The 243,917-nt window shown below is 39.2% G+C and overlaps 5 protein-coding genes across 31 annotated transcripts; 3 read left to right on the forward strand and 2 right to left on the reverse strand.

Moving 5' to 3' along the window:
• The first annotated feature begins 328 nt into the window (after positions 1–328).
• LOC135988548 (general transcription factor IIE subunit 1-like) lies at positions 329–3,927 on the forward strand. The gene is made up of 4 exons (XM_065634593.1): positions 329–839; positions 2,180–2,381; positions 2,910–3,136; positions 3,533–3,927. The coding sequence occupies exons 1-4, from the start codon at positions 329–331 to the stop codon at positions 3,925–3,927; spliced, it is 1,335 nt and encodes a 444-aa protein (XP_065490665.1).
• A 1,626-nt stretch (positions 3,928–5,553) lies between these two features.
• PCM1 (pericentriolar material 1) lies at positions 5,554–63,368 on the reverse strand. 16 transcript variants are annotated; one of them, XM_065633203.1, is made up of 40 exons: positions 63,101–63,368; positions 53,974–54,077; positions 52,945–53,111; positions 46,435–46,566; positions 45,610–45,855; positions 44,219–44,491; positions 43,484–43,654; positions 39,791–39,968; positions 37,391–37,500; positions 36,753–36,969; positions 35,314–35,512; positions 34,819–34,995; positions 33,913–34,070; positions 33,488–33,702; positions 31,759–31,913; positions 31,547–31,676; positions 30,696–30,830; positions 28,990–29,180; positions 28,227–28,427; positions 27,064–27,286; positions 26,781–26,926; positions 25,612–25,805; positions 24,245–24,425; positions 23,224–23,582; positions 22,533–22,691; positions 20,272–20,444; positions 20,060–20,188; positions 19,334–19,454; positions 18,879–19,016; positions 18,498–18,631; positions 17,229–17,363; positions 16,075–16,272; positions 13,521–13,580; positions 11,648–11,786; positions 10,837–10,985; positions 9,792–9,867; positions 8,477–8,727; positions 8,165–8,257; positions 7,919–8,042; positions 5,554–6,695 (listed from the first exon to the last, which is right to left on the reverse strand). In XM_065633203.1, exons 4-40 carry the CDS (start codon positions 46,528–46,530, stop codon positions 6,670–6,672), a joined length of 6,060 nt encoding a protein of 2,019 aa, XP_065489275.1. In that variant the 5' UTR covers positions 46,531–46,566; positions 52,945–53,111; positions 53,974–54,077; positions 63,101–63,368; the 3' UTR covers positions 5,554–6,669. The 16 variants fall into 16 exon arrangements, with proteins under 16 accessions (XP_065489275.1, XP_065489276.1, XP_065489285.1 ...); XM_065633204.1 differs by lacking the exon at positions 53,974–54,077; XM_065633213.1 differs by lacking the exons at positions 52,945–53,111; positions 53,974–54,077 and having other exon boundaries at positions 46,435–46,520.
• FGL1 (fibrinogen like 1) lies at positions 51,003–130,633 on the forward strand. Of its 9 annotated transcripts, none has more exons than XM_065633226.1 (11): positions 51,003–51,084; positions 52,274–52,326; positions 62,579–62,654; positions 67,849–68,029; positions 70,478–70,637; positions 72,732–72,829; positions 73,772–73,860; positions 74,548–74,735; positions 78,596–78,719; positions 83,601–83,634; positions 88,542–88,602. In XM_065633226.1, exons 3-11 carry the CDS (start codon positions 62,589–62,591, stop codon positions 88,574–88,576), a joined length of 975 nt encoding a protein of 324 aa, XP_065489298.1. In that variant the 5' UTR covers positions 51,003–51,084; positions 52,274–52,326; positions 62,579–62,588; the 3' UTR covers positions 88,577–88,602. The 9 variants fall into 9 exon arrangements, with proteins under 9 accessions (XP_065489298.1, XP_065489300.1, XP_065489295.1 ...); XM_065633228.1 differs by lacking the exon at positions 88,542–88,602 and adding an exon at positions 85,286–85,384; XM_065633223.1 differs by lacking the exon at positions 88,542–88,602 and adding an exon at positions 84,707–85,378.
• A 31-nt stretch (positions 130,634–130,664) lies between these two features.
• On the forward strand, positions 130,665–220,927 carry MTUS1 (microtubule associated scaffold protein 1). Of its 4 annotated transcripts, XM_065633218.1 has the most exons (15): positions 130,665–132,778; positions 134,843–135,038; positions 145,321–145,497; positions 150,012–150,146; positions 152,201–152,290; positions 153,562–153,609; positions 189,603–189,820; positions 202,553–202,619; positions 210,985–211,199; positions 211,718–211,823; positions 212,971–213,044; positions 213,149–213,244; positions 215,849–215,965; positions 216,901–216,998; positions 217,848–220,927. In XM_065633218.1, the coding sequence occupies exons 1-15, from the start codon at positions 130,757–130,759 to the stop codon at positions 218,062–218,064; spliced, it is 3,876 nt and encodes a 1,291-aa protein (XP_065489290.1). In that variant the 5' UTR covers positions 130,665–130,756; the 3' UTR covers positions 218,065–220,927. The 4 variants fall into 4 exon arrangements, with proteins under 4 accessions (XP_065489290.1, XP_065489291.1, XP_065489294.1 ...); XM_065633219.1 differs by lacking the exons at positions 130,665–132,778; positions 134,843–135,038; positions 145,321–145,497; ... (1 more) ...; positions 152,201–152,290; positions 153,562–153,609 and adding an exon at positions 165,825–166,293; XM_065633222.1 differs by lacking the exons at positions 130,665–132,778; positions 134,843–135,038; positions 145,321–145,497; ... (1 more) ...; positions 152,201–152,290; positions 153,562–153,609 and adding an exon at positions 185,408–185,897.
• A 2,517-nt stretch (positions 220,928–223,444) lies between these two features.
• PDGFRL (platelet derived growth factor receptor like) lies at positions 223,445–242,194 on the reverse strand. Its single transcript, XM_065634286.1, has 6 exons — positions 242,114–242,194; positions 235,184–235,478; positions 227,349–227,500; positions 225,620–225,913; positions 225,192–225,331; positions 223,445–224,174 (listed from the first exon to the last, which is right to left on the reverse strand). The coding sequence occupies exons 1-6, from the start codon at positions 242,166–242,168 to the stop codon at positions 223,986–223,988; spliced, it is 1,125 nt and encodes a 374-aa protein (XP_065490358.1). The 5' UTR covers positions 242,169–242,194; the 3' UTR covers positions 223,445–223,985.
• Positions 242,195–243,917: the final 1,723 nt, after the last annotated feature.

The raw sequence follows: 243,917 nt of genomic DNA on the forward strand, positions 1-243,917 counted from the left end.
TCTTACCTGGCTGGCTGTGAATGAAAGCAGATACTTTGGGCAGACCTAGACGTGCAAGTTAACTGTGCTGTCCTCTGTAAAGAGGATTATTATGAACTTACTGTAACCTGTTTTCCTAGATACCTTCAGTGTGTTTTTACACAAGAGGACATGAATATCTCAGGTGTAATCATCGTACCAAAAGATTAGGTAATCTTTGATATCTATCGATACCTTCCCCATTCTCAGGTGTAGATTAAGGATTTTGCATTAATCTACTCAGTGCAGAAGTGCAGCACAGCAAATGACTTGCTTTGTACCTGGCTCTGAGTGCTGAGAAGGGTTCACTATGGCTCACCTCCCTTCTGTTTTTTGTACAGCACTTCTCTTCCTGACAGTGGTTCAGCTCCTGATGGAAGAGCAAAACATTATCACAGAAGTCCCAGCAGCCCTAAAGCGCCTGGCCAAATATATAGTGCGTGGTTTCTATGGAGTCGAGTACTCCCTGGCCCTCGATATACTGATCCGCTACCCCTGTGTGAAAGAGGATGACTTGTTACAGTTGCTCAAGTACGAACGTAAACAGCTGCGCACTATCCTCAACACGCTCAAGGCAGACAAGTTTGTGAAGCTGCGTATGCGAGTTGAGACAGGGCCTAATGGCAGGAGCAGTCGGCACAATTACTACTACATCAATTACAAAGTGCTGGTGGATGTGGTAAAATACAAACTGGATCATGTACGTCGGAAAATAGAAGCAGATGAGCGGGATTCAACCACCAGGTCCTCTTTTAAATGTCCATCTTGCTCCAGCACTTACACAGACCTCGAAGTCAATCAACTCTTTGATGTATTTACAGGTATTTTGCTTATATTGTTTATTTGCCCTTATATTAAAGAATAACTGTGATAGCACAAAATTGGCTTCTGTACAAACTTTGCAATAAAAGCATGTTTGTTAGGATATACTTCTTGTTTGCTGGTGGACAAGGGCCTGGGACAGGAGAAGCTGGGAGGTGACAAGAAGAGAAAAAGCTGTCTCTACAGAACAGGCCAAGAAAGAGGAAGAAAAATCTTGAATATACAAGCTGGGGCTGGGAACCAGATTTCAGGCCTCAGCTTTACTAGGAACAAGATGCTTAACCTGGGTGAAGATTACTCATCCAAGTCCTGTGAGTCCCACTTCCTCATGTGGAAATAATAATTCAGTACCCAGTTTACTGTTTTGAATTTGTTAGTTAACCCATTTCTGCATTCAGTTCTTATGATGGAAGAGTTGGACAAGACAGATAAAACAGTTTGCGGGCACCTGTTGTAATAAGCGTGTGGCAGCACGGCAGCAGTAGAGGTGTTCTGTCACTCCTGTGCTGGGAATGGGGAGGTTTGGGCTTCTCGCAGGGCAACACGGCACACACCCACAGCAGAAGTGGCATCAGAGCTTGTGGGTTTCTCTTCTCTAAAATCAAAATAACTAGTTAGAGAGTACTCTTTCAAAATGAGTTAAAATGGCATCATATTGAAATACAAGACTCTAAGTGCAGCTACAGTGTTAACATCTGGGTCATGGTACCTCGAAGAGATGCCAGAGCCTGGGAGAAGGAACCTGACTCTCTGTGACCGACTTGAAAGCCAAAGGTGTACTTAGGCTACTGCCAGCTGGCAAAATCAGCCCTTTGTCCTAAATAGAGGGACTTTGTCAAACTACTGAAATGCAAACATTGAGGCTGGTTATATATTTTAAATAGAATATGCTTTAATTTTTTTTTTCTTTAAGAGATAAATATAGAGTCGTCTTAGACTGTAGAATTCTGAACAACTAAACCCAGATGCTACTTATGCTTACAAATGTCTTTTTTTCTTATATTATGAACTAAGAAATAGGTGAGATCAGAGAAGAAAAAAAATAAGCCTTACCATCTGATGGTGCTCCATGTTGAGCCAACTTAATTTTTCCCCTAATATAAACATTTCTCTCTTGGATTGCCAGTGTGTGGATATCAGCCCTTCTCAAAAAAAAAAAAAAAAAAAAAAAAAAAGGCTTGCCTTTATAACTTAGCTCCCCTACATGTGAACAACTGGATAAAGCCTAGTGCAGTCAGAACATTGTGGTAGTTGTCCAGGCTGTGGATTTCTTAACAAGGTACTGCTCGCCTTTTGTATCCTATGAACATGAGAATTTCCACTTTGGTTAACATTGCAGAGACTTTCCGCTGCACTTACTGCAACACTGAAGTAGAGGAAGATGCCTCAGCACTTCCAAAGCGCGATGCTAGAACCTTGCTAGCAAAATTCAATGAGCAGATCGAACCCATCTTTGTGCTGCTGCGTGAGACTGAAGATATTGTTCTGCCGTATGACTTGCTGGAGCCTCAGCCAACAGAAATACCAGAATTATCAGAAAGGTATAAACATCACCCTAGTACTTCTGATCAATATAAAACCACCCAACAACTTCCCAGTTGCAAAATCTTTGAAATCCTTATCTTGCAACCTACTTTCTACTCTGTTCAGTACTGTCGGCTGCTTAATGAAGAAGCCTGTAATATCTAAGGCATTCTAAATTTTTGTTACATGTTTATGTGTTTTTTGCTACCTTTTTTGCTTTAAGGAGTTATTTTACAGACTTCTTCCTTGGCTAATACATTCATAGCCATTCCTGGGAGGAAGGAATGTTTATCTGTGTGCTTCATCCTGGCATGCACTGCTGAAGAGACCATGCAAAAATCAGTTATTCAGAATCACTTGCCTCTGTGATGAGGTAATGGGGAATCCAAATTGTTTTAATGCGGAGCACTTGTTAAAGGTAGTATGCTGACAAAACATGGTTGTGTGTGGTGGGTTGGTTGGTTTGGGGGTTTTGTTTGTTTTTGACTGGGAATTGAAGGGAGGGGGTCTTGCCTCTTGCCCACAATGGGTAACATCTCATTCAGCTTTGATCAGAAGGTGGGTTCAATTGTGCTGGAATCCTGCAGCCGACCTGAAAAATGGGCCAACAGAAGTTCCTCTTTTGGCAATATGTACACCCAAAACTTAGTTATTGATGTCCAAGACTCTGAACACAAGAAGAAAACAAGAGAGAAAGCAGCTAAAGAGCAACCTATCTGGATGTCACAGAGCACTGTGGAAGGAGCAACAGCAGCCACCAACAATAGTGTTGGTAAGTTTTAAGCGTTAGCAAATACTTAATATATTCAGCAGCCTCACTACATTTAAATATAGCTTATTGAAAATGTAGCAAGCTTGTTTAGAATATAGAAAAATGCCTTAATTCTGCACTAGTGGCTATCAGATCTTAGTTTCAAAAAAATTCCTCTTTAGACTGACTTAAGTAGTATTCCTGAAGCCAGAGGTCAGGTACCAGCTCCCAACATTTTTGGCTCTAATCATGCAGTAACATTACCTTTAAAGTGGAAAGCTCTTGGAAATGTCTGTACTTCCAAGAGAATTCTAAAGTATAGGTAAAAAAGATTCAAAGTAGAAAAAATCATTTATGTAGGATGCCTGTGCTAACTGTAAACAATTGCTATCTCTAACACATCGTGTTGTATATTAGGAGTAAATGCTTCTGAGAAAATAGAAGAGAGTGTTAAAGAAGCTGTCATAGATAATGAAATCATCAAGACTCTTCTGATCCACGAATCCAAGTCATCATCTAGCACAGACCAGGCTCCTGTTGTCAAAAGCAAACTGCCTGAATCGGGCAGTGATACTAGTGAGTCTGAAGAACATGCCAAGCACTCAGGAAGAGCAGGAATCAAAGCAGGAGGCAGCAACTTTGAACAAGAGGAGGAACAGGAAACACAAGGTCCTATTTTAATGGTAGCCGGTCGACCTCGCTTGTATGGTGAAGTCAGTGAAAATCCAGAGCTTGTGTCTCTTATGACAAATGAAGAGAGAGAAGCTTATATAAAAGTAGGACAAGAAATGTTCCAGTCTGTCTTTGAATAACTACTACTGTGTGAATATGCAAACTGGTACAGAATGGGTGAAGGCTTCTTTTGAAGTAAGACAGTTGATGTAATAGTTTATGTTCTTCAAAGTCAACCCTTCCGTGGTTAAGTTTTCTTTTAATGCCTTGCTGTTATGTAAGATAGTAATCCTGTAGTAGGTTACTGCAATTCAAAATACTAGCATTGCAGCAAAAGCAACCCAGAGTTGCTATGGGTTTTCTTTTGTCTTAATGCTTAGACCTCGGGAATGCTGTAATCAGTTTTAGGGCATGAATAATTTCAAATTACAGTAGGATACAAAGATCTGAGTAAAATAAAGTTTTGAAAGCAATGCTGCAATCTATTGTCAGAAATCAACTATTCCACCTTCCTCCCAGAAGTAGCAGATATTTCCAGTAATGAAAGTGAGTCGAAATCCAGTGTGATTTGTTTTCTGCTGTGTTCTGTTGTTTTGTTAGGTCAACTGCTACACAACAGCCAGCTCTTATACAGGAACCTCCCTCCACAGAAAGAGCTGCTACTGAATTGTTAGTTACAGAAGAGAACTAACTACAGCCTCTTAACTTTCATCTGAAAAATAAATATCTGAATTCTTTGTACTTATTGCTCTACAGAACCATCTCTGAAGTGATGAACTGTGCAAGGGCTATTGGGCAGTAAAACACAGCATTCATTTTGTTCCAGATTGGCAAGGAAGCAAGCAATGTATCCAGCAGAAAGCTCTGCTTCTCATATCTCGTATGTACACACACTCTCCTGTAAGGATTTTAACCAGGATCTTCTCTACTACCATTGAAAAACACAGTCTATTTGAACTAACTATATATGAGTAGAAGGACTGTCATCAGAATATAAGATATAGCTTAACTTCTTCAGCAATTCTACTACTTGAGCAATGGATAATGAAAGGAGACTACAAAGGCACAAATTGAAACACAGGAAGTTCCCTCTGAATGTTAGGAAACACTTTTTTACTGTGAGGAGAACTGAGCACTGGCACAGGTTGCCCAGAGAGGCTGTAGTCTCCCACATCTGAGATTATCAAAAGCCCCCTGAGCAACCAGCACTGCATGCTCCTGCCTGAGCACGGGGTTTGGACAAAATGACCTCTAGCAGTCCCTTCTGACCTCAATAGTCTGTGATTCTCTGAAGAAAGAGTAGAGAGAAATACTATTTCAATGCATTGTTTATACGCACCATTCCAGGGCAAGAATTCATTAATGGTGTGTGCTTATCTGGTTTCCTGAGCTTACAGCTTAATGATTTACTATATAAACTAGATTTGTCTCAAATATGCACAAATCTTAGTCAACTTTATGAACATGTTGCTCTTTTAGGTCTGAATGATTCTTGTGTCAAGTTAGTGATTAAAAGCTTTCATTTTGTTTTATTTTCACAATGTATTTCTTCTGTCCTCAAAATTGTATAGCTTTTTTTTCCTGCATCCAGTATCACCATGAGTTTACAGCCTGCACAGTAACTGAATTGTCTTCAAACCTTTTAATATACTTTTGCACTTACAATCATACCTGTCATCTCCAATCTGCCACTTCAAAATTCACTCATAAAAAACCTAGAGACACTCAAAACAAACTAGAAAAAGAAAAAATAAAGAAATCACAGTAGAATCACACTCTCTTTTTATTCAAACTTCAGGCATATTTAGGCTTCACTGTCACTACACTGTCTTCCATAGCGATAACCATATTATTACCCTAACACCAAAGGAAAACAATCCTGAACGTCACCTCTATAATGCAGCAGGTATGCTAAACTATTTCTAGCTCAACTTTATGACTTTTACTAACAACTCTGATCTGAAAAAGTAAAATTTTTGTTCTGGTTCAAGTTTTCTAATCCACTTTTCTATAATCTTAATTCCACTTTGCCAGGAGCCTTCATTAGATGCTGACGTTAACTGGGTTTTTTTTAAACATTAACTTTAATTTCCTAAATTTCTTCCTTTCTACATGAAAACTCTTCACAAAGTCAAATACTTTAAGAACAGATTCCACAGGCTTTCAATTGTTACATAAGAAAGGATACTACAATTTTTAGACAGGTTTTTTGATTTGCACAGCGCAAGTGCAAACCACAAAATGCAGAAAAACAAAGATGGTTTCTGCAGTTAACTACAAAACCAGAGTATTTAGTTCACCTCAGATAAATGTGCTGATAGAAATGAATTCCAAAGGCATGAACACAAACTATTTTTAACAGACCAGCTATACATAAGCTATAAAGGCAACATGTAGGTATGTACTGTGTCTACGCTTCACATTTGTAGAAGATGGAGAAACTTAGTGGGACAAGAGTCTCTTGTCCCAGGAGAGTTAGCAGTGTTTCTCTGAAGAGGAGTAACAAACTGCTACAGGCTATGCCAATGCTTAAAGCCAGTTACCTTCCAACAACAAACTCTGCCAGAGGAAAACTTTTCAGAAGACAGATTTACAGACAAGTCCAAACTTTATTTAAAACTACAATTTTAAAATTACTAAACAAGTCACAATAAAAAATAAAAAAAGATTAAGACAGAAAGAGAACAGTGCAGCAAAACTGAAGAGGATTCCATTCCAGCTGTTTAAACTGCCACAGGCAGAAGTTAGCATACCTATCCTAAGAGGCAGTGTGTCAAAAACTTTACATTTTTATACACTTCCAGAATTCTGGGAAATTAGTGCTGATCTTCCATATCCACTTGTATACACAGTTTATAAATGCAGATATCTTCAGGTTATTCTCATGCACTTTGAACTCCAAAAGTTTCTGTAAAATAAGAGTATACTCATTATTGTCTAACAGCTACAAGGCATCAAACACAGCTCTTGACCACATTTCAATTCCTTTTAAGTATTCATTAAAGCACCTAAATAAAATATTTCCTCCTCACCTTTTTTTTTTTTCCCCACAAGCATTTTGAGCCATGGCTGGCTTGGAATAGCTGCAGCTGTTCTCCATACACAGATGAAGAACAGCGTAGTTGCCAGCTACCCATAGTGCGGTGTGTGGCGACTGTTCCCACCCCGTGCATATGCACCAGGATTCACCAAACTGACGTGACAGACTCCTGCTAGCAGAGCTGTGACAAGCAGAGTGGTGAAGAGCAGCAAATGAAATGGAAGGAAAGATGCACCTTCCTTCACACTCTATTCTGGAAAATTCTATGCTGTCACTACAACTGCATTAAAAAAAAAAAGGGCATTTTTATCAGTTTATACTGTTTGAGGAATTACAACAGGCTACACTAGCAGGGAATTACTGCCATCAGAATACCCAGTTCTTATATTTACATGTGCCATTACTATATCCTCCACTGGAGAGCTACAAGCCTAACAACCGAACAGAAGCCTCTAACACCACACTTGTGTCACCATATCACCATTATATTAAAAAAAATTCTTTGACCTGCATCACCATTAAGTTTTTGTAGCTGCATAAAGACTGTTTCATGAAAGTAACAAATCTTTATTGCCATCATACACACTTAAAGTTTTTCTACCTCATGGTATGCTTCATATAAAAACTAATTTTCTCTGAAGACATATTTTACTATCCTAAAAAGTCTCTTGAACTTTTATATTACAGAAACACTGAGCAGTCAGCAAATTATATTGAGCATTTTTATATCAGATAATAGCAATTAGAATTCAGAATATTATTAAACTCAAGCTTGTGTGTAACAAGAAACCAAAATACTATTCCATCCTAATAAGTTTAAAAACCATTAAGTTATAACATTCATTTAAAATATGTTAATTTTTATGACTTCATTAGCCACAGAATCTAACAGGAATATACAGATGGGACATGAAAGGCAAAATCCCTTCATATCAATACATCATTTTCAAATGTGTTATGACAAAAACGAATATTATTTCAGCACCACAATAACTGCTTACTTCAACCAGTGATGATAAAATATTTAAATTCTAGGTCATTCCAGAGTTTTTTCCCCAATAGGTGTAAAGGATTTAGAAAATAATCTTTACCAGGTTCTTTCAAAGTTTGGGCATCTCCTACTAATTCTTGATCTTGAGCTCCACCTCCACCCAGTAATTCATCAGACAAACTGTTGGTTTGGGCCTCCATTGCTATTTTCTTCATTAAATCTGCCTTTGTAACAGACAAAACAGAACTCAAAATTCTGGATAATTCTTATTGCTGTCTAGATAATTAAAACATTTAGGGTGTGCACTTCTAAATAACAATTCCACAAACAATAAACAGCAAAATACCTCTGAATACACTGCAAGTTTAAGGGGCAAGTCTTCAACTTTCACAAAGTCATCTTCATCAGATTTTTGACTTACATTTCCAGAACCAGCTTCCTGTTAATAAAAATAGTAACATTTAAGGGAATAGTGCTACTTCATTATATTTTCACTGCAACACTAGATTTTTGACTATTATAAAGTAGTACATCAAAAACCAATGCCCATATCAAATTTGCAGATGAAAACAGAACAAGACTGGAAAGGAAAAAAACACTGAAACAGAAAAAAAGCTTCTCATTTCTCTTGGATGTATCTTAACTGAAATATACGCACATATTCATTCACTAACACAGGTGACTCCGTATCAGGGCTGCCAGCCATGGAGCTTTCAGAACTTGCAGCAGATTTGTCTCCTACACACGTTGTATCCAGTGTTTGAGTCTCATTTACTGGTAAAGATGAACTTGATTCTTCTGCTTTCATACTGGCTGTTATAAAAGATTCTGGGGTATTGACCGTTAAAGGCGGTGTATTCTCCATGACATTGAGGTAATGAGGCAAAATTGTAGCCACATGTTGTTCACCTAAAAACAACAAAACTACATTTTAACTAGGTGGAAATAGTAAAAGATTCCAAGCATACAAAAATCCCAGATTACTTTTTTAACAAATTAGGATCCAAAGCTATAAATGAGCAATGAAGGTGGACTATAGTCTCTCAAATCAACACAAAGCTGACTGAAATAAAGCATCAGTTATTTGTACTCTCACACATCCAAGTATCAGTAATTATCGCAAGACAGTATATGACTTAAATTTCTGACTTGATATAGCTTTTTTAAAAACCAAAACCAGAAACCCCACCACCACCAAAAACAAACAAAAAAACCCCTCAAAAAACAACAAACAGAAACAAAAACCAAACCACGACAAAACCAACTTCCATAACTATATGACCTACTGTGAAAAACACGTTCTAGGTATAAAGCGATACAATACAGAACAATAAATTCCTTAACATTTTGCCACATATTTGTGCCAACATAGGTTCTACTCAAATGCTGCTTTTAGTTTACCAAAAAAGTACAAAACCCCTATTTGCAACAGAAAACCACTGGAAAATGAGGTGGTAACAACAGTTAGATTAAAAGTAACATTGGTAGTGTTTCTGTCTTTTGACAGAAAAAGATTTGACAGAAAAAGTTCTTAATCAGTTATCACACAGCATTACTCACAGAAATAAATCTTTAAAAAGTTATTTCAATTGCTAGTAAATGGTAGTAACAGAAAAATCCATTACTAGACAAATCTAAACATCAAAATATTTTAACAAACCAATTAACTCTGCTACAGTTGTGCGCCCGGGGCTGCAACAATCTGAAATTCATGCTATTGTCAAGCATCAAAACCTCATCTACTTACATAAGACTATTTCAGGTTTCTTCCTTAAAAGGTTTTCTATCTATACCAACAGAGGTATATCTACTCAAGTGGTATGTTCCATGAAAAATAAACCGCCCAGTAAAGTCTTGCAAATTTGATCACCTTCCTCTTAATTACATATATCACAGGCACTGTCCAAATTAATTCTCACAATATCTATAGATATAGAAGTGTTAATCTCTCAGTTACTGTGTATTTTACTTACCTTTAGCATTAACAGATTCTTGTTCTGATGACAGATTCTCACCGCTTTTTGTCTTACTTTGTTCTTGGTTTGAATTCTATTGGGGAAGGTGAAAATGAGTTAGAACAAATTCTACTAATCAGCTTCACAGCTTATTGGCTAATTCACTCTTCCTTGCTAACTAGAAACAGACTGTACACTTGCTCCATGTTTTTATTCTTTCACTAGTTTGAAATAAAGACAGCATGTTCTACTCCCTACTCATGAGCCTGTCGACCACACTTCAAAGAAACTATTAACACTGGTACGTGTGTTTCATCTGAGCACTACATTTTCTTTTCACTGTAGTAGTTCCCAGGTTAAACTCTCTGGTTCCAGTGAAAAGAACTATTATTTTAGCCTTTAAGCAAAATGTTCCAGTTACATCCTTGCCTAGTAACAGTTAATAGCTGTTGGGTAAACCAAAGTTTCGTAAGATTCAGAAGTCAATCTTGTTTACTGAAATGTAAAGAATTAACAAGCCTCCAGACCCAGGTCACACATATCCAAATGTTTTTAAGGAAACTAACAGTGAAATGACAACAACAGCCAATAACATTTCACCGTCGTTCTAGCAAAAACTAATATATGATCAAGAGGAAAGACAAATCTAAAGACTTTCTAGAATACAAGAGTCAATAGCATCTGCAAAGGAAAGCCAATTTAGAACTTGATGTCAGCAAACACAGAGGAAGAACCAGTTAATGGTTTAAAACATGATGTTCTTTTGAAAATTATGTTTTCTACTGTGGCTTACCATTTTCTCTCCCTGAAAGCAGATTTAAACATTAGTTTTGACTGTGTCCATCCATGCATTTTGGTATCAGCTATACCAATAATAAACTCAGGTGAGGAAGGCTACATTTTGTATGTAGCAGCTATTGCTTCCCTGTAATTTCTTGTATCATTCTTCTCCTTTCATTAGTATGAAAACGGTGCAACAAGAAAACCTGAGGTACATAAAAATATGTACTGAAAAGCAATGCACTGGCTTAGGTTTGTTCTGCATTTACAACTTGGGTTATACCTGTTCATTTTCAGTTGTTGTTTCACTGCTGGCTTGTAGTGACGTCTGCACATCAACAGGTCCTTCCTCAAATTCTATTTCTTCATCTTCATTCTCATCTTCTCCACTACCATAGTTAGTCAGAGCTTGGGTTTCTGCTTTTGATAAACCTGAAGGCAAACCAGTGTTGTAAACCCACCTTCATAATGGATTTACATATTGACAGAGCCTGCCAGAGTAAAAGTCAGGCAGCAAAATCCAAATCCCTTTGGAGAATTTACTGCAATTATCAGTTATAACTCTTACCTCAAAACATTATTTGAAATTAAGATACAGTGATGACTTACTTTAAAATATGCTTCACATAAGCAATATTATGAAAAAACACCACTCTGTGTGTGTGTGAAATATCTAAGTTATTAAACAAGTTGGTGTGAAGAATGTTAATATAAGGGAAACCAAGCCATGAGTAGTTGATGTAAGATGACAAAGAGGACAAAAAACTTATTTTAAAATATGCAAGCCTAAGTAGAAGCATATTAAAAAAAATGAAAGCTGAGACAGGATATGTATTTAAACAAGGAATCCAATTCCAGCATGTGTTGTTAAAGATCGGCTGATTACAAAGAGAAAAAGCTCCTCTGATTGGAATGTTTAACCCTTGACACAATACTAATAAATACAGTACTAGAAAGCTTTCTCTAGAAAAGACCTGACTAGAAAATCTCTAGGAAAAGGTGTTACACAGCAGTACTTCATGTCTTGATGTAATATTAGTTGGTCAAAACTACAGTGAAAGCATTGAATAATGGGCTATATAAAAATCACTTACTTATTGCCACTGGACCACTTTCACTTTCATCATCTTCCTCCTGATCAGATGCATCAGACCTAATACTTTCAGGAACTCCATTCCCATCATACATTTCTGAGTCCTGTACTTGTTTAACAGTTTCAGTCTCATCCTTGTCCTAGGAAAACAGGAAATACTATGTAATTTCATGTTTGTTTATCTAAAGATCAAGTTATGGTTTCTGCATCAAGGAGACACATTTGTTTCTCAAAAATAGAAGATCTACAGACTAAAAATTATCATTTAAATAGTCCTTAAGGCCTTGAAATGAATACTGCATCACGATCAAGGACATTGTAACTGAGTATTTCCTTATCAGAAAAGTTTCAAACTGACCAGCATTATAGGTTAAAAAAAAAATTCTTTAAATTAGATTTGTCATTATCAAGAGGAAGAAGGACGCACCTGCATTATTACCTGCTAGTGTCTGCCCACCTCTCCTACATGATCTCTAGTAAAAATCGGGAGTATTTCTAACTGCACTTTCTTATTTCTTTAGCAATAGCTACTTAGGAGTTTCTCTGCTGAATGATTTGCTAAATACCTTGAGTGAGATAATTCTGCTCATACTATATGAACCACAAGTAAAGCCCTGAGTTTATCTCCAAATCTTGAAAGGACTCTTCTACTTTACAGCAACCATAACAAGTGACATACAGCTTTTCCCACTTTTACTTCTAAAGCAGCATGACAGAAGCTCTAAGCCCTAGAAGACAGCACTGACTCTATACCCATACATGCCCACACACACACCTGTGCCCATTTAGGAAAGCATTCAACATTCTGCTTAGTACATTATCCATATCTTTCCTTTGACTGGAAAAAGCTGAACATTCCAGCAGAAAGTACAAAACTTCGTATATAACCTCTCTCCCCAAACACAACAATTTTAGTCGTTTTCAAAACAAATTTAAATAGAATAGGGAGAAATTCTAGGTGCTAACATTTAATACTCAAGAGCATAAACAGACTTTGATGCTGAGGACCTCAAATACAACATGCCCTAACGCAGAACATCTGCCTTCTCCTTAATATGAAAAATAAAACAACTTATTCCATACCATTAAAAAAGAAAATGTTAATCACTAGTTAAGCACCTTCTCTATTTACTCTTCTTGTTATTTAATTCTTCAGTGAATGACTACATCCCCAATGTTCTGAGCTGAGAATACAGTCAACAACCTTAGTTCAAATCCCACAATGAACACCTTCGGAACAAGTCTTTTTTCTTTAAAATACAGAAAATGAATACTAAAAGGGAAAGCAAGGTCCTGCCCTAAAGCTGCTAAGCAAGGATCACAAATTATTCAATTTCAATTGCGTAGCATTCAACATAAACTTTGCTCTTTTTAGACTTTCAAATTGTCAGTCCTAAAGGAAAGCTTGTCCTACATGAAGGTGACCAACAATAAATAGAAGAGCATCTCTGTTGATCTGAATGCACTCCCTTGAAAGGTAACAAGATAATGTTTTATAAGAAATGCATCCATTTTTACACTGATAATGACTCTGCAGGAGAAACAGGAATAAAACCAAGAGCAACAAAGGATTTGATGTTCCAAGTTCTGTTTACTGAATGCATAAAATAAAGACTTATTGATGAAGGCAGGTTTTTTGCTAGTCATCTCCCAGACTGTCAACTCAAAAAAGGAAATTATAATTTACTTTGTTACTTTGATAAAGTAAATCACTGAAAATAATGGAAAGGAGATAAACCCCATGATATTTAATACATTCATAAACACTAGGAAACTGCTGCTTAGATACTGCATTTATATGACAGAAAATAGTAAGACTAAGTGATCTATTAAATTATCTGAGGAATAAAGACAGTTGAGAAGCATAAACGTACTTTGTCCTCATCGACATCTTCAGCAGATGAACAAACATCCACCTGGAGACCTTTTTTTCCCTAGAAGAAACACAAACTGTCTTCAATTCTAAACTAAAATAACTTTGAAACACTGAACCAAAGTATGGCTTCATGAAAGCCTGCCTGAAATGTCAATCTTACCAAGAATTGTTATCTCAAAAAGGCAGTAAGCCGCAGGTACTTCTATACTATGAGAGATGTTGACATAGATGTCTTCAAAATTTTAGATTTATAAAAAAAAATCTAAAAAAACTGTGCTAGCCCTTTTTATTTAAACAATTACGTTTACATGGTCTAATCCTCCAGTTTGTGGTTGAATCATATTCAACACATTAAATTTATATCTATTAGAATTAGATATACCATATCTATCTATTAGAATTGGATATATCAGCTCCAGTCAAGAGAGAGCGCTGTGTTTTTCAGTGTGGAATCTAAAACCAGTCAGCTTACTGGGCTCAAGACAGCCTTAAAAACTTGAGCAAGATCAGATGTACCTGCATCAGGATGCCAGATCTGAAAGGTGTGAGAAGACCATTTGGAGATAATTGTATAGGTCTGTAAAAGTAACCAGGACCTACCAGTTCTGGCTCGTCTCTGGCTCTGTTCAATCTGAACTGCTGCTACAGCAGCAAGGCAAACATTGACCTTAACCATAATTCTCTGTCTTCCAGGAGAGGAGAAGAAATGCTGGATCTAAGTTGGCTCCATGCATTCTCATAGCAGCGTATAAACCAATCCTTCATGTAACAAAGACCCAATAAGCAACTTCAGATAAAATAGGAAGTCATGCCCAAATCCTTCTAGATTCAGAGTGTTTCTTTGCCATCTTTACGACGCACTCTGCAGTCTCTCTCACACTACCATATTACTGGTGTATCTAAGTTAAACTATCTTGAAACATAGCTGATGATATGCTTAAAACTACTTACAGGACTTTTTAGTTTATGACAGATTCACAAAATATCTTCTGCTGATGTTATTTTAAAATAAGAATGAGTTAAGGGCTTGCTTCGGTATTTGTGTTACTAAGAGAAAGCTGAAAGGACACTGAAGTCACAACTATACTATACAAGAAGAAATATTGAGGTAGATACCCAACCGATTTAAGTCTATGAACATGATTTAGTTTACTGTTTGTTTTGTAAACAGTTCGTATAACTAAAAAAACCCCCACCAACCAACTATGTTCCTAAAAACTGCAATACTAAAATTAAAAATGGTGATGGAATGTCTTTAATCACATAAATGGTGCAAAAATCAAGCAGAACTCGCTTTGTTAGAGCAGAATATGTACTACAGTCTCAAATATTTCTGAAAAGTTTATATATATTTTACACTTCAAGTCTAGAAAGTGAAACTTTCTACATATGCCAACAAATGAACTATTTGATGGCTTCATAGGACTTATTCAAGTTAGGTAAAGATGGTGCCTAAGCTACTGCAAGGAAAGCTGTAGGCGTAACTGGAGAGATGATGAACTGAGACCCCCATATGTCAAAATATTTGAGATAGAATTACATTTCTTCATAGTAGCTAGTAGAGGACTATGTTTTGGATTTGTGATGAAAACAGTGTTGATAACACAAAAATGTTTCAGCTACTGCTGAGCAGCGCTTACACAGAGCCAAGTCCTTTTCTGCTCCTCACACCACCCCACCAGTGAGCAGGCTGGGGGTGCACAAGGAGCTGGGAGGGGCAATGGCTGGGACAGCTGACCCCAACTGACCAAAGGGCTGTTCCAGACCATTGGACATCATGCTCAGCATGTAAAGCTGCGGGAAGAAAAGGGAAGGGGGGAATGTCCAGAGTTATGGCATTTGTCTTCCCAAGTAACCACTACATGTGATGGAGCCCTGCTTTCCTGGAGACAGCTAAACATCTCCCTGCTGATGGGAAGTAGTGAGCGAATTCCTTGTTTCACTTGGCTTGTACACATAGCTTTTGCTTTACCTATTAAACTGTCTTTATCTAAATCCATGATTTTTCTCACTTTTACCCTTCCAATTTTCTCCCCCAGCCCACTGGGAGGAATGAGCAAGTGGCTGTGTGGTACTTAGCTGCCTACTGGAGTTAAACCACAACTACTCGACAGCCCCAGATGTTAACATTATTTCAACACTTGACTATTCCTTCCTGTGTGCACATATAATCATTAAAACACGTTTCCTCTAAATTACCAAAACCAAAGTCTACAAAATTAGATATCTGTAACAGACACTCATCTATTACACAGGACTTCTCCCTTATAGAGGAAAACTAGTTCCTGCTTCTAGACAACCAATACTTCGACTATACAGTGCTACTTTGTAAAAAAAAAAAAAAACCAACCAAAAAAACCAAAAAAACCCCTCAAAAACCAAAACAACCGAACTAAAGAAAATAAAAAAAACCAAACCCCACCAACAAACCACACACCAAAACTAAAACCACACCATATACATAACATGAACTAAGGTAAAGTACTTTAGGAAAAGTAGATATTTAGAAAACTCAGAAAAGCTACATTTTTCAAAAATATAGTAAAACAAACCTCTTTAGCATACGACTGTACCGCTTCAGTAGCTTCTATTTTTCTTTTACACTTCTGCTTTACAGAAATACTGTTGTTGTCCAAGTCTTGCATGAGTTTGAAAAAGGCTAATTCATTAAATAACACTTCAGATATCTCCACAAGAAGATCCTCCCCACAATCTTTCAGTTTTCTACCAGCAAATTTTGCCAGTGAATCCTGCGAAGAGAAATAATTCTTCAGTTTTTGAAACTGGCTTTCAAACTTCAAAGACTAAGAATTTGTCATATTCCTAATAACTCAAATTTAGTTCTATATATAATAGCTTGTGCTTAAAAAAATGTACTAGTGTCTTAAACAGATTTTAAGTAGAATCTCTAGTCATGTAACACAGAACTTATCAATCTATTGATATAAATTCTCTGCTTGTTAAAAAAAAAAAAAAGGAAAAGAGCAGCCTATTAATTTTCAGAAATTTACACTAAATGTCTATGAAGAGTATCACAGAGCTCTCCTTGAATACAGCCACAGGCAGGAGATAAACCTCTTACTAGCTGGCAGTGATGGAAAAGAAGTTCTGTGCATGGTAAAGCTTTAATTTTAGCAAACAAGGTAATACCCCATTGCTGTATGAAAGCTGAAGCATAATCATAGAAACATGAATAGTTTGGGTTGGAAGGGAGTTTCAAAGGTCATCTAGTGCAACCCCCCTGCAATGAGCAGAGACATCTTCAATTAGATCAGGTTGCTGAGAGTCCCATCCAGCCTGGCCTTGAATATTTCCAGGGATGGGGCATCTACCACCTCTATGGGCAACTTGTGCCAGTGTTTCACCACCCTCATTGTAAAAAAATTTTTCCTCATGTCTGGCCTGAATTTCCTCCATCTTTTAGTTTAAAACCATTACCCTTTGTACTGTCGTAACACATCCTGATAAAAAGTCTGTCCCCATCTTTCTTACAGACTCATTTAAGTACTGAAAGACTGCAATAAGGTCCCCAGGAGCTTTCTCTTCTCTGCGCTGAACAATCCAACTCTCTCAGCCTTTCCTCATAGGAGAGGAGAACAGCTATGTGACGGAAGTTGTAAAATACTACTTCAGGGAAGCTGGTTTATCTGTAGCTCATTATGCAAGTTGCAACAGTGTTGCAAAACAACACTGAAAATCTACTAACCTGAAGTATGCTGCCAAGCTGCTTATGAAAGAACTTCACAAATTCTTTACTTTCATCATTTTGTTGTGTAAGAGTCAACACCATACGTCTTACTGATGTCAGTAATTGTGAAGAGCATACTTCCTCCATGTGTTCCTAAACAAGTATCACAGAATGAGCTTAGTTACCACTTAAAAAAACAATTAGCCGTCAACTCAAATACTGAAATTAATTTATATTTAAAAAAAAAAAAAAAAAAAAAAAAAAAAAAAATCGCCTGCCTGCTGAAGGAACAGCACTCCATGAACAGGTCCTAACCCATCTCGCAAAACAGACTAATGGGAATGTGGTTATAGCAGATACCGTACTGTATTAATGACCAACTGGCCACGACACACAAAGCTTTACCTCACTTCCCCAACACATTAGTACATGCCATATTTTAACATTTGGACAAACCAAGAATCTTCACACATTGTGGCTGTGTACTCAAATGTATTCAAGTCTATGTTAATATATCTGCTGTTGTAAGATTCCTTAAAACTGCAAACAAAACAGAAGTCTTCAGGCACTGAGACTGTGGCATAGCAAAAATATACACATTTTTCAGAACTAGTATCAGCCAAGTACCTTATTAAACAAACCTCAGCTTATATACTGCACATACTATAAGAGAGATCAGGGAGATAACTTGAGCATCTTACAACTCAATCTTCTCTGCTCTTTAACCTTGAAAAGAATGAATGTGACTATTTCTCCTTCTTTAAAGCAGTACATTTCTCCTCTGTATTCACAGAAGTTTACAAGCTCTCAAAAACTTCAAAAATATTCATAAACAGGAGAAAATAATGCTAAAAATCAACAATTCAGGCAGGTATTCTTCAAACATATCTCAAGTTACATTGTATGTAACAGCTTTGATCAGAATTATCTGAGTTCTCTTTGCTGAAAGGCAGCGAATATTTCAGAAACACATTCTCAAACATTTCTATTTAATTTGGTCAGCTCCAAACAAAGAAATCTCTGTTCTTCTTGATGTAAAGTCCACCAGCCCTATGCAACCCAGAAAGCTTACCATTTATTTCTCCTATTAAAAATTCCACAGAATCTTTCTGTTGGAGTATTTAATCCTTACTTCATCCTCAGCAAGGCCTACAACTTAACACGTAATTATTGACAGCTGTTGCTAATAAAATGCAAGTTATCCATTTTAAATAATGTTTTTCTATGCAATCAAGCTGGTCCTTTTCCTATTCTCCTAATTCACACATTATTGAAAGGAGTTCTTACCTTCAGAAAAGGAATGACCTCCTTCATAATTGCTTTAATCTGCCGGTCAAGCTGCTGAGTGTCTATATGAGGACATGGAACAGCAGAAGCTTCACTTGACTGTGGCACAGGAAGACATTCACTGGCACTTGGACCTCATTAAAAAAAACCAAAAACCACAGCACTTTTAAGGCATTCAACATTACTACTAAAGAAATACTGATTTCAAACCCATATATTTTCCTTTTTTTAAAATAAATCATGTTTACTTAATGATCCTTTGAAACTTTGCTAAGTTTTCAATATAAATGAAGAAGAAAATAAGCCAGCCAATTAAATTATTCTTAATATTTAGAATAATTATTTTCTAAAACTAAGCAAAATATGTATATATGTGCATACCTTCTAATTTAGCAGCAGAAGCACCCTGAAAATTACTAGAGCAGCCCTCAGAGTCAAGGGTACTTTCAGCTTCAATTTTCATACGCTCATACTCCCTCATCCTAGCCAAAGCTTGATCTAAGTGAATCACTGTGTTGCCTATATTTAGAATAAAAACACCTTTTAATCTAAATAAAAAGTTTTCAGTTGATAGACAAGTAAACAACAACAAAAATGAATTAAAAGCCAAAAGTTTTGAAATCTACATATAACTGTAGTTGAGTTATAATATTTGATTACACACTTTGATCAACTCTGAAGTGTTTCACAAGTGGCTAATTTCTCTAAGTGTTGTTTTACAAAATGTGGTTGGCACACTGAAAATCAAATAGTAGTATACTATTTAAGAGTAGACAATTGCAGTTATTTTAGGAGGGAGGAGTTAACACAGACATTGTAAATCCCATCATTCTTACCAAGGTCATCAGTCGCAAAGGGTTCAAAATTTGAAGATGTAGACATACTACTCCCATTGTCTGCATCATTTTGTTCACAATCTTGACATGCTTCTGTAGAAAAGTTTTTGCCAAAAGTTTCCTAAAAAACACCAAACAACTGAATACTAAACAGGAATGCACCATCTTCTCACAGATGTGTCAACAAGCCAGCAATTCTTTTCAGCCACACGCTGTGGTACCAAAATCTGTCACCAGGCTGCCTGCCTGGGGAACCACCTTACTTTCAGGGTATCGATCCACGAGGTGATTCTACCATGCTTGTTTCAAATACTTCAATTATAAAATATGTAAGCAACTGTGCAAAGGCATCAGTGATTTCTAAAATACAACGGAAAAAAAACCCACCCCCACCCCAAAATTCCCGGGGAACCTTGTGATCTTGCCCTGACCTTACTCACAAGATGATTTTGCCTCTTTTTGAATGTCAGTTTCTGATTTATGTCTCTCTCCAAGTTCTATTCCTCCCTGATACATCACTCATTTCCAGCATCAAGTATCCTACCATGTTTAACCACTTTTGCATCAAGATTATCCTGCATTTCTTTGTTTAGAAAAGTCTATATGTCAGTATTAATTTTAGAAAAATTCAGTTGCTAGTATGAATATTTCAGTAGACATGCATGCATGTAAATTGAAAGATACGAAAAGCTGACAGTAAACTAGCTTCTGAACTTGAAAACTTACATCATCTGTAGAAGCAAGGCTTTCACTGGGCGTGAGTTCAGAATTTGATGCTATCCATGCTGCAGAATTCAGTGATTTTGTGCACTTCCCTTTTTCATTGTTCTCAGATAAATGTCTGGTGACTATATCCTGGAAAAGATAATAAATCTATGCTATAAAAAAGGATCTAAGATTTGTTTGATTCATACACAAGATCAAAAATTTTAGCATACCTGTAGAGCATATAGAGCCCTTTGCCTCAGGTAATCTGTATTTAGCAGCTGAAGCTCATGGAAAAGTTCAATAAGAAAGTGAGGACGAGACTCATTTTGAGAAATAAGAGTTGCCACTTCAGAATAAATTGTGTCTCGTAAAGCTTCAAACATAGAAAGATCACTACCAGTTTCTGCAGAAAAAAAGGAACTCATTAAGTACTTGACATGCATCTGGTTGAATGAAAACTGTCTATTAGGTATGCAAGTTACAGGTACACAAATTATACCTCACTCCCTGTAGATTCCATTATATAGCTGCTTTCTTAAAACTTACTCGTTTACTGAAGGGTAACAAAGATTTAAACATTCTGAAATAATACTTTATGCAGTCCTTTATACACAAAATAAAATGTAAAGCATTCATAGGACTAATTTCTTTTACAATTCTGAACAATACTATTAGGAAATATTCTATTAGGAATACTATTAGGAAATATTAAAGAGAATACTGCACACACGACAATGTGGCTTTCAGAATAGGTATTCAACACTGAAAATGGAGTTTTTAAGATATTTCAAACAAGATAGCCAAAGGTCTCAAGTTGATAAAATACAAGTAGTCCACACTTTTGCAACACAAGCAACAATATTAAGAAAACTCTAGACCCAATTCAAGAAAGCCACTCCTTCCCACACCTCCCACACAAGCATGAATCCTACATTCTCATACATGTCTAATATCACTTCTGATGTCCACGTAACACCTCTTATCCTTACATCTTACTACATATGTATGAGAAGACAACGTGCTCCCCAGTAAGTGTCCTATTCCTTTGGAAGTTAAGGATTATCCTTGCATCACAACAGTTAAGTTATTACATACATATTTTGGCAAGTGTTGAATGGAAAAAAGTTAAATTTGGAATACTCAGCTTAGTTTAACAGATGCATATTTGTTAGTATTCAAGTTAATGAAGTTATTAGCAGTACAGCATGTTACTGCGCAATTTGATTATTTGCGAATAGTTTACCAGTAATTTTAAGCATAGAGGCAAGCTTTTTCAATCTTTAATAAGGCACCAGAAATCGCTTCCCTCTCCCCTAACAAAATGTAATAGTAGCTTTTAAACATACTAAAAATGCCTACTGAAATTAGTTTTCTGTTGTACTATCTACCTGCATATTTTTCCACTTGTAATTGTGACTAAGAACATGATAAACACATTCTCCATGACTGTAATTCAAAGTACTATGTATCATTGCATTTCATGCAAATTACAAGTAACTTATCCTGTCTTGTTTATAGAGAAGGTGCTGCAATAGTACTAACTTTCAACATCTGCTAAATAGTCTGAGTTATAGGACCAAAGCTGAGAGAAAAAAAAAAAAAAGTAACAGGACATTGTTGAAGCTAAGCAGTGAATGCATTACCTGGCGCTTCAATGCATGCATTTCTGTTAGACTGCTGCAGAATTCTCCTAGCATGCGCTGTAGGAAAGTGGGGATAGACAGTGATAAACACAAAAATGCGCACCAGAAATAAAGACAGGGTCGATACAAAACAGCAGAAGGAAGACTGCTTAGTCATCCAAACCACATCACAGCTGCTTATTGTGAGAACTTTGGCAGCAAAAGTTTATTACATATACCAATAAACAGCTCTTAGTGTGGACAAAGCTACATTGACAAAGCTGTACATTGTGCTACAATGATTAAAATATCTGCATTGTCCAAACAAAACAAAGGTAATGGCAGAACCTAAAAAGACACAGAATATTGTTATGATCCAGATGCAAGAAGAGCAGTACAGATGGCAAAAATGTAAGGGTTTATGTGATGTTAAGACTGAATTTTAATGATATTTGATAGAGCTCCTTTAAGCATCAATAGAAAGAAAACATGTATGCAATATAGGATGTAGTTTAAACACTAAACAAAGTTTCAAGCGTTGTGCAGTTACTTTCCGTAAGAACACCACCAAATGGGTGAGGTTATTGGTTGGTTAGGTTTTTGGTTGTTTTACAGTAAAAGATTTGTTTCTAAATAATTTTAATCAAGTATATAATCTACAGAAAACACCCAAAAGCAACCAATACTCAACTTTTTACACATGTTTACAGCATCCTTAGAAATTGAAAAGCAAAATCCGTATGCTAAAAATACCATATTGTCATCCTGTCATAATATACTGCTTTTAAATAATGTGCTAACAACTAGGTATGGAGGTCCTTCACTCTGACAACTTCACACAACAATAACTGGCATTCACAGAAGAATACCTGAAGACATTTCTGTAGATCTACTGTATTTAATGATTTTTTCCAGTTGTTCCCGATTCCTTTTGCTGAACACCTTTGCACGTCCAACCTCTTCAGAGTGTCTGCTTTTATTGCTCTTGCAGGGTTCACACACACTAGAAGCACTTGCACTTTCATAATCTTATGGGAGGGAATAAAAAGGAAGAAACAAAAAAAATAGCTTACAAAACGTTTTACTACTTCTAAGAATTTGTTGAAGAGCAAGCTCTAAGATGTGAAACACCAAGGATGTTTCCTAGCCCAAAATTTTCCTCTATACACTGGAGCCATGCAGTAGCACTGAATCCTCAGTGACTGCAAGTATACAGGCTAGTATTGTCCCTCTCATTCCGTATTTTACTGAAGCACATCTTTCAGTAAGACATACAGTTTGAACATGAAGACCTAATGAGGACGATAATTCTGGTGGCGTATTCCAAGTCTTAGTGTATCTGCATCCATTATCCATCCAAATCATGATGTCCTAATCAGTTATGCTTTTTATTTACTGAAATAATAAAAAACCTTATGTAGTTATGTAAAATGAATTCATATATCAATAGCTTATTTTCATTATTATAGGTACCATTTATGCAGAGTAAATCCTCTGGAATGTAATGATTACAATCCAAGTTGAGTTTGCCACGGTATCGAAGATTAGATTACCACCTACCAATATTTTTAATTCTGCCTTTTAGCTGAGAAGAACTCTTCCTCTTATTCCTCGATTTAGGTGTTTTGTCTTTTGATGCCAAACTTGCTTGTGCTGATGCTTTTCTAGATTTAAATGTCTTTGTCACAGTAGTGGGGTCTACTGGATCAGGCATGCTACTAAAACTCTCCAAAGACTCTTCGTCAAACTCTCTTCTCCTGCTCATATCAGACTGATTTTTATGACTGGAAGCAATGTTTTGTACTGAAACAGCAAAATCTGCTTTCAGCTGAGACTGACTATCTTTTTTCACGTCCTGGCTATCATTAAGCCAAGCTGATCTTTTTTCCATTTCTTCTTCAAGTTGTCTATGACTCCTCCTGTCAGGAAGAAAGACAGACCACAATATATCATAACCTAGTCTGTCAGATAGAAACAGCATGCATTGCCAGGCAAATAGCTTTATCCATAATGCAAGTTTCCTGCCTGATTTAGTCATCAACTAAACATTGAAAAAAAAATCTAGTGAGAACTTTTCCAAATGTAAAACAGAAGACATCAGAAGAAATTCACATTTATCGCTGATTTCATCCTCAATATACTTATGCAGCTATTGCTGTGCTCAAATAATACTATAGGGCAAAACATTTCTTAACATTCATTACAATCTACTGTAGTATAAAAAGTAAGCATTCACTGAAATTATAACCTCTAGTTGTTCAAACAGCTCAGTTTCAAAAAACATCGAAATGAAAACTTCCTCCATTTACAAAATGTATCACAAAACCACTCCAACATTATATTTAATCTTAAAGTATTTATGAAATGATACATTAGTTAATATAGAGAAAAGCAGAACACTTTAATAAAAAAAAAAAAATCTAAACTGGAAACTGCAGAAGTAAAGCTCATCATGTAATTCTATTATTTACCTGAGAGATAAATACTCTAAAAGAATGATGAATTCCCACAAGCCCCAGAAAACGGAGCAGAGAAGAGAGGAAAAATCATTAAAGGAGAGTTGCACTGTTACATTAAATACCTTTGTTTTTCTGCTCCATTAGAGGAACTGCTTTCAAAAGGTTTGGGGAATGCCATATACTCAGTTTTCCCAGATGCATTATGATCTAGAGGATGTTGCTGCTGCTGCTCACTGCTGTGTGGAGAAACATTGTGTGCAAAATCTCCAAAACCAGAAGGAAACACTGGATTATAGTTAATACCTACAAAGGAAACGAGTCAGAAAATACTACCTCAATTATCTGTGTGATAACTCAAATTTGAGACAAATTGCGTAGCAACATAAAATTATGAAGCCAAAATACACTGGGGAAGGTAAGCAAAAACTGTTGTCCTCCTGAAAGCACTGCAATAATCAGAACTTATCTTAAATGCAGGTTTCAAACATTACTGGATACTATACATGCCACTACAATCCCATCAGTAGAGAGATGAAGGAAATCAAGAAACCCCAATAAAGAGGTCCTACAAGTGAAGGTAAAAGTGACATCAGTTCCAAAAAAAGGCAGAGTTCTGTCTGCATGAAGGCTTTATCAACACTTCAGCTACCATCAAAGTGACAAGAAATTTACAATGGTACAAGTATTCACAGGGCCAAAGAAGTCACAAATTCAAAATACTTATTTTAACTTTAGTATCTTTATAGTAGTGGCAAACTGAACGTAACTATTCTTCTGTGCAGGTTCCACGTTATGTAAAATATAACCTTAAACAGAAACCAGACTTTAGAATCTGAAAGCTACAATCTAGGTTTCTGCCTATTTCTTAGTTTTCTGAAAAGGCTGAAATATTATTAAGACAGCTTTAAAAACTTCTAATGATACAGTAAAATACCTATTTTTTTCCATTTCAAATCAAATGGTTAAAGTAGCTTTGGTAATGAGATTAGCAACACTGTACACAAGTCACCAGTTACTCTGTATCTCTGATGGGAAGACAAATTAGTAACACACTCCATTCACAGGCACTTCAAACAAAAATGAGCACTGGAAGTTCTCAGAAAGAAAGACATAATTACCAAGTGTCACCTTAAAATTAGAGGGTTCACTTAGAACAGAATTAAATGATTGTTGAAAGTGTGCAAAAGCTTCAAACACTGCTTTTCACATGCTGGATGAAGAACATTTAAAATTTTAACTTTATGGAGTGGGTATTCTTGACTATAACCAACTTCTTATTGAGAAAGTCTTGCTTTTCATACTGAAGTCAAAATATACAATTGTTGATCAATAAACATTAACATGTTCATTAGCATGTTCATTCAAGGACTGTTTAAGACCATTTCAATTTAAAGGAAAAGTCACAGAGTTCATATTAAGATCTCAATTACGTGAGGGAATGGTAATTTTTAAAATTCATATTACTTTTCACACCTGTAGTAATACTTACCTGGAGCAAAGGAAGAAAAATTAGTAAACCCTGGTACATTAAACAGGTTCACAGGTTGTGGAGGAAAGCTGAACGGACAGAAAACAGGAGATGGAGGTGGGGGTGCACTATTGCCTCTCTCCTTTCTTGATGACTTCTCCTCATACTGTTGTTGTTCTTGCTGACGCACAAGATCATTTAACATTTGTTTCAACCTTAAACGCAAGGAAAAACAAGCACTTGGAAAAAAGCAATGCTGTAAATTTATACTCAAGTAATTTGAGAGTCCTATTATTTCACTTGCCCCATGTAATGTATGCAAAGAACGGCTCCATTTAGCTAGTTAAAAAAAAAAAAACCACCACAAAACAAAACAACCACACCCCGAAAAAACCAACTCAGGACAAAACCAACTTGTATTTAATCCTGAGTAACAGACAAATGATTTTAAAATCAACCGCTCTGTACTAGTGGTCATATTTACAGAAGCTAAACATTCTTGCAAGAACACCACCACATTGACTAGATTCCAAAAAAATAAGCAGGCTGAAAAGGAAACTTAAACAGAAAACACCAAAGATACAAAATATTTACAGAAGTGGCATACTTTAAAATTTTATGAAGCCAGTGACTACATATCACTTATCAAATAGTAAACAGAGATGAAGAGCTTGAACTTTCATGTAGTAAATTAAAATGACTATTATGTCTTTTTTCAAAAAAGATCACTGTTCAGAAGGTGAAAGTAGTAAGTGCAAAGGGGGCATAAGTAAGCATAAATTCTGACTGACAACACTAAGAAAGTACAAAAACCTTTTCCACCATCTTTCCGTAACCATTAGAATCCAGAATCTTGCCAGATAGCGAAGATGACAGACATACAAGCATATTCAAGGAAAGCAAGTCTAAACCAAAAAAGCCAAATAAAGGTATTGCAACAGATTTTTGGAAGAGATGCTAACTTTCGGTTCTCTTCATGAAAGATTACTCAAAAAGAACCATCTCAAACGCATTAAAGCAGTGGTAACAACCAAAAATGCTCCATACAATTCCAAAAACTTTTAATCAACTCAGAAGTTCAATAGTCTCATATTTAACCATTATCTGTAATCTTTCATTCACACAACCATGTTCTCTTGTTACTGAAGCATTTCAAAATCCACAGTCAAACATTAATACAGGCAACAAACCTCTGGACATTATTCTGCTGCCACATCAGTTGAGTGTAACACTGGTTTAGCTGATGCATAATAAGATGTACTTGTGAAGATGCAACATTATTGGGCATCATACTGTAAGGGCCTGTAAGCAAAGTCTGTAGAAGACAAGAGAGGGTCTGTGGAAAGAAAATACATGACAGTGACCAATAGAACTTATTGATGGAAACATTTAGAGAAAAAAATAAACAAACAAACAAAATCAAAACCAAAAAGACAAAGTAAGAACAGAAAAATAACTGCTCTTCATATCTACCTGCTGATCCTGCATCAAAGTTTGACAAATGCTGACACTAAATTCATGCTGTTTCTTCAACTGATTGATCTGCTCTTGCCATCGTTCCTTTTCTTCCACATATGAAAGTTCGGACATCCACCGAAGGTTTTCCTGACGACGCATACTTATGTTTTGCTGTTGTCTGGCCTTAGACAATGGATGATAATTTCCATCTGCTGAAAGGGGACGGTAATTTTTCCACCTGGGTTGGGGGAGGAAAAGAAGAATGAGGACAAAAGCTGACATTTCAAACCATTTTGTATGGTACTTTCATTATCCAAATTATGTTTCAGTTGTACATCAACAACTCACTTGGAACAGGCCATTTCAGCATGCCAGCTGATGACCCATGCAATTTTGTCAATCCAACATTAGCCTAAACATCCATCAGACAACAATCATTCAACTGACAACCACTGTCGAAAAATAACTGCTAAGGATGTTTCTGGATCTTGTTTTCAGTATCATCCATTACCAATATATAATATGTACTCAGATGAAAACAGAAGCCACCAACATAATACATTAAGAATTAAGAGGCTCAGCTACTGACTAGAAGGTTCTATCTACTAAAATTATTTTGGTATCAAAAACAGAGGAAATCAACTGAAGAGATATACATTACTTTTAACACGGAATTTTCATCTAGTCACATAAAGTTTATTAAGGAAATCAATCAGGCAAGCAAGAGTTTAAAATAATCATATTAATTAAAAATAAATCTAATAAGAAATAGTTTTCAAAGCTGCAAAAGCCAATAATTTGAAAGCAAAAATTTCAGTTAGCTTAATTCTCTAAATTACTTTTTTTGAAGAGACTAATCAATATCACAGCAAAAATTTCATATAGGTTATCTTTTAAGTTGATTTAAACAACGTGTAACATAAGGAACTACTGTAACAACTGCGGAGCTCAACAGCAGACATTTAATATGACTGTAAACAGAATAAATAATCAAATTAGTTATACACATTGCAGCTACAGAGACTAAGACAAGAAAGTGCCATCGCACAGAGCTCTGTAGCAAGCAGGAAGAAATTGCACTTTGCTGTAAAAGGATGCCTTCTAATTAATGCAATGCTTCTCCCACCCCTTCCAAATATACTCTGACAAGCACCCGATCAACAAGTAATGCCACTAACCTATCCTTGTTTTCTTTAAGAAAATACGCATTTTCTGGTATGTTGTTATTGGGATAAATAGAGAAATTGTCATTCACACTTGATGCATCATCTTCCTCTTCTTCTGCCTGACCAACTCCATCAGAGAGATAACCTTCTTCATCTCCATCCTCTTCATCTAGTGCACACTGGGTAGAACCTCCCCAGGTAGCCATTGTCCTACTGAACATTGGAGGGGGGAAAAAAAAAGGGGAATAATAGAAAAAAAAGAGGGATGTTTGGGAAGGGAGGAGTACTGGTTTTTTAGTTTATGACAAATTATTAGAACAATGTGTTGACAACTACAAGTCTGTCTATCTTCAATTAATCAAGCTCCATCAAAAGTAATTTAAACATTGCCTCACCAATATAAAATGAAACTAGTATTCTTCTGATACTGAGACAGTTAAATAAAACTACTTACTGTTTTGGAAAATTATCACTTTATTATTGTTACAAATGGTGTAGAGATTAAGAAAAATTACTCCAATCATTTGGCATTTTCCATACATTCTCCTCTCCTTAGGTGACTTTTCACCATTTATGGAGCAGGGGAGACTAAATACACTGGGAAGACCCATACAACTGGCAAGTTGCCAACTAACAGTCACTTTATATAGTCAAGAAATTAATTTACTGCTCTGTCATATCATCACATTCAGTGCTCAGATGAAAACAAGAAACCCCCCAAGACTGACATCGGTAAACAACAGAAATGCCCAATAACACTGACTCATGTCCTTACTTTTCAGTCCTACTCTGCTGTGGAGTATGCTGAGCTTCTGATCCTTCGCTTTTAACAGACGCAGCAACAGTAGATATTGTTTCTGCGAGCTCTTTCCTCCTCTGATGCTCAGCCATAAGAGCTTCAAGTTGCTTTCTTCTCTGTCGCAATTCTTCTCTTAAAATCTCATGTCTTCTCATCTCAGACCATAACTGTTTACAGTAAAATGGAAACCATCAGAACAGAAACAAAATAAATACAATCTAAACTAAAGCAAGTTAGAATTCCTGTATTTGACACTACGCTTATACCTTTTTGCTTAGGCACTGGTATTATACTGTAACTGAGGCCACACCAGAGAAAGCTGCAAAATACATCCAGTATTTGTTATTTATCCCAAATACCACAAAAATCTAAGAAGATAATTAAACATTATAGGACAGAATTTTTCAAGAAAAGCAGCACGTTTCACTGAACACTGTTTTAATCACATAATTTATGCATTATTAGTTAGCTCTCTAAGTAACATGGCAGAATACTACCATCTGGAGAAATCTGAAAATTGTGCAGAGTACTTCTTTGATAAAGTAGAGGATACAATAAAAAGATTTTCTGCAATCTGCAGAAACTTCAAGTTGCAGTGTCTGTTTGAACAAGACCTAAGGAAGCCATGATTTGCAAAGAAGAGCACATAAAGGGTAAAGATACAGGTAAGAAAGAGACCTTTACCTTAAATTAGATACAGTGAAGGCATAAACAGCAAGGTACTTTTACGAACACGTAAACAGCATAACATAATAAACCAACTGTGTAAGCGAACCAGACTGGAAAATGCAGACTTAAGAAAGGCAAGTGACAATGCACTCAAGTCTGAAAGCAACTGAACTAGCTGGTGGTGCTTGGAGCCGAGAAGTTTTCCAGCTGAAGTCTATACATATTTCGATAATTAATAACACAAACTGTTTGTAGAGTGTTAGCAATTGCATCAGCAGGTTCATTTTAGAGAGAGCTTCTTTTCAGCAGGAAGAATTCAGACCTTTTATTCAGTGAAAAGAGATAGGTTGTCCTATAATGCTTATTTGGAAGATGCCAAAGTTCTGATACTCTCTTCTTGAAGAAGAAAAATTTGGCTTTTAATGACAGTAGTACAGGCATTGCCCAAGCAGCCTCACCTAAACTGTTAAAGGAAAATTTACAAGAATGCTGATGCAACTCACAAAGAAAGTCTATTAAAAAAGGTATTTTTCAGATATTTGTTTCAGTCTAGCCAGCAGTTTTCATCCCATATCCCTCCACACCTACAAATGCTATCATAATTTTCAGAAAGACTAAATAATATCCAGATCATTATTTAAGATATGAACTTCAGGGGAAAAGAGAAAGAAAGATGCATAGAAGATAAACTAGGTTTCAAATACTGCCATCATTTTCTTCATAGATGACCTGCCTGTGGTATACACTATCGAATGTTCACAGCACAAACTCAAAATTCATTCAACTTCCACATTAACATTTGGCAACAACTGCTATATTTGGGTAAAGATCTCTTGCCAGTTCAGGTCAATATTTCTTTCTTTCCAGAAATGAAACGAAGAAGTTATACATATTTTGTTAAAGTAGTTACTACTCCACTCCCCATGCCAAGTACTTAAAAATGTTTGCAAGTTACTGAGACCTTTTTACTTTTTAAATCTTTTTTAAGTCACAGAATATCAAGTATGAAATACCTCATTGCCTACTGGTACAGATTCATCAAATTCAAGTGAAGGCTTGCCAGCTGTGTTATACTCATTCATGGCTGGAGTTGAGGTTGCTGGTGAAGTCTGTCTATTTGCTGTGCAGTCACCCAAGCCAGCTGACAACTGAAAAAGAAAGCAAAATGATGAAAGAGAGTACAGTAGCTGCCTAAAACTTACCTGCTGTTAAAACCCAACACAGTTCAGCCTTTGAGATCGGAGAATTAGTGTTCACCAAAAAGAGATTTTCAAATTAAGGCTAAATACTTATCTCAGAACTCAGCCAGGAATCAACAAACCTTATTTTTAGGTAGCATAGTCTTACATAATGCTGTAGATGCACACAGTATTGATAATTTACTGCTTATTTCATAGAAAAAAAAGTTCATCTTCAAAGAGTATGAGAAACAATACAGTACAGTACAGTTAAGTTTGACTACAACGAAGTGTTGATCATGCTTACAAGACACAATATTGTTTCAAAATACCAGACCGTGCAAATGGCTACTGAGGAGTGAGGATGCAGTGACTGGCAGGTACAGACAAATGTCAAGCTAAAAGTAAGACAGAAGGTTCTCTGTCTTTCAAGATTTTAAATCAAGGCTTTTGAGGACATACTACAGCGAGATTAGAGCTGAATACAGCAACCGCTGAGCAAGAACCTACAATGGAATGAGATAACCAGAGCTCTTCTATAGGCTTAGAAGTCCAGTTGCTCACAGGATACAAGTATTGCCAATTTTAAGTTTTTTCCAGTTTTTATAGTGAAAAAATAGTGTGAAAGATATTTTATGTTTTCTTGCTCAACAGCTCAAGCAAGCAAAAAAATACATTCTACCTACTTGAAGGTCAGGACAAGCTTTCTGTAACACCTGAATTTTTTCTTGAATTTCAATCAGTTTTCTTCTTTCTTCTTGTAACTGCTTAAGCTCCTGTTGCTGCTGCTGAAGTTTAGCTTCATAAAATTTCTCTCTGTGTAGATAAAGTTATCCCCATATTACTTGGCAAGAAGTTGCCTAAAGAATTATTGTATTATCTTTTGACAAAGGCATACCTTGCTTTTTCATTCAGTCCCACATCTTTTTGTAACTTGTTGGTACTAGCTCGGACATTGTTTGGTTGTTGCTTTGTCTCTTCCATCTCACCCAAAAACAAGTCACCAATATTAGATGCGTTTGCAATTGTTGTTTGAGGTTCTGGATCATCATCCTGAAAAGAAAGGCAGTTAGGCTATTTCCAAGTTGATACACAAAATGTAAAAAGTTTAGTTTGTCTAAACTAATTTTTCAAAACTAAACAGTCTGAATAGCTTTATCTTTAGTTCAGATCACATAAACTGAGAAGTCATCATATTCATGGTATCATGACTTTAAATTCTAAAGTTAATTTATCTTAAAGCTCATGCTACTGAAATTTCCACTACAAATGCAAGACAACTTGTCTCTGGAAGCATAAACACTTGAGTTGTATTTTATGCCTACAACTGAGGGGATAGAAACACACATACATGTCAAGAAACAAAGGGGGAAGTGAAAAGAGGAAACTGAGGTGAACAAGGGTGCTTAAATACTGTAGTCAAGAAATTAAATATTACTATTAACAGCTTAAAATAAAACCAGAACCACTCTTGAAAGATAAATCTAAAATATTTTAGAAACAGTCTTCTACATGGTTCTCTATTCCACTTTTCTTGTTTTCTATTTTCGGTTCTCAACCTAAATTGAAAATATTAAAGCTGTAGCCACCGTTCCTTTTGTTTTCCAACATGATCATTCTTAATACAGAACCTGCTGAGCAGGAGAGATTATCATCAGTGACCAAGTATGACACAGTTATGCAGACCTACAGTACCATTAATGAGTACATACAGATAGCAGCCTTGTAAACATGACGGAAAGATTGAAGATATGCCAATAATTAGGTTATTTATTGAGGGAGCTGCTGTATTATCTCTAATTCTGATTTATGCCACTGTACAGTTAACATCTCTATAGTGATGATAAAAACAAGCCTGACCCAGATACTGAGAAGTTTTGATAGCAGTATAATTCTGAAATAACAGCAGAGTGTTTATACTTACGGTATTGTAAAACACTTTCTATTGAGACTGATTTTAGAGTTCTCACATAAAGCCTTTACATTTCTGATACACCTATGTGTATTCAGTATGCAGATATTACATTAGACAGTGCTCAAATGTGAGCATCTGTAGGGGCACTAGATTCATGAAAATGTTTTTAATAAACATCACTAAATTAGCATAAGATATTCTAAATTGAAAAACACTGTCAATTCATAGCTGTCCCTCAAGATGCTAAAAAAAAAAAAAAAAAAAAAATCTCCAAATACATCCCCTCCAAACCAAACCCAAAATATGCCAACTCAAACATATTGCAACATCCAAAGATTTTAAATTGAACAATACTGCAAAACCTAGGATTCAAGAACTAAAACTGATGAATATTCATTATAAGCTTAAAAATGTAGATCAATATCATTAAAAAAATATTAAGACTTCTTGGTTTGTATTTTGTAACCCAGTGCTAAGGTATTAAGGCCATTCTTATGTTAGGTTAGTATCCCCCATGAAAATTCCAGATTTGAACTCCAGGAAGTATCACTCTTGCCTTCAGAAAACCCAAACAGTGTCTCTTTTTCCCAGCATAAAAATGAGTACTTTGAATATTACACCAAGAAAAGTGATTTTCCTTATTAAAAGTTATACATTACAAGAAATAAGGTATGATACGTTTTTGTTGCACAAATTTATATTCATAAAATACCTGCACCATAGCAGCAAGGTTTTGTAACTGTCTAAGTTTCTGTTTTGCAGCTATAAGCCTATTGATCTTCTGCTCAAACTCAGTATCTCCAGCAGCATCACCCAGGCTGCTTCTGTGACTAGATGCGGAATCTTCACTAACTCTGTCTTCTTCCACTTCTTCATCTTCACCTTGGGGTAGGTCAATATCTTTGCCATCCTCCCTATTATGACAGTCTGGAGGCGGGGAGAGGAGGAAACAAAACAGCACCAATGACACATTACCGAACTTCTGAAGTCTATTGTAATTACTGGACATTAGAAAAATATGAGCTTCATGATTAGGCTTTTGAACATTTTGCTCAAACAAGGTTCTCCCAAATTCTGTATGGCTATCAGAATTATTTGCATCAAGACTTAAAATTGTTAGAAGACTTCAAAACATACCTAAAGGTGACGACATTTTTAGAGTCCTTATATTAGCAGCAGATCTGTTATTTATTTCACAGTCTGTATTAAGATGTCTTCCATCTCTGTTATTAGTTCCACACTGTATATTTGAGTTGCTATTTATGTCACTCCAACTACTGATTCCTTGAGGATTTCTAGGGCAAAATGCATTACTCATGTTAAATTTTTAAGAACTGATATCGATGGAATTTTCCTTCAGCCATTTTATTAACTGGCATTTATGGGATTTTGTCCTGACCCTTTTAAAAAACAAACAAACAAAAAAATCAACCCCATATAAAATCAGTCCAGACATTTGGAATCTCACAATATCCATCTCTCCAACAGATTTTTAGATTTTTTTTAAGTAATCAGAAGCAGCTACAAATCATCATCTGCTATATTTACAACAATACAAGAGGTTTTCAAGGTATATGTCTATCTTAAAAAAGCTTTGTATGATTCATACCTAAATTAGTATTCCTTTCTACACAGAGAAGATCCTTGATGCACACAGTTGCCCAGCTGGACTACAGCTCTAAACGCCTCTCTAAACTGAAGTTTGGTTTTATTCCAATTATCAAGTCTAGGCCTGTTAACCTTCTAGTGGAATTTCATATACATAGTTCACTGCTTAAACCCAAAAGAATCACAGATTTAGAAGTCTCTTATAGTGATTTTATAAATGTCCAATCTCATCTACATTTGCCATATAACTAAGTTACCAAAGACAAGATTATTATACAATAATTTGTATAAGAAAGCTACTTCAAATTAAAAATTTTGGAAAGCTAATGTAATCACAGAATTAAATTTCTTCTGGTTGACTGAAATAATGTATTGCTTCAGGAAACCTGTAACAACTTAGCTACAAAAATTTAGAATGACAAAAAATATGACAACCTAATATTTGTAACAGGCTGTGGATCCTCACGTTCAGAATCACTTTCTGATTCTTCAGTTTCTTCCTCTTCCTTAGTGTTTTCGTTCACAGCATCTGTCATCATATCAGATGTTTGCTCATAGTAGTGAACTAACTCGCGTAACTCATTCAGCCTCTTACGAACTTCATTTAGCTTCCTGAGGAGAAAAAAAAAAAAAAAAAAAAAAGTTATGTGCTTTGCCATATTAATCAAATCTATGTAGAGTCGAAAAGCATATATAACATTTATAGTTCTTAAAAGTCTCCTGCCATTTTCCTGGTTATAAGAGCCTTCTCCTTGAAGCTCTGAACTTATTTAAGTGTCCTGGGCCACTTACTAAATGCTCTATAATACTAAATTAAGTAGATTAAAATATGAAACTGTTTCTTAACACAGAACTTATGAAAAAAGTAACACTCAAAATCACTACAGCACATTATGCAAAAAAAAAAAAAAAAAAATCAAGAACTTTTACTGAAGCTTTTCTGTTGGATTTAGATTGTCATCTTCTTCACTCTCATTCTGAGAAACCAGGGAATCGGGAGGATAGGGAGCAGATGCCAGGCTATTTGATTCGCCATTGACAACAGTTACTATGCCTACAGGACCAGAAGCAGCTGAAGTTGTACTTCTTTGATCAATACTTCTTTGAGGAGAACCTGAAGCAGGAAAAACTACAGAAAATAAATACAGCTCATCAGAACAACCTGCAAAAAGGAATCTGTTTTAGTGCATTATGTTAAAATGTAACTACCGAAAATATTGCCAACATATGAAACAGCAGTTAATAATTTATTTTCTTAGAAGAACAAATGCTTTTGTCTTAAGTTTCATGGCATACAATGCCAGCAGGCAGAAAATAGTAAGTAGCTTTTGTAAACGAGACTTCAGTCAGTTCCTTTTAGCTTTATCAAACTTCAGAAGAGAAAGCTTTCACGCTGTGGGTCTGCCCAAAGAGTTCTTTCTAAGGGTTTATGGCTGAATTGCTTTTTTAAAAAAATTTAACATTTCAACATGATAAAAATACTACAATTTTTTTCTTCTGCTCATCCGTTTTGCCTACATGCTGTAGAACATGGATCTGAGATTTGATGTTTGCTTTTTTCCAGCTACATGAAATCATATCCAAATAAGTTCATATTATATGAATTAAGTACATGTAGAAAGATGGGGGTATAGCAACGTAACTATTAAATCAGTCTGCCCTTTTCCAGGAGCATGCTTCCAGTGCCTCATTTCTTAATGTTACCCAGAATACACTGTGATCACCCCTCAGAAGTTTCTAGCTATAGGACAAACTTCACATGTACAAATGTATTTCTAGAATTAGAAAATGAGAGCATCAAGTAGGCCCGCATCAAGACTTCAAGAAGAAAAAGCCATCTAAGGAACAGGCCAAAACTCTATTCCATTCAGACAGTTCAGTTCCTCTGGTACAGTCTATAATTGAAGTCCCTGAGACTAGTGCATGAGAAAGTTTTTTGATAGCAGACAAGCAAACCCCATAACACCATAGACTGACTAACATCTGAAGTGCTGAGCACATAAATACAGATGTACGGTGATAAAAATACAGAAAGTTCGGGTTCATATGGTACAATCCACAGGTCAGCTGTGTCACAGACAAGCCTCGAAGAAAAAAATTGCGTCATCACGCCTTCACATTAGTCAACTTTGATGTTATAAACTAAAGTGCTACTAGCAAAAAAACCTTATCATCATTACTTCTAGAGCTCTCCATCAAGCCAGAAATTTAGACAGCATTAAAAAACATTTACATAATATTGCCCCAGCACAGCTTTATCGCTTCCATTTTATTAACCGGTTGCAAGCTGAAAGACCATGTAACAAATATACCTATTAAAAAAAAAGTGGTATTCTTGAAAAGACACAGTTCTGCCTATATTTACTTACAGGAGGAGTTATTTAGATGTTGGTCACGAAGTGTATGAAGTTCTCCTAACAGTTTGTCCATTTTTTGCTTTTTACCCTGCAACATTCGCATCTTGTTAAAAAGCTGCGCCTTCTCATCTGACAGGCGTTCAGACATTGAAGAGTTTCTGCTTTGTGAAATCTCTCTAGTAAGTGAAAGACTTTCTGCTTGCCTTCTATTGTCTGGTACAGACTGTGTCTAAAAAGAGTAATTTCATTTTATTTAGAGCACTATTTAAAAAGTCAAATAAATTTTAAGAAACAAAAAGCCCTCTTATAGGCTTGCTAGGCTCAACACCAGAGCAAAGAACATTATAAAGGGAAACCGATACTGAAAAGACTTCTCATGATACCCCAGTTATATATTGAGTTAATTCATAATTATATTGCAATATAGAGACTACTTCTCTGGATTTGCAAGAAAAACTGTGAGACAGAAAGATCAGTCAGCTAATAACTATTAAGAACACAAAGATGTTGAGCTTTCAAGTTTGAGGGAACCCTAATTACTCTACTAGCACATGCACACAAATAAGCAAGACAAATATCTAACTGCAGTGTTCAAAAGAATAAGAAAACAAACCATGGCAAAACTTACAGAGTGCAATCCAAGGACTGACCTGAGAATCATGAAGTTGGTTGTGAAAGCGCTGAATTAAGTCATTCAATTCTTCATTCAGTTCTGATGTAAGGCTTACTCCTGAAACACTACCTGTAGTCTCTGTTACAACTGGGCATGCAGAAGGAAAAAATGTAAATACTTTTCCACAGCAATGAAATACAGGCTATTTGATGAAAATGTCTGGTTTAACAAAAACACCAATATACTGTACCTATTAAAATACAGCAATTATTTTTAATGTCATGTCCTTCCCACCAACTTTACTTGCATTACAGAAATACTAGTAAGCCAACTTACAGCTCCTCTGTGAAGAACCATAAAAGCACTTTGCAACTCTGTTCTGTGTTTTGCTAAACAGTTCAAAGCAAAGTGAAAAACATCTAGTTGTCTAAGGTTGATGAAAACATTTTGCTTGTTAGAAACAAAGTTGTTACTACTTAGTACAGCCAAACTAAGAACAGTGTATGTAATATTACTTCCTTAAAATAATAAATTAACATGATGCCAAGCTTTCATCTTGGCATAAGTTGTAATCTTTATAGCTGCAAACACAGTCTTGAGGAGTTGTCCTTCAAAAAGCTTTGAGAGGAATACATTAAAAAGAAGGCTTTCTTCCCCTCCCTGAAAGTTCAAACAGTACTAAGACATGGAACTAGCACTGGAGAGATCCAAATAACTCTTTCCCCAAATATGAAGTAACACTTTGTAAGAAAAATCAAGCACAAATATTATTGATTTTCCCCATAGATCATGACTTTGTTACCTGAACAATGAAGTTTTACTGTTTTCAAATTTTAAAACATTTATTTTGCCCTGTGTTGAATCTGAATATTTACATTTCCTGCCCTACAGTTCTCGCACATACCACATATCTTTAAGTCTGTCAACACAAGCAGCGGTAAGAAACTTATTAAAGAGTGACATAAGTGGAAAGGTGAAACAAAACAAAGAATTTTTAAAATGTTCTAAGTTATCATAAGCAATTCTATTTTCTACCCACTTCATCTACCCACTCCTCATTGAGATGGAGTTTCGTATATTTGAGAAAAGAAGAGACAGCAGATTCTATCACAGGTCTGCTGCTGCAGAACAAATAGGAGAAAAGCAATTACTGAAAATGAGGAAACACCTTTCTATGGCACTTGCTTCTTTTGCTCCTGTGGTAGCTTTCTAAAAGTTAACTACCTACCAACTTCCGTGCTTCTCTTCTTACACTAAAATCTAGAGTTTTCTTAACTAGTTCCACTTTCCTTCCTACAATCTATCAAATTAAGGACAAAAGAAGAGGCAGGAAGAGCAAGGAACCTTAAAGAGAGAAGTTTCGTAAACTGTAGAAACCAATGCTTATATATATATAAAAATTAATCTATTTTAAATACAAAAAAATAACTGTAATAAGAACTGCTATCCCATCTACCCTCTAATCAAGCCTAATGGCAACTCTTACGGGGAACAGTAACACACACTGAATGTGAACTTGCTCAGTGCAAAAATGTCATTCCCTATGAATACACACACAACTGTACCCCATTTCCAAAGAGAACTGAACAGGACTGGGGGGAGGGCGAGGGCAGCATGAATTCCCAAGAAACAAAAGATAATCCACATGTCAACAATGCACAAATCAAGGACAACTTTTTCCCTTTCAAGACTGAACTCTTGAAAAAACAACTCTGCTGAAACTCTTTAAGCAGATAAGCAAATATCAAAAAGAAGTCTCTGCCCCAAAGATAACTTTTCAAAAGTTCGGAATACATAAAACGGAATTAAAAGAATGCTTTTGAATTGAAGGTTATAACATAATGGTGGTCCTCTATTATCAGCACCCCACATCCAATTTACATGCCATAGAATTTCAGAGTTCTAGTTCAATATTTACTTATTTAACTGCTTTAGTAACTTCCTCCTTTCTTTTATCAGATAAACCATTAGTCTAGCAATGGCATTAAGCTGTCAAGCAACCAGCCAACAACAACAACAACAAAAAATCCCATGAAAAGTAAACAAAATCTCAAACTACCAACTGCCTATAGCCAGAAGGGTGCAAAAAGGGAGAGAACACTGCATCCCCCACTCTGATTCTTTCCTTCAGAGACTTGGTACGACAATGGAGATGAGAGGCAGACTCCTAATCTGATGAGGTATACTAATTCTTAGGATGCAAATATCTCCCTTTCAGGATTTTACAAGCCACAAAATCAGCTGTGTGGTTTTTAACTGACATGTGATTTTACAATGTTACATTGTCAACTCTTTTCAGAAATAGAAGCCTTGCAGTAAATTTTTTTTAAAGTGCATTATGAAAAGAGACTTTTTAATGTGTACTCCACAATTGCAGCTTTTATCATTCAATCAGCATACTAACATGCTATCAAAGACACACCATCATTCCACATACCAGAATCATCCATGACAGCAATTGCTTGCTCTGCCTTATGCTGCAAAGCAAGAAGAGCTGCCTGTCTTCCTTGAAGAGCCTTCAATTGCTCCTGCTGTTGTAGCATCCTTTTCAACAAATCATGCTGCTTCTTCAAGTTCTCCAACTCCTCTTTAGCTTCCTGTTGAGGATCTCTAGCCTGAAAGATATGGAAGAATATTACCATAATCATGACGATTTATTTGTTAAGTACTAGTGATAGAAGCATCAAAACAAGCAGGACTTTCACAGAATCAAACAGCCTAGTTAGTGTAAAATGGTGTAAATGTCACGGCTTCACCTTTCCACTGGTCCTTTTCAGTCTAAAAATTTTAGACATCTAACAGGGAGAAGCCTGTACCACCAAGACATGCTCACCACTCCTGCGGGTTAAGTTTTCTTTAGAAATCCAGTCAGCCATCTTGACGTGCCCCAAAGACTAACCCAAGCATTCCTCATTTCAGCAGAATGTTTTGGGCAGTTATTCTTCTCTTACCTATAATGTGTTTAGTTTTGTATGCTATATTTATGCCGTAGATACTAGAAAAGACCAGATTTAGGTAAACCAATTTCGAAACAAAACCATGCACAGAACCCCCTGTATACCACATGTTCAAACACAGGGAAATAGATCTGAAGGAATGAAAGCATGTTGGGCAGTTAAAATACATTAAAACCAAGTTATTTTCATCATCCTATCCCAATTAAAAGCTGGAGATTTGCCTCAAAATGTTTATTCAAGGATAGTCAGCGAATTAAGTATTGTAATGAGACCTCCACAATTAAGATCCTGATCCTCTTTGAAGTGGAATTATCACAATATGCAGAAGAAACCATGGAAAAACTTGCCTCCTTTTTGTTAAGAGTTGACAAGTATTTAAAAAGAACATTACTAAAACCATCATCTTCTTTCCACATAGTGCTGAGTTTCTGAAGTACAAAATTCTCTCAGTCCAAAAATTCCACAGCAAATGTTAGAATAGAAGCAGGCATCTTATTAATCAGTTCTAGGTACCATGGAATGCTCAGCTTTCCAGCAGAGAAAGAAGAACATAATCAGAATCTAAACTTCTCAAAGGTTCACTAAAACTTGCACTGCAATTGGCACTGATCATTCCTCTTAAATTTTCATCTTTTCTATGTAAAGCAGAGTAGAGGCAAAATAGAGTACACAACGAAACAAACACAGGAAGGAATAAGGGGATGCATCTCAGCCTCACTCGCCTATTAAATAATCCAAGCATTATCTAAAGTACCAGTTTTGACTGAGTTCATTAAAATCAAATAAATTTTCAAGCTTAGTTCTATATTTAGATTAATAAGCTTGACAAAACATTTAAGCCTTCTATTTTATTCTATGGAAAAAAACAATCATCAAACTTAAGACTTTTTTTTTTTAATCAGGGTAAGAGACAAAGCCATAGAAAAGCTGGTAACAGATAACACGACAAGTTTGAGACTCCAAGCCCCTCGGCCTTCTCTCTTTGAACCAAATATTTATACGAACAGCTATACAAAGACATTTGTGGAACAAGTTAAAGCTACTATTCTCTAATTTATTTTCTCTATATGATATTAGCTTAAATTTGCATTGGTAGACTATTAGTGTAAACACAAGTGTCTGAAAGTCACATTCACAATGTTTTCCCAGAAAGAGAACAGCAAAACTGGAAGGGTCACCTACATAAAATCAGAACACCTGCTGTAAAGAGTTGCATGTAGTACTTTCTCTGTCAATGCTTACACTTCAGTAGAGAAAGTTGTCAAACATCTCTATTTAAAGAAAAAAAAAACCCTCTAAGCAAAGAAAAGTCATTCAATTAAAAGACAACTAGATACAGAGAAGCAGGCCAAATGGGAACATTCACTGTGAGTGACAAATACATTTAAAGCGGTTAACAGAAGAAAACCAAAATCAGCACATATAAACCCTATGTGAGGCTAAAACAATATTTTGAAGTGTACCTTTGAAGGCAATCCATGTTCTCGGCTATTAATCCTACAAGGCCAGATTTCCCTGTCATTCAGGGCAGCTCTTTCACTTTTCCCTTTAGGGCTTGCAGTAACATCAAAGTCTGTAACCTGTTCTCGTGAAGCTGAATTCCCTAGTTTGTCCTCAATGCAGGGCCGAATGCTCAAACTAAAAGATACCTCCTTTATTAAATAGTTTAGTATGTTAGAATTTGAACATGTGCTCCAACTTAGCATGCATTTTTACATTACAAACCTACCCACTTTTATCAAATAATGAAAACTAGTATCAAATAAACTCTACTAAATGGCAAAGACATTTTTAGTCATTCTTAAAATTTTCATAACAATAAGGCTCCATAGAGAAATCAACCCTATAAGACTAGACATATCCATTCCACATGTAATATATTCAGGCTGCATGTAAAGAGAAATTATATGCAAAATGAAGAGCCAAACATAAAACTAAAACCCATTTTGCAAAGGTGAAGAAAAACACAAGTTCACATGCATACTTTTTAAAAACTGTACTGGTCATTTTCTGTATTTTTTTTTTTAAAAACACGTCTTCCTTATCTACCATTTGTTTTTCTTTACAGGGATAGAAAGAGTTCTTACAAAGCTAAAAATAATTACAAAACTTTATAATGTTTTAGCTACTGTTTTATTTCCAAGCAGGTAAATTCTCCTAATCTGTAGAAAACAGAGTACTAACTGGCTAAAAGAGTACCAGCTCTCCAGTACTTTTCCTCAATACAGTAGTATTGGAAGATGTAAAACATAAGTTGTTATTAAAATGTTGCCGTACCTACTACAAGAATTGTTTACCACGTTAATATAAAAACTTTTATAAGTGGAAAACAAGACTGACTGTGTACCTCAGAACTAAAATTCAGAACATAATTTCTAAAAGGTGCTCATGTCTCCAAAAAAGGAGAGAAACTTTTGTGTTAGGTCAACATTTCTAGCATATCACTAGAAAGATGCTTGGGCAATGGCCCACTAATGACTCATTTCTAACCCTCTCCCCACCCAATGCTAAGTTTTCCCCACTAACAGAAAAAAAACAAAACACAAACCTTACATTGCATTGAAAACTATTCCTTCCTACATCAATCCAGTTCATGCTCTGCCAAAGTAAACACTTAACCCTTCATTCTACTTTGAAGAATGACTAATGACATTCAAAAAAACTAATCAAGGTATATTGTTGTGACAGAATCATGAATTTTTTTCCCCATATTTAAAAAAAAAAAAAAAAGTAGTCCACACATGCATGAACACCTCCTGAACAGTGTCTGGGGGTTTAATATTTTTTAATTGAATGCAAATTATGACACTATCACAACAATCAGGACAAAACCAAAACAAAGCCTTCATTTCTAGCACCTTAATTACTAAAAGGCAGCTTACCGTGGTATCTGAAGCCTCAGACTGCACATCAATGTTTAGCGATGTGCTCTCACCTACCGAACCAGATCCCACAGCTGAATCTATAGTCCGAACATCATCCTCCTCATTTTCTCTAGCCTGAAATATTTCATTGGCATAAATCAAAAGCCATATACAGGGGCAGTAAAAATGAATTACGGAAGGGACTACACATCAAAACCAACACCCCCAGTAGCACCATCAAAACATCAATGCTCAACTCCTAAAAACGCTTACAGTGCAGAAATAAATATATTATGTTCTCAAACTTACAAGCATCTTTTGCAAAAATTTCAGATAGGATTTCTCCTGCTCTTTAAGGTGATCTATAAGGTGTGATAAACGCTCAACATTGGCCGATCTTTCATTTTTCTCTACAAGATCATCCCGCATGGAGCTGGCCTTAGCAATATAGTCGCGAATTTGAACTAGTCTGCTCACAATCTGTAAAGACACTGAAATTACTGAATGCATTCAGCTACAGCTTTAATGTATTTAATGCACAAGAAATGGTGATAGCAACAGCAAAGTAGCAATTAAAGGGGTGACATACTAGTACTTTCAATCCTATAAGCACACATCTGCAAGTGGTTAAAAGTCAATAGCCTTTACAAGGATAGATTTATGCACGAGTGAAGCTGCAAGACCAAAGCACAGGGCTTCTTGTCAACATAGGCTAAAACAGAATTGAGCTCATTAACATATGAAAATATTAAACTGTGGGATTATTTTCTGGAACTGTATAAAAAGACAACCAACCTTTAAGATGAAAATTAATACTGTTTCTGTTACCAATAAGAAAATTTCTAAAGAACAATACATGATTAAGTTTGGGTTCACATTTTCCTCAACTTGACTTTTAAAAAAGTGGGAAGGTTTAAGTATTTCCAATAATGATTTGACAGTTATACTTTTCAGAAATTTAGAAATATGCACTGAGAAGTAACAAGGTAATTAAAACCTTTCTGAGAGTCAATATTCTGTAGACTTTATAAGCTATGTAAATACCTGGCTACTATCCATAGCTGGTTCTCCTCCTCCATCTTCTTGAGCAGAGACTTGACAATTTTGCATGAAATCCTTGCTTAGAGCAGCACCAAACAACTCTTTACATTGGACTGACACCCCACTTTCCTTTTTTTGGGAACCTGAGGCAGGATCTTTGCTCTTGTTAGTGTTTATCTGCAGCGACAGGAAGTTGAATGGTTTTTTGTTTTCATTAAGTTGACGTTTGTTGTTAGCAGCTGTTGCCCTGCCTTGAGAATCACTTCCAATGCTTCTCTATAAACAAACAAAAAAAAGAACAGTTGTTTTATTTTTTTCCTCCAATATATTATCAACACTGATTTGTTTCACTGCTTGAATTACCAGTTCTGCAGCATTATTAGACTGATTTTGAAGTTACCTTATTAGTCACTGACTAGCCAAAAGCTAGGTAAAGACAGTGCAGGTGATTTTTTGCCGTATAGTTTTCAGAAAGCAAGCCCACTTTCCAAGAATAGCAAAAAGGTTCTGCAGTTCCTCAGAGCTTAAGTTCTCAACCTGGCTGTGGCCTCCACTTTTACTACAGTGAAAGGCATCCTACTTCTCCAGGTACATTTAAGAGAAGAATAATAAAAGAGCAACATAATCACTTTGAGAATATGATACCTCATACTTCAGCTTTTCTTTAGAATCTTCTGAATAGCAACTTGTTGTCCTAATATACACTTGTGGAGAAAGTTATACCCAGTCTTTATATTCCCAGTCAAAGCAATGAACTACCTTTGAAAGAATCTTCACAACTCAAACAAGTTAACAACAAACTGGCAAAGATTAACAAGCCTCTATTCTGAAACTGTTAGCACAAATTTATGCCTTGTTACCAAAGAATTAATCCCTCACACTTTTCATTGTTTTGCACAAAGGAAGGATGAACATGCCACTTTCCCAAAGAAGCAGTTATTGCTCAAGAGCTCATGCCATACATTGCTCTACACTTTACTGACGAGCAGTTATTAAAGCTACTCTTCTGCTTAATCCACAAGGATAACATGTTCAAAATCACAAACTGGCACTTCAGGAACAGACTTTCAAAATAAGGTAACAGATATTCTTAAGTGGCAGACAATTATGATGAGTAAGAAATACTGATTTGAGGACACAGGAATTTCTTAACAACTGAGAGGAAGAAAGTGAAGACAGCTAGTGTACCCTCAAGCACAGGAAAGCCGTGCTTCTGAACTTTCCACAATTTTCTCAAGTTCAAAACCAGAATTTTGATTTGGCTCCCATGGTGCCCGTAAGCTTTTTTTTAATCTTAATTGCTTGAGAAAGCTCATTCACCTGTCAAGTTATTAAGAAATAGCTGAATAAATTTCACAGTCACATTTATAGTGGGATCTAGTATTCACACCAACCTGATCCAGATCGCTGAAGTTTATTCTTTGTTTAAGCCTTTCTAGCTCAGCCTGCTCCGGAACAGACATCTGGGTCATGTATCGAGCATGAGGAAAACTATGAGGAGTTCTGGTCTTTCGTCGTCCTATTCCAGGTGAGGATTCTGGAGATATATCATTAGTAAGCCTTGTTTCAGCTTCCCCACCAAGCTTTTTCTTGTTTTTTTCTGATGATCTGTTTGCTTTCTTCTGTTGACTTCCCCAGTCCTTAAGGAGGAAAACGAAGAAAAAAGGTTGTATTTATTATCTACACAGATAAAAAAGTAAATGTTTTAATTCAGTCAAAGAAATTTTACTTCCATTTTAGAAGTAAAAAGCAGTATCCAAATGCACTGAGTTTTCTAGAGCAAATGTCACATTACAAAAAATCCACTGCATAAATTAAAAATAGCTTTTCAGGAAATTTTAAAGCCATTTGCTCCTGTAATCCATTAAATTATTTTCAAAGGAAGCTAAAATTTTATTTCTCTTCTTTGCTGAAGACTTTTCAGCAGTTTAGAACTTTTAAAATGAGTTTTCTCTTTCATGACACCTACAATGCTTTTGTGTCTAGCTACTTTTTTTTACCCAAAACACTTCCCATCCACAGAATTCACAACCTCTGAATTACACTCATTGCTTGCTAACATCTACTTCAATTATTTCTACTGGTTTTGTGGATACTTACCTGAAAAGCTGTACTGACAAGGCTTAGGGTTTTGCACTGTTAGCTGCCACTAACAGAATCCACCTGGTAATTTTAACATACAGCATAAAATAGGAACCGAAAGATAAGATTAATTATACCGTGTTGTTCAGCCGGTCATCAAGGCTGTCATTGCTCCAGCTAGGCAAGTCCTGATCATTCATGCCTTCTTCAAAGGGACCACCTCCTGTTGCCATGACAAGCAATCAATAAAAAGAATCTAAAAGAAATAGCTGAAAGAAACATGCTGTATTAAAATCAGTTTACGTTGAATATTTTAAAGATTCATAATCTGAAATGACTACTACATATTCATCATAAAATGCAAACACAAGGCTGTTTTAGGAAACTAAACCCCATGTTTACTGAACTGGAGGCTCTCAATATTCCTCACTTTAAAACACACTATGCAGTGCTTGGAAAGACTGCTCTGTGATTCACAAAGCCTGCATTTTCAGGTCCAGGGTGATGCCTGTTCAATACAGTAAGTGATATTGGAGATCTAATATGTCAAACATTCGCATTTATTACAATACTTAGATACTGACAACAAAGCACTGAAGGGGATACCTGGTACAATACATGGAAAATACCTATCAATTAAAGGGTTTTTACTGCCTTTACTACAGGTTAAGTCTTTTAAGCAGTGAATGCAATACCACTTACATTATAGTTTCAAATATAGTTTTCAAAATAATTTGCTTCCTAGAGCCTTGCTGCTCTCTAATAGTGTCATTCTGTGCAGTATAAAGTCATCTACATATTAAAAGTTTTTACTTTCATTTCTAGTTTTGACCCTAGTAATAAAAAAGTTGTTAAAGCTGAAAGATCAGAAACAAAGTACTCCTTTATAGCAGTAAAATTAGGTTAGCCTGTTCAAAAAGCTGAAGAACACATAACTGTACACATTCTCGGGCAGCAATAAAAATTATTTATCTTAAGTGCTGCTGGCACAGTTCCACTGCACAAAGCTACCAACTTTTTCTTTATAACCGCTATGAAGTTCCATTGCAGATGTAGAAGAAAAATAGCCTTGCAGAGAATTATTTTTTCCAGTTAGTTTTAACTGCTATGCTAGGACATGATCCAACTTAATTTTTTTTCTTTCTGTTGAAGATAAAAAGGACAATTTATTTCTAAATATTTTACTGCAACCTACTATTAATTTTCACACCAATATTTCACACAGTGCAGGTGAAGAAATCACCTAAATCTCAAGATTAAGAAGTATCTAAGAAGGTTCCTTTTTTTAATCAGTTCTGAAAAAAAATACTGAAGTTTAAAAGCTGTACTATTACACTTAGGTATAGTAGTCAATTAAAATCACACAGTACAGCCCTTTCAGTAGGTGCATTTGCACAAAGCAGTACTTTTGTGCAAACACAGCCTATTACTATATCATCAGGGAAAAAGGATTTATTGGGTATGCTCATTATATCATGACCACATCTTCACTCAGCAGCATACCAACCCAAGTCACATTAACACAGTTATAAGTAATTCCACTTCTGCATCTCACAATCACAATCATAACACAGGTATAATTCAGTGCCTGCTACTTTGGCAACTGGCAGATCTGTGCCCTACTGCTCTTGCATGTTTGTTCATACTCCCTTCTTCGTCCCAACAGAAGTGTCCACTAGGCCATGGAATCAGAAGGTACCATCTACGAACTAGCTAGGCAAAAACCCAAAATTCAACAAAACCAAAACCAAACACACACACACACAAAACAAAAAAACCCCTCAAACCAACCAACCAAAAAACCCACACAGGTGAGTTCTCAAGTGGATAAGCTCCCTGATCTGGCTAAACCTATGACTAAATAAGAAATACCTGTAAGCTCAAGGAAGGCAAATAAAAGACATGTCATCAGGAGGTGCAAACCCGAGAGAGATCAACTGCAAGCCCATACCTCCTGTGCAACTTCCACTCAGGTGAACTGTCAAATTTATTTAGAAAACAATAACACAATGCCCTTTCACATTATCTTTGTTTTCATGCAGAAGCACAAGCATTCCATGAAAAGTTCGCAGCAAAGCTCTCCTGACAACTCCAGGTAAATTTGACAAGCATTCAAACAAATACATAGTTATCAGAGTTTAGCTTATTTTAGAAAACACTTATGTTTTGCAATAACTTCAGTTACAGATAAACTCTTCAGCTTTGTAGATGTGTGAGTCCCAACATTTCAACCGGCTCTCTATCCTGACCTACACTACTAAGCATAATAAGTTGATCTTGACAAGATTAGAGGCCATTTGGGTTTACAGTCCAACTCAGTAAGCCGTTTCCTCATCATCATATTATGTAATTCTACTGAGACCACAGCAAAATATGTTTTTCCCCTATCTTCGACTGTAAAAAAAAAGAAAGTGGCAGTATTCATCTTTTTGTAATACAAATAACTATTCACACTTATTTAATTTTAAACTTTTGCAAAAGCTACCTTCAACTGTCTTTGCTGCAGGAGTCTCTGAGTACCTCTGAAGTAAATTCGCTGCCACAGATGGAATATTCTGAATAATATTCTCAAACAAGGACACTAGGCAAACACTAATGCATCCTACTAAATACAGCTCAAAAATATGCTGATTACTTCCAGTAAGTGGATTTTGAAGTGTTGTAACAGAACTGTGTCCTTCCCAAGAAGCAAGTCTCTAAACATTCATATTACAGTCTTTGACACTTCCAAATCAGTTATATTCAAGTCATAGTCACAGAGCTACGCTGGTATGTTATCCCTTCAACTCAGTTAAAAACAAAAAGAGGTTCAGCCAGCTTTTTTATTAAACATGAAACTCTCCCACTGAAGCTGTGTTTTTCACCTGCCCACACACACTTCACTGATTTGCATTTTTTTCTTACTTTCCATTATACCAGCTATTTCCAGAAGAAATCCTCTAATGAAAGCTTTCGTATCCTCCCATTACGCTATTTCTGCAATCTCAACTTCCTGCACGTTAGAGAATCTGTATAAAAGCTCTATTTGAGCATGTGCATACTGCCTTACAATATTTACTACGGACTTGAAAAAAATACTTTCAAGTTTATTTTCTACAGAATAAGATAACATGTAACATTATAGTCAAAACATGGAAGATTCAGTCAAAACATATTTTGTACATGTAACAGCAATATGCAAATTTCTCAAAAGTATCCCTAGAAAACATGCTAACAAATCAAAGACATATATATTTTAAATGGCTTTTTTCTACAGCAGAATTGTTTCTGACATTTTTCCCTATAGTATTCACGTGAACTGCAAGAGCTCTGAAGAGCACTTCATTCTGCACATAGAAACTTTTGAAAATTAAAAACTAAATGGAAACCAAAAGGTTGTAAAAAGCCATCACAGAGCCATAAAGACTAAAAATGGGATCAAACATTTCCTTAAGTTTAGGGGTTCGGACACACACTCCTCACTGAGCATTAATTTAGCATTAACTCATTAAATGCCTACAGAGTATTGCCAAACGTAAAAAAATTATCAAATAGGAGCAGACAACGAAGAAAGTCCTCTCCTGTTGCACCGGACAGTCCTCACACGAGCAAGGCGCTGGGAGAAACCCAAACGCAAAGGCCCGGCCCAAGGGAGGGACGCCCAGCACTACCAGCCTGCAGGGCCGGGGCCGAGCCCCGCACCTCAGCCCTTCCCGCCGCCCCGCAGCCTGCCGGCCCGACCTGAGCCACTCACCCGGCGGCGAGCCGAGCCCAGACCAGTAGGTCTCGTCGCCGCCAACGGGGCCGGCAGATCGAGTGATCCCCCGGCGGCTCTGCCCGCCGAGCTGCTGTGTGAAACAGGCGGGGCACTGCCCGGGCCGGGGCGGTCGGGAGGCGTTCGGAGAGCCCGCTCCTTCACGGCGCCAAAGCCCGGTAACCGGAGGGCGGGGGTAGGCGGGCTCTGCTCGAAGCGCCCCAGGCAAAAGCGCGGCCGTTTCCACCGCCCCGGGGCGTCTCCTTGGAGAGCGGGTAACGCGCTTTTCCCCGGGGCGGCGGGGAGCGACGCGCTCGACCTCCTGGCACCTCAAGGCTTCCCTAGGCCCACCGCTCCAGGCCCCCTCCTGCCCGTCAGCGAGCCTAATCCACTCTCCTCACCGGCCGGGTGCCCACCCCCGCGGGCCTGGAGGGGCGCAAAGGCCGAGCCGGGCGCCCCTGCGGCCCCCGCCCCTCCCGCGCTCCGCCGCCTGAGGGAGAAGGGGCAGCCCGCCGCGCGAGGGGGCGGGGAGGGCGGCTCACCCCGCGGCGGAGGGGAGGTCACCCAGGCCCGGTTTCTCCTCCACCGCCGTTCACTACTCGCGGGGCCCGGCGCTGCCCGGCGGAGCGTTTCGCCTTCCGGCAGCGGAGAAGAGCCGCGGCCTCGCTCCGCTCAGCGCCGCCAAACAGGGCTGGCGGAAGGACTCACAGCGCGCCCTCAACGGCCACCGCCGCCATCTTGGCCGCCACTCCACCAGGGGTGCGGGAGGCGGGCCCCAGCGGACGGATACACACGGTTACCTAGTAACGCCCGCCCGGCGATGCCCTTCCGCGCCGCGCGAGCGCCGCCCGCCCCGGGCCACGTAACTGCGAGGGCGGCCCTTCCCGCGCTCCTCGGCGCGCGCCGCCGGGGGCGCTCGAAACTGCAAGTCCCAGCGTGCAGCGCGCGAGAAGCGGGGCGGTGCCTCCCGCGGCCGGGCGGGGGCGGTGGCGGCGGCGGAGCGGCGGCGGCCTTCGGGCTGTAAGATGAAACACGAAAACGGCTGATGGAGCCTGTAAGTGACGTGAGCTGACTGGAAGAGTAGTGGAGTCACGTCAAAACGCTGAGCGTGGCCGGGGATCAGGTGCTGTCCCCGTTTGGGGCGGTACCGGCTCGCAGAGCCTGCGTGAGCGCTTGGGCTCAGCCGAGAGCTCGCGGCTGAAAATGCAGCGGTGGGAAGGTGGAAATCGTTGTAGTCTGTTCAACCCTTGTTTCCCCCACTTTTTCTGCGGTGCTATTATTTGGGCTTAGCAACTTGCTTTGGGACTTGGAGTTTACAGATCTGAGTTCTGGAAACTCTCCTTTGGAAAAAAAAAAAAATACGGAAAAAGAAAATAGGATTTGGGTAGTAGTCGTGCTGTGCTTTTCTGTGATCACCCAGTTGTCCCAGGCAGATAAACTTGTATTTAGCAGAAGTTCTTGTTGCTGGTGCTTGGAGAGCTGGGCTTGCACTGTATGTTCAGAATGTTAGATTTCTTTTTCAGTAAAGCTGGTATCATTTATGTTTCTCTCATTTGAGGGGGCTCTCCCTCATTGTCAGAATGGGAAAAAAGAGTTACCATTTTCAGCATTTCCATTACACTGAGTTTCTAAAGCAGAAGCATGGAATATTTACCTAGGCCTCGTGATTCGCCCTGGGCAAGAAACATTCTACTGGTACTATGTGGAAATTTAGTTACACCCCCATCACAGAATCACAGAATCACAGAATGTTAGGGATTGGAAGGGACCTCGAAAGATCATCTAGTCCAATCCCCCTGCCAGGGCAGGAACACCTAGGTGAGGTTACACAAGAAGGCGTCCAGGCAGGTTTTGAATGTCTCCAGAGAAGGAGACTCCACAACCTCCCTGGGCAGCCTGTTCCAGTGTTCCATCACCCTCACTGAGAAGAAGTTTCTTCTCAAATTTAAGTGGAACCTCTTGTGTTCCAGCTTGAACCCATTACCCCTTGGATGGATCCATCCTCGTGACACCCACCCTTTATATATTTATAAACATTGATTATTTATAAACATTGATTATTTATAAACATCTCTTCTGTATCAATACTTATACCAATGTATTTTGCTCCACCAAAAAATAAATGATACATTAAACTTTTTCAATTACACATTAATTTATCTGTAATTTAGAAAAGGAACTAAATTATTGGAAAACCTGTGAAATAGAAATGTTTCAAATAAAAATATCATTGTTTTATCCAGCAGATGCCCCTGTATCAAAGGAATATCTGGACAATGTGCAGTGCATGAAAGAGGTGAGTATAAGACTGCCTGCTGTAGCAGCATTTTTCTCCTGTTTCTACCATGGGCTACACAAGTCTAAATCCATAACTGAAATCACCTTTAAAAGAATCTGCAGCAACTTGATGGAAGCTCTCTATGTAATGAATATATATATATTTTTCATCTGTATTGTAATTCTGCAGTTAATAAAGAAGTTCATCCTGGCTTCAGATACCATGTCTGGATATTCAGCACGATATTGGCAATGTTGCTGTTGGCAAGACACTTTTTATTATCACAGTGGCATTACCTCCCACTGCCCAGCAGGTGGAGGCAGAATTTAAGAAAAAATAATGCCTTAATACAATTGCTATCGTTTTTGTTGCTGTGGTTTGTTCTTACAATACAGCTTCCATGTTCCTATTGCTTCCTGCGGGAAAAACAAAAACACCCCAACAACAAAACAAACAAAAAACCACACAACCCCCCCAAACCCCACAAAACAAAAGCAAACAAAGAAACCCAACAACTTACATAAAAATAAAGTACACTGTTAAGGAAAAACAATAAATTAAATAGATTTTAGTATGTTTTAGTAACAGAGTCTTTACTATAGTCCTCTGTAAGTCACAACTGCATATTTTCCTTACCACAGGATGTCCTATATTGGTAGTATCTCTCTTAGGAGCTTACAGCATCATTATTCTGATTCCCGCTTAACATCTGCAGGATGATTTTTCATTTTTTCTGTTCTTTTTGTTTTCTGTTCCTCTTCTGGAATTGGCTGCAAACTTGTTTATTTGTTTAAAAAGTGCTCCTAAGAAATAAAACAGTAGCAGTTCCTCAGAGCTGTTTTTCACTGGGGATGTGGACTGGAAAAAGGTACAGTAAGAACTAAGGAATCATGGATTGCACTGCAAGAAGCATTATTTCCAGTAGGTGGTTCTCCACTACTATTATAAAATAACATTTCAGGGTTTGGCAATGTCTGTCAGCCAAAACTAATATGGCCTAAAGAATGTCTTTTTAATTAAAAAAAAAAACCAAAACATTTTGGGGGAAGTCCTATATTGACACTAATGAGGCACCAGATTGACAGTAACTAATTCCTCCTACAAAAATCTCACTTATAAGTGCTTCCATCAGCAGACATGCTAATGAATGCACCCTCACAGAAACTGAATGGATTATCTTTGAGATAGCCCAGTTTAATTAGGACTGAAAACTATGTCAGAGACGTGATGATTTTTTTTCCTTGCACACCTGCTGGCTGTATCTTGTTAATTTTACTTTATTATTCCAGAGTGAAAGGAAAGAAAGCAAATAAAATACAGGCATGTAAGGACTAGGGACAAGAAGTAGTGAAAGATTCAAGTTTTACTGAGGCAGAGGAGATGGGAGGAGTGGTTGGCAAGAGAAATTTTTAAAGGCCTCGAAACAAAGCAATTAGTAGGGCGTTCAGTTCAAGTAGCAATTGTCCACTTTCTTGCTGATGTTGTGACAAAGAGGTTTTTGCTGCAAAAATGAAACTGGCCAAAGATTATTAGTCTACCATAATATGGCTACACAGTAGTGTAGTTTTTCTTTCTTTGTGTAATGTTAGATTTGAAAGATCTTTTAAGTCATTAACAAAGAGGTTTGAGTTGATTTGTACAGGAAAATAAAGTGCCCACTTATACCTGTGTGGTCTGATAATAAATTAAGCAGGTGTAGGGCAGGAGCACAGGCATTTGAGACCCCAAAGTCAAGCATTAAGCTGGTCAAGGATTAGCCAATTCACTACCTGTGAAGAAAAAAGCAATTTTTGATGATCCATTCAGGCATAATAGCCATCAGAAGCAATACAGGAAAGAGTAATTGTGTTATCAGTATTAGCTAACCTGGTCAGACCCTGGAAAAGCACTTAAATCTCAGACGAAGAATGGACAGGTCCTGTCGTAAACCTTTCCCACATCTGTAGGGGTGGGGAAACTAGTCTTGTTGATACTGCTGTTATCTCAACGGTCTGTAATATTTGCTGTTATACACACTCAAGGTATTACATTCTAGTAAAATATTAGTGACTGGTATCAAACTTAGAGCTAAGAAGTGACAGGATGGAGCCATGAGGCATAACCTGGCATAACCTGGTTTTATTAAGCATGCTTATTTCACACAACCAAAACACGTCAGGAAGACCACTGTTGCCCTGCCTAGAAGTCTTTGGACCACATTTTTCTCGTTGTCCCCTTTGAAGTCAGGCTCTGTTAAAGCCAATTTTGAAAATCATTTTAAAAGAGGTCTCTATAGCACAGAAGTTAGCAAGGTCATAAGTACCATCTCACTCTTAAGAAATTAAGATCCAGTTTCTCAACCAACCTACAAATATGGTGCTTAATCTGGATGTCCCTCTTCGTTTGTTTTTTAGTTCAACATTGTATTTGATGCACTGTACTCTTAGTTATGTAGTCTCATCTATTTCATTTTTTTTCTATTTCCAGTCATTCCTGCATATTCATAACTTAAGTGCTTTCTCTACACTGTATTTTAATACTTTGGTGCAAGCTTCTTGTATATAAATGAGACAGTCCATGAAAGAGAATGCTGTCATTTAACTAAGTAGGACTCATGTTAAACTGGTATAGATTATTCCAAAGGAATCTGAAATGCCAAATTGCTTTAGTAAGAAGGAACATTGAGAATCTATTAATGCAGAAATAAGTAAGACATACTCCATTTTTTTATATGTTTCTCCAAAGAAACATAAAATATTTACAGCTAATAACTATATTTAACTTTCAAAAGCTTAGTGGATATGTTTTACAGCAGCCCAAACTGTTGACTAAAGCCAGTAAAGCTTTTTGACCATTTTATTATCTTGAATATGTGGGCCACCTCTTATGAAAATGTAGTTAAAGTGAACTGTTGAATGATCTAAAGTAACTCCACTCAAGCAGACAGAACTGGACTTGCTTTCATGGGCAGCCTGCCCTGGAACGTTGGAAGCCATTTAACGTGTCAGTCAGCTACGCAAACACCCACAGCATTATGTGTGCGAAGCTCGTTCGCAATGCTTTTATTTGTGGAATACACTTACAATGGGGAGATATAATAGTATTCTCGTGACTGGCACGTTGTCAATTATGATAATCACTTAACCAGATTTTCTTGTAAACATACCATGCAATTCTTAAGTCAGTCTATAAAAAGTATAGACTTACTTTTGAGAAGGAGGCTACCTTTAAAAACATGGACATACAGAAATTTTTAGTCATAAAGCTGAGTTGGATTTATCTTTGATTCCAGCTGTGGTCTGTTTCAGTAACAAAATATTATTATGGAAGTAGCACATTGCTACTACTTTAGATGTTGAAAAAGAAAAAAAACCCCTAAAGTTAAGTTTCCTCAGAGTTAGTCAGGTTAGGGTTTTGGGGCTTTTTTTGGTTGTTGTTGTTTTCTGGTGGTTGTTTTTGTTTTGTTTGGGTTTTTTTTCTCCTGAGAACAAAAAGCCGAGTGTCTAAGTTGTGAAACCAAGCAGCATATTCCACTTGCAACTATTTTCAATTTATTATTGTTACTGTTTAGTATATATGAGAGACCATTTAATTATCCGCTTGTTGGATATACAATGCTGAATGCACACTTTCAAATATGTGATTTCAGCCAATCCTAGAATGGAGTCTATTACATGTTTTCTATTTCATCCTTAGCAATATATGAACTAGAGCAATGCAGAGAAGAGCATAAACATTAATTTGTAACAAAGGGAATGAAAGTAAATTTTGACAAACACCCAGTTACCCCATTGTGTTAAGCTCGAAAGCTGAACACAGTGACTGCAGGTGAGGTCTCACAGGACTGGAGCAGAGGAGGAGAATCATCTCCCTCAACCTGCAAGTCACACTTCTTTTGATGCAGCCCAGGATACAATTGGTTTTTTTGGCTCTGAGACCACATTGCTGTCTTATATTCAGTTTTTCATCCACCAAGTCCTCTGCAGGGCTGCTCTCCATCAACTCATCGTGCGGCCCCTACCCATGTTTGGGATTGCCCAAAGCTGTTGAACTGTCAGGTAAAATACCTGGGGAGGCACTCAGCTGAGAGTGCTAATACAATGGGAACAAAGAGCACTGATTTCTCGTGCTGTCTCTTTCTTTTAGACATCCACAAAAGATATAACATGGATTTAATAGAACTGACTGGTTTTACCTTGCTTATAGGAAGTAATAAACATGATTTAGTGTAGAAATGAGGAACAGCATTTTATCCTTATACACACTTTTGTAAAAAAACCGATCAAAGAGTAATTAATGATCTTTGCCATATTTTGCTTCACTCTTTGAGAACTCTCTCAAGAGCAGCAAATTTGAGTAAGATTCATGCAAACATCCAGGTCTTTACTGGCCACATTAAGGTCTATGGTATGTGTCAGTTTTCAGTATTGGACGTATTCAACAGGTCCAAAACAGACATCTCTTCCTTTTATGCTTATATGACTTCCATTTGTATACTCTTTGAGATCCTTCCAACATCATTCTGATGATGGGCAGCCTATAAACTTATTGAATAACACAAATCTCTTACTTGATGCTGTATATAATTCTTGTTTAACTGAACCACAGCCATATATTTTAGCCATCTAGTCTTTGTTTAAAGACTTCAAGTGATGGAGAATCTACTTGTAACCCTCAACAAATTGTTTAAATTATAAATCTGTGTTTAAAATACCATACCTTTTTTTCCGCTTTCTAAATTCAGAGCCCGCCCACTAAGTAGTGATCAGGTAAGAGCTAAGAGTCACTCTATGAACAGGTATCTCCCTTCTTGCAAAAATCATTAGCCGTAGTAAGATACCCAATAAAAATGACTTACTGAATGATTTTGAATTTTTGAATTATTCTTAGTGTAGGCTACTCATGGGAAATTTATTGCAATTATTAAATATTTGAAATTCAAAAAATGAAGTTAATTCATGATGTAATGTAATTAGTAAAAAGAAATACTGCCAGGTAAACAGATTCCAAATAATATACCAGAAATTATTCAGAGGAATTGTGTTACAAGTATTCATCTTCAAAACGAAGTTGATGGTGTGAATATTTATATTGTGGAATATAAAGCTTTTGTTCCGTATTTACTTAAGAGTTCATTTCTTCCAGAAGCATTCCTTTAACGATATTCATTTATTGAACGTTTTTGGAAGAGACAACATGGAAGGAGGGCAAACAAGTTGTGGTTTTAAACATTCTTTCATGTATTTGGCTCTAAAACTCTTATACAGAAAGTGATTTCGTCTAACCAAGTCATGGAGATCATGTGCTTCTGAGTGCCTTCCAATTTAGCTAAAAATACTGACATATCAGACAAGATTCTTTGTCCTTTTTTTCTCCTTATTCCCTTTAGCCTTGTCTGTACTACGTTTGTTACTTTGGGGTTTTTTTAGCAGATTTGTTTTTACTTTATCACGTCTAATGTGTAACTTCTAGTCTGACTGATCATGTTTTATTTCTAAATCAGCTGAGTCAGTTATGCTCTCTCTGTACGTCTGAAGCCCAAGAGACTTAGGCTCCGATTCAGGAAAGCTCTGGACTATATAGCTGAATATGATGCTGAGAGCACTTTCCTGGATCAGAGCTGTGAAAGGGAATGGATGATCCTTTGTTATTTTTGCTCTGCTTTTATTTCAGAAGTGTTGTGTTAGGCAGAGAATTACCATCTTCTTCTTATGTTGCAATTTAGTCTTGATAACTGCAACTTCTCAGTAACATTCCTGCCCAGTGACTCATAGCAGCTGTAAGCCTCAACTCTACAGAATTTAATAGCAAAAACAATCACAGCCTGGGAAGGGCTCTGGAATTCTTTGCATCAGCTTAAGAAGATTTAACAACTTAGAGTTCTGTCCAGAGGGTAAAGGTAAACATTTTAGGTACGTGTGAGGGAAGAAGGAAGAATTTGGGGTAATTGCTATAGTTACAGTTTAAAAGTAACATGTTTTTGAAGGCCAAATAACTGGTGCAATGTTGCTAACGATATATGAATGCTTTAGCAGGATCTAGCTATTTTGGTAAAATACCTAGTTAGTTAATAAACCTCATATTCAAATCTGTCATTTCTAAATTTGTAATAATGTATGTCTGTATGAACAGGGCTGCTTTTAAAGCCTAAAAGTAGATGAAAGAAAGCAAGCAAAAATCTTTCAAGTCATTATCTGTCCTTTTGGCAGCTTCTCTTTTATTATTGTATTTATTAGCAATGCAATTCTTATTAACACTATACAAATAGAAATAGGCACCTGAATTCTATCTAGTTTGCTGTCTCCAGAATTCAAGAACAAGACGACAGGCTGACAGTTCAAAATTTTCGTAGCACAGAGTTTCTTTAGTATCATCAAATCTATTTAGTAACTTGTTATTGAAAGATTTGGAAAAATATCAGATTTAGGGGAAATTTGAACATGGTACTGATTGTCTGAGTAGCCTTTAAAGAAAGCCCAGGCACAGAGAAGGAAAAAGAATTTTCGTTCCATAGCTTTGGAGAAATCTTTCTGCGCAGCCATGCACATGCACATTCCAGGTGTAATCTTTGAATAGTAAATGAATAATCATATGGATAAAATTTCAAGGTTTCACACGAGTTGTCCTTAAACCTCATTTTTTTAAAATCAGAAAGTTGTTATTTTTTCAGCTAGTTGTTAAGGGCTTGTGCTTTCAACTTGAAAATATTACACTAAGTTTTTCTCACTCTATCATGATGTGTGGTAATTAATCCACATGTCTGTTGTCTGAGATTAAGATTTTCCTGGAAAGGAGATCTCCCCTGCACAAATTTGTTTTTGATTTTTTGTTTGTTTGGTTTTTGTTTGTTTTTTGTTAAACCAACACAGGCGTTATAACAAAAGTCTTGGAAGTCTCTCAGCACTTATTAACTCTTTGGATTGACTAGCATCAACAACACAAAAATATTTGCTAAGTTATGCAATTGTTTTAGTCTGTGACATGCATTAAGTTTTGTATTTGTTTTGCAGGTTTTTTTGAGTGAGTGTTTTTATTGCATTGTGGGAGAATGTTTATCAGCGTTTGTATTCTCCCTATATTTTTAATTATTTTACCCTCCACATACATTTCCGGATAAGGCATTTTAAATAGCTGTATAACAACCAGGGCAAATATTTATATGAGTGGAGAAATTAGTTTAAGAAACTGACTTTCAAAGCAGTCTTCCTATAGCAAGATTCTACGCTTCACTTGAACGGAATTTTAGCTTTCCATATTACCAAAGAGCATGGATGTACACTTTCAGAGAACTGTTACTAATACAGCCTTTTATGAAAATTTTTGTAGAAATGTGGAAAACTAAGTAAACTGTTACCCACATTAATTCCAAGATTGAACCTGTTGATTCAGTTAGTGTGTGCAAAGTGCTTTGAACATATATGGGGCTTGACCCTATTTACCACTTTTCTTACCACTGTAGGGCTGACCGCTCAGTGAATCTCCTGTGATTGCAGCTGTGGGATCAGATACACTACAGGATCAATAATCCATCTTGGGTTTACAGTCCAACTTCCTTTCTTAGAAATTAAACTCCAGGATTAGAGTATCTTCAGCAATGTATTTAAATCATCACATTTAGAATTTTATTTATTAGACTATTCCTCTATTTCAGTATTTCTTTTGAGCGTATCTTAGTTCAGTGCTAAAGCTGATACACGCAAAGTTGTATTCCAAGTGCAGCCCTTATGAAGTTCCCCACAACAGGAACATGCTTTAGAAGGAGGCACCCTTTAAATAGAAAGATGACTTCATCTGAAGGTGACAAACCAAACCAACTGCACACACTCTGCACTCCTCAATTCCTCGTTCTTTTTGTGCAGCTTGCTCGTAGTAGCTCGCACATATTGTAAGGGGTGTGATCTGCCTTGATTTTGCCTGATAGTATTTTTATTGTATTGTATTGTATTTTATTGTATTTTATTTATTACTAACATAAATTTCTCTGAACAGTAAGCAAGATTTACTTGATAGTCTTTTTTAGAAAAATAAGAATATTGTGGTTGTAAAGCTGTGAAACCCTTTTAAGATTGATTGTGGTATTCAGGCATTCACTGTCAGTGAAATCATGATAGAACAATTTGAATATTCAGACTAATGTGAGGGAGAACAGTGTGCTTTTATAATGACAGTAACAAAGAATGAAGCGGAACAGTTAAGTATGAATCTTCCAGTGAAAAAAATATAGTCCCTTCTCTCCTAGAAAACATATTTACGATTTGTATGGAGGCAAGACAGCAGTTATCAGAGGCAGATCATTTGCAGGTTGTCCAGATAGCTGATGTGTTCTTTGGTCACTCCTCTCACAGACAGTGTCATTGCAACAGATGGCAACAGCTGCTTTCAAAACAGTGGTGGCTGCAATAGCCATATTTACCACTGTCATAAGGTGAAAGTGCATGTTTTATCATGGCAGAAACTTCTGAAATCTGAATTAATAATAGAATTCAATGCCAGGGAAGTCTTGCAGATTCTCACATCCCCCTCTGGTTTTAAGCCTGAAATTCATAGGATTTACCACTTCGAATAGTAGGAGAACTTGTGGCATTGAATTATGGTAAAGTTTCTAATTCAAATTATGTAACATTTATTTGGTTAGCACGAAGAACAACTTACAACTTGAAATTTTATGGCATAGAAATAACTTACCCCAAGATTTTCAGTTCATACTTTCTACTCAAGAAACATTTTATAGGTAATTTTTAATGGATTCCTTTGGAATCCTTGGACAGCAGCTTCGTATAGTGCTTTGCAACTTAGCTGTAGATGTTACATGTTTAAAAGGTTTAAAAAAACCTTCTGAGCTGTCTGTAACATGAGTCAATGGGTACAGAGTACCTCAACACCTTCTGTCTGCATCAGTCCAGCGCAAAAGTGGTAGAACAAACTTTATACAGATATACTTGGGCCTCACAACTCTATACTTTCTAAAAATAAAAAAAATGCTGCTTACTTAAATAAGACAACTGTTATTTAAAAAAGCATCCTAAGTATTTTATAGGTATATGTTGAAAACCTGAAATTTGGCTGGGCTGTAATTTGTAGTCTTGCATGAGGTTTTCAGAGATTGGTGAACATAAAGTTAGACTTGTCCAATTTTACAAGAACTTAAAAACATACCTCACATAAGACCTTGCTTATGTTTGTACAGGAAAAAGCACAGTCTGTCAAAGTTCTACTGGTGTTTTCTATTAATTCCTGTAGAAACCTGAGTTCCATAAAGTTGGTGTTTTGATAGGCACATGCTGACATTGAATCATTAATCCCTATTACAAGTCTTATGCTTTGTCTAACCACAAATATTTTAACATGTAGTTGGCTGATTTTGTTTAGTAAGTAGAAAAAGCAGAGTGGACACATATTTTGGTTAAAACAGGCATTAGCATATGCTAAATGAAAATATTTTATGTTTAAAAAAAGATTCCTCAGTTGATAGCTTGCAGCAGTTTAACTAATCAATATCAAATTGGTTCATATATAATCTAGGTAAATATTTTAGTAATTGGAGGCCTTGGTTTCTCATCTGTGAGCTGATTAGCACGTATCTACCTTACACAAAACAGTGAAGTTTTATCAGTTAATGTTTCCAAGGCACTGAGATACAATGGTGATTGTTTTGGGATATAAAATAATTTTCATATGAAATAAGAGGATTTAAAATGCTGTGCATCATACAGTACAAAATATGCATAGCTGTTGGTTGAAAGATGTCATCCTTGTCACTGTTAGCATAAAAGCTGATGACTATTATGCATTTTTCCCCAAAATTATAACAGTAAAATTACCCCCATCCTCTCTTGGCACACAAAAGTTGCGCAAATCTTCTTTAGTTCAAGGACAACTAGCCCAATTCAGATTTTAATTACTGGAATATAACAGAGAGCTTTCTCCGAACTTTAAAGGACCAACAAAGAATATCACCCTGTTTTTCAGAGTATTTTAAAATGTTATTTTGCTCTTGTCTTGTTTCACAATAAAATGCATGGGTTTAAATCTTGAATAGCTGTCCAAAAATAAATGGAGAGCTCTGACACAAAGTGGATAAACTATGTTTTTACTGGGTTTTGGAGTTGTACTTGATCACACTCTTTTAGACATTTGTAATGAAGCCTAAATATACATTATATTTACAATACGTAAGCAAATAATTATAGGTTAAATAGGTTATTTTGAATAACATTTAAGATGTCAGGTGAAAATATTTAGTTTTAATGTTTGAGTTAACTAGTTTTTCATTTGTTCCTCTACTTCGCAGCTTCCAAAGAATGAAGATTTTGATAATGATTGATTTTGTCCTTGCAGCTAGCTTGATGGATGCCACTGGCAGCTCTGTAAGTTCTAACAATTAAATTTGCCTATAGAGTTTCTTCTAAATATTTCATACCTTCTCCTCCATTGTGCTTACATCGTATCTCAGCTACATGGGATGGCAGAACCTTTGACAGAAAACATTAGAATTCAGAACAAAACTGAAAGACTGGGGAAATAACCTCACATGAGTGGGGACAAGTTTCCAGTAAGGAAGGAGGAAAAATGCATAAATACACAATGGAAAATAAATGACTGGGCAACAGCACTGAAGAAAGTAATCTAGTCAGTTTGTTACTGGATCCAACATGAAGTATTAATAGGAGTCAATAGAATATCTTTGCTAAAAAAGGTATCATATGATGCATTAACAGGCACATTGTACAGAAGGCACACAAGTCAGCTATACTGTCATTCAGGGGTAATGCTAACTGAGAATAACACTTTTAGTTTTGAGCAACATACTTACAGAAAGGCAAAACCCAGGAACTCGTGAAGCAGTCTCAGCAGCAGTAATATTTCTGGCCATTGACATGCAGGATGAAGAATGTTTCTATCTTTTTCTACCTTGTCTGCTTGCCATACAATTTTTTTTCCAAATAATATCCACAGCTTCATATTCTTACTTTTCTCATGTTATTATACTATATTATAATTCACACTCAAAACCAATGATCAAAGCTCCTCCACTTCTAGCTCCCCAAACCTTCTGCTATGTATTCTGCCTCTCCAACAAAAACCCCTAAGACAATGACACTTACTCCCCTGCTTAAAATACCTATAACCTCACCAGTCCTGCAGTGCCTGTCTTGGCTGTCCTTCCTAGTTTGATATTCAGTTCCTAACTCGCGGGGACCTGGGAGATTGAATTGTTGATTCATAATTGCCTAGGTGGAAGTGGTTGCTGAATTTACAACTAGGTGAACATCATTGTTTGTGACTTACATTATCTTATAGAAGCCTTTTGTTCAGATAAGTAGCTCTATAGGGGCAGAATAGGAAGCACCTGCTTCTGTAATTACTTCTGCTCAGTGGAGAAAAATATTACTAAATTTTATAGAAGCCTACTGAAAAAAAAAAGACATTACAGTGGAATGCATTTCCTTTCTTTTGATTTTTTTCATTTGGAATGTTATGGGCTTTAGCTAACCCTGTGACTAAAACTGGGAGCATTCTGAATTTTCTTTCTAAGTTTTCACATTTAAATCTCATTAAAACGCTAATCACGATAGAGATTTTTTGGAGTGCATTTAGATTCTAAAAATATAGGAAATAACACCTCAAGTAAAAAAAATGTAATTTTGTAGTTTTCCTAAAGTATTCTGAGTTATCAATTTTAATGGAAGGTCACTAGCTGCTAAATAATTCACACAATAATGAAATAAAGATTGCGAATGCACGTTAATTGCAGCAGCTGGTTAAATATGGGACCGCATGTCCAAGAGCAGAGCTGTCAGCAGTTGTTAGATAATTGCTTCTCAATGTGTAGTACAAACAATTGCTTCACTGAAACAGAACAGGTTATGTTCAGTCTGGTTTCAGTCACTGGGCACTACTGTCCACTGCAGACAATAACAATCAAATTCCCTTTTTTTTTGAGTTTTTCAACATAGTAACAGCTTAATAGTTCCATATCTAACAAAAGGAATAGCAAAATGTTATAGCTGCTGAGTTGTACCCCTAAGTTACATTTTGCTTCTGTATTACTCTAGCCGTGCACTGGTTTAACTCCAATGATTTCAAAAAAGTTATCCTCTGAAAAATGTTGTGGTATGTTAAAAGAAGAGCCTGGTAACCTGCAGATCTAAGAGCCGCATTGATTCACTCGAAAGTTATACAGCTAACTTGTGATTGCCCCATGGGAAAAAGAGGTGTGAAATTCCGAATACAAGAGTTGTGGTTTTGCTGCCCAGCAGTAAAGTGTAATGGGATTTGTCTGGAGTTGACACAAAGAGACATCAGTGAGGAGGCTGGAGTCAGGGAGAGAAAGCAAAGTGTCGGATGCCAGTACTTTTCATATGTAGGCTATTTTCAAAACTCTTTTTCTGCTCAGTCATTTATTTCTTATGGTGTAGTTATTCAGTATGGCTGGTGATCTCTTGATTGTCACTTAGTGTTTACCAGAACTGTGAGCTGTGTATGTGTACTGTGGATATAATACTGTTCACCCCATAATGAGTGTGTTGTCTGTAAAGCAGATGAGAATTGGCTCAGAACTGAAGGTAGCTCTTCGTGGTGCAGACCTTGCCACATGTTAAAGAGACCAACAACTCACCTGAAATCTGGCCTATGAAATCACAAGGGCCTGGTGACAGGGGCCACCATTTCTAGGATCACCCAGGTCTTTCCTATTGTATTTTACCATGTTCTCAAAGGTTGTGAGTACTGAGTTAAGGCAGATACAGGCTAACCTTCTCAATAAGCAAATGCTGCAGTAAAACTGGCAAGTGTGGCATTTGCCAATCTTAATATGATTAGGATTAATATTTGGTCTGACTGTTAACCTGGGGGTTTTTTGACAGCTTTACTTCTTTAGTTGGCATTTGCTCATGAGGGTGAGCCTGGATTTTTTTTTTTTAATTATTTAGTCACTCTTTCTCAACCCACCTGTGCAGCTCTTGGTTTCTCCATAATTTTCTGTATGCTCTCAGGACTAGCTGAGAATTTGCAGAGACCTGTCAAGGAAGCCTCTTCTGAATTTCCCAATTCAACTGATTTTTCCTGAAGGGTTTATATGAAGCTGCAGATACAAGTTGAGACATCCACCCTGGACAGATTGCGTAATAGTGCATCCTTTCTTTGTAATATGCAGCATGTCACACATTAACCAGGGCTTATGATCAAATAGCATCCCTCTAAGACACTGTAGCAAGTTTGTCTCTGTATGTTCATATATTTTAACTATTTTCTTCTCATTTCCTGCTAGAAGAAAAAGAGCGTATGGTAGGGATCTTGTATAGCTAGCAACAGCTGAAAAGGATTTTCAAGGGAGTATTCTTAAGATAGGACTCTAGGGATATTAGGTCATTGGCTACTTTGTTTATTCTTCTAAAAATGTTAGTGTTTGGTAAACATGGCTCATACTTTACAGCTCCTCCTTGTGGTCAAGCATCTCAATGGCTTCTCAGAACCCAGCAGCAAGCAGACGGTGTGAGTCTGCAGACCCACCTGCTGTCAAAGCAGCCTGCCATGGGCAGCCCAAACCTACAGAGGCAGCTGAACCTTTTCCTCTCAGACAGGTCACTGACCAACTGACTACTCCTGCCACATGCGTATTGCCCATTCTTTTATTCCACCATGTATATTAGATTGCAGTTCAGTGTTAATTAAAGCAAGCATCTGATACACTTCAGGGTTGTTCTGCAAAGTCTGATCATCAAACTTTTCAATGTGACTGAAAATTGCATTGTGGCTAGGAACCATTTTACTGAACTCATGGACATCTATTCTTTTATCTTCAAATACTCTTTTGAAATGTCTGTAGTTTGTTTGTCTATTTGTTGAAAGTGCATTGCATCCTCCCTAGTGAAAAAACAAAGGAGGCCACAACACTTATTTCTATCAGAAATAAAAAGTCATAGTCATTACACAGTCTATATGGATGTACCTTGAGAGCAGCAGCAGTTCCTCTGCTTTTTTAATTGTGAAAAAAATGTGCATGTAGCACAGTCTCAAAATGCAGATTCTGTTAGTTTAATTCACAAAGTTTATTCTTGGTGTTTTGGTGAATGTTACTGCAAGGAAGTCAGTCTAACCAGAATCGTGTTTGTGCTGCATGGAAAGCTACAGAATGGAATCAGCTTCTCAAGCAGAAGGAAAAAAAAACCAACAGTGCAGCAAGGAAGTGACAGGAAGCATTTTGGTGAGAGTGTTCATGGAAAATAGGTGAAGCCTGAACCTGATACAAATGAAAGTATGTGGATGCTACTAGAGGTGCACATCAGTATGCTACTTCAGATCTCTCTGTTGTTCAATGTGATATCAGCTCTTCCATATGGATGGCAAATGTTACAGGTCCTACATCCTCATGTGAATAATGCTGCCCTATCAATAAGGTTGCACCAATTTAGAACTACTGCATATTTGATCTTGCATATCAGATTTCCAAAAGGTTGCCCTCTGATTTTGCTTTTACAGTGCTAGATGTACTGTCGTGCAAGCACCATAGCTACTAAACTCTGTTTGCTCATATAAAATTGCAGGCACAATGTTACTGATGCAAAACCTCATGTCACATTTGTAAAATGTGTCATAAAACTCCAAAGGCTTTTCCCCCATGTTAAAATCAAATTTGTTTAATATCTATTTGAAACTCTACAGGCTGTTTTAAATTAAGTACCCTAGATTGGGTTCTGTTCACTTTGGCTATTTTACTGTAGCCATTAATCTAAAACCATTTATTTATTGCTTTGCATACACTCAGCATGTCAGAATTTGGAAGTTATTCCAGCTCTCTTGTCATGTATCCATATTTGCACCAGGGTGAAATGAGTGCTATGTATCACCATATCAGAATCGCTGCATTTCTCACCCACCCACTCTGCAGGGCAAAGTTAAGTGTACAAGTCACAGCATAATATTGACTTCAAGTTTTTAACTTCTATTTTTCATGCATATTTGCAGCTTCTTAGAGACTATTTATTTTAGCATGCCAAAAGTGAGCTTGAAACTTTACAATATTTATGTTGGCATTGCTAAGATTCTTATAATAAGAAGTGCGTAATCTAAAAGCATTTGAAAAATGCACAATGAAGTTGAGAACGTATCAATGTGGACTGTATTTCCTTAAAACTCTGGAATTTTAGAACCTTCACAATGTTAGTAGCAGGCCTCACTGGGCAGTAAATCTCTGTACAGGGTAGGTGATAGATAGTAAGCAATCTTTATGATAGGGGCCGTGCTATAGTGTTTTTCCCTTAAGTTCCCTCTGCATGTTTGCAGTGAGAGCTGGTAGTTATAGCCACTAAAATGAAAGTCTGTTTGCAAAGCAAATATATGTTTGGACACTCTGTAATATACAAAATAATTCTAAATAGAGGTAGCAACTGAGGTGGAAGGCTATCTATAGCAAATAGATAGGCTGTCTATAGGAAATTGTGACCAAAATGTTTTATTCAAGATAAATTTTATTTATGGTTTGGTTGGTTGGGGTTTTTTTGTGTCACATGTTAAACATGACAAAAAATTGTCAATTTTACAATATGTTTTCCTCTCTAGGATCTACAGAACTGTTTTCAAGAGCAGATACTACTTCAGGGCCAGGTGAGGCTTCTGGAACATCGTGTGCAACAGCAGCAGTTAAAAATTATACAGCTTTTAGAGAAGAAAGAGGTTCAGTACAGTGACAGAGGAGATGAAAACAGTGTCATTGACTTGGGAGGAAAAAGACAGTATTCAGGTTAGAAATGAAGCTATTCTTTTCATTTCCATTCGTTGTAATGATACCCAGAAGCTTTAGCACAATTGGGCCCATTGACTTATTGTTTTAAAAGCTCATAGAAAATTGTTTGTTTAAAACACAGTGTTCAGTTTTTACGTAGGCCTGCTGCCACTGGGAAAAATTGTTAATGTCACATGGGATGAACCAAATCAGGATTTAAGTGGTTTATTGATTTATTAATAGCACTTAATTTAAAAACAATCAGTGGACAATAAATTCAGAATAAATATCAGCAATAAAACAGATAAAAGCCAATAATAGACATTTTTAAATGGTTAATAAACAGTTACAGATTTCTAAACACCATTCTTTGACCAGTCTCACAAATTTTAACCCACAGGGTCGGTTCACAGTCACGCATTCACTGGGTTGTGTGGGTTACAACCAAACACCAACTCTGTTCCAATCTGTGAAGTCCCCGAGACATCTATATTTATACACATAAGCCTGACAGAATGACATCTGCATCTCAATAATAATGTAGCTCAGGACATTACAGCTTCTAAAATACTGGTTTTAAATTGTTTTTGTAATCTCACCAGCACCCTGGTGGTAATCTGGTCCCTCTGCAGTGGAAGAAGACTAAGGGTGTTAGCCTGTAGTAGCTGGAGTGAGGCCCAAACTTCTGAAGTAATAAAACATCATCCAAACCAATGGCTGGATTGAAAATACAATTTGGGGGTCTGATTCTTGGATGGTCTTCATTTCTAGTTGTCCAGTGCTGGAGAGTCTAAACTTCTGTAATTTTTAATAGCTTTGTTTGGATATACTTGTAGTGTTTATGCTAATCAAAGAAATCGCAACATATAACAAGGCATCAAATGTAATAAAGCACCATTAAAATGAAATTAAAAGCAGTTGCAAGTCTGACTTTAAATTTTAGCTGTGTATTTATGTATTCAGCATCCTGGAATACTTTCTTTTTATTATTATGGCTGACTCATTTGTTACAGGAAAATATTATTAAAACCCCGTTTAGCTGAAACGTATTTGTCCTTTCTTACCATATGCCTGGGTTTGTTTTCTTAAAAAATGATTCTAAATAACAAATTAAAAAGTCTAAATAACAAATCTAAATTGTTCTGGTTTTTGGTGATTTTTTTCCATTTTTTTTCCACTTTCCTTATAGCTTGGAAAATGCTTTTCTCTCTTGATACTGCATTATTTCATTTGAACTACTGCAGCAGTTTAATTCCAACAGAGCTGGATAGTTTGGGATTAGATAGTGAGGGAAATATTCCACATCATATACACCTGCTAAAAACTAAAATATGCTTAAGTGTTTTGCTAACCTACTAAGAAAATAATGGATAAGAAAAGCTATTTTCTATAAGCCAATCAAACATTCTCTAGAAGGACAACTTAGCTGCTATTTAAATCATGTTTTCTATTAGAGTTTATTCAAATCCTGGCATAGCTATTTGTTTCAGTATAAAGTGTTTATTTTCTGTGTCTAATCTTCACTGGCACTTTCACTGAGAAGAAATATAATAGTTCAGAAAGTTCCAAACTGTCCTGGAAGTTCAGCCAACATGTTCATAAATGTTTCAGGGAAAATCTTACAGTTAATCAGCCCTACCTTTGCCAGGAAAAACAGAAATGTTGAAAATTATACATCTTTCCTGTATGACTGCTTGATGGTAGATTACATATAAACAAAGAACTCCTTTCATTTCTTAACTCCTAGAGGAAAAAGATAAGATTATACAATTACATTGCTGTTGTATTTTCATGAGCTCTGAATTTTGTCATTGCTGTGAATGCTGATTAGTCATTAAAACCAATGGAGACCAGACTGTAAATAGTATCAAGCTGAAGTGGAATCACTTTACATGTACATCACACTTTTGGGGGGTAGTCCTATATATTTTTGCATCTATTTGGTACAAGGGACAACAGTATCAGGTCCAGCAATTGTTTCCCTTTTCTAACACTGGTGATTCCATGCTCTTGTTTTTGGCAGTTCTCTTGTGGACTTTCTGGACATAAAAGTACATCTTTGTTTTTAGAGGTTACTGTGGGGTTTATATGCAGAGTAGTGATATGATTGTAACAGGATTCTAATGTGGATTATACCATTGTAAATTAAACGTGACAACACTTAAACCAGAGGAATTATTTTACTAGTCAAATGAAAACAAAAATGATAGTATTTTATGGTGGAAGAAAATTATTTTAAAGAAATGACAACATAATTACAGCTCAATAAAGTTTTAAAACAACACAAATACAAGTAGGTGTGCAAAAGTCATAAAAATGTATTTGCAGAGGCATTGCTTTTGTGTTAGCCCGGTTCATATGTGACTCTTATATGATGTGACTTGATTTCTGTTATTGACTTGATTTCTGATTTTGCCAGTAAATACAGGACTAAAAAAACCTGTCCTGTGAATGTTTTGTGAACAGATTGTGCAGAAATCTACAATGACGGCCATAAGCAAAGTGGATTTTATAAGCTGAAACCCATCCAGAGTCCTACTGAATTCCTTGCCTTCTGTGACATGTCTGAAGGGGGTGGTTGGACAGTTTTTCAGAGACGTTCTGATGGCAGCCAGGATTTTGATAGGTAAGTACTAGAATTAATCATTAAAATTGGAAGCAAAGTGGAGAAACAATATACCAGATGGAGCTAAGTTAAATCCTAACTTCAGAATCATATGAGTAAGTTGTTACCTCAGATAAAAGGGAGGAATGGTAATTCTGTGGGACAAACTCCAGATGAGAGACCACTGCTGGCTCTCCCTTCTGGGAGACATCTCTTCTCGTCTTTTCTGACAGCTTGTGCATTTTACGTGAGGACACTTCAGTGTCAAATGCATTAACAATGGTTGGAGCAAGAACTGGTAATGACAAGTGAAGGACTACCTTGTCTTTTGCAAATAGTAAAAACCTAAAAAAGTAAAAATGAAAGCAATCTGCTTGAACGAAAATACCATCAGCAAACAAGTATGAGAGAAACCCACCACACAGTAATTTGGAGCTTATGGTAAAATTCCTCTAGGAAAGATAAGATGGGTGAGAACTTGATTTGTGAACACCTAACCTCCTTGCCTTTGCCAAGACTTAAGCATTTTGGGGAAATGTCCAGAAGTGATATTTTTGGTGTTGTGAGACTCAAATATAAAAACCCACCAATATTTACAGATATTAGAAGCAACAAGAAGGTTTTTAGAGCCTCCACTTTGCCTAATTTGCTTTTCACATCTGCATCCTCCTGTGGATTTGTATCTTACCTGTGTTTATAATTACTGTAACTAGCTTTACAATACCCTTCTGAAACAGAAGGAATCCCCAGAGAGGATGAAAAACTGCAATCCAGCCAACAAAACTTTGCTATTCTTATTTTATAAAATATGGTCGGATAAGCTACAGAAGCAATCTGCAGCAGTTTACAATTGTCACTAGCACACACCACCCATTCTTCATCCTTTCCAGAGACTACCAGCTACTTAAGCCTCAGAAGCTGCTTTCTCCTATGACTGCCTGTCCACAGCCAAATACTTTCACCTGTTCGTTGAAGTGTGGTTGCTTCTTATCAAGGAAATAGATCATGTTTTTGTCCCTGTTAGAACGTGGCATGAAACCAGAGCCCCTGAGAAAGTGTTTCAAAGCCACTGTAGACAGGGAACAAATTCAATGCTTTCAGTATACACATTAACTCTTGAAAATACACACCAGTATGAGTTCAAAAATTGTTAGAATCAGTCAAATCAAAGCTAGAAACAGCTAGCAAAGACCTCAATTTGCAAAATTATATATCCAGCTGCAGGATTTTCACAGCTTAATCAAATCACTGAAAATAAAGAAACAATGCTTGTGATACATGTACACATTCACTTAGATCACCTGGATTTAACCAGGAAAAATGTTTTCACTTCGGGTAAATTGTGCCATACCACAGATTGGACTGAGCTAATACGTTTTCTTCTGGTCATAAAATCTGTTAATCTTAAACAACTTTGAATATACTTCTTAGCTCTTCTTTTTGGACTGGGATTCAGTGAGCAGTGCAGTGTGGAATTCAGCCTTTCACATGTGAGAAATAGAAGTAATTCTATGAAAGATCATAAGATAATGAAGTCTAAAATATTTGTTTATTAATGTTCCAAGATATAATGCACCCACAAAGAGTTCAGCAGTGGACTAGCAAGATGATCAAGGCCTGGAGCCCTTGCCCTGTGAGGGCAGGCTAAGGCTTGTTCAGCTTGGAGAAGAGGTGGCTTCAGAAGAACCTGACAATAGCCTGCCTGCACCTACAAGGAGGTCACTGAGAAAACAGAGCAGTTTGAGAGCTCGTTGAGTAAGCAGGCTCTTCACAGTGGGGTCTGGTGGGAGTATGAGAGACAAAGTACGGAAGTTGAAACAAGAGAGGTTCAGGCTGGATGTAAGGAAAAACTTTTTCCCTGTGAGAACATCAGCAGGTTTCCCAAAGAGAGTGTGCAGTCTCCATCCCTTGGAGGTTTCCCAGACCTGACTGGACAAGCCCTGAGCAACCTGGTCTGATCTCATGGCTGACTCTGCCTTGTGTGGGATGTTGGACTAGATTACCTACTGAGATTCCTTCCAGTTTGAATTATTCTGTGATCTATGATTGTATGATAAGATAAACATCCAAACAAACTTGCTTTTTTGATAAATTAGTAATTTGTACTCTTTTCAGAGTCTGGACTGACTATGAAGAAGGCTTTGGAAATTTTGTTTTGCCAAATGGTGAATATTGGCTTGGAAATAAAAATCTTCATTATTTGACTAATCAAGGTAAGATTTGTATTGTAACAATAGTCTGCTATTGTTTCTGCTTCTTCGCTCTTTCTGGGTCACTTTTTGTTACCCTTTTTGTTAGCATACATTTTGAGTTCTGTTGTTAGTCTGCCTGAACTTCACCAAGTTTCAGAACAAAACACATCAGAATATGTTTTCCAACAAAAGGTTCAAAACTGTTGTGGGGCCAATGGCATGTGGGGAACCCCTGCAAAACAGGGAACAGTAGATAGAGGAGTATACATGAAAATTGTTGTCTCTACCCATTTCACAGTCAGCATTATTAACAGTCCAGAGTCAGGCAGATGCTGTACCAATTCATTTAGTACAGGGCTTTACATGGCTGAATAGGCCATTACATGAAGGTAAATCTAGGCCTGTCCTGTTGATTAGGCTAGTCTTAGAAAGCTATTTCCATCTCTCTAATAGTCACTGAGTCCAAGATAACTTCTGTTTTGCTGTAGAATGCTGCATGTACAAAACTTAGCCGTTGACTTAGCCAGCTAATTCATCTGGAAATAACTGCCACCTGGATGTGGTCTTAGTTTAACTTTTATTTTCAGAGTGCAAAAATCTAATTTTCTTAGGTGTATGCTTATTGATTGATTCTCATTATCTTTTCATTACTACCTCATATACCTTACTAAAATATAAAGCCCATAAGGCCATTTGGTTTAGATATTTTTTGTCTACACTTGAAAATTTATATTGGAATATTTCTCAAATTTTCTAAGCTGAATCAGGTGAATAAATAGAAAGAATAGCAAGATATGCTTTAATATACATAAAGAAGAGAAACCCCATAAAATATTCTGTGATGATAGAGATAAGATACATGATAAAAACATAGTATTTTAATCTTCTACTATAATACTCTGTTCTGAAAAGTAGTGAGATAGGCTAGTTTAACCAAAATACTTTATGTTGTTATTTCTTAAGGGAACTATACTTTAAGAATTGATCTAACTGATTTTGAAGGAGAACGGCGTTTTGCACAATATGCAAGATTTGGAGTTGCAGGTGAAGAGGTAATGAAATATTAAACAATGACTAAGAGATTTTAATGACAATCACAGGCTGCCCAGGGAGGTTGTGGAGTCTCCTTCTCTGGAGACATTCAAAACCCGCCTGGACGCTTTCTCGTGTAACCTCATCTAGGTGTTCCTGCTCCAGTGGGCGGATTGGAGTAGATGATCTTTCGAGGTCCCTTCCAATCCCTAACATTCTGTGATTCTGTAGACAGACAGTAAATGTAGAAGACAACAAATGTACTGATTTTCATAAAGGTTTGTGTAGAACCTTATTATCATATTTTCTTTCTTACAAATGCTTGGAATTTTGAAATATGTAATAATAGTGGTCTACATTGATACATCAATCTCACACTTTCTGTGAGATGAATGAATCATTTGGTTTAGCAGCCATGGATAAAAGCAGGTTTTCTATTTTTGTTGATATTACCAACAATAATGGTACATGGTGTTCTCATTTGTTATTATGTACTGCAAACTGACTCTAATATGGTTTTTATCATGTCATTTATACATAAGGTTATTGTCAAATTTTACCCTTGGTAAACATGACATTTCTGAGCATAAAAATAGTAGCAAATAGAACAGAGGAGTTCCCTCTTTGTGATTTCACTCTCTGATATGCTAAAGGTTAAAGACATACAGGAATTCCTTTTTTTTCCCTTTCTTCACATTTTTCATTAGCATTCTTATGAGATGAGCTGTGGTGAATACTCTGGTACAGCTGGTGATTCCCTTACTGGTGGATTTCATCCGGAAGTAAAATGGTGGGCTGATCATCGAGGAATGAAATTCAGTACTAGAGACAGGGATAATGACAACTATGAAGGGAACTGTGCTGAAGAGGAAAAGGCTGGCTGGTGGTTTAACAGGTATTCTGATTTCATATCAGTATTGTCAACTATTCTGCTTCATGCATATTCGTACAATAATAACACCACATAGAAAATAGGATTGGCATTGTTTGTTACATTTGCAGTCTGCCCTTGACCCCTTCCGGAGACCTTGGTGCTGGTAAGACTGAGACCCACCTTAGAAGGCTTTAGTTGTCTTTGTTATCAGATAATAAGAAGATAATTCTGCCCCTTTAAGGTAACCAGTGTTTACACAAGTAGGTCATGTAGAGTTTGCAGATGTATCCCTGTTGTACTTCATTCTTGCATTTCTCCTGTGTTGCACTAGACCAGATGTGGCAGTACTGCAGAATATCTGACAAGTTAAGCTAGCGACAGGTTATTAAGCTTCATTTTTTTCACTTCAGTTCACAGCATCTCACTCTTGTTATTCCTTCTATATCAAGATGGGAATGCATCCATTCAGTTTCTGTCAGTGAGCATGGCTGGACTGAGAGGAAGATTTGTTTTAATTAGGGTTCAGTAAAATAATTTTAAAATCCTACTTTCATACAAAATACCAATTAAAAAGGAAAGGATAAAACTGCTAGCCTTAGCAGTGTCTGTATCAGCAGGTATGTTCTTTCCCTTGATTAATTAGATATATGTAGCCATGAAGAGAAACTATGTGATTTAGCTGTGTAATACAGAGATTTAAAATACAACCCAGGAAAGCATATTACTCTTACTGTGATCTCAGTTCACTTGGCAAGAGCTGCCAGGCTGGATCAACTCCATTGTTTCTCTCTGTTGTGTCATCCTTTGTTTCTATTTTTTAACTCCTCATTTTCCAAATTCTGTTTCCATATGTATTCTGTTACCATCTTAACTGATATCATGTAAATGTTAACTCAATTAAATATTTATTTTAATACATTTTAACATGGATAGTGTGTCAGCAGAATGTTTGAGACATACGGAAAAAATCTCATGTTTTTTGCAGTTCTTGCAAACGCTAAGATATAAAAGGGAAAGGCAACCGTATTGATCTTTTCCCATGAAATCAGAACTTTAGTGGATTTAGAGGAATATCTAGACCTCAAGTAGCATAAAACTCTGATATCATGCTGTGGAGTTCATGAGGAGTGAATCACCAATCACTTTTAGTCAACTGACTACATTTTTTGTCTTTTAAAAACTTTTTTTTTTAAATATTGGATTGGTCTGGATGAAAGAATGACCCCTTTGCAAAAGTAGCTGTATGGCAGAACTTGACAGTTATTAATACCTTGTAGTTGGTGCTACATAACTACTAAAGATAGCTGACTCCTACCAGGCTAGTTCCTATTATGGCTGTGTAGCTCATGCTCTTGAAGTGACAGTCTATCTGGATAATGAAAATGAGTAACTAATAGTGTTATTGCACTGCCTAGCTACTGACTTTTTTATGCTAAGCCTAACATAAAACTGAATACTGCAGAATATTAGAAATTTTCAATATCCTTAAATCCTACCCAAAAAGAACAGTTCTGGCAGAGAAAGGAAAGCACTCAGAACACGTATTTGTCATGCACGGATTAGCAAACATAGAAGGAATTACTGCTCTTGGCTGGTTTGTATAGGAGCTCCCAGCTATGAAGGCATTTTTTATAGGCAGCTCTATGCTATCTGGACTAATGAAGTACAGAAATGCCATGATAATATGAATATCAAGGGATGTGACACAAGTGAAATGACATGGAAGTAGCTCAGATCTAGTTCGAAGCCACTGGTCTTGCTCCAGCTCAGCACTTGTTATCCTGGACTTCAAAAAATGGCCTCTCTGCATTCTTTTGTAAACAAAGCTCTAGAACAGATTTTTGGCTTGGATGTAAATCCACAGAGCTGGGTTCACTCTGGTACTGCACCCAGGTCATAAGCTTTCCTGCATCCAGGGCATTGCAAAGGTCAGTAGGTTCATAACTGGTGAAAGAAGAGCTAACAAGTCTAGTTGGACATGGGCTTATTCTCTCCCCAGCACTCCCAGTTTTAGTTACACCGTGCATGGATGATAACAGTGGGTCTGCCAGGCATCATGCTGGGGGCACAGATCTCACTGACTCAGGATTCCTGGGGACAGCATATCTACAACCATGTGAGGCCATACCGGAGTCAGTTGGTCCAGGCAGAATTCAAACAGTTCTTCTGGGAACCAACTCTTCACATCTGTCCTACAGTTAATATATCATTCAGGTAAAATGTCCACAGATAGTTGTGAGTTGTCTGTACTCTTGACACTACTGCCGTGCAGTTTTTTACTTTAAAAATTAGCCTGTCAGAAAGAAAGGAAGAATATAGGCTAACTTTAAGGTGTTTATTGAGTTGTGAATAATGAATATTGCTTCAGAATATCATAACTATAGTCACATGCCAGTTGTTTCTTTAATATGTCCAGTTACTTCAGACAGCATGCAGTTGGTTGCTGAATCCTGTACATTTTTGCTATAGGTGCCCCCCAGCACTAATTAGAGTTGTTGCTGGCTCATGTTCCTGTTGACAAAATCATGATTTGCCTGCTTCCGTCAAAGGAATGAAAGGAGTTCAGGTGATCTAGATACCTCTTAGCAATTATGATTCTTCTAGTGAAATCTGTGGTTTAATTCAAAGTAGAGAGAGTGCCCACTCAGTGCAGAATTTGTATGGCTAGAAAGATTATGTCAGCTCTGATACAAGTTTGTCATTCTCAGAAACTAAGTAACTTTTAATACCCACAGTTTATAAGCTTTCAACCAGCATATTACCAAAATTGAGCTTAAAAAATATAAGCAAATGAGTAAGCATATATATGTGAGAATTTTCCTATGAGGTTTTTATCACAGTTTTTAGTTCAGTTCTCAAAAACTGTTGTTAATGAAGTGTAAGCAAAGCCAAAGAGACTAAGGTTTGCCAGTAATGATATCAGTAAGGTTCATTTGGACTGTGTTCTCTTTGCATATTTTCCTGAAGTCTGCTTTTGAAATCCATCATGGTGTTCGACAGCTAGGTATTAACAGCACTTACAATAAAATACTGAATTGGCAGATAAACCAAGCCGATTCATTATGATGTGCTGCAGAAGAAACAACTCTTTTGCTCTCCATATAGTCACATAATGATCTAAACTTCTTTCTTGTAAAAACCAAATGAGTATCAAGGTTGTACTGGTACCTATTCAAGCCTTTTGGGTTTTGCTAGAGGTTTTTGTTTGGTTGAGTTTTTTGTTTCTTTGTTTTAACCACTGTATTTAATGAACTGTAAGAGCATTTCTGCTTCAGCATGTTAAAGAACAACAACAAAAAAGTACTTTGTATACTCAAATATAATGTCAGCTCTGGTGATTCAGTGAATTGGTGTACATATGTTTAATTAGCTGTCAGATTTCATCTATTTGTAACTAGAAGTCTCCAGCTGAACAGGCAAACTGATGGTGGTGTTCAGGTTCTGTCATGAAACACCATGTGGGGTAACTGCAGGTCTTCAGAGGGGTTGCTCTGGTAGAACAAAAAGCAGAACAGTATTTCTTGCGTGGAGTTTTGCCTGGTGCGTGCCCTGCTGCCACCCGGGACCTGAACAACTCTGGAGTAATTCTCAACTGGAACAGATTAGCAGGCAAAACTCAGAGAGCTGGTCATGTCAAAAATGGGGTGGAAAGAACAAAAACAACTTTTGTTTCGAAGAAGCTAAGAGCACTTGCAGTTGCGCCCTAGTTAAACTGTTATTGTTTGGATGCACTGAAGTCCACAAATGTGAATTTTTGCAGCTGTCAACTTGGGCTGTTACCAACATGGCGAAATTTTTGATTCGCACAGCAACTATTACACAAATACTTGCAGCTTTTCGGCAGGTGGCCTCATTTCTGTTTTCCTTTACTTTCCCACCAGGTGTCACTCTGCCAACTTGAACGGCTTGTACTACAAAGGCCCCTACACTGCAAAGACAGACAACGGGATTGTGTGGTACACTTGGCATGGGTGGTGGTATTCTCTGAAATCCGTTGTCATGAAGGTCAGACCAGCAGACTTTCAACCTAATATTGTTTAAGTATTTTATTAAGACGATTTATCTAGTTAATCTTTTAGCAAATCAATCCAGATTAAAACGGATGGGCAGGTTTTTTGCTTCTCATCTGTGCACATATAAATTCGAAATAATTCCTCTGCAACCAGTAGTTTTATGAGATGCAAATGAGAAGACAATCTGGCCTATGTATCTGTAGATACAAATACTAGTGCTAATATATGTACAGGATTTTTTTTAAAGGCAGGCACTCATCTAGGAATAAGGACATCTTCATCAACATGGAGAATTTTTGGCTTCTGCAGTAACTACAAATCCTTTCACCTTTAAAAAAAGCCAGTATTGTCATTGTGTTGTCTCAAAAATGAAAATGAATTGTCCTTATTACAACCAAAACCCTATTTAAATACAAGCGTAAGGCTCGTTCGCTCTGTGGATGGAACATACTTTCTTTGGAGTAGTTCAAGGCTTTAGAAGTGAGTTGCATGTAAATTCCTCTGATTTATTTGTTGCATGTGTTGTGTACATAGTATACAAAAAAAGTAGAAAGGATGAGGCAGGGAACTGAAGGAAGAGAAAGGATGCTACCAGGCTAGAACCACTGGAATCCAGCATACAGAAGTGGGTTGTCTATAGTTGCTGAAGCATTTCTAGGGCTAGTCACATGATTTCAACCTAATGTTTTTAGATGGTCAGTAATTGTGCCTTTCTTCTTCTTGGTAACCATTATGCCTTCGTTGGTTTTTTTTTTTTGGTAACATTTGGTAACAAAAGGTGGACCTTAACTTATTGGCATTTGGAGTTTACCAAAAGGCTAAATAACAGAAGCTGCAACTAATTCTTATGTGAGCTATGCTTTGAACATAATGCATGTGTAGAGGGAAGAGTTTTTCTTGTGCAACTAAAATCTGGCATTTTAGAGGTTGTTAGTGCTTGACTCTATAAATCTTTCTTTATGTATCTGTTAGACTCCACAATTGTCCAAATTTGAATGTCCTGTTCAGTCCCTTCCAAGTGGTTCTGCCTCTAAGCCCATTATCTTCTCCTTTTCTAATGTTCTTGTCTTGGCTCCCTGGGCTTTCCCCCTTCACAAGCTGCAGCTCCATGTTTTTCTTGTACAAGAAAAATCGTCAGAAAGACTCTGCCCACTCCTGGCTTTTGTGTCTAGCTCTACAATAGACTCCAATAGCCAATAATAACAAAAATCGCTGATTAGTGCTTGCTGCCATGGAGAAGGTAGGAACACTCTCTAGAAAGCTCTCCCTTGAAATGTAACCCATTGCTGCTGAGCAGATGCAAATTAAAATTTTAAAAACCACACGGATCTGAGCTAAACTTGGGAACTTTTATTTCCCTGCTTTCCTAAAATAATTTTGCTTTTTTGGTTGGACTGCCAGTCTCTCTGCCTGTGTCCAAATACAGTTTTTGAACATGGCAGCCAGTTTCAGTCAAGCTTAACATAACTGAGACTAATTTTTGGCAATCTTTCAGTCGGTTTATAACTAAATTGATATGAATACAGGTCAGCTTAATGATAAATCCCTGTGTGGCCATTTTTCCTTCCATTTTCACCCTCTAAAACAAAAAGTTTGGCAAGAATCCTTGAAAGAATTGCATGGAATAAGGGAGGGAGGATGTGTAGAACAATTGAGGGGGGCGGAAAGAGAGGTTAATATGAAACAATCTCAGTCAATAAGATAAAGCAGATTGTGACCAAACAAAAAAAGATAATTAAGTAGAGAAAAAATGAGGTTCTGGCAGCTAAAAAGAACGTTATCATGTAAAATGGTGCTGATAAATATCTGCAGTATAGAGGTTTTGAGGTCTGTCCTTTTTGTGGTAATAGCAGGTATTCTAGATAATCTGGTCTTTTTCTAGATGTATCAGTAGATACTGTGCTAGAGATTTCTAGCCTATAGCACATCCCCATGCCCCTGCATCAGACGACCAGTGGGTAGCCCTACAACTGCTTATTTGGAACCTTGTTTAATCAGTGACACCAAATTAAATTCTATGTCTGACAGGGAGGCATACCATCATATATATCTGTGTGTATGTATAGATACATAGACTTATATACATATATATTCAGCATTCTACATTAAAACAGAGCATCTGATATGTATTTTTATCCAGTTTTATTACAGAATTTAAAATGGGTTCCTGTGTTATTCTATGAGCACTTCGGTAGGTATAGGTCATTAATAATATGATGGAAGTTTTGGAGTAGTTAAAAAAGATGTAAGTACAGTATTTCTCATCATGATTTTCAAATTCTTTTGCTACTCTACGAGGAGAAGAATTTAATTCTTTGCAAAAACATGGATGACATTATGTAGAAATTGTAAAAACACTCTTAGTTTTTCACAGAAAAATGGAAACATTAGCTCATGTATTTGGAGAGTATCAAGACAGATCATATTCCACATAATTTAAATAAAAGACATGGAAGATTTAAATACAGCAAGTTGGATCTCTAGCACACAGAAAAGGCTCTTAATGTGTACAAACTGCACTCATAAAATCTGCAGTAATTTTTTTGTTTGCTGAAGGACAAAACCATCCTCTTTGCTTACAAGAACACTAATGAAACCTTTCAGATGAGTGTCGTGGTTTAACTGGCAACCAAGCACCAGGCAGCTCCTCACTGACTCACTGCCCCAATGGGACAAGGGAGAGAATCAGAAGAGTAAAAATAAGAAAACTCATGGATTGAGACAAAACCAGTTAAATAGGTAATGCCAAAGCCACGCATAAGCAAAGCAAAACAAGGGATTCGTTCACTATTTGCCATGGGCAGGCAGGTGTTCAGCCATCTCCAGGACGGCCGGGCCCCATCATGTGTAATGGTTACTTGGGAAGAATCCTAACATCCCCCTCTTCCTTCTTCATACCCCTAGTTTTACATGCTGAGCATGATGTCCTATGGTCTGGAACAGCCCTTTGGTCAGTTGGGGTCAGCTGTCCCAGCCATGTCCTCTCCCAGCTCCTTGTGCACCCCCAGCCTACTCGCTGGTGGGGTGGTGTGAGGAGCAGAAAAGCACTTGGCTCTGTGTAAGCGCTGCTCAGCAGTAGCTGAAACATCCCTGTGTTATCAATGCTGTTTTCATCACAAATCCAAAACATAGCCCCATGCCAGCTACTGTGAAGAAAATTAACTCGATCCCAGCCAAAACCAGCACACTGAGTTAGGGTGCTTTTGTCATATTCTGATGTAAAACTTGACTCCCTTTCTCCATGGGAAATTCTAAAATGAAGGAGGATCAGTTCGTTCTTTGTACATTTTACTATGCGTTTATATGTTTATTTGGATTGAATGCTCTTCAGAACAAGGACTTCGATATCCTAGCTGTCTGAAAAGCATCTAGCATACTACCTACCAGCAATATGCAGACATAGTATTTAATTCGCACCATCTTTCTGTGGCCTTTCTTTGTGCAATAAATCTTTTTGACCACATGAAAAACACGTGAAGTGTTGTAATTCAAAATGGTGAAATAATTGTTCTCAAATATACAAATGCTTTATGTTCAAAAGGCAAGTTTAAATGGCTACTAGACAAGAGAGCACAGCTTGGAAAAGAATTATTTTCTCTGCCTAGCTTGCCTGTTAATATTAATTTATTTCCTCAACAGGTATGAACATGTTCTAAGGTAGTCTTTATTCTTACAAGATAGCAGAACAAAGGCCACTTTATTTGTTCAGGCATTAGACAGAACAATGTAATAACTCCCAAATAGCTGCAAATGAATGCATACCATTTGATACAAATCATATAAGCCAACAGAAGAATAAGAATAAAGGAAATAACAAGGAAAATGTTTTGTCAGTTGTGGTTTAATAAAGAACGTAATGATAGCTACCAGCAATGTGTAATCAGAAATGCATCTTTGTGTAATATTTGTTCAATGGAAGCACCTTTATATTTTCAGTTGTCTATTTCTGTTTTTTTCCATTTGCTAAAATTATTGGAGATTAAAAGAATGGAAACCACAAGCCCAGGTGAATTAAATGAGCAGTAAAAGAGCCTTATATGCTACAACATTTGTTTTCCCTAGAATGTCTAGTATGCATTAACAGAGCTGAGGTACAGCCATTTGGCCTATAGCTTTCTACTGGAGACTTCTCTTCAGCTCTGCTGCCCACCTAGAGCCTACCTCTCCACACCATTCCCAAAACTGTTACTCCTGACACCAATTCTTGTACCCCTTTTGTAAGTATAACATTTTGTTCTGTCAAAGCTATTTCTCACTGTTAGCAAAATGTTACACCCAGAAAGGGGAATTGAACCACAGCTTGCCACGTCTGTGGACATTCCTATCATGTGCATTTAGTTTTTTCCTCATTTGCTCAAAAAGAATGAAAATACAGATTTTATACCTTCTTTTTTTCTTTTCTTCAGTAGTAGGTTCTCTTTGGCAGTTGTGAAGGAGGTAGAAAGAACAGGAAAAGTATCCAGGGAGGTACTCTGTATCTAAATTTTCAAAAATATCGACTTATTTCTGTATTTTTTTTTTAATTGCCTACTAAGAGGTCAGCTTAGAAAGCAAAAAAATGGAGCTTTTCAAAACCAGGTGGTACTTTGAAATTAATATGAGCACATGCTTGCTGTTTTCTCAGAGTAGGTCTGAAAATTGGGAAATCAGCAAGGTTTCAAGCATTCAGCCAAAATCTGTATGCAATATATGCCCAGAGAAAGAAAAGTTAGAATTTTCTATTAGTTAAAGTGCTTGTTTAAAGATAATGTAAAACTTTACAGTGATAGTGGCTCTTTTATACTTAATTAGTTTTTTGTTGAATACATAGTGTTAATCCAAAAATAATCTTTTCCAAGCACCTGAAGGCCATCTTAACCTTTGTTTATTGCAGGATGAAATCCAGCATGTCATTGTTACATCTTCAGGTAACTAAGACAGTTCCTCTTAATCCTACCCTAATGTTAAATAGATTGCTTCAGAAACATAATGTTGATATCCAGACGTTGATTAAACAACCCTGGAGCCAAGTTCATATGTTTGTTTGCTTGCAGAAGAACCAAAATATAGCCTTCACAACAAAACACTATAGTTCACCTTTTTCTGCCCTTCCTTAGCAAATCATGAATACCTGTGTATGTTTCTTTTACCCATCTCCTGTAGAATCTCAGCTTCCATCCTTTCATCTTTTCTCCCCTTAATGACAGTCAGATCTTTAATCTTGCCCGTTAGTCATGGTTGGTGTAACTGTGCATGCCTGGCATGAGGAACCTGGGTGGCTCTGAGGTTCTGTAGGAGCTGAGCAAAGGCTCTGAGGAGCTAGATGGTGTCCTTAAGGCACCTAAAATGGCAGTTGGGTCTCTATTGTGACAATCAGTGTCCAACCTAGTTTATAAAACAGATTGGACTGAATTATTATAATGAATATGTCACCCAACACTGTGGGCAGAAAGATAAGCAGATTATTCTTAAAAGTGTATGGTTTTCTCAAATGATTACCTCAGTTTCAGTGCATCCAATTTTATTGTCCTTGCAAAAGGTCACAAGTAATTTTCAATCCATAGTCTCCCATGTAATTTCAAAATTATATTGCCATAGGAGCCGCTGGGCTGGCACTTTCTGCAACGTGATAGTTCATATTAAATTAGCTAAATGCAAACAAGTGACATATGAACAGACGGGCTTTTATGTTAGTGATATCCTGCACTAGATGGTGCTCTGTACATGTATTTTCTTAGGCAATACTATGTTTGTAAACTAGTACAAACATTTCTCCTGATTAACTTAATTACTAAATGATAGAAAATAAGTAAAAAAAAATGTTTCAGCTCACTTTTGAAATCATACATGAGTTCCTACGGTTACTTAAACCCTATGAAAATTCACAGCATCTAATTATCTCGAGGTATGGCACATTTATGCAGTTAAATTGTGGTCTCTTTAATTTAAAAAGCCTCGCATTACAAGAGTGGTTTGTATCTTCTGGTGATTTGCAAACAGAAACAAAACTGTGCGAGTTCCCAGCACTACCTGGACTAACATATCTGCACTGCTGTGTTCCTGCAATGATTCCTCTGCTGTTCTTCCCTGATGTGATCTGTTTCTATTTTTCACATCTCAACTACCATGAAATTCAAGGGAACTTCTACTGGAGTGAGGCCCATCTTTATATCATAACATAAATAATAAAGTGTTTGAATGTTTCTCGTGATGGAGAAGCTGAGATTTTATGAATGCTTGTGGCACCAGAAGGATGAAATAAGTGCTTGTGGTGTGGTGAATTCACTGCAGGGAGAGCAGGAAATCCATCTCCTGCCAAGATGCCGTACACCCATCTGGGATAAGCACCCTCCCTGAAATCAGTGGGTTGTTTATGTGGTACCCAGCAAATTTAAAATTCATTCTGCATGTAAGTGCTAGAAAGTCTTGCAAGTCTCACTCTACAGGATAATATCTAAGTTTGAATTATTGACACTTGAAAGATGGTCTAACATTTTATCTTGCAATGAAGGGGATGTTAATGATTGTAATGCATCTCCTTTTTCTTATTTCCTAATAACTTTGAATGACTCATTTTAGATATCCCATGGAAGTTTTTTAAAGAATGCTGATTCAAATTGTTCCAGTCCTCTGTCACTGAATCTTCTACCTCTGTTATACAGCATGCTTCATTAAAGATCTCGGCACAGTTCTCATCTATTCCTCTTATCGACTCTTTCTAATAAGGGGCTTAACAGCTTCTGAGTCAGTTTCACTACCCCCTCTGACTCAGTACAGAAATAAAGAAAACAGAAAAATCACACCCATCTGGAAGAACACGAGTCACACAACTTAAAATTTCTAAGCAAAAAGCTCTAGGGTACTGAAGGAAGGGCTTCCTTTTTCTGTTTACACAACTTGAAAAAAAGTCATTAATAACACAAAGTCATTAGCATTTGCAATCAATGATAACAACTTTAAATTCTACTTTATGTGTCTCTAACTCCCCAAAATTAAACTAAATCACCTGAGCCTCCAAACCTGGCATAAAAGTTTCATATATAAGATATTAACCAGATGCCTTCTCAGCTATGTATTTCTCAACTTCTTTTTTTCCTCTCCCCAAAAGAAGGAAGAAAAATAGTCTTATACGAATCAACTCAGTCCAGTAAAGTTACACTGGGGATCAGTTAGGCTTGTCATGTGCTCCTCACACAGATCATTTACTATCCTGAAGAAAACACAGCTTTAACAACAAAGCCTATTATTATACTTTCTCATTAAAAAAGTATTGGCCATTTTCATTATATAGCATTCTATCAGGAGTATAGCCCTGTAAGTCTACATGTGCTCTCTAACTGATGATATACAAATGATCAACAACCTTCTCCTTTGTTACCAGAACAACAAAAATATCTGCACTTATGTCCTGGTAGAGCTGGAAAGAGCTGGAAAGCAAGGAAGAGTTTACCCATGACATCTCAGACTGACTTACTGATGCAGGTGATAACAGGCTACATATACATTCTCTATATAGGTCTCACAATGTCTCTGTCATTTGTACACTAATTAACCCTCAAAATCAAAATTCAAGAGAAATTAAGACATCCTGTAGCTTTTCAAAGAACACCATCACAAAAGACAAGGAATGAGCACCAGGCTGTCCAACACAGGAAGAGTTCCTGACAGAACTTTTGAGGTCTTCTGGTGCATCACAAAGCCATTGTACAGAAAACATGGATTTCCTTAGAGAACACCACCACCATAACAATTTCAGCAGATGAAACAGAATTTATATGGATAATTACCTTTGTTTCTTACTTGATGGGCAGCTTCTTCATCTAAGACAGCTTTAAAACAATACTGAACTCTGTATCATAAACTTTGCTCATATAAAGCTCTTACCAGAGAATACAAAAGACTACCTGATTCACAAGGACACTCGCTGCATTATGATTCTTTATAATATCAGTGAGGATACAGATATTTTTGAAGAATGCAGTGGAAGCTGATGTCTGGCACCTGCCTCGTCTTTGTTATTCACCTCCTTTATTTTACCTACAGTATCTCTTTTCAGTTGAACAGTCCTGGAACCAAAAATGTAAAATGAGACTCAAGAGAAGTCAGCTGCTAATAAAAGGTTCCACTGTCCTTTCTTGCTGACCCACTAATTTAAATGCAAGCAACTCCAATGTGATACCAGAGAAAGCCTTCATTGGGGTGTATTTATGCTTACTCGTTAAAAACAAAGAAGTTTCAGCAGACTGCTTCTTGGAAATGTTGTGGCATAAATCTTCAGCTTCAAACATGTTTCTTCGATTATCTGATAAAAATAAATATTTTAAGCAAAGCCTATATTATTCTCTGAAAGAAAAAAGTACTGCAGTACTGTTTATTTCACTGCCTATTTTACCATCAAGGAGTCTAGTCGCAGTGGGAAGAGAATAAGTGACCAAAATTAAAATCCCTTCTCTGGGACATATAGATTTTGAAAGACAGAAAAAATCTGGAACCCTTCTGACCCATGATCTCATTTTCTTAATATGAAGAAGAATATAAACCACATGTATTCATAAGAAGTGAAACCTAGAATTTGTGTAAGAGTGAGATCGAATGTTTTTTCCATCAGCTCTGATTTTTTCTGCATAAGGTATCAAGTCACTGAACTCTTTGATACTCTCCTCATGTATGAGAGAAATAACCACTTTACAGAGCACTTTGAAACCTCCTCAGGAAACATGTAATTCAAGGACTATGTTTTAATCTATTACCTGCATAGGCTACTAGTTCTGTCTAATCCGTGTCCATAATCAGGAACCTTCAGCTTTTTCACTTGGATAAAACCTTAGTAGCAGCAGTTCTTAAACTACATACAACATAGGAACCAAGGTTAAGGCTTTTGTGCACTGTCTGCGTACTGGTTTAAGGTAGCAGAATGGCTCCGTTTCAGAAGCATTTTCCACGGTGATGGATTCAGTCTGGGAGGGGTGCACTGCACGAGTGTGTGAGGGTATATTTAAAATGCCCAGAGTTCTCCCTAAAAGATTACCTTTGCTAGCTTACATCCAAGCTGTGTATTTAAAGGAAATACGTGCTGACTATAGCAGAAGGCTTCGCTATACTTAGCCCTTATTGTCTTCAGTTTCTAGACTGGCATGATTAATTAAGGAAGTCTGCAGCTTCACCTTCCACAGAGACAGCCGCGCTGAACAGCAGGAAGTAATTGGCTCTAGTTGACGCCACCATCCATTATATCAATATTCACAGAGAGAGACAGGATCAGTAACTTTTAATAAAAGTGCTGCCTGTTATAGCCATTTTAAACACTCTGCGAGCTGCTCATCATAAATGGCAAATGAAATCCAGAAGTACAACTCAATGTGCATAGTATGGTATTTCAGTCAGTTTTCTGTGATACATAACGAAGTGGGGAAAAAAAGTCAGGCATAAAAGGACTCCTTGGAGAATTCTAGTAATACATAGGGGCTAAGAAAATGCTATTTGTTACTACAGTTTGCATTTCAGACTGTGGAAAATTACAAAAACTCACAAATGCCCACTAACAGGAGGCTGAGCAAGAGATTGTGGTTAAGGAGGGCGCCATGTGGGACAGCAGGGATGAGTCCTCTCCTGCTACACATTCCAGCTCTGACTCAGAAGCTCATCACAATAGAAAACATACATGTTTTTATAATCCCTTGTGCAAATAAACTGATGCCTTCAAAACATTCCAACATTGCATCTTGGTGGCTTATCTACATGCTAGCCTTGAGTTCAGCTAAGACAAAGCAAGTAGCTAGCAATGAAGAAACAAACATTTTGTTCCTGCTCCAATTTAACTTTTCCTCTTATCCAGGACTACTGGCTTATCAGAAAAAGGAACTGAAGTGAAAACAAAGAAAGAAGTACATTGCCCAGGCAATGTTAATGAGTTTGTAGCTTTATACGTTTGGCTTTTTCTTTTTTGTTACAGTTCATTATATTTCTAACGAATCCTTAAGACTGCACAATACCCAAAATTAACACATCTAAAATATTAACTCAAAATTTATCTGGTTTATTAATAACTTCATTTATTTACAATGTCTTTACGGTATGAAATATCAAGATAAATCCTACTGCATCCTAGGAGAGGAGTGCTGTAGACAGACAATGCATGCGTGACCTTTCTCATTTACCTGCAATTTTCCAACAAAGTACTATTCTTATTCCACAAGCACCTGATGCAACAGTAACCTTGTCCAATTTGTAAAGTCCAGTGGCTTAAACCCTAGACAGAACTAAATTTTCTTACATAAGGCCTGTCCAGCCATTAAAACTATGCCCAGAACAAGAGCCTTCCAGGGTGTTGCATTTAAGTTGTCGGGTTTTTCTCCCTAGCAAAGTTTCTTTGGTCAGTTAGAATGAGTATTGGGGGGAGCAAAAATAGTACATCAGACTTGTTCTAAGCAAACGAAGGATCGGGTCAGACATGACTTCATGTAAGACCTCTAAGTGATCTATGCTACAATGGACTAAAACACATTAAGTGAAAATTTAAAAAATTGTAATTTTTTCCCCATTGGATTATTTTCACTCTAAATTCCATATGTGTTTTCTCATCTTCTTCCCTTTGGCTTGTGTTACCGCCCAGGAGGGAAGAAGTCCTAAATCTACATTCATTTCCTTGTTCCCATTGGAGGCATACCATTTCTTAAAAATTACATGCAGAAAAGGCTTGGTTTGTGTTTTCTTGTTTTCCCTGAGTCTCTTATTGTCCATTCAGTAACCTTTCATGCATACAGAACAGCATTCGCTTTCAATCACCAAATCGAAAGCACATGCTGTCCCTTCATTAATGTTGGAATCCATCTGTCCATTTTAGCAACGATGAGGGAAGAGAAAAGGAAAGGGTTTCATTTTCCAGTTATCTGACTTTTCACCTTTAGCAGTTCCCTTTTGAGCAACCAGTGCTAAATCCTGCCATGGGCAATGCAGCCTCCTCACAACATTGCTTTGTTGCATTCTGTTTCAGTGAGGATCAGATGGGGACACCTTGCCACACAGAACCAGCTTTGAGGTTTTTCCTCTCTGTTTTGTTGGTGCAGGTTTCTGTTTAGTACCCACTACCTTTATCACACACAATTACTCCCATTTCTCTGTTCTTTCAGTCCCGTTACATATACCATACCTATTTCTAAACAGGACTGTTCCAGCCAGTATGAACACTGGCATAACTTGCAGCATTGAGGTGCTGCATGTCTAATGCAATACACATTCCCAAACACAGAGATCCGAAACTCATAGAAGCCTACAGAAAGACCAGAAAAAATCCCATTACTGATAGCACAGGGTCTAAGCAAACGGCAGCATGGTACACTACATTACATTGTCTTGTGAGCTCAGAAGCACCATCAAGTTAGCACCTATTAACAACTTAACTACGCATCAGCTCGTCTACAGGAATTGTCAGCATGTATTACTTTGCATTTGCTATAGGCAAACTCTGTCCAAGTTGGCTTCGCTTTCTCTCCTGTCAGAACAAGGCACATCATTGTGTATTTGCTGCTAACAGCCTATTCACCCCCATGTCCACATTTACTACTGTGCAAAGGATACTTGCTAAACCCTGCTAACTGTATCTCACATCCAGGCCTCACACTGGGGAGATGCTGCAATAGCAATATAATTTTGTGTTCCTTAATCACAGAAAAGTGACAGAAGAAAATAATATTCAGCACCATTTAAACAGTTGACCTGCTACCAATAAGAATGGAATTGGTTTTACTTCATCAAAATATTATTTCTTCAAAACATTAAGTCTATAGTGATCTAATGATGAAACCACTGAAAAGTAGGAAAAGAAACTGAGTGTGTAACCTTTTTCTCTATTAGAGGGGTGTCAAACTCATTTTCGCCGGGGGCCACATCAACCTTGCATTTATACATTTATACTACTTCTACATTTATACAGTCCTAAAATTACATTTGGCTCTTTGAAGGCAACTGCAAGGTTGATGTGGCCCCCAGCAAAAATGAGTTTGACACCCCTGCTCTATTAGTTTCCCTTTAATACGTCTTAGTGCCAATAACTCTTCTGCAGGCCCCTGTTAACCACTGTTCATATAGCTGACGGTGAGCGTATCTTGGAGCTGTTGCTGAGGCACAGCCCTTAAAGCCTCAGGAGCACTTGTTTCCTGGGAAGAAACACTTTCAAATAGGTCTGTGCAGGTGTTTTGTTGGAATTTTATCTTCACCTTCATTTCTTTGCCACAGATGGTTCCTTGAACAGAAAGATCCTAAGACTTTTAGAAGAAAAGCTGTTTTCCTTTAAAGAAAAAGAAAATTTAAAAAAGCAAAGAAACAATCAGTAATAGAAAAAAGTAAGAATGTGTTGTGCTGGCTGCTTTTCACCCTGCACTCAAGACTGGAAGTCTCCATTCCCTGTTTACTGTCTCTAACAGCCAGATTATCTCCCACTCCTTCTCCAGCTTTCTGACTCATCTGCCAGCGCCTTGTTTGGAGATCTCCTCCAATGTCTACTCTGATGTGCTATGGGGTGCCACAGAAATTTGTTGTCAACCATTGTCTCTTTATCACATCAACTAGTCCCACCTGCAGAGAGATCCAGCCAGCATCTCTAGGCACTTTTTTCACAGGTCTCTTCTTCTCTCTCCTCTGACCAAGTCATTCATCAAATTATTTCCCTTGTGGTTATTTAAACATCAGCTGCAGTTCAGCATGGCTGAAAACCAGGATTCTAAATTTTCTTTCTGCTCAGTCATTTCTTGACATCTAGAAAGAATAGCACTGTTCTCTTAAGAAGTGGGCAGGTTTGACTGGAAATCCTCACATTGTGGCAATATATGAATCTCTCAAACATCTTCTTCACATGATCTGTGACTGAACCTTTCCTAGCAGCCATCCTCCCAGCCAGCGTACTTTGTCAAGGTTTAGTCATCTCTCTTGCTGTAGTATCCTTTCCTCAGTGCCTTGACAAAGGCAATTAAATTCTCAATTGTACTCATATGGATTGAAAATACTGTTTTAAAGATAAGTCTGCTGGGCTGTCATGTTCACTATAAAATCTCCTTTTTTTTTTTTCCTCTCAGAATAGACAAAAAAACATATTTGGTATTTTTGCATAAATCCACTTATGTGAAAGTATGTTTGCACAGGAAACCATGTATGTGGAAAAATACCAAGGGGTAACAACTGTAGCTACAGAACAGTAAAGTTGTCATTCTGTGCATGGCTACGTAAGCTCATTGAAATGACACTAAAGAATTAAAGGGGGAAAATTAGGCAATTTTTTTTCTAACTAGAAAAAATAGGAAAGTAATTAGTCTAGAAGAATAATATATTCTCAATCACTAATATCGGGAAGGAAAGATCTAGATTTCTCAAAATATTAATAAAATGGTTAAAGTGATATCTTCATAGAAGATGAAACAATGTTTTCTTTATTACTTTATTTGCCATAAGAAAATGTTTCAAAAAAATTATTGAACAGTTGTTCTTATGAATTGTGCTAGAAACCATGAGCCAATTCCTTAATGTACATTTAAGAATAATGGAGGAATAAATAATTAATAACACATACAATGTAGGGGATTTATCTAACAGATAATGGCCCATGAAAGGAAGAGTTTTATTACCTTAGGGAATCAAGTGAACTACAATTAGTATAATAGTTAAAGCATTAAGAGTATTTTCTAGTTCTCCACCAGTGCTCCTTATAAGCAGAGGACTAAACTTTGTTTTAGTGAAAAGCATATGAAAAAAAATTACTTACAGGATTAATTTAGCCCAGAGATCTCTGATCTGTTCTCCAATACTTTTTGTGGGGATACGCAGTCTGACTACTTATCTTCTGAATCGTGGAGGAGAAGTACCAGGAATTCTTAGAATGATTTTATTTGTAGCCATGACACGTAAAATCCCTAGTAAAATTACAGGATCGAGCCCAAATTACCATCCAAAGACATTTTCAACATTTTCAGCAGGGCTACTCCTAATGATGTTCTCTGCCATACATCACCAGTATGTTGTCAACGCAGGAAGTATACAATTTTATTCAAATAGGCCTTGGGCAGAAAATAAGTCATATGAATGTGAAGTGTGTGGTAACAAAAATTAAAGAATATTCATTAGTAATTGAGCCTCAGAAGATAATGAAGACTTTCAACTGTAGCACTATACTTTTCTTCAACCAAAATTGGCACTGGCCTCCAGAAAGGTTTGCTTTATCTTATGCAGTACATTAAACGTAGACTGTGTAAGCAAAGGGGAACAGTACTTACCATTTGCCAAAGAAATTAAATGCAGTTATTGACATTCATTACATGTCTCCACTGGCCCCCTCTCCACCTCAAAAAAAAAAAATCACGACAGAGTACATTAACCTCCAGCCTGCTGGAATGTTATCTGACAGAAGTCAGCCTCCCTATGCTGAGAATTACCTGTGTACACTCTGCTGTGTAACATGAAAAAATCTGCAACATAGTGTTTTCCCAAATACAGCCAAGACTTATCACAGTCTATAAATCCACCACAGACCAAGATGTTGCAGTGTTAAGAGCTATAATCCCCACAATCTGGCACCAGTTTTCTAGGCAGGAGCCCCCAGCTCTGGGCCAGGTGCCCCCACTCCCCACCACACCAGGAGTGTTGGTACCTTGGACCAGAATCTCTAACAGCCAGTGTGAGAAGCACCTGCATTGCCAGTTACTGACACTGCAACTACAACCTTCTTGGCATCTAAAGCATTTAATGCTTGACTTATGCTGGAGCAGGGTCTGCACTCTAGACTTCAGCATTTTTCAAAAGCGTGACAGGAAGAAGAAGAGGTCCTCTCAGCAGCTGAAAAGGTGGATCTTAAGGACAACACTGAATCCCTGTCTGGCACTTCTGAGGAAATCCCTTTCGTCACCAGGCCAGAGGCTAGCTGGGAGGAATACCTCTCATTGTGCCTGCTGAAAGGCTGTTATTCTGAACGTAATCCACATTCATTGGGTCAGGGAAGCAAGGCATCACTTTGCAGTGCAACAATTGAGGTACCTAGCTGGGAGCGGGGAAATTTGAATTTCAATCCCTGTTACAAGTCTGCTTTTCTAGCCCATTACCATCTAATATTAAAGTACACAAGCAACCATAAGAGTCAGGATCTGAAACCGAGTGAGTTCCCTAATAACCTATTCAAAACCATCCATTACCCTGGATACCAACAGGACACAGACTTGGCCATCCTGTGCTGCTGCATTTTTACTGTTATTGATACTCACGTTACCTGGTACTATTTCAAATTATTTATACCTGCTGCAATCACATCTATTATTAAAGACAGACATACAACCATCTTGGGGTAGTTTTTCTTTCCAGCCCCTTCAGCGGCATTCATGGAGCCTACTCCTGACTATTGACAAGAAGTAAAGAAAGAATATAAAACACTATCTGTTACTCCATTTCTTCCCTTTCCCACCTACTGTGATAGTCACCCCTTTGCTTTGGTCTCTCCAATTCTTTCACATGCTTTATTCCTCTTTGTGGTCTTGGTTACCTTCCCCCTTGTCATCCTTTGGTATTCTAATATCTTCCTCACATAAGTTTTTTTTCTTTTCTTCCCTCTTCTTTATCTTTTCCTTCCCTCCTTTTTCAACATTCAGTGACCTGATACTGCAGTCTTCCTCCTATGAGTTCATGAAACTCAAAATGCATGGACCAGAAGAGCTGAGGAGGGGAAAAAAAAGGCAGAAAAGCAAAAGTCATTTCATGACTACTTACCAAGAGAAGAAAGGGCTGTCATGAGGTTTTGGTCAGAACAACTGTTTTCCAACAGCCTTTGATTAGAATCACAGTAAAGGGATTTCCAAGAACAAATGATGCAAAAAATTGAAATTATAAAGACCTCAGAGTCCTCTCTAGTTCCTTCTCCTTCCTTGCACTGAGAGTCTTTGGCCATTTTGAAATCCTCCTTAATTAGATTTGACAAAATTTTCCACCTTGTAGTGATTTCAACTATGATCATCAACATGAATACCAGCTTCCCAGGTGGGAAGATTTTAAAGGAACACCAGTGCAACTGTTCCTGAATTTGCTTGTTATTATCTCATTTTAAAAGAATCCAAGTCTCTATTTTTTAAATTGATTTTTTCCCTTGATTACTGCTATATGAAAGGCCTAGACAAACAACAAAACCAAGAAAAATGAAAGAGCCATCAGAGTGGAATGGTTGTAGCAAACGCTGAATGAACTGTGATCTTTGGTGGGATAATGACAAGCTTTCAGCTGTAGCGATCAGTCGATACTTTCCAGACCATCCCCACAGTGACAAAGACAGAGGCATTTTTAAGTTGTAATTGAGATTAGCCTCGATACATACAGTTGGAGCCATGCCTGTGAACTTTGCTAAAAGGCTGGCTATGTAAACCATCTATCACTCAGTTCCACATGAGCAGTAATCCAATGACACCACAAAAATCTCACGATATCCCTCGCTCCACACGTCCAGCCACAGCAGCGGGCTCCTGCCAGGGTGCTTCAGCTGTGCTACTGCAGGGTTTGCCTCCCAAGGTCTGGAGTCCCTCACTAAAGATTGGCATTATTCCCTCTCAGGGTGGCCAAGTCTTGTACAATGCCCAGTGTTGTAGCCCAAAAGCGCTCTTGCTGTAATCCAGCTCACTAGATTTGCAATCACGTGCTAACCGAAGGCCCGTGCATAATACTACTGACTCCAGCGTGCTTGGGATGAAGCCCATAAAGATGGGCAAGATTGCTTTTCATGGATGGGAATAAAATATTTTGTTTGTTACTACTAAGCTAACCACAAAAGAAATAAATAGTGCTCTTTCATGTGGTGATGAAACAAAGCAATCATGCTGTATTCCTTTTTTAATTATTAGGTTGAAAGATTCAGTGTCTTCCTGGGATGTTTAACTCTGAATCATATTCATCACATATATAAATAGCCAACAACTGTATATAGTAGCGGAGGGTGGAGGGAAGGTCAGGGAATTAGCTTGATGTCAAGAAAGCATTTCCTATGGAGTCACCCAATCTGTCCTGGATACAAACTCCCCCATGGGCACACCGTGAGCCTGACGGCTGCTGTGCCCTCATGCACCAGACACACCAGATAAGTGTCTCCAGCCTTGCTGGCATGTGGAAGCTTCTCCTCCTTCCATGTCGTCTAGGCAAAGCTTACTTTTTGAGGCTTTGTAAAGATGGGTAAAAAGATTTGCCCTTTCCGCCTCATGTTATGGGCAGCACCACCAGCTGAACACACCGCTTCAGTGCCAAATCCCCAGCAGTTACTCCATGGGGTCAGCGAGACTGGCATGGAAGGTGCCCGCTGACACCTCCGAGCGGACAGATCCCAGAGCGAAGCGTTGGCCCTACTGCCGCTCGAACCCAGGATGTCGAGCACAAAGCAGCCACAGCAATACTGCAGACAGGCTGCTAAAAGGTAGAGGTAAAGTTGTGGCCCATCACTACTAAACTCGGACACTTGCTATGGGGCTTGCATTTGTAAACCGTTTTGCATAAATGCAAAGATTACTGCAAGCCCAGCATTGTGCTTCTTAGGCCATCAGGAAAATTAAGCCAGAACCTCCTGGGATTTCTTGTTGTTGTACCCTGGGTCTTGCCTCAGTGTTGCTGTGTGCCATCACGCTAACCCCAGACCCATGACAGGTCACAGCTGACTCGCAGGAACAATCTGCGTTTTCCCCGCTCCCTCGTTCGGGACGGCAGCCCTGGGCATGACGAGGCCAGCCAGCCACCTCCCGCGGAGCCCCGGGCCGGGAGGCAGCGCGGCCCGGCTCGGGCCCAGCCGGGGGAATGCGGCCCGTCCTGACCTGCCGCTCCCCGGGGCGAGTGATTTACTCCCGGCCGGGCCGCGGGGCGGGAAGGCAGCGGCCCGGCCCCGCGGCCACGGCACATCTCCAGACTGCTCACCCCACACGCTCCCTGTGAACCCGCACGCGGTTTAAACATTGAAATCCGGGAGGGTTTTGTCATCGTCGGTTGTGACTTTGAACTAGCGCACCTCGCCTGGCCGGGGCAAGGCCGCCGGCTGCCCGTGACCACCTGCCCCGGCCCGGCCCCCGCTCCGCCCGGAAAGGCGCCGGCACCGCCGAGAAGCCCCAGGAGGGGCGACAGCCTCCCCGTCCGCCGCGGAGAGCTCCTTCTCCTCGCTCCCGCGCCGTATTTTTAGTCGCTGACCCAGTTCCCCCGCTCAGCTACCTGCGCCTCCCCCGCCGCAGCGCGGCCGGCCCAGCCGCACCGGGCGGCAGCCCCCGCGCCCCCGCCGACGAAAGCACCGCCCAGGGGCGGCCCGGCGCCAGGTGAGGGGAGCGGAGCGGAGCGGAGCGCGGGGCCCGCGGTGCGGCAGGTGCTGCCGGAGGGCGGCTGCGGGGCCGCGCTGGGGACGATCCGGCCCGGGCGGGGCGCGGAGCCGGCGGAGGGGCGCAGCCGCGCACGCGAGCGGCGGGCGGGCTGGGCGCGGGCACGACGCTGCCGCGGGGCCGGCGGTCCGGAGCAGCTTTGTCCTGTGTAACCCAGCTACAAGTGAGGGGCGGTGCGTGAGCGCCGGCGTAAGTACCGACTTCTTCTTTTAACAAAGTTCTAGTCGCAACCCCCTCCGGTACCTCAGCCCGGGCTTGCGGGGGCGGCCGGATAACGGGGCGCGGGAGCGGCGCGGAGCGGGGCCGGGTCCGCCCGGGCGCCGAGGTGCGTCGCCGGGGAAGTGGGTCAGTGCCGCGGCCCCGGGGCGGCCGCCGCTCTCTGCTGCTCGGACTTTCCCGTCTCTTTTCATTTTGGGGATTAACCGCCCGACGGGCTCTTGGCGCGCCGCGGAGGTGGGTCTGTGGGACGGGGTCTGTGGGACTGAGCCCCGGCCCTGGCCGGGGGTGCAGGTGCGGTGCAGCGGGGGCCGCGCCCGCTTGGGCTGAGGCGGTGAAACCTCGGGAGTGGTCAGTGGAGGGTTGGTATTTTGTGATGGTGGGTTTTTTTGTTTTTTTGTTTTTTTGTTTTTTTGTTTTTTTTTAAGACACAGAAGTTGTGCATTGCTGGTGTCGCTTTTTAGCTAGTTGAATGCTGACATCGCGTCTGAAATGTTTCAAGCCTGGCGGAGCTTGCGCCTCTGCACCCAGACTCTTGGGTCCTGGCGTGAGGGCACTGGCACTCTTGAGATTTTAAAATAATATCTTTAATGCTCGCTCCTCCACTTGCTGCTATTTATACCATGCAAGGTTGGCAAGGAGAGGAGAGCCTGTGTTTGAAAAGGACATTGAGCTTAAACTTGATACCATTGTTCCAAGGCCAAGGCGAGAGTGCAGATATTTAAAACAAAAAAAGCCCCAGCAAATATCCTCCCACAAAACAACCCAAGCTTCGTTCCCCTCTCCACCCTCCCCCCCTCGTTTTTCTAGTATGTGATCAAAGCAGAGAACTGGGCATCTCCTTCTCGTTAGGGCTATCTAGTTTTTTGCTTCAGACACAGCTCTGCCAGTCTGCCACCAGGACTAAGGCTGTGTGTGTGGGGGGGTTGTTTGTTTTATGCCTGTGATGTGGTGAACTGTACAGCTGATTAAACCCCACACCATGGGCTTATCTAGAAGATGAAGTCTCACACTGTGACAGATGCACGACTTCCACTTAGGCAGGTAAAATCGATCATGATTGCTTGTTGCCTATGGATTTTAAGGTTGGTATTGATCTAAAAGTAGCTATAACGTAAAATATTGTTAATACCGAGTCCAGCAAATCAGGTGATACTTTACTGAATAGGTATTCATGGTTAATGATTCTTTTCCATCTCCTTTTTCTAAACTCAATGCGCAGTAATACGCCTCTCTCTAATTTGAGGAGAGATAAACTTTTCATATAATGAAACATTTTGGGGGGTAGCAGAAAAGCTTTAATCTGCTTGGTTTATATCACTGAGATTTTTCGAGGTGGATGGTGGTGACCAATATGATGGAGTTCACTGTCTGGATTACTAAGTAAGATGGGTATTAACAGTTGTTTATTCCTCGTGAGGTGCATCATGCTCCTGTGGAACGACAGCGATGCATTGTAGCGGCTGACTCGCATGACCAACCACTGGGGCTAACTTATTTCTTCTAATGCTAATTATCGTGGGTGAGCAATAGGTTGCTTTTTGAGCTCTGTTTTTATAGAGCTTAATTGTACATGTGGTAACAAGGCTGTATTTAAAATTCATATAGTCACTTTTAAACTATTGCAAAGTTCTGATTTCTGGCTCAGATCAGGCTGTCTCAGAAGTGTGATTAAGGTGGTCGTAATAATCTGATAACTCCAATGTTAAAACTTTACCTAGCGGCATTTTTCCATGCAGGGTAAACTTGTTTCTGTGTGTAAAGATTCCATAACTTAAAAATATTTGAACAAATGCTAAACTTTTAGTAGCTAGCACCTGAAAATTTTTTTCATGGTAGTTTTTTGACCAGTTTAGATTCAGTAAATAGCAAGTCTCACTGCTGGATGCGTAACTTCCTACCTCTCATATGTTTTCCTTAGTCACTTCTCAGGTATTGATTTCGGCTGTAAGACTAAGTCTGCAAAAATGCACTGCAAAGGCCTTGACAAAGTCAAGAATTGACAGAGTAATAACACTCTAAATGCATTTGCGGCTCCCATTTCTAACTCTTGCATTTTGTGGTTTCAAACTTTTGTCTGCTATCATGTATAGAAGAAGTGGGTTCCTTTTTTAGAAGAGCCAAGATTCTTGCATAGAGGTGGATTGTTATGAAAAATGTCAAGCACCAGGAGGCACTTTTTTTTTTAATAATTGTAGGACTTAATATTGAGTCGAAGTCTAATGTGTCAAGTAGCTAATTATCTCAGCAGTCTAGCAAAATAATTACTTAGACTTGTAATAGAAACTGTGGAATGGCGATTAGCCAGCTGACAGCGTGGGACTGATATTATATATATATAAAAATAAAAACATACATATTTTCATACATATGTATGCATTTTATACATACCTAAATGTATAGACTGTATCTATATAAAGTGGTGTGTTACACATTCATATAAGATGCTAAAGTGTGCCACTGCTGGATCATGATTGTGTGATTTTGAGATACCTATGTGAGCAAAAGTGGCACATACGATATGATCTAGCAGAAAACGCTGACATGATTGCTGGCCCTGAAGTCCCTGTCTCTGTTTAGGTCATTTTGTTACCTTCATTCAATTTCATGGTATATCCCAATTTACTGTTTAATTGGGAAAATCAAGACCTTTTAAAGTTGCCTTTATCCCATGAGTTCAGAGGGTTACCTGGCGAGTTTGTGGAGTGCTCAGACTGTGCAGTAGTTTGGAGTTAAAGCTGGGCAAGGTTAATGCTCTTTATTCTGCTTTATTTGATTTCTTGTGGAAGGGGAAACAAGAGTTAGTGCTTCCTTGGTGTTTGTGAAGTGTAACTGGCTGTTGTACAGTTTGTTTTAAGCAAACATACAAGTGAGAATGATAACAGCCTCATTCTTTTTGAGGGAGTACTTGCACTGTAGAGTTTGTTCCTTTTCTGAATTCATACATGAAGATGTTTTTAGACTCAGCAGTTCATCTGGTAGAGCCATGGGAAAAGTTGTTTTCTGCTTTCCTATTCTCTCTGTCACTGGGATTATTCCACATTGGCTATGCATAGGTAGACTTTATTACTTGAAAGAAAGTCAGTGCTATTTGATAATTTTCTCTGTCATCTAAGTGACAAAAGACTATTCATTATAAGCCTTATGTAAGTGGGATTTTTCCAGTACCAAAAAGTTATGTCAGGACTTAAATTTCCACTGAACAGTATGATTTTCCTTTTTTCCCCCCGTTCCTGGCGCCTGTATTAACTCCAGTTTTATTTCATTGAGTTTTCCTTCCCTTGGATGAATTGCATTAATCCTTAATGATTCTGGCAATTTTCCACTTAAGTTACTTACCTCAAACTGCTTCAGATAGTTTTCTGTTTAGTTTTTGCATCAGGAAGAACCCAAGCTGCTGTTAGTAGATGGTATGATGCAATCTGTGCATTGCTGGCTTGTACCAACTCTTTAGTCTCTGTTATTCTTCCTTAGCTGGTTCGCCTAGGTTTACCATCTTTGAATATTTTGAGATTTCACAACTATTTTTCTTTTTTGCAATCTTAAAAATCTTAAATATCTTATTAAAAGATGGGACGCTAGCTCATTTTTGCATTTAACTTCAATGTGGATACATGTTACGAGGCAGTAGTGCATGTACAGGACGGAATTCTTGGGAATTCTGCAGGGAAAGGAAACTAGTGCACACGAAGCATTGAGATTTGAGATGTCATAACCCACACTGGGTTTTGATGAACTCTTTTTTTTTTTTTTTTTTTTCCTGATCTCCTGGCAATGTGTGGGGTCCCTATAGTGTGTCCTGGACTTGTTAATTTAGTTTGGTGGCACCAGCTGACATCTGTGAAGTCTGGGTGGAGTGACCTGTGAAGTGGTGGTCCTTTTTCTTCTGTGAGATAGCTGCAAGTCTATGCAACTGGCCAAAAAAGAAATGCTTTTAGTCATAGGGCTCCTGAACAAGTGTGCGCTCTTGGATGAGTGTATTTGGTGGCAGAGTATTACAGGCTTCTGTTTTGCCTCTGTTCATCTGCTTTTGGAGTTGTAGCTCAGGATACGGGAGAGAGATGCTGACTGGATGTGTCTCTAGTGTTGAACTGCAACAGGCTGAAAAATCTTGTCTGAAGAATTTAGAAAATAGGAGGATTTTGCTGCACCATTATTACAGGAGAATTTGGGAACCAAGGATGTGTTTACTAATGGGCAGTCTGATAGAGTTGTGGTGAAGAGTATGGGCTGGTAAATAAAGATCCGTGAAACAAGAAAGGCTACGAACTTGTCCATCAGCTACAGTTTGTGTGCCCATTATCGCAAGAAACATGATGTACCTTTTTAATTTACTCAATGTTTTACCTGTATGCTCCTAGCGAGTCAAAAGCGATTACTCTCGAGAAAGCTAAAGGTAAGATATTGTAGTATTTAAAAACCATTACGTGGGACCACTTTTAAACTGGCGAAATAGACAGAAGATGCTGCTGACACTGGCTTATGCATAGCACGCATCCTCTTAATGTCCAGTCTACAAGAGTCATCAGTTCTTGGACAGAGTTTGAGGTGCTTGCTCTTAATAGTCAATTCAAATGGTGGTGAAATACTTCCTTTACTGTCATTACTAGAGATACTTGAAATACCAGTGATGTGACTTTAAAAGGGAAGCCAGGAAGTGATTGTGGAATACCTTCTCCAAGTTTGCATTTTTCTTTAAAAAATGATTTAATTTACAGAATTACAAATTGGCTGTGGGGGTACCTTTTGGAGGTTGCTTTTTCCAGCCTCCACATCAAAGTAGGACTACTGCCCATGCTAGATCAGGTCAGCCATGACAGGGTCTGCCTGAGCCTTGAAAATCTCTGTGAAAGGAGGCTCTGTAACTGGTTTTGGATATTCTTGCAAGTAATTTTGTTCAAGGAAGGGAATAATTTGAACTGAAACGGCTGATGAACCTTTACAAGATTATAGGCAGGGAGTGTAATAGAAGTCATTTAGCAATTGTACCCAGTTTTGGGTTTTGGTGCTGCATTCTGTCAGATGAAATGCAGAGACCTTCAAGGAAATTGCCCTAAAGTGAGGTTTTGGTGCCCCTTGCCTCTAAAATTACACTGACCAGATGATTCATCCTATTGCTGTGCAGGGCCCTGGCTCTTTGTTGGAGCTCCAAGTGGCAAGAGGATCATAGTTCTGCCTGTGGGTGCTGTGCAGCTCTCTGAATGCTGGCTCTTGCCGTGAGAAATTCTCATATGCTCCCTTAGAGATTGGTTGCCTCCCCTTTGACCTGCCTGTCCTTTCATCCAGTTGAAGCTGTGATGTGTCTGATGTCCCTAGAGTTGCTTTTAGCAAAATCTCCCAAATTTTCTGAAAGAAATTAGCAGGAAACTGGATATTATTTAGTGGCATATGGGCCACAATGGTGAGAAATTGGAAGACTACTTTGTGGATATAAGTATCAATAACTTGATAAATAATTGTCCTGCAGAAAAGTGGCATATATACAATGTGTAGACTTGGAAGTCTGTCTGTGCAAGCTTTATCTAAAGTTTCTGGAGTTCTGCTAACCTGTGCTAGGTGGTGGTCAGTACAGCTTGCTGTCTGTGTGGCAAAAGCTGCACATACAGATGGTTGTTACTTGTAAACTGCCTGTCCAGTTTTAGAAAAGTATAAAGGATTAATTGGAAATCGTCAAAATTGGACATGCTTCTCACTTTTTTTTTCCCTTCTCCTGCTTATTTTATTGATTTTGGTGTCTTGAATTCTGTGATATTTAGTGTCACCTCTCTGTAGCTGCTGGTAGTTTTCTCATGTCTGTCTTGGCCCTTGCATTGCTTAATTAAAAAACTTCTGGCAAACTCATTAATCATGAACATTTGGAAGTAACTGGGGTAGGTATTCCTTTTGGGAGATGTTGATCCCTATACAAAACCAACATGCAGTATGCATGCTAATGTTAGGATTATTTATAGCAATATTAAAACATTAATTCATTATCTAAATTATGAATCAACATAAAACTTTCTTTAACAATACCAGGACACTGTTCTGTTCTTGAATTTCTGTGATTTGTGGTTTTTTGTTTTTGGTTTTTTTTTGAGAAAAATTGAAGAATAACTTGAAATTTGGTTTGAAAGACTTCTAACACTCTGCCACAGGCAGTGCTGTTTGGAGTATCATGTCATCTGCAATGATGTCACTTGGAAACTGAACACTTCTTTTGATGGAGTTTTACCTGTCACAAAGCATGAATTTTCCTGACATCTTCATTACCAGGCTTTGTTTAAATGCTTGTTAAACCTTCTGCTGATTTGCACTGGTTCTGTTCATACTTGAGTAGTGCTCTTTCAGGTTAGGAAACCCAAAAGTCATGCTTTTCTGAAAACACAGCTTCTAATGGGTCCTTTCCTATCACTCAAATCAGTTTATAATTTTCCCAGAAACTGTAGTAATTAAGTGTGACCAAAAATAAAGTGTTCCATCTTGATTTATTGGCCCAGATCTGTCTAACAGCTAACTTGCATTGGTAGAGGAGCTGGCAATTAAACACGCTAAAGCTCAAATAAAACCAAAACCCACTAGCGTGAAAGAACAGCTAATTTTTACAGCAAGGTGTATGCAGTATTAGGATTTCAACTTTGTGGAATGTAAAAACAAACTTTTGTTAATGATCTTCTATCTTAGTTCCTGGGAGTTTGCATTACACACAGCATTGGACTGAAATAGCTTGGTCAGCTGGTCTAAGAAATTAGCACTGAAATTATCCTCTCATACTGGTATTCAGCACAGAGATCTAACCTGGCCCATTAGAAATTTCTTGGTGGAGACAGGCAAACCGTGTTTGGTGTACTTGACAAAGCCTCCCCTGTTGTCTCTAACACCATGTACAGTTCTCTGTGTAAGGCTCAGTGTAATTTGCTACAGGTGTTGCTGTCCTGTTGTGGGTTGGGTGTTTTTGTGTAGTTATGTTGGTTGAAACTAAATGGTGCTTTGTCCTTCTTTGAATGTGGACTTTGAGTCCCTCCCAAGAGGCTTGGCAGCTTTTGGTTTTGCAAATGTGCTGGTCTTCAAACCATTACCGTATGGCTCTTTTTGGCTCCCCCTTCTCGCAGTAATTGCTTTGGGGAGAAGAAAAAGAGGAAAAGGAATGCTTGTATTCAGCGGCTCCTTTCCACCTTTTGGACATTGGTCATTCCGTCCTGTGTATATGTGATTACTTCTGACTCACCGCTGGAGCTCTTGATGGTCCTATGGCTTCGCTGTTGTCTAAGCATATGAAGAGTTTCCCATTGATGCTGTCTCCACTGAGTCTATCTCAGCAGTGTTGCATGACAGTGAAAACCTCACCTGTGGTTCTGCTTGTTTGTGGCCGTTTGATGCAGGCCGCATCTGGGTGTACTGGCTTAGGGGTTCTTGGCACTGTAAGTAGGCTCCATCTGTTGCAGCACTGTCATCTGATTTGTGCACTGGCTATTGCTTTCCTCCCATCAGTAGTCAAGGATCTTAAAACCACTGCTCTGTGCTTGATTTGTTATCTAATCTTGGGGAGCGTGTTGATTGCAGTATTCCACTGTTGCAGTGCCACCTAATTGCATGGCTTGTCATCCAGTTTTGCCCCTGCAAGACACCCTTAATGCTGACTCGATACTTTTATTACACTGTGGATATCTACGAGATGTCTGTAGAAATTCGGTGCTTCTTGATGCTTGTAATATCTGGACAACTCCCTGTTTCAAGTATGCTCTCTACCACATATTTGTAACTGGGCAGCCTATATGGTGTCCATATCATCTCAGTTGTATCTTAGGTGTAAGTTTGCAGGAGCTAAGTGCTATTGCAGGTTTCCACTAAAGGAAATGCTATTTTGTGTAATTGATTTGCTCCTCATTTAGTGATACAAGACAGACTTACAGCACTTTATTCTTTTATCTTTCAAACAGTGTGGAGCATGACCAGTTTTTGATAGTCTTATGAAATCCTAGCTTTTTCAGGTCTCTGTTATCAGCAGCTTCCATCAACAGTATGAAAGTGCTGGAAGAAAAGCTGCTGATACGACTCATAGTTCATAGAGCAGCATGTGTTATCAACCTAACGTGGCTCAATGAATTTTTGCCATTGTCTTTCTGAGAAGTACTCTTCCCTCACACAACTGAATACTTAACATGCATTTTCTTGATGCAGTGAGAGTTGTCTTATTTGCTGCTCAGTTGCAGGTAAACAGATTTTTGTCAAATTTGTATCTACAGTTGGATTACTGGAGTTCTTCTTTTGCAAGCTTTCATTGAAGGAAAGGAATTGCTTACAGATATTTTGGTCTGGTTGTGTCCTTACTGTTCTTGTATCTCAGTATAAAAATGTTGCAAAGTATAAAAATGTTGATCTCCTGTGTAGTGCATCTGTGTTGCCTGTACTTTGTTTCATGCTTGTAAACAGTTCATAGTACCTGTTCATGAGTTGTTATAGCTGAGGATTATGAAACTAAACTGTCTGGGTGTTGTCTCCTACTATAATAATATGATCAGCCAGAGCCTTGATGCCAGGTGATAATAATGGCTGGTTCTGCAGTCAGCGTGGGCTGGTGGCATCGGGCATCTGGATGCCTTTAGGCATTTGTACTTTCAGCATCTGCCTAAAAGGATGGTAGAGGCTTGCCAAGCAATTTGGAAGCTCACTTACTGTAGTGTGTTTGAATCTGTAGTTCCAGAATAAATGTTCTTGCTTTGCACCAACTCATCTAATGAATAGCATCTTCTGATACTCATTTGGAGTTGTGCAGAGTGCTGCTTCACCTAAGGTTTCATTGTGCTCTGTAGTTCCTCGATGTTCCAATACCAAGCAGTACAAACCTTGTAAGCTTCACAGTTTTCTCAGGAGATTGTAAAGGCTCTTGGTTATCTACTTCATTATGTGTGCTGCTTGTGGTAAAAGTTTGCTTCTGCCTTATTACACAAACACACAGATCAAGATAACTGAGCAGTTTCTGTATGTGGTTAGGACTCATCATTGCCTTTCTTCCCTTGCCTTGCACTTGTTTGGGTTTGTGTGCCATGGATTTCATGTAATACAGTGTCCTGCTGCTCTGCAAGTGGGCTCCAAAGTCAAATAGTATGAAGCAAGTCTTCTGCGTCACAAAGTTCTCATAGGTTTCGTAATGGTTGTATTGGGCATAACTAGTATTTATTTGTGCTTTTCTGCTTTAATAGTCCTGTGTCTCAACACTTAACATGTTAGTAAATCTGGATCCAAATTGCAGCCAGCTTGAGGTGGTGGTTCATTTAATAGCTTAATTGCAAGGTGATAAATGAATAGCAGATGTCTTCAGTTTCACAGATGAGGAGGCTGTGTCATTAGACCTACTAAGTCTTACTAAAAGCTGCCTCTACTGACAGACAGATTGTAGCTTTAGCCATTACTTTAGCAAGAAAAGTATTGACCATGCTTTTATTGTTGTTGTATTGGCTAGTGCCTCCCCTGCTTGCCCTGTAGCCTGTTGGCTGGGTGCTTCAAGCACTAGGCGGTGATGCCTGCCATACTAGTTGGAGTATCCGGACTTTTTTTCAGTGTGCAGCTTTTTCCACCTGTCCTAGGCTAGTGGCAGCCAGTATTGTAATTCTTTCCCTCTGTGCCCAGCTATCTTCGTAGCAGTGTCTCCTGTAAGCTGAACTGGTGGCGTCCCACAGGTCACTGCACTGCTGTGCTGGTGTGTAAACCTTACTCCACAGTGATGTGCAGTCACAAAAATGCATTTTTTTTAGACAAACAAGTGCTGCAGAGCCTTGAGAGGAGTGACCATAATGTACCCAAAACTGAGAAGAGCGAAGGTAACGAAGTACAGCTGTAAGAGCAGCCCTTCAAGCAGGACGCTTGACACTTCAGTGGTGCAGCTTGGCATGTGGGCATATCTCCAGCCTGCACTCATGTGGGGTGCCCTGTAGGTACGTTATCATCTAAATATAGTAAGCCTGTGTGGTAGGGTTTTTTTTTCTCTCCTAATGGGCTATTTTCAGTGCAAAAGTAAGTGGGTAAGCTTTGTCTTCTACAAGGTCACTCCATCATAGGCTTTCAGATTTTTCCAGTTGCTTAACTTTCTTATTGAAGATGATGTGGAAACTGGGTGGAGGACTTGGGGGTCAGTCTTTCTGGTCTCTAATCTCTAATGGGATGCATATAATTGATAAAAGAAGTCTGGTTCAGTAAAGGTCATTCCATAGTATCTACATAGGTTATATTTAGAGCTGATTGGTGTCAGAGTAAAGCTGCTGTTACAACCTGCTTATTTATTTATAAACACACAGTGAATGCCACCTTCCTGTAAAGGGGCAGCCTGGAACTTTGTTTAAAAAAAAATTGTGGGGGAAAAGGTTTCTAGGAAAAAAATTCAAATGCAATGTGTTCTTGATGGCTTTTTTTTCTTGCGACAACCAGTGGCTTCATATAAAACTAGCTTTATGCTTGTCAAATGCAAATTTAGCCAGATACTATAAAGAAGTAGGTTTCTCAATTTCCCAGACTAATCATGGTCTCTGTGTAGCAGAAGGTGGTTTACAAAACAGTTGCAAAAGTGGTGTGCTGACTCCTTCCCTGCACCTCTTTGGCTGATTTTTTTTTCTCTCTCTCTCTCCAAAAAAATACATTAAAAAAATGCAATATTTGTGTTCATTCCATTTCTTAGTTGTGAATGAACAATTGGAATGGTGAACAAAGGTGTGGATCCTTGAATCTCTTAAATGTTAATGGCTTTTCAGTGTGTGTGGTTTGTTTTCTGGTTTGTTTGAGAGAAGCACAATTTCAGAGAAATTGTAAATGGCAAATTCGATTTATTTTTTGCCTCAAAATAACATTGAATAACAGGGTAATCATACAACCTATTAAGAAGAGTGAGTGTAGAAACCCTGTCATTGTTTGTTCAGCTTTTAGTTGTCTAGTTTTGTTTTGTAAATGTAGATACGAGTATAGTGGTATTTTTTGTTTTGTTGTGAGGGGTTTTTTGTTTGTTTTTGGTGTGTAGGGGGGGTGTGTGTGTGCATGTTTTTTTTCTTTTAAGCCCTTGCCCTTTTTTCAATTTTTTTTTTTCATTGTCACAGAGAAATATGTAAAGTTAGCTTCATTTTGACTTCTAATTGTAACCAGTATTCACATCAACTACTTCTTGGTAGCTGGGATTTGATATAGAATAACTGAAAGGAAAACTTGCCCATGAAATCTTTGAAACTTTTTGACTTTCCTAATACATAATGGTAGCATTTTTAAACACAAAAGATGAATCTGTAGTGCCAGAAGTGGAAAATGCCACATAATGTGCATGCGTCCATACTTGAAAAGAAAATAAATCTGTCATTGAAGTGATTATGAATATTCCAGTAACTTTTCCATGCTTTTCAGCTCTTCCAGAAATCATTTTCAGAAAGTGGCAAAATGGCCTTTGTACTCAACGATACTGCCTGGAGAACAAATTTACTCTCTCTGGACTAACGGCTGCCTTTCTACAAACCAGTGATTTTGAGGTTAATGTTTAAATATTTAAACAGATTTGGCATATTGCCATTCAAGTAGAACAGCATGTGCTTAGCCCTGAGACTCAAACAGTTTGCTAGGTAGCCAAAAAAAATAAAAATTACTCAATAGTGGAGTGATCTGGTAACTTCAAAGACTATAAATTAAGGCTAATTCTGAACAACAGTCTCCTAAAGGAGGATGATCAATCTGATTTTCCTTTTTAACTGAGAGGAAAGAAATTTTTAGAGATGATATTGGGACTTTTTAGGTGGGTCAAAGTGCAGGACAAACAAGCTAGTGTAGACTCTGATAAAAATAATCCTAAAAGATACTGATCTGCATGAAATTTGAATTTGAAATTTGTTGAAAACTGGGTAAGTTGTTTAATTCAGATAACTTTATTTTTGGTTCTCTTTGTTTGGGTTGGAACGCCAGGATTAAGCAAAGATTTGATGAGCGTAAAGCTCAAACTTTATTTGGGAGTCTTGGTACTTATGACTTGAAATGGAAAAAATTAAAGAAGAAAGCCAAGAGCAATTGCATTGGCGTTCTTCACATGGCTAGTGCTCTTCAATCCGGAGGACTGTGTTGCCTGTGTCTGGAAGAGAAGTTGGAGCTTCGACCCTGGGATTGCATCTCTAATGTGGTTTTATTCTGACTTTAAGCTTAGCAAGAACTCAGCTGAAATCATCCCTCTCGGGAGGGCACTTCCCACCTCTTGTGCCAGATGATGCAAACCCAGGTTTTCTGCCAAGTATCCCAAGTATTTTCTGTTAGTGGCCAGGTCGCAGCCATGCTGCATTGGTGAGTGGATGCTCTCTGGAAGCTGAGGGAATGAAGCAGTGTACAAGGCGTGCTGAGATAAGCCTGGCTGAGCAGAGGGAAACAATTTTCTTTCCTCATCTCGCTTTGTTATACAAATCTCATGTTCAAGTTAAACAAGTATGTGAATTATTCAATGTATAGAAGTGAAACCTCACACTTAAGAACTCTCAAGGAAAATAATTATAAATCACATGATTTCAAGCCTATGAAAGAAATATTTGAGGTTGCAAGAACTTCTCAAACAAACTAATATTTTGCTTAACTCTGATTGTTCTGTCATGTTTGTATTTCAGCACGGAAGTAAAATACTCCGGGCCAGTGGTGCAGTTAATTGCTGGAGCTCATGTTTGCATATCCTGAAGAAAGGAATGATACTGAAAATGGCCACCACAGAATTAATACATCACATATTATAATGTGATTTATGTGGCCTAAAGGGGTGGTGCTTCAGTAAATGGTTATGAAATATGCACACTGTCAAAACTCATCTTCCTGTGGGCAGCATGAGTGCTACAACTCTAACTAGTGTGAACTACTTACTCATTTCTATCATCTATGTCAATAGTTGGAGACAAAATTTTATGATAATTTAATGTATTTGGGGATTTAATTATAAACAAAATAAATTTCTACTTAAACAGCCGTTTCACTTGCCATTGCAGGAAGGGAAGGCAGACATGCTTTTGGCTGACCGGCCTCTTCTTTTGTGTCATCTGCTGGTGGTTCAGAGGAAAAGGGAAGATCAAGCTAAAGAAATCAGAGTTTGCTTTTGAGTTTGCTTTTGCTTTATAGATGGATGATAAAATGATAATCTGTGTTACATCCAAGACCTATGACAGTAAATACTTCAGCTACAAAACTTTTAGTAGGAGCTTTACTACACCATCCTTTTATGCTGAAATTTTAAAATCTTGCTTCTGAAGGAAAAAACTCTTTTATAACCCTCGCATGTTAAGTTGGATGAAAGAGAACGGTGTGTTCAGACTGTCAGCTCAACTCTCAGAAGCTTGTGGTGATCTCTGCCTGGTGCTGCTGTGAGCAGCCCCTTGTTCTGCCTGTGCCCCCTCATGTCCCTAGTTAAGGGACGAGACTCTGGCAGTCCAAGTCGTGGGCAAACAACTTGAGAAACATGTCCAAGAAAGCGCCAGTTTAATCAGTTGATGAAATATGAATGGATGGGTCGAAGGGAAGATAAATTTGGATCTACGATGCTGTGAAGGGGAGAGAAGGAGGAAAGGTTGTTAACTTTTTTTGCGTGGGGGTGTTCGAGCTGTATTGAAATAGAGTGAAAGCACTTAAATCTCCATGAGGGAGAGTGTCATGGGCAAAGTGGGGAGTAATGAAGGAGAAACATCTGCCCACAGCTCAGTGTTGAGGTGGGTACGTACCTTAAAGAGCAGCTTTTCAGAAATCCTGAATGTCATGGCCAAGCTGTATCGACTTTGAGTAGCAACCCAGGAAGGTCAGATAATGGTGAGGTGACAGCAGGCTCGGCACAGCTGGGGAGGGGTGGCCTGGATGTGTAGGCTTCAGCTGGAGATGCTTTTATAATATTTTGGGGATGCTGGTAGCACATGGTTGTTAGAGGGCTATGTTTAATGTATCCTGCTGTGTCCTGTGTGACAGCTGAGCAGCACCAGGACTTGCCCAGTGAAGCTGTGAATGGAGCGCACCTGTGGTGCTGGAGGGGAGCTTATTCACACTGGGTGTCCTCCTAGTCAATGGTTATATACTTGTTGCTTTAGTTCCTTCTGATTTCCGTGTGGGTTTTTTTGCTCTGAGAGATGATTATAGCCTGCAGCAATTCCTGTTCTGCAGGTTCTCGGCTCTGTGCTTTTCTGTTAAGTTTATGGTGCAGTGTGTTTGTGGTGAGTTTTTTTTATGGTAAACGTAATGAACTGGGAGCCAGTATTGGAGGCACTGAGATGGGATCTCAGTGACCACCTGTGTAGTGCCAAAGTCTTGGCTCTTCCAGTATTGTCTTCTTCCACTGGTGACCTAGTGGAACAGTAGTATGCTGTGTGTTAGAGTTGGGAGCCTATTGCCATCCGCATAACTTTTGCAAGGCTCATTCAAGAACAGAAAGAGACTTGGATTTGCTAAATTAGTTCATTTGGCATCTTAAAGCACTTTTAGGCTACTAAGCTTGTTGGTAGAGATTGTTGTCTAGGAACATGGGATAGCTTAAAGAGTTCTGTTCTGAGAGCAAGAATTTTATTCGTTTGGCATTTGTTAACAGATGTCTGGGCAGTGTAAGAGTTTTCATGTGTTTCTCTGTAGGAAAAAAGTGCATAATCTGTACCTTCTTTTAAGGATGGTGCATTATCAATTCTCATTTATAATGGAAAATTATGTATGACCAAGAGACTGCACACTATGCATTTTATACCTTAGATCCCTAACATCTTTTTTCAGAAGTATTAGAGGTTGGTGTGGTGTGCTTTTTTTTTTTTTTTAATTTTGTGACCTTTTAGTAGACTTCAAGTTGATTTCATTTCTTGTAGCTTGAAAACCCAGTCATTGAACCGAATAAATTAAATGAATGCAGAGAAAGTTCTGTTTCTTCTTCAGAAAGAGAAATTATTCTCAAATGTTTAATTCTTCAATTCTAAGTTTGTGTACCCAAAGCCAGTGGTTTGTCTGTGTTTAAAACATCGTCAGTGAGCATGTCACTCAAATGTCTTGATTTGAATGATGAATATGTTAGTGGTGCTTAATATAGATGTCATAATTTCATATTTAATTTGACTTTGTTAAAATATGTTTGTTTATTGCAATTCTTTTATACCCTGGAGAAATACTTTCAGAGGGTGAAAGTAACCTTCAGACTGTTTTACATAGCTAGTGTATCCTAGCTTTCCTGGTTTTGTTCTCTTTTACTTTTCCTGCAATGTTGAATTAATTGAGAAGGCTCCAGTGAATAGATGTAACAGCAGGTTATACATTTCTAGAGCAAATCTGTTATGTGTTTAATTGAGTAAAGTCTCCCATTCAGCCTGTTGGAAGCACCATGTTCATCTTTCCTTCCCTATAGCAGGCAGGAATAAGAGACTGCAGTTTATGTCACCTAAAAAAGGTGAGGGAGAACCGTTAGTTCTGCAGGACGAAAATGAATAATTGTTTGACATGTTGCAATATGACTTTTCAAAACAACTGTGCTTTCCTCAGGCTACCTGAAGGTAGGCTAAGATTAAAATTGCCCAAGCTGCTCTGCAGACTTTGTAATATAAAATTGTCTTCTGTAACTTGTGGTGCACGGTGGAAGGACAGCAGCGGGGTGTGAGGGGAAACACCTGCATGTCTGTGTGAGTTTCTCTTTGCGATTTGAAGAGCGCGGGGGGAATATTTCCCCGCCTGGTGCCTGTGCCCTGTGAGCTCTGGGGAGCCCCGTGCGGGCAGCGCAGGTGGCGCTGGCCAAAAACTCCTGCGACTGGAGCTGCTGTGTGGTGAGTTTGTAGGCTGGCTCTGTATTTGAGTTGAGGGAACCCACACCTTCATGAAAACAGCAGTTTGTGTTTAAGTCTTTTGAGCCTCTCTGTGACAGAACTGGGGGAGTTGGACAAGTCCATCCTCCTCTTGCTCCAGGCCTGGCCGGGCAAACCATTTTGCTTGCTTTGTTGAACGGAGCTCCTGTCCCTCACTGTAAATAAGGTCTGAAGTGTTACGGAAAATACCTCTTTGCAAGTATCATCTGTCAGTTCTGTGAAGTCCTGGTCAAACCTGCTCTTAGGACGTGTTTGTAGCATGCAGGGAGCTTTTGATGCAGCGCTGGCAGAGAGTCGAAGGAAAATTCTTCAGCCTGAGCCTGTTATTGCTGCGTGGCTGAACTGATCTTTGAAAGCTGAAATCTCTAAGAGGACTCTCTGTAGTCTGGCTTCTATGTGTGGTGTTCTTTTTTATGTGTGTGTGTTTTTGTTGTGTTTCCCCCCCCCCCTGCTCCCCCCTTAATTGTACTGATTACTTGTGCTCTGATGTGTGCCACTGAGGAGAGCTTTTGATGACTAATCTAACTCAGCCTCAACTCGTCTCTTTTGAAAGACTTGTGCTTTGACTATGATGAGTAGTTTGTGGTGTATCTTTCTTTCCCCTATGCCCTACTGTGAGATGCTACTGTATTCCAAAGAACTTTCCAGATGTATTACTTGAAGTTGTTTATTCCATAAATACAGATGTGTACTCTTATATGTGGCTCTTACAGTTTACTCTTTGCTACTTAGAGAATAATAAGATTACTTTTGCTTTCTGAAGCTGTGTGCTTAAATGTAGTCCAAAGTAAACCTTTTAGTTGAAAAAATTATATAGAAGCTGGTAATCTTTGTGAGGGAGCTTTGGTAACTTCTATCAAACCATAACCGCATACTGTCATTGATTTAATGTTCCCTGGTGTTTTAAATTTAACAGCTAAAACAGAAATATTAGTGGCTTCCACAATTAATGCTAAAAACATGCCAGGCTGAGAGACAAATGCCAAAAAAAATCCCTGCAAGTAGTTTCCATATGTTGCTGACACATTATTTCCTGGAAGGCTGGTTGATGTGTTGGCAAAACTAGTATAATATGCCATTTTCTATTAAAGTTTGGGAAGAACAATCAAGTTACAGTTCTTAAAATGGAGAGTTGGGGATGAGAAAAGCCCTCCACTTAGTGGCTTTTTTGGTATTTGCGGTATTTGAGGTGATCTTCAGTCATTGATCTTTGCATGCTAAGGCATTGCTTTTTCATCTGTTTCTATCTTTAGCTAAGCTAAGATACTAAACCAGAAGCTACCAGTATTTGATTTCTAAACATGATAGAACCTAACAGAAGGAAAGATCAGTCAAACTTTTAAAGGTGGTAAAGGAAATCTAACCTGTTTCTCCTTATGGGAGAGGGGAAGACCTGTACCTAGAATGGGGAAAAAGAGGAAATAAATGTATTATTGCAAAATGTATTTAAACCAACACAGTTATGACTTGAATGCATTATTATAATGAATTCTCTGTCTTAATAGAACTGAACTTGTGAGCAAGACTAACTAACCTACAAACAAGCGTCCAGTGCTCAAGGACAGAGCCCAACATAGGGACAAGCAGATCAGTAACTGCTTAAAAAGCTGCAGGGCAGGTGATAGTCTGCGGCTTCCCTTTTGGTATCATTCTCCGTTGGTGATTCAGGGGGTCTGGGGCAAGCAAACAGCCATGGCTTCACCTTAGCTTTTAGCTCTGCTGTGAATTTTTTTTGTTTTGGTGTGGTGGTTTTGGGTTTTTTTCGTTTGTTTGTGTTGTGGGATTTTTTTTTGCATTTATTTGTTTGTTTCTGAAACATGCAGGAGGAAAGGCTGGATGGGGCAGTTAGAGCTATGTAGGGGTCTTTGTTAGATAAGAGTAGCAATTATTTCTAAAGAAATCCCAGAAGTAGCTTTTGAAGGATTGTAGTGCAACGGTAATGTCTTAAATTTATTATACTATTTCTTAGGTTACCTAACAACCTTTTGAGAATAATATCCGTTTTTAATGTTACCCATTCTAATGCTGAAATGGCAGAGGAGGAATTAGTTTTAGTTTCATGTCTGCATTTCCATCTCTCACATCTTCAACTGTGTCTGTGTGTTATGGTACAGTAGGACTGGTAGCAATGCTTTTCTAAAAAGCCTGGGATTTTTCTTAATAAAATCTCTATCTTATTGCCACTGAAAGGTGAAAAGTGCACACAAAGAAGCGTGTACATGTGAGAAATAGTGTCTGATACACTTGGAACAGTCGGAGTAGAAACTGGCTGGTGTCAAGTGTCCTGCAGAGCCAGGCAGGGGTGACCTGCAGCACACTGGGAAAACATCTCCAACCAGAAGGTCTGGAAAAGTGCATTTAAGCTGAATCTGCTTAAACTGGTAACAAAGGGGATCAGTGAAACTGCTGTGGGCTGTGACTTGCACCCGTCTTGTGTGTAAGCAGATACATTTTTAAAACTGAAGAGGGGAAACTATTGTCACAGCTGACTAATGTGCTGCTTTTCATTACTCTCCAAAATTGGTCCTGTCCTCAACAGGTGGAATGAAGGAGCATGGTCACTGTGACCTGAGGGAGCCTGGGCTCCAAGTGATCACATAGTACTGATTGCTGCCTGGGAACAGGCTTTCATCCATAGGAAAAAAAAAAAGGCAATTGCATAATCCTTACATATTTTGTACTGTGCCAGGTCACCCTACCTTAGGCCAGGCAGTCTGTGACAATGTTTTCTGATACTTGAAAAGCAGATGTGCCCTCCTGTGTCTTGCAGCCAAGGCTTCCTGACTGTCAGCTGCTCTCTGCTTTAGCAATGGGGCATTAGTCGGTGAAAGCAGATCATTAGTATTTACATCAGTACAGCGGCTGAGTGTTGTTCTGTGAGGGAAACTGCTATTGCCGCTCAAGCGCTTAACCAATACCTGAACGTCTGCAAGTACCTTCTGTCTGGAGAAGGAGCTAGTGACTGGTGTTCCTCTGTATATATTCTTTGTAAATAAGCATGACAGCACTGACATCTAGTTTCTTCCTGAATATATTGGGTATTAAGCAGAAAGTGGTCTTGTGATTCTTACTCACCTCTTACTCTCTCTTTTTTTTTTTTTTTTTTTGTCCTCCCTAGTCAATAATCTAAAAGCCATCACTGCTGTTCTGCTCTGGCTGGGGACTCTTATTCAGGTACCATTTTTCAGGAGGGATTTTAATTTTTCCTCTTTTTTTTTTTTTTTTTTTTTTTTTTTTTTTTTGCAGGCACCCAAAGGTTTCTAAAGGAGTGTGTGAACTTTTTTGAATTTATTCTTGTTGTGGTGAAAATGTGTGGCAGCCTGTAGTCAGGAGAGACTGATTTTTGGGGTGTCCCACCATCTTGATGGTTATACAATCCTCTCAGTTGTTGCTGCAGCTTAAGTGATTGAGTAGCTCTGACTGGTACAGTTGCATCTCTTTAGCTGTTAGTAGCTGCTGAGGTGGTTCCTCTTGTGCTGGAGGAGCTGTCAGCTTTCCTGCGCCTCAGCTGGCTCTGTGCATCTCGGTAGAGAGGTAGGATGGCATGACATGGCTGTCAAACTCTTGTGGCTCATGTAACATGAGATACATGAAACTTGGCAGCCTCAATTTGAGAGAGGTCTGGTGTTGAGACCACAGGAATGTTCTCTGAGTTGGTATTTGGTTTCCTCTTCCATACTGAATATTTTGAACGTATTGACCTTCTGGGTACACGCAGGATGAATCTGCCCACGCCATGGGGTGAGTCTACACAAATGTGGACTATCGCTTGGTGAGGTGTTGATGCTCATGGTTGCAGGTGCTCTGATTTCAGTTAGCACAGCCTGACTTGGACTTTGTTATTACGTTGTTTGATTTGGAACAGAAGTAATTTCTGTGTGGTTGGTTTGGAATCAGAATTATTCACTGATCTAACTATTGATTTGCATACTTATTTCATGTTAAATGCTTAATCAAACAGGTATCTTAGTAAATATATTTCCGGTTGCTTAAAGAACTAGTATTTTGTAGTTATATACCAGAACTGGTATATTTTTGTTGCGTATAAATGAGTTACACTTTACATCAAAGAATAAGTTAGAGATGGGAATCTGATTCATCAAGCTGTCCTAACAGTAAGCTCCAATGTGTTATTGCACTAGGTTTGTGGCTATGATAAGACTTGAGATTGCTTTGTAAAGTAGCATTTAAAATGTGTTTTCCCATTGTGTGGTCTTATGAGCAAACATAAATGAACCCGAATACTGAGGTTTATTCCGTTTTATTTCTGCATATGGAAGCTAATGCTGAGAAGGCTTGTTGAAGTAAGCACAGTAAGATAGTGCTGTATCTTGTGTCCAGTCCATTCTGAGCAAAATAACTGAACCGTGTGATTGGACAGGGATGTAAAAATAGGCTACTAAGCTGGTGCACTGAGGTTAGAGTTGAACAGGAGGAGGCGCTGATGGCTGCAGTGGTTCCAGTGTTGGTGAAGATGACTCTGCTTAAATCAAAACATGCTCTCCAGCTTGTTGGTATGTGAATGCTGCTTTATTCTTAAGATGTAAGGTCCTTTCAGTGGAATCTCTGGGAATCTCCCAAATATATTTGAGATAAAGAGCAATCTCATATCCTGAATGCTGCTTCTCTGCTATAGCATGTGCTTGGCTTGGGTTTGATTTGTATTGCCACCTGGTATGTGAAATCAGTCTCCTTGTAGTAGCTGGAATTATTGGTTTGTTTTGGGAATGAGTGTAGTTTTCCCATAGCATTTAAATTTGTTAGTTGCCAACTTCTAATTTGAAATGTGGATGGGAATAATCAAAAACCCGAGATTCTCAATCCTAATATGCAAATTTGGAATTCAAGGGCATGATGGGGAGAAAGAGCAGATTCTGTGTAGCTACTAAGGCAGAGGTACATGTTAAACTGGTAAGAATTAAAACCTTTAGAAACTGGGAGATTAAGCAGGCAGTTGCTTTTGCTTCTGCTTGGGGTAGGGAGAGGAAGATTGCATGAAACAATTCAGGAGACTTTAGTACGGTTTAATATTATGAAGATGGTTACTTCTGCTATTATACTTTTCACATCTGCTATTCTCTGTAGTACAGTGATTTGTGAAGAAAACTTTTTTTGATGGATTGTTGTTCTTCTCTTTTTATTATTTTTTTTTTTGCTGGAAACATTTGAACAATTCTAAGTCTAACCACCAAAGACTACTTTGTAACCCTGAAGCCTTAGCTGTAGATGGACTTCCCAGAGGACTGAAGCAAGTGGTTTCCAGCTGCCAATCCCTTCCACCCCTGCTGCTTATGGGCCGATTTCCTCTGGAGAAAGTTCCCAACATTAATTGCTTGCAGTTGAAGTTCTGAGCAGCAAACTACCCAAATGACTTGTGAAAAGAAAACACTACCCCCATGGTGGATGTGAAGGGAAAATATCATGACAGACACAGTCTCCTGTTCAGGAACATCCCTCAATACCTGATAAAGGAGGGAGAGAGCGCTCTAATAAATACTCTCTAAAATTAGAGAAATGGAAACGAGATCTGAGGGATGGAGATATCTTGTGGGTTCTTTCTGGATGGTCTGCTCAGCTCAATGTTTTTCCCTCAACATTCAGCAGTTATGGCTATGTATTTTCCTATCTATTTTCCTAGCAGGAGAAGCTTTGTGACTTTTCCTCTTATTTTCTGAGATTACTCAGCACTGAGTGTGTGTCTGTGGTTTGGGGTTTTTCTGTTGTGTGTGTGGTTTTGTGTGGTTGTGGGTTTATTTTTTGTTTTTGTGGTGTGCGTTTTTTGTTTTGTTTTCCTCCCCTTCTACTGCCTAAGCAACCTTCTCAATTCAGGCTGCTCCAGCATTCTGGGGTTTCGTTTATCAGAGAACTCGTATCAACAAACTGTGGATTTTGAGTCCTGATTGAGCAGGACTTGAGGATCCTTGTTTGTGCACTGTGAATTGGTGGATTTCTAGACAGAAATCTAGAAATTGCAGCATTGTTAACGTGCTTTGGTAAACTCGATTCTGATTGAATAAGAGAATTATTTTATCTAACTTAAACTTACCTCATGAGGTTGCTTTCAAAAAAAACATTGGTCACCCTTCGCAGGATAGTATTGAGTTGCGCAAGCTCCATTCACTTTTATTAGGTACCTAAGCAACTTCTTTTTTTGTTTGTTTTTCAACAGTGTTTCTTCCTCATTCCCACAAAACCGCCACTTAAGCTCTGTGCAGCCCGAATACCTGTCCAAATGTGAGAATGGTTTTCTTCTTTAAGCTGAAACACAGGAGGCAGAGTTGCTTATCCGTGTCCCAAACTAACATCAGCTGTATGAAGTTACTCAAGTACACTTATTTACGTACTGTGCAGGAGTTTTCCACCCACATTGCAAAGGGGTGAAGTATTTGCTGTATGAAATGCTAATGTTTCTGACTTGCTTCTGATATGGATGATAGTTTCATGGCTTTCTGTTCTGTTAAGTGACTCTTTGACACAGCAGCTGCCATTTGGTGGGGGTACTTAATGAAATAATGAAGGTCTGTGACCAACATAAATCCAGAAATAATGTCCTGTCTCCGTTGCCTTCTGAATGATGGATGTGTATTATGTCCTTGGAGGAACAGCCTGGAAAGCACAGCTTTGGAGAAGTTTGCACATAGCGAAGCTGTACAGCCTAGGACTTTATACAGTTTTGAGCTGGGGAACCTTTGAGTCTTGACTGTAAGAATATAAAGGCACCATTTAACTTGAATTTTTGTGTTGCCTGTCCCTATGCAGAATGTATAGTGTAGTAATTTTTTTTTCTACTAACACTTTTTAAAATGGTGGTAATGGAGAGCCCCTCTGTCTGTGTGATTTCCCAGTTATTTTCTGTTGCATATTTACATGTTTTAAATGTGGTCTAGCCCAAGGAACAGAATTTTATAGGTTGCTGATAACAAACTGAGTGTCTGGCTGTAGAATAACTGCTTAAAGTGTAACAGATCAGACCACTGTCCTCTAAATCATCCTGCTGCTATCACTGCTTGTATGAAATTTGAGTTTTCCCTCCATCAGGTTTATAAAGCTGGCAAAGTCAAAGCCTAGAGGGATAAATGTGAGATGAGTTGTATTGCAGACTGGGTAGTTTATACATGGCACCAAAGTCTAGAGAATCCAGAGAACCAATCCATGTGTACAAGTGAATTTTCTGACCGAGGGGACTGCATGGTAAAAGTTAATGTGTAATCAGTCCCTCTCAAAAACCAGCCGAAGGAAGAGCAAGGAAGTTTTTGCCTGTTGAACATGTAACTCCTGTTCGGTTATCAGTTATTCAAGGGTTATAATCTAGTTTATTATAAAACCAGGGTGCTGCTTTTTTCCTGTGTAGCTCAGAGGTGGTACTTTGCCAGTGCGTGCGGTATCCTCTAGTTGTGCACATCCCCCATCTCAAGGGGAGGCTGCAGCAGAAGTTGAAACTCACTTGGGAACATCAGGTGTGGATGTGGCATTGGGTGTATAACACTTCTGTTACTGCTCATGGCTTTTTTTTTTTTTTGTCTTTATTTGAAATCAAAGCTAATGTTCCTATATAATGTACAGCTGTAGTTCAGCATGTCTGCAACTGTCTAGTGATACATTATATATACAGTCTGGTCTTGTGGGAAGCTGTTGAGTCAGCTGAATAGGTGAATGGGGAGAACTGTTTGAGAGGCTTTAGAGCTCTGGTGCAGAGGTTTACCTGTACTATAAAACAAAGTGTAGACTATCGTGAGCAGCATTTGGATTTGATTCTTAACTTTAAGCAACTTGATTCAGGAAAAACTGTTAAAATATTGGATTTGCACCACTTGCATCTTAAGGAAGAAATTTATAATTCTTTGTTAGACTACAGCATTCCTGAGTGGTCTTGGAGGGACTGAGGGGATGATTTATAGATGGGAGCTTTGAGTCCCGCTGTTGCCCAGTGGAGGCAGAACCCCTCACAGGGATGCTGCTGCTCAGGGCTCGAGTGGAGCCCCCTCCCCAGAGCCAAGGGGGATCTGTGGGGAGCCAGCCAGCAGCCTGCACACCTGCATCCCGTCCAGATCACCTGGCTGAGACCAATAGCTGTGCCCTGGCAGCCTTTCCAGCAACATGTGCCCAGCTCCCCCTTCTACCTGGTCCTTCCCCCACCAGGTCCTGGTGGAATTTCAGCCCTCACGGGGCTGCAGGCAGCCTGTTGGCAGCTGTGTCAAGTCGTGCTTTCCAGAGAGCAGCGGCTGCAGCCACCTACCTAATAGTGTTGCATAGATCAAGGTGGTTTCTCCAAACAGTTCTACAAAACTGTCATGGTGTCTGTCTTACTCTTGTCATTTGTCTGCTGCAGATGTGTGGTGCCGTGTTTAGCTTTGCAGACCTAGTCCCTCTTGGATTCAGAGGCTGGTGTGTTTTTGGACTGAAACACAAACAAATAAAAAATGTAAAAAGAATAAGATACAAAAATAAACTCTGATCTCACTGTGAGAAAGTTTCCTTTGTAGGAAACACAACTTTTTTTTTTTTTTTAAACAATGTATTTTTTTTTTCCTTCTGAGACTATAACATTTGGAACAATGGTTGTGAATTGTCTGGTTGCTCCAGATGCTGGTTGTGCAACACTGCAGGTGAAATATTCATGAAATTTTGAAGTCTGATAAGATTTAAACTATTATTCAGCAAAACTTACTGAAAACCCTCAACAACCAGTGCAACTTTAAGACTTATAATAATTGAGTTGCAGTTGTTTCTTATCTGGCTACCAAAATATTATTTCCTGTAACCAGTTCATTGCAGTTTTATTAGATTTTGTTAGCTACATATAATCAGTAGCCTTGAATATTTAAAAAGAAAAAAGTGTAGGAACAACTGTTCTTTAATTGGCAACAGCTTCAGAATCAAATTCTGCTGTGATGGTGTTGTGGTGCAAAAGTGCAGTCCTAAGTCAGTAGTAGGATTTCTTGTAAGGTAAGTGGAAACTGTTCTTGGCTGGCTGTAATATTTTCTGAATGAATGACCACTTCTGCATAGCAAGCATCTTTGAGTCTGCAAAAACTGCAAGCTGATTAAACTTTGACCTGGTTAATGTAAGAGATCCTAAGCAACTTGATTAATTCTTCAGTTTGTACTGTGAAAGAGTATCATGGCAAAGATGCTGCTTTTTCAGTCATTAGAGGCCATGTTGATCTGCTTCTTCGGATAAATTAATCAGGTTGTAGATTTGTTACACAGAATAATCCACTAGAGCTAAGTAATGCTGCTATACCTTGCTTCGCTGCAGGTGATGTTAGGAGTACTCCAGATGCTCTGTAAACTAGTTCATATTATACGTTGATGTTAAATATAGCCACTTGCTGAACAACTCAGTTTTAGGTGAAGATTTGAAAGGACGTGCAGTGCATGGGAGCAGATGAGTTTCTGTGGCCTTAACTATTTGATTCCATCAACACAGTTACCCTACTAGCCAGAACACTGATAATGTCAGCTATGTGTTCTGTGGGGGACACAGATGATTCATAAAATAGTTCAGGAATATGAAAAGTTTTGAGTCAGCACATAGCCTTAAGTAGTCTCAGTGTGTGCTGCCCAGAACATTGTGGTATATTTGCTTGGCATTAAAACTTGATCGTAAAGGCAAATATTTAATGCAGGAGTTATTTCAGTGGTAATAGTTAAAACCGTCTCTGCTCTGACTTGCCAAACAAATGACGGAGTTGTGGCTCATTGTTAGGAAACGAGAACTATTATTTTTTTCCCGGGGTTATGACTGGCATTTTGGCCGCCACCTTTGCAGCACCGTGCTGCTCCTGCAGAGTGTTTCTGCCATTTTTGTACTTGTTGTTTTGTGAAAGCCTTCTACTTGTCAGTCTAGAGGACATTAGCAGCAGACAAAAAAGTCTTCACTTATTAGGTAGACCTAATACTCAGAGAAGATGTTTTAAAACAAAATTTTAAAAACCCAAACAGAAAACACCAAAACCACCAACAGCAACACCCCCCACCTGCCTTACTCCCCCAAATCCAAGGTATAATGGCATAATGGTATAACTGTGCACTGCTTCCCTGTGTATCTGCTTCTGTGCTAGATTTGACTTCGGCTAGGATGAGAAGCAAGAGAGGAATGGGGCAAGTTAAGAGGATTGACTGCTCTGTAAAAGAGGAGAAATGTGAAATGGAGAGTAGAAAGGTTGCTGAGAGGACTGACCAGTTAGTTCAGAACTGGTCAGCCCAACTTTGAATGTTTGAAGTTTGTTGAAAGGAAGAGGGGTAGCAAGGGTGCTGATGGCCAGAATATCCTTAAAAAGTGAAAAATGATGATAAAGAACGTACAATGAGAGACTTCAGGAATGCTGCTAGATATCTGAAGACTATCTTGAAACCTGAGGACATTCTTGAAGAGCACGAACCTTATTTGCTTAAGTTTAAAGTTTTGCTTATTTCCTGTATTTGTCTGGGCAGACCTAGCATGAATTCACAAAGCATCTTCGTTCTTTGTAATCTATTACCGCCTTTCTTCCTACACTGATAATATTTCAGTCTTAGAGGAAAAATTCTTGTGCATAACCCCGACTCGCTGTTTTGTAACTTGAAGATATCAAAACATATGAATGTACCCTTTAAATGGGAGCAGTGGAGAAAATTGGTTTAGCTGAATTCCAGGAAGCAGAGAAGGTGAGCAGTATTTGTAACCCCTATCTACTCAAGGCACCCGAACACTGATTAGGATTGTTGAACGTGGGGCTCTGACGCTCTATCTTGTTTGTGCCTAGCTGTTCAGTCAAGTCTTTCAAAAGAAGGACTTGAACCTTGAACTTCCAAGGCAATGCCGTAATAAATGTACTATTGTTTTTTTTTCCCAAGTTCCAGCTACTTACTTTTGGTTTGACCTGAAAGCTTACCCTTCCTTGTACAAAAATATATGCTTCCACTAAATATTTCAGTTGTGATAAAACAGGTGTGGGGAGGTGGGGAATCTTCCTGAAAAGTTGATGGCTAATTTAAATGTGAAGTAATAACTTAATGTCATTCTTAAAAGTTCCTAAAGAGTAACAGACTGAATATTGATCTCATGGAAAACCATACACAGACTTTTAATGGTAGCAATGGATAAATGAATGATAATTTAAGTATATTAGCAACCACGTGTGCAGTTGTGTACTGTACCATACTTTGAAAACCCCATGAGCAGTCTGTGCCACTTTCAGCAATCAACGCTGTCTTAATGAAGCTGTGAATGAGAGCCTGATTAAGTTGTGAGAATGGAGAGTGCTGGAATATCCAAGTGAGAGGCTTGTTGGTTTTCTCCTCTGCGCTTTCAAATAGGTAGCTTTGGTTTTGTTTGATCAGGCACTTAATCTCAAATGATAAAGCACACTTGCTTGCTTCCACTGCCTTTATAGCTAGGATTTGTCCCTGTCTTGTGTGTGCTTATCTTGATTACTTGCATGAGTTTCAAATTGTCGGTTGCTGTAAATCAGAATGGAGGAAAGGCGCATGCATTTGCAGAACTTCCTGGTCTAGGAATTGCACCTACAAATCCCCAAAATACTAGATGCTATTTCTAGACACTGTTTTCAAGTATCTTGGTTATCTAAGTAAAAGATGGAGTTAATTTACTTTTCGAAAAGTCACTGGACCAGTCTTCTACTTCTGAAAACAGAGTTCTTCAGGAACTTGCCTTACAACAGAAATCAGAAGTTGGCAGTTATTAAAGGAAGAAAGATTGTGTTATCAAGACACTGTTTCAATCCATTGGAATGTCTAAGTGTATGGTGTGCTCACAAATAATAGTCTGAACTTGAAGATGGAGACAACAGCCTAATATCTTTGAAGACAGGCCAACGAGGATGTCCAGAGTTTGTGAATAATTAAATAGATAAGGACCCTTCATCTTCAGAAAGCAGTGACTGTGGGCAAAGAAAAGAAGGGCGTGAAAGCAGCTGAAGCTTTTCATTGAACCAGAGCTCTGAGGACTGAATCACTGGAGGCCATGAGTTTGGGGAAAGTGCTAGCATTGCTGTCTCTGTCAGACAACCATTTAGTCACTACTAGGAGTGAGCTACTTGGGTAGCTGTACCTGTTGGCATGAGCAGTCATATGTGTTGGGATAGTCTGATAGTACTGTGTCATGGTTTGAATACATAACTGTAGGATGTCAGATTTCTGTGTATGTATGCTCAATTGCCTTTCCACTTCTTCCATGTCTTAGGGCCAAGATTTAACTGCTTAAAATTCTTGTTCCCTGGTTACTATCATGTATATGTTATGCTGGTGCTTCAGTCTTGAAGCTGGGTGGCAAATAGCCAAGTAGGAGGAAAAACCTGATGGTTCATGCCTGTGAAAGGGATACTGCTCCTTCAGTCAAACGTGCCTCCGTGATTGTTTGCAGATATAACTTGCACGTTATTTCTGCTTACCATAGCAAGTATCTCACATTGATTTTGACTTTTAAAATGGCTTTGATTGAAGCATACAGATGTCACTTAGCTACACTGTGGTGGTTTTTTGTTGTGTTTTTTTTTGTTTGGTTGGTTGGTTTTTTTATTATAGACACAGCACCTTCACAGTGCCAGCACTCATGACGCTGTGTTCTTAAGCAAGCAATGCAATTAGCACATGAGCACTTCATGTAATTCACTTCTAGGAGTATGTTGTACTTGTTATGTGATAAATGTTTGGGTGAAGTTGTTTTAGGAGCTTGACTCCTCTTCCCTTCTAATAGTCTGAATTAGCTTGGCAACAGGCTCGTTCACATCAGGGTGCAACATCACTGAGGCTGCACAGGTTGCTCTGAAATGGTGATTCAGTGCAAATGCAGCCTTACCTGAAACTGTGTGTTTTCCCAGTGCTTTCTGATGGAACGTGTGAGCAGCACCAGACAGAGCATGTTGGGGGGGATGCCTGGTCAGTGCAGACTCCCTCCTGGGTGCTGCCATCTCTGCCTTCAGGTGTACCTGCTGAAAAAGTCAAACTTGAGTGATTGTGTTGTGTTCCAGAACACAGTCAAGTAAACTGGTTGTAGTGTAATGCGTTGACATACAAAATGCCTTAAACGGTTTCTGACGTCAGTGACTGTAGTAAATCGTGTCTGTGCAATACAGTTTTCTGCTGAAATACAGATACTGACAGTGCATTTTGTCTGGTATCAAAGCATGCTTAGTTCATTAGAGGACTTCTAGATTTCCTGCATGTCTGGGCGCAACTTCTCCTTTCAGATTTTCCCCCCTGCTGCCTCATACAGGCTGCACAAACGCAGCCTATGGGTTTGAGTAAACACCGTGTGATGGTGTGGGTGAAGGAACCAAGTTCCAGATGGAGTACCAGGAAAAGTGTAAATCACTACTGTCTGTGTTGTGACACGTACACAAACTGACTTGCATTCTTTGCCTTCTTGTAGTGATTTGTAAACTTGTAGCTTGCGTTCTCTGTAGTAATTTATACTGTTTTAATTTCTGTTTACTCAGCACCAAATGAGTCACTGTCTGTCCCTCTGCCCTTTTAGAGTACCCTCGGACACCCCTTGTAGGTTAGGAGAAGTGAGAAGATCTTACTCCGAACCCAATTCTGTGTGTTGTATTTTGTCTGGATCTGGGGCTGCCAGCAGTTGATCACTTCTCCTGTTAGGAGAATCTGCTTGCCAAGCTCCTTTCCCTTTTTTATCAAAGTGATGCTCTGTTACCTCAAGCCCCTATATCTCTTGAGGAAGGGTAAAACTCAGATCTCTGTTAACTGAGTCTTCTTTTTGCAATGTGTGAGCACTTGAAATATACAACTGAAATTTGGCAAGTTGAGCTTTACTGCAGGCACAAAACAGCTGAACTATTTTCCACTGCACTGTAGGGTGATGTGAGGGCCAGGCACGCATAATGCTTGTTGGTGTAAGATAAACTCAAAGCAAGTTTATTAGTAGTATTTAGTTTAGAGTATTCCCGAAGTGGCTAGTTGCCAGGAACAGTGTATTCTTGGGAAAGAATGTTCTTGGGAAGGGCAACTGTTGTGTCTGTGCATCTGCTACTGACTTCTACAGAGGAGATGCTGGCTGAGGTTATTTTTTCATTAGCCTCCTACGGCAGGTCTTAAATTTAAAGAATTTCTCATCACCAGGAAGACTTCTGATAAGCTGCTGAACATATTAGTACCTGCAGTGTTACAGAATGTAAATTTTTTTTTTAGGATTAACGTTATAACAGTGTTTTATGTGCTATAATTCTTAGAAATACCTCACTTTTTATGCGGGACATTTTTAGGACTCTAGACGAGGATATGAAGCTGTACTTGAAGCTGGTTTAGTTGCCAATGAAAGTATTGATTACAGAAGTGAAAATTTGCTTTAAAAATAGTTGAATCAGTGGCTTATTTCTGGGTATTGTCTGGTTATACGAAAGGCCAGAGGACTGAGTGAGCAGACTTCTATAAGTACGTGTACACATTCGTATATGCAACTTTAACACACTTCCTCATTTGTCTACTCAGTCTGAAAACTGCTTTTATTTTTCTTGGAGCTTCTTTAGCATTGATTGGATCAAGGTTTGCTTAGCTGCCTGTGTTTCAAATTTTGGCCTTATTAGCTATGCATACTGCAAACTAACATGTCATTCTTAAAATTCCTGGGATCTTGGTCTTGCTAAGTCCTGGCATATTGGAGTTCCATGTTTTCTGGAGTGAGAACGCTCTTGAAAGAGAGAAGACTGCTGGTTGCATCTGAGCTGATGCTGAATCAAAGTGGAATCTTAACTTTTTGTTACCTGACTAGGTGAGCAAGCTGCACTATGGGCTAGGCTTCCGACAAGTGGAAACTAGTTTTAATATGTCAAAACAACAGTGAAATCAAAGTTTGCAAATATTTTTCAGCAGTTGATTCTGTGATTGACTTAAATCAATGGAAAGTTATTCAGGACAGGTTCTTGCCCTGCCTCCAGGGAAGACTTTTTTTTTTTTAAGAATTCTTGAATCTGCCTTACATTTCCTAATGGAAAATGAAAGTAAGAGGACTAAAATTGTTCACAGTTCTATAGGGATTGAATAATACTGTGTAGGCAAAGGATCTAGACCAGCCTTAAGGAACCAGGAGGTTTTAAGCTTGTCAACCCATTTCATCTTGTGGAAGACAGAGGTGGGTGCTGTTTGGTCTTGGTAGCTTGTTGTTTCCTTCTTCCATGGTCTTCTTACCCTCAGTCTGAGACAGATGTTTAAAATCCCATGTAAAGACAAGGTTGTGGACCAGAAACTACTCTGTGTTTGGTCCATAGTGAGCATGAAAATTCTTGCAGTTCTACAACAGTCGTAATTTGAGGCTGCTTTTGTACTCAAAACTGTTTGCAGGCCCTACAGCCTGATTGGAAACCTTTATACTTTTCATTGGTATGAAAAAGGATTTATTTTTAATGTACTTATTTGAGCTGTGTTTCCAGCTTAAGAAAATAAGGCTTAAGGAGAAAAGTCAGGTTTCTGAATGATGTATTCTTGCTTCTAGTAACTTACCTTTCAATACTTAGTGTGCTGGCTTTTTTTTTCTTTTTTTCCTCACGCTTTCTGAAGTACTTGTTGATAAGAGTTTGTTTTCTTTCCCCTGCTGTGGTTTTCCAAATGGCTTTTATTGTTTCTGTGAGGATTTAGATTTCTTTGTTAGAGAACAAAGCAAGAGTTGCTTCTATTGTCTCCCAAAGCAGTCATTGATTCTGGTACAAAAGTATGATCAAGGAATTATTCTTCAATGTGCCTAATCAACATTGGGATAGTGGAAATCTCCCATTATTTTTAAGTTTTATGATCATGTAGCCTCCTTGACCTGTCTCAGTGTATTGCAGCCGGTATGGTCACTCTACTTGAGACATTTGATAGTGCAGATCAAATATTCTCTGTTTTTCTGTTAGGCTTGGATTTTTAGTCTTTAGTGACTCTGCTACTTGTGGTGATTACCTTACAGTCAAATAATTTCAGACTTTAATATAATTCTCATATTAGTGTGCATTGTTCTGCCCATCCTATATGCATAATCCTGATGTTCATGTCCTGCCACTTTCTTCCCACCAAATTTCAAAAATATTATATCAGTATCCTCATTTGAGGGCACTGCACTCTGGTGTCTGCATTTTAGCTAAACACCACTGACCTGCTTGCTCATCATTTTTGATGACAAGTATCCTTGCTCCTGTTCTTTAATTGGAGAGTAGAATCTGTCACTCCAAACGTGTGGTGGTCTTCAGCACCTGTCCAATTTACCTGTTCTTCAGTTGGGAAGCTGACCTTCGTCAATGAATCCTCAGCCCGATTCCCTCTTGGATGCAGTGAACTCTTTCCCTCCTGTCTAGACTTTATTGGTCTGAAAGTGACTCTTCTTCCTGCCAGATTCTGTGCTGCTATGTAGGGAATTGCTCTCCAGTGCCTCTGAAGGGGGTCCCATGTGCATCTACCCCAGCAGCACTGGGCTAGTGTACTCATGTAACCCCAGAGATGATCATGAACCTCCCCATCTTCTCTTTATTTCAGTTTGGATGTCTTAAGACAACTCTTGGAAGATCTTGAGCCATCTCTGCTGTGCATTGCTTCCTTAAAAGGCAGGAAAAGGGCCTTCAGTGCAGAGAAAAACTGCTGTCTGGGGTCATTACTGCTCTTTGCTATGTACATCAAGGAGTGAGCACTGAAGTTTTTCTTCACTGGGATTCTTAGTGTTGCTCCTGTGTTGCTGCTCTGATGTCTGTTCTAGACCTGAGCTTATATAGCAGCATTTCATCATTATTACAATTTAGATCTCTCTAAATTTCCTGTCTTCATGCGATCTCGTACGTAAGAATATATGCGTGACCAGACACGGTCAGACTGGAGATCTGCCTAACACCATGTCCCATCTCCAGCAGCAGCTAGGGCTAAATGCTGAACGAAGGGTGTGAGAACAGGATGAGTGTGTGTGGTGATTGTTCCCTAGAGTTCTTTGAGCTGCTTGCAGCTTGTGACTGGGAGCTTCTGGAGTCAGTTTAGTCTTCAGTTTTGGACAGATTTTTCTTACGTTGCTCTTAACCTGCTTGTGATTGAGTCTGTGTGAGCTTTTGGCTTCCAAGCACCATGCAGTAAGAAGATTCATAGCTTGAGTACACAGTGTGAGGAACCGTGTCCTTTTGGGTTACCTGTTATTGGAAGAGGGGAAAAATGAAAGTTTGTTTTATCATGTAGTTCCTCTGATACCTTTTCCCTGTTGAGGACCCAAATGTTTTGGGTTGTTCCTTTGCTTGCATGGAAGCCAAGCAAGCCAAGTATCTGAGAATGCAACTCTAAAGTCACACTAATTGTAGCTGACCAAAGGGTTCAAAAGTTGCTTGGCAGTCAGGGAAGTGGAAATGGCTTGTGGAGGTAAACATGACTGAATGGCATCATTGCAAAAGCCTCATTTCTGTGAGGAAGTTGATCGAAACGGCTGCACTTATTTCAAAGACTAATAGTTTAAGAATACTTACTGTCTTAAAGTCCTAGTTTGGCTAATCGTTTTTAATTGTGGGGTTTTTTTTTGATTCCAGAACTTTTGCATCCTCTTGGGAAACATGAAAACGAAGAACTACTTTTTAAATATCTTTCAGGACAGTTGACACATTCCAGGGAAAAGCTGTTTGTGTGGTTTTTTTTTTTCTTCTTTTCTGCAAAGTTCAGTAGAATCTGCATTCCCTGGTATTTTAAATAACTATAAAATGAAAGCAGTTTAAAATTTAGCCTTCAAAATGAATGTTGATAAGTCAAATGACAAAGCAAAGAATGGCTTGAAGTCTTCCTTTCTTGGAAGGGATGAAAATGGAAGTAACTACGTATGTGACAGAGCTATACCTTCCTCAAAGAACTGTGCCACCAAGATATGTGGTAATTCAGCTGACCAAAATATAGTGACAGATGATACTGTTCTTGAAAATAAGAGTCACTCAAGAAGTATTCTTTTAAAACAACAGCGTACTGAAGCACCTGATAAGTACAACTGCATAGGAGCTCCGTTGGGAGATGCAGATGCTGCATGCAAGTCGTCTTCCATCATGGAGCAGACTTGTGTGTGTCCTTTGAACTGTGACTTGAAAGAATCAACGAATTTATTAAAAGGTAACATTGCTTTGACAAAAATGCAAAATCAGAATATGAAACCATCTGTGCCTTACAGTCAGACTGACTCTAAGAGTGTATTACCTTTTCCTGCTTCAGAGCAGAACACACAGTCCCTGATAAAGGACAGGGCACGATGCCACTTGAGCACACTGGATGTTACTTATGTTATAGGTGAAGCTCTGGGAACTGATCAAAATGATGGCATGCATCTAGGAGAAATGCTAATCTCTTCTGAATTATGCACGAGAGAGAAATTTGAGAGAAACAGCTCAGAAAAAACACCTAATCTCTCCTCTATGATGGTGTTTTCAGGAAGCTCAGATGCTTGTTCAGAACTTGAAGTATTTCATCCTGCCTCTGCAGGTGTTGAACATTATCAGAAACACACGGACAAGGCTGATAAAGAATCACAGGAAACAGAAGCACAGTCTGTAAAACTAACTGCTGGATGTATAGGTCCTTGTAGGCAAGATACATTATCACCATGCATTACTATCAGTGAAAATGACCAAATGAAATCCTTGCAGCATACCCCTGACCGTGATGAAACTGGGAATTGCAATGCTGAAACAGTTGTGGATAGTCCTGTAAACAATGTGCACCTTCTCCCGGTAGATAAAATGGATGGAGAACAAGTATCAAACAAAACAAGTGAACCCTTAACCAAAGAACAAAATGTGTCTGGAAATGCTGCTCTTCAGGATATGCACAATGCCCCTTGCAGTGTACTGAAGTCAAAGAGGAATGTTACGCCTGACCTCAAGTGTGAAGCAACTTTCCTGGTCTTCAGTCCTGTGGCTGCTGAAATTGATTCTGGTCTATGTACTTCAACCCCTAATGAACGATCAAAAACCAGAACTTTTTCTATTTCAGCTTTGACAAGTCTTGGAGATAAGACTCGTGAACTGAAGCCAAACGAGGCATTTGTAGGAGGGCACAATAGAAGGCCTTTGCCTAAAGCTGGTTCAGGTCAAACTGCAGGAAAACCAGTGGGCAGGTCTTCTATTGCGTCAACAATAGCCAAAGCGAAGAAATCAGAGATTGTTAGTTTTCCCAAACCTAATTTCAAAAACGTTAAGCCAAAGGTTATGTCCAGGCCTGTGCTACAGTCAAGAGGCAGTGCAGCATTAAAACAGTCTCCGCAGTCCCCCCAACTATCAGCTGTCTCCTCATCTTCACCAGTTGCTTCCCCGAGGCAATTGTCCCCCTCTATAAAAGTGCTGAGAAAGAAAATAGATCTGGCTAAAGACACTAAGGTGGAATTGCCTGTAAATCAGCCCCATAAGCTACATCTTAACAAACACCTCTTCACGAGCCAAGTCGTACATGCCACAACACATCCCAGAAGCGCTTCCCACAGGGCTTCAAAGACACCTGTGCTCAAGCAGAGTCCGGAAGACATCGGCAAAGCAAGCTCTGCCCATTCGGCCTGCTCCTCGGTTTCTGTTGTGCTTCCAGCCTGTGTAGAGAACTCGAAAGAGATGCTGAACGATAAAATGGAAAGTTCAAACTCTTTAATGCAGCCTTGTGCTCAAACCATCTACCCGACCGGAGGTGAAAAAGAGCAAAGCAACAACGTGGGAATTCTTCTGGAAGCAGCCTTGGTAAAAGATGCGGCAAATGAAACATTTGACCTGCACCCTGATCCTTTGGTAAGCTTTTTTCTTTACAAACTGAATAATGTTTTGTACGTTTGGAAAAGGGGCATTCTGCATCGCACAGTGCTGAGTGGAAATTGTGGAATGTGTTTTGTGTCTACAAAGGTAACCGTGGTGTTCATTTCCGAGCTGAAGTCTCCCCCTAGTAAAGTGAGTGAAGAAATACCATTTGACAAACTGATTGCACTTGACCTCAAGTGTGATTTAGTATCCTCAGCCTTCATCTTATTACATGGCGTAAATTTTTTTTATGAAGTCTTTTTAAGACAGTGCAGTTGAGAAGACTTCTAAAAAAAGCAAGCAAGTCTTAATTTAGTCAAACTGGTAAAATTGCATAGCATAACTTGGTGAGGTTTTTCTAAATATAGCTTTAATATGCACTTTTATCAAGATAATTCTAGTTGTGCTCTAACTTTAAATATGCATTAGAGAAAAATTGCTGTTTTCATTACTTCATTTTCTTTCAAAACATGCTTTAGAACTAAACTACACTTTTTAAAATTTACTTACAGAAATATTGTGCATATACTAACAATAATATTAAGCCACACAATACCTGAGGACCAATAAGTTGGTCAAGCGTTTTCTTTTTAACATATTAACTTAACTGTCTGCTTTGAATAATTTGGGAGCTTGTTTGTTTGAAGTAGAGCTGGGGCTCATTAGAATAGTGAAGAGTAGCCAGGAAATATTTCTCATGCAGAGGGCATATACCTGGTCTGGGCTGTCAGCCAGCTGGAAGGTGCAAACTTCCTGGCCGGGAGGGATGCCTGCACTGGTTCGTTGGGAAATATTTTCAGCTGCCTGTCAGGAGAAATGTGCTGCCTTCAAATACTCTGAAAGAAGGTTAAAAGAAAAGGAACAGTGCAAAAGAAAGGAAGAACTTCAGGGCTGGGTTGACTGGGATCTCGGGAGAGGTGGTAAGGATGCAGAGTTGGAGTCTTGATGCTATGGAGCCGCCCCTGTTGTTTGCTTGAACATTCAACAGCTTATGTTAAATTGGTGAAATGACGGCAGAAGCTGTTACTGGTAAAACCAGCGTTGTCTGAGTTTTTGCCAGGCTTTACTGATTTGCTAGAAAAACTCCAGTAAAGCTCAGTATATGGAGGAAGCTACTTCAGGTAAAACAGAAGCAGCTATCCATTTCTGAAGCATTACAGAAGGAATTAATAAATATTATTTATTTATTATAATAACATGAAAGCGGGGACAGTCTTCTTTTAATTCTAGAGTCTTTCAAAACTTGGATTCTGCTTCACTCCTTCCTTTTGCTACCAAGATTAGGAGAGAATGCTTTTAATTCATCTTGTCACTGAGATGGAAATCTTTGTGATACTAATTTTTCTGCTGGTACCTGGAAAATCTATAGAGCAATTTCTAAGAATGTGCAGCAGACCAGTCAGCTGGACTCAATAAGTGATCTTCTGAAAAATACAGATTAACTTATAAAGATGAGGATTGGAGTCAAAGTGGAAAGTGCATTAGTACGACCAAATCACTGAATGTTGGCTTGAGTCACAGAAAAGCATATGAAGATGAATATGAATTCATGCCTATGTAAACTGGAGCAAGAATTCTGTATGAAAGATAGATGACTGCTCTGTATAAACCAATTATTTTAAACCTGTCCTGGGTCCACTCCTGAATTGATACTTCATCTATGGCACCTGAATGTGACAGATTTTAACCTGTTTCTATGTGGTAAAGAATTTATCTTGAGATTAGGTGCAGTCATGTAATTGAATGGCTTAATTAGAGTTTGGGGAGGAAGAGGAAGAAACTCCAATGTCAAATGACCTCTGCAAACTCTTTAGTATGCTTGTCATTACCAGTGATTAGCTTCAAACTTACAGTATTGTGTTACTGAGGGCCATTCAGGAGATGATTCTTGAGATTCTGAACTGCAAATGTGGACAACGTGACAACAAATAGCTGAGCATATCCCTTGTGTCATCAGTATTTCATTACAGATGCTGGGAAGGGAGATCTTCAGCTTCTCACAGTGGTGGTGTGTGTTTGTGGTGTGTTTGTTTTTGTCTTTTTTTAAAAAAAAACCAGACACCTTCTGTGAAAGATGGGACAACACCAGGGAAAAACGTACTGAAGAAAGGCCCAATCACACCACGAAGTGTATCAGCTCTCAAGGTTAAATCAATGCCATCTGTGTTGCCCTTGAAGAGAGGATGTGAAAATAAAAGTATCTGTACAATTAAAACACCTTCTCAAAAAGCAGCTGTTCTGTCATCAAGCTCTGGTAAGAGAATTTTCCACTGTAATAGTACTACTTAACCAGTTTCTTAAAATTAAGATGTCATATTTATTGTACTTTCTGATAGACCTTTTAGGATGGTACAGAGCTGTATTTTTGGTGCTAAACATGATTCTGTCTAAATTGCAAATTGATAACCTGCCTTTCCCTGCTGCTGTATTATACCCTGTCATTGCAAAAATCTTATCTTGTAAGGAATATGCTGAGGAGACTGCGGTGCTCTTAGAAGAAACAATATTTAAATATTATTATTTATAGTTTTGTTATATAACAGTACTTTGTCAAATTACAACTAAAATTACTCGGGTATAAAAGTAAGGTGTAAAAGTTAAGAGGAGAAAATACACCGCTCAGGTACACAGCATTTATGATAAGCCACTGTATGCTATCCCAGCGGGAATCACCTTTATTTCAGGACATAGTGTATTTTATTCACCCTAGTTTTTGGTACAGCTGTGTCGTTTCTAGAAAGGGGAGAACATAATCAAAGGTGAAGCTACTGATTGAGCTGCTAATTAAGCTCAGACTGATTAATAGCAAGGGATGGGGTGAGACGTGGGGCATTCTCAAAACTGGTCTGTAGGCTGCTGTTCAAATCTGGTGACTGTAAACTATATTCTGTAATTGCACTGTAGAGATTCAGAAATGCTCTTGCAGGTTACGTGGGATTTTTTTTAACTAAGTGTGGCAATATAGCTAATTGCAAAGGTAGCATGGCTATAAATGACTGCACTACAGTACGCTGTAATTTGGAAAGTGTGCACACCTAGCTATACCCAGTAAAACCGGTTCGTTCTTTTTTTTTTTTTTTTTTAACCCACTCAATCTAAGATTATAAAACAGTCCAAAGTACTCCTCTTAATTATATACAGGTGGTGAAGCGTGATAAAATCTGTATCTGTAGTCCTTTATGGGATAAGTTCCTCAAAGAAAGTGGATGTAGGCTATTCTTTGTCTTGATCCTTGCTAGTGTGAGGGACTTGCTCAGTGAAATAGGTACCTATCTGTAAGCCACCGATTTCTTGGTAGACTCATCACCTCTTTAAATACCAATTTAGAGCTTTCCTATCTGTAATTATTGTCTTAGAAGAGCTGAGGTGGATGTAGCTACAGATACATATTTGTCCCTTAGATTGTTAATCCAAAGTAGATTTATGACACCATCACTAGAAAGAAATGTGAGCATGGCTGGGTTTTAGGACTAACTTTTTCCCTTCATAAAGTAGTCATGCACTTTCAGAAGCAGAAGGCATTTGCTGTTGAAAATAAAAACCTTTACTCTCCAAGTGTCTTTAGCTAAAGCTGTCACTCCTTATCTCATTGTATGTTGATATTACAGTAGTCAGTAGAATACCTTCCAAATTTCTCCTATCTGAAAAAGGCTGCTTAAGATAAAAGAATGAAGCAGCAGCTCAACCTTTCAAACTCATGCTATGATCTGATGAGACTGGAATTTTAGTGCTGCCCATGAGAACTTTTTTCATGCCCTCTCTCCATCCCCCCCACCAATGCCACTGTTCCTGGCAAATCTGACCTTTCATTTTGCTTAGCAACGTTTTGGTGCTACTAAGTAGGATTTGATGCATTAAACTCTATCAAGTTAACTTCCCATCCCTTGCTAAGGGAATTCTTAAACATAGTTCCTTGTTCCCTGGTAAACATAGTACTGATGCAAATCAGAGAATGGGGTGGGAGAAGCAAAGATGGGGGGGGAAAGGTAAGAGTTACTTGGTATTGCTACCAAAGCTCCCTGGTATTATGTGACCACACCTTTCAGGTAAAACCCCATCCACTGCTGCTTGTAAAGTTTTTGAAGTGAAACTGTACATACACTTACTGTGATCAAGTGGCAGCTCGTGAACCAAACCCAGTTACCTGTTTTAGCTAAAGCTTTCCTGTAGGGAATAACTATTTCTTCCACTTACATCATTTGAACAATTTGGTATTAAATTTGTGCCTTGATATAATTCCAGCAGTGCAGATAAATAGTACAGTTGTTTGCTGTCAGGATTTCTCTAGACTACAGACAGACAAGCTAAATCCAGGATGGAAAGGACTTCTGGAGGTCACCTAGTCCAGCCACCTTTGCATGTAACAGGGTCAGCACTGGATTCAGACTAGTTTGTTCAGGCATTTGTTAAGCCAAGTCTTAAAAATGTCCAAATATTAATGACTTTGTTGCTTCCTGAGGTACTAACATAAATGCAACTAATTCTTAACCAGTTGCTGTCTGTGTTTGGATTGTTGGGCAGGATGACAAATCACTGTAGTGAGTCCATTAAATATTATGAACCAGAGAAGTGATGGTATAGCTCTGTGTCATCTCTCATATGTGTATGTTGAGGTAGAGAAGCAGTCCATCTGTCCAAAATTTATTAGTATGTGTATTATTCCCAGAATAATCAAGAGCTTGTGATCAGGGAATTGTATCATGTGCTGTCATGTCCAGTGGCAAGCAGGAAACTCTCCTACAACCAAGAAATGAAAGAAAAAAAACCGCACTGTATAAAACACCAATTTTAAGATCTTTGCAACTTGGCAGGAGTTGAGATTTTGGTAATCTTTTTTCACTAGTGAATGTAAACCATAAGTTTTCAGTAGTAACACACTAACCCAATAGGAAACCTATCTTCTGAGGAAATTCCCTGATCCTCTCCTGAGCAGAAGGAGGAGAAACTCATATCTCAGGCAGTATATTTTTGAGAGGTTATTTGCAGAGCACGTTAAGCTAGAAATAACTTTTTTATTTATTTCAAAATGGTTGCTGACTGCTGTTTACCAATATTGGTGTATCTTGGCTGGAACTTCGAGTTTTTGCTGAATTAGAAATTGATTCTCTAAAGGGTGAGCCCAACTTCATTCAATGTACCGAAGTGGCTTGTGAAAGGTGAAGCCCCGTTTCTGCAGCAAATCTGGAAATCGGGTCACAGTTGCAAGCTAGATACCTCAAAATTATTTCTGTAACTGTTTGTCTCCATTCCTCCATAAGAGAGAATGACCTGCGATCACATACTCATTATTGGACAAAAAAATCTTCATTCTCTACAGCTAATTTTTCCATGGTGGCATGCATAGATTTCTGCGGTTCCTGGGTGGCAGGCTACCTTTTGCTGTCTTAGTTTTCTCTTAGAGAAAACATTTATTAGAATTCAAGACAGAGAATAAAGTGTTCGAGATACCTGGTTCTTACTGGAAGGCGTGTGTAATTTTGGAGCCCTGGTTTAAGACTTTGAACCAGTCCAGAAAGGAAAGCAACTATTGTTTTCATTCCCAGCAAACACACACAGCCTTGTAATTGGATGTACATAACCACTGTGGAGGACTAATAGCCTGCTAATAGTTGAGGTATTATGGTTTGGGAAGAGTCCTGTCTTTCCTTCCCTTGAAGGGAGGGGTGAAAGGGGAGTGGAGAGGCCAAGGAGGTTTGGTGGTCCCAGGGAACGTCACTCCTGCCTGCCCAGCAGCCGCGTCCTACCACCCATACAGTTATGTGGAAACTCTGTGACAGTGTGAGACACTGGAAGTTGTTTGGTTTGTGTTTGAACAGTGTAAAACAGGGATACAAAGGGTTTACTTTAGATCTAAAAATGTAAAAGCCCACCACTGTGTTTTTATTCTCTTAGTGCTAACTGCAACCCAGTCAAGTATGTAAAGAAATGGAGCTTCACCTGCAAGTTCAGATTTCTGATATGCTAATACTTCACATACACTTCTGCCTTAAAATAATACCTTTGCTTTCAATTATTTCCCACTGTGTGAAACTTCGTGTTGTTGATGTTTTAGCTATGAGAGCTCTGTCAAGCCTTGTGTGTAATTAAAACTATTTGGGGATATGAAAGCATTAAAAATATTTTTCCTCTACTTGCTGTTAAAGACTTCTAGAAGTTAATGGAAGTCATGTAAATCATCTTTGCAAGCAAAATGTCTTTGACTATCTGACAGTTACTTTCTGACGTTTTAGGTCCATTTCATCTCTGATTTAAGTCACTGATAACTAAGGAAAGCCCTGTGCTACGCTTATGTTTTCCATGAGTCTAGTTCAGTAGTACTCCCTCTTTCACTTGCTAGTATTTTCCTAGAAGTTAGCTAGGGTAATAAAAGCTTGTGTAGAGAGAAACTCAACAGGCTGAACTCTGTGTTTCCTTGAAGATTTTGGATATGCGAGACCCTTTCCTAATGAGAAGTTGATCATACTGAAGGACTTTTCTGGTGTTGTGCAACTAACTGAAACACAGGAAAAATAATTTCCCATCTTCTATAGGAAATATGTTTAAGTTGTGTTAGACTACGAAAGTTTTAGTGATACTTTGGAATAGTGATTTGCTCATTAGTTTGTAATTGCTAAATTCCTTCTGTTGGATTTTCTGTTGCATTTCGACTTGATCTTACACTTAAACATGTAATTCAGGGAAGCTTCCAAACTTAAAACCAGGCCAAAACAGATTGACTGTGTTCATTATTGAGTGTTATTGCTGTCTATTGCACAAATAAAGGGTTTTAGGATGGGAAATTGAAACCAAATGGTTTAAATGGGTTTTCATACATTTGGAGATGTATATAAACTTGATAATTCAAGACTTCTGGGTATACCAATGGCATAGTGTTTTGTTGTTTGGTTGTTTTTGTTTGGTTGGTTTTTTTTAGCATTCTGTTGACTGCCAGCTTCTAGAAGGGAACATTTAATCCTGTCGGCTTTGTTTCTGGTGCCATCAGTGACCATACTTAAGGAATTAAGTTTTCACATACGTTCCCAGACTTTTTACAGGTGACTTGTGGCTAGCCACATCAGGGTTTTAATGTGTTATAGCTGTGGCAAGAAATGTGATCATGCTTGCAGACGCTGATACCAACAGTCCACATATCAATGCTGTCAGAAATGTGGATGCATCTATAAGAATATTCTTCTTTAGGAGTGAGGTGTGGACCACTTCCCTGCAGGGGAATTTCTTGGTAACTAGTCATTTGCTTGCAAGGACATGCTGGTGTGTCTTCAAATAACTCTTTACTTGTACTGGTTAGTTCTGAATTCTCTCGGGGTGGAGCTAAAGCAGGAGAGAAATAGGAATCCTTACCTCTCTGAAGAAAATTGTATTTGTTTTACTACAGTGAGGTTCCTTATTCATGCAAGGAGTGCATGAGATCCTACAACAGAAAACTTAAGACTATTTGTAGGTAACATGGGTGTAAAAGCTGAAAATTATGAAAAAGTTCTCTAATAAAGATGTAAAAACCTAAAACTGCATACATCCAGCAGAGGTGGCATGAGGGCAGACAGGGCTGGAGATGGGAGAACAGGTGTGATTTTTGGACTTGTGGCTGGGGAAGAGAAAGGGCTATTTCGAAGTGCTGGAGAGATCCCATGCAAGGAGTTGAGCCCGAGGGAAGACTGGGAAGGGAGGAGTCCCTCTGATCGTGGAAGGGTTTCACTGGGAGGAGGTCTGCCAGATTTCATAACTGGGCCAAACAGGAAGGGAAAAAAGTTAAATTTAACAGTAGGCATACACGAATGTTGTTCTCTCCCTCTTTCTTCCCCCAGCTGAAAATGCCCCAGTTGCTCTTCTGACAGTGGGAGTGTTTGAGAGAATGAAGAGGGTTGGTTTGGTTGTTGTTGGCTGCTGTTACAATGCTCTGTAGCACTGATGATCAGTTTTCCAGTTTTAGTCTGAGAATATTGAGCTGCAAGAGGAGGAGCACATGGACATCTGCCCTCATGGCTGCTGGCAGCTCGGTTATGTGTTTGGCACCAGCTTGCTGCTGGTTCCTTGGTGCCTGTGCCAGAGAGGAGCACTTTCCTAGGGATCGTACGTGAATGGGAACAATTCTGTGGAGGTCTGCATCAGGTGGGGAATTGGGTCTTGCATTAATATGTCAAGAGTTCTCTGATCAGCTGTTGTCCCCTAAACAAGTAAATCCCTCTCATGTAAGTATTTCCAGACCCAGCAGTAACTTAACATTCTCTGTGTTTATGTTTAGCAGTTGAGGCATTACTAGCAACATAAGGTAAAACTGTGTCTTGCCTTTTCTTTCATAATTTTGGTAGTAACTTGAGACTTTAAAAGGGGGAGATAACTAAAAAGAGATTATCTGTAGATCTTCAGTAGGATTATGGAACATGCTGTAACCACTCTTTATTCCTTGAAGGAACACTGATATATGCATAGCATAATACAGTATAACTAATATTGTTGAATAGCCAATCAGGCAACCTGGGGAGTTTGCAGCCTTCAGAAATTTGTTAGTATTGCTCCTGCTTTACGGTGCTCAAAATAGTAACCATAAGTACTCTTACAAATCTGTTAAGATCTGTCTGCTGGAAAAAATACCAAAGTCCAGTTTGTCTTTCTATGATTTACTTGTTCCTTTCAATAGATGCCAAAAAAAAATAGCATGTTTTCTCAAAGTCTTACTCCACTTGCTTTATAAAGACCTTATACTCTAGGCTTAGACTGGTCTTTTTCATCATACTTTATTTTTTTAAAAAGCTAAGTAATTTAGCACTTCTAAAATAGAGCCCTATGGATTTTTAAACTCACAGGAAAAGAAATCAGAAAAGCATAAGACAAAAAATAAAAAATCAACATATTCAAGAGAAAATGTAATAAAAGGCCAAACCAACTATTAGCATTAGCTTTAGGTTTAAACAAAAACAGCAACAACGAAAACATCCTTCCAAAGACTCCTTTTGCACTTAGTCTGCCCTAAGTTTCCATTTAGGAAAGGCTTCCAACCGTTCATTTCCATGTGTCATATAGCTCTGTGAATGCCATTTGCTCTGTGCTCAGTTCTAGATCTGAAATGTGTTGATATGGTATGAAATTGTGGACATTGAATTTCGGAATTGGTGAATACGTATTCAACTTTACAGTTTGCCTGGTATCAAAAAAGTCCCAAGTTCACCACTACTAGATTATGCTTATTCTCTCAGTTTGAATTTTTTAGGCTCCAGTGCTATTTAGAGGAAGCCTTAATTTATTCTTGACAATAATGACCTATGAGAGATTCACATAAGAGGATGATTATTTGAGTAAGGATGTGAAATTTGACTTCAGAGCTTCTTGAAAAATGAGCTTCGTTCTTTGCTTATTTCCATTCCAGTACAAGAGATACTTTAACATACTTGAAGTAATGTGGTTGTTGCATAGAGACTTTTTTCTAAAGAATTGCCAACTCATTACTTCAGTGTAGAGGAATGTGATGTTTCTTGTATTCCACTGCAATGACTAGATTAAATAACTGATGAAAGCCTGTTACTTTGATGCTATTGCTTGTAGTCTTGATAAAATGGTTCACTAAATATCCTGCTTTTGTGCTTGTTTCCAGTACTTTTGTTTATATACCATATCTTCCTGCTTCTGTCTTCAAAACCTTTGCATTTAATCCTGCGCGACTCCTTTCTTAGGGAATGGTACTTATAAAAATACTTTGTAAAACCGTTATTGTTAGTTGAAGTGACACCTAGAGTAGTTGCTTAATGATCTTGTGTCATGACTTAAAAGAAACTCTCCCTCGAGCTGGAAGTTTTAAAAATGTGTTTGAGTCCTTGAGTAATTACTTTAATAGAAGCCTTGCAGAAAAGCACTGGGCAGTAGAACTAAGAAAAGACCAAAGGTCATTGGCTTGACGTGCTTGTGACACTGGGCATCCCGGCACTTGCTGTGCTGGTGAGGGGGGCTGAGTTCACAGCTGGTGCAGAGCACAGCGCTCCAGCCTCTGCAGGGAAGCTGGGCTGGCTGCAAGTCATATATATATATACGTGCTGTACCAGAAGAGACAGAGCGTTTTCATGTGCCTGCCTTGACCCCTCTTGAGTGAAAATCACTGTGAATAAAACAGAGTTTCATTCCTGTACCTTTCAAACCGAATGAATCAGTCCAGCGCAACAGCAATCAAGCGTGCTACCCTTGTCTCTACTTACTAAGTCATGCAAATTTAACATGCAGTCTTTGTACAGCAGCCCTTTTTGTTATTTTGTTGTTGTTGTTGTTGGAGGAGAGGTTGTGTGATTTTTTTTTTTTTTTTGTTGTGGTTTTTTTGTTGTTGTTGTTTTTCTTTTGTGTGGGGTGTTTTGTTTTTGTTTTGGTTGGGTTTTTTCAAGGGGGTGGCGTTTGGTTTTTGCACATTGTTTTGCTGAGAGGCTACTTAGAAAAGGAATTTCTGACTAGTCTGGATTAATTACTTTTCTGGTATGTTGATCCATTAATAAAACAAGCTTTTAGAAAACAACATGGAAACTTTTAGAAGACTGTTAGGTTTGTTGTATGAAGTGCAGATGTTACAGATTTTTTTTCTTTTTTAGGTCAAACACAAATGATTTCAGATCTGTTGTCTGGAGTGCTGCGTTGAGGTTTTTTCAATAAGTCTGAGCTTGTTTTTTGTGGTGTTCTCATAGCACTACAAAAGCTGGATGCTCTTTAGTGAGTTAGAAATATGCAAGTGTCCATTGCAGTAACTCACAAAAAATTCTAAAATATGGCTGTTAATTTTGTCTTGGAGATTTAATACCAGGCTCTGGTAAAAGCCATATACAGAATTACAGTTCTGCATAGCAATGTCAAACAAATAGTAAACATGCACCTCTGAAGAGAGGTCTGATGTAAAGCATGTTTAATAACCCACCAAAGCTTTTTAGTTCTATTTAGTGACCAGTATTACATAGTACCCTAACGCATATTCAGTGTATGTTCTGTGTAGGGTTTCTCTTTTGTTACTGAGTTGATATGAACTGAGGGAAATAGCTTGGACATACTTTACTAGTGCTGTTCCTGTTCTTGTGTGCATAATAGAGGATATTTTGAGACAAGTTATCTAATCCTGCCACACCACCTACTGTTGAAAAGCAGCCATTGAGCACAAATGTTTTTCTTGCCTAAATCTTAATATAATCCCCTTAATGTCCTGCCTTCTTGGTCTTGGGGCAAATTGATGGTTTCTTGGTCATTGGTATCTAAGTTTGGAGATCCTGCAGCAAAACTTATATTGATTAAAATGGAATTACTAGCTAATTTTGTCATATTTCAGCAGTTTCTTGCATAGTTTAAGCGAAATTGAAATGTGGTTTATAGTGACAAGAATAAGGAGAAAGGTAGTCCCTTTAAATAGAAACTTGATTGTTCTAAGTGAAATCTGAAACACTGTAGTCATCTCTTTTCAAGTAAGATAAACTATGTCTGTCAGACTTGAAAATGGCAATGACATTAGAAGTTAAGATATTTTGTAAGATATTTTTTCTTGTAATAAATGAAAAAATCTTTTTCCAGAAGTATGTGAGTGTATCTTCCATATCTCTAGTTTTGTCTTTGTACAAAAATGGAAAACCTCTTTTCCATACTTATTCAGAGGACTGTATAAAGATCTTGATGTCAGAGCTGACAGGAGTTGACTCTGTGCTGGAAAGACAAGTCTGTGTGTACATAACTTCCACCGGGCCATTGTAGCTTTAATCTGGGTGTGCACTTTTCAGAAATAAACTGAAAGCTTAATTTAACTAAACTTAAATTTACTTGCAGAAAATATAGTTGCTTTGTTAGTAGTATAAGAGTAAGCTCCTGTCTGAAGATGGCACACCTGTCTCCTATATATAATAGATACTATTTGATAAACATAAGTACTGGGCATTTGTATTCAAGCTCAAATGAAAACAGCAATTCATGCAAAAATACGTCTGCACCAGTTGGCCATTAAGAGCTTGGTTCTGGAGAGTGCCGTTTAACCAGTTCTGCGGAACTAGTCAGTTTTCAGTATGTGAGCGCAACACAATCTGATACTCCTGTGCTGTGTTTGTCCTTGAAAGGATGTTCTCTTTTAGCGTGCTCTCTCAAGTGGTGGAGGGCAGAGGCGGAAGGAGGAATCTGGTTTGAGGGTGGGAACAAACAAAATAATCTTTCTTGGGTTGTCTTTGAGCTGGAAGTTTTAGCTTTATGAGATCACCTGTACAGCTAACCGTAATGCAGAGGTAGGAGAATGCTAGAAAGATTTTGTGTGTGTGTGTATATAAATGTCTTCTTTGAAGGTCAGTCTGTAAAGCTTGTGACTTGTTCCTGAGGTCAATGTGCAGGTAAAATGGGATCCTTTAAATCCTTGGAACTGTTTTACTGCATTACAGCATCTTTTTTACCATGTCAGTATGAGGTACATTAAGCCTTTTTATGTGTATTTTTAACATGTAAATCTTATTTGTAGGCATATACGTAGAAGCAGCGATTGTTTAAGCTTCTTTCCAACTCCTTTTGTTCTTTTCTCTCTCGCCCCTTTCCCCCCCAACTGACAGGTGCAGGATCTTTGCCAAGAGAGAAGCATGTCTCTGTGAAAAATTCTCCAGCCTCCTGGGCTAGCTCCGGTAAACCACTCGCCAAATCCAAAGTGCCTGTCAAAAGATCTGTGCTTGAGAGAACACCAAGCGTCTCATCTGTCAGCAGCACTCAGAGTGAGCGAAGTCTCTTTGGCAGTAAGTATCTATCAGGGTTATGGGTTTTAACTGATAGCCAGCTGCTTGTCGAAAAAATCCCCTTGAAGGGAGTCCTGTCTGACACAGGTCTGTGTGAATTCTTATTGTACTACTTATTATTAGTTCTAGGTCTTATTCTTTTTGCCTCTTAGTTTAGAACTTTCCTCTGGGAGACATGCCACCTGAAGAAGCTTTGACCCTTGGATTTTTGGCTCGAGTAGAGATTGCAGTACAGCTCCTCTTCCATCATGAAACATTACAGAACCAGGTGGCCTTCTTGAGCAGAAGTTTGCTGATGTTTACATGTAGTGCAATAAGAAATGAGTCTGAACAGTGCGAATGATAACCTGTCATAATATTTGGAACAGCATGTTAGAGGCTTTTGATAGGAAATGCTCTTTTTGAACTAGGCTATGTCTGCTTTCAAAGTTTTCAGTCCAAAATGTGCAGATGAGATCAAAAGCAGGTAAGTGAAACTGCTTTCAGAAGGTAAAACTTTGCATGGATAGACTGCTATATTTTTCTAAGGTAACTGTAAGCATTGGTGTATGACCTGAACCAAATCCATCTTATTGAAAACTAGGGAGAAAAATCACAGAACTAGCTTTGATTTGAAGCTCTATATAGGGTTCGTACCAGCAATTGTAGGAGTTCTAGGGGCAAAAATATGAAGGAAATAACACACAATTGACTGTCAGACATACTAGCATTCCCAGCTATACATATGCAAATGAGTTCATTCAAATATTCTGTTACTAACACATTATCTGTTATATCTTGGAGACTGGGTGAAGGCCTCTTCTTTGTGCCAGATGCCGTCTTCAATGGACTTAAAAAGAGAACTGTGATTTAACATGTCTATAGTTTATGTATGCGCATATGCATATGTCTATAGCTAAATATTCTCTTAGGTTTTTTGGTTGTTTTTTTTTTTAATTCCCCTATAGTGCCTTCATTAAAAAGCTAAGACCTAACATATTCTTCAAAGGAATAAGAGTCTGTGTAATAAAATATGCAGTGCGTGTTCCCGTGTAATCAGGTCAGCTCGGTTACTGTGACAGCCATGTTGACTTTTGCTGTTCAGGTTTAGGGCTGTATCTGGAATTCCTAAGCAGCTTTGTCCTCTCTTTGTTTTACTTCTTGTGTAACAAAGGAAAGGCTCATCGCTTTGTAACAAAGAAGTGTATTCAGATTAAGTATCCAAACAGATGACTCCTTATTTAGCCTGATTTGCTAGCTGGTTTAATCTGTTTTGTCCACTGCCTTCAAGCTTACAATTTTTTCCACTCTGATTCACGAAGAGCAAGCAAGAGCAATATGAGAGGTTGAACATGGCTGCAGTGTCTCTGGCTTTAAGCTTACTTTGATCCTTTTTAGATGACTATACCAGGAGGACTCCGCAGTTGCACAGAAACTAATTTTTCTCCTTTTATTTTCATAAATTCTACACTAACACCACCGACTGACTCAGGAAGCCACTATGATTTTACCTTACTGACATTGCTGGTAGTGGGATCTTACAGCTTTTGTGTTATTTCTTTGTTAGCCACGTTTACTGGGAAAAGAAGTAGGTTGTATTCCTTTTTATTTCTATTTTAAAGCATGTGTTTTGTTTTGTAGAGGTTGGTAAATGTATGCAATGTTTTGACTTGCTGATTTTCTCTGAGATGATTTTTCTTTAATTTCTTACACTTGATGAGAATGATTTATGTCTGGTCAGGTTTTGCGGGTATAAAGAGTTTAGGCTGCAGATAATTAACATGTTAGTAAAGTGAAGATTTTATGACTTCGGATCAAATTGGAAAGAACTGATGATTTACTTTGTACTCTAATATTAAGTACAGTGCTGTTCTTGTTTTTTATTCATTCATTTAGTCTACTATACAATAATGTCAGAAAAAAAAAAAATATCTGTGTTTGCAAACCTGAAATGTTCTCGTTAGATTGGTGGGACACAAAGAGATCAAGACAGGAAGCTTATGTTGTTAGTGTCGTGACTTTTATGACGAACTTTAGTGGTCCTGTCAACAGTATTACATTGACAAAGTCTCTTGGCTTGTCTTGCTTAAGGAGTCTGCCTTGTGTTAGCAGAGAAAAAAAATTACAAAAGAGGACGTTTCTCCTGCTGTGTCAGCTCAGCCCTTTGTTATGGGATGTCTTTGGACTGATAATTTCCTGTGGCAGCATTAGGGTATTTTGTCTAATGAGCACTTGCATTTTACGATTATTTTCTCTAAAAATACTTTACTATTTGAGAAGTTTGGAAATCACGAAGTTTGAAATGCTGTTAATAAAAGCATATTTTGCATGCAAGCTGTCAGTTTGAGCATTGAAAAATTGACCTTTTTTAACAGTAGAGAAATCTCAATTTCAGTGCTGAGCTGAAAATACTATCAGTTGAACATACTGAAATGTTTAAACTCTGAGGTTAAGAACAAGAATCCAAATTTGAATTGCATTAGGATAATTGCATGTAAAAAAAACCCAATAGTGTTTCAGAATTTAAAAAGCTGATTCTAGCAACTGACCTGGAGCTGCATTTCTGTACAGTCAATACTTCACTAATTTTTTTTTAATGGGTTGAGTTTTTAAACCCTTTAGATCTTAGCTTGAGATCACTTCATACTTGTCCATCTTTCTTGAAGATTGCAGTAGCTACTCCTAATTTTGTGAATAACATCTTTGAATCATATAGTGACCAAACTTCAGAAATTTGCCTTTTTTCCTTACATAGCCTGGTTCACTGACTCAAGCGCTTCTAATAGGACAAAGCAGTGCTCTAACTAGTCCTGCACTAGAAATGTGCTTGCTTACCCAAGGTGTTGATTCCATGGTTACGCTTCTGGTTTAGGAGGAAGTAGCACAGCATTTTGTAGGCCATTATTAGCTGCTTGCAGTGAACTCTGGGCAAAAATCCTTAATTTAGTGTTTTACAGAAAAAGTTAAGGGCTGCTTCAGGCCTCATGTTTTACTAGAACAAATTGGTTTGAATCAACCGATCTTGATCAGGATCAGATTCTCACAGAATAACTGTCATTGATGTGTTATGCAAATTGTTCCTTATGTATAGATTTTGTGCAATATTTTGCTTTTGTGCCTTTAGTGAGGCTCCAACTTTCCTTTTTTTTTTTTAAAAAAAAAAGAGGACTTCCCTTGTGTATGTTTCTAAAAGGGAAAGCAATTCTGTCCCTCTTTCTGTAGTTGAAAATGTATTGATTAGTGGCTAAAAAGAAATTAACATCCATGGTTTATGCTAATGCATTTAAAGGCACTAAAATAATTTCAGAACTATATGTTCCACCTTTCAATGAACGGTATTACATATGTAGTTCACATTACCTTTAAAAAAATATAAGCCTCATTAGAACTGTAATCTGAGGCAAACCTAATCTTTTATGACCCTCTGCTTTTTTTTTTCTTTAAATGACTAGAGAAAAAAAGCAACAGTGTGACAAATTATTCCAGCGTGACTTAGTTTTTGCTTGTCTGTCGTAAATGCAATGTCAGTTTCTTACTCTTGCATGTGTCACCTTGCATAATTTTTTAGTATCTGAACCAAAGTGTACTCAATCTATGCATGCTTCAGTATTATCATATTTTTTTCTGGACAAATAAAACAATGGTTTCCCCAAATTTCAGTTTTATTTTTTTTCAAGGAAAAATTTTCATTGTGACACCAAGCCCAAACAAACCTCTCCTGGGTTCCTTTGAAATGGAACAAAACATCTTCTGTAGTAGCTGCCCTGTTAGCTGGAAACCTGATTTTGATGTGAGGTAGCAGTTGCTTATTGTCTTGCCTTTCCCAGTCTGAGTCTATCTGCCTCTTTTTGCAGGGAGTATTTTGCTGTATGACTGCAGCTCTCTCTTGGGTGGGGAGGGACAGTTTTCTGCTGTCACTGAGGAGGTCACTGTTATGAACAGAGACTACGGGAACTTTTCTTAAAACTTGTTTGGGAGCAGGTAAATGTGGTTGGGCTCACATGGTTTTTTTAGTGCCCCACAAGGAGAATGGAAGGGGTGCAGAGTCTCCTGGAGGCATGTGCACTGTATCGTTGCAACAGTGCGCTCAGCTCACACTAGAGAGAACAAGGGAAGATGTTGCATGAAGAAGTTGTCTGAGTTTTGAGTTTTATTTTTTTGACAGTCAATTCTGTGTCCAGAATGTCATCGTGTACTGATGATGCTTTTTCTTGGCTTAAACTGAAATGTGTTCTGTGTTCGCTTTGTACAGCAAGATCGGACATCTAGTTCTGTATCTTGATCAATATACTTATATATTGCCCTCTTATGCATAGTTCGAAGGTGTCTGTCTAGTTCTGACAAGTATTTGTAACAGTCATAGACTGATCTGTTCATCAGTCTGTTTGTACTGAAGATATCAAAGGTGGTCATAATGTTTTTATTCCAACTTGTTTGTCCTAAATAGCCTTGGTTAAAACAGGCTTGTTTTAGGATTTAACTTTACCCAAACTAGGTACTGCCTAGAGCAAATTCTTTGTTATTCTGTGTTGCAGCTGCAAATGCCACAGTCATCATCAAGAATGGAGAGTGGCCTTTGAAACCAGCCTGCCAGAATGGTACTCCAGGATCTGTCCCTTCGAAAGCAGTACCAAGACCTAGATTACACTCGCTGAAGTCCACCCCAAAAGGTATATTGGTCTGCTTTGTAGAGTGAAACTACAGTTACTACTGTTAGGGTACATTACCTTTGGAGGTGGCTGCCTCCTGAACCAGTGTTTATTGAATAGTGGTCTGGGAAAACAGTGTAAGGAACTAAAATCACATCAGTGGTGCATCAGGTTTTGTAAGATTTCATAGGAAGGCTAAATGTCCTTTGTGTTGTCATAATTGACTGGGGTGTTTCAGGAGGAGGTCTGACTGTGATATGGCTGAGGTTTGCATGGTAAAAGGACTAAATGGGTTTTGCTATGTGGCAGGTGTCATCGTGTGAGGTTTACATTGTTTTGATAAGAGTTCTTTTGAGTCACGAAGCTCAGGCACGGACTCTGTGGCTGCTGGTGATCTGCAGGGTAGACCTACCATGAATTTATCCTGGGTGTATGGTTCTCCTAGTCCTAATGCAGACTTTGCATTATCTTCACCCCCTTCAGGACAAAAAGGACCTTGGCGGATGGGGATATTTTTTTGAATAAAGTATTATTAGATGGAGTGTCTTCTTTCATAGATGAATGACATTGTCCCATCTTTCCAAGGGAAGACTCCCAGAAACAGCTTTACTCTTCATGCTGCTTTTTCTTGATATTATTCTTACTGGCTGAAGTGGAAGCAGAAGTTTCCTCTGATTTTTAATTGAGATAAGAAAATGGTGTATCATCTTCTGGTGCTAAAGAAAGCATTAATTTAAATGTACTTTCTGGCTTTTTATTAAGCACTGTTCTGGTTCCTATTTAAGCCAGGACCCCTTGATTGGCCAACAATGCTTTTCCTCTCAAGCCACAGCCAGCAGTTGACAACTCATTCTCTCGCCAAAATTGAAGACGTAATGGGAGCAGATAAATAAGCTTGCTGTCTCTCTCTCCTAAATCCTAGTTATAATCAGCTTGCTTCTGACATCTTTGTGGTGAACTGGTTATTGTAATTGGATAAACCTAATTAAATACTATCCTTCTGCTTTAGGCTTAAGTTTTAAGCTGGTATCTGACATAATTGAGAATAAATAGAAGAGATGCCTGCCAAATGCCACTCTGTAATGACATGCTTTAACATGGTAAACAATGAAAAGAAACATAATTTGCCATGAACTGTAAATCACTTTGAAACAAACAGAAATTGTATTGCTGTCTGACAAGCTGATGTTTTCTGTTGGGGTCCAAGACACACGACACAACTGCGTTGCTCAACATGTTGAGTGCCCTGGGTGCTGGAAACATGCCTTCAGTACCTGCACGAGTGGTATTCCACCCTCTGCTTGGCATTAATTGGACTACTTTGTTGTGTTTGGGGGCCTTCCAGGTTCAAGGGGGTTGTTTTGAAACTGGAAAGGTCAGCTGGAGACTTAGGAAGGTGGTTAGGGTCTCTGACCACATGACCTGTGAGGAGAGGTTGAGGGAGTTGAGCTTGTGTAGTCAGGCAAAAAGGAGAGTAAGAGGAGATATCGTAAGTCTGCAGTTACTTGAAGAGGATAGCTCTTCAAAGGTGATGGTGCCAAATTCTTCTCAGTAGTACCAGATGATGTGGCAATGGGAAATGATTGAGAGTTGTGGAGTGGGAGAAGCAGCATGCCCAGCTGGGCTGTAGAGCCTCCCTTCCTGGAGCTTTGCAAGGCTTGGTTAGACAAAAGCATGGTCAACTAATCTCGTCTTGATGGTGGCCCTGCCTGGAGAGGGAGGCTGGATAGCTGGTCTCCAGAGGTCCCTTGTAGCCAAGGTTTCCGTAGCTGTGTTGTATTTGCTGTTGTTTTGAGACTTAAGTAATTCCATCTTAGTGCTGAAGTGAAATATTTATTAACATTTTCTTCTGCTTAGAAGCTTTATTAAAACTCTTATTATTTCTTCTAATATGAGTTCTGGTAAATTAAAGCTAAGTTTAAATACAGCTTAAATTTTCTAGAAGGTGCCTCTCTTTGTGTTTACTTGAGTAGATTTATGCATCTTATACTTACCTAATATTACATATTTACAGTTATGTTCTTAATAGCTGACATAGTTCTACTTTTAAACCTGATCTAAGTTTCTACTTCTAGGAGCCAAGGCCAGGTATGCTTTGCTGAACCAGTGCACACCGAAATCATCTGGGCCGCTGTACCCAGCAAGGAAAGTCAGTGAGGCCAGAGGTAATCAGCTGTTGGGTAACATCAGTTTTTCACTTGTACTCTTGAATCCCTCTGTCTTGAGAAAGAGCAGCTGTGCTCTATGACTTCAGAGTAATTGAAATAGTCTGCTCTTTTTCCTTGCAGTTCATAGTATGGGAGACTGGCTCTGCAAAGTGTTCCTTATGTATTTGTTTTATCTGGGGGGGAAAGCATCAGGACATTCACTGTCCACTATCTGATTGAAATTTGGATCCCATGAGGACTCAGAATACTTGATAACATCTGTTACCTGCTTATGAGGCTGTATACTTTCAAGACACAACACAGACCAGATTTCCCAAGTTTGTATTTAATTTAAGCAAGATTCTTGTGAGATTGTGCTGATCAGCTTTGGCTGTTGGGGATAATATTTACTGCACTTTACCTTTCTATATCAGATGCTTGTTTTTGCTTTAACTTTCAATTAAAATTAGTCATTTTTACCAGAGTAAATCAAAAGAATAGATATGAATCCTCAGGCAACCTTTATAAGACAAAATTTTCACTTTGGGAGCAAAATTCTGTTTGCATGGCTGAGGTGAGGGAAACAAGTACAGTAGCAATACAAAGCAGATTGTTTCCTGTTTAAATACCTGCTATAGGATTAAACACTGTTTGTAAAGCCTGAAGAAAGTTGATAGGTGGTGTCAGCAGACCTTTTATAAACTTCTGCACATGACTTTTGCATTTATACCTAGCAGTCCAAAGGAGCGCTTTCATTTAATTAATATCCTTTGAAATAATGAAGTTCCTGAGTCAGTTTTCACGTGAGTCTAAAACAATACAGTAAGGGTAGATGAACCTTCTCAGTGCTTTCATTTGTATCTAACTCAATTGGTAGCACATCTGAGAGTGCTGTTAATTTGTATCTCCTTCATATAAATATAATAACTGGAGCATGTAGGTGGAAAAAAGTTACTATGATGCCAGTACAGACGATTGGTTTTTATTATCTGTTGTCTCTATGAATGACTAAAGTGAAATGGTGCTACCTGGCTTAAATGTGTAGTATGATAATTGTAACGGGGAGAGAAAAAAAAAATGTTTGGTTTATTGGGAATTAATCAGGAATTTTCCAAATGTTTTAACCTTATAATGTTAAAGAAAGAAAGAAACTGAAATTGTGAAGTTTGCAGAGCTTATGTGGAAAGAATCTAACAATAAAAAAGCACACCCACTGCCCCTTAGTGGCTCGAAGTGTGTGTGTGTGTGTATATATATATATATATTTTTTTTTTTTTTTAACATCATAGGTACTCCTGGAAGAAATGAACACCAAAGCCTATCTTGTTTGGGTTCTGGTGAGTTTTCTGAATTCATTTTTTGTATTTTCTGTGGTGCAACTTACATTAGGTTTATACATTGTATTAATGTATTTGTTCTTTTCTTTGAAGAACAGCCTTGCAACAGATAACTTTGTAAAACATCACTGATTCCAGTTTCAAGGGATATGGAGAAATGTCTTGGGTTTTTTCCTACTACTGTCTTCTGACTACCAAGCTCTTAGAATATGCGGTCTGTACTATCTGGCACTCTCTGTTTCCAGTGAAGCATAAGGAGGTTTCAACCATAACCAAAAAAAGTATGGAAATTAAACTTGGATGCAGATTTTGCTGTTTAGCCACAGTGAGATAAGTAATGATTAAAGCTCATGTGTTGTTGCTTTAAAAAAAAAAAATAGAAGAATCACGCAGAATAACAGGTTTTTCTGGAAGGCTCATGGTAGATAGCCTTTTGGTGTCAGCTGTCTCTGTTTATCATTGCAGACTGCACTTCAATAAGAAGTGGAAAGTATCTGAGCGTGTTGATGTGTATGTCTGCTTGCATGGCAAGGGGAGGAATGACAACTGATTAAGTGGCAGATGGTGTTCCAAAATCTGGCAGAGTTTTAAGGACTCCATATTTGGTTTGTTTTTAGTGTTTATGCTAGTCAGGACACCTGGTGCTAGTCTATCTGCCAGGAGACAGAAAAGTCTTCAGATGATGTTTCTACTTGCAGTGATTTCCAGGTCTTTTCAAGAGAGCTGGCAGTCAGTGTGTATTTGATGAATTAAAAGCTGCTTGTAACTAATTACTCAATGAAAAGCCCTTTTTGAAAGATACTGAAGATCACTGGAAAGCCCTATGGCCCCTGAGTGAATAGCAGATGTCTTTCTGAAAGAGATGCTGTAGCCAAGCAGATGTTACAAATTTGAGTCTGGAATTACTGGGTAGATCAGTTCTGACCTGTAACTCTGGTACTGTGGCAGTATGTTTTTGATTTCCTGTAGTCATAATGTGAGTCTAATGCTTTTACCTTAATCTCTTGGGTGACAAATGTCTGTATGTTAATTGTGACCAAGTCCCTTGCTCGATATCTCCTGTTGAGAGTCAGGGCTTATGTCATGCAGCAAGCATAAGACTTTGCACAAAATGCTTATTCTGTTTGTTTGTTGCTTTTATTAATTGGCTGAACTAATGTTAGTTTAGGTATAGCCTGATACCTAGTTTCGTGAGCTCATATGCGGTCCTTTTGTATAGGAGTGGAGAGAATGATCCAGCTAACAATGTAATGTCTTGATTAGCTCAGCTGAGGAAACTCATGATAAGCAACAAAGTATATTTCTGGACTAGAAGCAGAAAATGAAGTTCCTCTTCCACTTACTTATGATAGTGTTCAAATGTAACTTTATTTTTCCTTAAATTCAGCATGGCACTTTCTCTGTAGTTTCCATGCAGAAACGTAATTAGTACTCCCTCCCCTTTTTACTAGCTTAATATAATTTGTCTTATGATTCATCTTTTCCAATCTAATAAAGAATGTAGCCACATAGTCTTGAAGTATTATATTTGATACTGTAAAAGCATGGCTAAAAACTCCAAACTGGCTGTAATATTTAGTGATGCTTTAGCAAATGCTCTTTAGCATCATACTTTTGGCAGTTGAGTAGCTGTATTGCAGTGTTAGTATTAATAAACCTGAACTGTTTCCTGTACTGAGTCAGCTTCCAAAATTGGATGATATGTTAGATTTCCAAGTTAATGCATTTCTAAGTTACACAGAGCATTAGTATAATTTCCCATTTATTCATGCAAAGCTTTCTGGTGGAGTATTTTGCTTTTTTAAGGAATATTTTCTTCCCTCCCTGCCCCCGCCCCCCCCATCTTCACATTTGCAGTTAGTTCTTAGAACAGAATAAAAATATTGTGTGGCTGCTTCGATGTTCTGCAGCACAATGTCATGCATTTTAAGAAAAGACAAATGATCTTTTTTGAAATGTACTGAAATAATGCCAGCTGGTACCATGTAGAATGGGGCCCACAATTTTTTTTTCTTTTTTTTTTTTAGTCGCCTTGATATTCAAGTGAAGCTTTGTTCTAGTGATTTTTAGCCAGTTCAAAGCTTTTGTTCTTTTATTTCAGTGCCATAGTTAACTCTCTAGTTTTTAGCCTCATTTAGTGAGGAGATCCACCTCCCCGTGTTTCTTGCCCATGCGCTCTGTCTGAAGAGTCAGGACTGGTTTCTTGAGGCAGGACTCCGCTAATACATTGATTATAATACTAATGCATTAATTAAGTCTAGCTGAGTTGTTAATGTTGCTTTTAGCATTACTTCAAGGATGGAAAAAATGGCAGGCATTTCTAGGATAGGATCTCCATCCTGACTCTGCTCTTTATCCGTTTTCCATTCATTTACAGCAATGATGCAAAGCCAGACACAACATACTGCTAGTGTGCCTGGAGAGACTTACGTATTTGCAGCTGTCCTTTCTTTGTTTGCATTAAAATATTCACAACGCTCCTTTTTGTGAATTCTGTACTTTTCAAGGGTGATATTCATGTGGATCAAGTAATTTCTACAAGTTCTGTGGCAGATTGCTTCAGCACTGGCTTTACTGCTTAGGCCAAGTTACCTTCTTGGGCACAATACTTTTTATTACGCTTCTTAGCTTGCTAACTTCAAGTAAGAATGTACTTGTGTACTTACTATAATGTCTTAATGTAAAAATTACTAAAAATGTTGCCTCTTGAGGCAGTTTTGCATTTAATTCAAACTTCATCTCTAAAAATGCGTAAAGTTGGTGCTTTCATTTGTTTCTCCAATCCTCCTTGTAGAAACAGTGACCTATTTCTAATACCTGTGCAGTATATTACGGTGTGTGTGGATATGCAGTGGTATTCAAGTCTCATGTCTCCATTATTGACTGAAGTTTAAGAATAAGTTTCAATACAGTACTCCCTGGTGCTGCATAAGCCAAGCAAAAGCAAATATCCTTTTTGGCAGTTCCAAAGGTAAAGCTGTCATTTCAGGAATAAAGCATGCAAGTGTTTATTGGAAAGCTTTATCCTGTAGTTCAGTGACTCTGAAAGGGACGTGTGGTGTATTACGGATAACAAGTTACACTTATGCTTGTGGCACAACACTGCTTTTGGGAAAGCTAGGGCAACTGCTGGATATACCTGTAATGTATTATCAAGTAAGAACAGTGTGATTTATGTCATCTCTCTTCATTCTGTGATGGAGTGTGCATAGTGGAGTCACTTACTAAAGGCTATAGAAGCCATGAAAATTGAAGCAGCTTCATCTGAAAATGACACATGCTCCATTGTGAAAGATGGTATTGTGTTGTCTTAGCCTTTTCAAGAGGTTAAAAGGCTGCTTGTTTTAATCATCTGTGAGAAAAATATAACACTGGGGGAGAGAGTAACGTCAGGGGGCTTATTGCAAGGGTAGTAGTGCTGATCAAGCTCAAATGGAAAAAATAAGGTATAAATGTTACAGTCATGAAGCTGTCTCTTGCAACAGGTTGCTAAAGTGGATGCTGGCTTCTCATTCAAACTCCTGTGTTGGGATAGGATGCTTTTATGAGCACAGTACACTCTGGTTCAAACAAAAGTTTATGGAGGTGTACTTCAAGGTTCAGTTAACACCCCTTTCTTTTGTGCACTCAGTCATCATTATTGAAAATCAGGGGAAACAGAGGGTAAACATATCTTCTTACGTTGTAGATTCCCTTATAGAATAGGTTGCCCTAAAAGTACTTGCAGTTTCAATGTCTGGAAAACAAGGGATCAGTGTATATCTCACTGTGCTTGTCCTTTTTTTACAGCAACAAAAAGTCATTAATGTCTTAAAATCTGTCATGATACTACACAAAAATTTGTAAACTTTTTTTTTAAAAATTGGGAAGTTGAAACAACTGTGCAAGCAGTGTTCTTGTTACATGGAGACTTGAAAAGATCTTCGTGCATATGTGAATGTAAGTGCTTGTGCGGTTGGCCATAGAGCAGTTAAGATTGGGGAGCTCACCTGAGTTTAAAACAAGGCAGGAAAGATAGTCCTTTTGGCAGTTTTAGGGTAGATCATGGTGCTAGCAACGTGCAGAAAACAGAGCAAACAGCTTCTGTCTCGGCACTTCAAGCATTCTTTTTTGATGGCTTTATCTTAGTATTCACTTCTAATATGCTTTGCCTGCTGTATAACATAAAGCTTATGATTAGGGTTGTTCCTAGAGAATATGGACAGATTTTTTTTTTTTCTTGAGTATTCAATTTTGCAGATGCAAAGTTAAGTGTAAAATTAATTTTCTTCAATTCAGAAGAAACTGCTCAACATGGAGGTTTTCAAACAAACTATTTCAATATCATCTAAACAGTAATTTTAATTTTCATCCATTTCATATCCATTTTTTTTTTAAAAAAAAAGGTGTTCTATGGTGGTATTTGGGAATTTTCCATGTGGTAAAACTTCTCCTGTTGTTGAACCAACTCTACTTTTCTCTCAATATCTTCGAATACTGTACTCTGCAGCTCATGGGAAATAAGTTCCGTTAAGAATCACACAGGAAACAGTTTGATGGGTAAATACCTTAAACATTTTAAAGCTCTTTCCTGTTCTGCACTGAAAAAAACTAGGCATCTTCTGCAGTGAAGTTAAAACCAGGAGGAATGTTCTACTTTTTAACAGCTAGTAGCTTGTACAGTGCTTAAAGCACTCTGAGCATAGAAAAAGGAGCTTTTAAGTGCTTGTTAAAGCAGGGAGGATTTTGGTCCAGGTCTTCCACAATGCAGAAGTAGCATCTCTGGCTAGGTCTAATCAGGAACTTCAATATAGGTGTGTTGAGACAGATCGAATTATCGTTTTTTTTGTGTTAAGAGCTACAGCTTTTGTGAGTTAGTCAGTTTTTCTGTATTTACCCCTCTCTCCAAAAGCAAAGCTTGGAAATTTTGCAGAAAAACTTGAACAGTTTGTTAAATCTGTAGGGTGAAGAAGAAACAAGGTTAGATTCATTCTTAGTTTAGTGAAGATAGTTAATATTCTACAGATTGAAACTTCTAGGAGTTGAACATTGTAAGTTAGCCTTTTTCCTTTATCTCTTGAAAGTGAACAAATAGATCAAGCTTACACTTATTTTGCAGGTATCGGTATTGTGCATTGGACTATTTTGTTGCTTTTCTAGCTGTGATATAAAGCCAACTGTAGTATTTTTTAGATTATTTTCATCCATGTGAACTATGAGGACTATCTGAATTACTTAATTGTCTTGTGATTTAGCCTTAGAATGCCTTCAGGCTAATACAGAATGTTCTTATAAACAGCAAAGCTGCTTAAGTGATGTAGCTATTACGTGTGAACTGACTATAAAAGCAGGTCTTCGTTATGCCACCTCTATATAAATAAATGCAGCTTTAATCTAAATCTATGTGAATTTGAGTTTCTTATTAAATGTGTTCATTAGGGAGATAAAATTATTTTTATTTTGGAAAATCAAGGTAATATCTATAAACCTGAAATAACCTTTGAAACCCAACAGCTGCTACTTTCTTGGCCAGATTTTTCTTGTGTTAACAAACGAAGTGTAGTACAACAGCTGGATCTAAGGATTTAATTCCTTGGGTGAGAACTACCATGCTCCAGAAGTCTTCAAAGTGAAATAGCTGGTGCTGATGTTCAGAGAATGTCACCCTAAACTCTGAAGTCATCTGTTTTAAGTGTGTTTGTGGCTTTTTAAAAATTTGTTTGGTTTGTTTGTTTTTTAAATACATGGTGTTTTCCTGAGGTAGTTTGTTTGTTACAGTAGAGAATAGGATGCAGAAAACTGAGACACATGACAACAGAGTCTTAATATCTTCCAGGTTGGTCCCTTCAGCTGTCAAGTAAGTATATCAGTGTATTTGCTTGCATGTTCCTAGCATTCTTCTGAAAATTAACAGTTTTTGAGAAGGCAACATGATCTCTTTGAAGATGCCCCTGCTCATGCAGGGTGGTTGGACTAGATGACCTTTGAAGGTCCCTTCCAACATGAAGTATTCTATGAACATATGGGCAAACTCTGTTCAGATGGTGATATTCTGTTGGGAATTTCTCAAAACAGTGGACTGAAAATGTTGGGATTATTATTGCCACCCCAGCAATAAGGGTTTGATGTGGATCCTATCAGTTTTCCTATAGAGACAGACCATCATTAAGACCTCTTGTAGCAGAATCCGAATGGTATTCACACTGCAAGGTCTGCTTCTTCTGTTAGTGCTTTTAAGGAATGACCTGTGTTCTGGATTTTAAGTTAGACATTTCAGAGATGTTTATTATTGTTTAATTCCAAACTTCTGTGAGAAACTTACTCTCTAGTTCCACACAGCCACACTCCAAACTCTTGGTGACACAGAAGCCTACAGACTTCCTATGGGGGGAATGTTTGTAGTTCACTTCTGTGGTGTTTGTTCTGATGTTGGGAGAAATGTCTGTAGTTCTGTTCCATAGTATTTTTTTTTGATGTTTTACAATAACAAGCCACACAAGAGAAGAACACAGAGCTGTGGTTTTCTCACACTTGTCTAAATATTGACTAGGTCAGCCTCTGCATGAGTAGGAGGGCAGCTGAAATGGGTATCCACAGATTGTATCAGCTCAGACACAGGGATGCTTAAAGAAATTTTCCCAGTGTTGGGAGCTGGAGTTCAAGGCTTTTCTGGCATGGAGGTCTGTCCTAATGGCTCCAAATGATAGACTGCATTGTGAGGATTAGCCAGAGATGGTGCTTTTAATGCTATTCCATCCGAACTAATTCTAAAACATCTAAATTCTCACTAATTTTTTTAGTAATTCAGAGGACAAGAAATTTTTATTTTGTTAGGAGACTTCAGGGACTTGGTTGACCATTAGGGTCACACACCAGTAGCAAACCATTTTCATTTTGTTATTGCTAATTGAGTTGCTGTGCGCAGTGCTGAATTATATTGTCTCCTTGAAAACGACATCCTAGTACTCCATTCTTTCTCTACTATCTTCTTGTCCCTTTGCGCTCCAGTTAAACCTAGATACAGATCTCTTCTGATGTTCTCAGACTTTTTTTTCTTTTTTCTTTGTCTGAATTTCCTTAGATTGTATGCATTGTTTTATGTGTTCGCAGTAAACAGTGAATAATTGCATGTCGTTGTACTAGATTTCTTCCTTAAATTTGAGGTGAGGTGTATGAGGTTTCCTAAAGCTGATTCTTGATGTCCTCTTACAATCTTTTTTTAAAGTTATTTTGAAGTCCTTTGACTTGTGTCTTCTAGCTTTCTTTAAGTCATTTCTTTCACCTTATTTCTTAAGATATTTTTTCGGCAAATACAGTAGCTGCTCATATTGTTGTCATGGACTCATGTTAGGAAAAAAGTTAACATAATACTTGAAAGATGATGGAACTGTCTCAGACTTGAAACTCACGGATCTTGTGTCAAATATGGTTAAACAGCTGGTAAACTGAGTGTACATCTGCATTTTGTCTTTATACATGGGGCTATGAAGAGCATACTCAGCCTACAGAGAGAAGTGAGACGAATTGTCTTTTATTTGCTCTGTGAACCCTGAGAGCTGTAATCAGAGTTGATAAACCACGAGCACATCTTGGAAGATGCACTTGTCTAAATTGTCCTTATTTGCAATGTTGTTTTTCAGTAGAGGCTGTCTGAGTACTGGTTATTGTTGTTTTGAGGCCACAGATGAATAAAAGTTACACAACACACATAAATCAGTATTGTGTGAATAAATAATTAATAGATCTGTAAGCTATGGCCTTAAGTAAAACTTTTATTTTTCCTCTGTTCTGTGGGGCCTGATCTCACAAGGATTTGCATAGACACCTAACCTGTTACTGGACAGCAGAAGTCTCTAGCACAGAGATGGTTGTGGGGTTTTTTGATGCATCTGGCTTGATCATTGAAACTTCATATTTTAAGGCATGTTGTTGTAATATTAGTGGCATTATTCACTGTTGTAAGTTTTTTCTTCAAAGCACTGTAGGATTTTGACTGTGGCAGTCTGAAAAAAATGCCATTTTTGGAAGGGACATTCTACACATGGAAAATAACGTCCTGCTCCCCTAAGTTAAAATGCAATTCTTGTGGTGTCTTGTTGCCATTCTCAGTTCTGAAAGAGTACAGACACTGCAGATACCACCACGGTTGCGTGAGACACAGATCAGCCTCATTCCTGTAGCTGTTTGCCCTAAAATCCACTGCAGCATCACCTTCTACTTGACAGGCGGCTGAATTTGTAATGGTTAAAAGCTTCTGACTACTAGAAGAAACTTAAATTATTTAGGATTCTTAGTGCCTGCTCTGAGGCAGGAAGATACTTGCTTTTTTTGTCAGGTGAGGATTGGAGCTTAAAATAAGTCCCAAAGCTGCCGGCTGTGCTTGGCATGGCAGCAGGTGTTGTTGCCTGCAGGAAGGTTGGCTTTTCAAACTAGAGCATTGGCTAGAGCAAGGTGGTCACAAGAAAGTGGAGAGGGATCGGTCATTTTCCAGAAATAAAAATGAGGACACCGATGACTCTTTTGACTCTTAGTTGGTTGCTGCTGCTTGCGTCTCTCTTTGCATAGGCAATTGCCTCTCAGTTCTTCCTGAAGTGAAGCATGCCAGTAAAATCCATCTGCTCCACGCTGCCCATGCTGTCTTATGACATGGAGACAGGTGTCTTCTACGTGGGCTTCGCAGATCTAAAGATCTAGCCTCTGATTTAGACTTCTTTGCAATGAGACACTTAACTGTGCTCCGATGTTTTTCTTAGTGATTGTTGGATGTGGAAAGAGGGACAGAGACAGCAGAAACACGTACAGATACTGTGGACTTGGCCTCGTGAGGCTGAATTTTAGAGCCTGCAGATGCCAGTGCCCTTTGCTGCTTTCTTGTCACATTGCTAATGTTTTCAGGGAGTGGCAGATATGCTAAATCTGCTGAGGTCTAACCCCACCATCAATCTGATGGTGTCATCATGTATTGATGCATTTAGCAACCCGGATTGAATTATGTCATCTTAACAGGATAGAGCCCCTTTGTTTGTCTTCATCACCAGTTTTGCACTTAGAGGGAAGCCAGCAGTGAGGTGCTGGTAAATCTGGCAGTCCTTTTGTCCTCTCTCTGGGCTGTACATCACTTCCTATTTTATTCTGCTGTTTTATGGTGCTGTTTTCCGTTGCCCTTATCCACTGTCAAGACAGAAAATGTCTCTGTGATCCTCATGTTATGCATGAAATGTAGACAGTGCATGTTCCTGGCACGCTGTGTTAGGATGCTGTGGATTGCGTCCTGGCTTTGTACCCTGCCGGCACCAGGCGCTCAATGGTCATCGTAGGAGTACAGACACAGCCCTGGGGGTGGTGGTTTCCTGAGCTGAGGAAGCAACACTGGCAGATGCACAACCACCACAGCGGTGGAGTGTGCTGCGGTGTAACACAGAGCTCTGGAGAGGCTGCGCTGGAGGAACCTCTCTGAGAGTTAAACCTCTCCCAGGAGCTATTCAGACACGGGGGGGCGGCCTTCTTGTGGGCTGCTATGACAGCTCTCCAAGTGCTGGGTGCTAGATGGGACCCACATGCATCTATTGCTTTTTATTAGTGCTGTCAGCTCTGCTTCTGCATAAAGCAGACTTGTTTTAGGTTTCTGGTGTTTAACAGAATTCCTGCCCTACAGGCTAGAAAGGCATTTTCCTCAAATCAGAGGGGTTTTTAAAAAGAAAGATACTGTGATGTATCTGTTTCCTCATGGCCTGTTTCCACCTAAACTAAGGGTGGGAAAGAAGAGTCAGTAAAAGTATTCTTTGTGTATCTTAGTAAGAGGAGTTTTGGCCTCTGCTACAAGGACTCCTATGTCCATATGGAGCTTTTATCTGCTCATGTTTTGCCTGGTGATTCATTCCTTCCTCTGTCTCCAGGCTGGTTCATTACATCATGCTTGCCCTCTAGAGATTCTTTGTTCTAGCTCTTGTTCCTAGGGAAGAAGTTAGGGTTTCATTGGGGTATTTCAGCTTCTCTGGTTTTACAGGCAGGTGAGAAATTGATTTCCTTTCGCTTGGGCACTATTTGCAAGGATGAGGAGAGGTGGTGGGTTGGGTTTGGGGGTCTTTTTGAAACTGATTGGACTGTTTTTGCCTTTGTGAGAGCATCAAATTGGCATGGTGAGAGAACATTTCCTACGTGGAACAGTTCTTCCTCTGGGGAGCTGTGGGGGACAGGAGGAATAGAAAAGAAAATGGAGTTCCTGCGGGTGCCCTGCCAGAAGGGTAAAACCTGGTATGGCTGGGTGTTGAATGGAGTTCAAGGACTAACTGTAGGGCCAGTCAAAATGTCAAGATGGCTTCTTTGAGAGAGGATTTGACAATAGTGATCTAATATTGGAAGAGATGTGCTAATGAACTACACTGAATTTGCAAGGCTACTTTAATGTACTATAACAAGCCTTCTGATTTACTGCCAAGCGTGGTTTCCAAGCATCATAATATTCCAGCACAGAAAGGAGGTGATGTCTTTGATAGTGGTGTTGGATTAGGAAAGGGTCTGGATCTGCAGGCTGTTGGAAAGATAGGTGAACAGCCATTGCCAGTGCCAAAGTTCTTCAGACTAGAAGGAGTAGATGAAGATTTTATAGCAGTAATGACATGCATGCCCTTCTGTGTGCAGAGGCTGCCCTGGGAACCAAACAAAAAAGACTAATTTACTGTCTTTGTACTTATTTTGAATGGTTTTGTGTGGGTTGAAGACATGTTATAGTACTTCAGAGTTGGTGGTACATCACCATACTGGGAAACAAATATTTTGGTACACGATCCTAAAACATTCAGCAGGACAGGCAGTACACTGTGGAGGTTGACTTGATGAGTCTGACAGTCTCGATGCTGGGGTGCAGCTCTTTTGCTCTACTTACAGTGAGCTGCTTTATTGTCACTGCAGTGGCCTGTGTGATGTTAGAAATACCAAGAAACCAGGACAAAGCAACAAAATGTTTTCGGTTCTAGCTCATGTGGTAAATAAGCACTAGACAACTTAAATGTTATGTGTCTTGAGCAAGTAAGGCATGCTATTAAAATATAATAGATTTGTGGTAAGGAGAGGACAGGTAAGGCAGTGTGGGGTTGAGACCTGTCAGTGTGATTGTGTTTGCTTTGGGTTATGCCTGCTTCAGAGCAAGTTGGGTTAATTGTTTCTGGAACTGGAAAAACTGTCAAAGGGAGAGGTGCTAGAAAACATTAGCTGTGGTTTGGCAAAATGGTAAAGTACAGAATCAATGGAAAAGGAACTGATTGTGTTGTCTCTAAAAAGATACTCTAAAAAGGCTGTGGAGGGCAGCTCTTCAGGCAGCCCATGAGAAGGTACGAGCTGTTAGTGTCTTGTCTCCTGCACGGGCTGTGAGACACTTGGGTGCTGGGCAAGGCAGCCGCTGCATGTAGGCAAAGTAGCGAAATGTCTCTTTTTACACAGGAGGGTGGCCAGTGCATGTATAGTCACGGTTGTAGGTGGAAAATGTGGCATTTTTCTAATCTCTGTAAAGCAGTTACCCCTCTATTTTCTAGTTTCTAACTCTATTTTTCATTTTATTTTTACTAGTGGCAGCTGAAAGGGACCGAGGTATATGCAAAACCTCTGAGCTCATTAAATACTAAGAAAAAATATTTTTTTAAGAGGGCTAATTAAATGTGGAGACGTCTAATTTCAAGGAACTCCTGTGACACTGCCTGTTTGCTACAATGTTTGGGTGCCTTCAAAACCCAGCTGGCAGAGATCTGTTTTAATATGAAATTGTTGCCTGCTTCCTTGCTCTTCTTCTGGTAAATGAAAGCATCTGCAGGGTTGAGCTGCCAAGCTAAATAGTATTTCCATTAAGCAGATCTCAAATACTGAATTGTTCTTAGAGAACAGATGTGTTTGTGGAGTTGTTAAGACTTTAAATGTTGACATGATATTTAATGCCAAAAGAAATTCTGGTAGAAAATGTTAGCTGGTAAATCTGTTTTGATACACTTATGTCAATTGAAAGAAACTGTTTTTAAAAAAAAAAAAAAAAAAGCACCCTGAAAGGATTCTGGGAGAGCTGAAACATGCCTCCAGGAATATTCAAATAATCTCCCTAACAGTCTCGAAAGAACAATTACATGGTCTGTGACACTGCTGGATGATCTATTCAGCTGGGGAGACCACCCACTTCCTCCTCTTCCTCCTCCTCCTCCCTTCTCATCCTCCTCCTCCCTTTTCTCCTTTTCCAGTTCCCAGCACACAGGGTCCCATAGCAGACTAAGCATCAACACTGTGATGCAATTCAGAGGCTGTTGGTTTTCCGAGTCACTAAGTCGGTTTTATTCTGAGGACAAGCTTTGTTTCCACAACATCTGGTGAGGAGAAGCTGCCAGCAGGATTTATGCCGTGGATATCTGCTTGTTCTGATTTTTGTGCTTGTCTGTGCATAAGGAGTAAGAGCAAGGGAACGGAGACTTGATTATTTTATTTATTCAAGCCTGTTTTCTTTAGCAAGAACTACTCACTGCTGCCAGTAGCTATTTAAAAGCATAGTATGTGACAGTACATGGAGGCTATTTCTTGCTTGTTTATCTTCCAATTGCACTGAAGACATGTTATGGTCCCCGAAATTTTCCTTATCCAATATGCGGGTAAGGCTGACAGCAAAGGGCTTGCTCCGAAACATTCGTCTACCTTCCAGCTACAAGAAAAGCACCGTTATATTTCATACAGGTTTGTGGGTTTTTTAATATGATGATTAGAGCATGCATTGAGGGAATATCTTGTTTACTTCAACTGCAGCTTATTCTTAGCAAACAAAAGCTGTACCGGGCATGAAAGTTTTTTAATTTCATACAGAAGTCTGACTTTTGAGTAAAGTAGTCCCATATTCTAAGTGTGTGTGCGTGTACCAGTGCTGAGCTGCTCATTTGGAAGATGGTTATTCTGTTTATGAAATGCAAATTGGAATTTGCTCTTTTATCCCACAAGTCCAAAAATAGTATCAGGAAGTCTGTGCTATTAAATATTTATCTGATCACTTTGATTATTTGCTGGGAGTGCTCTCTTTTGTATACATTGACTGGGTGTTTGTGTGGGGGAACATAGAGGGAAGTGGAATGAATACAGGCTGTCACAATGTGGCTTTATGTCTGTGAGAAATATTTCAATACTTGTAGATATGTTATCATACATGTCATGTTAAACATGTCTTATTTGCAAGCAGGACAAGCAAACTTTTATGCTCGCTTGTGTTGATACAAACCTAAAAAGTATGAAGTTTTAGAGATATTCAAGACAAGCGTGTGTGTTTAGAAAACAAACAACCCCCCCTCAAAAACCACCACAAACCCCAAAACAACAAAGAAAACAAACACCACAAAATTCTCGGCAGCATCTGACCTGATTTCCATGTTTAGTGGTAGGTGAAGGAAATAAAGCAAGTATCTGGCATGGGAACAAAACTATAGCAGCCGAGTTTTTTGTTCCAAAACATACATGTGTCATTTTGGCAGAGGGTGGCAGTTTTTTGTTGGTTGGTTGTTTTAGTTAAGATGTGTGATAGCTAGAGAAAATTATGGCAGCCTGCATATTACATAAGTCTCTTTCTCTACTGCACTATGTGTAATTTTCTTGCATTTTTACTTGGGGAGGAGCAAGCAGCTACATAAACTAGTTTTGCAGAAGGTCTTCCTCTGAGGCATTTCCTTGCTCTCTTGAACACTGCCCTCTTTGCTTTTATTTTTTGGAGTTCAGTGCTACCAGTCAGCTTTCCTTCCTCTGGCATTTCACACAGCAGCTTAAACCATTTGCCTTGTCATTACTTATCCCTGGCAAAGTCAAGCCGGTTTCTGAGCTCCTCCTGGGTGATAAATTCAGTTATAAACGTAATACAGGCTGACTATCCAAATGTAATATAGGCTTCTGTTTGCAGCTTGTTTGCATGACTTTAAGCTAGGAGTAAAATACCTTGATGCTAAAAATTCTTATGTAACGGAGTATTTATGCATATACCTACATCCTTGATGTTGCTAACAGTGTGAAATTTCCACGTAGCATGTATTCCAGAGACAAAAATCCTAAAAAAAGAAGGGAGGAAGATAATGTTAAATCTTCCGAATGTTCAGTAACTGCTGGTGAAATTTGTATAATTTTGAAAAATAAAAATAGATGTAGATCTCATTGCATGTATCAAGGGAATTCTGCAATGATGAGAATCCATTTGTGGTTTTATTTTGTTTGAGTGGATGTGAAAGCAAAACCTGCCAGCAGGATGCCTCCGTTAAATACAGAATATAAAATTGATTGCTAGCCCCAGGTTCCAGTTAAGCAGCACTTCACTAAATAAGAAGTACCAAACAGACCTTCTGTGTGTTTCTTCTGCGTGCAGTCTGTACAGGCTAATGGTTTAGCACTGAAAGCTTTGAGAGGTTTTTGTCTGGCCTCCCCCTTCAGCTTTGCTGTCCCTGTGTCTTGTAGAAAGTCAGTGCGTTAGCAGAAAGCTGACCAGTGGATAGCTAGAGCTGAATGTAACAAAAAGTAGGGCATCTGAAAACCAGGTCATATTCTGTAGTGGAGAGTGCAAATATGTATAAAATATACTGTGGTTTTAGAAACAGTGGAATGCATTGAAGCTTGTGAGTGATTATTTCAGGTTCATAAAACAGCAGCAGCAGATCAGGCAATGACAATGTATATCACAAGCATAAAAGGTTATTTTTTTGTTAAATTCCAGGAGGAGCCATATTTGGTTTTGCAGCGCCGGTATGAGTATCTTTTTTCTTATAGTGGTTTAACTGGATTTAAATGACTTTTGACTTCTTTCCAAGGTCACATAAGCAATGAGAAATAGAATATACTAGGGACTGTATCAACAAATAAGTGAGGGAGTAATTGAAGAAAGGAATTTTGGGGTCCACGCAGGAATGTGAATATGTACGAGTGTTATGTAAGCAGCATTCAGTTCCCATTTTGGTGTAGAGTGCGCTTTTCATAAGCAGTATCATGGATTTCATCCTTTGCGTCACTTCATAATAGCGTAGACTGACCACCCTGAGTGACTACAGAGCATCCTTGAGATACTTACAGCAGTTGTTTAAAAGTAGAGTTTTAAAGTGGTCTGGAGCACAGGTTGAATTCGATTCTTCTGTTACCATGTCCTGGTTGGCAGTTTGTGGTGCAGTAACTTGGTGAAGTTAGAGGATGTAAGTAGTGTTGAGAGGAAGAGGACAGAACTTGCTCTTGGGTTTTCCTTCTGACTTGAGGATATTTTACAACAGCCTGCTGCGGTTTCTTCACAGTCTGTAGTATGGCTGAACATACGGTTGTTTACACTGGTGTTAAGTTAGTGCATTTGTAGCAAAATGGATCCTTGGGCTGGAGTGTGTTTGCACTGCTCATGTTTTGTCCATGTAGAGGTGTCAAACTAACTGGAGTAGTTGAAGTGTCTTGCATCATAAATATGCAACCTGTTTGGGGCAAACCAAATAAAATTGGAAGTTTTTTCCCAGGAATGGAATAAATCCAGAGGAAACTCGCTGTAAAATTTTAAGTGTTTCTTAAGGTCATTCATCTCGTTGCCTTGTCTGACTTCCATCGCTGTTGCTCTACGCTGCTTCACAGTTGTCATATCCAGAAGTTTCTTCTCCCTTTAAATGCAGGCAGACATCAAGTGTCATTTTCTCAGCTACTGGAAGTATGGTACGCCTACATCGTTAGCTGTATATAACAAGTGTCCTCTTCAGCAAAACAGAAACACTGAAACGCATCAGGAAGTATTTTAATTACCCATCCTGTAACTTGTGAAACTTCTTTGTAGCAAGTAACTGCAGCAGAAATCTCAATGCTTTACAAGTGCACACATAGGATAGATACGAGTTACATATGAACCAGTGGCTTTCACTGATGAAATATAACATTCGCTTCCTTAAACCATTAAGGATTTTTACCAAAGAGTGACACAAGTGCTCTTATATTCTTCATGCATCAGTGGTGTGACAGAGTAAATCATCATCTCTGGATGACTTTCTATAAACTGCCAGAGAAAGGTATACTTTAATGAATGATTCAAGATAGTAATTTTGAGTTAGTTCTGTGTTCTCTTGCATAAAGATAAAATTCTAGACAAGGAACTAGTTTTGCAAATGGAGCTAAAAGCTTTTGTACCCTTTTTTTTTTTTTTTCGGAGTTTTTTGCAAGGCTTGTATACTGAACTATACTGTTGCTTTTGTGGTAAACTGGTTTGTGTCTAAATGTTTTCATCCAGCCCTTCTTACTGCTCTTTCTCTTCTTCCCCTAAACAATCTGTACTTAGTACTCTTATCTCTCTGGTGACTTCTGTTGCTTACTAAACCTAATTACTCTCTCCTTACCTTGGAAACAAGAGGTGTCTCAGAAGAAAAACAGTAGCTGGTGTCAGTACAGCAATACCAATTTAAAAAATTTTCTTTTTGCCTTGCTAGTAACAAGCAGACATCAGACTTGTTTATTTGAGCAGATGATGTCCTTTTTCAGTACAACTTCTTCCCTAAATCCTGCTTCAGATCACATTGGGAAGTACTAAATTGCCTCTGTGCATCGCAAAGCAGTGCTTTTAAAGGAGAATTCTGCAAGCCTTGGCTGTCACAAGTTGCTTAACTGTTCATATGTTTTCTGCTCCCCACCCCAAAAAATAACTGAAGTACTGATTAATGTCTGACACTACAGTTGAATATAGAACTGAAGAAAGATATCCAACACACTCAACCCTACTAGCTGTTCTAAATCTAAAAGTCTGCTAGAGAGATTTGATACAGGATGAGTATGTTAAATATTTATATCACCTACCAAGGAAAAATACAGTTTGGAAACAAAGCCAGCTTATCTGTTCTGAGCAAAAGAAGCTGAATAGCTGGAACCCATTCACATCATGGGGGATTTTGGATTTAGTCATGTTCTTGTTGAAGTCAATGAGACTTTTTGCTACTGACTTCATCTAGTCAAGGCTAAATTAAAGGACGTGCCTGATGTGCTTGATTTCAGTTGTAGCATGTCAGCTTCAGTAGGCGTGTAGCTGATAGCTAAATGGAGGTTCTTTTTTTCAGGTGGTAGAGCTCTGTGTTTGGAGTTTGCAAGCAATGTTTGTGTACTCTATACAAGTCTCATCCAATTGATGCATTTACAATAGGTATGAAATGAAGATAACAGTAGTTATTTTCAAAGGGAGCCTAGATAGCAGAAAGGAGCTGCTAAGGAAAAACAAATCAAAACCAAACTAAACAACAACAAAAAAAACCCCCACAAACAAAAAAAACCACACCAAAGTCAAAAAAATAAATTACATGTGATGTTAACACTTAAGCTGTGCGTATACTGAATAAAGCATGAAGATGAACCTACACGAGGAGCTTTGCTAAAAAAAAAGCCTTTGGAGAAAGAAAAATTGGAATGCTGTGAAAGGCAGCTGCATGGCAACTTCTGCATTCTGTAGTGAGTGATGTTCTTCACTTAAATTAATTATATGTGAAGGATGCATCAAGTATTTGTCAACATGAAGTAAGTAAAACTGCTGCTTCAAGCTCAACTTCATAGAAGAACAGTTAGAGTAAATATAAAAGACCTAACAAATTATCTCTGCTAATATCATTGCATATTCTAAGTGTGCATTTGTTCCCATTTGATATGTCTAATAGATGAAAAGGGTCTGGCTACAACTTCAGTTGCCGTAAAGTAGGTTGGGGTTTGCAAGTAACAGGCAGTTACAATTACTTAAAATCTTGAATAGCTCTTAAATTACTTTGGGGCATTTCCAGTGTGGTAAAACTGGACTTAAACATTTAAAAACTGCCTCTACTAGTTTTGCAGCTTGTGCAAATGAATGTTACCACAGTAGAAATGGCTTGCAGCATTCAAACAAATAAAGCATTGCTATCTATTCAGTCCTTTTAATTTGAACTTTCTAAGGCATAAAGCAATAGCTTTTGTGAGGAAAACGATACCGTGAAATTTCAGTGCTGGCATGCAATGTTTAGAGTATTTGCAGCTGATGGGCTCACTGTTCTGTGTTACTCTTCTTTCTTTGTTGGCACAAAAACTCTGATGTGGGAGGGGGCTGGAAGGCAAAAAAAGTTTTTTGCATCATCAACTAATCAAATATAATTACATGTTAAGTACTGTGAAGGCAGTACTGAATAGATTGACACCGCACTTTCCATTCTTATTGCAATTGATGGCAAGAGATGACAATTTGTGTTTATAGGCTGACTGTTAATTTACTGTCATGTAATGAAGCAGTATCTCCACTGTTCTTATTATTTAAAAGAAAAAAAAAAATCTAATCCCTGAGTGGCAAGATGCACAGGAATAACCTTAGGTCCGAAGTTGATAGGTCTGGTGCCTTTATGAAAAGTGCTGGTTTTCCAAACAGCTCTTGACTGTTTCACTAATTATCATACCAAAAACTAACTTAATTGGAAAATTATTTGCAAGAAAACTCCCTCTCTCTTCACTTGTCTTCCCCCAGAATAAAATTTGGTGAAGTCTGCACTGGTCAAGCTGGTTAGCTTGCTGACTTCACCTGTACCTCTGTTTGTTCGTCTTTACACATATCTGCTGTCTGTGATCCAATGGGGTACTGATGTTGTCAGAAAGAATTGATTGAATTAAATCTTATTTTTAAGAGGAGGTTAAGCAATTTTTACCATGATAGTATGGTAAACTAGTGGTGCAGAATTACTAATGATTTAGATTAGAGTTAGTGAGATCACCAGCCCCTGTGTAACAGTGTCCACCGCCGCTGTTCTTCCCCATTACATTTTCCTGGTCATGGAGTACTTTTTCTGTTATCTGTCCTACAGGGAGAAGAAAATAGCATTTGATCTTCTGAGAAATGAATGTGTCAGCAGTATAACTTACATCTTTAAATCTTCTTAAAAAAAAAAAAGCTCCTGTTCAGTTTAACTGTTCACATACTCAAATATAGAAATAACTCACCTTAAATAACCTGACATATATCTGGCTGAGATGTTTCTTTACAGTTACTATTTATGAACCTTCCACTGGTATCATCTTTACTGATGTCTAGTGGTTGTAGCCAGGGCAATAATAAACCTGAGTCCTGTATTCAACTCCTGGTTAAACTTATTTTTGCTGCTTCTTGCCATGGTAGTATACTGCTTACACATTTCTAGCAAGTAAAGGTTCTTCATCAAGATGTTTGTGTAAACAGTTTGTATGTGATGTTATAGAAGTACTTTTAGTTAGGCAGGAAGCAGGACAGCTGGGAACATCTGTGGTGAAATTCTTTTAATGCAAGCTCATCCTTTTCTTAAAGAGAACTAGCAGTCCTTCAGTAGAAAAGTTTGGAAAGTGTTACAAATAATACTTGTTAATGACTTCTTTAATAGTATTTTTAGACTCTCATGTTTCAGTGGCCTTCATTTTATCTGTATGTGAATATTGCTAATATCAGAATCACTTAAAGTATTAAAGATGTGATGTTTATACTTACTACAAGAGTAGACTTTGTGCTAAGCCTTTTCAAGTATTTGAAGTAGTAAAACAGGAGTATTGGCAATGTTTCCAGCAGGAGAATGAGTGAGCTTACTTATAAAGCCAGTTGCAAATTTTTCTATTCATCAAATCAACACAGTTTGCCACTTAAAAAAAAATCCTAATATGAAATAAGTAGCATAACCCTATTAAACCTGAATTCCTGTGTCTCAGGATGGACCTCTTAGGTAGGACTTATGGTCAAGGAAGACAAGATGCATGTGTAGTGTGCAGTGAATATTTTTTTCGCTGTATTCGTTAGTGGCACAAGTGGAGGTGTTTGTAGTTAGAGATCTTTCATAGGGATTAACCTCACATATGTGTTTAGGTCTTTGCAGTAATTATGGGTATACCCAATGAACACCACAGTTACCTGAAGTATCAGCTCCTCCAGACAGTTTCTGTAGTCTTCTTTCCCTCCCTCCCTGCCCACCACCCAATTAAGCGAAAGTTCAAGTCTGCTGTCATTATAGTTGTGTGTTAGCTTGAACAGAAGAGACTCAGGGGAATGTTAACTGCAAAGAATGATGTGATGAATGTTTTAAACCTCCTCCACAGGAACTGCTTGGTCTCCCCCTCCTTGAGGGCAGCGCTGGTACTCATCAGCAGCCTTTGCCAAATCTCTATTGCGTAGTTTTGTTAGGAGTCACTGGGAAGAGGTGTCACAGAATTACAAAATGGTTGGGTTTGGAAGGGACCTCTGGAGATCATCTAGTCCAACCCACCCACTACAGCAGGTTCACCCAGAACAGATTGCACAGGAATGTGTCCAGGTGGGTTTGGAATATCTCCAGAGGAGGAGACTCCACAACCTCTCTGGGCAGCCTGTTCCAGTGCTCTGGCACCCTGAAAGTAAAGAAGTTTCTCCTCATATTCAGATGGAACCTCCTGTGCTTCAGTCTGTGCCTATTGCCCGTCGTCCTATTGTTGAGCACCACTGAAAGGAATCTGGTCCCATCTTCTTGGCATTCACCCTTGAGATATTTATAAAATTGATGAGATCCCCTCTCAGCCTTCTCTTCTCCAGGCTAAACAGACTCAGCTCTCTGTCTCTCCTCATATGAAAGGTGCTTTAGGCCCCAGGTGTGGTCAGCAAGCAGTGGAAGGACTGTGCACCTCTCAAAGGGTGGAGATGTATCTTGTGGCTAATAAAAGCGCTGGGCGCTGCCCTGTTCTCATGTTTTCAGCTCAGCAAGATGTTTTCAGTGGCTCTGGGTTGCGCTCAGGCTGTTCGTGAAACAATGGTGTGTAATGTCCTAGCCATGTCCCTGGGGAGTCATCTTTGCTACTTAATAACAGGAAAACTGCTTAACAAAACAAGAAGCACACAAATAGGTCCTTAGGTATGACACAGTGACTGCCAGGAATTGTATAAGTGTATTTTGTGTGCCTTTTGAAAAGGGGACACTCCAGCAATACTTAGAGCTGGTATGGGGCACTTGAGATACCGTATTGAGTTTACATGGATGACTAACCAGCAGCAACCGAAGTGGTTCTGTTAAGATGCTATTTTATGCTGCTGATCAGCAAATTGAGTTTCACCGCTAGGGTAGCTTTAAAGTACCGTTTCAAGGTTAATTTTAGACACATGTTAAACTATGCTGGTATTCCTTAAAAGATGCTGTGCTGCTCAGTCCTAAAATGCACTTTCTTAAAGTCGTGAGCTTATCTCTAATTTTGGTGGCTGCTTAAATTTTCCTTCATTCTGCAGAGACTTTACTTCATGTCACTGTGGTGATATGTGTAGTGAAAAGGATGAATAGCACAGGTGCTTAAACTGTAAGTTGGAATAGTAATAGAAAAGTAAATATAACTTTCATTTTTGTTTTATATTCTATTTTATACTCTAATCTGTGACTTCTTTAAAAAGTGAATCCATGTGTACCATAAGCAGAATTTGGATGTTAGCTATTTGTTTTGTAACTTGAAATTGCAAACTGCAGTCATCTATTTTAAGAGGAAAATGTTAGAATTGAACTTTTTAGTGATCTTTTGATAAAATATGATTATGCATAACAGCACTGATTATAGTGCTTCCTACATGCTTAGAAGTGCTATTGTCTTGCTTTTTAAAGAACATCAGTGAATTTGAGTCTAATCTGGATTTATTTGTATTTAAATGGATGTAGAGCTTCATGAACACAGGAGGCTGTTGCTGGATACGTTCAGAAACAGTTTTGGCACAAGGGCAATAATATAAAATATAGCTGAGGCTCTTTAAATTCCCACTGCCTGTCCTACTTTTTCTTCTACAGTATCCTTTAGGCAGCATTACAATGCCACACTTAAGTCCAGTGACATTTGTTATCGTCATGTAACATCAGCTCATACTAGTGTGATTGAATAAATAGCTTCACTCTGTCCTCTCCATCCAAGATAGCTGCAGGTGCTGCACAAAATACGATGTTGCATATTAATGTGCTAATCTTGTGGGTGAAAATGTATTTTACAGGTCTCTTCTGTACTGTTGTTTTCAAGGAAAGATTATGGTTCCTCTTACTCTGAAAGACTTTGAGTGGTTCAGAAAAACTAGAGAGAAATAGCAGACTCTTGAATCTAACATGAAGCTGAGGTAATAAATTTTTTGGCAGTTAACTAATCGTGTTGGTTGTGAAGGAAGAATTGCTACATTGAATTGGGGCAGGCACAATTGATGAAACGCAGTTCAGTGATTCAGTTAAAGTTCCAAATTAGTTTTGGGTTGTGCGTCGTTTGGGTTTTTTGCTTTTATTGCAACAAAGTGCACTCCATAGTACATAAGTAAGAAGTGACTTTCAAACTTAAAGGCTTAATTTTTCCTACAATTTCTACAATACAGTTCTTCCTACAGTTAGCTGTTAAAATCTAGGGTTGTTGGAGCCAAGCTTGATACAAAGGTCTAGAATAAATCTATGATGCAAAAAATTGTTTAACTTCTCTTTCTTTGATTTGTAAGTAGGTGTCTCTCCCTGTTGATGTTTATCCCTAGCATACTTAGAATGCTTACCAGCCCTTTTAGAAGCAAGCATGTTAAAATGTAGTTGAAAAATAGTAAAGCTGTCTACTTATCTGGCTTCCCAGAACATAGCAGACTGCTGTGCATGTATGAGAGCAGAAGAGAAAGCTTCTCAGCTAGTCTGTTAGTATCTGTATGAAATACGTGGCTCGTGGAGAGATTATAGTCAGTGATTTAATCTACGCGAGTCAGGTCAGGTTTGAGCTGGAAGAAAAGGTATCATGAAAAAAATGTGGGGTGGTGTTTTGTGGTAAGACTTGAAGCAGTTGAGCAGTCTGGTGAAATGCCTTTTATGTCTACCTAGTGTTTACCTTGCCTCAACAAGGAGTAATGTAAATGGTTTCTGGAGGCTTCTTCCAGCCATGCATTTGTGATGCTGAGCATGGTAAGGCGGACTACAGTATGAAGGAATGAGTTCAAGCATTGCAACTGAAACGGCTTCTTTCTTTCTGGCCATGCTTCAGCCGTTTCGCTCCCAATTGCAGTAAGAACTGGGATCTTCAAAAAGGCTGGAAAAGGAGAAAGGTGGTTGACATAATTCTGTTCTCCGGTGGTGTGTGAGGGTGTCCTACACACATGTGGGTATATAGCGGGTTTCTTCTGTCTCACCTCACACACACACTGTCCGGACTGAAATTGTTTTCCCAGATGTGAAGATAATCCATGCCTAAGTATCTGCAAACAGGGAAATTGACAGCCTGAGTGTAGGATGTGGAGGGAGAGGAAGAGGTGATTTGCACTGGGGAGGCAATTAATGGGATCTGGGAAGGACTTGCAGATGGTATGATCTGCTCTTGATGGGATTCCCTGTCCCAGTTGACTCTGAGTCCTGACTTCATAGACAGAGGCTGCAGAATGAAGGGCAAAAACACGCTGTGTCCTGTACTTGTGGTGAAGCAGCAGAGGGCACCAGGCAACAATGAGCAACTTCTTGTACAGGAGGTGGAAAGGAAGAGGAAATAGGAGCAGAGAGGAGTGAGGAACCTCAGGCTTCAACATCACTCTGTGCTTGGTTCTTTGGGCAGATTTGAGTTTTGGGGATGACAAGGCACAGCTGCAACTATAAGAAGGTATGCAGGAAAAGAGAAGACTACTTCAGATGCCTCTTTGCCTACTCAGAGCAATACCTGAACTAGCAACTTACTTAAACATAAGCTCTTTATCTAAACTTTACTGTTAGCTTCCAATATAGCATGTTTTTTCCTTGAAAAGCTAGGGAATTCAAAGATTGACTGCGGTGTATATGATGAACTGTTGTAGCAAAATTCAAATACCTAAACCAAGGATAACAGATTGAGACATAGTTTACAAACTAAAGGCATCAGCACACTGTAACACATCCTCATACAATTACTTTCCATTCTGTTGTCATCTTTGTCCTTAAAAACTGGATGTCTCGCTGCAGTGTGGTTTTGTTGTTGCTGGTGGTGTGGTGTTTTTTTTTTTTTTTTTAAGGTGGATGAAAAGTTGTTTCTTTCATGTACATATGGCCTGTCCTTCTCGTATCAAAATATCCGTGCTCTAGGCTTTGCATTATTAGTACAGTAAACTGATTCTACCATCTTCACCTCCTTTTCTTTTTCCTCAGACAGTGGTTTGTAGCACTGTCTGGTTAACTAGCATGTGTCAGGCTTTGTCCTAGTTCAGAACAAGCTGAGAAATGAAGCGTCAATATTGCTCTTCATCATTTAGAAAATAACCAGAACAAACCCGATCCACTGCTAGTCTAGCTGGTGGATGTTAGAGTTGTCTTCTGTAAATTTGTTTGTTTAGTTTGCAGTTATCTCTGAATGTATGGTGGGCTTATTATTTTGATCTTTGTAGCTGATACGTACTGGCTAGATGAAAACCTAATTCAATTCTAGATGTTACAGTTCCAATAAAATTGACTAAATATATTATAAATGCAATATTAAGAAAAATCACTTTTATATTAAGTGTTAAAAACTGAGCTAGTGCTTCTGTAAGATAGGCCTCTGGTACATGAAGTAAAAAGTGTTATGGGCACAATGCTGAGATTCCAGAGTATTAGTCAAGTTTGCATGTGTACTATGAATTTAACAGACAGACATCTGTCTGATACAGTAATTACATGCTTAGTGTTCAAGTCTGGGACTTCTTTAGGTCCTTTGTAAAGTATGACTTGTAAAGATTATCTCTTCCAATCTTCTAATCTGCTAGAAAATTTGCGCATTGCTATTTTGAAGTGTGTTTTTAAATTCTTTCCTGCCATCATCACTGTTTTTGTCAGTGTACCACTACTAGGGTTGACAAAATGTGTGGCTGTCTGACATCATCTCACCTGATACTGACTTTGTCATCCTCAAGACTGGAAAAGAAACAGCTACTGGTGGAATGACAGAGAAACATGTAACGCTAGGACAGCATAGGGCACAGTTCAAGAGAGGGTTGATCACCAGACTTTCCTTCAAAACTTGCTCTTCAAAAAAATGCACAGGCTGGTTGGTCAGGCAGTTGCAGCAATGGCATGAGATGAGCTAACGCTCATCTTTGTGCTTTTTATTTTGGAAGCCAGCAGCAATTTGGAAGATAATGCATTTTCTCAGCTGTAGTTCATGTATCTTTACAAACATAATAATCTAGCTCCTTGCAGAGCTTCAGTATAAGGTTAATGTAGGTTTTAAAACATCTTCAGAACTCTGAGTAAGGCTGATGCAACACTGGGATTCTTTATGCTTAATTGGTGTAGTAACAGATCATATCAAATTACTGCCAAATGAAAATGTGTCTTTAACATGCTTCCTCTAGGGGGAAAAGCACTGTGTTCCAGGTCATCACTAGTGCATTTGACAACATCCTGAAACAGTTGTACAGGCTTGAGAGCCATATTCCATAGGACGGGTGACATCTTGGGGAAACAAAGACACATTGGTGTTAATCACTTGGATCAAGGCATGTTCTTGCTTGAGAAATATTGAGGCTTTAATGGATAGTTAGTTTGAATAGGCACATACACACAGAATCCAGTTCAAAGGCTGTTGTGTGGGGAAGAGTCTGTTGGGGTAGGAACTAGTGCTGAGGCTTATCTAGGAGCATTAGTGCAATGTCACACTCGCATTGTTGGTATTTTGCTTGCCTTGGACTCATGGCAGCCTCCAGCACCTCCTGATGACAGGGAGAGCGCTCTCTCCCTCATGAGAAGATGCTAGGGGCATGGTCATAACCCAACAGAAAAAGTCGAGGGCAGAGGGCTTGCCCCGCACTGTGGGTTTTCACTTCGGAGCCTGAAAGAATATGATTCAGATTATCTGGCGAGGTGTAGGCTGACATCTGTCTTCAGAAGAACTCTTGTGCAGAAGTAGTTAAAGACTGGGGTTGCTTAGCCTTTTGTGGAGATCGTGCAAAAGCTTGCTTAGAGAGATCTGCGGCTGGAAAACTTGCCTTGTTTGCTATCTCTTGGTTTCTTCCCAGTTGCCTGTATTCACAGGTTTCCTCTTCCACTCCTGTTTCTGTATAAAGTATGCTGTAACGAAACCATGCCCTTAGTTCTTGCTCTGTTGTCAACAAGCAGGAAGCTAATAAAGAGCTGCATGCGGTATATTATAGTTTCAAGGTAACAGCTTTAGGCTGCAGGACTCTGGTGCGGTCTGTAAACAATTGGTTTCTTACCTAATAGCATTGTAATGGACAGGGAAGTATTTAACATGTTAATGGGTTCTGCCTCAGAAGAGGCTTGCCCTACTGGCGTGAAACCCCATGTGGCCAGTGCTCCAAGATACGTGTGTGTGTTAAGCATGTGATTAAAGCACTGAACGGGCATAGAGCTCTTTGAAGTATGTAGATATGTCTGAGATTTCCCTTTCCTTTTTGCCATAAAGATAATATCCAGTTACATGGCTAGAAGTGAGGAGTGAAAAGGAATGGATTTAAAATGCTGTACTGGGGATAGAAGTCAGTGCTATAATACTGTAAGTCAACAGATGAGTTGGCACGAGAGAACAGACACAGACTTCAGAAACAATACTTCAGACTGAATGCCTGGAAAAATATGTGATGATTCTGCACTCCTCCTCCAGGCTGTACCAGCATTTAAGGAAAAATATGCTGAAAACCAAAAACCTTTGTACTCCTGCAAAGAAAGGCAGAGGGATTTCTGCTGTGTATGTTTTAATCCTGCTGAGTCAGTTTAAGCATCTAGGTCAGGTTTTACCTGCCTGCAGTTAAGTTTTATTCAGTTCCTGCAGCCTTTTGAAAAGCTTCTGTGATGGTTACTTGTTCTTTTGTTCAGAATGACTTGAAAATGATTTGAAGGCAGCTACAGTAAGCTGATGTTCCTGGACATGGGCAAGTGACTGACCCTAAAGAAGGGAAACTCAAGAGGTTACAGGTAAGAGTAAAGGAAAGGGAGAGCTGTGGTTCTGCTCTAGAAAGCATTTAGTTGTTGTCTTGGCCTTCAGACCATGTTGATGCCAGGAGGAGATGCAAGATGAGAAATGCTGTTTCTCTTCACCCAGTTTCTTGAGAAAAGACCGGCTGAATAAGTATCTGAGGTACAGTGTCATCTTCAGAATTTCAGTCGGGCAAATTATTTAGGTACGACTCTGAAAAATGAAGCTGCTTTCCTGGAGACTGGAACTGGTTCATTACTGATGTGCTTGACGCACAAACAGCAAGTTGGGGCTCTCTGCACTGGCTTATACAGACAGGCCTGAGGCACAGCTTAGAAACAGAGCATCACTTCTTCAGGAGTGTGTGTTGGTACAGTCACCAGCCTGGACTGTGAGTGGCACAGCAGGAACGTGCGCATTCGACACTTGCCAAGGTGGATGCAGGCAAAGATTACAGTTAACCAAGATGTGGAGCGGCTTGGGGGGGTTGGAAGACTTCTGCTCAAGTCTAGCCTGTCAAGCCCTCCGCAGACACCATTCATTTAGTTTTGTGACTGCTTTTCCTGTATATTTGTCTGAAACCATTGCCTGGGTTTATAGCCCAGAGCAGGAATTTTGAAAGAATTTTGGGTGGTAATTTAAAGCTAGCCAAATTTCTAGGTCCTCTCAAAGATAATGTATGTACCACTGGAGATTAAATTCAACTACTTCCTTATTTGTATGGATGTTTGTAAGTCTTCCTCTCTGAAGTGTCACCAGGTGAACTTTAAAATCAAAGCCGTGAGATCAAATGGTTGATGGGTCTTTCTGTTGCATTGCTCAAATAGCTTGTACGCATTGCGGTGTGGGGAAGGCAGTGGGGGAGGATGGTGGGAGGACTGTAGAGTTTTTTGGGTTTTTTTGGTTTTTTTGGTTTTATTTGGTTGTTTTGTGGTGGTTTTTTTTTTTTTTTGAGGCTTCAGGAAGTAGCTGTGTAATGATTAACATACAAGGTGAAGTTACTCACTTATGGGCTAGTTCAGATGTGAGACTGAGATTGGGTAATTCCTGAAGGGAAAAAGCCCAGAATCAGACCCATGGGTCTGCATTGCTGAGCCTAAGTCACTCACAGGAAGAAAAGATAAAGCATCTAGAGGTCAGCAGAGCACATCTGTGTTCTTCAGGCTTTAATAAAAACAGGTAGACCATCAAGTTTACTTTAGTGTTTATCAGTGTATTTGGAGAAATTTGATCCAGCTCAGAACTCCACTGAACGCAGTTAGCTGTAAGTGTTTCATGACTGTTAATATTGTACAGGATACATATTTTGTAATGCTTTCCATAAGTTGGTTCAGTATGTGTTGGCAGCGCATCCTTGGCAGCATATAATTACCTTTATTTCAGTATTTTAATTGTAACTTGGCTGATTACATAAATATGAGTATATATCTAGTTTGTTAGGATATATACTTGTCCAAGTGTTCCCTCTTATTATTTGTAGCAACCATTCTGTTCTGTAGTCCTCTCTAGTCCTTACTCTCTTTTTTTTGTTTTTAATTTGGTCTGTCGCATTCTCAACCTCTTTGTCAATCTGACACCAAGAAGTCCAAGGGTGGGATTTTTGTTTGTTTGGATTTTTTGGTGGTGGGCGAGTGTGTTCAGTTACCAATTATAATTAGGCGTAAACCAGACTTTTTGAAAAAGGGAAAAGCTAAGACGTAGAGGCAACTGGATGCTTCCTCTTTCATGTTTGGGAAGTGAAAATATCTGGTTGCTGTTTTAAGTCTGACCTCTGTCCTAGCTGTACAAAATGGTCAGTCATACAGAATGTGAAACCACCCTGAAGGTCGAAGTATATGGATTTTTTTTTGTATGATTCACTGTAAGCTTTGTGTAAACTCTTTTGTTTAATATTTCATATGAGCTGTATTACTTAACACAAAAATATTTACTTAACACTAAAATATAACTGTCGTTTAGTGGGTTTCTGTGTTGACTTCAAAACCATGTGTGGTGCTTTTCTCAGATGTTTTAACTTCATGGATTTTATTCTCATAATATTAGAGCTATAGAAATAGGAGTGGTTTGTGTTTGTTAGCTAATTGTGTAAAAGATTTCTGTGTTTTCATGAAGCAGAAGAAATACTTACTAAAAAAAAAAGGCAAACAAAATCCCAACCTAATAGACCAGATTGTATTTGAAATATTTTCTTTTTCTCTAATCATAAACTTACTCTCAAGAGAAAATCCTCATTAGTATTCGACTTCTGTTAATCTATGAAATCAGGAGGTTTTTCTCCTAAACGGGAGAAAATGTTAGGATGCTTGAGATGCATCAAGGATAGAGGCAGCTTAGTTGGAGCAGAAGCTGATGTACAGTGGCAGAAATTGGTAATTTGAAGATATTGAATTCCAGGTTGGGAAGACTGTGCATTGCTGAAAGCTGTTGTTCATGTGTCATTAGTTACCAAGTAATCCTGTTGACAGACAGGTAGTGAAATTCAAAATACCAGCAACCTCTGTAGACTTTGTTTGCTTTGTAGTATCTACTTGCATATTTAATTTTAGATAAGTTTTTGAAGAGTGTCTTCTAGAGTTGAGAAGAGCAAAGGAAATGTGTCTGGAAGCCATGTGAAGAAGGTGATCTCTACAAATGACCAAAGAGTCCGTGGTGATCAGACCTCTTAGTTTGAGTGAGGAATGTATAATACCAAACACATCAATGACATTCTGGGTGAATTAATGTTTTCATATAGAGCAAGACAGCAGTTTCCAAAGAGAGCTTTTCTTCACAGTGTATTATATTATAGCAGAGAACACTTGGCAATTGAGGTGGGTGTGCACACATGTAGAAAGCAGGCTGCAGCCTCTGGGCTGTCTAGGAAGAGTTAGATCTTGGGAGGTAACATCCATGAGCCTGGTGAACACTCTCCCTTTCACAGAGACCCATTCTCTACCTGTATCATAGCTGACCCAGTGGAAATCAATTCACCTGGCTTCTCATTTGCTGCCAGGAGGTTGCTGACAAGGTCTTTGCAAGTGCTTCCCCTCCATTTGTTAGATTTTTAGGAACCAGTAGTAGTTGGAATTAAGTTTTGCACAGCTGAGCTGAATTACTGCCGGTATTGGTCTAGGGATACAGAAGCATTGCTGGTACTCATGCCTGCCTCTCTTCACCTACCTAATTTTTTTATCAAAGATGTTGCCTGGATTCAAACTTAAGATTGTGCTTCTGCAATCTCTTTTGTGTGCTGGTCCTTAGTGGTGACTGTATGTGACCAGTAATACTCAGGAGCTCTCAGCATAGCTATCCAGCTGGAAATGGGACAAAGGGCTGAGTGGGGGAAGAAACTACACCTGTGGCCTGTAGCTGTGCTGGGGAAATTCCATCAGAAAGCCACTGTCTGGCCTTCTGTCAGGTGATACAAAGACTTGGAAAAAGCTCTGCTGTTGGCATTGCGTTCGTCAGAGGCTGTGATACCACTGCTGTAGCAGGACACCTGGGGGATACCTGCAAGCCATGAGGTGCTCTGTGTGGAGGATGTGTCTCTGATACCTTCCTGGTCCCATGAGTGTGCCTGGACTGGTGTAGAAGATGAACTGGCAAGTAAGAAGTAAACTTTTATTGCCAGCAGGACTCAGATTGGCTCTTTGGCCAGTGGCGCTGTGTGGGTTGGAAATCCTGCATCTGTGCACACATGGACTATAGGCATTCTTTGTAACGCTTCCCAACCCAAAACAGTGCTGACAGGGGTTACTATGGTTTTGGATGGATAACACAGATCCTCTGCTCCGGGGTGTCTGTGGGATCATCACTGTCTCCACAAGCATCCAGGAGCCATGACAGGGCCACGGTTGCAGTGTAAAAGCTGTCCTGAACTCCAACTTGTGTGCTGCTTCGAGTCCCGCTCTGAGTGCCGGGTGTTGTGCTGAATACCAGCTCGCCTCTTTGAAAGCAGAGACTGACGCCTTCTGTAGACCAAAATCTACATTGTGTTGGTCATTTTTTCCAAACCGAACCCAGTGACTGGGTAATTAAATAGCTGTGTAACAAAACAGCTAACAGCCTGGTGGTGTTAATCTACCTGTTTTTACATGGAGCCTTACACCTGTTACGAGTTCTGTGCTTGAAAGTAAGAAGCCTTAGCTTTTACAGAGAAAAGTTCATGCTCAGACCTGGTAGCTAAAAGGCTTGGCCTCCTTAACCTGCCAAAACATCTCATTAGTCAGTTTTCCTGTATTGCTCTGGTAACTGTTTATTGTTTGTGGACTAGAAGGCTTCCTCAGGATCTGGGTTCTTCCAAAAATCGCTGAAAGAGCATTGCTAGCTGTGAGGACAGGGAGGGCATTCAGTGGGAGGAGGCCAATGTCTAAGGTGCTCGCAGATGCACTCCTGAGCCCTCACTGCAAACATTAGCAGAAGGACAGGTACATAATCACCTTGTTGAATATACAGTAGAAATAACTAAGCACTGTTGAAGTGTTTGGCTTTCAGGTCCTGCAGGCAACTCAGGCTCCTTTTGAGCCTTTGTGTTGGCAAGGAAGGGCCACTGCGTCTTGCAGAGTGTTTGGCTGCGTTGCAACAAACCTGGTTACTGATGCCCAGGCATACTTTGATTGATGCACAGATCAAATGACTTGGGAGTGGCTTTCAGGTGACGTCCCACGTACAATGATGTCAGCAAAAGATTTTTAAAAATCTGGGTGTGGCATAACTGCCAATTAAACTGATTAGTGCTGTGGTTGAGTCCTGAGAAGGAGCTCTGGCTCTAAGGCCCTGCCTGTTGAAGTATCTTTAGTGCCTTTGTCTCGCCTGTACTAGACTTATACTTGGAACCCTCACTGCAGCAGGCTGTAAATTGAGGTAGGGTAGAATACCAAGGGCCACGCGCCAGCTCTCTTGCTATCTTGGGAAATCTGCTATCAGCTTGCAAATGTCCCTGACTGCTTGGAAGCTGGGACACTGGAAGAGGTCCTCCGACTGCCCTGGGATCGGGATGGAGTGCCTTGCTGCCCTGTTGGCAGAAGTCAAAGCTAGCCAGGAGGCGATGCAGGCTGGACAGAAGGAAATAAAGCATGATGTGGAAACGTCTCAAGAGGAAATCAGGACAGTGTTAGCACTGCAGAAGAGCCAGCAGCAGGTGAAAGAAGATCTCAAAGCAGAGGTGAAGTCCAGTCACTTGGATATAAGAACTGTGCTTGAGGAAATCCAGCGAGTAAGAGAAGAAATGGTAGCTCGCTTAAATACTCAGGCTGATCTGGTCTTACTGATCAAAGAAGTGAGCGCCAATTTAACATGTGTAGACAAGGCTTTCCAGAAAATGGAGGAGAGGCAGAAAGTTTTTACCAGCCTGCATCTTCCTACAAGAGAAAATGTTGACCAAGGATTTTTCTTTGAAAAATGCTTACATGAGACACACAGGGGTTTTGAAGAACCTGTGGATGCTAACTGTTTGGACGAAGAATGTGAAAAGAAGGTGTTTAGGGGTAAGAGAATGGTGATGGCAAAAGTGTGGGGAGAGAACTGAGGTTGTTCCTACTTGTGCTTGTGAAGTAGTTTGTTTAGGCTACTTGGAATTCTTTTAAGAAATGGAATTTTCTTAAAAATTGAATCTCTTGCTTAAATAAAACAATTTATAGCTAGTATAGACATTACAACACAGGCCTCCCTAGTACATGATAAGTAAAGGAAGGCTTTGATTTGGCTCTGCAAACCAAAAAGTGGGTGTTAGATGTTTCATCTTGTAATCCAGAAACAGTGCACGAGATAGAGAGGCTCAGGAAACCAGTGGTACCAGGCAAGCTCCAAGGTAGCCTGCTGGTCAAGTACGTACAGTGTCAAGTACTGGGCAATACCCCAGCACTTAAACATAGCTTTCTGGAACACACCCACATGTACAGAGAGTTATGTGTTTCTTGCTTCTGAACACCTATTAACTAGAGAAGCTATGTATGGGAAGCAGTTTGCTGTGTGGAAAAGCTTGGGATGTGCCTAGTATTCTCCCCAAAGAACTGGAGTCGGCAGTGCCATCTGTGTAGCGACTGCAGAGGGAGTGGGAGGATTTCTGGACTTTTTCCAAGGTCATGGGGTATTCTTTTTGCCAGTGAGATACTGAATCTTCTGTGAATGATTCTGTATCACAAGGCTCAGTCTTTGCAAAATCATGGGGGGTTTTAGGTTTGGTTGGTTGGTTGGGGTTTTTTTTTTTTGTGGTTTTTGGTGGGGTTTTTTGGTGTTTTTTTTTGCTAATATGAAGAAGGCTAGGACATTAGGTGGTGATTCTGCCCAGTTACTGTGCTCTGTGTGGTACTTGAGAATATGATTTCTAGTTTTCATAAACTGAGTAGTTCAACTAGACTGGGTAACAGTGTTTTCGAGCCTGTTGGACAGGAGTCATGGACCTAACTTAAGGGTGGAAGGTGTTCTGCTTTACAGGTCTGACTATGTAAAGGTGACAACGCAAAACTGAGGAGGACTTGGGCTGGTAACCAATACTGTCTTTAGTTTAGATTCTATCACTGTGTTCTATCAGTAATTAGAATCATGATGCTTTTGCTTTAATGAAAGCATGGCTTTTGTTTTGACATCACAGCCTCCCTTGTATACAAATCTGGAAACAATCTGTCATTGCCCAGAGGTACGTGGGCCATAAATCAGCATTGGAGTGTCGCTGGTGTTAATCTGTAGAGGCAGCTCGTGCTACAGAGGGTTCATGCTCGCAGAGAAATGCTTTCCAACATTTGAAGTGACTGTGTATAGTGCATGTCTAGGATAAAATTGCCAACAGGAATGTCACTGAATTTCTCTAGTGCATGTTTTTTGTTCAGCTTTTTTTAGATTCGTATCCAGGGTCGGCTTAGTTGGAAGTTTGAATGAGCTTCTAGGAAAAGACTTGATAGTGTGGGTACCACAATAGAAGCAATGATGTGAAACTGGCAAACCGATAAAGGCTGACTGAACTCTGGGAACAGTGGATATCTGGAGTCTTGTGTCATTTGTGGTTAGCTGTTATATCACTGTATTTAAATGAAATAATGTCATTAGGTAACAGTATGTGATGTAACTTTTTCCCAGAATAAAAATTGTTTGCAAGCATTTATTCAGGTTTAACACAGATCTGTCAGGGTCCTGAAAATGGTTGTAGAAGTCATTTCATATAGTTAATCAAGTGATGACATTAGCATCTGTATCAGTGAATTTACCCAGTAACCTTAAATCAAGAAAAGTGCTCTAGTTCTCTGTTTATTTTAAGTGGAGCATTCAGGAAGGGAGGTGGGATGTATGAGAGAGTAGGAGCATCTGAGCCAGTAGGGCAGGGAGGAACTGGCTGTACATGTTTATTCTGTAGTCCCTGCTCTTTTTTTCCCCTCTCTCTTTTATTGTTCTCTCTTATGATTTTTGAAAAAGCTTCAGAAGGTGATCAATATTTTCCTAAACACAGTATTCTCTGTAAGATTGCTAGAAATCTGACGTGGTTGCTCTCAGTTGTGAACTGTCATTCATTTAAAGAGGTCTACTTGAAGGACATTGTAATGTCCGCACTGTGAGGAAGAAAGTGCTCACATCAGTTAAAATGGTGGTAAAAAATAAACTAACTAGAACTGGTACCCAAGCTTGATTTCCCCGCCCCCCCCCCCCCCCCCCCGCCCCCCAAAGATTTAAATTTTGGTTTGGGTTATCATGCCGATAATTGCTCTGCTGTTAAACCACAAGATGGTATGTTTCTAATTCAAAATATATACCCTTTAACAGTCAGCATCTCTGAGCAGAAGCGTAGTGAAATCTCCAAGAATACAAGAGCACCAGAACATGATAAAGCAATATGCTGACGATTCTCTTAACTATGAAGGATGACAGAAAATCTTGCCATGAGAGGATTTATTTGGAAAATCAATAGGCTCAGTAGGTACTTTATGCCAGCTCAGTAAGAGAGGCACAGAGGGCATCAGTATTTTGAACAGGAAACTTGTTTTCAAATTGAAAAACAAGTGAAGGCTCTGCCCAGCTGATGTATTAATGCAAGAGTTGATGTGTCAGTCAAGCTTGCATTAACTGAGAATCAAAGCTTTTGTTATTAATACTGTCTCCAGTTATGTGATTGAACCTGACACTGCTGGAACTATTCCAGAGTCACTTGACAACCTTCAAACCAGGTGCTTGGGCTTCAGAAAGGATTCATGAGCAGTTAGTTTGTCCCCCATTTTTTCTACATGTTCCTATTTTTCTCTAAATCTCACTTCTCAGGTTTTTTTTGCTTTATCTCGAATAAATCTTAAGTTGAAACTGTACAAAGTGATCTGCTTAGATGTCTTCATTAAATTGCCAAGGGATATCTGTGTATTGCATCACCCTTTTATTGCAAAAGTGTTTGCTCGCTCCCTGTGTGATCAAACAGGGAAGACCGTCCCTATCTGCAGAGCAGCACTGTGCTCCCTTTCCAGTCTGAAGGCAGCAGAGAAACCTGTCACCTCTGCAGTGTTTACGAGTCAAGCGCTGGGTTGTGTGATGTGGTTTCCTCTGACATGAGGTGATTGTGTACTGTGAAGAGATGGAGATTGCAACATAACTAGGAATATTAAATCAACGATGTCATTCTTGGACTGTGAATAGTGGCGGGGCAAGCTTGAAATACATTACATTTTAGAGCATTTTTTAAAGTCTCATCCTTATGACTGAAATTGCTGGCACGAAGTGCTGCAAGACCTCGAGTTAATAAAGCTCAAAGCAGGGAGGAGGATTTTTGCAATGAAAAATTTGAAAGGAATAGAAAGACTAAGTAAATGTAGGGAAAATGCATTTGTGTTCAGCAATACTTTAGAGGGCAGGAAATATGAAATCCATGTTGCAAACAGAAGTCATTAATTCTTCTGTTAGAACTAAGTTACTAGATAGGTAGGATGACAGACCTCGCATTTTATGAAAATACTTATTTGAAGCACACCGTGAAGACAGCATGCTGAAAAGTAAGCCACAGAAGTACAAAAGTCTGTATACAAGGTTATGGTACTAGAAATGAACCTGACACATGACAGTGTCTGCTCTGCAGTGCTACTGAAATAACCCTTTCTTCTAGTTAGGACTTCAGGAGGAGTTTTTAAGAATTTGACTACTTTCCTTTGCACCTGTCTTAAGTTTTGGTGAGACTTCAGTGTAAAGTGCATGTTAATTAGTTGTTGTTGTTGTTATTTTAGTTGACAAGGGCAAGCAACGGAGTCCCAAGAGCTCGTGCATACAGACTCAAGCCTCCACAGATGTGCATCCACCTGCCACTAAAACAGCTGAGCTGACACAGTACAAAACAAAATGTGCGACCCAAAGTGGAATCATCCTGCAGCTGAAAAAATTCCTCACAAGCAGTAACCAGAAGTTTGAAGCTTTAACGGTTGTGATCCAGCACCTGCAGTCTGAGGTAAAAACTTGCAGCTAATCAATTTTAGCTGTAATTAGTTGAACTCTTCTCAACAAAGGTTTCTGAAACCCAATGCACGACATCTGTGTTTCCATTGCAATGGTTTTTGTTTTCCTGTGGAGGTAGCAGTAAACCTGTTCCTGGCATCATTTGGATAGAAAAAATAAAAAACCCAACACTGAGTTTTATGGTCTCTTGGTAGCTTCACATCCTTTTTAGAAAATAAGCTTTTAAATGTTGATAGTCACAGAGTCCTTCAGGTTTGAGTACCTTTCAAGCATATACTTCAAGTTCTGCCCTTGTAGGAAAGGCTACTTTCAACAGATAATCTGCATGGCCTTGTTTTGTTATCTGACATTAGATAGAAGAGTATATAAGGGGCAGATATGTCTATTCAGAATAAAGTGTGAGTTACAATGACTCTGTTTATTGAATCTTGCATTATTGGTGGTGTCTTAAAATTACCAACATTTCACTTAAAAAAAAAAAAATAGAAATGCATGTGGAATTTAGAGTGGAATTAATCTGATGTGATTTAATCTTTATTTTTTGTAGCCTGTTTGACATACATAATGACCTAATCGGTTTAATATTACACTAGAAACTTTTGGTCTGCTGTGAAGACTTTTGAGAGAAGAAAGATCTGAAGTTACAGATTTTGCTGCAACAGTTGATGCAGGCTTTAACAGCACTTCCTCTTGCATTTCTAACTAATGTTCCCAGATGGGTATTAATTTTATTTCAGCTGTTCCAATATACAGTGATTTTATAGTCTGGTATACAAAGAAGCACTGAGTTGTGTTAGTATGCTGCCAGAAACATAACATTCTCTTCTTGTGGGATATCATCCGCTTGCTCTCATTTAATCTGAAAATACTGCATTTAAGTTCAAGTCTGGTTCAATTCAGTAAGAAGAGTGGCTCTTAGCCAGTTTCGTGTGTTTGGTTCGGTTGAGTTTTTAAAATTCTTGCTTGGAACACCTTTCTCTGCTTAGGAACTAGTTTAAGGTCTTCAAAGCAACTTGATACAGGGTTTTTGGATGCCTGTCACCTAATATGAAATTGTGAAATTTTATATGTGAAATTCTCGTTGCTAAACTTCTGCGCAGTCTTCCAATTACTGTATAATAAGCACCTTGATTTTTGGTATCTTTTATAGTTAAATGTCTTGGCCTAGATTCTTCTCTCAAATATTTTGTATTGCAGCTTTTCAAAATTCAGGAATACTTTATCAATGTAATGTTTAATGAGAAGAAGCCTGTCATACATATTTGCTTCTTCCAGCCGGTTTTACAGGTCATTTAGTCTAAACATGATTTTTTTTTTTTTTTTTTTTTAATAATGGGAATGGTTGTTTTAAAAAAAAAAAAAAAAGTGGTGTTGAAGATAGAAGGAAAAGAACTGCATGGAGGAAACTAGTAATTTTGCTTCTTCCTATTTTATTATTCTTTTGCAGATGGAAAGAAAAAAAAATTATTTCTATCACATTATATACAATTAGTAATCTTGGAGAGTTAAGTCTAAGCACATGAATCTAGGATAAATATGATGTATCGATGTACTTTCATAAAGTTATTGGCATCGTGATTGTTCTTTCCCAGGATAAGACAATGCTTGGTGAACAGTCACTGTCTTATTCTTGTGTACTTACCCCAGGGGTGAGAAGGACTCTCCTGCCATGGTGGTCTAAGGAATACTCAGAATTGGGTAGTTAGTTGCGGCGAACATCCTGTAGGATTTCTGTGTTTTAGGGAGCACTGAAGAGTTGTTTTAGTTTTGTGACTTGTTTTGATTTTGTGTTGTGATTTTGTTTGTTTGTTTTCCTTCGTGGTGAGGTGTGGAGTCTGGTATAGCTAAATTTCAACTGGCCATACATTTGTTTTTCTGAAGTATCTCTTGGGGACACCTTTGTAGTTTTCAATCACTGGATAAATTCAAGGCAAAACTCAAGAGTTGGGTTTTAGCTTCTAAGGCAGGAGCTCATAGCGTAACTATGCAGAGCCAACTGAAAGTAGCTTCAATTTTTCTGTTTAAAAAAAAAAAAAACAACCACAAACTCATGCTTAGCTGATGACATGAAGAACAAAGCTGTTCTTCCATTCCTCCCAGTTGAGCAAGTGTGAAGTGACAGAATGCAGTGTGAGCTGATGAAGCAGCTGGCTGGAGCCAGAGGAGGGTCCTGCTCTGGACTCCTCTGGTGCTGGCCTGTCCCTGCAGAAGGCTGATTCAGCTTCCAGCTCCCAGGAAGCTAACTTGGGCAAAGAGAAAGCATTTCATTGCCAGATCAGTGATGTGGACTGTCCTAATGTGTGGTCAGAGTCAGTGTGAGATGGGGTCGAGGACAGGCTCCCTGGCCAAGTGGAGGAAAAAGCCAGGGTGAGCTGGTCGGTCACTTTGAGGCTGTGCATTCCAGCCTGAACCTCTTGGCAAAAGCTGCCCCAGCCTCTCCCGATTTCCCTGCAAAGCTGAAGCTACTGGCAGGTGATTCAGCTGCTGGGTTTGTTTGAGGTTGCCTTCCTTTTATTTCCATGAGGTCCCAATGCATTTCTGCACAAAAGTTTAAAGTTGCTTCTCATGAGCTCATTTGAAATGGGATATAGCTGTGAAGGAAATCAGGACTTGCTGGCAGTGACTTCTGTCAAAAAAGTGGCCAGCCTATCTGGAGTGAAGTTGAGAAGCTGCTGTTGAAGGGTTAAATGAGATTGAGCAATGCTGCTGTGCTGTTTCTGGCTGAGCAGGAATCTCTCACAAAACTATGCCTGAGCTCAAACCTGTTTGTTGCAAGCCTTATCTTGGAGCTGTCAATATTAACAGCTGCCTCAGATAATACCTTCACACTTGAGCTGTCAGGGTTTGTCCAGAGGGTTTCTGTGCTTAACTACCTTTACCAAGACTCTTCTGAATTTAAAAATGCTAAAAACCCAATTTCTACTTCTCAGGAGCTACTGTTGCACTGGGTTAATACCAGATGGAAGCCTTATTGGCATCCAGAATGCTTGATGGCAATGAACAGTGTGGCTGGTGAGAACACCACGCAGTACCGAGCTTTTCCATTGTCAGACAGGGCTATGCTCACCAGTCATGTTAGAAACCTGTGTCAAACTGTGGGCTGATCACAAAAGCAAGCTCAGTCTTTCTAGACCTCTGCACTCCCCCTGATCCCCTGGTAATTCCTGTGACTTCATAGCTGTTTTCCTGGTTTTCAAGTTCAAACGAGAAAGGAAAAGTGGCAGTACAGAGGAAACTGTGAAATCAGCCATTTACAATAAGTGCGTGAAGTGCCAAGGAAAAATATCTTCCGTTAACCTTTAACTGCATTAATCTCTGAAATTTGCACCACTGCATTTGAGTTGGTCTTTTAACTTCCACTGATACTCATTTTGCATATTAATTTTGAATTTATTTCTTGTCCATTCAGTAACAGATGTGTTCACAGAGGCTTTCAACACATGGTCTGTGGTTAAGTCAGGCCGTGGCTGCCGCTTCTGCAGCCCTGCTCTTTCTGCCCTTGCCCTTGTCTCTGCACGGGCTGGTGCTTGCCTTGAGGAGCCAGTCTGGGCATCCATTCAGGAAGCCAAAAAAAAAAAATTATTATGAATCTAGTGTTACAGCCTGTGAGCCTCTACTTCTCGCCTCTTGTGGGGCCCTCAGCCCCTGCCTGGCCTCAGGGCTGCCCCTGCAAGGCCGCACGAGTGCTGCAGCTGCGGGGTTTGAACCCCTGACTCAGGGCCAGGGATAAACTCTTCTGTTCGAGGATGGGGACTGCTTGGTTTAGACCACAGTACTGACTTGATTTTGAATCTAGTTTAGACTGTTTAAGGAAGACGTCGCTTTCAAGTGGAAAGGTAATGTATTGTAAGTGACTTGAATGGCTTTGCTCAAAGTGTGAATTGACAAATATTACCTTTTCATCCTCTCATTTTAATGCATAAATTGCCACATTCAGAACTACTCAGTCTGTTTAAAAACACTTCAGATGGGTAAAAGTTTAGTTGTTATAAACACCCATTTCCGTTCTTCTAGTTTGATAAATGAATCTTAAGTGTTTCAAGAGCTCTCAAAAGATTTTGCTCTAGCTTCAAATTTGTGTCTGTGCCACAGGGTGCTACAGGGATGAACAGAAACTAAATTTCACTGTTGTGCTTCTCTTGGTATGGTTATGGAAAGACTGGTATTTACAGTTCAAACTTTACTTGGGAATGACTGTGGTGACATCTTCAAGAAGTTTCCTTCATAGAGGGAAATGCCATTTGAGAGGCTGAGACTTGACTATAGGATGTGGATACCACTAATTGTGGCTGTGACACAGGAAGTAACATAAGGAATGTGCTGGAAATTGTGTGGCTGAAAGAGGCTTCAGTATTTCTAGGTAGAAATAGGGATTAACCATAAGTATTAATGTATGAGCTACTATACATGGCATTTCCTGACATGTGGATGACTGTAAGAGTAGAGATACTAGTTTTCTTGGGAACTTCTTAGCAGTTTTTTTCCATCTTAGAATGTACAGACACATGTATCAGAAAAAATTGTCCTGGCCTTTGTGGAAATTCAGCAGAAAATGTTTGTATTTATCAAATGAGAAACGTTTATCTAGCTCAAAGAGCAGAAGTATACATTGCATCACTAAACCCAAAACCATTTATACTAAAAGGAAGAGTTTTGAGGCAGTCACATTTTTGGCCTATAAATCCAAAATATACTGGCAGGCCTATTGTTTAGAGCAGCTGTCCTTGAGTTAAATTTATGGTTTTGATTTTCTAGAAGCTAACATCAGACTTGGCTGGTTCTCATTAAGATTTTCATCCAAAGTGTATTTTGGCTCTTCAAATTTGCCTTCCAAAAATACGGACATTACTTTTTACAAGAAGGTATGAGAATATTTAGTTTAGATTTCTGTGTTTCTTTAGATTAAAAAAGTCACTTAGAACACAAGTCAAAAGATAATAACTTGCATTTGAGGAATTCAAATAGTTTGTGTTCAGTAAAGGAGAGTATTTGAGTAAGAACACAATAGCTTCCCCCCATAAAGCAAACCCAGGCTCTAGCAGTTCACATCTGAGGGGTAGCTGTTGGAAAACAAGTCTCAAATGATTCTCAGGGTCCCTGTAACATGTAGCTGCTGATGGGCAAGAATATTTTTGGCAACAGGCTGAAGATTTTTGAGCTCTAACATCCAGAAAAGAATTTTAATCCAGTAATTACTGTGAAACTAAGCTCTGGTTGAAAAACTTTTTATAAGGTACCTCAATTAAGCAATTTATTTGGTACACCTGGGTATTCAGGATGGGTTACAGATGGAGAGAATCAGGAGCCCTGCCCTGTAGCTACTTCTAGCAAAAGGTGTCTTGAGAAAAGACACCTTTGACTGCAGCCAACTTGGTGTTTCAGACAGCTAGTGATGCTTTCCGTGAAGAAGCTGATTCTCATGACTACCTTGCTATTTCTTCTATTTTTTTCAAGAAGATGTGGAATTAATGACAGTAGCAAACTAGGCATATCTATTAAAAAATAAAAAGCAAAGGGAGCAGTTAGTGCAAGAAAGAAAATAACATAGTTGCTTCTCGTTTCCTACTTTTGTATTGCCTTTTCAGATGAAATTCTAAGCAGCCTTAAAAATGGAATGACATCGAAAATACTTTAATATTGGGCTCAAGCATAGGATCTCCTATTTTAACATTTCAAATGATTTTATAAAGATAATTATAAGTTCTCACATCTATAAAATTAAGTTGTGACAGTGTAACTTGTCGTGGTATCTGATGGAGATTTTGTGACATACTCAGCTGAGATGAACTGAGACAAAACTTTAGAAAATACTGAGAAATAAGTAATTTGCTTAAATAAGATAATCTTTTTAAAATGAGATCAGAGTTGTTACAGGGAAGGAAGGAGTCATTCTGTGTGACGAGTGAAAACTAATATTGGAATTCAGAAACCCTGTAGAGAACAGGCCATTACAGAGAGTAACGTTAAATAGCCCATACTACTACATCTGGACCTAACTTTGTAAAGCTATTGCATGAGAGTGGACATCACTTTTGAATGGGAAAACAAGGATCCCACATGAGCATAAGATCCCATGTAAAGCTTGTAAAAGCACAAAGAGCCCGCAAGTATATGATCCGTGTTAAACATCAAGTGACTCATAGGAATCCTGTCTGGCTGGTTCTCTGCTTTAGTGTTTCACACACTAAACTTCAGGCAATAAACGTCTGGTTCTCCATAAATGTACCTAGCAAATAAGAGAAGTAAAATATTAGAAACTACAGTGAGTCTCTATCAGCTAATCATGTAAGTGGTGTAATCTGAGGCTTAATTGAATTCTGTTTGATGTAATAAGTCAAGGTGAGTACTGATTGCCTTCTTACCAAATGAAACAGACTATGTGTAACACTAACAAGGCCAAGAGTAATTTGGAAGCAGTCATTTCACTGTATGTTTATTATTTCGAGATGGTTAATGACATTTTCACTTTATTGCTGTAATAGTTTGCTGCTCCTTTCAAAAATATACACGGAGCAGAGGGTGTAAATCGTATTTGTTGTGCTGCTTCCTTGGCTCATTTCTTTAGCTTGCTTTTGCATATGAGTGATATGAGGGAAATGATATTTCAAGGTTTGTGGGCGGGTTTTTAAGTGTGGTGGGGCACAGGTGAATTTAAAAAAATTCTCTTCTAAAATTGCTGACTTCTAATTAGAAGATTATTTAGAGGATTGGGTTTTGCCGGCAAAGAAGGAACAGGGACTAGTAGAAATACTGTAGTACGAGGACCAAAATAATCAAAGCAAATGTTATACTGCAAAGCGGATATGAATGGCCCTTTTGTTATCCCTTCATAATTACTTCCAGGCTACAGCTGATGACACGAGTGGCTGGAGTTAATGCAAAGCTCTGACTCAGTTTCTATATTACAGCCAATGATGAAGCTCATTGTTTCACAACTGGTGTGGCACAAGGATGGAGTAGGCTCCAATTTCTAATGCTTTGTCCATAAGAGGAATATCTCCTTGGAAGAGAAAGGCTCATCCTATATTGAGATCTGTTGACAACCAAGACTGCACCAGTATTAGAAAAATACTTAAATGATGATCTTTTCTTCCATACAAACTAAGTTCATCTCCTGTAAGGTCTAAGCACACATGTTGCAGAAGTGCTTGCAAATAACCATAATTTATTATTAATTTTTTAAGACGCTCATTATTTCTCTCTAAGTTTGATTTTAGGAGTAAGTACTTGTGGTTTGACAGCAAATAGCTTTCAAAAATCAGGCTTTCCTTTCCCAGAGTAAAATTGATTTGGCCCTGTACATGGCAGTAAAACACATTTAAGTGCTTCCGTTCTCTGCTGCACTGATGAATTTCAGTTTTATGCCCTCTGAACAAATTTTATTTAGTCTGGTCTAATAAAATCCTTTTTAAAAAAGCCGATGTTTTTATGTTTAGCACTTAATGTTCTCCACCTGTAAGTTTTGAGCCTTGCAATGGCTTGTTTGTGAAGTGTATTGCTGATAAAACTCAAAGGCTGATCTACAGCCTTCCAGATCAGAGACATTTCCACCTGCCAGTCCTGCCTGTGACGGGTGCAGGTGCTGCCATTTGCCTGCGACTCGAAGCTGCCGAGTGCTTGGTACCAGCATCACCTGGGCCTCTCTGCACCTTCTCAGGGCAGGGACCATGACACATCCCAGCATTAAGAGAGGAACGTTCCAGTATGGTCACTATATGTTTGTGTTAGGGGAAAAGTCCCACGACATGACCCGATTCCCTGAGGTATTTCAGGACCTAGAAGTGGGTTGTGTCTGTTCCTTTGTGATGTGTTAGTGCTTTGCGGTTTTTAGGTTGGGCAATGCGTAATGCCTCTTCTGAAGCTGTTAATGGACAGAAGATATAAGGCTTCACACAAGTACAATTTTGAGGAAGATCTGGAAACATTAATCTGAGAACAAAAAATTGAGTGGGTTTTGTTAAATGACAGAAGCTTGCTAAGAAGTTTGAAATGCCCCAAGCTCCTGGAGATGTTGCATGGGATAGACCAGGCAACTGTGATAGGAAGCTTACCACATGGGTATGAGTGTGACATAGCTGCTTGAAGTTGGAATAAAAACCAAACCAACCCTCCATATTTTTGGTATATAAATGCAAACTTTTCAGTATGGGTTCTTGTGAATTCTTCTTTCTTTAGTACAACTCCAGAAGAGTAAGCATTTTGTTTCCAGGAGGAGTGTGGTTGTTTAAAATGTGAACTGTCATGTGTGGATAATTACTACAAGATGGGTGGCATTAGCTTATTTAGACATGCATACTCAAAGCCCCATTTCTGCTGTGGTTTGCTGTTTTACATCAAGTAGCTGTTGAAAGACTTGTAGCTCTCAACATGGAGGAAAAACTTGCAAAAAGGTGCATAGGGCTTTTCAGGCAAGCACAGCCTGTCTGTGGTTCCCAAAGCCTTGACTTGCAGTCAGAGCATGGGGCTTCCACACCAGGGCCACCTCACCTGGCCAGCAGCACTGTGCCGGGAAATTGGAAATGTTGCACGTCTTCTCAAGGAAATAAGAATTTCCAGTTTCCCATAAAACTTGCTTGCTCCTGGATTTGGGGTCTGCAAAGGAGCTGTGGGATGCTTGAGGAATACATATGCATTCCCACTTGAGAACTGCTCATGACCTGAGCTCTTGGAGGCATCTCGTGTCTTTCTTATGTGAAGATTTGGCATAGGTATGTAGCCAGGAAGGTTGGTTACTTGCATGCTTGGTATAAATACCTATTTTGTTCATTCTAGGTTGTACACTTTAGTAGAGATTCCTGCTTTTAAAGCAGCGCAATGGAAACTGTTCAGATATTCATGCATTTTCACCCTCATTTGTGTCTAAAATGATCCTAAGGCTGGCCTGCTTGAATCTCAAGTTCTAGCAAAAATAGCTGGTTGCCAGGACAAATACTCTTAAGCCTGTAACTGGCCTGTGTAACTGCCAGTAAAACAAACATGAATGAGAAATTGTGTCGTTTATTCCATTCCTGACTTGGTCATTTTTGTCATCTTGAAACTGTCATGTTCTCCAACCCCCTACCTTGGACCTCTTCTTTTTCCATCCATTTGTAGTGGGATATACCTCACCTTCCCAAGTGTCCTTGCTGCGGGGCACACATCCCTCTGAACTTGCTTGTCAAATTTTCAAAACATGAAGGATTTTCAACTGCCTGTCTTTCACAGAACAAGAAATGTCAAAGTCTCCTTTTACACAGACAATTTTTTTTGTAGCATCTGATAGCAGAGCTATACCTCCCTGATATTGACAGTGGCAAAGCTTTTAGCCCCAAACTCTGTTCTTGTCCTTTCCTACAGCTTCCATGTTTATGGTAGGGAGAATGTTTTGTCTAAAGCTCGACTGGATTCCTTGTGCATCTGCAATAGATTCTTTAGAAATGAGAAAAATAGGTACCCAGTCATCCTACATGATCTTGGCATAAATGCATAAATTGTGCCAGCAACAGCTTTAAATTGGTATGAAGACCTTCCTTGAGTCTGACAGGTGAGAACGATCCCTATTGCCACATTTATCTGGATAAATGAGCAATGCCAAAATTGGTTGATCCTGTACGCTCCCACTTGGTTCTGCTCTTTCAAGTTCTGGTATTGATTTTTCAGCTGGAATCTTGTAAAGCATAAACGAAAAGGTCGCTTGATATTTGAGCCCAAAGCATGTGTATACCTGTCTTTAAATACTGAAGGTGGCCCTTACTGGATTATTCAAGTTCTCTTTGGTATTTCACTGCACTTGGAAGTTTCCAAGACCTGAAATCTATGTTTTCCTGGGGAGACTCCTGTACCTGGAGCTTTGGTTCTCTCAGAACTTAAAAGTGTGGCAAATTAACTGCTAGTCAGTCCGACTACTTACTGTGGCTGTTTAACCAAAGCAAGAAACATTAGGAAAAAAAAAACCCAAAACAAAACAAAAACCACCACAACAACCAACACTAGCAAGGCAGTGTTATTCTATTTTATTCTGGGTTTCTAGTTTCAGCCTCTGTCAGTCCTTAATGTATTCTGATCTCATATGCCCTTTTCTCATCAAATTCCTTTAACTAAAAACCATAAAGTAGGCCTTTGGAAACATTAAGCAAAAACGTTAGTGTTTCCAAAGGGTCTGCTGCGTGGTCCAGCCACTAGGCTGAGAGGAGGAAAAATTTGAGATGTTTTTCTGACAGAGTGGGTTGGAAGAAATCAGTGTCAAGGATGATTTTTTGAAAATTAAAGAATGCATATGCACACCAAGAAGGGGAGGATGTTAAAAACAAAACAAATCTGTCTTTGTACACTAATTTAGTAATGGACATGGTTACTGTAAAAGCTTTGGAAAATCCCATCAGGTGCCCACGCCATAAAAATAAAAGTGCTTTGATAGTTAACTTGCTTGCAAATCCACTATGTGGTTGTGGGCTAGCGTGCTGGGGTGCAGCTCACGTAACCCGCTGCGGCACTCACGTTTGCATCGTCAGATGCTGTGTCCGTAGCCAGAGCTGGTGTTGAACAGGAGCAAGATGACACATTTCTCCTTCCTGAGCAGGGAAGAGCTGGGCGAGTCCTTTCCATAACCGAGCTTTCTGCTCTCCTGAGAATTCACGGTGGAGGGCGAGGCCTGGTGCTCCATCTCGGCCCGCTGTCACTGTAAAAAGCTTCTGAATGCTTAATGTAAAACTGCAACACAGCTACTTAATACCCCTACCAGTGTGTCAGTGTCCAGATAACTGTTAAGACTGCTTAACCTGTAGTGGTTAAAAGGGGATATTTCCCATACAAGGTCAAAAATACAAATATTTCTAGTAAAGTGCTGACCCTTTCTTCTAACCAGCCTTTTCAGCTGCAGAATAATTTCCTATAACTTGCAGCAGATGCGAGTACATAGTATAAAAAAAATCACTCTTTTGATTAGTCATGTGTCCAGCATTAACACATGACATTTCTGCGTGCTCATTCCCTCTATTTTCTTCTGAAGAAGGGTGTATTTTACTGCTTTATTTGTTCTGCAGGCATGCCGTGAGTATTCCCCATCTCCAGGACAGGGCACTCCTAACCGGGGGGACCTGGTGAGTGGGTGCTGACATTAGCCTGGGGTCAGGCTGTGGTGAGAGTGACCGGGGCAAACGGGGAACCTGCAGTAAGGGTGAGGTTTTCCCTGGGGAAAACAAGGTGCAGGTGTGGCCCTGCCAGTGTGTGAACTCCCCTACCCTGGTCACTTGTGTAGCAGCTAATGGAAAAGGTCTAAGTGATTTTTGGGCCAGCGCACTATTATTTTTTTCTCTAATATATCCCAGCTGAAGGAAAAGCATGCAAAATGAATTTCAAGCTCTTTGCTTGCGTAGGGGCAATGAGCACAACCCTGGGCATTGACAGCAGCAAAGCTGCTGTTATCTGTGGCTCTCCCATTCAGCCCAGGCCTCCCGTGGCTTATTTTTGCATCAACAAATTAAGTGTGAAAGCAGCGTGTAGCAAGCTCGAAACAGCTAAAAATAAGCTCCATTATCTGCAGAGAAGGGCAGCGTTCCCTTTCGTGGTCCCGGCTGCCACTCGAGCAAGCGGAGATCGATCGGTCTAATGTCTGGGGCTCGCCTTTCATAAAAGAAGGGCTGTGGCTTTAAGTAATCGCTGGCTGCTTGTGCCAATTGCAGAAGCTGCAGTATCTGCCGCTGTCGGGAGTGATCGGCGCAGAAGCCGGATAACCTGGGGAGGCAAGGTCCAGCCTGGCCGCTCAGCCACGGCCCGACCAGCCTGGCGGGTTGGTGGTGCCGAAATCTGGACTTCGCCCATGAGTGCCGGGGGGCTGCCGGGGCTGGAAGATGGGCTGCTCCAGCAGCAAACTCTGCCTTTATTCCCAGTGTGCTGCAGCAAGGGTAATTTGGATTTGTCTCGCAGTGCTTTTCCGACGGCGGTGGGCTGTGCAGGAGCTTGGCCGTGAGCAAGGTGAAGGTGCCCTGGCAGTGGGAAGCCCGGACCCTGTCACCTCCGTGCTGCGGGTGTGAGATGCCGGTGTCCCAGGCGTGGAGCGCTCTGCCGTGGCCGTGCCTCGCTCCTCCCTGGGGTGCGGGTCTGGGGGCAGAGGGGCCTGGCCGGCCGCCTCCCCTGGCCAAGGAGCAGCTCCTCGGCAGGGCAGGAAGACGGGTGATTCTGCTTGTTTTGAGCGCAGATTGGTGACGATTTTCTCAGTGTAAGAAACATCATCTCTCTTAAGAACCGCAGACACTGGGGTGGGTTGGATTCAACTTTGAACAGAGCTGTGCCTTTCCTTCATGGAAGGCTGAGCATTTAGCAAAGTTTTTGGTTTTGTGTTTGAGTAAGCTTAAGACAAATATTTAATGCATGCCTCTTTCGTGTATGTACCCTACTATTGTGCCCTTGACAGCTATCAGTTGATTTGTTCTGGAGGCTTACGTTGCTACACCCATCATAAAATATATAATTAATTGCTGCAAAGTAGGATTTTAATTGCAGTGTTATCCTGGAAAAAGCTATTCTTTGTTTAAAACCGTAACTTCCTTAACAACAGAAGAACATCTGTGTATTTTGTAACAGCAGAACTGTTATCCTAAATGATTCATATCTTGGCTGCTTGCTCTTGCCTCTTGTTTTCCTACAGAACACATGTAAGTTAATTATTGGAAGGTGCCCTGCTCAGATCACTAGTAACCAAATGTTTGCGTTTGTTTTTTGTTTTTTTTCTTTTTTTCCTCTGCAGAGGGAGGAAGCACTAAAACAGCGTAAAGAGTTATCTCAAGAACTAGTTAACCTTCGAGGAGAGCTAGGTAAGAATTTATTTTCTATTCCTCATGAGAACAGACATGCAGCAAAACAGATCTGCAGAAAGACAGATGCCCTGGTATTGTAATGGTAGTCATTTAATTCCCTTACTGAATTCTGCTCAGATGCTTTAGTCGCTGCATTTTCTCTGGAGCACTGACGGCGTGACCCCAGGTTCACGGAATTCCTGGCACTGATCAGACTGCGCTTAGCGGGGCCTCCTTGCAAAACATGTGCCTGGTGACCAAAGCACTCACTTTCTTAAAAATGGGAGGATGGCTGACAGTACATATCTTTGATCCCTGGCGTATTTGTATGCGTTCTTCTAGAGGTTTGCTGGCAAAACAATAAACCTATTAAATATACTACACAAAATCTGCATTTTTGCCTTAGTGGCTTGCAGGTGAATGAGTGTAAAATTAACAGAAGGAAATGCCATCAGGCTAATGAGATTAAATCTTTGAACTTGTCCTAGTGGACTGCTATAATGTGAAATTGAGCTATAATGTGCAGGGGCTGGTTTTGCCAGCTTTGAAGCTTGATTTAACTGCATTTAATGGTAACTTCATACAATTTATTTGAACTCAGAGCCAAATCATCTTGTGGAGTGCAAAAAGTCATTGGATTGAAAATGATAGTACTTGAAAGTAAAGGTAGCATTTTATAAAAGCACACTTTTGTTATGATGAAGCTCCTTTAAAAAGGAAAAAAAAAACACCTTTGAAAGCAGAAGCAACACATGGTGCAGTTTCAGATACATCACTTATTACCAAAATTTGGAAATACTTATTTTGACATACTTTGGAAGTTTAGTATTGTCTCAGCCAAACATGAGTGTGAATGTAGGTCTCGTTACATGCAGGTGGTGCATTTAATGTTCAGATTTATTTTTTAGCGCTGATTAAGAAGGCAGGCATTCCCTGACAATTACTCGGAGTTGGAAGTATGGTGAGGAGGATGGGGTCTCCCTGTGTGTCCCCCAGTTGAAGCAACAGAGCACAGCTCTGCCACTTGTCACTGTTACTGTTGTCCAATTTAAAGGGTTATACTAAAATGCAGCTGAATGGGGAGTCCCACAAGCAGAGAAAGCCTTGCAGCCTGAACAGATAGAATACCTAAAACACTGCAGAAATGGGTAGTGTTTTCTTTCTTGGAAGCTTAGTAATGAAAAGCTGGGCCTTTTCTAGAGCTTGGTGCAGTCTGGCATCTGTCAAGCTGCGTCTTTTAACCTTTCTACTGATGAAGCACCTGGATTGCAGTTCTGCAGTTGTTTCAGGCAGGTCCCAGCTTTGGAAGAGCAAGGTGGGGGGGTTGCGTCTCCCATCAGCTGCAGCCGGCACTTCTGTCACCCTAAAGTGAGTCTTACTGTGGAAATGGGCTTCTTGCATTCCTACAAAGTTGTGTTATAAACATTATAAACTAGATTTATTTATTTTTTATGTACATACCTGTGACTTTCTGGGCAAACCCATTTGCTTACCTGATCATGAAAATAACTTGAGAAGGATTGCTGAGTAAGAAAGTATCTGTTCTCTCATGTGCTCGCATCTTCATGGGGGTTTTTTGTTTTGTTTTGGGGTTTTTTGTTTGGTTTGTCTATTTGTTTGTTTTTCTATTTATCGACCTGTGTGTTATGTTTGTCGCTTAGAAGGAAGGGGAAAATTCAGCTTAGATAGGGAGACCAAAAACTAGCCAGCAGTTTTGCCCATTACCACTTTTGGTGTTTTGTTTTGTGGTTCTTGGTTTTGTTTGTTTGCTTGTTTTTTATGAAAGCTTAGTTCTTTCTAAGAGTGCCTCACTCTTAAATGAGCTTCCTGTAAGCTTGTCACCTTCCTGCTTTAACAACCTGCTGAGCTCATATATGGTATTCCTGTTGCAAGAATATTATTCAGTAGGTTGATAACTAGAAAAAAAAGTCAACTGCAACTGAGCTTGATGGATCTGTGATGCCTGAGTGCGCAGAGCTGTCAGCCAGCATGCTGCTGGATTGAGTCGTCAGCCGTTCCCCCCATGGAGTTGGTCTGACTGGGTCAGCTCCACAGGAGCATCCAAACAGCAGCCTGGGGCTCGCTTCCCTTTGTAAGGTTTCCAGACCGTGGTTTCAGTGAAGCATTTATCTTTGTGCAGCTCCTTTGTCTTAACCACGTCACATGCCTGGCTTGTCTGTACTTCTCTCCTTAGCATGTAAAGGGAGTAGATTTAATCATGGAAGTTAAAAACAACACAGGTCTTCAATTCCATCTAGCTTTGAAAAGATTTGGGTTCTTAAAAAAAAAAAAAAAAGGTTAAAAAATAAATAAAGCCAGCCAGACCTCATTTGTTGGCAAGGTGTGAGAAAAACATTCTTGTAATGGTAACTTTAGCTGAAAATAATCTGTTTAAATACACACCTGCTAATCAGCTTTCTGTTGCCACTGTTAAATGGATACAGCTGAACTTGGGATTTCCATAGGCTATTCAGACTAAGTACTGTCAATTTTGATTCACAGTGTGACCTAGGCACAGGTCGGCTCAGAAAGTTAAGTACAGTTTGAATTGAATCTTATTTTGGCCCCATGAACATGTGTACATATTCCATGGAGTCCCAGCTGCTTTGTTTTTGGTGCCTGTTGGTGTGCAGTTTGGGAATGGGCAGTCCAGGAAGAGGAACCAGATGTGCCCAGCTCGGGACACCCTGTGCCCTGCATGTTGCCACGTTTGAGAGGGGTATGAAACCTCCTGCAGCTTCTACTCTGCACAGTTTGTACTCCTCTGTTTCTTGCTTTGAAGTTTAATTGTGCACGATCCCAAGCTCCTTGACTGACCTTGCAAAACCAAATTGGCTTGCTGTCAAATTGTCTGGTTTTTCTGGGTTATTCCTTATGGCCCTTTCTACCAAAATACCTTTTCATTTAGTGATTTAAATGTGCATTTTGATCCCAGAGCCTGCCTCTGGCAGTGACGGTGTGGCCATGCGGACTGTGGAGTGGATGGTTACCAGTCACTGCTTTTTGCTCTCAGTAGCTGGAAATGTGCATGAGGGTTGACAGTGATGGTGTGTTTGGGGATGGATTTTTCCAAAGGAGTTCAGATTCATTAACAGTCAGGTTCTGAACTTGGATTTCCTTAAAATCTTCAGCCACAAAGACTAAATGTTGTGGTTTGAATGTTCTGGGAGCTTGGAGCAGATATGGATGCCCTGTTTGTCACTTGTTTCCCTTCTTATTAAGGTGCACGCTGGCATGTAAATTATTTCTAGTTACTTGTTTAATTACGTAAGTAGAAAATGCAACAGCTGCATATTTCTTCAGAGGTACGAAACTACTCTTCCAAATTAATTGCACTCAAAATTGTTTCTGGGCTTCTTTGCAACCGTGCTGGACGTTGTCCAGCTCAGTCCTGCAACCCAGCAGCAGGTGCAGCGCTGACTCAGCCTGAACCCTTTGAAAATTGCCGTTTGTCAGCCTGTTTCAGTGGGCTGGATAGGCTTGTGCGTGTCCTGTACAGCCAGGCAAATGCCCAGCCTCTCTCTCTGCTCCACATTAGCTGCATTGCAATTGAGAAACAAGATATTCTTCAAAATACCTTTGTGCTATTTTTTTATTAATAAATTAACTCCAAAATATGTTGGTAGTTGGGATAAAAAGGGCTATTGTTTTACAGAGGTATGAAGTGAATGTGATTTGGTTTTCAGGTTTTGATGATCCTTAAAAATACTTAATAGCAGGTAGGCATTTCTATTGTATCAGTTATCTGAGGCTGAGCCTAACTTGCCACAAGCCAAACACTTGCCTACGTGCTGACACTGTAGCGTTTGCAGCAGTAGAGAATAGGAATTTACTTCCTGGCAGATACCTGAATGCTTCACGGATGTATTTAACCATACCCACTTAAGTGTAGCTTAAAGTATGGATTTTCTGGTCTACCTGCCTCATTTCAACTTGCCCAAGAACAAAAATATGCAATGTGGCTTAATGTCTTATACCATCAGTCTCATTATAGAAGAAAAACCAAGAGAAGCTTGGTCATAAATTTGAAAGCATGTTTGGCTAGAATTTCCAATAACGACAATCTGCCAAAACCATGACTTAAGTATTGGATAACACTTTTCAAAAAAATATTATATGGAGAAGGAAATGAGCCTTTGTGTCTACAGTAGACTTACTGATCAACGAAACATACACAGTAGATCTTGCAGTGTGAAATATAAAGTTAGAGCAATAGTGTTACTTGCTGTGACATAACACCATGCTAAATACTTGGTGTTTTCTGGTAATTATCCCCTTTTCACATCCCCCACATCTATTAGAATGCTGCTAGTTTACTGTCCTAGTGACCCCAGTTTCAAAATGTCAGACAGTCTAATGGCTTTTTGTACATCGTAACTAGACCAGTGAGTGACTTAGACAATTTTATGAAGATAAATGTTATTTCAAAACAATTTAATTTGGGATTAAAAAAAAAAAAAGTATCCATTATGTTTTATCTTCTTAGAGCTATGATTATGGTGACTTTTAGGGGAATGTATGTTGAAGAATGTTTTTATGTAAGCATTTTAGCCATAAATTTAGCCATTTAGCCATAAATACTGAAATGATAAATTGGATTATAACTAGAATAAGAAAAACTAAATTTTATAAGCATATATTGCACAACTGTAAAGTCTTGTCTCTTGGCTGCTCTTACTGAAAATATGAAGTAGATTTCTTGGAGATGCTGAGGCAGCTTTTGTAGTCCTTTCCTTCAGCTGGTGCTACTGTTCGTGTGGTTTGGATCTGCTGGTGTTTGCACTGGAGCTGCGAGTTGCTATGTGCCTGGATCCCCACACTTCACTTTTACAGGCATTTGGTTTATGGTTCTGGCACATACAAAGCTTTGCAATGAAATACCCAAGATACAAGTGGCCATTGTTAACAACTACATATGGATGTTAATTTTACGTGTCAAAGCCAGCATTTCTGATCTGAAAACACGCCATTACCGTATCTCAGAAACTTCTTGTGGTTGCCAGAGGTCGTGGTTCTGCCCAAAAGAACCAGGCTCTTCATTTATAATAAACAGGTGTTAAGAAGCCTAAAAATCCAGATTGATCTTGCTCCCTGTTGTAATAATACAGGGAGTGGCAGTGTTGTTTGACTGGGAGGAGAGGCTGGGACAACCAAGGTGGGGGGAAGATATTAGTGGCTTTGCTATTTGAATAAAGAATTGAATCTTGCTTCTGGTTGCCAAGTACACCATTCTATACGCTCTGTCCTGAAAGCTTAAAACTGTTTATCTCGTCTGTATTATAACACTAAATGACAGAATGGATAGCGCATCTTTTCATCTCTGTGGCTTGATTTTTCTCTATTTGCTGTCAGACCATTTGTCTCCTGTTGTTTTTCTTGCTTGAGGTCTGTGGTCTGTTATAATGCGTGACATAATGAAGATGTGGAATTGTGAAAGGAAGCACTTTAAGAAGGGAAAGGATGCATAGCAGTCGTGTACAGAAACTCTCAAGCATGCCCATCAGGTGTCTCTGAGGTGAATGAGAAGTTAGAATAGAGATTTTGCGTTCTACCAGAACAGCACATGTTCCAGTTAGAAATTTTTCTTCATAATTAAGCACCAATTCTATGAGGAAAACTCTTGAGTAGCCATCAGGTTTGGTTAGTCAGGAGTTTTGCAGCATCCCCTTGCAGTTTGAGTGGTGAAACTAAGGAATTAGTTGCCTTCTTCATGGCTTGTCCCTTTCTTAAAACTAGGCAGTGGACAGTCATAAATTAGATGATTCAGTCTGGAGATGGATAGGGCTGTGCAAAATACTTGCTGCAGACACCGGAATCTCGAGTAGGGGGACAAATTTACAGGACTTCTCATAATTTCAGATTGACGATTGTTCTGCTGGTGCTTTTGCTGAAACTTCCCACATGCAGTTTCTTGCACCACCATGATACTGGGAGTTCCCTGGTGGTGTGGTGGTTCTGTTCCTGGTTTGGATGGCAAGGATTCAAGTCAGGCTTGTGATCTGCAAGGAAGCATTACGGCCTCCACCTTTGCTGAGGCCAGACGTTACCTTCAAGGTAACACAACATTCAACTACCAATGCAAGTTTTTAAAGTTTTTGTTTCCCTTTGTAACATTAGTCCTCTCATAAATCTCAATTGCAAACTGGCTGAACAAGAACTGAGGTGTCTGTTTTCTTTGACAAAGGTGTGGTTTGCTATTTGCTTTTTTCCCAACTGTTTTGCATCATCCGAAGTTCTGTGTGTTGACGCTTAAAGATAAGACAATGATGAGCAGCACATTCTTTTAGCTAAATGTAGGCAAGTGAATGGCTCTGGCCTTACGAATAAAGAACTGAATGCATGCGTCTTCCTCTGGTTTTAAAGGAAGTGGATCACTTGAAGAATTTTGCTATAGTGATCTCACATGAGGCGTGCAAGTCACCTGCCTCTCAGCTATAACCCTCTTACTCTGCTATAGATGGTTCTGCATGTGGTTGGCTGTGTAATATCTGTGTAATATTTCGGTTTGGCTCCCTGCCTAGTTCTTCGCATTATAAAATAACGTCACATAACTTTAATGTTTCTTCTTCTCCAAAACATGACGAGTATATATATTCAATAACATTATGCCAATGTGATGTGATATAAGTTTGAATGCTGTTTTTTTCTAATGGGAGCAGTTATAGTAGAAGTTTGTGGAAGGAGTAAAGATAGGGGAAAAAACAATCTGTCTTGATGGTGGTATAGAAAGTATAGAAAACTGTGAAATCTGCTTGGGTGGCAGAGAATGTTGTGGTACGTTTCAGTTGAGCCTTTAGTTGCATTGTTGCCAGTCATGGGATGAACAGCTTGGCTTAAATCTGTCTTGATCAGCAGACCTTTCACGCAGACCTAGCACAGAGCTAAGCCTGCTGTTAGAACTAATCCAGGTAGACACACATGCAGATTGATTTCCACACAGTACAGCTCACTCGCTTACACTTTCTAGTTCAACTGCTGGTTTTAAGTGATGGCAGCAGGGCCAAGACTACTTTACAGTTTCCTTAAAAGCGAGTGCAAGTATCATTCATCAAGTTACTCGCTCTTGATGAGCTGTAGCATAGAGGGAATCGGACATGAGTGTAATGTGAGGCTCTGGGCCGGGACAGGCTGCTTTCCGCAGAGCCAAGCTCAGTACTGCTTTGGGAACTGCTCCTCGAAGATACTGTAATTTATGTATCTTAAGGTTCAAACACAGCTGTCATGAGAAATTCCTGTACTAAAGTCCTTCAATCTTTCCATGCTTTTATATAAACTTTGTATTTATAGTGTTTGGGTGGTGTGCTAAGCTGCTATAAAGTGTCTGTATGCGTGACTTCTGTATATGATTGAAGATCGAGTTAACATTTTAGTTAACATTTCTCTCTTAAGTAGACACTCATCTGACTAATTTATTTTAAACTGAAGCACTAGGGTCTGCTTGGAAGCAGTTTGGCTTAAGGTCAGTGAGCACGGGCTTGTGTTAGAGGTCCTGTTTCCCCTTGCTCCCAGGCTTGGGGTGCAGCTGGAACTGCGTAAGGTGCTCGCTCCAGTTGTATTAACAGTGGGAAACGACTCCTTCTATTCAGCCCTTCTGGCTGGAACTGGGAATGCTGCATTTCAAACTCAAAAGTACGAGTTACTAACTTTTTTTTTGCCATTTTATCAGCTGTAAATAGGGGGAGACAAACCTAGGCAGTCTTCTCAGCTGACTTGTGTTAATAAAAATATAAAGAGAATTACACGGCATTTTTTTGTTTTCTTAATACTCTCATTTTCTGCCTGAAACTATTGTGTATCTTGCATATTTAAATATCTGGTGCATATGCATATTTAGCAGTATGTTTCAGACTGGCAGTTCTGTATCGCTCTGTATCAGGCAGTCCGTGTCAGGCTACAGTTGCTTCTCTGCTGCGTATCTGAGTATAACATGTTGAATGGATGGTCTTCAGGATATGGAGACTTTCAAATTTAACTAAGTGGTTTATATATCAAAAAGTGAAGTACTCTCACAAATATGCTACTGAAATGGGATCAAATTAGGTGAAGTAGCAAATTCAATTAATTTTTTTTATTGGAGCACTCAGGTGTCTCTTGTGAGACATTCATTCTTCTATGTCATGCCAAACTCACATTTAGGCTTTCTACATGGGTTCCTGGCTTAACTAGATTCAATTAATTCTCAGCTTAAGAAACACTGAATTCAATATTTTTGCAAATGTATCATTGGAGATAGCATTCATTTCAGGGATAAATTATATTTGTCTTTGTATAACCATGTTGCTGTGCCGAGTGTTCACTGTCTTTAATACTTGTAATAAAGATGGTGAAATTAGCATTGAACTTGATCCAATTACTTTTTCTTTTTTTCTGTTGACATCTTCAGTAACTACTTCTGCAGCTTGTGAGAAATTGGAGAGAGACAGGAATGAACTGCGAGTTGCTTATGAAGGGTTTTTGCAGAAGTTAAACCAGCAACATCACAATGATTTAGCTGAGCTGGAGGAGAGGCTTAAACAGTTTTACACTGCAGAATGTGAGAAACTCCAAAGTATCTGCATTGAAGAAGCTGAAAAATACAAAGCGCAACTCCAGGAGCAGGTTTGTAACATTTGAAATAGAAATGTTCTCTAGCAGTTGCTTTCTGCTATAAATGAGCCTTCAGAGAACCCTGGATTTTGCTAATAATGGAGTTATTTTATATAATGGGAAACTCCACTTTGTTGCAGCTATAAAAACTATGACTACACTAAACTGTCCAGATCTTAAGCTCGTGTTTAAACGTGGTGGAGATTCCTTGTGTTCTGCAAACTTCAATGACTTCTAGAGCTCGACTGGATATCTGAGGCAGCTTGAGTTTTAAGAATTAGAGAAACCTGGCCTGTGACTTTCCATGTGTGTGACAGATGCATACACCATCCTGTTGGTAGTGGTAAACTGTAAGGCATCGTTCTCAACTACTGAGTGTTGCATGTGGTGTAGCTTCTCCTGGGACCATCTGTTAAGTGCTACCTAGACCATTAAAATGTACTCAACGTACTGCATAAAGCCATTGGAACAATACTTAAACAAGGGTTGACACTGGTCAGAAGGGAAAAAATCGTGTTGTCATATTGCAGGTGGACAACTTAAATGTCACACATGAAAACTTTAAGGTGGAACTTGAAAACAGCCACTCAGAAAAAGTAGAGGAGCTGACAAGGAAGTATGAATCCTCTTTTTCAGGCAAGTATTTTGTATTCAAGTAAATATGCTGTCGTACTGCTAGTCACAAACAAAAATATTCAAGCTTTTTCATCAACACGTCTACTTCGTTGTTCTTGGTTGTCGTCTATCCTTAAAAACAGCTGAATTCTGCCTTTTGGAAGTGAACAAGTCTAATTTTACATACAGAAATAACCATGATCCCATTGTAGTTGAATGAAACTTCTAAAACAGTTTAAGAGTGGAGATGTCTTTTTCTTTCAGTAAAGGTTGTCTGAATTGCAGTCTGCCCTTAAAATCTCAAGTTAATGAGTAATTGCTCCCACCCTGCTGGTTCCATAAGGAGCACCTCAAAGCTGAAGTTGAGGAAAAGCAGGGTTATGTGCTTTCCAGAGTGGGAATGTTGAGAAATATTAGACACTGCTTACAGTATATTATACAGTTCTTACAGTATACTATATAGTGCTTACAGTATACTGGGGCAGAAGTTGTTTTTAGGAAGGGCATGTTGAGTGTGCTCGGTTTTAAATGGCATTGCATCTAACTGATGTAAGTGGTGATGATTTCTGTCCTCCCTCCAACTGCACTTGATAGCCAAGTTTCCAGTGGTAGTTTTGTGTCAATAAAACTGGTGGTGCTTCCACTGCAATCGAAGAGCAAACTCCTCTGCGTGGCATCTCCAAAGTAGGAAAGGAATGTTTTTCTAGAAGCTTGTGGAAGACACAATTTTACTTTTTGCTGGGTTTCCCTTCAGAAACTCAGCTTTTGTCAGGTGTAGCTTGTGTTGCATTCATCCATTCATTGCCTGCAGATTAATGCTGTCAAAATTGACACGCTGTCACCTACCAAAATGGATATGTGAGGGGACAGTTGGCAAATCTGAAGCAGCAAAAATTATCTACTATGTGTAGATAATGTGGTGGCTCAGATTTTACTTCAGAGGCATTTTTAAGACCATCGGGGCAGAGGAAGGAAAGAAGAAAAAAATAGAAATTTTGAACAGTTTGTACATGCTTTAGATCAGTTGATGATAAATGTTCTTTCCGTGTTGTCATTGACTCTGCGTCTGTGCACGTGTGTATTGGCTGGCTTTTCATACTGCTGCTTTTCAAAAAGAATTTTCATGTTTTATGCAGTATTAAAAATCTGCAATAATAATCTTTTGCAGAGCTCAAGAGTGCTCATGAATCCGAAAGGAAGTCGCTCGAAGATTCCTTTAAAGAGAAGCAAGAATTGCTAGAGGTTTGTTAAGGGTTGGGGTCATTGCAACAGTCTAAAACTTAAAAGGCAGCTTGGAGATGTGCGCTGAATTCTTGGCTTAACTATACTGTGTTTTTTCATTTCAGAAAAAAATTGATGAATTAAAATGTGAAAACGACTCTCTCAGTGAGAAGTTGAAGTTAGAAGAGCAAAAACAAATAGCCAAAGAAAAAGCCAGTCTTGTAAGTCTTGGTCTTCAAAAGTAACGCAGATGAGCAGGTCTTGTAAGCCTGGGTTTATTTGATTGCATAGTATGAAAGGTTTGCAATCAAACCTGATAGGGTTCCCATAATTTTTAATATTTTACGTAAATGTCTTGTCTGCCAGAAGTTTTTCTCAAGCGCTACAGTGTCATGTATTAACCTTGCCAACATAAAATCTATAAGGCTATTGAACGTCTGAGTCAATGGTGTAAGTTATAGCCTAAGTTAAATTGAACACCTACATGTACACAGAAGTTGTACTATAGCTTTCTTCTAGACAGCTGATAAACGTTCTAAATGCTCAGTGTGGACTTACATCACTCCTACAAAACTCCCTTCTCCTTGAGTCTTTAATGCATTTATTCAAACATTGATTCATACTTGTTGCTGATTTAGCCTTCAGGTAAACATTTATTTTGTCCTGCCTTTCCTCCAAAGGCCACTGTTCTCTGTGATGCTCCCAGGATAAGAAATGTGCTCTGAGAGGGTTTTTCATGTGCTGGGAGGATGAGACACAAACACGCTTATTTTTCCAGTTACCTGGAAATACCTGGAATACCACTAGTATCACATATCCCACAAAGAGAAATTCCACACTTAAAAACTCAAGATGCTTCTAGTAGAAGTTGCCCTAGTTTTCACTGGAATTTCTTTTTTTTTTTTTTTTTTTGCTCTTGCTGCTTATTCTAGTGGCAGGACAGAGCTGCCGCAAGAAGGATCTGCAACCACGGCGTGTTGTTGTAGTTGGGAAAGATGATAACAAAAAGAGAACGTGTTTAATGCTGCACTTGGGAGTTGGAGCTGTATTCCATAGGTGTGCTCAGATGTTGTTTAATTTACAGGAGCAATAGTCAAGTGCCTTTACATAGCTGCAAATGCACTCTGCATCCTGACAGCATAAGACAGAAGCTTGAGGCTACTCTGTGGAAGAATACCGATCTGACCTACTCTGTTCTTCTGCACTAAACACAAATTCTGCACTATCAGAATTCCCAGAAGCCTGTTGAAGACAGAGGTGTATTTTCAATCCCTCCAGTATTACTTAGTTTCACTTGCTATTCCCAGCTTTTTTACTAAAATCTTATGTAGGCCTTTCAGTCTCTTTGTCTGTCTCTGTGTTCTACTATGAGTAGATAATGTGGTATCTCAGATTTAACTTCAGAGACATTTTTAAGACCACTGGGGCAGAGGAGAGAAAGAAAAAAAAAATTTGAACGTACTATAAGCTGCATTTAAACTTTTCAGGAGCATTTTCCTCTCTAGCTCTTAGATTCCTTGTAAAGCCACAAAGGGGAGGAAGTTCAAATTGCCTCCTCCCCTGAGGTGGCGCGGCACAGCCCATCCTCACATGGACCTCTCTTCAAAAGTAGAAATTAAACAAGGATCACTAAAGCCACAGTCCTTAAAAACAGGTGGGAGACAGAAACATGGAGGTGATGAGGCCCTTGTTACCTGTGGAATGTGCTGGTTCTGTCCTTTTGGGACTGCACCCCACAAAGTTGCAGGCATCGCCCCCCAGGTCTTGGGGTTTGGGTGCTACACCAAAATTGTTACTCAACGCGGTACAGTAGTGTTCTTACCCAAATACACCAAAATAAGTCTTGTTTGGTTTTAAAGGTACACGTAGTTACACAACACATGTAATGATTGATTTCTGTCTGTGTTCCACTTGTTTAAATGGACTGAGATTTGTTTTATTTCTCCTTATTTTTGCCTGTGGCTTTTCCTTTGAAATGGAGTGAGTATGTTTTACTCTGGGGTGTTTGAATGGCTCCTTACTCTGGAAAGAAGATCCTTGAGGAAACAAGATAGACCCTGCCTTGTCCTCTTCCTGCTCTCCCCTCCAGCTCCCAGAAAATAATGAAACAAAACCAAAACAACAACAACAAAAAAACCACAAAAGAAACAAGCAAAAAAACCCCAACCAAACAAGAAACACTTCCCCCCCCCAAAAAAAAAAAAAAAGTCCCGACATGCTGTATGGTAGATAAGTCATGGATGTAGAGCAGTGCATGATTGTTGTGGGCAATTGCCGTGCTAGGCTTTAAGAAGAATGTAACAATGAACATTTTCAATTTCTGCTTATGAACCAGCTACCTTCAGACTCAAAACAGGGATAATCAGCTACAATCAGGTTCATAGCTTTACATTTTTGGTGGTTTTGAACTACTCCAGCACCTGAAAACTCTTCAAATATTTACTTTAATTACCTCTTAGGATGGGTTATGAGTAATATGAAATAAATTCTAGAACTCGTAGCCTTAGAGGGAGCCTTTGGGCACTCCTGGAAAACAAGTGTTGCTGCTTTAGTGCTTTCCTCAGACTCACAAGGGCTCTTCAAGTTTGTGCATAAGGTGTTTTCTGAGCAGCTTCTAAAGAAAACCGCAACTGTCCACCTACACTGAAGGACAAACAAAATTGGAAGAAAGTGGTAGCAGATTTTTTTTATTCTAAATGGTTCGACTTCACTTAAATATGGTAACACCAGTTACTTCTTTTATTTTCTCGCTCTTTCTAAATAGCAGAGAAATAGTTAAATTGTTCCTGAAATTCAGGGTACTAAGCAAACTGTCGATCTTTCAGAAAAACCCGCAGATTATGTATCTGGAACAGGAGCTGGAAAGTCTGAAAGCGGTGCTGGAGATCAAGAATGAGAAACTCCATCAGCAGGATGTGAAGTTAATGAAGATGGAAAAACTGGTGAGTTTTCCTTGTGGTCTAGCAGGTTCGGACTGTGTCTCTGAGTCATGTTCTGACAATGAACTCAGGCTGGTCAGGTTTATGTGCAAGGATTAATTTCTGTTGTTTAAAAGGAAACATGAAATGATACTGGGACATGCTCACAGTGTAGATCCAGTTATATCAGCATCAGGCTGTAACATAAGAGGGAGAAAGAATCACCAGATGCTGTAAATGACCTTTTAACCTCTTAAGACAACTACTGGTTTGCACAAACTATTGCTAAGTTAGTACAGGGTTATCTAGGGGCCTTTTCCACATTTCCTTTCCTCTTCTCTCTTTTCTCCCCCATCCCCCAAAGGACAAATCCTTACCTGCTACATTTGTGTGAGTGTTATGGAAGATAGATCACTGTCAGGAAAACATTAACATAGAAATGATCCTAATTAAACAAGAACATATCAAATAAAAAAATGGAATATATCTTTTCATCTAGAGTTGATTAGCTTAGGTCAATCATTTTAGCTGTTATCTGTAAGCTACTTGTTTAGCTGTGTGGATTTGCTCCTGATCTGTGCATAATTCCACAGGAAAAGGCAATTTTGGGGACAAAACTATAATTACTTTATTTGCTCTTATTTGTGGCAGGACAGGGTCCTTACCCTGAGTGGGGCCTTTGAACACTGTTGCAATACTTGCTTAAGCAAGATTTTAATGAGAAAGTATAGAGAAAGGTTTGGATCCAAAAGAATACATTCATGTCAGTTGTTCAGTATTGTACAGCATCATATGCTGCCCTGGTCTACAGTTACTAGTAAATTACTAGGAAACCTTCACCTTTTCTGACAGACATTGGCTTCAGTATAGAAGCCCTTGGCCCATCCAACCATTTAATCACTGTTTTTCCTTTACTTTTGATGTGGGTTTTATTTTAAACTGTGACCTTTTTCTGTAAGCTGGAGAACAACACAATCTTAACGGATAAATTAAAGAAGGTTCAGCAAGAAAATGAAGAATTAAAAGCTCGGATGGACAAACACATGGAGCTTTCAAGGTGAAAAATATCTGTGGACTCTTAAATGTTCTGATGAAGCAGGGGAGGGTGTTCCTGTGACAAGAAAGAAAATTCTGTGTAAATATTAGTGACTGGGATGTTGTAGTACTGTCTAAGAGAACATGACCTTTTCTTCCCCACTTGGATCTCTACAAATGTGCATTTCTGTGTAGAAGAACAGGAACAGATCCTAAGGGGGTCAAAAGGCTCAGTATGACCTTCAGTGCTCCAAAACAGTATTTCAGGGAAGAAAAAGCGACTCAGAAATATCATCATACAATAGATTGGCTCTTTAAGTCTTACCGGGTTGTAAGCTAAACCTGGCTTTACTATTAACCGCTTCAGTTGAGTGATTTGTGCCCAGTTTAGATCAGTGGAAAGACAAGTATTTTATTTAGCAATAATAGCAATTTTTAGCATGAATAAAATGGGTCTGAGGTTCTCCTAACTTCAACTATTGCTCAAATGGTTGGGCAGACTCTTCCAGTCTGAAGGAGAGTACAGAAATGCAGCTTCTATGTCGAGCTGAGCCTGCAACAAGACCCAAAGGCTGCAACGTTGCCATTTAAAACACCTATCATTGTAAGCAGGACAAGTCTCACTTTTCAGATGATTTTCCTGGTCTTTAGGAATGTTTCTTATTGGTACTTTCTTCTGCTTCCTGCAAGCTACCAGCTTAAGTCCAGCAAGGGTGCGAACAGGCTAAATCCTGAATTTAAGGCAGTAATTTAGCGTAGTTGTAAGCCAAACAGGGGTTTATGTAATTTCAAACCTTTCTTTAACAATTAAGCTCAGTGCTGTAGCCTCCATCTTGGGTTACATGTTCTGATGTAAATCTTACTTCTGCAGGCAACTTTCTACGGAGCAAGCCGTCTTACAGGAGTCGCTAGAGAAAGAATCAAAAGTAAACAAACGCCTGTCAATGGAAAATGAGGAACTTCTGTGGAAGTTGCACAATGGTGACCTATGCAGCCCAAGAAAACTGTCTCCCAGTTCTCCATCCGTGCCTCTTCAGTCCCCACGGAATTCTGGTAACTTCTCTAGTCCCACAGTATCACCGAGATGACATCTCTTGAGAGAAAGAGGGGGGATTGCATTTCGCTGGTGATCTGCAGAACCGATCCTAACTTTAATCACAGGAACAAGAGCTATATTAGCTGAGTATGACGACTAAACATAACTGGAAACTATTTCGTGCAAAAATGGCGATAAGAGACTGAGAATATGGGAGTAAAACACTCATGTTGCTCCTCCCAAAAAGACTTGTTTATGACCTCTATGGACATTGTTGCACAAAGCACTTACAGAGCAAGGAAAGACTTGTTCATTGCCTTTTCACCTAACTCTAAGAAAAAGCTCAGGGGCTCAGAGATAAAGATCACAACCTTTATAAGATGTTCCTTATCGCAGACACTTTTTTTAAGGCTGTGTGTGTGTGTGCTGTGGATGGAATGGATGTAACACACTGTGTGTGTGTCTAATGCTGCCTTCTTTGCTGTGTACGTAATAAAGGATAAAAGCTAAAGACTATACATTGACATGTACTTCCTTAATGATGTTGTCAGTATGCATGCTTTTAGCATTTCCCTGGGAATAAGGAGAAGCTGCCACTAGTCCTGTAGCTTAGTTTCCTTCATCTTTCTGGCTTCAGTTCAGTTAAAAAAAAAGGCATGAAATGCTTTGTCAACTGTCTCATTAGTTTCTTAGCTGACCTGAGGATGCAACTTTGAATTTATTTTAAAAACAAACTGAATCGCAGCCATATTTTGCATGGATTCTTCATTTCATATCCATGCATAACTGCCATTTATGAGGAAACATTTTTTGCAGGATACAGTGGATTTTGGCTTTCAAGTCAACAGGGTCATAGTCAGAAACACAGTAGCCCACAGGGTCGGCAGGTTTAGAAACCTGGACTTGTCATCTTACGTGCTGAAGTGACTTATTTCCCGAAACCAGCATGTTCATTGCTGAGTCTGTCTGCTGAGGACAAACTGTTAATAATGTGGATTTGAAAGCCAAAGAGAAAAAGAGAATAATTGTCATTAGGTGCATTCTTAACTCAGTTCTCCAGAAGAATCTTAAGTAATTTGTGAATTCCGATGTCTCTGGTGACACACTTTGCCTTTTTAAGCATTAGCATTTTTATTAACATTCTTCAGAGTTGGCTAAATTTGCCTGAGGAAGAAGGGAAGGTGGCAGCTGTGTATTTATCTTGCTGATTCTGCCATACCTTCCCCTCGTAGACTGCAGGATAGTGTTGTAGAGTTCTGTAGAGTAGGGGAAAAAAAAAATTGTCCTGGCTGCTGGAACTGGAGGCTGAGAGTGGCAGCTGTTCTGGAAATGTCACATGCTGACCTTCAGCTAACTGTGGAGCCTTGCTACAGCCTTGGGCAGACCTGGTTTAAGATCTCTACATTGTACCTACTTAACACAGGTTCAATTTCAAATTAGTATTACAAACCACTATCTAGTGTGGGTTTTACAGAACCACTTCCAGGACCATTGCTGTGCTGCTGTTCAGCTCATGCTGTTAGCTGGTGTGGCCACTTGTATCTGCTGAGTTTTTCCGATGTTTTCCAGTAGCCTGGGGACAGGAATCAAGGAGATGGACAGTGTTTAGGGAACTCAACTGGAGAACCACTTCAAGCCATTTTACCCAAGACTTGAAAGATCTTGGCTAGTAATGAGGAACAGAAACATATTAAACAAGACTGTTAACAGCACTCAAACAGTAAGTAAACTTGTAATAAACTTGTGATTGACTATTTCATCATTAAATTGACTTAACTTCCCATAATGTACAAGCTAAGGGTGTCATTTCTATGGAATATTATACTTGCTTTTAATCCTCTTTAGGGCAGTGTACATACCACTTGTTAGTGGTGTCAGTACTTAAAATGTTTTCTAGGGGTTTCAAATTTAACTGAAAATCCTCTGTGGGCTAAAACTTGGCTTAAAGTATATCTTGGAACGTTCTGATTTTCCATGGTCAAAGAGATTTGATCACATGTATTTGAGCTGAATGCTTAAAAAAATAAATTTTTCATACTGAATGAAAGGGTTTTCTCCTGCTTGTATTAGTCAAATGTTCTTTAATCAACAAAGGAACATTCCTTCAAATACTGAAACCTCTTAGTACCTGCTTAGCACAGCAGAACATCAATAGTGAAGCTTCATTGCACAAATTATTAATGTTTAGCTAACCCTTAGAAAATTTGAACTCTGCCCTTGCTACTCTAATGTGGGTAGAAGTTACACCGAGCTTGCCTGTGATTATTAGCACTTCAGTTTGAGTTGGCTGTTTAAAAAAAGAGAATGGAGATGAGATAACATTACAGAATTAAGCAACAATAAAATACTTCGGTACAGTTGGCTTAATATGGGGACCCAGCGCACATATGCCTAGGAAAGGCATCCTACAGGACTCATCTTATTAAAATGCTGACATTATTCAGACTGGGTTTTTTGTGAGAAAAGCCACAGAGCTTAGGAATCTAACAGATCATGTCACAAAAGCAGTTATGTAGCCAGTGGTAAGAATTTCATGTTAGTTGCAATGTTAGTGCCTCAAATAAAACATGCAAGAGGAGTGCGTGCAAATGTTTGAATATCAAATATAGTGTATCCCTTCATATAACTGAGAAAGGGAAAGCTTTTCTAGGCTTACCAGTACAGAAAAGTAAGTATGGTATAATAAATAATCCAGAGACTGTTGAATTGTTTGATAGTTCCCCCCACAATACAGGAGACTCTCTGCCTCTAAACTTCCTGCAAGTAGAATCTTCAGTGCTCTTAAGAGGAAGTGAAGAATCCTTGTATATAGAAATCAGACTACAGAAATACCTGTTTAGTGTTTGTCCTGTTGGTCTGAAAGAATAATTCTGTTTATCTGTAAGCACTGTTTCCATATTTTTCTGTTTGAGTATTAGTATTTCAAGCTGTAACTTAAATACCACTTTGTTCAATCAAGTTACTTTTACATATATTTTTTGTAATATCTTTAACATAAAGTTTCCTTCAGGAAAAGCTAAAAACTTGCTCACTGTAATTATATGCCAAAGATCTAGTGCTACTCAAGCAATTAAACAGGTGATTTTGTTCACTCAACCTTAACTAGTAGTTCCAATTCTAACAATAAGTTTCAAAGGAAGTCACAGTGACACTTCTATCTGTACCAAACAGTCTTGCAATTCAAGCTGCATAACATGGTTCCCCTCCCTTCAATACTTTTCTCTAAAGATTTTTTAGTAGTTGCTGTAAAATTTGAGGTGAATCATTTCCTTATGCTAACTGAAGACTTGAAGTTTCTCATTACAAACACCAAAGACACTTGTATGTAAACTGGTATCATGCAATTCAGGCAGGAAATTCCTTCTAGACCGTAAGTAACCACTCAGTCTTTAAAACTGTCATTGCCTGACTGTCAGGAAATTATTGAGGGCTGAGCTGGAGTTATAAAGGTCAGCAGCAACTTGGAATAGTCATGAACAAAATACCTTGTGTCCATTGCTGCTGCCTTGCCTTAGCAGAGTGGTGACTGAGGTATGGAAATAGAAATAATACTGGCAGATTTAGACAGATGATTTTGACAAATCACTCTAAATCTCGTTTCCCAGGTTTCATTCCCTTACCCTGTGTCACTGATTTATGTGGAAATGTGTAATTACATCAATGTAAAAGCAATCGTGCCTGCCCAGGAGGCTTTTAGTAAAATAAGAACTATGTAAAATATATAGTCAAATAATTATAGTGTACAATGATGAGAATTATTTTGATGTTTGCAGGGAAAAAAACCAAAACAAGCCACTAAAAATTCTTCCTTAAAGGCACTGTTTCTGTAGTTATCATCAGTCTCAAGAACTGCATGTGATCAGTAGACATAACCATTACACCTGATGGACACTACTCCAGCAATGATGCAGCAATGGATTTACTTCATCTTTTCCTCTTCTGCCAAGTTGTCATCAAGGAAGTGATGCTACCCCATCAACTCCTGGGCTGCTGAACAAGTCTGAACAGGTGACACGATCTCCCACTTGCTTGATATTTTAAAGGAAATGGACTCCCAAATTAAAGGCTGAACCTTAAAAGTGGGCACTGCTGCTGTCGTTCAAAGGGAAATACATAGTTCTGATAAATGAAAATACTAAAAAGGAACAAACACATTGCATATCCTCATGCAGAAGCTCAGGCCTTGTTAAAGTTACTTCAGTCAGACTGAAGTCATGGCTATAAAAAAAGACCTCTTTTAGGTATTACCATGAGAGTTTGTAACACCTATTTAGTCATTTGGGTAACAGTGTAACACTTTTGATAGCTTTTAATAGTAATATTATGCCTTCAAAGTTAGTCTTATTGCTTGGTACAATATATTTACGGTGTTATTTTGTAGCTACCTTGTTTCCAGAGGCTAACGATATTACAGGTGCCTGGGGAGCATTTTCTGTGAAGTCTTTTCACAAGACATGCACAGAGCCATTTCAGTCTTTACCGTGGATATTTATCACAGTGGTTACATTACTTTAGGTTCCTGCAAGCTGAAGAAAACACTTTCAGCAAACTTCTTTAATGTTTTTGTTACCTACACTAATAACCAGGTTAATGAAATTACTGAGAAGCTGCCATTTTTACATTAGTACTTACTAGACACCACTACTCCAAACAGTACTGTACACATCTGCTCAAGGGTTTGAATCTGCTGGAGCAAAGGGCTTTTACTTCAAGCCCTCACCAGAAGAAACCTTTAGGAATTCTGGTCTAGTGCGGGCTTAGCCACACTGCAGTGAGCAAGCAAGGGACCAGTTCCCGCCTTGGTTCCTCGTAAGCTTGTGCCTTGTAAATAAACCGGCTTACATTAAGCCTTTTTTTGGCACACAGTTATACCATGGAGCTGATTTGTGTTGGCATTTCTAGCTTACAAGGATTCTGTGCTTCAGCCTAGGAAGAAAAAATATTGCCAAAATGCCCAACAACATTGTTAGCAAGTTCTTACCTTTTATCTGGAAAGTCTCTTTTCCTTGTACTGGTAACTAAGTTGAACTTGTAATTAACCTGAGAAAAGATTCTGCAGTATAATCGAACATTAGAATAAGGTTACATTTTTTTCTTCTGTAAATGATACTGTGTAAATAAATTCAAGTTTTACCCTAGCAAACACTTTGCTACATAATTTCGTAAACATAATACCTATATATCTATTGAGAAGTGAACTCTAAGTAAGCTACATATTATAAGGTTGGAAGAATACAACAACATAAGGAAAATCCAACATATCCATATAAATTTCTGGAAATACTCTTTAGCACTGTAATATATAGTTAGTATTAATCTTCCCCAGGAGTGAGAATGTAATTTGTGTGTTTACATCTTTCTATGTATATGAAATGAACACACATACACATATATGCACACATACACACTTATGTTTCCATAATGTTCAGAAATTTAATTATTCTTGCAAAATAAGCATTTGCTGTTGGCTAATTCTGTAACAAGGTTTTGGGGGGTGGGGGGGCACGCATGTGTGTGTGGCTTTGTTTTAAACATGTACGGTACTCTAAACTTTAAAACTGCACAGCACCAGAAGAGTTACACCTGCTTGGTGGGGTTTTGAGGATATTTAATATCCTCTCAGTTCTCACATATATAAAAAAGGCACAAACCATACAGCAGGTTAACCTCATGAAAGAGTTTGAGGAAAGAGACCATATGCAAAGGAAAGCCCAAGAGCACCTATTCCTATATATAATAAGCCCTATGCATGTTCAGGCTTAAACGTTAATGCTTCATTGTAATTTTATTAACTCACAACTGACTACTGCTGGCAAGACAGAACTTTGTTTTGGCCTGTAAAGCTAGTGACTATGGAATGCATTAACATATGAAAAGAGATAGAGAAAGCATCATTTAAACATTATTAAAGAAACTAAATGGATATAATGCCAAATACCATACAGTTCATTCTATGTCCAGAAGCCTTTCCTGTTAATTTAGTCCAACTTTAGCAGCTACTGTTGTTTCTCCTTGGAGGTTCTGAGCTATACAAATGTAGTTTCCAGCATCTCTGGCTTCAAAATCTTCAACAACAAGAACACTCTCTGAGATTCTTGTGGTGTGTCCACTTCCTCTGTTTATCAGTCTCCAGAAGTTTTGGACAATCACAGGCCTCTCAGACTGTTTAAAAAAAACAGGAAAAAAAAGGAGATCAACGACAAAACACCCATATAAGAAAACGTGATTCTGCAAAGTGTATGTAGTGACACTACCTTATCAAACCCCAAAGCAAGAGGTCAGAGAGTAGGAGCTGCATCTGACTGAAGGTGTCTGGCAGTTGCAGCAATATTCCTGCATTAAATATTGATGTACCAATAAGTTATGCCAAATAAGGATAATATAATGGCTCTTCCTCTCTACTGTGTCTATTTAGATTAGTGATGGGCAGCCAAAGTTCTACCTAGGGTACAGCAATAAACTGTTGCATTTGGGTACTTGATCACACAGGTGAGGTATCTTAGGGGAGAGGTCAGGCTCAATGTGTAGGGCTTTCAGCAAGTCTCAAAGAAGAAGGCAGCAGTGGCATGAGTTAGTTGACTGAGCTTTACCTCATTCTTTTTTTAGCACAGAGAATAGCTTTAAATTGTGCGCTGTGAACCAATTCCTTTAGTTTCAGAGACACTGCGTTAGACAAGATACAAGCAAACAGCAACGATTCACAAATGCTTCTAAATTAATCCTCACATTGTGCTTTCCAAAATGTGTATGTAACTTCAAAGCCAAAAATACAAACAAGGATGCTTAAGAAAGACACTTTTTAGATTTTGTTGCTGTTATAATGAGCTTTTTTTTTCCCCCCTCTTCTGTAAGAGAATTCTCTGATGGACTCTTTCATCAGGTCACACTCCCATCTCTGGAACAGAAACCTGAGGGAAGAGTGAGCTTTGCTGAGCTTGATTTTTGCTAACATGGGTAGAGCTCTCCAGGTTCATTCCCATGATACTTCGAGGCTCTCAGGGAAAGATGGGCTGAACTTCAAAAGGGATGTGCTGCCTCCTCCTGCCAGCACACCTCAGGTAGCAAGAGGCAGACATCACAGTCTGAAAGAATCTTTACTCCAAATCTAGACACTGACTGGCATCCGAAGCATCACCTTCATCAAGAACAAACCGTTCCGCCAGGGCACACATCTCTTACCTCCTGCCCTGGGTACTGCCACCTGAAGTTCACATCTACGTCTGGTTCCCCAAGGACGGTGCAGATCACCTGAACGCTGTCACCAACTTCTGCTCTGTTGGGTGACGCTGCAATTGTGGTTGAGGGCGGGCCCTTGGGAACTGACAGAAAATCAGTTTCTACAGTTAAAATACACTCATAAAACTTATACATCAATTTTTGCCTCAGTTTGCTTAGTGCAACAGGTAAGTGATGTACACCTGCAACTTTCCCCTCTACACTGGGAAACTGCTGGAATTTAAACCTACAAAGTTTTATCACATATACTTTTGATCAAGGTTTTAAAACTATGATTACACTACCTATTTTACTTCTTTAAAATAGTTTTCTAAACAATGTCGGCAGAAGAAACAAGAGTCAGTGTAAACATATAGAAAACTGCACCTTACCTTCCACATACAGTAGGTGATACTTGATGGAAATCTGAGGTGCTCCCTGTGACTCTGCTTTGCAGTAGACAATACCTTTGTGATCAGAAGTAGGGTGCAGATAGACAAAACCCTTCTTTGCATCATAAATAATATCAGTTCCATCTGTTTCAATTTCTTCTGCAGGAAATTCCCTGTGTAGAGTTACTTTTGCGGAAGGAGTAGTAACACGGCATGGGATGACTGCAGGTTTATCTGGGTTCAGGTAGACAATCTCAAAATAACTGGGAGTAGGTACAAAAAGTTCCTCTTTATCTGCACAGAAGGGTTGATATAGTTAGAATAATATTTACATCTTGGTTTAACAGAAAGAGCAGAATGTACATATGACAAGAGAAGACAGCTAAGAGCAACATTAAAAATTAACCCAAAGCTTTTTGCTTTAAATATGCACACACATAAAAAAAATACGCAACAAACCTTTCTAACCTGTGAGTATCTATTTAATCTATTTACACAGCTTGCATTAAAAACATTAAATCAAAAAGAAAAACAGTGCTCTTCATTGTAATAAGATTTTTTTTCATCTTAAAAAAAAAAAATCTTTGGAATTCCTTTACAGCAAGTTTCCAAAAACTCATCTGGACCTAATTCTGTTCATTTGTTCATAATGCACATAAAAACTCCACCACCACTGGTAAGATAAGCACTCCTAGAAAGAAATACTTTTTGGAGCTACAGCCTTTTTATAGATATGATTTTAGGCAAAATATTTGATTTACTGCTCTAAGTAACTGAAATATTTAGTGCTTTTAGAATGACAGTTAAAGAGTATTTCCATATTTGGCATGCTGCTTAGAAATACAAAGCTGAAATTCCTCTAAGATGAGCATTTATTATATAACTTGGCTGAAAAGTTTATTCCAGTCTTTCTAAAAGAATGTATCTTCAGAACATTAAGCACTTCTCTTAAATGGCTTCTGCACAGTCCCATAGCCTCAGTTAGCTCCAAGACATATCACAAACAATCCCATCTTAGCATTTTGTACTGAAATATTTGCTGGTCAAGAATGCTTTAGCTCTAACTGGGCAGCAAAGGTTGTTTTACCATTCAGGATGTTTTCTGTGATAAGAACAAATTAACCACTTGATTTCAGCTCTTGTCGTACCAAGTTGCAGTAAACCGTGCTTGGTTCCCTACCGTGACCCTGTCCATGCAGTGTCAGGGCTACAGTCAGCCTTAAGCTCTGTGGGCCAACACATGTACTTCAGAGTGTTTTGCCTCTCAACATGCTGTACAGACTCTTGCAAGAAATTGTGGCCTTACCAAGATCAACGAGGTCAAATTTTTAAGTCAGTGCATGTAATTGGAGGAAGAGTCCATGTGGTCATCTGAATACCATGATAAAATGAATCTCCTGCACAGATTTATTTATCCAGACACGTTTTCAAATTTTTTTTAAAATTGATTTTATAGAAGATCATCAGAACATGTGTTAGTATTTTCAAAGCTATTTGTTTTGCATTATGCATTGTTTTGCATACACATTTAGCATAATCTATAGGGAGAACAGACTCATAAATCACACTAAACAAGTTTTTCTGTGCACCAGCACTGTCTTGCTTAACATCCACTAAAAAAGATGAAAATTGTGGAAGAAAAAGCTTCACAGTGAAATCTCTAATGTAGCTCTACTCCTGTCTTACTAGCAAGTAAGTTTCCATTAGTAATTCTCTTTGAGTTAATTACCTGTGAAAAAGATGTACGTCGAACCTGTTTTAGTCTCATCCTTCCTGCATTTGTTACCATTGCACAGCTGAAGCCAGCAGCTGTATTCACCCGTGTCCGCTGCAGTGGAGTTTGCGAGGATCAGCTGACTGTACCTGTCAAGCTGTTTTATACTGGGAGAAGAAAAACAAAAGGCACAGACAAGCACAGATGTATTTCCTCATACATTTCTGTCACCTCACTTCTGTGTTTTTGTTTGTGTTTTTTTTTTTTATTCCTGCTCTGCAACTGGCCCATCCTTTGCCTTCAGAGCTATGTTGCAACTCCCCTTTTGCTCCAAAGACCTGCTCACATGAGTAGTTTTATTGATTTCAATGACACACGAGCACTTGCAAGCTTTTGTCTTGTACAGTACATTCTTGGATTCCTTTCAGTCCCCATTTTGAAACTGGGCTGTGACTGCTATAGACAATATGTTAATCTATGTTTTGCCTCAGTTTGTCCATGTATATCCTGTATTTTCATGCTCAAGTCAACCTGCACACACCTCAGTCCTTTTTTTGATACCATTAACTGTAGCACTGCTTCAATAGTATAGAACAAAGATAATTCAGGAGTAGTAAATAGCAGGAGTTTGATTTATGCCTGCTTTCACTGTGAGCGCTTTCCCATCTTTAAGATACTGGTCCAAGTTTCTACTTCAAACACCATCATAAAGAGCTTCTCTCTCAGCTTGGATTTGTTCTGCCAGTCAGTCATTTTGTGTCGCCTGCTCCTCTGCCACCTCACTAGTATCATCTCACTGGACTTTCCTCATCTCTCCTCGGCTCTTTCAGAACACGACCCCGAGAACTGCTGCAGGTGTACTGACAGTGTCCTCATGTAACTTCAGCTTGTGAGATTATTTCAGACTTGATTTGCTTTTTTCGCATTCTCCTGAATTTCCCAGATACATTTCTCAGTGGATTGACATTTGTAAATGTGCAAATATTTATAAGTGTGTAGATACATACGCAGATACTGACAATGTTTCTAAGGGTTAAAGGTCCTATCTATGAAATCCAGCAGCTACATTCTCATCTTGTTCCTTTTCTATTTTAAGGTTTGCTTTCCTGGCTCTTTCTTGCAGACAGATGGTGTTATGGCGGGGCAGTCTGCTCTGTTGCCTTTTGATGGATTGCAAAAGCAATGGTCCAACAGTACCAGTTTTGGGGAGCCCTGTCAGGACAGCTGCATGCAGCACTACTGATGAACTGCACTGCAGCTCTGACCCTTAAAAATGTTATTTTCAACTGCCTGCCTTTACACGGTAGCACATCCAGAACATGAAGTTTTCCTGCTTTCCTTTGCAAAACATTGAGAAACAAGGTCATTTCTGTTGCAACCAAGCCAAGAGAGCTTTTTCCAGTTTCAGGCATTTGACAACAAACTTCTTTTCTGTGTTCCAAATGGGGTCTGGACAAAGACATAGCTCGCATGCAGTCTGAACAGCTCTCATACTCTTATTCAACTGTTGGTTCTCTGAACACTTATTATCCTCCTATTTTTTCTTATTAATGTGGCAGTTATTCTGCAAGGCAGATGACTGACCAAATCATTTATTTCTGGGATTAGCATGCTTTGAAGAAATTCTTATCCTATAAAACACCTTGTCACTGTGTAACAGCGCTACTATAGACATGCCTGACTGTACTGTATGCTCTGAATGCTGTTTTGCTTACATCTCCGTTGCAGGCAGAAGAGCTGCTTAGAGAGGCCGCTACTTCCAGCTTACACGCACTTCCCAAAATTTCTGACTCCCTAGGTGTTCTGCTAGCAGGTTGCACTACTACCAGCAAGAGTTCACATAACCCAATATTCAGCCTCCAGCCAAGGCCAGTAGCTTAGAAATTAAAACCACACCAAACACAGAACCCAAACAGGGTTAACTGAGAATTACCTGTTCTATCAAAGCCCTCAGACACCACTAGTCCACTCATCCACCGCGGAGCAGCTTTGAGGCCGGCCTGAGGAAACAGGCAAATCATGTTTCCTACTCGCTAATGCACTTGTCCTACATGACCTCATCTGATTCCACTTTTTGGAATCCCGTAATTACAGAGTAGTAGCATTTTCATTTTTAATATATACACTACCTTACACTATAAATTATCTTGTTCTTTTTGATAAGATTAGAGAGATTCCTATTCACACAAGTGATCCTGTTGTTTTTCACACCCAACAGGAAGAGAAGTCCAAAACATGTCCTACTCTGTATTATTTAGTTTCACAGTTCACATTTCGTAGGCTACATGACTACATCAGCATAAAATGTTTTGCATGTATCCAGTACTAAATGTCAACATTACAGAGAAACCATTATGCCAGAACATTTTTGTTTCCAACCATTAATGCAGACACTGAACTATAACTCAAAATCCCAACAGACAGAAAAATAAGGTCAGAGTTAATTAGTTGTTGTACAGTGTGTTCTACTTAACTGAGAACAAACTATCCAGTGATCAATGGAAATAGCCTAGAGAGGTAGTCATCCGCAGACATGCACTAACAAAACCTGGCAACTAGGAGTGAAAGTGTTGAAACTTGTGACATGACCGTATTAAGCAGACAAAACAGGCCATATAAAGGAAATTATGAATGGTAAATCCCACAGCTGACCAATATTTCCAGGATAACTTTTATTTCATTAGTGTTTTAGACTCTGGGAAATCTGTCTCAGAAGCCCAAAATTTGCTGTGCTCTACATATCACAAAATAAAAATGTTGTATATACAAACATTTCAAGCCTGTTTAAAGAAACTAGAAATCTACTCCAAAATCTTATTCTATACGTTCATCTTATTAAGCTTTAGTTATTCGAAGTTGAAAAGATCTTTGTCAGAAAAACTATGACGAGTTTAGAAGCTAAAAACAAAGAGAGCACCTAGCAAACTCCTCTCAAGCGGCTGCATTCATAGTGACAAAATAGAGCTTATCTCAAATACGAGCTCACTAGAAGAGCAGCATAACATCCTACTGTTTAACACAAGAAAAAATCCCTAGCTTTCAGACTTCTGAGCACACAGAACAAAATGAAATCCAGTTACACACATGAGCACAACCAATGCCCCACTAAGCGAGCAGGAGCCTGCATTCGTGTAAAGCAGTTTGGTTTTGCTCTCTACAACATACGGTTTCCTCAGCACTCGTGAGAGTGGTCCTGTCCATACACCCCCCTGCACACAGAGATGTGCATGTGATGCACATCCAGCTCTTTGCCCTGGCTTCTTCCACTGGAGCAGTTCCATTTCACATGAGTTTATCTATCAGATGAAGTTCTGTAATAAATACAGCCGGTCTTCAGGAGTGAGAAACCCATGCTTCAAGTCAGGCAGAGCAGAGACTATGTCAAGTCAGACTGCCTCCATTTAGAGAAGCTTTTTGCTATAAAGCATAAAAAAGGGGAAATGTGCTTGCGTTGTAGATCCAGTTTCTGGGTGAGCCTACAGTCATCGATTTGTTATGCACAGCCTTATGAAATGGCATTCCAGCCCTTTTGTTCTGGAGGTGCAAGAGCCACCTTTGACCGCTAACACCATCAAGATTTATGGCCAGTTCAGCCAGTACGCAAAATTTGCAGACAAAAAGTTATCTGCAGGGTGTATTTATGCTGAAAAAGGCAAAAAAGCATCACACTTATGCTAGTCCTGAAGCAAGCTGATGTGTGTCCTTAACTCAGGAACCAAGTTTCCATGATTCTAGCTTTCTCGCCAGAGTTGCATTGCATGCTACAGTTTCTAAAGCAAAGTACATCATTTCAGTGTGCACTGTTATCTACTCCAGTTAGGATAGTGGAAAGAGCATTTATCCTCTGACCCAACAAGAAACCAAAGAGTCCTCCTCCTGCTTTCATTCAGCATCTCTCCCTCCACTCATGATAATTTTTGCGTATGTTAACAGCTACAGCCTTAGTAAAAACAGACTTGCTAGTACAGCAAGCAACAGTATTTTATGTACCAGATTGTAAAGTAAACCTCCAGAGACTAACTTAAAGAAAGCACAGCCCCCAATACTACAGAAATGGCTTTTTGAATTATAATCTCTCCTTTCTTAGAAAATCCACACTGTCCTCCAGGCTGCTGCATTCTCCTTACCATATGGGCGAGCTGAAAATGTGATAAGCATGGCACGGAGACAAAACATCTGGCTTTTATCCTTACTTCTTTTTGCAGCCCCCCATAGGAAATATATTGTGTGGATGCTAAATTTAACTAGTTGCAAACCAAAACACCCTCTTCTCCCAGAACAACGGACAGGAAACCGAACACAGAGAGCAGGCACTTCAGTGTCAGCTCCTGCCCTGGACCTCTTATGTTGACAAACCCTCTGACCAACCGAGCTACAAACGCCCTCACTGCTCTGAACCTTAAGGTCTCTTCTGGCTCCTGTAACTGCAATTCTGTCAGACGCCAGGGTGCTTAAAGCCTCCTGTTGAAGCAGCTAGAGTCAGAGGATGTTCGCATTTCCCAGGAGATGCAAAACACCTTATTTGCTGTTAAAATTCCCAGACCCGCTGCATCTGTACATCCCTCCTATTATTTAAAGAAAAAAACCACAGGAATTGGATGCCTGAGCATCCATTGCTATAGGGACCTACAAAAGAACAAAAGAATGGCAGCCATTATTCCCCAGCAATTGCATCTTCACCATTGTGCCTCCGGGCCTGGCAACCCCTCCTTCTTCACTTCCCATCACCTCCTGAGACCCCAACTCTTCCCTCTGTGGCTGCTATCAACTCTGCTTGGCACCAGTGCCCCAGCTCCAGCAAGACCAGCATGGAAATCCAAGGTAAAAAAGCCCAGCCCAGTTAATTAGCTTGGGTTTCACTCTGCACCTCCCTAACTGGTAATGAAGAGATTACCTTCTACTTGGTCTTTAAGCACTCAAAATAAAAAAGTATGTATGTGTATATATATGTCTATATATATGTATATGTGTATATATATGTATATACATATATATCTACATGCTTAAACATGTTTTTGCTGTAGGTTATTTGCTAATAATTTTTCTGATTTTCCCTCCCTTGCCCTATATTCAGCATTTTTGTTTTAAAATAATTAGTGTAATATATTCATAATTTTTTTTTTAAATTTGCCTGTTGTAGTTGGTGCTTGCTGCATGGTCTTTTCTAAGCTGTGAGGAAGATCTAAGCTCCTCTTGAAAGATTATAACATTTTTAATAACCTTTTCTGCTGCCAGTTTACTTGGAAACACTACCAACTGAGCTACCTAATAACACACTATCTTTATGATATTTCCAGTTAAATTCAATCAAAGCTTTCTAAAACCACGAAATATAAATTTCATATTTCACATTCTGTAAAGCAAACTTTGTTTCATAAGCAACTATTAGCACTACAGCAAAGATCTTGAGATAACTACCAAAGTCATGCTAAAAATGCGACAAAAATACAACTGCACAAGATTCCGTGGTCAATGTCTCTATAAATTATTACTATTCTGTGACTTCGAAGTGTGCTACTAATCTACTTTTTCAATTTTTCCAGTTAATTATAGGATCTTCTGCTTACATTTAAAATTGTTGAGTCAGTCTAACTCAGCCTTACTGCTTCAATAACTTATTTCAAAACAATTGTTCTAAAGCAAAGATCATCATATTTCAATATAGACCCTTATATTTAAGCCTAACATACTTCTGAAAGAAAAAAAACAAAACAACACACCACACTAAGGCACGTTATATCCAACCAGACAAAATGCTTTACAGCATTTATTTTGTGTGACGTTATTAACTTTTGTTATATGGTTAAAATATTACAAATACTGTGAATTTGAGTGAGACTAGAAAGGTGAATTGCTGAGGCAACAGAATTCCAAGCTGCTTCAAACTACAAAATACCAAGCTACACAATTAGGAAACGCATATATTGTTTTTCAAAAAACTACCTTAAATTCTTGTGTTTTGTCCCATGTGAATCACTAGAAAAGTATTTTGCAAGAGAGGAATAGACAGTCAAACAATGAAAGAGTGTTCAGATTCCCCTCCAAAAACTGTCAACACTTGCCTTGCCTTCTTCAATGCTAGATGCTAATACTCAGATACCAGAACCTGGAGGTCTACAGGACCAAATCATGCCAGCAACCTATTTGCAAATGCACAAAACATAAGATACACTTGAAAATGACAAATGACGGACTCTCCCTGTCGATACTACTTGGCACGTTCAGCTTTGGTTTGCTGGAAGGCCAGGTCTGCATTACAGCTGATAAACGCCACCTACTGGAATAAATCCAGATAAAACATTATTTCTCGCAAAAGAAAAAGCAGTAGTTGTTTAAATCGGTCACAAGATCTTTTAAGAGATGTTGCCGCGCTAAGTTCTCAGCAGAAATAGGCTTGTTGCTGTAACTTACTATGAAGGAGGCCCTGCACTAGCTACAGAGGTTTATTCAACCACTGCAGTCTTGAACTCCTCAGCTGGCACGGGACAAGCAAATAAACACTTGGAGAAGAACTGGCTCACAAATTTCAGAAGGATTTGCTAGAGATCACAGTGCACAACTGCTGATCTTCAACACGCCTCTTTGAAAAGGGATGCAGGAAGGTGAAGAATACATCTGAAAAATTAATGAGCTGGGAGTGATTTGAATGTAGCATCATACCTGTAAATAACTGAAATGGATCACGAAGATTCAAATAATCTGAGTTATTTACACAGAGTGTACACACTTGTATTTCATTTAGGGACAAAAGTGCAATAGGAGTTGATACCTTTGCTCATTCTTCTGTGCTTCTGTCACCTAACAATCCAAGAAAAGGTACTTACAGCTTTTTCTTAGGGCATCATCCACAGTGCTCCACAGTCTCCTCACTACTTGTCTTTCATAGACAACATAAACCTCCATAAAATAACCAGTGAAAACAGACACTACTATACTAATAGCAAAAAATGCCTGTGGAAGATATCCTTAAGCTCCTCATGTGCCCCTCCTCTTTCAAATGCAGAACTAAATTACTACATTTAATCTACATTTTGCTATGTGTACTATTCCCAAAAAAACTGGGAAGGCAAGAAAAAAAAATTATGGGTTTTTGGAGAATGATGTTTAGAGCAACAGGACGCACGTGGTTGGGTACAGAAAGGGAGAGTCCTCAGTTACTCTTCCTGCTCTAACAACTATTTATGCGATTTCCTTTAAGATGTCACTAGATGAAAGAAAATGCCTTCCTAAACCCAAGGTGACTATCCTCAGCCACACCACAAACCCTGCAATTCCCTTTTGCACACAAATGTAACTTTGACTGGAAAACTAAAGACTACTCTTACTCGCTCCTTAGCATGGCAGTTGATGTAGCTTTTTTCCAGTTAAGAGATGTGGGTTTGAACCTCTTCAGGAAATTAATCTTTGTGTGTCAGGTGGTAATTACATTAGCAACCAGTACAGCCCACCAGGAGGTTTCTGTAGAGCAACAGAGTTGGTAGTGAGTACTTGACATCCACACTAACCAGTTGGTAGAATTTTACATCAGACTAGCTGTGATATGGTTCCCTGTTAGTGTCTGGAGCACCCTGGGTGTCCCGCTGGACCACATCTTCTGTTTTAGACTCATCTGAAGGAAATCTAGTTCATATGCTACAAGACTATTCCACAGGGCAGTAATTGGTGACAAATGGAAGATGCTCATCCTTTTTTGCTGACATTAGAAACCACTAGATGCAACATCTTGAAAGTAAAAATGTAAACAAACAAAAAACAATGGTATTGAAAATGGTAGGAAAAAGAGCGTTCTGGATTTCCGCCCCACCCCCCCCCCCAAAAAAAAAAAAAAAAAAAAAAGAAAAATAGCTTACCTGAGTCTGGAGTCTTTAAAGGTGTCTAAGTATGAAGGATAGTTCCAAGTAACGTTATTCCCCTTGCAGCGCAGTTCTATGCTTTGTCCTGCAGGCAGGCTTAAAGTGGTAGCTAGTTTCTGGAAACGACCTTTATCCATCACCTGTGTCAGTATGGACTGGGACTTCAAAGAAGAGTCAGCAGATTCTCTCTCCTTCATTTTGGGTGGTTTGGGTTTTACTTTTTTGTTAACAGGCTTAATTTTGTTTTCACCAGGTTCTTTTGGATGCTTACTCTTAGCAGGCTGCCCAGTAACTAGGAAAATAAAGAAGGCAACATTACTGATTAGAAGAAAGGTTATGTAACCTTTTTGTAAAAAAGTCCTTATTATCACAGAGAATAACTAAAGTTTTCTTCTTCCTATAAAGGATACATAAAAATGAATAAGAATTAATTTCATAAGTTTTTGAAGTCTATGGCATGACCCATTTTCCTGGTGAAAAAGGAAAAAAAAAAAGAGAGCTTTCAACATGTGAAAATTCTATACTTAGAGTTCACATAAACCGACAAATATGTAAGGTATGAGAATTCTATAAATGGGAAGGGAAAGAAATACAGCATTTCTGTCTCAAGCTACTTTTGTCATTTCTACCTCATGTATTGCCATTTAGTATGCAATGCTACCCACGTTCTCCCCCTCCACAAGGATGTCACACACCCATCAATTTCGCACACCATGTCACTGTAAGAGACACACAAAGAAAAACTGGCAAGTGTGGAACTTCGTGGAAATTATAATATGCTGTTAGTGATGCCGTTTTCTTCTTTTACAGTAACTACTGTGAAAATATAAAGGTCAAAATATAAAGGACTTCAGTCACTTGAAAGTAGTATTTAATTCATCACTTCTCTGTAACAGCCATTTATCTTGACAGTCCAGATGAAAACAGAACCTTATTCAGAGGCAAATGGTAAGAGAGTAAGATTTTATAGTTTCTGGAAGGGAGAGTGAAATAAATATTTATGGTTCTTCCAGTTTTTCTTCACATCTGTGATGCCACTGGCCATGCAAAATTGGCGAACAGGAGGGAATGATAATAACAAGGGAGAATTTGAGAGAAGTGGTTGCTGCCTCCCATGGAAGACAATGAAGTAGGGTTTTTCTAGTTACTCCTAGAACATTACCCGAGTGAGTGACACTGTGCATATATCACAGGGGCAAGCAGTTGGTGCAGGAGAACTTTTTCCCTCAATTTCATTAGAAATGCTACAGCGGGTCAGGCCAAATGTCTACCAAGCCAACACCTTCGCACTGACACCACCCAGTGTCAGATGTCAAGCAGGGAACACAGCAACCATCTCTGCTCCTTTGATACTGGTGTCCTGGCTTCCAAGATTCTTTAGCTCAAGGGATCAGTGAACCACAGTTACCACTGTTTTATTGCATTGAGTGCATTCTTCCCTCATCAATTCGTCTGGCCAATTTTCAAAACTACACAAACTATACATAATACAAAAGCCAGGAAGCATCTAATATTTAAGTGAATAAATATCCATTGTTTCTGCCACAACTTTCTCTGTGCCTCTTGTACTTTTACAGAACCTAAGTGTCCTTTAAACATATCCTTTCCAGACCAGTGAGTCCTACTCTATTTAATAGCTCCTTGTAAAGTACACACATCTAACAACAGCTTAGTTACATCATGTTTGGTTAATTGATAGAAGATAAAAGCAGACTATATACCAGGTTCAAGATATGGTCAGATCACTGTTGTACCTATTAGTGGCATCTTCTTGCCTGTCTAAGTAGCTCGTTGCTTTTCAATAAAGCAATACTAGGAGCGGACTTTCTCTAGAATAATCAAGTGTAACTCAGAGACCACTTTCCTTAATAGGAATTATTGGTTAGAAATTCCTAAGTATAAACGCATCAATGTGTATACAAAGTTAGAATAATTTGTGTTACTTTGCATCTACCAACATAAAATTTCAAGTCCTATTTTCACTGCCTAGTCTTTCAAAACAGAGAGATCCTTCTGCAGCTCTTTACTGTCAGTTTTCTTTTGTTTCAGCAGATTTAAAATTATGCTGAGAAGAACACACCTTACAAGATCGCTGTGAAATTCAACTGGATAAAAACGATTCTATGCCCAGATTGCAAAAACTGAAAAGTAATTCCTACTCTTTGTTTTCTATTAGTTATTACTCCACGAGAGATCTTCCCTTGCCACACAGCACCTTGGTGTCCATGGAGTCTTTAACAACAGGCTTATCAAAAGCCTTTGGGAATCCAAGTACATCACCAACTCATCCATGCCGCATTATAAAGTTCTTAAGAGAACTTCAGCAGATCTACAAAACAAAACACACTTCTGAAGGGGAGAGTGGGAAACAACAACAAAAAGGCAACCATACAAAACCATACTGACTCTTCTGTAATTCATGCCTATTTATTCATGAGTTCAATTTACAGAATACATAGATCTTGCTTTCTGCCTGTACCTCCCTCAAAAATCTTACAATACTGGTATATTTCTGTTTCTCTCAAAAGGAGTAGTTCTGTGATACGTTATACACCTGAGTTAAGGTTTTAGCAATTTCACATTCAAATGTCTTTTAAGTCTTAGGTCTATATCATCAAATCATGGCACTTAAACACTTCATGTTGTTGATTTTCTCTAAAGCCATTTATTTTGGCATATCAATGCGACATGTTCTCTAATGATTCTCTCCATAAAGATTCTGTCTCAGAACATGCTATTACAGTGCTCAGTAGGACACTGCACTCAAAGTTTCTGATTTGCTTATCATGTCGCCATTTGCCATTAAAACCTCCCTAAGCACCTCCATAGTAAATATGGGAGTACACAAATAATTAAGTTTTTAATTTAAGTTTTACTTTCTGTAGGTGTTCTTTCTTATCCCCTGTGCCTATCAGCCTTACAAAGCTTGCAGCCATCTCTCCCTGTCCTACATCAGCACAACAGAAAAAGAAAAGGATTTATGGCTGGTTTTATCCCTTTTGCAAGCTGTTTCTCTTTTTGTCTGCCTTATTCTGTTTTTTATATTTAACCCACATACAAGTTAAATATATGAGGCTCATAAGATGAGCCTTCTCATCTTATATAATTCCTCTTTCCAAAATCAAATGCACCAGTCGTTTCTTTGGCTTTCATTATTCCTGCAAGAATATTAAAACTACAGTCTGGCTGTTCTAAAGTAACATCTGAATCCAATTACCCGAGCACAGCTCCAGGTCAAGTCAAGAACTGCAGCTTTTCTCGGGGGTTCTCTGAGTAGCGGCTCTAAGAAGTCGTCATTTGTGGCACCTCAACAATTGCACTCAGGGTCACACCCCAATATGTGCGATCCAGCCTAAGTAAGGGTAAGCAATTCTTCTTTTGGCTTTTCTATCCAGTCCTCGCTGCCCCTCTGATTTCCCTTAACAGAGCAGTCATTCCCACCACCCTGTTGGGCGGTCAGTAACCAGGCTGGTTGTTCTCTGCATGGCTGGTACTTCAGTCTTGGTGACTTTTACTGATAAAACCCACCAGTGACCAGATTTGACACTAAAGCTTTCTTCAACACATACTGCAACTTCTCCCTTGGATTGGGCTATTCCATCTTTCCTATGTAATTTGTGCCCTTGTATTATGAGGTCCCACTGACAGGCCTGACAAACCCCATTTCAAACCAGCCATTCCAGTTCCCTGTTGTACTTTCCAAATTTGTCTGTAGAAGCACACAAGCTTGGGTTCAACCACCCTTTTCTTTTTCCCTTGACTCCCCAAACCCTAGTGAAATAGGACTATTTGTTCAAAATGCTCTTTGCCATTTCCACTACGTTCTGCCATCCTCAATCCTGACACTTGTTCAAAGGCACACGGTTCTTATAACCTCACCCCAAGGAACTGCATCCTCCCAGGCCGTGTGCTCTCCCACACTTGACACTCTGCCTTTAAGAAAACGTTAAAGACTTCCCTATGAAAGCTTTTCAATTTTAAGTGCCAGAAACCTGGTTTTGATTTTCTCTAGATGAAGTTTTTCCTCTCTGTACAAGCTCCCTCTGTTCCACGTTTCCATAGTTCCCAGCGAGTCTGAACACTGCCCTCCTATGCCACACTGACAGGTACACACTGGGACTCTGTCTGACCTTGTATCTCCCTGCAGGTGACAGCAGGGGCATTTCAGGCAACACCATCAGAGGAGCTTTTATCTTCCGACACAGAAAACCCAGTTTTACCTCTCTGCTGCACCTCCCTGAGAGGTGAGTTTCCAAGCAAGCCATGACCACGCTGCTCCCCAGCACACCCTCTAAGTCTGTCCAGGTATCTACTGATGGCACCACTTTTGCACCTCGCAATCCCGCCTTCTCTCATGGCTGAATCAAGTATCTGTATGTCCAATAACTAAATTAACTGGTACAGTAATCTATCACCCAAAGATAAAGAGGACACACAACCAAATCCCTCCAGGAACACAGAACCCACTACACCGATTTCCCCATTTCCTCATCCAAACTGCAAGACCTTCCCAGGGAAGAGAACAAACTCAACTAGTCCATTTATGCAAGTACAGGAATATGCCATGTTTGGGATACTTCACCACCTCACTAGATTTATGCACAGAGCTCTCATTGTTTTAATGCACCAATAGCACTTCTTATTTAAAAAAAAAAAAACAAAAAAACAAAAACAAAAACAACAACAAAAAACCAACCAAACAAAAAAAACTTAGTAGAAAAATAACCATTGAGAAAAATCCTCCGTTCCACCTCTGATCAGCTCCTAATGGCAGTTCTAAGATGCACTGTACTCAGTTCATCCAACAGTATATTCAGGGTCCCTACTAACTCAACATGCCAAAGTAGGAGACTATGCTTTGATACATCACAAAAATACACCATGCAGCACTTTCACTCGTGGTTCACAGTATTTGTCTCATCCTGTTAATGTTTGTTTGTCCCTTATTCTCACAGATGTTACACACACAACAATCCTCACATAAGTATTAGTCACATAATGCTAAAAAGCATCCAGTTGACTTGAGACATCACCTATATCTACATGCACATTCCTCTGGTTTCACAGCTGCACAGGTTATAACTCAAGAAGGTCCCTGATCTTCTTCAAGTGTCCATCTAGAAAAATTCAGAAGCAGAGAGTGAGCAAGGTCTCCCATAAGGACAGGGGAACTGAATCAGTTCACTGTCTGCCAAATGTACCCATCCCACGAGGCAGACCCCACGCTACATCTTGGCAAAAGCATAGACATTTAAACCCTCATTAACAACGATGAATTCTTCCTTAAAAAAAAAAAAAAAAAAAAGAGAAGTGTGAGGTTACCATAAAGAATAATTCTTCACCACCAGGACTCAGATGAGAGGGAAGAGTCTTTGTGATCACAACTAACGTAACAAAACAGGTTGGACACATCTCTATTTGTGGTACTTCAGATGAAAAGTTAATCATCCAAACACTCATTAGACAATACAGGGAGACACATCAATACTCATGCAGACATTCTGCAGAGATATATTTCACTGTTCATAAACTAATACAAGTTAAATTAGGAAGGCTATTTTGAAATCACACTGTCTACATTAGGACTTGTACCACTAGCTTTAGACAAGGAACTGTCATTAAATATGCCAGGTCACTTTCTCCTATAGCTAAGCTTCTGGATGACCTAGTACGAAGCACTCAGTCAAACCTCGGTATAAAGCAAACAAACTAAGAGAAAAGTTGGCCTGGGAAATCTTTTGCCCAAGTAACAACTAATTTCTGATTTTGTGGTTTTATTGTCTATTTCTCAAATAGAAAACACTTTTCTTGATGTGGTAGTGTACACCCACAGACCAGACCTTTCAACAGATGTCCTCTCCCACACCACAGTGGTCCAGAGTGCAATTCCTTTGCTTATAGTCACAAGTTGGGATGGGAAGGGCTCCTGGAAGGCCCTTCCTGCCCCTGTTCAGTTGCTCAAAGCCTTGCCTGATTGAGCTCCAACTATCCTAAAGACTGGAGACTTTACAGCCTCCCCTGACAATTTTTTTTCTGTGCTTAACACCTCTGAGGGTGAAGGATTTTTAATGTTCTTACATGAACTTTTTCCTCATGACCTCCTGGGCAGCTTGTGGTAGCTGTGTCTTTGCCTTTCAGTGCGCACCTCAGAGCCGGCCTCCCATGTTTCTGCAAACCCTTCCATGGGCTACACCGGCCTTGTTCCCCAAGCCCTTCTGTGGTGGAAAACAACAGAATTTTTTTGTTTCTTCTGAAGAAGACTTAGTAAATTTATTCACGTGAGAGGAAAATAGTCCCTCTTTTGCTTAAAGCCCATATAAATCAAAGACTGGTTATGAATGTCTGTGCCCAGTCAAAAACTTGACTCTTCTCCCACCAAGGCTCCATCACAACCTGAAACTGAATTACAAGTAAAGTTTGGCCCTCTCTACAAACGAACAGCCGTGCTCGATAATTTTTTTTTTTTTTTTTTTTTTTTTAAACCCGAGCACCCCGTCCAGCACTACCCCTCCTCGGGGCACAGCACGGAGATCCAAGCACAGGCTTAACCATCCAGCCTAAGGAGAGATAGTGGCGGGGGCCGCCGCACACGCCTCTCCCCGAAACCCCCGCACGGACCCGACACCACTCTTCGGGTCTCCGGCGGACAGGCTCGGCGCCCCGCTGGCCGCGGACCGGCAGAGCAACCCGCCTCCCGTCCGCCTCTGCCCAGCACGACGGGCGCCCCGCCACCGCGCCCCCCCGACGGCTCCCGCCTGCCCCCGGCTGCCGCGGCGGGGGGCGGCCGCGGGCACCCGCTGCCGCTTCGCGGGGCAGCGGCGGCCGCGCTGAGGGCGGGGGAGGCGGCGCAGCCGTGAGGAAAGCCCGAGGCGGCTCGCAAAGCGGGGGAACCCGGCGGGGCACAGGGCGGCGGGGGTCGCGGCTCACCGTGCGGCAGCGATTCCTGCAGCAGCAGCAGGCTGAGAAGCACCCAGAGCCGCATGGCGGGAGCGGCCGGGGCGCTGGGCTGAGGCGGGACAGGAGCGGCGGCGGGGGGCGGCCCCGCGGCGGCTCAGCGGGCGGCGGCGCGGGGAGGAGTCGGCCGGGGCTCCCTGCCCGGGGCTCCCCGCCTGGGAGGCTGCTCAGGGGCCGCTGCTGCCGCCACTCGCGCTCCCTCGCTGGGGCGGGGGGCTCGCCGCGGCCCGACCCCGCCGGTCAGGGCACCTGCTGCCGCGCTTCACCGCTCGCACGGCGAAGGCTTCAGCCCCTGGGCTCCAGCCTCAACCTCTCTCTCTGCGGTCAGGGCTCTGGCTCTGTCTCCGCAGCTCCTCGGTTGAGGACAGTGACAGGGCCGCCCTGGCCATCGCTGGTCCAGCACACTCACCAGAACTCCATGTTTAGGACAGGATCAGAGCTGCATCCCTAACAATCCTGACCTCAGGAACACCTGTGGAAGTTTACTGCTTGAATTAGCTTGTCAGCGACAGCTGCCCTTTGTCTTCAATCGCTTTGTGCAGGTGCAAGCTCTTGGTTGCCTTTGGTAGCCAGATCTGAAGAGCGGAGCAGAGTGTGTGAGCTGTACAGGTGAGATACATAGATACATAGATAGATAAATAGATAGATGGATGGATGGATGATGTCAGGCACTCATCAGTGTTGGCGTAAGACAGCAAAAGTACATTTTGAAGTCAAACTATTGCACTCATTCCAGCCTGCCACAGCAAAGAGATTCCCAAAAGCCTGCTCAGGAAAAGCTACCTCATAGTGGAAAAATAGAGGCAGTATCTGTGCGTTGCTACTTGGGGCTCCGTAATCCATGACGGTCCTCATGTGTGATTGATGCCCATGTGAAGTATATTGAGAAGGTGCAGATATCTCTTCACTGCTAAGAGATGAACGTGCTAAACTTGATGTTCGCTGCGTGTATGTTCGTGGCCACACTGAGCTGCCAAAAGCCGTTTCCTTGGAGGAGAAGGGAGAGGAAAACATGACTGGAGAGGCCACAAAGGTAGGTGGCAGGGCAAGGTGAAGACACTGAACTGGGAGAAGGAAAAATAATGGCTGTCACAGGTAGACCCCATTGTAGACAGGACCACAGTTCAGTGTGAATCAGGATAAGTGGGGAATGGCATCCCTGGCCACAACTCCAGGACCGGAGTAGATGTGAGAATAGAGCACTTACGGACCTTAAAGGAAGTCTAGGTTTTGTCTGCATTCATTAAAAAAAAAAAAAAAAAATAGAAGGGATATACATAATGCTCCCATGCCAGCATAAGTATGTACACATGCAGAGTTCAGAGACCTGCGCACCTGAGCCTGCTCCAAGACTACACCCTGGGGTATCTGGTTAGAGGTGAAGTGGCCAGTAGGGCCTTGGTGTGGAGTAAGATGATGAAATTTCATCATCCCTTTTTCATTCTACAGCCGCACCACAATTCTGCCTAGAACTTCTTAGGGCTTTATGCAATGACCTGAGTGTATGTTAGCATATCCTAAACATTTTGTCTATTACTTGTAACAGATTAAGAAAAATGGTATTTTTGTTGCTACAGAGTATTTTAAAAGTCTAAGATTGTTTCCCCTTTAAACAGTTAGAATACCACCAAGTACTATGTTCTGAAAAGGTTGTCAGTCTTTGTCTTAAAGGAGATGAGTCTCAGAGATAACTCAGAAAATGTGTAATATAAACTACAAATTTGCACTGGAAATATTCACAGCTCCTGCTTCTGATGAAGCATGTCGTTTGAAAACT

The sequence above is a fragment of the Caloenas nicobarica genome, chromosome 4 (genome assembly GCF_036013445.1).
Source record: "Caloenas nicobarica isolate bCalNic1 chromosome 4, bCalNic1.hap1, whole genome shotgun sequence".
In the NCBI taxonomy this organism is placed as follows: Eukaryota; Metazoa; Chordata; class Aves; order Columbiformes; family Columbidae; genus Caloenas; species Caloenas nicobarica.

What these genes read in the sequence shown, in the direction of transcription:
- LOC135988548 (XM_065634593.1), top strand. Translation starts at nt 329, where the DNA reads ATGGCTCACCTCCCTTCTGTTTTTTGTACAGCACTTCTCTTCCTGACA. An exon ending in ACTCTTTGATGTATTTACAG is followed by an intron (nt 840 to 2,179) that starts GTATTTTGCTTA and finishes TTAACATTGCAG; the next exon opens with AGACTTTCCGCTGCACTTAC. An exon ending in AGCCACCAACAATAGTGTTG is followed by an intron (nt 3,137 to 3,532) that starts GTAAGTTTTAAG and finishes GTTGTATATTAG; the next exon opens with GAGTAAATGCTTCTGAGAAA.
- PCM1 (XM_065633201.1), bottom strand. Translation starts at nt 46,530, where the DNA reads ATGGCAACAGGAGGTGGTCCCTTTGAAGAAGGCATGAATGATCAGGAC. An exon ending in CAGCAGAGTAGGACTGAAAA is followed by an intron (nt 28,428 to 28,989) that starts GTAAGGACATGA and finishes TCCAATGTTCAG; the next exon opens with TAGGACAATGGCTACCTGGG. An exon ending in AGAATCTGTTAATGCTAAAG is followed by an intron (nt 8,728 to 9,791) that starts GTAAGTAAAATA and finishes TGTTGTTTTTAG; the next exon opens with GTGAACAACATGTGGCTACA.
- FGL1 (XM_065633223.1), top strand. Translation starts at nt 62,589, where the DNA reads ATGAAGATTTTGATAATGATTGATTTTGTCCTTGCAGCTAGCTTGATG. An exon ending in AGGAAAAAGACAGTATTCAG is followed by an intron (nt 68,030 to 70,477) that starts GTTAGAAATGAA and finishes TTTTGTGAACAG; the next exon opens with ATTGTGCAGAAATCTACAAT. An exon ending in TGAAATCCGTTGTCATGAAG is followed by an intron (nt 78,720 to 83,600) that starts GTCAGACCAGCA and finishes TGTTTATTGCAG; the next exon opens with GATGAAATCCAGCATGTCAT.
- MTUS1 (XM_065633218.1), top strand. Translation starts at nt 130,757, where the DNA reads ATGAATGTTGATAAGTCAAATGACAAAGCAAAGAATGGCTTGAAGTCT. An exon ending in TCCAGCACCTGCAGTCTGAG is followed by an intron (nt 189,821 to 202,552) that starts GTAAAAACTTGC and finishes TTTCCTCTGCAG; the next exon opens with AGGGAGGAAGCACTAAAACA. An exon ending in AGAAGCAAGAATTGCTAGAG is followed by an intron (nt 213,045 to 213,148) that starts GTTTGTTAAGGG and finishes TTTTCATTTCAG; the next exon opens with AAAAAAATTGATGAATTAAA.
- PDGFRL (XM_065634286.1), bottom strand. Translation starts at nt 242,168, where the DNA reads ATGCGGCTCTGGGTGCTTCTCAGCCTGCTGCTGCTGCAGGAATCGCTG. An exon ending in TCACCTACTGTATGTGGAAG is followed by an intron (nt 225,332 to 225,619) that starts GTAAGGTGCAGT and finishes ATTTTCTGTCAG; the next exon opens with TTCCCAAGGGCCCGCCCTCA. An exon ending in GGCAGTACCCAGGGCAGGAG is followed by an intron (nt 224,175 to 225,191) that starts GTAAGAGATGTG and finishes TTTTTTAAACAG; the next exon opens with TCTGAGAGGCCTGTGATTGT.